Below are 288,358 nucleotides of genomic sequence, written 5' to 3'. Positions count from 1 at the left end.
GCTCAGTTGGTTGGACGACTGCCTTCGGCTCAGGTCATGATCCCGGAGTCCCGGGATCGAGTCCCGCATCGGGCTCCTAGCTCCATGGGGAGTCTGCTTCTCCCTCTGACCTTCTCCTCGCTCATGCTCTCTCTCACTGTCTCTCTCTCAAATAAATAAATAAAATCTTTAAAAAAAATAAAAAAATAAAATGTTTATATTGGATACTTATTTATTTTGTTATCTTCTTTTCAAGTGTGCAGAAAGGCAGATGTTAATATAAAACATCCCCAGTTTCATCAGATGTTCATGTTTTGGCATGTTTACTTCAGATTTTATTTTTTTTTTAATTTTAAAAATTTTATTTATTTATTTTAGAGACAAAAAGAGACAGCACGAGCAGGAGGGGGAGAGGGAGAGAGAGAACTTTAAGCAGACTCCACGCTGAGCATGGAGCCCAACGTGGGGCTCGATCCCAGGATCCTGAGATCAGGACCTGAGCTAAAACCAAGAGTTGGAAGCTCAACCACCTGTGCCACCCCGGTGCCCCCAGATTTGATTTTTTAAAAAGATTTTTTATTTATTTGGCACAGAATGGCGGGGGTGGGGAGAGGAGAGAGCAAGCACAAACAAGGGGAGGGGCACAGGGAGAGGGACAAGCAGACTCCCCACTGAGCAGGGAACCCCCTCCTCCTTTGCAGGACTCAATCCCAGAACTCTGGGATCACGACCCAAGCCAAAGGCAACTGCTTAACTGACTGGACACCCAGGGGCCCTCAGATTTGATCTTTTTTTTTTTTTTTTTAAAGAGAGCATTAATGAAGCAGTTGAATTCCCCTCTGCAATTCCCTCAGGTGCATCCCCTTTCCCTCCCTAGTTACCATTATCCTGAATCTGGAGTTCATGCTCATGCATGTTTTGTTCTCCAACTTGCTATGAATGCATCCATAAATGTTTCATAGCATTTTGTAAACACAATGTAGTCTTGTTTAGTGCCAGCTGTGTAAACACTGTACGGCCCCCATGTTGGTAGCTAAGCTCTAGAATTCTCTGTATTTACCTGGTGCTCTCCAGCACCCAAAGGACTTTAGGGTCCATTATTTCCTGTGGTCCTCACATATACCTCCTCAGGAGGTAGATCAGGTGTTATGATCCCCATTTGACTCAAGAAGAAATGGAGATCGAGAGAGTAAAGGGGCTTGCCCCAGGACCACAAAGGGGCAGAGGCCCAGGCTTACTAATTCCTAGCTGAGGGCAGTTTCCATTACTCGGTTGCCATCTGGCTGATAATGTGACTTGTGTCAGCAAGACAGGTTTGAGTGACTGAGAGCTGCAAGTGGGAGGGGGAGGAGAGGAGCGTGGAGATGAGGATAGGAAGGAAGGGTAGACAGGGAAAGAAGAAATAAAAGAGTAGAGCGAACGGAAGGAGCTGCATGGCTTTAAATCTACCAGTGATTCTCACTGTTGGCCAGTCTTTGGGATCACCTGGGAGCTTCAGAAAATACTGATGCCTGGGACCCACCCCTAGAGACCTAATGTAAGAGGCCTGTAGGGTGGCCAGAGCAGCAGGTTCTTGAAGCTTCCCGGCTGGTTTTGAATCTCTAGCTGAGCCTGGGAACCATTGCCTAGGCAAAGCAATTTATCAGGCGGTGAGTCGGTTGAGGAGGCAGTGCTCGAAGCCTGGCTTATTAACATTAATAAGATCTTAGACCTCAAAGCCTGGCTTGATAATGGAATGTAAATAAGGTATTGAGATCTTAGTCCTAGATTCTATGGAAAGAAATGGGCTAAAATGAAAGAGGTGATAATCCAGTTTCCTCAGTGCTGTTCATACTAGGCTTAGACTATTATGTTCAGTTATCGGGCTTTAACTTGAAGGGGAGACCAGCAATTTTCACACTGAATACCAGTAACCCCCTACAGAGTAATAGCATTCAGCAAACATTCACTAAGTACTTCCTTTATGCAAGGTCTGTGCTGCAGGGAAGTGAGAGAAATGGAAAAATCACAATTCTTGCTCTCAAGAAATAGACTCACAGGCAATCCAGGCAAATACAAGACAATTAACACAATGTGCTGAGTGCCAGTGATGAATCTAAAGTGCTAGGAACAGAGGGCAGAGAGAGGAGTCTTGGGGAGACTGTCAGAGGGGATCAGAGTGAGCTCTGTAGGAGTGCTGCCCGAAATGAGTCTTGAAGGGTGAGTAGGAGTTGGTTGAGGGCATTGTTGGGGGTGGGGGCTGGGGAGAGCACATGCGAAGGCTTAGGCATAAGTGTGGCTGTGGAAGGGCAAACTGGTATTGTAGAAGCACCGGGAATAAATATGCAGTGGAACAGAAGCAGGGGATGAGGCCGGAAAAGTGGGCCTGCTCAGGTTTCACCCTGAAGGCATCAGGGAATCATCAAAGAGAAGAGTGTGGGGGAGAACAACGAGGTCCTCATGGAGGAGAGGGCAGCTAAATTAAGGCTTGAAAATGATAGAAACTCAACAGGCAGAGATGTGGGGTGGAGAAGACTTCCCAAGCAGGGGTAGGGAGGAAGTGTGGAGGCAGGAATGAGCCTGATGTGTGTCAGGGCAGCAAGGGGACCAATAATCTGATACAAATGAATGAAACCATCTGGGGTGCTTTTAAAAAATATCCACACTTGGGCTCCAGTGCCCCTCTACCCCCAGAGCCCCAGAGATTCTGATTTATGTGGTCTGGGTGTGGGACCCAGGCATCAGGTTTTTGTTCTGTTTTGTTTTTGAGATTTGTGTGGCTGTTTATTACACGGAAATGTTGACCAATACACTAGTTGTGTGATCCAGTAGATCACCCCCTTTCATTTTTTTTAAAGCTTTTAATTTTAATTCCAGTATAGTTAACGTACAGTGCTATATTAGTTTCAGGTGTACAATATAGTGATTCCGCAATTCTATACATGACTCAGTGCTCATCGTGTTAAGTGTGCTCTTTAATCCCCATCACCTATTTCCCTCATCCCTCCATCCACCTCCCCTCTGGTAACCATCAGTTTGTTCTCTGTAGTTAAGTGTCTGTTTCTTGGTCTCTCTCTCTCTCTTTCCTTTGTTCATTTGTTTTGTTTCTTAAATTCCACATAGAATTGAAATAATAGGGTATTTGTCTTTCTCTGACTTATTTCACTTAGTATTATACTCTCTAGATCCATCCATGTTGCAAATGGCAAGGTTTCATTCTTTCTGCTGGCTGAATAATATATTCCAATTTTGGGGGGGGCAGGGGGTATGTATACCATTTCCTTATCCATTCATCTATCGATGGACACTTGGGCTGCTTCCAGAATTTGACTATTGTAAATAATGCTGCTATAAACGTAGGGGATACATATATCCCTTTGCATTAGTGTTTTTGTATTCTTTGGGTAAATACCCAGTAGTGCAATTACTGGATTGTAGGGTACTTCTATTTTTAACTTTTGAGGAACCTCCATACTGTTTTCCACAGTGGGTGCACCAGTTTGCACTCCCACCCACAGTGCACAAGGGTTCCTTGTTCTCCACATCCTCGCCAACACCTGTTGTTTTTGTGTTTTTGATTTTAGCCATTCTGCCATGTGTGAAGTGATAGCTCACTGTAGTTTTGATTTGCATTTTCCTAATGATAGGTGATGATGAGCATCTTTTCACGTGTCTGTTGGCCATCTGGATGTCTTCTTTGGGAAATGTCTGTTCCTGTCCTTTGCCCATTTTTTAGTTGGATTATTTGTTTTTTGGGTGTTGAGTTGTGTAAGTTCTTTATATTTTTGGATACTATCGTTTACTGGATATGTCATTTGCAAATATCTTCTCCCATTCAGTAAGTTGTCTTTTAGTTTTGTTGATTATTTCCTTTGTTGTGCAGAAGTTTTTTATTTTGGTGTAGTCCCAATAGTTTATTTTTGCTTTTGTTTCCTGCCTAAGGAGACATGTCTAGAAAGATGGTGCTATGGCTGATGTCAGAGAAATTACTGCCTATGTTCTCTTCCAGGATTTTTATGGTTTCAGGTCTCCCATTTAGGTCTTTAATCCATTTTGAATTTATTTTTGTGTATGGTGTAAGAAAGTAGTCTAGTATCATTCTTTTGCATGTTGCTGTCCAGTTTTCCCAACACCATTTATTGAGGACACTGTCTTTTTCCCATCATATATTCTTGCCTCCTTTGTCAAAAATTAATGGACCATATAATTGTAGGTTTATTTTTGGGTTTTCCATTCTGTTCTATCGATCTCTGTGTCTATTTTTATGTCAGCACCATACCGTTTTCATTACTACAGCTTTGTAACAGAGCTTGAAGTCTGAAATTGTGATGCCTCCAGCTTTGTGGTTTTTTTTCTTTTTTCAAAATTGCTTTGGCTCTTGAGGGGGTCTTCTATATTGCCATTACAAATGTGAGGATTGTTTGTTTTGGTCCTGTAAAAAAATGCTGTTGGTATTTTGATAGGGATTGCTTTTTTTTTTTTTTTAAGATTATTTATTTATTTATTTGACAGAGAGATCACAAGTAGGCAGAGAGGCAAGCAGAGAGAGAGGAGGAAGCAGGCTCCCCGCCCAGGAGAGAGCCCGATGCCGGCTCGATCCCAGGACACTGGGACCACCACCTGAGCCAAAGGCAGAGGCTTTAACCCACTGAGCCACCCAGGCACCCTTGGTATGGACATTTTAACAGTGTTTGTTCTTCCAAGCCATGAGCATGGAATGTCTTTTCATTTCTTTGTGTTGTCTTCAGTTTCTCTTATAAATGTCTTACAGTTTTCAGAATATAGGTCTTTCACCACTTTGGTTAAGTATATTGCTGGATATTTTATTACTTTTAGTGTAATTGTAACTGGGATTGCTTTCTTAATTTCTCTTTCTACTGCTTCATTTTGGTGTGTAGAAATGGGACATTTTCTGTGCCTTGGTCTTGTATCTTGTGACTTTACTTAATTCATTTATCAGTTCTATGGTTTTTTCATGGAGTTTCTAGGGTTTTCTATATATAGTACCATGTCATCTGCAAAGAGTGTTTTTTTTTTCAGTATTTGTTAAAAGGTCTTCTAGGTGATCCTACTATGCAGCTGGGCTTGAGAACTGTAAGGGGGCTGTTCAGTATACGAATGGAAAGTGGGCTAGAGCCAGATAAGAGAGACGATAAATAAGCTAATGTTTATTGAATGGTAACTGTGTGCCAGGCACTTTATGTGTATTAATCTACTAAATCCTTAGTAGAGTCCAAGAAACCTGGGTGGCTCTCAGCTCTGCCACGTCTACCTGCATGGCCGTGGGCAAATTATTTAACCTCAACTGCCTGATCCGTAAAACATCGTTAAGATGAATGTTTGTAAAGCTCTTAATACACTAAGTAGTGTCGCGGCCGGCGCGACAAATCCACCAGGGACGTGAGAGTAAGAGAATGGTGAAAAGAAATTAAGAGACAAAGAGATGGGGGCAGGAGGAACACTGAGGATGATGTCCAACAGTGCTGATTTTATTCCACATCTTACAAGCATTTATAAGGCAGATCACAATAGAAGGAGTAACCGCAAGTTCCTATAACAAGTTTACATTAACTACAAGCAAATCTCGTGATGCCAGGTAGTCACGGCTAATGCCATTAGCAAGACAATCAACCAGGGAGTGGGTTATGGGAAGTACAGGAACAACAAGGACCAACTAAGAATTCTTGACCCTGACCACATTGTTCCCTTCTGTAGGGAGAGTGTGTGGGAAGTCACGTAGGCGAGTGCACGATACATAGCACAGACCCTTTCTCAGTGTTACTCAACTTTCCTTGTCAAGGTGTCCGGACTTTAAAGGAGACACAAGTCAGGGCCTGGTTTGATCCACGACTCCAACCATGCCGTAGCCTCCAACAAAATAGGCCTTCAATAAATTTCAGTTTTCCCCTTCTCTTCTGAAAAAAAAAAAAAAAAAAAAGTATAGGTACTATTGTCCTTATGCTGCAGATGAGGAAACATTACTCTGACCAAAGTCTTATATACTAAAAGAAGTGTCAGGCAGTCTGGCTTCAAAGCATATCTTGGGAGGACTTGAATTCCAGGCCAAAGAACTTGGGTTTTCTTGTATAGTCACCTTTATTAGTTTAGTGTGTATCTGTCCAGAATATCTTTATGCATATACAAGCAAGTACAAATGTATATTCCCCCCACTCTTATGAAAAAGGTAGCACACTAGATATACAGCATTGCATCTTGCTTTATTAACAAAATATCTTAGAAATCTTTACATATCACTACACAGACAGCTTCCTCATTCTTTTTTTTGCAGGTTCTTAGCATTTGTGTGTGTTCATGTAATATAATTTATTTAATCTTGGGTTGTTTCCAGTTTCTAACTATAAAAATGCTTTAATAAATAATCTTGTATGTGCATCATTTTACATAGCCACGGAAATGGAATTACTGGGTCAAGGGGTATATGTGCATTTGTAATTTCAATAGATATTGCCAAATTGTCCTCCATAGGTCTTGTACTACTTAGCATTCCTACCTGCAGCATATGACAGTATGTTGGCACTTTTTTAATGAAATGAGTTTTACTAATTATTTTATTTTATTTTTTATTTTTTGGTGTTTTTTGCCAATTTTATTTTTTTATTGTGTTATTTAAGTCACCATACAATACATCATTAGTTTTTGATGTAGTGTTCCAAGATTCATTGTTTACATATAACACCCAGTGCTCCATGCAATAGGTGACCTCCTTAATACCCACCACCAGGCTCACCTATCCCCCCCACCTCTCCCCTCTAAAATGCTCAGTTTGTTTCTTAGAGTCCATAGTCTCTCATGGTTCATCTCCCCCACCAATTTCCCCTCCCCCTTCACTTTTCCTTTCCTTCTTCTAATGTCCTCCATGTTATTCCTTATGTTCTACAAGTAAGTGAAACCATATGATAATTGACTTTCTCTGCTTGACTTATTTCACTCAACATAATCTCCTCCAGTCCCATCCATGTTGATGTAAAACCCGGGTATTCATCCTTTCTGATGGCTGAGTAATATTCCATTGTATATATGGACCACATCTTCTTTATCCATTTGTCTATTGAAAGGCATCTTGGCTCTTTCCACAGTTTCACTATTGTGGGTATTGCTGCTATGAACATTGGGGTACATATGGCCCTTCTTTTCCCTACATCTCTATCTTTGGGGTAAATACCCAGGAGTGGAATTGCCAGGTCAGAGGGTAGCTCTATTTTTAATTTTTTGAGGAATCTCCACGCTGTTCTCCAAAGTGGCTGCGCCAACTTGCATTCCCACTGACAGTGTAAAAGGGTTCCCCTTTCTCCACATCGTCTCCATCATTGGTGTTTATTGCCTTGTTAATTTTTGCCATTCTAACTGGTGTAAGGTGGTATCTCAATGTGGTTTTGATTTGAATCTCCCTGATGGCTAATGATGATGAACATTTTGTCATGTGTCTGTTAACCCATTTGTATGTCTTCATTAGGAGAAGTGTCTGTTCATTTCTTCTGCCCATTTTTGACTTGATTATCTGTTTTGTGGGTATTGAGTTTGAGAAGGTCTTTATAGATCTTCGATATCAGCCCTTTGTCTATAGTGTCATTTGTGAATATCGTCTCCCATTCCATGGGTTGTTGCTTTGTTCTGTTGCCTGTTTCCTTTGCTGTGTAGAAACTTTTTATCTTGATGAAGTCAAGATAAAAATTTTCATTGTTGTTTCCTTGGCCTTTGGAGATGTGTCTTTAAAGGAGTTGCTATGGCCGATGTCAAAGAGGTTACTGCCTATGTTCTCCTCTAGGATTTTGATAGCTTCCTGCCTCACATTGAGGTCTTTTATCCATTTCAAGTTTATTTTTGTGTATGGTGTAGGAGAATGGTTGAGTTTCATTCTTCTGTACATAGATGTTCAATTTTCCCAGAACCATTTATTGAAGAGACTATCTTTTTTCCACTGGATATTTTTTCCTGCTTTGTTGAAGATTATTTGACCATAGAGTTGAGGGTTCATATCTACACTCTCTACTCTGTTCCATTGGTCCATGTGTCTGTTTTTGTGCCAGCACCATGCTGTCTTGGAGATCATGGCTTTGTAATAGAGCTTGAAATCAGGCAATGTGATGCCCCCAGCTTTGTTTGTTTTTTTTTTTTCAACATTTTCTTGGCGATTTTGGGGTCTTTTCTAGTTCCATACAGATTTTAGGATTGTTTGTTCCAGCACTTTGAAAAATGCTGATGGTATTTTGATCAGGATGATGTTGAAAGTATAGATTGCTCTGGGCAGCACAGACATTTTAACAATGTTTATTTTATTTTATTTTAGAGAGAGAGCAGGGGGAGGGAGAGGGAGAGAGAAAATCTTAAGCAGGCTCCACACCCAGCCCAGAGCCCAAGGCAGGGTTTGATCCCCCACCCTGAGATCACGACCTGAGCTGAAATCAAGAGTTGGACATTTAACTGACTGAGCCACCCAAGCACCCCCTATTTTATTGTCTAAAATATCAAAATTATTAATGTATTTGAACTTATTTATTACCAAGTAACTTTTAAAAAAGATTTTATTTATTTATTTATTTGAGAGAGAATAAGAGAGAGAATGAGAGGGGAGAAGTCAAAGGGAGAAGCAGACTCCCCGCTGAGCAGGGAGCCTGAGCCTGATGAGGGACTCAGTCCTGGGACTCCAGGATCATGACCTGATCTGAAGGCAGCTGCTTAACCAATTGAGCTATCCCGGCGTCTCTACCAAGTAACTTTTTGAATCCTACTTCTTTTTTCTTCTTTCTTGTCTCTTCTTTTTTTTTTTTTTTAAAGATTTTATTCACTTATTTGATACAGAGACAGAGATCACAGGCAGAGAAAAAGGGGAGAAGCAGGCTCCCCACCAAGCAGAGAGCCCCATGTGGGGCTCGATCCCAGGACCCTGAGATCATGACCTGAGCCGAGGGCAGAGGTTTAACCCACTGAGCCACCCAGGTGCCCTGCTGTCTCTTCTTCTTTTTTTTTTTTTAAATTATTTATTTGACAGAGAGACACAGCAAGAGAGGGAACACAAGCAGGGGGAGTGAGAGAGGGAGAAGCAGGCTTCCCACCAAGCCGGGAGCCCGATGCGGGGCTCGATCCCAGAACCCCGGGATCATGACCTGAGCCGAAGGCAGACGCTTAACAACTGAGCCACCCAGGTGCCCCTGCTGTCTCTTCTTTTTAAAAAGGATTTTAAGGGGCACCTGGGTGGCTCAGTGGGTTAAGCCTCTGCCTTCAGCTCAGGTCATGATCTTAGGGTCCTGGGATCGAGTGGGATTGAGCTCCACATCGGGCTCTCTGCTTAGCGGGGAGCCTGCTTCCCCCTCACCCTCTGCCTGCCTCCCTGCCTACTTGTGATCTCTCGCTCTCTGTCAAATAAATAAATAAAATCTTTTTAAAAAATCCTTTAAAAAAGGATTTTAATTTTAAGTAATCTCTACATCGAACGTGGGGCTCGTACTTACAACCCCGAGATCAAGAGTTACGTGCTCTATGGGCCAAGCCACACAGACGCCCCTTAAAGGTCAATGAAATAGGAAAACTCCCAGTAGGACTGATCAAGGGGGAGTGAAAACTCAAATTACTAACACCAGGAGTAGAAATTATGAGTAAAGGAAAAAAGAGTCTCCAGGTAAAAGTGAGGGAGAACAAAAGCCCAGATAACCTCCAAAAGCCAGCTCTCGTAGTTTTGAGCTCTTTACAAAAACAGAAGAGGGAGCTATAGAGCCATGAAGTTAAAAATTTATCTTGAACCATGCTTCCCTTCTAAACATTCAAGAAAATTAATTCCATTTAAGAGAATGGAGGTCAAATCCCATTTAAAGTTACCGTAAGAAGAAAGAGGATGAGGAGCAGATTAACATCCCTATAGGCAATGAGAGAATATTAGAATATTAGAATATTAGAATATTAGAAAGACATACCTATAAAACAAACGAAAACTCCATCTTAGTATTTATAAATGAGCCAAGAGATTAAGAAACGATACAAGATATGAAAGAATAGCATAAATAAGAATGAGAAAAATCCAGAAATGAGGAATTGAATTCAAGAAAGAATTAGAGGGGCGCCTGGGTGGCTCAGTGTGTTAAAGCCTCTGCCTTCGGCTCAGGTCATGATTCCAGGGTTCTGGGATCGAGCCCCGAATCGAGCCCCGCATCGGGCTCTCTGCTCCGTGGGGAGTCTGCTTCCTCCTCTCTCTCTGCCTGCCTCTCTGCCTACTTGTGATCTCTGTCTGTCAAATAAATAAATAAAATCTTTAAAAAAAAAAAAAGAAAGAATTAGAAACAAAATAAAATTATTTTTTAAAAAAGATTTTATTTATTCATTTGAGGAAGACAGAGAGAGCACAAGCAGGGGGAGAGGCAAAGGGAGAGGGAGAAGCAGACTCCCCCCCTGAGCTGGAAGCCCAATGAGGGGCTCAATCCCAGTACCCTGAGATCATGACCTGAACTGAAGGCAGATACTTACCCATCTGAACCACCCAGGCACTCCAACAAAACAAATTTATTTCAGAAATGACTAAACCAGAAGTTCCATCAGAGGAAAGAAACACAACAGGTAATGGCTTAAGAGAAATACATGAAAAGGAGGAAAGTTTTATTTTGTTTTATTTTTAAGTAATCTCTTACACCAAACATGGGGCTCAAACCCACAACCCTGAGATCAAGAGTCACATGCTCCACTAACTGAGCCAGCAGGCTCTCCCCCACCCCACCTTCTTTTTTAAATTGAAAATGAGGAGTGGCACTTGGGTGGCTCTGTTGGTTAAGGGTCTGACTTGGGCTCAGGTCATCATGATCCTAGGGTCTTGGGATCAAGCCCTGCATGAGGCTTCATGCTTAGTGGGGCATCTGCTTTAGATTCTCTTTCTTGTTCTCTGCCCCTCTCCCAGCTTGTGCGTGATCTTTCTCTCAAATAAATACATCTTTGAAAAAATAAATTGAAAAGGAGGCAAGCTTTTAAGATAAAAAATAAATTGAAAAGATGTTTGGTTTCAAGTTGGACATGTCAAGAACTGCAGGAAAAAAAAAACACAACAATCCTTACAAGAAGTATAGGAACAAACTGATGAATGTGCAAACTCATCAGAGAACTGAGGTCACAGGCCAGATGGCTGTCCTGAAATCTGAAGAGAAACAAGTTGCCTGCAGGGAGACATAGGACCAGAGCTTCTGCTTACCTGAGTAAGAAGCCACTAGATGCTGTATGAGCTAAAAGGAACATTAAGCTAGAAATTTTGACAAATTGCTGGAGACCAGTTGGAGGGAGAATGTGAAGCTTTTAGGGTGAGTATGGGTTTTTACTTCAGGAGCTCCACTAGGGTCTCACAGGAAGGATAACGCAGAATTCAAAGGAATCTCTCTCCCTACCCCCACAGCGGGACAGGGGAGAAAACAGCCACAAGGCCAGACCACCTAGACTGTGTCCTTCATCTGTAGGGGGCAGTGTGAGGATCCAAATAGCCTAGTATGAGAGCTTGTATTTCTTTGGGGGATCTTTGTCCTAGAGTTTGCGGTCTGTGAACTCTTTGGGGTTCTATTTCCCAATATGTGAAGGCTTTGAGTACTTTGGGTCTATGTTTCTAGAGTATGAGCCCTCTGAGATATTGGGGGTTGCTGACCCATGGCACGAGGTTCTGGAGGTGTTTGGGAGTCTGTGTCATGAACGGAAGGTCACTGAGATGTTTGTACTTCTTTGTCACAGACTGTGAACTCCTGGGTATGTTTGGGGATCTGAGTTTCAGAATGCAAAGTCTCTAGGCTGTAGGTCAGGCTATGAGGCTTCTGAAACCTTTGGGGACTTGACCTCTCAATGTGTGACATCTCACACTTCCTAGTATGTGCAATCTCTGAGCTGGTTCACTTTTAACTGTAGCATGAATTCTCTGAGATATTTGAGTCCATTTCTATTTTTGTGAGGTATTTGATACTTTGAGGATCAGCATCCCTCATTGTAAACATCTCTGAATGTTCTGTCCTTGAATTTAAGGCCATGTTGCTATTCCAAGGTGTGTGACAGGTTTCTGAGCTGATTTAGCAACTATGTCCAAAATGCAAGGTCATTGAGGTTTTTAGTGTCTCTTTGCAGGATAGTAAGTGTACAAGTAACTTTGGGAATCTTTCTTACAAGTTCTGAAATCTCAAAGGCTGATGGAGGCATTTTATCATATGGTGATAGCTGTTTGGGTGTTCTGTGCATGAGGTTACGAGGTATCTGAGATGCTTGAGGGACTTTGTCCAAGTTGTGACAGCTTTAATCTATAGTCTAATCTGTAGAGTCTTTATACCATGGTGTGTGGTGTCTGAGTTATTTGAGTCTTTGTTTCACAGAGTGAAATCTCTGAGCTCTTCTGTGGCCTGTGTCCCAGATGTGAGGTCTCTAAGTTGTTTGGTGCCCTGTTTTCTAGGTTGTGAATTCTTCAAGATGATTTGTTTATTTTCTGACTGGATACAAAGGCTCTGAGCTCCTTATATTTCTACTATCCAGGATGTGGGGACTCTCAACCTTTGTGAGACTCTCCCTGATGGTGAGGATTTAATATGCTGTGGGTCTGTGTCCCTGAGTGTGGAGGCTCTGGCATTTTAAGGTTTTCATTCCTGATTACTTTTCAGAGGCATGTTTCAGGCCTCTGAGCTGATTTAGTACATATATCCAGAATGTGAGGTCACTCAGCTGTCTGGGTTTCTGTCTGAGATGATAGCACCCATGATAGTTTGTGGGTCTGTATCTCTGCATGTGTGGTATCTCATGCTGTTTGGGTGATTTTTATCATGGAATGAGATGTCTCTCCTGTAGGATCTTTTCCAGGATGTATGGTCTCTGAACTCTTTGTAGGGTGGTGTCCCTAGGTGTTAAATTCTCTATTATGTCTTTGTAGAGATGGGCCATGTAATGATAATCTTTGAGCTGATTTAAAGTTTCTTGTGTTCATTCTTTCAGGGTTTCTGTGTCCCAAGGTGTAAAGTCTTAAATTTGTTTGGGATTCTTTGTCCACTAGCATGAGTTGTATAGGCTTTTGGGGGGGTCTGTGCCCACCATAATGTGATTTATGAGCTTTTTGTGGGTCTGTGTTTTGGAGTATGTAGTTTTTAAGATGTTTAGGATCTGGTGTGTGGTGCCGCTGAGCTCTTTGAGGATTCGTGCCTGGTGTGTGAGGAGTCTGAGGAGATTGGGTAGTCTCCTTCTAGGTTTTGAGGTCTCTGAGGTTTGGGCAGGTTTGTGTCAGGGTTTGAAGTCTCAGAACTTTTAGGGGGTATGTATCTAATGTATGAGATATCTACATTGTTTGCAGATATGTTACAGAGGATGAGATCTGTGCTATTGTGGGGTCTGTGTCCCAGGTTGTGAAATCCTTGTACTTTAGTGGGTGGTCTGTGTCCCAGGGTGTGAAGTCCCTGATTCTTTTGGAGATTTGTGTCCAGTCTATGACATGCCTGAGTTTTGGGAATTCTGTCCATGGTGGGAGGTTTCTGAGATTTTCACAGATCTGTGTCAGGATTTGAAGTCAGAATGAATTGGGGTGATGTGTCCATGGCAAGTTGTATCTCATATGCCTAGGTGCCTGTTTCATGGGTGCAAAGTCTCTAGAGTGTTTCGCTCTCTGTTTTCTAGGGTGTAGTGATTATTATAGTTGGGGTACTAGAGAGAATGAGCTGAAACAACAGGAAGACATCTGAGAGTGAGACACATGAACTTAATATTGTACTCGTTCCAGTTTGGGTAACAATGTCAAAGTTATTTCTATGGATGTGAATGGATGGGAAGATCACTGGAGGAAAGAAGGTCAGGAAAGTGAGAGGCCAGGTCTCTATGTGAAAATGGAAGATCACTTAAGGAGAAATGAAATCATCAATGTTCAAGGGAGAGGTGGTATTGGAGACAGTGATATGAACCTAGGAGCTGAAATTCTAGAGATGTGAGGGTTGGTAGGTGACTTTGATAAATTAGGACTCTCATAACATGTGCATTAAAACTGAGGGGTTTTGGGAGCACCCGGTTGGCTCAAGTTGGAAGACCGTGGGACTCTTGATCTTGGGGTCATGAGTTCAAGCCCCACCTTGGGTGTAGAGATTTCTTAAACAAATATTTTTAAAAACTGAGGGGTCTGTGAGAGATTTTCCCCTACGGTGAAGAACAAGACAAGGATGTCCACTCTCACCACTTTTATTCAACATAGTACTGGAAGTCCTAGCCACCACAATCAGACAAGAAAAAGGAATAAAAGGCGTCAAAATTGGTTAGGAAGAAATAAAACTTTAATTATATTCAGATGACATGATACTATATACAGAAAACCCTAAAGACTCCACCAAAAAACTATTAGAACTAATAAATGAATTCAGTGAAGTCACAGGATACAAGACCAATGCACAGAAATCTGTCACATTTCTTCATGCTAATAATGAAGCAACAGAAAGAGAAAATAAGGGGCACCTTGCTGGCTTATCAGTAGAGCATGTGACTCTTTTTTTTTTTTTTTTTTTTTTGGGTATTCATCCTTTCTTTTTTCTTGAGCATGTGACTCTTGATTCCAGGGTTGTGAGTTTGAGCCCCACATTCGATGTAGATATTGCTTGAAAATAAAAAAAATATTTTTTAAGATTTTATTTATTTATTTGATGGAGATCACAAGTAGGCAGAGAGGCAGGCAGAGAGAGAAAGGGAGAAACAGACTCCCCGCCCAGCAGAGAGCCCAATGTGGGGCTCAATCCCAGGACCCCAAGATCATGACCCAAGCCGAAGGCAGAGGCTTAACCCACTGAGCCACCCAGGCACCCTGAAAATTAAAAAAAAATGCTAAAAAAAGAGAAATTAAGGAAGCAATTCCATTTCCAATTATACCAAAAATAATAAAATATCCAGGAATAAACTTAACCAAAGAATTGGAAGACCTGTATTCTGAAAACTATAAGCACTGGAAGAACTAAAATCAGAATTAAGTCAAAGAGGTAAAAGTGGTTGTCTATAGGGCTTCAGTATGGGGTGGGGAGGGGCAGGCAGAAATCTTGCTTTTCACCCAAAGCCCCTTGGGATCATGGGACTTATTCCCATGCTTGTGAATTACTGTGATAAAAATGTTTAAATGTCAAAGGGTACAATCTTTCAGTTATAAGGTCAATAAGTTCCTGGGATCTAATGTACAGTGTGGTGACTATAGTTAACAATATTGTATTGTATACTTGAAAGTTGCTATGAGAATAGTGTCTTTTTTTTTTTAAAGATTTTATTTATTTATTTGACAGAGAGAGAGCACAAGTATACAGAGAGGCAGGCAGAGAGAGAGAGGGAAGCAGGCTTCTTGCTGAGCAGAGAGCCCGATGCGGGACTCGATCCCAGGACCTGAGATCATGACCTGAGCCGAAGGCAGCGGCTTAACCCACTGAGCCACCCAGGCGCCCCGAGAATAGTGTCTTTTTTTTTAAAAAAAAATTATTTATTTATTTGACAGAGAGACAGATCACAAATAAGCAGAAAGGCAGGCAGAGGGAGAGGGGGAAGTAGTTTCCCCACTGGGCAGACAGCCTAATGCGGGGCTTGATCCCAGGACCCTGAGATCATGACCTGAGTTGAAGGCATAAGCCTGACCCACTGAGCCACCCAGGTGCCCCGAGTATAGTGTCTTTTTTTTTTTTAAAGATTTTATTTATTTATTTGACAGACAGAGATCACAGGTAGGCAGAGAGGCAGGCAGAGAGAGGAAGGGAAGCAGGCTCCCTGCTGAGCAGAGAGCCTGAGGTGGGGCTCGATCCCACTGGGATCATGACCTGGGCCGAAGGCAGAGGCTTTAACCCGCTGAGCCACCCAGGCGCCCCCCGAGTTTAGTGTCTTAATATCCTCACCATAACAACACAAGGTCAATAGCAACAACAAAAAAGTGGTAGTTATGTGAGTTAAAAGAAGCATTAACTAACCTTATTGTGATAAGGTATATGTGAATCAAACAGTACATATGTATCAAATCAATACATTGTATACCTTAAACTTACACAGTGTTACATGTCAATTATATCTCAATAAAGCTGGAAAAGGGGCGCCTGGGTGACTCTTGGTTTCAGCTCAGATTGTGATCTCAGGGTCCTGAGATCCAGTCCTGTGTCAGCTCCCTGCTCTGCATGGAGTCTGCTTGAGTTTCTCTCCCCTCCCTCTGTTCCTCCCCCTGCACTCATTCTCTCTCTCTTTCTCTCTCAAATGAACAAATAAACCTTTAAAAAAATAAAGCTGGAAAAAATGTCTGAAGGAAAGCCCACTCTCCCAGGCCCCACCAGAGTGTTGGAGCCACCCCCCCATCCTTCCCTTTCTTCTTCTTTTTCTCCTCCTCCTTCTTCCTTTTTGCTTTTCTTAAAGTTTGTAATAAAATTATCATGAAGTGAGCAACTCAGGGGCAATTAGTACCTGATATTGTATAGTCACTACCTCTATCTAGCTCCAAAACGTTTCCCTCATCCCCAAAAGTAAATTCTGTACCCATTAAGCAGTTTCTCCCTTATCCATCCCCTTGCTACTCCCAGACTCTGATAACCACCCATCTGTGTTCTATCTCAATGGATTTACCTGTTCTAGATTTCTATACAGTATGTGACCTTTTGTGTCAGGCTTCTTTCACATAATATAATGTTTTCAAGATTCATCCCCATTGTAGCATGTATCATGTACTTCATACCTTCTTATGACTGAATCATATTCCATTGTCTATTTATACCACATTTTGTTTATCCATTTGTCTGTTGATGGACATTTGGGCTGTTTCCACCTTTTGGTGATTGTCAATAGTAATGCTGTGAACGTGTGTGTACATCTATTTGTTGAGTACCAGTTTTCAGTCCTTTTTTGGGTGTCTACCTAGGAGTGAAATTGCTGGAATTGTGGTAATTCTGTTTAGCTTTTTGAGGAACTTCTACATGGTTTCCACAGTGGTTGAACCATTTTTTATTTCTGTCAGCAGTGCACAAGGGTTCCAATTTCTCCACATCCTTGCCTACACTTATTTTGCTTGTTTGTATTATAGCCATCCTAGTGGGGATGGTACCTCACTGTGGGTTTGACTTGTATTTCCCTAATGATGAATGCTGTTAAGGATCTTTTCATGTGCTTCCTGGCCATTTGTATACCTTCGGAGGAATATTTATTTAAGCCCTTTGCCCATTTTAACCAACTGAGCCACCCAGGCGTCCCTCTCTTTGCCCATTTAAAAAATCAGATTGTTTTTGTTTTTGAGTTGTAAGAGTTCTTTACATATTCTGAGTATATATTAGACATATGGTTAACAAATACTTTGCCCTGTTCTGTAGGTTGTCTTTTCATTGTCTTGATAATGTCATTTGATGCACTCAAGTTTTTAATTTTGATGAAATACAATTTATCTATTTTGTCTTTTGTTTTCTGTACTTTTGGTGTCATACCTAACACTTCTTTGTCAAACCTGAGATCATAAAAATTTCTAGAGCCTCTTCTTGGGGTGAGGCTTGGCTCATGGCTTTCAGGACCTAGAAAAGCTTGACTTTGAGATGGACCTTGCTCCCCCTTATCTTCACTTTCTGACTCCTGCGTCACCCCGGCTCTGGGCCCCATGGGAGGAAGCCACTCTGCTGCTTGGGATCCTTGCCTGTATGCCCAATTGCCAACTGAACAAGACAACTCATGCCTGGGGACAACTTTCCACTGCCAAGATTTGGTTTGTGATCACCCATGCTGCTGCCTCTGGCTGAAGAACAGCTGCAGTGAATTGACCTAGACTTGATGGAAGGTATTTGCCTGGTAACACCCAGGATTAGCGTGAAACGCAAATTTTCCCAAATTCTCAAGAGTTCAGCACATTGGTTTTTCAGTAAATTAGTTCTCATCAGTTTGGTTCTTTTTTTTTTTTTTTTAAAGATTTTATCCATTTATTTGGCAGACAGAGATCACAAGCAGACAGAGAGGCAGGCAGAGAGAGAGAGAAGAGGAAGCAGGCTCCCCGGTAAGCAGAGAGCCCAATGCGGGGCTCGATCCCAGTACCCTGGGATCATGACCTGAGCCGAAGGCAGAGGTTTTAACCCACTGAGCCACCCAGGCGCCCCTCATCAGTTTGGTTCTAAGAGACTTGATGGTTTGGTGAATTGGCCACTTCATCTATTCAGTTTTTTTTTTAAAGTGTTGGGGCGCCTGGGTGACTCAGTCAGTTAAGTGTCTGCTTTTGGCTCAGGTCCCCATCTCAGGGTCCTGGGATGGAGCCTCTTGTCAGGCTCCCTGCTCAGCAGGGAGTCTGCTGCTGTTCCCTCTGCACCACCCCCATGCTCGCGCGCTCTCTCTCTCAAATAAGTAAATAAAAATATTTAAAAAAAATAAAAATAAGGACATGTGGGTGGATCAGTCAGTTAAGCATCTGACTTCTGCTCAGGTCATGATCCCAGGGCCCTGGGATCAAGTCCCACACTGGGCTCCTTGCAGGGAGCCTGCTTCTCCCTCTGCCTGCCACTCACCCTGCTCATGCTCTCTCTCTGACAAATAAATACATAAAATCTTAAAAAAATAAAATAAAAATAAAGTGTTATCTTTTGATAATAAAGAAGAAATAAGAATATAGACATGTATCGGGGCACCTGGTTGGCTCAGTTGGTTAAGTAACTGATTCTTGGTTTCCCCTTAGCTCATGATCTCAGGGTTTTGAGATTGAACCCCTTGTTGGGCTCCATGGTCAGTGTGGAGTGGTCATAGGGAGATTCTCTCCCTCTCCCCCTGCTCACATTCTGTCTCTCAAATAAATAAATAAAATCTTTTTTTTTAAAGAAGGGAATATAGACATGTATCTGCTTATTTTTGCAAAGAAGAAACCCAGGAAGAACAAACTGTAAATGAATGCAATTGTTCATCCCAGAGCCAGGGTGGGCATCTGGGCACTCTGAGAGGCCCTCCATTTCAGCCACTTTCAGGGCCCAGGGGGAAGGAGAAATTGCAGAGCGACCCTCCCTAGAGGGATTCTGGGCCTGTCCCCCACCCCAGGCCACCAGAGCCTTCTCAGCTGGACAAAACCTCCATGTTGCTGATCTGAGCTGGCATGGTTAAGGCACCAGCTCCCCAGGTGTGAGGTCCCTAGGAACCAAGGCTGGTTGCAGGGAGCGCATCCAGCATGGAACTGCCAGGTACAGGCTGGCCTGGTGCCCTGGACCTAACTGGTTCTGCGACTTCACCTTCAGTCAGCTCTGTCCTGCCCTCTGTTAGGGCCATCAGCAGTGAGGCCCACAGTTGCGGACTGGGGGAGATTAGGGCCCACATCTAATACCAGGAGATCTTTGAATTCATCCAGTCAATTCCTTATTGAGCACCTTTATGTTCTAAGTGCTGGGGAAACCATGGGGAACAAAATAGGCCTAAACCTTTGCCCCAGGGAAGCTGCCATTCTGGCAGAGACAGCAAACAGTAAATAAGTCAGTACATTATGTCAGGTGGTGATGAATGCCCTGGAGGAAATGAAGCAGGAAGGGTACTTATCAGTGGTGATCAGAGAAGGCCTTTCTGAGGTGACTCATGAACTTAGACTGGAATGGTAACCTGAAGGAACCAGTTGTGCACTGATCTGGGGGAAATGGGTATTCTAGGCACAGGGCAATGTAAAGGTTTTGAGTTGGAAATAAGCTTGGCTAGTGACTAGGATCCAGTAAGGGCAGAAATGCTTGGGGCTCAGGTTTTTGCCAGGCACACATTCCAGCTTGGCTCAATCGGTAGCACAGAGGGAGAGGGAGAGGGAGAGGAGAGGCTCTCCTGAAGCTGGGCAGGTACAGATGGTGGTGGGAAGGGTCATGGGCATAGGAAGTAGGTATGGGTGTATGGCATTTCAGTGACTCTGCTGGGGATGGGGTCAGCATAGAATTAAGACTGAGGATGAATCAGGATTAGAATGCGGGGGGGGCAGTCAGGGAGGGAATGTAGACAGGGAGGTGGAGTATTCCTAGACCCTTTGGGGGATACCTCACCTTCCTCACCCTTTCTTTCTTTCTTTCCTTCCCTGGGGGAAAGCCACCTCCTGCATCTGGGGAGAGCCTTGGGTACAGATGGCAGGTGCTTTTCACCCAGTGGATCACCTGTCTCCTGTAGTATGTCCTGAGGCTGCAAGATGGTGGCCTTGGCCTATGAGAGTGGGAGTGGGAAAAATTTTCGATCAGAGTCTTTTTGCTTGCTCTCTCCCTCTCTCCGCACCCTCTCTTTTCAATCAGAGGCACAGACACATAGAAAGGGACAGCACAGGCACAGTCCCTGAATCACCCAGAGACATCCACCTAGAGTAATCATGCATTACTCATACACACACATACACACAGCACGAACACAAATATAAGCACACATACTCTGACATATAGCAACTGTAAAAACAGGCACATGCAGACACAGTCACCCAGAGACACTGAGTATAGCGACTGTCAGTCACTCACAAAGAGACACAAGTCACATAGAGATGCACATGCCATGCATAGACACAGCCCATGTACACAGACATGAGCAGAACCTACACAGGCTAACATACAGTGATACCAAACCCGCCCTGTACAGACAGTCACACAGGTACACACTCACAAACAAAGGTATTGAGAACCAGAGGAGCATGCAGACTGAGGTCATACATACTGAGCCAGCCATAGAAATTCTCTTAAAACACACTGTCAGACACAGGGACACAGAAGAAGACATCATCATGCATAACCAATCATATCCAGTGTGTTTCTTATTGGGATATAGCAACCATCAGTGATCACTGCTTGGGTCCGTGATTTCATTAGGAGCTGGGCTGGAATGAATTAAATGAAGTAGGAGAGGGACACAGTTACGGAGCATAGAATTTATGGGTAAGTTGGGAAGTGAGGACATGAGAGAGGTATGGAACAGTGAAAAGGTAATAGATAGAGGCAATAAATTCAAGGTGCTAATGGGGCTGAAGGGTGTCATGGTTAATTTTATACATCAGTTTGGGCCACTGGTTGCTTCCTATTCCCATAACCTTATGCTCTGAAGGCCTAGAGGTCTTATTTCCAAAAGGCAGGAAGGCTTCCACCAGGAGACACAATAATGAGTCCATTGAACCAGAAGTTGAGTCTGCCACCTGGACACTTTGGGCTTCTCATGCCTCTGAATCAACTGGTAAAGAAGGGAGTTACTGTGCTGGCTGGGATAACTGATCCTGACTACTCAGGGGAAATTGGACTGCTACTCCATGACAGAGATAAGGAAGAGTATGTCTGCAATACAGAGATCCCTTAGGGCAGCTCTTAGTGTTACAGTGCCCTGATGATTAAGGTCAATGGAATAACTGCAACAACCCAATCAAGACAGGACTACTAATGGCCCAGACCCTTCAGGAATGAAGGTTTGGGCCACCCCACCAGCAAAGGAGCACAACCAGCTGAGGTGCTTGCTGAGGGCAAGGGGAGGGAATATGGAATAGGTAGGTGAAAAAGGTGGTTATAAATACCAGCTACAAGCATGTGGCCAGTTACAGAACTGAGGACTGTAAGTTTGAGTATTTCCTCCTCATTTTGTGCTATGGACTGAATTTCTGTGTCCCCTCAAAATACATATGTTGAAGTCTGTGAGATAGTAGAAAATATATACTGGTTTCTGTCCCTGGCTCCTGACACAGGCCTCCTGAAACCCTTGTAATTTCCTGGGTGATAGGAGGAGTGTCTTTTATTCCAATGAAGTGACTCGGTGGGCTCCTGATGGCTCCTGGATGAGGGCTGGTCACCAGAAAAGCCAAACCATGATTAGAAACTTGGAATTTTCAGCCCCACCCCTTCGTTCACTTGAGAAGGGAAAAGGGATGAAAATGGAGTTAATGACCAACTGTGCCTACATGATGAAGCCCCCATAAAATCCCCAAAGTACAAGGTCTGGAGAGCTTCTGGATTGATGGACAAGGTGTGGAAGTATTGAGAGAGCGGCATATCTGGAGAGGACATGGAAGGTCAGTGCCTCTTCCCACCTACCTTGCTCTACACATCTCATCCATCTGGTAAATATAAGTAAATATTTCCCTGAGTTCTGTGAGCTACTCTAGCAAATTAATCAAACCCAAGGAGGGGGTCATTAGACTCTCACAGCTACATCCTATTGGTCAAAAGTACAGATGACAGGGGCACCTGGGTGGCTCAGTGGGTTAAGCCTCTGCCTTCGGCTCAGGTCATGATCTCAGGGTTCTGGGATCGAGCCCCGCATCGGGCTCTCTGCTCAGCAGTGAGCCTGCTTCCTCCTCTCTCTGCCTGCCTCTCTGCCTACTTGTGATCTCTCTCTCTCTCTCTGTCAAAAAAAAAAAAAAAGTACAGATGACAACTTGGACTTGCAACTGGCATTTGAATTGGGGGAGGGCCAGTCTTACAGGACTCAGCCCTTAACCTGTGGGATCTAACACTATCTGCAGGCAGAGAGCAAAGAGTGTTAGAATTGAGTTGAATTGTAGGACATCCAGCCGATGTCACAGGGAGCTGTTAAGTGGTTGGAATGTGTACTTTGAATCCACCATTGATTTGGATTTTGAAATCACGAAGATTCTGGGCCAGAGAGGCATTGGACAGAGTCACAGTGGGCCAAGAAAAAATCCTCAAAACCCAAAGGGGAGTGATGAAGGACTTGGTAGATGACTGTAACAAAGATGCATAGAGGGTCATATAACCTGATGTTTGTGCCTCAGAGGAGCACTATGCCTCCTGAGTCACTGGTATGAGAGCTATGGGAGAGAATTCACTGCCTGAGAGAACTACAGTATTGTCTAGGAAGATTCAGGTTCCCATTGGTGCAAGAAGGTGAATTCAACCTTCATCGAGCAGGTTGAGGATGTAGGGATTCTGGTGATGACCAAATGTGAGTTGCAGAAGGCAATATCTCAGATGGGTCAGAAAAGAAAGTTTGGGGACCTCTGTTTCAGCCATGATAAAGTAACAGGGATTAAATCTACTCTCCTGCCTTAAACAACTGAAAAACCAGATAAGTTGTATGAAACAATAGTCTCTAGACATTAGACAACAGGACACATGGGACCATGATCCCTGAGAGAAGATAAACAATGAGTGAACCATATGACTGCCTGGAGAGAATTTCCAGGCAGTCTCATATGTGGCATGGTGGGGGCACTCAAAAGGAGTCTGGTGGTCTCTTTTAGTTTAGAAGACCTAGTAAGAGTTTGTGGAGATCACAACAGCTAGAATTCTCAGAACAGGACCGAGTACTATGGAGAAGGAAGCTTTACAGAGAGAGAAAGCTCTGGAGATCTACAGAGGGCTCCCTTCAAGTCGTCAACCAAGTGCTGATCAGCAAACATATGTGAGGAAACTTCCTGAGGCCAGGAAAAGTCCACTGAAAAGGATCAGGAAGAACAATCCTCAGAGGTGGTAGTTCATCACCACACCAGTCTGAGTGGAAAAACCTATGAGGCACTGAATAGAGAATTTAGAAGGGTATTGCCTCAGTAGCAGATTAGCTCTAGACTATCAAATTAGCTCTGAAATAAAAACCATTCAGGTCTAGCTTTAAAAACTTAAAAGCAAACCTCAAAAGGATAACATTGATTAACTGTGCCCCAGAACACCCCCCTACCGTCCCCCCCACAGTGTTTTAAGTACCCTCCCCAAAAAGTCAACATTCAACAAGGTAAAATTTACAATGTCTGGCATCCAATAAAAGATTATCAGGCATGGAAAGAAGCCAGAAAATACAACCCCTAGTGAGAAGAAAAATAATCCCTAAAAAATGACCCAGATGATAGAACCAATAGGCAAATAACATTAAAACAGCCATTATAAATATAATCCATATGCTCAAGAAGGTAGCAGAAAGCATGAACATGGCCAAAATACCACACCCACTCCCCAAAACTCAGAGCTGAGATCCAATCCTTGTTGGAGAGAATATGGCTGTGGCTCATTGAGTGGTGGAACTTGCTCAAAATCTACTTTTTGGAACTTGCCAGAAATCCACCCTCTAGGATGCCAAAGAAAGCTGTTCATGGGGAGCTGTATCATCAGAGGCACACTGCCACAAAACTACCTGAGGGAAGGTGCCAGGGGAAGTCGTTGGCCACTGGGCGCTGCTGGCTGCTATGCATTGCAGGAACTGGAAAAAATGAGGAAGTTGTGAGTGCTTCAGAAGCCAGAAGCAAACTGCTGTTAACCCATCTGATGATGGGTTTAAGATAGAAGCTGCTGGCCACTGGGTGCTTATGGTCACCACGCACTGCAGGAGCCAGGCACTGGAGAATCTAGGGGTACCCTGGTGCTGGAGAAAGCTGTGTATGCTGCAGGAACCTGCTGAGTGGGCACAACAGAGTCAGGAAGCGGAACCATTTTCCTTCTTGCAATGTCTCCAGTGCCCTCTACTGGCAAAACTTCAGTGCTAGCTGGCAAAGGAAAAATATTTAAACGGGCCAGATCCATTTTCACAGGGCAGGCCTAGAGTGAATTTGAAGCCAAGAGGAACAATCAGTAAGTGGCAATCAGGGGTGGATTAACAGTCCACCCCTTTGACTACTCAGCTTATATGTGTACCCCTCTACACATATTTGAATTCTGAATTATTTCTACCTATATATGGCTATCCTTCTCTTAAAGAGGAAGTTACCATTCTTTCCCCAAAATGAGACACACAGTCCCAAGGGTCACTGTATCCATTGTTGCCTATATTAATTATCCCTCAAATTTAGTCACAGTCCCACTGCTATTCTAATATTGGTAGACTAAATTGTAAGATTAACTTCCAACAACTATTTGTATATAAAATAAAAACCGGAAGGAGAGAGAAAAAGAAAATAGCTAGCTAGCATATAGAGATAAACACATAAATATAACAAGCAAAAAGAAAATAGGCAAAGCTAAAATAGCACTCATTTCTATAATTGATCATGAAGCTGTAATTCCTATCTGTGGCTTTCCTCTTCTGCTATCAATTCCATATTTCCTCTGCCTTCTTCTAGCACCTCAGGTGATCTTTTTTTAACCTGACAGAGTGACCCAAACTTTCATTTCTAAAGGGTCTGAGTTCTCCATCATCCTGTCTATTGTGAGTTGCTTTACTTCTCCATGAACTTTTACTATTGGGCATGGTAGTACTAAGAGGCACCCCAGATAATCCTTTGAGTTGCAAGTATAGTCTTCCTTGCTTCCATTGTATAAGCAACCTGATTTCCCCTTGGTAATGAAAATCAATCATTCCAGCCAATGAATTAACTCTACCCACCCCCCCGTGTTTATTTGCCTGTAGTTTCACTGGCATAGGAGTCCAAAATGTCTCAGCTTCCAATTCAGTAGAACTATTGTTGTGCCTCCTGGTAGAGGCTTCTTTCATTGGCAAAGAATCATCAAAATTTAGGGGACAGTGTCTCCAGCTTCATTAGGGCCTTCCCACATGCACCCATGCCAATTTACAGAACCTTAGTCCTTTCCCATCAATGCCCTCATTTTAACAGTAGACACCCTGCAAGGCTGCAATTTCAATTTGGATTGTAATTTGGCCAATTGCATGAGACTCTGCAGTTGATTTTCAGTAATCTCAGCTCTCTGGCTACAGAAGATTAGGGTCTCCTTCAGGACACACCTAGATCTTGGGTCATTTATGTGGTGCTTGAGCTGGGAATTCAAACTCTGAGCTCATCCTTTTCTTCCTCTACTTTGTCCAGCAACATTAGGAGCAACTGGCCAATACCATTATATTTGTTTGTTCTTTAAAAATGTTTGAATGTATCATATACACTGTCACTGAGCTCTTTCTTATAAGAAGTTGATTAGAAGTATCCAATGGATATATTTTCTGTATCTCTATTGCCAGATCAGGCCATGTTCTATCAGTACTCTCTTTACACTGGAAATGGAGTCATTAGCATCTTTAAATTTAATCAGATTAGAGAGCCAACTCCAGAAACTCCACAACCAATTTAGAAAACTCATCCTTAACATTCTGTTCATCTAACTCCAGTCCTGGCACCGAAATAGGTATTAATGTTCTTCAGAGAGAACCAGTAAGATATTCTTATATATAAAGAGATTTATTACAAGGAGTTGGCTCATGAGATTACGGAGGGTGAGAAGTCCCAAGATCTGCAGCCAGCAGAGATGGTGTAGCATATAGTATACAGTAGTGTACTGTATACTGGTGTAGTATATAGTATATAGTAACAGTACATAGTATAGAGAGTGAATGATATAGTTCCAGTCCCAGTCCAAAGGCCTGAGAACCAGGAGAGCAAATGGTGTAGTTCGAGTCTGAGTCTGAGGCTGAGGCTGAGGCTGAAGCAGGAGAAGACTGATGTCCTGGTTTAAAGACAGCCAGTCAGGCAGAGGAAGAGTGAATTCTCTTTTACTCGGCCTTTTTGTTCTATTCAGGCCTTTAAAGGACTGGATGAAGCCCATTCACACTGGGGAGGCAATCTACTTTACTCAGTCTACCAATTCAAATCTTAATCTCATCCAGAAATACTTTCACAGGCACGCCCAGAATAATATTTAATCAAATATCTGGGCATACCATGCCTCAGTCAGGTTGACACATAAAATTAACCATCATAGCAACACAGATTTCCAAACTAGCAGAACTCAAAATTGCCATGATGGGAAGCAAAAATTCTGTGAGTGGGTTATTTGGTATGATAGTGAGAGGTGCCATTCCTACTCCTCCTCCTTGATTTCAGGACCCATTTATACTGGTTATGGGAGATATTATATGGTGCTATCATATAATGGTCTCTGATTCAAAGTATATGCTCTATCCTATAAAACAGAATCTCACCTTTTCAAGGTGTTGTTTCTTAACTAGCATCATAACCGAGTCTTCAAAGGCATTCCACCTTTCAATTAGGCCAGCTGTTTCCAGATGATGTGGGATGTGGTAAGACCAGTTAATTCCATAGCCATGAACCTATGGCCATACCTCCTTTGCTGTGAAATGAGTTTCTGGAACAGATGCAATGCAATGCCAAAGAGTTCACTGATGGTGGTGTTGTCACAAGCATTATGGATGGGAAAGGGAAACCATATCTAGAAAATGTGTCTATTCCTATGCAGATGAATCTCTGTCCTCCTTTTAATGGAAGAGGTCCAATATAATCAACCTGCCATCAGGTTGCTCCCCACAAGGAATAGTGCCTTATCAGGGACTCGATTTTCATTTCTGTTTGGTGGCAGGCACTCAGAAACATCACTAACTACACCATCTTCATTAAAGGGAAGTTCATATTGTTGAGCCCAGGCATAGTTTCCATCTCCACCATTTTGTTCTGGGCTGCTATGGACTGAATTGTGTCCCTCAAAATTTATACCCTAACCTGCAGTTGTGATGGTATTTGGAGATGGAGCCTTTGGAAGGTGATTAAGTCATGAGGGTGGAACCCTCATGTAGGATTAGTGTCCTTGTAAAAAGAGACATGAAAGAACCTTGTCTCTCTGTTTCGCGAGGACACAGCAAGAAGATGGCTGTGTGCAAGGCACAGAGAGAGATCTCAGCAGGAACGATATCTGCCCACACTCAGATTTTGGAACTTCTCCAGCCTTCAGAAGTGTGAGAAATAAATTTCTGTTGTTTAAGCTACCCATTCTATGATGCTTTGTTATTATAGCCTGAGAAGACTAGTACACAGGCCCATTGTTTCTTTTACCAAACACTGGTGGTTTGGAGTGGCTGGTAAAAGAAGTTGACTGATGTGCACAGAGCAAGTCTCCTCTGCAGTAAATGCCTTTTGGTGGGTATTCACATGGGATACACATATCCTCACTGTGTTCATTCAGATGTTCATCCACCTCTCTCATTCCTCGACTTCTTGGTCACTAATATTACAGTACTATTCTTTCCAACTCCCTGATCACATGCATCAGTGTAGATCCATACTTCTGGCTCTTTCTTGCTCCAGACACAGTAGACAATGAAATATACTGCTCTGTGTTCGGCTCACTAGAGAGGATTTTCCTTCACCACTAACATTCACAGTCACCTCTGAGTAGAGCTGTAATGCACATCTCCACTTTCAAATGGTATCAACATATCATGCAGGCCCATATATAAACCAGGCTTGAGTCTTGTCTTTTTCAGTCAACTCATCAACTCATCATAAGGAATGTCCCGTGATACCATAGACGTGGACTGAAGGAGAGGAGGCAGTATTACAGGATTTCAGGTGTCAAAAGAGTCTGAGCCACTTGCTCATACAATTTTCTTGGACCTTCTGGACTTGCTCAAGTTTTTTTTTTTCCATATGATAATAAATTGCTGCTATGTATCTCTAACCATATGACTATGTGGGTCAGACAAAACACCCACGTGGGAATCTCAAAATGTATGGCCACCTGATATCTAATAACCGGTTAGGTATTTGTTCTATGCCAAGGTCCAGTAGTATGCCAGAAGCTGTTTCTCAAAAGGAGAATAGTTATCTGCAAAAGAGAGTATAGACTTGCTCTAAAATCCTAGCGGCTTACACTGTGATTCTCTCATTGGTGCTTGCCAGAACCTTTATACAGCATTCTTATTTGTCAAGTGCCAGTGGATCTGCTGGATCATAAGGTCCCAGTTGAAGAGTAGCTTGTACTGAAGTCTGAATATGCCTAGCTTTGGCTAGTTCTGGTCCTATTGGAAACTGGAAACCTTGTGGGTTCGAAGTCGCACACTCAAATGTTGCTTCCAAAATCCAAAGAAGCCTACCAAGGTGTCTAAGTCTGTTTGGGCTACTATAACAAAACATCACAGACTGCATGATTTCTAAACAACATATATTTCTCACACTTCTGAAGCCTGGAAGTCCAAGATCACAGCACTGGCATTTCTGATGTGTGGTAAGGACCTCCTTCCCCACCGACAGCTCTCTTCTCATTGTAACCTCATGTAGTAGAAGGTGGGATGGAGCTCTGTTGGGGTCATTCTTACCAACGCATCTAAGATACTTGATACTTCCTTTTCACCAGATCTAATCAGCCTTTCATCAATATTGAAGCCCAGTGTGATGTTTTATTGAGTGTCAAGATGATCAGGATCTCTGCAGACTATACTATGGCAGAGATCAGAAGATTTGGTGTATACCTGAAGCAACACTTTCAAGTTATTCTGTTGATCTTTTTTTCTTTAAGTAGCCTCTACTCCCAACATGGGGTTTAAACTCACAATCTTGAGATCAAGAGTTAAATGCTCTACCAACTGAGCCAGCCAGATGCCCCCAAATTGTATTGGTGTTCTTGGCAGTTAAAGCAAATGGCATCTGGTAGTCCTTGAAATTTATTTTTTAAGTAATTTTTTAAAAGATTTTATTTATTTATTTGTCAGAGAGAGAGAGAGAGAGAGAGAGAGAGAGCAAGAGTGAGCACAGGCAGATAGAGTGGCAGGCAGAGGCAGAGGGAGAAGCAGGCTCCCCGCTGAGCAAGGAGCCCGATGCGGGACTCGATCCCAGGACCCCGGGACCACGACCCGAGCCGAAAGCAGCCGCCCAACCAACCGAGCCACCCAGGCGTCCTGAAATTTATTTTTTAGAGAAAAAGCCATTAGCCAGGCCAATACCTGCATACCAAGTTCCAGGAATTATAGTGAATTGTCCCAATAAATATACTGTATCTGGAACAGCATCTATAACTAGAATCACCACCTGATTGAATTCATGATAGTCTGCAGTCATTATCCAAGATTCAGCTGACTTCTGCATAGGCCATACTGGCAAGTTAAAGGGAAACATGATAAGTATCACTCTTTTTTTTTTTTTTTTGGTCTTTTATGATGACATTAATCTCTACATTCTCCTGGGGATGTATTATTATTGGTTACTAACTTTGAAGCTAGAAGAAGTTCACTTTCACTTAGCCCCCTTCTTAACATAATGGCCCTCATTATTATCAGTAAACTGATGTGGGGATTGTGCCAGTTTCTAAGTATATTTATTCCAATAATAAACTTAGGAACTGGGGAAATAACCACAAGGTGGGTTACTAGTCCAACTGGGCTCAATAGGAATCAGATCTGAGGTAAAATTTTATAATTTGGCCACCACTTTTTAAAGCAAAAGTAGAGCCCCCACTTTGACTGCTGGGCCACAGTGGCATTTTGGGTCCCCAGGAATTAATGTCAATTCAGAGCCAGTACCTAGGAATCCTCATAAAGTCTCGGTATTTTCTTTTCCTCAATGAACACTCACTCTATTAAAAGGGCCACAGGTCCCTTTGGGGAAGGCTTGGAGGAAGATTTGCAATATGTTTTTGCAGCAATGATGCATGCTCCTTCCTCAAGGGAACCTGGCTTCCCCTTTAATCAAAGGTCTGTAGGTCTACAAATTGATCTCAGACTAGAAACAGCAAGAGGCCGACTCTCCACTATGATGACTTGAGTCAGATTTCTGGTTACTAGATCTAGAACTTTTCTTATCATATAGATTAGCAATATTGCTGTAGACTATTCATTTATTTCTTCCCTAGGGATATCGTGATTAATTTGCTTATACATTCATACTACCCTTTATGGTAGATGTTCCCACCTTGTCTTTTGCAGTTAAGTGTTGCCACTTGGCCTCAGCTTCTCTGGGAATCCGTCATCCCCATTGAAAACAGGGAGTCTTTTGTTTTCCTTGCCTTTGGAGACGTGTCTTGAAAGAAGTTGCTGTGGTTGATGTCAAAGAGGTTACTGCCTATGTTCTCTTCTAGGATTCTGATGGATTCCTGCTTCACATTGAGTTCTTTCATCCAGTTAGAGTTTATCTTTGTGTATGGTGTAAGAGAATGGTCCAGTTTCATTCTTCTGTATATGGTTGTCCAATTTCCCCAGCACCGTTTATTGAAGAGACTATCTTTCTTCCATTGGATATTCTCTTCTGCTTTGTTGAAGATTAGTCGACCATAGAGTTGAGAGTCCATATCCGGGCTCTTTATTCTGTTCCATTGGTCTATGTGTCTGGTTTTGTGCCAGTACCATGCTGTCTTGGAGATCACAGCCTTGTAATATAGCTTGAAATCAGGCAATGTGATGCCCCCAGCTTTGTTTTTCTTTTTCAACATTTCCTTGGTGATTCAGGGTCTTTTCTGGTTCCATACAAATTTTAGGATTGTTTATTCCAGCACTTTGAAAAATGCTGATGGTATTTTGATCAGGATGGCATTAAAAGTATAGATTGCTCTGGGCAGCATAGACATTTTAATGATGTTTATTCTTCTGATCCATGAGCATGGAATGTTTTTCCATCTTCTTTTGTCTTCTGTTGATGGGTGTTAAGGAGGGCACAGATTGCATGGAGCACTGGGTGTTATACACAAACAATGAATCATGGAACACTACGTCAAAAACTAATGATGTACTTACTGTATGGTGACTAAGATAACACAATAAAATAATGTGTTAAACCATTGTTTGATGAACAGTATGTTTCCTGGTAGAAGATACTCCAGAACAGCCCCATGTCTTAACTCTTTTCTGTAAATGCTCATAGAGGGACAGTGTTTCACACAATAGATGTATTGCTGCAAACTTATATCTGTAGATAAAATTTGAATAGTATTTAGCAAAAAAAAAAAAAAAAAGAAAGAAAACAGGGAGCCTGTCTTAGTGTGTTCAGGCAGCCTTAACAGAGTATAATAGACTGAGTGGTTTATAAAAAACAAATATTTACTTCTCAGTTCCAGAGGCTGGGAAGTCCAAGATCGAGGCACTTGCAGATTTGGTGTCTGTTGAGACCTGCTTCCTTGTTCATAGATGGCTGTCTTCTTACTGTGTCCTCACATGGTGGAAGGGGCAGAGCCTTTATCATAAGGGCACCAATTCCATTCTTGAGGGCTCCATCTTTGTGACCTAATCACCTCCCAAAGGCCCCACCTCCAAATACCATCACACTGGCGGTTAGGTTTCAACATATGAATTGGGGGGACACATTCAGGATAGAGCATCTAGCCCTGGCCCCCCAAAACTCATGTCCTTCTCACATGCAAAATATACTCATTCCAGCCCAACAATCCCCAAAGTCTTGATTTGTTCAGCATCATCTCTAAAATCTAAAATCTTTTTTTTAAGAATTTACTTATCTATTTGTCAGAGAGAGACACAGTGAGAGAGGGAACACAAGCAGGGGGACTAGGAGAGGGAAAGCAGGCTTCCCACTGAGCAGGGAGCCCAATGCAGGGCTTGATTCTAGGACCCTTGGATCATGACCTGAGCTTAAGGCAGACACTTAATGACTGAGCCACACAGGCACCCCTAAAATCGAAAATCTTATCTAAGTATTATCTAAATCAGATATCAACCACGAGAGACTATGGACTCTGGGAAAAAAACTGAGGATTTCAAGGGGAAGGGATGGAGTGCCCAGGTGATGGGTATTGAGGAGGGCGTGTGTTGTGATAAGCACTGGATGTTATATGCAACTAATGAATCATTGAACACTACATCAAAAGCTAATCATGTACTATACACTGGCTACCTGAACATAATTTAAAAAATAAGCTATGAGTGAGACTCAATATATGATTCATCCTGAGGCAAATTGCTCTCCAGCTGTGAACCCAAGTCATGTACTTTCAAATATAATGTCAGCACAGGCATAAGGCAGACATTCCCATTCCAAAAGGGAGAAATTGGAGAGAAGGAAAAAGTGATAGGGTCCAGGCAAGTCCAAAACCCAAGGGGGCAAATTCCATTAGACTGTAAGGCTCTTCGGCTGGACATTCTACCCCGCAGGTCTGCTGGGGTGGATGTCTCACCTTCCAGACACACTGGAGAGAAGCACATGGTGGCAGGATTACTCCATAGTTTTGCTGGTCATGGATTGGGTCCCTTAGGTTTTTGGGTAGCTGGCCCCCAAGCAGTGTCCCCAGGGTTCTTTTACTCTGGCTCTATCATCAGAGAAGCAGGCCTGATGATCTCTGGATTGCCATCAGTGTCATTCTTCCCCTGAAGTCATACCTGGCCTGCAAAGGGAAACAACCACAGAGGTTCCAAGGTGCAGGTGCTCCTCTCATTAATGGATTTCTTAATGTCTTAATGTGAAGGAGGTGTCTTCTGAGCCTTTTCATGGAACATGGTTGGGGATTGTGTACAGGTCATACATTATAAATTCTGTCCAGCATTCCTATCATCCTAAGCTTTTGTATTCCCTCTTCCATATTGTGCCAGGGCACCTCTGGCATCTCAGCTTCATTAATGTGGGCCACAAATAAGTTCCAGTTTCAGTCAACAAAGAAAGCTCTTAGGGCCACTTTCAGCTATACGTACTAACACATTAAATCCAGAGTTTCTGGTAAGTGTACCCATATCAATGAATTTTGCCCTCCTTCATCTAACACCCTTAGAATCTGCGTCTGCACAGATTTCCCAGGTTTCTGCCAATATATATTAGCAAAGTCTTAACAATTCTTTTGGTATATAAGCTGTTTCTTCCTTGGTCATAGTGTGTACTTGTTCCCCTGCAACATGCTGAGATCTGACTTAAGTTACAGTTCTATCAACAGTAGGGGGTGGTTATGTTTGGTCTTGAGGAGAATGATCATCTGCTTTCAAGGCATTTGGGCCAGGTGAGTTTATTACAGTGTTTTCAAGGAAAGAAAGGCTAGACTCAGACACTGAAGGGCAAGGTACTTCCATTAGTAAGGGAGGCTCAGAGTGACTTTGTAGTTTAAGACTGTCAATTTCATCTGGAGCCAAACTGATGCTACCATTTCAAGTTTGAGGATCCCATTCTTTACCAGACTTCTACCAACTTTCACATGAGAAACTTGTCAAGACTGTGAATTCAACTGTCATTACAATTCAACAACCCATACAATTAAGTATTGTACTTGATTTTCAGCAACATTAGCCCTGTAGCTACAATAAATAAGAACATCTTTTACACATCATGAAAGTTCTCTGGTTCTTGGACTGTGGCTTGAGCTGAGAAATTAATGGACATAAGCTTGTCATTTTCTCTTTGTAAGTGCTCAGTACACTCAAAATAATCCATCTCATATCACAGTCTTTATAGCCATGATTATTGCCATAATGGTCAAGTGCAACAGCCTTTTAAGCTTCCAAGGACATGCTTCAGTTGGTATTTCAACACAGTCAACCATAGGTTGATTAATTGTGATGCCACCATATGCCATGGATTATAAGCATCCATTTCTCATTGGCAAGGACTGTGCTCAAGTGCAGAGGTGTGAACAAATCAAACCAAAAGTCTCATTTCTGCAGGTCTATTTCCTGGGACCACTCTTTTTTTTTTTTAAGATTTTATTTATTTATTTGACAGAGATCACAAGTAGGCAGAGAGGCAGGCAGAAAGAGAGGAAGGGAAGCAGGCTCCCTGCTGAGCAGAGAGCCCGATGTTGGGCTCCATCCCAGGACCCTGAGATCATGACCTGAGCCGAAGGCAGAGGCTTTAACCCACTGAGCCACCGAGGCGCCCCTCCTGGGACCACTCTTGGTGACAATTCTGTATCAGCCTGAGTCCTATCTGGAAAGAGGAATGACACAGTAATTTGAACAGAGAAGGTTAATATAAAGTATTACGTATGAGAGGGGATTGGAATAATGAGAGGTTGGCTAGGAAGATGTAAAGAGAAATCCAAAGAACATAGAAATAACAGATATAAGAAGTAGTCACTATCTCCAGGCTGAGATACAATGCTCTGGGGCTGACATGCAGATTTTATTGGAGAAGCATGACCGTAGCTCATTGAATAGCAGAGAAATCACTGTGGTGCTACACTGGTGGAACTTTCTGGAAACCTTTTCTCTGGAACTTGCCAGAAATCTGCCTGCTGTGGGAATCACTGAGCACTATTGCTCTATGCTCTGAAGGAGCCAGGCCCTGGGGAGGCTGCAGGATCCAGAAGCACTCAGCTTGCCACCAAAGTGCCTGAGGGTGAGTGCGAGGGGGAAGGAAAAGCTACTAATCACCGGGTGATACTGGCTGCCACGCACTGCACTAACCAGGCCCTGGAAAAGTTGTGAGCACTGCAGGAGTCTGATACCAGAAAAAGCCATGCAGAAGGAGCCTGCCAAGCAAGCACACAGGAATCAGAAAGGAAGCCTCTTTTCCTCTTGCAATATCTCTCCAGCTCCCTCTACTGAAAAAGCTTCAGTGCCAGCTGGCAAAGGAAAAAAAGTTAAAATATGCTCCATTATCACGGAGCAGGCAGAAAGGGTGAATTTGAAGTTGAGAAGCAATAAATTGACAACCAGCACACCAGGGACAAAGAAGAAATCATAATGAAAATTAGAAAGTATTTGAATGGAATTGAAATGAAAGTATAATTTATCAAAATTTATGGAATGCAGCAAAATCAGTGCTTAAGAAGAAATTTATAGTGTTAAATGCTTATATTAAAAAAGAATGGGTCGGGGCGCCTGGGTGGCTCAGTGGGTTAAGCCGCTGCCTTCGGCTCAGGTCATGATCTCAGGGCCCTGGGATCGAGTCCCACATCAGGCTCTCTGCTCGGCAGGGTGTCTGCTTCCTCCTCTCTCTCTGTCTGCCCCTCTGCCTACTTGTGATCTCTGTCTGTCAAATAAATAAATAAAATCTTAAAAAAAAAAGAATGGGTCTCGAACCAATGACCTCAGCTTAAAAAATTATGATAAAAAGAGGAAAGTAAACTCAAAATAAGTAGAAGAAAGGAAATAACAAAGATAAGAGCAGGAATCACTGAAGTAGAAAACAGAAAAACAATAGAGAAAATCAAAGAAACCAATAGCTGGCTCTTTGGGAAGATCAATAAAACTGATAAACCTCTAGCCAGAATAAGGAGGGAAAAGAGAGAGAAGACCCAGATGACTAATATCAGGAATAAGATATGGGACAATGCTATAAATCCTACAGAAATTGACATAATAATAAAGGGATGTTATAAAGAGTTTTATGCCCACAAATTTGGCAATTTAGATAAGATCGACACATTCCTTAAAAGATACAAGCTATCAAACTCACTCCAAAAGAAATACAATCTGAATAACTATATATCTTTAAAGAAATTTATTTCATAGTTAAAAACATTTCCGTAAGGAAAATTCAATGCCCAGATAGCTTCACTGGGCATTCCATTTGACCAAACAGTTAGGGAAGAAATAATAGCAATTGTACACAAACTTTCCAGAAGATAGAAGTGGAATGTATTAATTTTCTATTGTTATGTACAAAACTACTACAAACTTAATGGCTTCAATCAATATTTATTTATTATTTCAGTTTCTGTAGGTCAGAAGTCCAGCATGACATGACTGGGCTCTCTGCTCAAGGTGTAACAAAGCTGTAATCAAGATGCTTGCCATGCTAAGTTCGTATCCGGAGGAACTTATCTGGGGAAAAACGTTTCTAAGCTCATTCTTGTTGTTGGCAAAATTGAGTTCCTTGCAGTTGTGGGACAGAGGATCCCACTTTCTTGTGGGCAATCAGCTGAGGCTACTCTTGTCTCCTAGAGGTCACCCTGTCTTTTGCCACGTGCCCCCCACCCCCGGTCTTTGAGCCACAAACAGTGTGTCAGATGCTTCTAGTGCTTTGGATTTTGGACAGTTACATCTTCAAAATCCCTTCACAATAGTAACTGGATTCATGTTTAATTAAGTAAGTAGGAGAAGGTATGTGTATACCAGGGCTAAGAATCTTGGGGACCATCTTAGAATTCTACCTACCACAAGGAGGAAACAATTTCCAACATATTCCATGAGTTCAGCATTACTCTGATCCTGATATCTAAACCAGACAAAGAAACCTCAGCAAGTTATTTCATGGATATCAACAAACTGATCGTAAAATGTATAATGGAGAGGCAAAAGACCCAGAGTAGCCAACACAATATTGAAGGAGAACAGAGTAGGAAGGCTGATATAACCCAATTTCAAGACTTACTATAAAACTACAGTATTTAATACAGTGTGGTATTGCCAAAAGAATAGACATTGATCAATGGAACAGAAGAGAGAGCTCAGAAATATACCCACATAAATATAGCTAACTGATTTTTTTTAGCAGGAGGGGCAGAGGGAGAGAGAGAGAGAGAGAGAGAGAATCATAAGCAGACTCCATGCCCAGCGTGTAGACCAACATGAGGGTTGATCCCACAATCTTGAGAGCATGACCTGAGCTAAAGTCAAGAGTTGGACATTTATATGACTGAGCCACCCAGACACCCCAAGTCAACTGATCTTTGACAAAGGAGCAAATGTAATACAATGGGACAAAGATAATCTTTTCAACAAGTGCGGCCACCTGTCAGGATAGCTACTATTTAAAAAAAAAGAAAAGGTGGGGGAAAACATGTCTGACTCAGTTGGTGGAGCATGTAACTCTTGGTTTCAGGGTCATAGGTTCAAGCCCCACATTGGGTGTAGAGATAACTTAAAAAACAAACAAATAAAAGTGTTGGTGAAGATATGGAGAAATTAGAACACTTGCACACCAGTGGTGGGAACGCAAAATGGTGCGTCCACTACGGAAAACACTATTAGGGTTCCTCAAAAAATTCTAAAAATAGAATTATCATATGATCCAGCAATTCCACTTTTGGTTATATATATAAAAAAATTGAAGTCAGGATTTCAAATCAGATCTCAAAAGCACTCCTATGTTCATTGTAGCAATATTCATAATAGCCAAGATATGGAAGTGACCTAAACATCCATTAATTAATGAACAGATAAAGAAAATGTGGTATATACATATTTTGGACTACTATTCAACCTTTAAAAAGAAGGAAATTCTGCAGTATGAGACAATGCAGATAAAACTTGATGACAAAATGCTCAGTGAAATAATCCAGTCACAGAAAGACAAATATTGCATGATTCCACCCATATGAAGTATCCAAAATAGCCAAATTCATAGAATCAAAGAATACGATGGTGGTTGTCAGGGGCTGGAGTAAGATGGTAATGGGGAGTTACAAATCAATGGGCATAAAGCCTCAGTCAAATAAGATGAATAAACTCTAGAGAGCTGCTGTACAATACTGTACCTATATAGTCAACAATAATGCATTGTATATTTAAAGAGTTGTTAACAGGGTAGATCTCATGTAAGTGTTCGTATCTCTCTCTCTCTCTCTCTCTCTCTCTCTCTCTCACACACACACACACACACACAAATGGTGCTGAAACAACTGGACACCCACATGCCAAAAAAAAATGAATCTAGACACCAACTTTATGACCTTCACAAAAATTAATTTAGAGAGGGTCACAGTCCCAAATGTAAAATGCAAAACTATAAAACTAGAAGATACCATAGGAGAAAATCAAGATGATCTTGGAATTGGCAGTGACCTTTTAAATACAACACCAAAGGCATGATCGGTGAAAGAAAGAATTGATTAGCTGGACTTTGTTAAAATTTAAAAAATTCTGCTCTGTGAAAGACACTGTCAGGAGAATGAAAAGACCCACCACAAACTGAGAGAAAATATTTGAAAATGACATATTTGATTGGGGACTGTTATCCAAAATATATAAAGAATTCTTAAAACTCAATAGGAAGAAAATTAACACCCAATATAAAAATGGGCCAAAAGTCTCAATGGACAGATATACAGGTGGAAAATAAGCATATGAAAAGATGCTCCACATGTGTGTCATTAGAGAAATGCAAATGTAAACAATACTACTACATACCTATCAGAATCGCCAAAATTCAGAATGCTGACACCACCAGATGTTGATTAGGCTCTGGAGCAAAAGGAACTCTCATGCATTGCTGGTGGGAATGCAAAGTGGTACAGCCACTTTGGAAGATAGTTGACAGTTTCTTATAAAACTAAACACATTTCTTACCATACCATCCATCAATCATGCTCCTTGGAATTTACCCAAAAGAATTTGAAAACTATGTCCACACAAAAATCTGCACATGGATATTTATAGCAGCTTTATTTATAATTGCCAAAATTTGAAAGCAACCAAGATGTCCTTCAGTAGGTGAATGGATAAATAAACCATGGTGTATCCAGACAATGGAATATAATTCAGTGCTAAGTAGAAAGGAGTTATCAATTCATGAAAAGGTATGGGATAACCTTAAGTGAACCTGATTTGAAAAGGCTATATATTATATGGGTCCAACTATATGACATTCTGGAAAAGGCAAAACTATGGAGACAGTAAAAAGATCAATGTTTGCCAGGGGTTGTGGGGAGGGAGGAAGGGATGAAGAGGCAGAGCACAGAGGATGTTTAGGGTACTAAAACTACTCTTTATGATTTATGTAATGGATAAATGTCCTTACACATTTGTTCAAACCTATAGAATATACAACACCACAAGTAAACTCTAAAGTAAACTATGGGCTTTGGGTGATTATGATGTGTTAATGTAGGTTCATCAGTTGTAACAAATGTACCACTCTGGTGCAAGATTTTGATAATGGGGGAGTGTATGTATGTGTAGGGGCAGGGGGCATAGGGGAAGTATCTGTACCTTCTGCTCAATTTTACTGTGAATCTAAAACTGCTGTAAAAATAAAGTCTTTGTAAAAACGCAAAGATATGAGAAAAGAAAACTACAGATCAAATATCCCTCATAAACATAGATACACAAGTTTTAAACAAAATTTGAGCAAATCAAATCCATCACAATATTTAAAAAGGATAATACATCATGACCAAGTAGGGTTTAATCCTAAGAATACAAGTGTTGGTTTAACACTTGAAAACCAATCAATGTAATTCATCATATTAATGGACTAATAAAGAAAAACCATATGATCACTCAATCAACACTAGTAAAACATTTGACAAGACGCAACATCCATTTGTGATTTTAAAAAAGAAAAAACAAAATATAATTTCTTTGAAAATTAGGAATTTGGGGGCTTCTTCAACCTGATAAAAAGCATCTACATAAAAACTACATCTAATTTCATTCTTTTTTTTTAAAGATTTTATTTATTTATTTGACAGACAGAGATCACAAGTAGGCAGAGAGGCAGGCAGAGAGAGAGGAAGGGAAGCAGGCTCCCCGCCGAGCCGAGAGCTCGATGTGGGGCTCGATCCCAGGACCCTGGGATCACGACCTGAGCCGAAGGCAGAGGCTTTAACCCACTGAGCCACCCAGGCGCTCCTCATTCTTTTTTTTAACATGAATTCTTTTTTTGAAGATTTTATTTATTTGAGAGAGAGCAAAAGAGTGACAGAGTGGGAGGGAGAAGCTGACTCCCCAAGGAGCAGGGAACCGAGGGGCTTGATCCCAGGACCCTGGGATCATGACCTGAGCTAAAGGCAGACGCTTAACCAAATGATCCACCCAGGGACCCCATCTAATTTCATCCTTAAAGGTAAAAGACAAAGGTGCCTGGGTGGCTCAGTTGGTTGGGTGTCCGACTCTTGATTTCAGTTCAGGTTATGGTCTCAGGGTCGTGAGATTGAGCCTCGACTTGGGCTCTGCACTCATCAGGGGCTTAAGATTCTCTCTGCCCCTCTCTGCTCCCTTCTGTCTCAAGTAAATAAATCTTTTTAAAAAACCTGTTTTTATTTGCACACATGACTCCCTATGTAGAAAATCCTATGGAATCTACAAAAACAAAACAAACCCATACTAGAACTAATAAATAAGTTTAGCTAGATCGTAGGACACATCTTTAATAGAAAAAAATCAATTGTATTTCTATATACTATGAATGGTCAGAAATTGAAGTAAAAAACATAATACCATGAAAAAGTGAAATATCGGGGGGTGGATTTAGCAAAAGATTTGCAAGAGCTTTACACTGAAAAGACTAAATATCATGGAGAGAAATTAAAGAAGACCAACATAAATGGAGAGATATTTCATGTTCATGGATTGAAATACTCAATATTGCTGCGATGTTAGCTCTCATCAAATTCATCTATAGATGCAATGAAATCCTAATAAAAATACCAGGAAGGCTTGTTCTTCTGGAGTGGGGAGGGTAAAAATTGACAAGCTTATTATAAAATTCATATGGAATGTTAAGTATCTAGAAAAGCCAAAATAATGTTATAAGAGGAGAACAAAGTTGGAGGGCCTACCACTACCTGATTTCAAGGCTTATCAGAAAACTACAGTAATCAAAACAGCATGGTATTGGAATCAAGATAGACAAATAGATCTCTGGAACAGAGTAGAGAGTCAAAGAATAGAAAAAGTTTAAATGGGGCACCTGGGTGGCTCAGTGGGTTAAAACCTCTGCCTTCAGCTCAGGTCATGATCCTGGGGTCCTGGGATCGAGTTCCGCATTGGGCTCTCTGCTCAGCGGGAAGCCTGCTTCCCTTCCTCTCTCTCTGCCTGCCTCTCTGCCTACTTGTGATCTCTGTCTGTCAAATAAATAAATAAAAATCTTTAAAAAAAAGAAGAAGAAGCTTAAATGGCATAATGAAGGTGGATTACAACATGTGTACTAATCACCCACTGATTTAGTCTTTGTTCCTTTCCTGCAATATATTTGTGCCCATGCAATTCTGTACATTGGCAAGTATGTCTGTAGTGTTAAAATGGTCAGTGTGGGGGTGCCTGGGTGGCTCAGTCACTAAGCGTCTGGCTTTGGCTCAGGTCATGATCCCAGGGTCCTGGGGTCGAGCCCCGCATCGGGCTCCCTGCTGACTGGGAAGCCTGCTTCTCCCTCTCCCACCCCCTCCTGCTTATGTTCCCTTTCTTGCTGTGTCTATCTCTGTCAAATAAATAAATAAAATCTTAAAAAAAAAAATAAAAAAAATGGTCAGTGTGGTCAAATCCTGGAATTGGCGTTTGATTGAAGGTAGGGGCTTTTGGCCAGTTTGTTTTTTTCATAACTGCATATGCAGTGTTTTGTGCAGTGCCTGGTATCTAGGAGGTGCCTAATTAATTTTTTGTAAACTGAAGAAACCCACAAGAGTCATACCTAAAGGCATGATCTCTAAAATGCTGGCAGAATCACAGCTGCGCACTCTTGAAGATACAGGCCCATTTAAAAAATATTTATTTATACATATAAAATATATATTTAATGTAAAATATATATTTCATATATTTATACTTATATATTATTTATATAAAATATATTTTTATTCGTCTGGGGGAGAGAGAGAGAGAGAACACGGAGAGGGAGAGGTAGAGGGAGAAGCAGACTCTCTGCTGAGCAGGGATCCTGGGATCCTGACCTGAGCCAAAGGCAGAAGCTCAACTGACTGAGCCACCCAGGCTCCCTGAATGAGCTGATGTTTAGCCAGTGCTTCCTATGGACCAGGTGCTGTGCCAGCCCCAGCTAAGTGTTGCTTTATTTTATGCTCCACCAAATGTAAATGATTAGGATTTGTGTTTTGCAGATGAGGAAACTGAGAAAGAGGGAGGTATGGTACTTTGTTCAAGGTCACCTAGCCAGTAAGTGCCAGAATTTGCACCCAGGCCAGTTTGTCTAATTTCAGAACCTATAGGCCTGACTACTATGCAAGAGTCACACACAAGTCCAGAGAGACCCAGGGATACACACGGGCAATTTTTGGCCATAAGAAAGCTATTTCCAAACTCAGAGACAATCCCATGCAGTCATGTGTTCACACAGTTACACACACACACACACACACACACACACACACTCACACACATTCTCCCAGAAAAACAGACATACTCAGTGATGGCCCCTCTTCCATGTCAAATATGGACATTCCCACTGTTAAAAAAAGGAAACCACAGGCCCCAAATGGAGTCACTTATGCTAGCCCAAGTCATTGAACTGGGGCTTAATCCCTAACCTAATTGTAGTTTCAACCTCCCCTCAGTGTAGTCTTAACCAGCCAGTCAGGAATTTTCTGGTCAGCACCAATAAGATAATCTGTCACATGGGCCCTCTCTAACTTCAAAAGGAAAATGAGGTAATCCACTTAACAAGACCCCTTTTCCCACAAAGGATGTCACCTCACCCCAAATAATCCCTTTTTTTCTTTATGACCTCCTTTTCCTGCTTTTAAAAACTTTCACCTTTCTGTAGCCCTCTGGAGCTCCTCTCTACTTGCTGGATGGGATGCTGCCTAATTCATGCATGGATTAATAAGGCCAATTAGATCTTTAAAATGTACCTGGTTGGGGGGCGCCTGGGTGGCTCAGTGGGTTAAGCCACTGCCTTCGGCTCAGGTCATGATCTCAGGGTCCTGGGATCGAGCCCCGCATCGGGCTCTCTGCTCAGCAGGGAGCCTGCTTCCTCCTCTCTCTCTACCTGCCTCTCTGCCTGCTTGTGATCTCTCTCTGTCAAATAAATAAATAAAATCTTTAAAAAAAAAAAATGTACCTGGTTGGGGTGCCTGGGTGGCTCAGTGGGTTAAGCCACTGCCTTCGGCTCAGGTCATGATCTCAGAGTCCTGGGATCGAACCCTGCGTCGGGCTCTCTGCTCAGCAGGGAGCCTGCTTCCTCCTCTCTCTCTGCCTGCCTCCCTGCCTGCTTGTGATCTCTCTGTCAAATAAATAAATAAAATCTTTAAAAAAAAAATAAAATGTACCTGGTTGAACTTTTATTTGACAGAAATGGTGGCAGAATCAGGATCCAAAGAGAACTTCTGACAGCATTTGGGGACAATGAGAAACACAGGTGTGGTACCTGTGGACCCTTGAGTTCTCTGTGTTTCTCCCTGTTTCCGAGGGCCATTGGTAAGTTTCTTTCAGTTCTGAGCTCCCCTTTCTTAGTGTTGAGCTCCCAATATTAATTGGCTTTCCACAGTTCCTATTTTGATTGAAAAACCTTAATCCTTTCCCTAATCCCCAGATTCCACTTTCAGAACTGTTGTTGGTTACTGGGTTGAACTGGACTGGGTCTGGCTTAAAAACTAGACTAGGGTCCAGGATTGGACTGGGTCTGATTTAAGCTGAAAGGTCCGGTATGAGGCCTCAGGTCAGTAAAATTTTATTTTATTTAAAATTTCATTTTAAATAAAATTTATTTTAAATAAATAAAATAAAATTTATTTTAAATAAAGCCTAGGGGCACCTGGGTGTCTCTGTCAGTTAAGCATCTGACTTCCGCTGAGCTCAGGGTCCTGTCGAGCCCCATGTCAGTCTCTGTGCTCAGCAGGAAGTCTGCTTCTCCCTCTCCCTGCCCCTCCCCCCGCTTGTTTTTTTCTCTGATAAATAAAATCTTAAAAAAAAAAAAAACACAAATGTTGATGGGCATGGGTCAAGCGTTTAAGGACTGTTGGAGCACTTGCCACCTCAAGAAAACTGCCAGAACAGGACAGAGTGACATTTGCCAACCTTAAGAAAATTTCTGTGCAACAAGGTACCCTGTAAAACAGCCCACAATTCCCAATCCCATGGCATGTCCCTCTTAGGTACTGGTTTGGTTCTGAGAAGCCCAAGGTCTAGCTAAAAGAAATAAGATCCTTTAAATTCAAAGAGTTGAGTGCTCCACCTTCAGGAACACCTGCTTAAGTCTAAAAATTATAATCCCTGAGATTGCAAATAGATACCTAGTGAAAGGGCAAAATCTTCCTGAAAGCTCCCTAGAATTACAACAGCCATTATGGGGAATGTTCCAATTAGACAAGATTGTTCATTTATGATGTGCCCTTGAAGGCAAGTGATCCCAAATTAAACACAGAGAATGAGATACCTATTTTAATTGGTAGGCAGACGGTTCCAAAGACTTTAAGATTCCAAAAGAGCTTCATTAAGAGATTCATCATAGAAGGGTAATGAAAAATTAAGGGCACAAGAGGATATGTAAAACAAAGCATGGTCAGACTGATGTGACCCCCTTCTGCTCCCCTCTGTCCTTCTTTACTTGAGCACTCGCATTTTACTAATTCACTGTCTGAACTGCCTGTCCACTCTGTAGAGACTATTAAACAGTTATCCTTTAAAATAAAACTACCTGAGGTTGCAGACCGACATCCTCAGTTATCTTTTACCTTGGTCAAAGACTGCACTAAGGACCATAGTTAAAGAATTTCCTAAACCTAGGGAGGAAACCCCAAAGTTTTTTTAAAGAATATTTAGTCATTATTGGAGCCTGTGACTCCAGGCTGCCAGATCCTCATCTGCTTGGACACACGTTGGCAGGACCTGGTAAAGCCCCAACATGGACACAGGAAGCAAGATGGCAAAATCCCGAGGATGATGTTCAAGATCTTTGACCTTCAACATCTCAGGGACCAGAAGAAGCTCACAAAAAGCACCTGAACCCTTACAAACCACTCCTAGGGTCTTCCTCACCCACACTGATTGGTCTACTATACAAACTTGCAAACAAAACAAAACAGAAACCCCAAGATGAATCTGTGGCAGACTTTAAATCCTGCTTAGAAGCCCTCCTTCTACAGCATTTGGGGTTCTGTACAATAAATAAGGTCACCCAACCTGCTCTAGCTGCTCTATTTGTAAACAGATTATCTCCTCAAATTGGTGGATTGACAAAAAGATAGAAAACAGGATGGGAGGCCACTGGACTGATCGAACTCATGACCATAGCTGAGCATTCTGGAAGAACCCTGGAATGAGACCACAAACAATAAGTTGCCAAGGTATTAGCCTTACAGTTACAATAGCCCCAAGGCCAGGGACCTAAAATAGCACCTGGGCCTTGCAAATGGCACCCTCCTAGGGGTTCAGCATCAACACACTGGCTCAAGGATCGATGTCTCAGCTGTAATCACCTAGGACAGTGGAAAAGAGATTGTCCTCAAAGGTTCTATGAAAATTTTTCTTGAAATGTCCTTGTATTTACCTCCCAAGGAGGGTCCCCATATGTGCTCCTCCCACAGCTGATGGGACATCGAGGGGTTCTCTGGTAAATTATTACCAGTAATCCTCTTAAACAGCCAAGGGGGAACTAAAATTAAAAGTGATGTAAGATCTTGCCAAATTCGAGTTGATACCAGAGCTATGCTTTCTTTTTTTCTTTTTCTTTTCTTTTTTTTCCCCCAGAGCTACATTTTCTACCTTAAGCTGCACTGTCACAAGGACAAATCCCTTGGAGTAATAAGGAGGTTTCCATAGTGAGGGTATCTAATAAAATTCAGAGAGAGTTTGTATTTCAACCAGTACAAATGACTCTGGGACCTTTCACTGAAAAAGATTCCTCTTTGGTATGATATACAGCCTTAGTCAACCTATTAGGTAGAGATCTCCTAAGTTAAAAAGGCTAATACATTTTTGCCTCCAATGGAGACCTCACCTTGGAATTTCCTGACCAACTCCAACCTGATCTTTTATATTCCTTACAATCTGTCCTTGATGTAGAAGAGGAAGAAGTCTAACAAAAGTCCCCTAATTTAATCGAGGCACCCCCAAATCTGTGGGCTACTTCTAATACTGACACTGGGAGGAAAGAAAGTGCAGAGCCTATAGCAACTCAAATACAGGGATGTCTGGGTGGCTCAATCAGTTAAGCATCTGCCTTCAGCTCAGGTCATGATCCCAGGGTCTTGGGATTGAGTCCTGCATCAGGCTCCCTGCTCCACGGGGAGCCTGCTTCTCCCTCTCCCTCTGCCACTCCCCCTGCTTGTGCTCTCTCTCTCTCTCTCTCAAATAAATAAATGAAATCTTTAAAAAAAAACCTCAAATAGACAAAACTAAGCCTCTTCCTAAATTGCCTCAATATCCGCTAAAGTCTGAGGCCAAACAAGGCTTTGCACCCACAGTGTAAGACCTACTCACTCAGGGGCTAATCATTCCCTATATCAGCCTCTGTAACACGCCCACGGGGCCCTAAACCTAGTGGGTGGGGATAGTGATTTGTCCAGGATTTGAGAGCTATTAATAAGATAGTTATTCCCCAGTTTCATTCTTCTGCATGTGGCTTTCCAATTTTTCCAACACCGTTTGTTGAAGAGACTGTCTTTTTCCCATCAAAGATTAGTTGACCATAGAGTTGAGTGTCCATTTCTGGGCTGTTTCATTCATCTATGTTTCTGTTTTTGTGCCAGTATTTCCCAGTTGTCCCAACCTGAACACCTTTCTGTCCTAAGTCCCACCAGACTCAAAAGGCTCACTGCTGTAGACCTGCGTTCTTTCAGCAACCCTGTAGACCCCAAAAGCCACTATCTGTTTGCCTTTACTTGGAAGAGTCGACAATATACCTGGACAGTTATGGCTTAAGGACTCACTGAGGCCCCTTCTTATTTCTCCCAGGTGCTCCACCAGGATTTAAGGACCTTCAAATCCCCTAGGAAATCGAGCCTTTTACGATATGTAGATGATTTCTTGCTGTGCTCAATTACCAAAGAGGCATCCATAAAAGATTCCATTTATTATGCTACAACAGCTGCAAAGGGACATAAAGTCTCTAAGGAAAAATGGCAATTGTCTTTAAATTCTGTTCATTACCTAGGTCATAATCTAAGCGCTGGGGGAATTCAGCTATTTCCAAAAAGAATTAAACTAACCCGGGGATTTCCTAAGCCTACAGGCAACAGCTTCATGGGTTTCTGGGCTTGACTGGCAATTGCAGACTGTGGGCTCCTAATTTTTCTCTGTTAGCTTCTCCACTGTACGAACTTACGAACATTTCAGTCCCAGAGCCCGTTCCTTGGGAAGAGAAATGTGAGCAGGCCTTCAAAAGCCTAAAGTGAGTACTACAAGAACTGCCTACCTTAGGGCTACCTGACTACTCAAAAGTTTTCTCCTTATTTGTACAAGAAAGGGGTGGATAATCAAGCCCTGGGAATGCTCACGCAAGAATGTGGTAATGAACATATGCCTATTGCTTATTATAGCACATAACTTGGTTCACTTGCTTGTGCCTATTCCAGCAGTCTCTTTTTTATTTCTTTCAAGATTTTTATTTAAATTCTAATTCGTTAACTATCCCAGTCTTAAGGCTATAGCCGCAGATGCAAAGTTAATAGAAGCCCCCGCAGATCTAATTCTAGAAAATAGTGTCTATTTACAAACTCCTCATTGTGTCCAAAGTTTTCTTAACTCTGAATTGACTAAACCATCTTCTCTGCCAGCGGACAAACCTCCTGCCTTCTGCTTTCACTACCTCATCTACAGCTTAAAACACCGAAATATCCGTAATCCCGCAACATTACCACCCCTGCACAATGAAGGTGAGCCCCATGGTGATGAGGAGGTAACATCCCATTTCATGACACTGCGCCCTGACTCATGAGACACCCCTTTAACTCATCCTGATTTAATCTTGTTTGTTGACAGGTCGTACTGTAGACATGAACAAGGCAATCTCCAAGCTGGTTATACTATTGCTATCCAATATGAACTACTCAAAATGGGAAAGCTTCCACAAGCGAAATCAGCCCAACGGGTAGAGCTCTGTGCCCTTACCAAGGCTGGCAAGTCATCAGGACAAACTGTTAATATTTGTACTGATGGCCAGCAATTTCTTTGGGGTTGTCCATGATTTGGGAATGCTATGGAAACAAAGTTCTCTTACATCCTCTGGGACCCCAATCAAAAACGGATAGCAAGTAAATTACCTTCTTACTGATATTTGCTACCTTCTGAAATTGCTGTCATTAAAATGGAGGCTCACACTAAAAGGACTGAACCTGAGTATCAGGGGAATGCCCTGGCTGATTCCCATGCAAAGGCAATTTCAGTCCATGCTCCTTCTGCCAGACTCTTACCAGGCGTGCCCTCCATGCCAGACTTTTGCAATCCTGATTTCCTTACAACGTGGCAGCAGTCAGAAGCAAAGAATTTAAGATGGGCAAACAATGGTTGTAAATTAAATGAACAGTCAGAGCTATGGGAAACCCCAGATGGCTTCTTGGTTCTTCCCGGCTCCCTGGCAAACCCTATTTTTCAGTTTTTACATTCCTTCACCTACTGTGGTGCATTTGAGATGATTCAAATCATAAATAGACACCAGCGGGGAGATTTCTGTGAAATTGCAAAAAAATTTACCACCAATGTCTGATTTGTCAGGTCCATAATCTTGGAAAAAGTGTTTTTGTTCCCTTCCTCTGGACCCTTTGAACACCTGCAGCTGGATGTCATTCAACAGTCACTTAGTATGAGGCATCAATATGTTCTTGTTACTGTATGTATGTTTTCCAAATGGACCGAAGTGTTCCCTGGCACAGGGCTGATGCCCTCACAGTGGCAAAGAAACTGTTAAATTCATTTTCCACTTGGGTTATACTTTCCATGATCTCCAGTGATGGAGGTCCCCACTTTGTTGGGCCAACCATAAAGCTTTAACACAGAACCCCACAAACCTCTTGGAATTATCACTGTCCTATCACCCTCAATCATCAGGCAAGGTCGGGAGAACTAATGAGATCCTCAAACTTAAAATCTCTAAACTTGCTGGAACTAGCAGACTCCCTTGGCCTTAGGTACCATCTTTGGTATGCTGATTCTTCATAGCACCCCCTTTGGAATTCATAAACTCACTCCATACGAGCTAGTCACCAGTAGACCAATATCTGTTGACACAAACCTTCTGCTGATCCCTTAGCTCAAATGAGTATGATCAGCTACTGTAAGTTCTTAATGTCTTATGTTCAAGCCTATCAACAGGTTCAAGAAGCTTTCCCATATTCCAATTCAAAGGATCCTATTAGCCACAGTCTACAGCATTGTGACTGGGTAATCTGGAACTGTCATCAGAGTAAGACAGCCACTCAACCTCACTGGAAAGGCCCTTACTAAGTGCTCCTTACCACTGGCACTGCTGCAGAACTAGAAGGCATTGAGCCTTGGGTACACATCTCACAGCTCCTCCTGACAGCTAATCCTGGGCAGACACTGGAGGTCTCCAATTCAAACTGACAAGAAAGAGAAGTAGCTAACATTGGGGTAGACTGCTCCTGCTCAAGATATCAAATTGAAAAATAAGGAAAAACAAGCAAACAAACAAGCAAAAAAAGAAAAATGAGAGAGAGAGAGAGAGAGAGAGATCAGATCAGACTTCATCTTTAAAACATGAAGCCCTTTCTTCTTTATTCCCTTTCCTTTATTGGCATTGGCCTGGAAACATAATGCCTTTCCTTGTATCTCCTAGGTCATTGCTAAGAGGAGGGAAGCCTTTCAGATTGCTGTATTTGTCATCCAACATAGCAATCTACCCATGATGTTAGAGACCCCCTCATCCTCCCTGTGACCAATTTCTCCTCCTAACGTCCCTTCAACTACAATCGACTGCTCCCATCCCTAGAAGTCTCTTACTGAGTTCAACTCTTATGGCCAGAACACCCAGTGCCTTGTTTTTACATCTCTCCAATTATAACTGTATGTACCCAGTTCGACAAAACTACCTACATAAATCTTAGTCCATTTGCACTCCCACATTCCCATGATTATCTAGATCAGATCTGCCCCCTACTCAGTGAGCTCTCCCCAGCAGCACCCATCTTTGCTAGGCATTTAGAAGGACTATTTCAGGCTCAGGGATTCTGTTCCCGTATGCACTGAAAACCTGACTGACCACTGGCTTGAATGAATAAGTGTAGCAATCCCTGTGTATTAACAGGACCAGCCTAATGGGAATGGTCTGTGCCCTGACAGGGCTTGTCTTTGTCTGTTTCATTCTCCATAGGTCTGTGAATGCCTAGACGGCCGGCACATAACCTGGCAATGCCTTTTAGGTTATCTACCGGTGCTCCTAACTTTCCCCAAAGGAACTAAGACACCTCATTGGTCAACTCCCCTGTATTTACATCATTGAGTTAGAAAGGACTTCCCAGGAGCCTCTCATGACTCAGAATTCACTGAACCAGGGCCCCACTTCCCTGGCTAGAAATAAATGTAAATGAAGATATGATCACAAACCCCTCTTTAACTCTTGAAGGTATTGCAGATTCTGTTGCTAAGACAATTGTCACCCCCAAAAGATCCGTAGACTCTCTGGCCAAAGTAGTTCTTAATAATAAGGATAGGCCTTGACTATCTTTTAGCTGAGTAAGGAGATGATTGTGCTATGGCCAACACCACCTGCTGAACTTGGATTAACATTTCTGGGGAAGTTGAAACAATTAACTAAGATCGCTGAGCAAGGCACTCAGCTTATAAAGGAGACTCCTTCAGCAGGATCTTTTCTGACTTCTTTGATTTTGATTGGTTTGCATCTTGGGGACCATCGCTCCAAAGTGCATTCCAAACACTGGAAATTATTCTGGTCATTATAATCACCATAATCTCCCTGTTGCATTGTATTCTTTCAAGAGCTGTAAATGTGTGTTAGTAGCTGTTCACCACCAAGCAAACGATCTCCCTAGGACTGGAATGTCAGAAAAGGAACTAAGAGAATGAGGAACTTAAAGATTGTGACCCTGAAACCATGATTTGTGAATATCACAAAGGTTAAGACCTGCGGATACCACACAAAAAGAGCAAGAAAAACGGCAAGACCTTTAGAGTGGTAGCTGGGAGTAGTGCTAATGCCTTAAATTTTGATCACATCTCTAAATTAAGACAAGAGTCTGATCAAAAGGGGGGGAATTATTAAAAAGAAAATCACAGGTCTCACATGGGGTGAGTTATGTGAGATCAAGTCTCCAAGCTTGGGTTTAATCCCAAACCTGATTGTAGTTTCAACCTCCTCCAGACATGTAGTCTTAACCAGCCAGTCAGGAATTTTCTGGTCAGCACTAATAAATTAATCTGTCCCATTTGGGTCCTTCCTCTCTATCCGCAAAAGGGAAATGAAGTAATCCACTTAATAAGGCCCCTTTTCCCACAAAGGATGTCACCTCACCCCAGATAATCCCTTTCTCTCTTTATGACCTCCTTGTCCTGACTTCAAAGAACCTTTCCCTTTCTGTAGCCCTTTGGAGCCCCCTTCTTCTTCTTTTTTTTTTTTTTTTTAATTTGACAGAGATCACAAGTAGGCAGAGAGGCAGGCAGAGAGAGAGAGAGGAGGAAGCAGGCTCCCTGCAGAGCAGAGAGCCCGATGCGGGGCTCGATCCCAGGATCCTGGGATCATGACCTGAGCCGAAGGCAGAGGCTTTAACCCACTGAGCCACCCAGGCGCCCCTGGAGCCCCCTTCTAATTGCAAGATGGGATGCTGTTCGATTCATGAATGGATTAATAAGGCCAATAAGATCTTTAAAATTTATTCAGTTAGTTTTCGTTATTTAACAACACAATCACCATAACTCAAGGCAGCAGATCCGGGCCACACGGGGTCACACAGTCACACACCCACTTCTGGAACCACAGACGCACAGGTAACCCCCACAAACCCATTCGGTTATGCACAGTCAGCAATGCACATAGTCATCCGATCACTTGCAGTAGGACTGCACACAATCTCCCCAGCGCAGAACAATGCCTCCTCTCCTCGCTTGTGCAGTGACACAAACCCAGATTCAAACCCACTGATTTTCCAGGAAGGGGAGCGGAGAAGCCGTTCCGGGGTGGGGCCTCAGGCTGAGCCATTTCTGGCAGGCCCTGGGGTTGCCGGGCAGAGCAAGCCTGGGCTCCACGTCCCGTTCTGCTATTGGCTGGAGGCCCAGCGCGGGGGCGGGGCTTGCCCCCCAGCCTTCTCCCTCAGCGGCCCGAGGAGCCAGTCGGCTTGGGGAGGGTGACCAACCCGAGGACGGTGCCTAACCGTCCTGGTTTGCCGGGGAGGTGGGACTTGCAGCACTAAAACCCGGGAAGTTCACGGCAAACCAAGAGGAGCTGGGCAAGGCTTCTCTGCAGTGGGTGTGCCGGGCAGGATGGGAAGCCTCTAGTTCCTAAGGCTTGCGTCTGGGAGGGGACGGAGCGGGGCGTGCCCACTAGAAATAGGCTACTTATTTTCAGTTGTAGAAATACTCGCCCAGGGTGAAAAACAGACAAGGAAATCATCATCATCATCATCAATCATCACCATCATCATCATCATCCAGAGGAGGCTCTGGCTCATCTTAGGCCCTCCGTCCCCCTTTCCCTTTAACAATGCTTTGTTTCACCCAAGCCTATAGTAAACCTATTAAGGACTCTTTTCAAAGTGCCCGCCGGTAACTTGTGAACTGCCAGAAAAGAGGGCCTCGGCAGCCTCTTTAGGCTTCCTGGGACTCCCTGCTGGCCCCTCCCATCTACTCTTCACAAGCAGTAGAGAGGTCTGCGTCCCATCTCTTCTGTGCAATGCCCTTTGGTAGTTCCCACCTTACCAGAGTAAAAAAGCCCGAGATCTGACTCCTGTTTATCTCTCTGACCTCAACAACCAAGGACACTTCGCATCACCTACCTCTCTAGAACCACACTGGTCCTCCTTCTGGATGCCATGCGAATTCCCACTTTGGAGCCTTTACACTAGCTGTTCCCTCTACCTGGAACACTATTCCTTGAGATCCTCTGATGGCTTATACCCTCCCTTCTTCCAAGCCCACCTTCTAAGCTTAAATATCATCTTTTCAGAGAGGCCTTCCTTTGGCCACCCCCAGTTAAAATAACCTCCCCTTTTCTATAACTCTCTTTTCTGTGTATTTTTCTTCAGAAAAGAAAATGTGTCACTCACTCTCTGACATATTTATTGTCTGCCTTCCCCCAGGAAAATGTCAGCTTCATAGTGGCAGGAATTTATGTCTGATGTGTTCACCCGTGCCTCCCTAGCCTGACACAGTACATGCTCAACAAATGTTCATTGAATGAACAAAGCCAGATGATATGAGTGTAATAAGGAGTGGTAAAGACTGTGGGACCTGTGAAAATATGTCCACCTCAGACCATTCACATTAACACACACCCACGCACATCCTCATACATATACCAGGTTGTTGTCTGCAAGCCAAAGAGTTTGGGCTGCCAGTTTCCATCTGAATTTATAAATAGTAAAAAGCATTAACAGGAATATAGGATACATGCCAGTTGGCACCTTACTGTGTATAGTTCCTCATAGTGTCAGTGTCCCAGCAACCAAAGATCAGGAGCATGAACCTGCCCTGAGTCAAGAAAGTTGGCAGTGAGGGGGAACACACAGCATGGGGGACTGTGGGGTATTGCAGTAAAAGAAAAGTTGTATCATAGGATTTGGGCTTGTTAAGTGATTTGGGGACAATTCAAAGTCAAGTTTTACTCTAGATTGAATACTATCCAGAAGTGGGGGTAATTTTATGATTGGGTATGCTAACACATCTTCCCTATAGAGAGGACAGACTAGAAAGAGGCTAAAGCTGTAACTGGTTTAAAAAAAAAGCAGCGACTCATTAATCAGGATAGGGGATGTTCAGTTAATTTCTGTGGTTTAGACAGTGTCTCTGATGTTTTGTCTGTGCTCAGACATGATTTTGAGGTGGTCTCAATTTTGTCTTAATCCACCACAGTTACAGAATGACCTTCTCTGATGTTGATATTCTGTGAAATTGTTTATGTTCAATAGAAGAACACCGAAGCCTAACTGAATGCTAGGCCAGCTCCCAGAAGTCAGCGGCTGCTTTTCGCTTTCTCAGTAGACATTACAAAACTACACATCAGAAAAGTGGTGCCAATTTCTCAGCAGTGCCTATTTCTTCACATTCTCTGATACCTGTGTTCACAGACACACACACATTTTAAGTTTTCATTTTAATCCCAGTTATATTAGTTTTAGGTGTTATATTGGTTATATTATATTTAGGTGTTATATTAGTTTTAGGTGTACAATATAGTGATTCAAAATTCCGTACATCACCTGGCTCTCATCACAAGTGCACTTCTTAATCCCCATCACCTGTTTAAACTATCCCCACACCTTCCCTCTGGTAACCATCATATATTTCAATTTGGTAAGTGGTTTCCGCTGGGCTTTTAATGGATTTTTGATTATTACAGAGGTAATAATTATCACAGAGGTAAGCATTTTTATATACTTATTGTTCATTTATATTTCTTCTTTTGTGAATCTTTTCATATCCTTGCATGTTTTTCTGTTGGGGAATTTCTTAGTGATTCATAAGTTTAAAAAATATATATACTTAAAAAATATATGTATATACATATAAAGTATTAACCCATTGCCTGTTAGGGACATTTTTTTCCCCTGGAATTGTCATTGTTTTTTTAATTATGTTCACGGTGTTGCCAACATTTTAGTAGTCAAATGTATCATTATGATATATATTCCATTATGATGTCTTTGTAGATTTTAGCCTAAGGTTTTCTATATCCCAGATCAGTTATTATTTGCCCATATCTTCATTTTGTGCTTTAAAATATCAGTTCATAGTTTTCACTCTTGAATTTATTTCGTGTGAAGTGCAGGGCAAAATTTATATTTTATAAATTTAAAATTTTATAAATTCATATTTTTTTACCCTCCCAATACTCAGGCAAGTTTCCTAACCTTAACATTGACAAAACTATTCTTTCCACAACTAACTCTTGGTGCCTCATTTTTTTTTATAGACCACAACATGCTGAATATTCACCGCTAAGGCCATTCTGTCAGGTCTATTTGAACTTGTTTAGCATGTTTAGCATGTCAGTTTGTCCCCCAGTCTCAAAGCCAGCTATACTTGCATTTTTATGCAAATGTACACCTCTTCATTTATTTCTTTTATGCTTCTCATGAGTTTTGTCATTTTTCTTTCACAAGTCCTAAACACTCCTTAAGGTTATTCTTTGGTATTTTGTTACTGTTGTGAAGATAATCTATTTCCTGTTCGTTTTCTAACAGGTTATTGCTTGTATTTGAGAACATGTTTAATCTTGCTACCCTTGCCTGCTAAGTCTCTGTGTACCCATTGCCCCCATAGTTTCCTAATACCCGCCTCCTTTTCTTCACACAGAGCCTTCTCAGTATTGTCAGTCCATGGTAAGTGCTCAATGGAATTTTGCTTATTAGGGGTGATAATTGTTTCTCCAGCCTAGACAGACACATATCCTAAAGAACCATACATTCCAGTTTATTCGGTTTGTCCCTGTGGCCCAGCATAATTATTAATAGTACCCTTTTTATTCTTAAATTTTCCAACTTTGGATGATAAATTACATGGTCACTCTAATAAGAAAAAGACTTTTTTTTTTAAGATTTTATTTATTTGACAGAGATCACAAGTAGGCAGAGAGGCAGGCAGAGAGAGAGAGGAGGAAGCAGGCTCCCTGCAGAGCAGAGAGACCAATGTGGGGCTCGATCCCAGAACCCTGGGATCATGACCTGAGCCGAAGGCAGAGGCTTTAACCCACTGAGCCACCCAGGCGCCCCGAAAAAGACTATTTTAATAAGGAGGTAACCCATGGTAATCATAATGCACAGACAGATCAGTGGAGGGAATTACTTGAGGGCAAAAAGAGACATGTTCAATCATGTCATGCAAGCAGCCTTCATGTAGAATTAGGCATTATTGATTCCCCTGCTACCTACCTTAAATTCATTGTGAAATTTAATAAGTCCTATATCTCAAAGATTTATTATGAAATGTCATGTTATAAAGTATCATAGTATACAGCATTATAATGGATGGGTTTTCATGCTATTGGTACATACATGCTATATAGTATTGTTTTGTGACTTCTAAGCAGGTTTCATCTTAGAGATTATGCATGTTGATATACATTTTTACTGCTACACAGGATTCCATTGTATTATTTATTCACACTTGTTGGAACAATGTCTATATGAGGTTTTTTTTTTTTTTTTTCATTATAACCAGTCCTCTTGCTGGCCCGTTTTAAGTGCTAGTAACTTTTGGTTCTCTTTGGCTAGCAGTTTCTCCTCAGTAGTTGTACCTTATTTTCTGCTTTACTGAAGTAATTAGAATGGACATACGAGTGTTACTAGCGGTAATTGGCCACCTTATGCTTCCTGTGTGATGTTGGCTGTTGGTCTGAGCCAACCTTACCAAGGTAGTGTCTTTAAGTTACCAGTAATAATTATTGTTAGCAAATGCCTTGCATCAATTGACAGGATTTTTCTTATTTGACTGACATTGAGGTGATATTACACCATACACACATCCCAAAGGCAAGTCATGCTTAGACATGTTAAATATTTGTAGGATGCCACTGAATTAGATTCTTTTCTTCAGGGTTATTCCATCTGTGCTCCCAGCTTCCACACCCAACTCCTGAACCCTATGCCTCCCAAATTTAAATGTCAGAGGTTTCTTTCTACTTTGGTTTTTCGAGGAATCCATTCTTAAGCTTATCAATTCCACTGTATTTCTGCTTATTCATTTCAAAGCTCTGCTGGACTCCCAGCCTCATCGCAGGCCACCAACCTTTGCTCAAGCTGTGCCATCAGCTGGACTCCTGCTACCTTGATCTAGATTACCCTCCCCTCCTTAATCTTAACTCCTAGCCAGGATTCAACTCATGAGTGCCTGACAATGGAAAGCCTTCCCTGACCTTCCAGGCTAGGTCAAGGACTTCTGCTCTGGGAACCTAGGGACCCCTTCCCTCCATCTGTCACAGAACTACTCAGTCTCCTTCCCCCTTGACCGGAAATTCAATAGCAGGGACAGAGTCAGTTCATCTGTCTTCTCAGTTTTCAGCAGAATGAGGCACAGGCAAGTGTGAATATTTTAAAAAAGGGAGAAAATGTCTAGCAGCCATTTGCATCAGGACCAAGGGGATAAGGGATAAGGAGAAAATCTTTACAAAACAGAGCCTCAGAAAATGAGAAAAAACACACAAAGCAAGCATCACTTGGGGTTATTTTTCTAACTAAACCTTTATTTTCTTTGAAAGCTGGAACCATCAAAGTCCTCGGACCAGCTTTAACTGCTGGATGGAGTAAAAACCAAGAGGCTACTGGGTGATCTGTGAACAGATTGGCAGATGACGAAACAAAACCAAAATGGATGGGAAGATTGTTCTGGAGAGCTGGTCCAATTGCTTGCTTGCTTACTGAAATTTGTTAGAAAACCTAAAACATTAAATGAAATAAAAATTCTAAACTGAGCTCTACACTTGAGGCCGTTATAAAGGCTCATCATATAGAACTGTCAGTTGGGTTGAGTTCTCAGAATGTTTCTTACAACTTGCTGGTTTGTTCCCCTCAAGCAAGGTGATGCTTTGTCCTTGGCTGCAAATTGTAACACCATCACTGCCCTCAAGTGCAGATCCCATTCTAAAAAACAGGCTCCCCTCAATTCCTGGTGGTTGCTGATCTCTCCTGACAATGGGGAAACCGACTTTGAAGAAGGAAGATGCACCAGTGGTGGTGGCAAAGATGGTTTTCTGGAGAGTCCATTTGCATCTTTTCTCTAGATGTCTAGCATGTGTTCAAGAGTTGTTTCTTTTAAGTTTGAAAAAAACTCCGTTGTGAAAAGTGAGTTATGAAGAGTGCTCTTTATTTGAAACCTCCACAACACAGACGCCAATCTTGTCTCGCATTGAATCATTAGCTGTGCACATCAACACATTCCAAGCACAAATTAAGAAATGCAAACAGAACAAAAAAATATATATATATATAATTTTTCCCCTATCCAAAGGTTTCAAGTCTCAATGCAGCAAATCCTTCTGAACACAGAATCTGAGGAGCACACTGTTCAAACAGTTGGGACAAATAGGTCCCTGCAAAGGCTAATGCCTTTTTAACACATGGGCTGGGGATCATGGACGGCATGGAACAGGGAGGAGGAGGTGAGGGAGAGAGGGAGAGAGAATGAGCAGGAGAGGGGGAATGGGCATGTGCTTGGGAAGATGGGGAAGTTGGGACACACACATGGTGAGTTGGTGGATTTCATTTATTGGTTTTTGACATTTTCTTTCTGGTTCTTTTTTGTTTTTCTTTCCCCCCAATTCCCAGGTCCAACAATGGTAGAAAAACCCCACAGTGGTGGGCGGGGCCTTATTAGGCCAGCCCAAAGCCTTCAGAGCACTCCTGGATGGCCAATAGTAGCATGTGGCGGAGCTTCTCAAAGCTCTCATAGGCAGGCAGGTCCAGCTGATTAAAACTAGAGAAAGAAAAAATACCAGTTTGTGACAAAAGATAGCCACAATCTCTATGTTCCCATGGTGCCCACTGACCTCTCCTCCCTGATGGAAACTTTTCCTCTCTTGCAGACTTGAAATCTTGTCCTAGGCCTCGTTTTCCCTCCTCTAATCTGGCCCCAATACTGCCCATCAGGCTCCTAAAACATAAATCTGACCCTGTCAGTCCTTAAACACCATAGTCTCACTATGGGTTAATATGCAAGCTCCAAAGAGGCATTTGGGGTCACTGGTGATCCAACCTCTGCTGATCAACATCCTTAAGCATTCTGTTCCCTCTAACTCCTTGCTCCAGCTGAGCCCTGGAGTACACTGTGCTCTCATGTGGCAGTGCTCACCCACAATGTCTCCCCAGCCTCACTGAATTTGGGCCAGCTTCTCATCTCAAACGTCACCTTTTCCACAAAACTACCAAATTATGCACTACCCCAGGTCTAGCACAGCTGGGGCCAGATTGGGGTTCCTGCCCTTGGTTAGGGGTCTAGAAGCAACCAACAGGCAAGCTCAGTATGAATGCTAAAAAGAAGAACAACCCCTTTCTCTTACCATGTGTGAGCTGAAGGCAGGCGATCTGTGGACCTGTCATCTCGATGGATCTGAAACTTCTGAATGCCATTCATGCCCTCAAGGGCAGCAAAGCCTTGCAAGGGCACCTTGGAAGTACCCGTGACAAACTGAAGGAACTTGGCACGGTCAGCTTGGTCAAAAGAACGCAATGCTCTCCAGAACCACTGGATCTATGGGAGAGGACACAAGAAGTCAGTGTGAGGGGCTGGAATCTTGAATCTTAGGCAAGTCCCTACTGTGAAATGGGCTTCAGTTCTTTCATTCCATAAGATGGGCAAGAACATCCCCTGAAAACACGTATTGGAAGGATGAAGAGTTAGGTAGAAGTAAGTTGTCACCTATATTCCCTTGCCCCCTAACAGTGCTGAATTATGTGGGGTCATACCAACTAGCACTGCTTAGGGACATGGGGAAGGATGCCAGCAGCAGCTCACCTGAATAGAGTTGGACTGGTACTTGTGGTATTCAGTGTTGGATTTCAAATCATCAATGTCAATTGTGGGCAGTCCTGATATGAGGAGTTCTAACTCCTGCTCAGTGAAGATAGAAATGAGGCGCTTTGGAATGATTTCATAGAAGCCTTCTAAGAAAGCTGCCAGCTGTTTACGGATGGCTCCTGGGGAGAGAACCAACAAGCCATGAGGTGTCTAAACTCACACAACTGTTAAGAGGTCAGAGATCCTCAGTCTGGCTCTACTGCAACGAGGATGCTGAATGGTTTGCCTGTTTCACCTAACACTGCTTCTGGCCCTTGAATGGAGGTGGATGAAGGGAAGTATTTTTTGGTCAGATGTTTGTAGACTCTTTGTGCCAGACACTTGTGGCTGGCACAGGGAAAGAGAAAAAACAGTATCTGTGAAATGACTGAGGCCTGACCTCTTCCGTATGAACAATAAGGAGTCTAAGGGACATTTCCCCTACCTGTCATCCTCATCTGGCACACCAGGTGTACATATTCCTTCTTATTCTCTTCTGTTACCAAGATGTTGGCCCCATTGGGTTTGAGGTCACGAACTTCACAGACTCCAAACTCTTGGACCTAGAATACCCAAAATACCAATCACTCATGTCAGGCTTGGTCTAGGATGGGATTTATATAGATACCTAGGATTACGTGAACTCTTTGACATGTCCTGGGCAGAAAGACAAAGCAAGGTCATAAAAAAGTGTCCTTTATCATGAGTGCATAACTTTGTAATAGGGAAAAGCCATGGTTAACATGTGTAACATGACATAGCACAATCTTTATGGAAAACAATTTGGAGGAAGAGTAACCTTAAAAATTACTGTTTTTCACTTAAATATGTTATAATGAACTAGTTTTGGGAATGAAAAATACTGTACTGAACAGTTCTTTAAAAAAAAAAAGAAAAAAAAAAAGGAAACTAGGAAACACCCTGGATTGTTTTACAAAATCCTGGTTTTTCTGTTTGTGATGTCTCATGCAAATACCCACTGCTCACTGCTAGATGGGGAATGGGGCATGAGACTTTATCCAGTGCCAGTTCAAGGGTGGTCCCCCAATGGGTTTCCTGGACTAGATAGGATGTGCTGCGGTCAAGATTTCTCGACCTACCTCAGTGCTGAAGGTGAGGTCATAACCTAGTGTGGAGACATCATTTTCCAGCAGATAAACCAGGCCCTGGTAGAAGTGGTAATCTTCACTCTCCATATCCGTGTATCTAGAAAACCACAATTGGAGTCATAGGTTAGGCTGGAGGAGAGGAAGTACCGGGGTGGGACACAAGAAAAGGACCTGTCAAGTGAGAATGTGGATCCTGTGCCACATTCCTCACCTGACAGACTTGCCCAAGATGTGTTTGTAGAAGGACCGAGTAAAATAGCACTCCAGGAGGCGGTTGTCATATACAGCTTTGGCCACAATGCGTCCAACAAACTTGAAGTAGCTGAGGTGGTTGGGGTTGCAGTGGGAAGATGGGTTGATGGTGTAGGTGACCCGATCACCGGGTGAGGTACGGAACAAGGCATACATAGGGTTAAACATCTCCCGAGAGATGATCATATACCACTCCCGCAGGAGCCCTCCAGCATCCTGCCCTTCTTCTCCTTCAAACACTATATACCTGCATAAGAGACCAGAAACAGATGTGCAGAAAGCCCAGCACAAATCCATTCATTTATGTAGCATGACCCGAGTGAGTGAATGAGTGAGTGAGTGAAGCAGTGGCTGGGGAGTGCAGGATCAGAGAACAGAGGTGAATGCAGAGTGCCAGGAAAGCCCAGAGGAACGGTGGGGATCTGGGACAAGAAAGCATCATAGAAAAGATACACTGAATTATCAATAAAAGCTTATCAATATTCCAGAAAACAGCAAAAGGAAAGGTACAGAGGTTTAAATGAGGGCCTCACTTAGGGAAAGCAGGGAGAGGAGTTGTCAAGTGGTGTCAGAGAGGCCTGAGCTCAGTCTGATGTCTGTAAGGATTTGGTGGTGGAGGAGCTGGGCCCAGTCTATCTCAGAAGCCTGACTTCCTATGTGGTAACATGGATGGTGAGCCCATGCTATGAGGGAGAGGAGGAATCAGGTTCCTGAGCTCAGGAGCATCAAACTACACCAACAGGTCTATCATCTCACTGGCTTTCATGACACTATTATTATTATAAACTGCTGGTCTCCTCTAGGCAGCTTCAGAGTTACCAGTGAGTGATTACCAATTTCATGAGGGGCCACTCATGCAAGTGTGGTCTCCCCCAAGCCTGGATAGCATTTGCTCAGCAGGTTTCCCATTCCTAGTATAATAGAAAACTCTCTGCGAAGTCATCGGGTCTATCTTTGTAAATGCCAAAGACTCTTCTCTCTGGGAATTGGTGGGTAGCTCAGCTCAAGGGCCAGCTAGCTAGTAGAAGACCAGTCTCATGAGACCAGGCTGAGGAGAGAGGAGACAGCTCAGTGAGATTTCCTATACTGGGTTCCTATCTGGAATTCCTCTGGAGTTCCCCTGCACATCTGGCACTGGAGAAAGCCTTCACTACCACGTAGGAAGATCCTCCACCCTCCCATCCTGTCTTTTCTCGTTCTGGGCTCTTACAATCGATTCTTCATTTCTTCAGGGGATTTCCGGTGCAGTTCACGATAGGAGTCTTCAAACACATGATCACGGCGGACATGCACGGCCATGTCTTCTTTCCGGAGTCCCTCATCCAAACGTTCTAGCTCTTGGCGAAAATATCTTGGGAGGTAGGGAAGGAAGGAATATAGGATTGGGTGTGGCAGACCAAGTTTCTGTTTGCTTGATTAGAATGAAGACCTACAATGATGCTTCTCCCATCTTCCAAACATCTGCTCCCCAGGGGAAGGTGAAAAGCACCCAGTAGTCGGGAGAGGTGGGTCATTCATTACCAACACCAAATGTTCCCATCTCTCCCGCATAAAGTCCCACAGAGACTGCGGCACAGAGTATCTGCAACAAGCAGGCAGTACGTGTAGGTGCACAGAAAAGAGAAGGGTAAGGATGACGGGAGTGCTGTGGAGCCCCCGCGGCCCCCAAGCCCTGCTGTAAGTGTACTGTGGCTACCCACACCTCCTGTATGACCCCAAAGAATGGAATGGAACTTTAGAAGTCATGTGATTAAACAAAGGACTGCATTTCTCTGAAGAATGGAGACAGAAATGGAGAAGGAGAGGGAGTATTTAGGTATGATGATGGTCAGTGGCACAGATGAACCTCCTCCCTCCTGCCTAGCACCATTCCAAGGGCTGCCACCAAGGGAAACTTCTTTTCCCTGAAAACACTCCTTCAGGAGGAATTCTGGCCCCTTTCTGGGAAGAGAGATACCATTTGAAAAGTTTCCAACCCACAGCCTCCAGGACACATACTTGCGCTTGACATCAAAGTCGAGGACACGAATGTAGTCTACCAGGACAGCAAAAGGCCCATCAGCAAGGTGGGTGGTGGACTGTCGTAGGATCTGGTTTAACACAGTGCGATGAGTCTCTGAGGGGAGGAAGGACACCAAGAATCAGCACATCTTGGCTCCCAGAGACTACATTACTGCCAACCAGACAGCAACTCTCTTGTGTTTCAGGGAAAAAAGACCGTGTGGCATAAAAGGGCTTTCAAACCCAGGCCCTATATCACTAGCTTCATTCTCTCCCTTTCTCTCTCCTCCCACCACCACACACTTACTCATACATGCACCCTCACCGCCTCTCCCCTATGAAAACAGCTATGAATAAAGTGACCCTGTAAAAAATGAAGCCGCCTTTTATGGGCCTAAGAGTTCCCTGTACCTGCAAAGCGAAGGAACTTCTGTGTGTCAGGGGGCAGGCTTGAGGAGATGTGCATAGACGAGGGCTCCCTGGAGAAGAATGGGTCAAGGGAGGAAGGAGTAGCTGGGGTTAGGGGAGCAGGGGAGAGTGGAGGCGGCTCGTCCTTGATGTGTGCCAGCTGGCTCTCACGGGTGTCTCTAACGGGAGGCTTGCTCTCCCGCTCTGTGGCATGGACCAGAAAGAAGGCCTCGACGGCAGGCTGTAGCACTGGGGGTAGGAATGACAGGGAAATGTTATTTTACTTTAGAAACTTCAACATATAAACCTCTTTTTCTTCATAATCAAATTACAGAGGCACCATATGTTAGAAAAAATAATGAAAACTTATAGGAGAAATACAATGGTAGCAAAGAAAAATGAAGCCATAGAGAAAGTCTGAGCTTCCCTGAAACTTAAAAAAAAGAAAAAAAAAAAAAAAAAAAAAAAGGCAACCAGTTACAAAGATTCCCCTGATCTGAAAAGTGAAAAGATACAGCTACTGTAAGAAAGAGCCAATCTTTTTTTTGGATACTGAAGTGAGACAAAACACCTCTCCTTTGAATTCTCATTACAGAGACATTGAGCGGGGGGGGGGGGGGTGATCTGGAAGGAAGAAAATTGAGCCGGCAGAAAGGGCCCAAGAGCAGATCAGCAGGGTGGGACCTTGGCCCAAAGGCCACAACTCACCTAGCACCGCATGCTGGTCATGGGATTCCTCTAGTTCCTTTAAACATTCTCCCAGCATGTCCCACAGTTCATCCAAACTCAGCTGCTCACTGAGCAGGGGTAACTCAGGTGGCCTCTCCTCCTTTTCCTTCTCCCCTTGTGGGGTTCCATCTGAGCCTACAGGCCACAGAAAGGAGAGAGAGAAAGCTTTGAGGTTTTTCCTTCATTTAGCTTTTTCCCAGACCAAATGTGCAGGCCATTAATCCAGATTTCCAATGCCAGATCAAGCGGACTGGCCCACTGGCTACTAAGTAATAACTGAGCAATATCTGAAAGCAAGCTCCAGTCCTACACTGGATGACATTTAAATTTAGAAGTCCAATGCGCTATCCATTGTGCCACGGAGCCACCTGACATTTAAATTTAAATCAAATACAATTAATACAATAAAAATTTTGGTTCCACAGCTGCAGAAGCCACATTTTAAGTGCTCAACAGGCACATGTGGCCAGTGACTACTATAGACAGAGCTGGTTTACTCACTGCCTCATTAGCTCTCAAAGAATCTATGGATTATTATATGATTTAATGCATTTCAAAAACGGATGTCCTGTGACAACCCTATTCCACAGAAATGTGTTAAGAGGGCATTGTAAGTACAATTAACTTTTGAGAAATGCTGCTACTAATAGCACCCACCATGTGCCAGGTTCTGTTTTAAGTGCTATATATATGGGTGTGTGTTCACTTGTTCAATCTTAACTATGAACATCCCTATTTTAAACAAGGAAACTGAAGCTAAGAGAGGTTTGCTTCATGTCCCAGAGCTAGTAAATGGCAGAGCCACCACTCAAACATATGCTGTCTCCATGTCTAACATTATCACATCACAGTTTCTTTACTACAGGAATTGTAGTATATGCTGTGAATCTCCAGAAAGGGTGAGGTGGTGACAGTCCGTGATCTTGGTTGGTAAATGCCTATTAACATTTACAAAAGCCAGCGTTTACTGGAACAAACTGGAAAACACTAAGCTTATGTATATAGAGAACAGGGGATGCAGCAGACTGGCTTTCTCTTCTGCTGTACTGGAAACAGGAAGTAGTACTGACCAATGGATTGAGTATCCTGAGCACTGGGAGATGGCTGGTCCACATCCATGGGTGACTCCTCCCTCCGGACAGAGGCCTCCGACTGGCTTGACTCCGACTGGATAAAAGGGAGACAAAGTCACATAAAAGGGTGCAACTCTGCTTTCCTCAGGGAGAGGCTAGAGGCTGGCTCTACCCATTCTCATACATCCTAAGTTTGGAAAGCTTAGAAGATAAAGCTTCCTTTATCTGGTCAAAAAACTCTGTAGCTTTCTAGAACAAAAGAATGGCCTTCCCACCTCCTTTGCCGTCCTCCACCCTGAGCTAGCAAACTTTTCCAAAAAGCTCCCTGGATGCCTGCAGTGCCTCCACTGTACTCCAGACCTATGTCCAGTTTGTTATGTCTAGTTAGACACCAGACCTGAAGACTTCTTCTGAGAACAGATTACACTTACACACACACACACACACACACACACACACACACACACACACAACTCAGGTGAGCACACCATAGGTTTGGCTCTCTGTTTCTGTTTGCTCAGAAAAGGAGAAATAAGGGACAACCTTTGATGGGTGGGAGTATTCACAAAGCCAACATCTGTCCTTTTGGGTATGGGAAAGATGGTGCAGAAAATACTCCAGAATAATAGTTGTTTTCCCTTTCTACTGTGTTGGGAGTCACAGCCCTCAAATTCTACGATGTTCTCAGCATGCTCAATGAAATCATACTGTGTTAATAGTAGTAATATGCAAAGAAAAACCAGGCCTCAGGATACCTTTATTTCCCAGATCTTGGGAAGGTGACTTGCATGTTGCAAGGACAGGAAAACAATGAGAGTGCCACAGCATATAGACATGAGGCTAGGCTTTTCCCGTAGCCACTCTGTGCTGGGATCCCAACAATGAGCTGGTTATCTAGGAACCTGAAGGTTTCTTCCTAACAGTGCCTAAGTGCCTAGGTGCCTTGGTACCAAGAGAGTATGGAGAACAAAAGCAGAGGCCAGGGTAGATGGACCAGCTATAGCCTAGAAGAGGCTGCATGGGATGTATACCAAGCCTGGGGGCATTACAAGGGCAGGATTCCTGACGTACTCGCATTATTCCATGAGACTGAAAAACCTTTATCCCACACCCCCTCAGAACCCAGACACTAAGCATTATGCAGTTTGCAAAAGCGCCACTGTTGACTGGATAGCTGGGAGTGGGGTATGATGGCCAAGCTTTAAATCACATCAATCCAAAACAATGAACAAACAGTAGAGAAAACATCAATAGAAAGTAACCCTGTTGTCCGGAAGCATTCATACAGCAAACTTAATGCAAAAGCATACAAGGTAAGGGCAGTGAAACCCCACTGATAATGTGGTGGGGAAGGGGAGAGAGACAAATGAATGAGGGGCCACAGGCATCATGCTAACCGTTGCTGCTTGTTGCTGTCTCCGCGCCCTTTGACCCTCACGTACCATTTGTATAATGGCATCAGCCTCAGCCTCCAGCTGCCGAACAGCTGCCTGGATGCTGCTAGCTGAGCCTAAACCGGAAGAACCTGGGAGAAAGAAAAAAAAAGGCAAGATATAAAAAGTAGAAGAGGGAATGCCCAATATTCTCTCTCCCATCTTCTGGGCTGCCACAGGGCATCTTGCTGAAGTCTTTGAGCTTCAGCTCAGGCAGCTTCAGAGTGCTCTTCACCAGGCACTAAGAACTACCATTACAAGTAAGGGCAGGGAATATGGTGCTAGGCAGATGGATAGTGGCAGGTGGAGAGAGTTCTGTGGGACAGGAGGAAAAGAGGTAGGATTTGGCAGGCCACAGCTGAGGCAACATGGCTGCAATGTTTTAGTCAAAAGTGATCAAAGAAGCAGAAAGGTGACACTCAGTGCCTTAAATCTTGCTCAACAAAAGAGCTGCCCCCAGTTTCTTTGCCGGATTTCCACTCTCCCTTAATTCTCACTTGCCCTAATGAATTTCCTATGCAGAGAGCTTGAGTGACATATAGAACGCAGCCATCAACAGCCTAGGAAAGGATCATCACTTCCTTTTTTGAAAAGGTTAAGCAGGATGGAAACATGACATTAAGTCCTGCCCTCCAGGGACTCTGAGTTTGCCACCACCAACCCTGCCCCTCAACTGGACACTCCAGTTTCATACCTAGCCTGCCTGTCTGCTTGGCTTTCTTGTTAGCTCGGCGTGTGTCGTCCCGGAGCTGGATGATGACCTGCAGTACCCTCAAGAAGAACTTCTGGGTAGACGTCTTGGATGTCAACATGGACATAGAAGGCAGCTGGAGTTCCCGGCCACCCAGAGGTCGCTTCTGAGATGCCACAATTACCACATTCTCAGCCATGTCAAACCTAGATGGTGTAGAGGTGGCTTGCGTATACTGACAGCATCAAAGCATAAACATCCAGAGCGAGCAGGGCTTTTTGGTGTCAACCAGAGGGTTAAAGAATCTCAGAAGGAAATTCCCGAAGTGGGAAAAAATAAGGTAAAGCATGTATAGGACAGATAAGAAAATCTGCCCAAAGAGGGGAAACAACAACACCACCACCACCACCACCACCAGGAAACCAATAAGAGCCACCTTTTAGAATACCCCAGATTCCAGCCCCACAGCCAAATGGGTGGCAACCACCCACCTGCTCTGCATTTTGCCTTTTAGCTTGGTGGTCTGTGGCTGCTCCTCAGGCAGGCCATCAGGAGAGAGGGTCTCACACTGGGCTCGTCGCTGCTGTTCTAGGTTGTATTCCCGTAACTCAGCCAGAAGGGTACCTGGTCAGGCAGAGGAGCCAGCAAGTGTTCAGAGACTCCCCCAGTGAAGGAGCTGAAAGCCAAACTTTTCCAAGAAACCTGCCCAGGCTATCTTCTTTGCTCAGCTGCAGAGAATCTGGAGTGAACAGGAATTCTGCTGTTCACCTTACTATGTATGTTCATGGATCAGCCATTCAGAGACTACCAATATACCCTGCCTCAGCAATCTGTTCAATCTACACAAAATGCAGCTCAGTGCAGAGGGGGAAAAGTATCGGTTTCTGAGGTGATCTCAAGCAAATTGCTTAAACTCCTCTCCAAGTTCACTAATCTATCTTGATAATGAGACTAACACTGACTAACCTCACAAGGCAGTTTTGAATATTAGGAGATCGGGACGCCTGGGTGGCTCAGTTGGTTGGACGACTGCCTTCGGCTCAGGTCATGATCCTGGAGTCCCGGGATCGAGTCCCGCATCGGGCTCCCAGCTCCACGGGGAGTCTGCTTCTCTGACCTTCTCCTAGCTCATGCTCTCTCTCACTGTCTCTCTCTCAAATAAATAAATAAAATCTTTAAAAAAAATGAATATTAGGAGATAATGGCAGTAGAGTAGGTGGGACACTGCCTGGTCCAGGGGTATTGAATGGTAGGACTCAAGAAGTCAGAGACTGGCCAAATTCCTTCTGGAAGAACCTTATAGTTCTCATGTAACAAATACTCTGGGTTATACAGTCTAACCAATACCCATATCACCTCAGTTCCAGGCACATTTGTGAGAAGGAGATAACTAAGCAGGCAGCTGAGATCTAGGGAGATCCATGATTGGGTGGGGGTGGGAGAGAGCAAAGAGACCCTCTATGCTTAAAGAAAATCTGGCTCTACTCCTCAATTCAATCGGTTTATCGCCCTGGGTTTTAGTTTTCTTCTTGATTAACAACAGAAGGGAGACTAAAACCAGACAATTTACAAGTGTTTTTAGAACTTCTGTACCCTCACAACTGCACAAAGGCAGAGGATATCTGCCACTTGGACTCTCGATTCTTGAGCCTAAGTGAAGTGCAGGTGTATCTCTGAGGTGGGAAGCTGCCTTAGCAGGCTCATCATAGGGCTCTTATAAGTGCCCAGAATGGAGAAGCAAAAGAGCACTGCTGGTCCTATATGTACTCATTTTCCTTTACTAAGCACTGATTACAAGGTATGTGCCAGTCACTGGGAATGTAGAGAGAAGCCCAGCCCTGTTCTCCCTGAACAAATAAGTAGAGGGAAACAGATGACAACCCAGTATTATCAGTGCTGCAACAGAGGAGAGGATGGGGCTGTGCTACAGAAGCACAGAGGAGTTTGATTCAACCTGGAGATTCAGGGAAGGCTTCCATAAAGAGGTGACCCCTCAGTGGAAAGCTTCAGAAAGACAAGATGCTTTACTCTGGTTATTACCTATCTGTTTACAAAGAGTATAACCCAGATGGCGAGCTCCATTCAGTAGCAGCTTGAGAACAGTGTCCCGGGTCGCAGGGTCCCCCCGAGAGAGCTGCAGTAACACATTTGCTGCATCCTCTAGACCTTCTTCAGAACAAGAGTGGGATGTCAACACCTGGGGGAAAGAAAAAGGGAAAGCCTCAACTTGAGTACCAAAACTTTATCTATTCCCATCCACCTTTTTTCCCCTCAATCTTAGGAATTCAGAAGAGCTTGGACTCACCTCCACAGAGAGCTGTAGCTGGTTTTCAGTGAGGCCAGAAGATACCATCTTAAAGTCTGCACTGCTGCTGCCCCCATCACCCATCTTTGCTGGAGATTTGCTGACCTTAGTAGTTGTAGAAGCTTTGAGGAATCAGATGGAACACTGTAAGCCTCTAATAAAACTCACATGACAGAACCAGACAATCACTAAACTGTCCAGAGCTTCACTATGGTAAAGTAGTACAAATGAAAAGCCACCCACCAAAGCTAAATCCAAATGACTTGGGATGTCAAGGACTCTCATGACTGTACCTTTTAAAGTGACAAAGAATCTCAAACATTTCTCAATCGTTTCCCTACCATCGGAGCCCCCTCTTCAAAACTTTTTTTCCAGTAATTCTTACCAGTCTGCTATAGGGCTCATTCCTTTTACTTCCTAGGATAGCCTGGCTATTCTACCCTTTTTCACACGGTACCCTGCTGGCTCTTAAACCTTTTCCTGAGACTGGTTCCCTAAACAGGATGGAAAGGCTGGGAATTCTTTGAAAATAGGGACTTTCTCTCTCTCTCCTCCTCCTTTTGGTGCTTAGCCTAGGGAAGCCACATTCAGTGAATGCCCGCTGGTCTTCAGGAGTGTCTGTGTGGGTGAGTGGATGAGTGTGGGGAAGAGAATGATGGAGAGAGAAAACTGGGACTGAGGAGGGCAAAAATGGAACACATTTGGCTCTCGCAAACAGAAACCAAGCCGACTGCTATCATTAGGGAGGAATACCTGGATGGGGGAGTGGAGGGTAAGGTGGGTGTCCATACCCCAAAGCTCCCAGCCTACATCCACACTTACTTGAAACAGTAGTGGTAGCAGTCGTGGGGGTAGTCACCGTGGTCGAAGCAGCTACGGCAATGGTGGATATAGCCGTGGCAGCAACCAGAGCTGGAGCAGAAGTGACAGGGGTGGTTGCAGCAGGGGGAGTGGGCGTGCTGGAGGCAGCAGTGGTAGTGGTGGTAGATGTGGTTGAGGTGGCAACAGTGGTGGAAGAAGCACTGCTGCCAGAATTAGCCTGTGTTTCCGACACTTTGTTTTCTGGGAGAGCAATTGAGATGAGAGAAAGGAGTCTGAGGAGTTTCTCAGTTAAGAGAGAGCTCCGGCGAATGACTGGGTGTGACAACATGTTCATGAGCTGCCCCAGTGGAGAGGCCTCGAGGCTGTATGGGGAGGTTTCCCCCTCACCACCAGCGCTCACTGGCACTGACTTCACGGAGTTCTTGCCTTTCCGGCTGACATTCATGTTGTCCAGTTTTACCAATAAGTCCCAGAAGTCTGTGCAAATGCCACTGCTGGTGGACTGTGAAGAGCATGGGCTGCAGGCCTGCTTAGTGCCCCTCTCCCGATCGCTCTCACAGTTTGTTTCTTTGGTCCGCTGCTGTGTAAAGTGGCTGGGAAATACCTGCCGGCAAAAGGAGGACAGGCTTGGTCTAAGGGTCTACACAGAAAATACGTCTTCCTGATAAGGAGAGACAAGTGATTCCTAGACACACCATTCTTCTGAATAGCTTTGGTGACATGGGAGAAAGATCATATAGGAGTTTTATCTAACTGATGGTGAAGTGGCCTAGAGAAGCAAACAAGGGGTTTGTAGGGAGATGATTAGCTAACCTCTGAGCATCTGTCTCTGTACTTAAGAAATGGGGAGCACAATCATGCTCTATCAAAAAACTGCCAAGGTTAAAGGAGATAATGTATTTTACATAGTGCCTGGTACAAGGTAGGCCCTCCAAAATGGCAGCAATGATTATTAAAAAGAAGACTGAACAGGGGCACCTGGGTGGCTCAGCTGGTTTAAGTGTCTGTCTTCGGCTGAGGTCATGATCCTAGAGTCCTGGGAGTGAGCCCCACATCAGGCTCCCTGCTCCTCCCTGTCCCCTCCCCCACTCGTGCTCTCTCTCTCTAATAAATAAAAACATCTTTTTTAAAAAAAGGAGCAGGTTCTAGGTCCAGGTCCATCACTTACTAGCCACATGACAAAGCCATTAAAAATTTCTGTACCCTAGCTTCTTCATTTGTAGAATGGGGATCATACAGACCACTGAGAGTTGTTTTGATAACCAAATGCATAAAAATTATAAAAAATGCACTCTATAAAAAGTGAAAGTAAGGGGCGCCTGGGTGGCTCAGTGGGTTAAGCCGCTGCCTTTGGCTCAGGTCATGATCCCAGGGTTCTGGGATCGAGCCCCGCATCGGGCTCTCTGCACAGCAGGGAGCCTGCTTCCCTTCCTCTCTCTGCCTGCCTCTCTGCCCACTTGTGATCTCTGTCTGTCAAATAAATAAATAAAATCTTTTAAAAAAAAAAAGTGAAAGTAAGAACCCCACAAAATTATTTACTGGATAACTCCCAGAAACAATACGGGCCTCTGGATTAATAGTGCAGAAAGACCTGCTAGCTTTCTCAGAGTTCAGATTTCACCTAGGTTATGGCTATGACCCCCCCTCTTCCATCCCCAAGGGTTGGGTTTAAGCTCCTCACCTTGGCCAATTGAATGAGTGTGTCCAAAACATGTCTGCAGACAACAGGAGCAGCCTGGGGGTGGATGTGGACGGTGGAGCCACTGCTTGCATGCTTCTCGGTGTGTTTGCGACCCCCTGAACGTTGGATCTGGAATATATTAGTCCTGCAGCCTAGGGCTGCATCCATGGATACTGAGAGCCAGGAAAGCTGGTTGGAACTCTTAGACTCCATCTTGTGTAGCAGGTCCAGCGGTCGGTTCTCATGGCTGCTTGACCCACAGCTTTTGCTTGACTTTTTGCCCTTCTCCTCACTTGAGGAGAGCTTCGGTGTTTCAATGCATAGCTCACTCTCACTGCTGCGCTGCAAAATGGAGAGCAGACTGCGGATGACCCAGTGGCGGGTCTGGGCATGGTAGCAGAGATTTCTCAGTACTCGGTGTAGACGGCTAGTATTAAGCTTTGGCTCATCCACGAAAAGCAGGACCAGGAGACAGGATAGGGCTTCATGGTCCAGGAGGAGCCGTCCTCGGAGGCGGAGGAGAGTGTCCACATTACTGCCAGAAGGCCTGGAACAGAGCATGGTTTCTAGGTAACACTTCAGCTAGAGCTCGGGGATTAGGTATAGGCCAAGGGAAGGGGAATGAGGTGCATACTTCCAAGGAGGCATAAGGGAAGAGTGTCTAGTCTAAGTGTTCTTAACAGTAAGAAAAGCTGCCCTCTTGTTTATCTACTGGGTACCAAATACTCTATAATGCATACCAGCTAGTATGGGTTTGCTGAAAAGACCAAAGAACTGCCCATTTTTGAGATGATGAACAAGAGGCTCAAACAGGTTAAATGACTTACCCTACAATACAGTGTCCATATTATCAATTGGTGAAATCAGACTGCACTTAAGGTCTAAAAAAACAAACCAATAATGCTTATTTCCTACCTTCTCTAGCCTATCAGGGATTTGCTTGCCTCATTGGGACTGATCACTCCCTTTATATTTTGGCATGTTAGGTGCAGTCTGCTTCAGCCTGGGTAGTAATGAGCTCTTCTTCTTCCACAGCCTAGATGTTACAAGCTCTAGGCAAGTGGCTTTCCTTTCTATAACCATAGCTAGCACCTGCTGCCACTCTGCCTTACTTTGTGATTATGGTCTATGGTAGCTACACCACCCCAAAACTGTGGCTTTCTGAAGGGGGAGTCCAAAGATCTGGCTCCCCTACTCATTCAAAGCAATATCCTAGAGAGATCATCCAGTCTCTCCACCTATAAATTAAGGAAGTTGGACTAGCAACAGAAGTGAGAGGTGGTATGGCAACGTCAAAAAAAAAAAAAAAAAAAAAAGGTACCTGTTATGGCTGCTGCTACCCCCCATCTGGAAGGTGCCACCTCTCTGCACAGCAAGGCGAGTGTACTGGACTCCACGGTTGCCACTGAGGCGACTGGTGAAAGCTGGAAGGAAAGAAAAAGGAAACTAAAACTGGGGAGGTAGTTGGTGAGCTGGGTCCAATAACAGAAAAGGGGAACAACAGAGCCTCATGTGACCAAAGCCAAACATTTCAGAGCCCTCCCACTTGCCTCCCTCTGTACCGGGGCTTCGGAGGATGGCAGAGAGTGCAGAGGTGCTGCTGTGGCCAAAGAGCCGCTCATGCATGAGTTGTCGCTGCCGGGCTTCCTGCTCTCGCCTCAGGGCTTGAGCCTCAGCAGCAATGTCAGGTGGCATCACAGCCAACACACTGTCCTCCATGTCCTCCAGGACACTACGGCGCAGGTCTGAGGGCAGGGTCTGGATGAAGGTCACAGGGTCCATGGGGGTGTCTGAACTGGCATTCTGTGCCAGTTCCCGTCGCTGCTGTTCAGCTCTCTGCTGTGCCAGCACCTACGGAGCAGAAGAAGTCAATGGGGGCATACCCATAGCTAGGCAGCCTAGCCCCACCAGCTCCCTGCTCACATACTTCCTCCTGGATGGCTGGAGGCAGGGCAGCCAGGAACTCAGGGCTCACTTCAGTCACACCAGGATTGCCCACCACTGCAGGAGCTGAACTATTTGCTGAAGGGGCAGTCCGAGTTGGTGGACGGATACCCAGCTGGTTTTGCAGGACTTCCCGGCGGATGTCATCAGGCAGAGCAGCCAGAAAAGATGGATCCACACCTTCGGGTAGACTGATACCTGAGGGAAGGCACAAAATGTGAAGGGACTCCCATTTCTACCAATGCTTAAAATGTACTCGGAGTAAAGAGACCCATGGCCTTATTTAACCTCAATGCATGCAAAGGACAGAGGACACAAAGAGGGCCCATTCACCTTCCCTAGGCTCAGAAAAGCTCTTATTATGTGCCACAGTCTTCGTGTATGCTGTCACTTAATCTTCATCAAGACCCTACCACGTAGCTATTATCAACCCCCCTTAGTACTGATAAGGATCAGAGAAGTTAAGCAATGGTTCCAAGTTCTCAAGGTAGGTGACTACAGAGTGGGTAACCTGAGCTAAGATCTGTTTGACTCCAAAGCCTGGGCTCATTCCATCACGCAGCACCAGCACCCCCTTACTGCTGGTCCTCCTCCCATACGTATGCCACCTTCCATGTGGATGGAACCATTTAACTGGTGGGCATTTCCATGCCAAAGGCTCCTAGAAGCCTACATAACCCTAGGATGGCCTAAGCACACATGGAGCTCACCTGCAAGGGGATCTTCTTCTTCACTGCTTGTTGAAGGGAGTGGCTCTTCTAGGATTCCCCGGGAATCTGCTCCAGAAATGGCCACAGCAGAATCTCTGGTGGAAGAACTCTCAGAGGATGCAGGGGGAGAGCTAAAGAAAATAATTTTCAGGTTGTTCTTGGTATTAATGTTTCCCCATTTATAAAAAAACTCCCATAACACCCCACTCTCAGAGAAGCCAGGATGATTTCCCCAGTGCACCAAGCGTGTGCAAGAGTTAACAAGTATGCATGTGGCTTGAAATACCCACCAGCATATTCTGGTTTCCTCTTGTTCACACAATGCTTACCTGTCCTCAGGGGGCTGGGTAGGTTCCCCTGACGCATCGCCCCTGCCTTGCACTTCTGTCACAACAGGTGGGGCATCCCCTGGAGTGGAGCTGCCTGCTGTGGGTTGCTCAGAACTACCAGCTGCTGAGGTGTCACCCACAGCCTCCTCCAGGGTACAGGAAGCCAGGCTACTGGTGTCCATAGGAGAGCCTTCTAGTTGACTGCTGACAGCTGTCAGCGCATCAGAATCTTCAGCTCTCTCTGGGGAAAGAGAGGCTAGGAGGAAGTCACATGGAGAGGTTAGATCTCTGCCTAGAAGAGGGGGCCGAATTAAGATGCAGCCAGATTAGACTTCTCACTTCTCTACTGTCTTGCTGGCCTGACATTCCCCCTCAGTCTCATACGCTTTATAAAGCTCAGCTCAATTCCTCATGATGTTCCTGGTATGCCTGTGAAACACCTTTCCCTAGGCACCCCAGGTAAGGAAGGGAGTCTGTCACTTTCAGATTCCATGCAGGCACCACTTGTACATGCATGTTGATTTTGTTTATCTAAAGAAGGGTCCTTGAAATAAAAAACTCCTACGCCTTAAGGTTTTTCCAGAGCCTATCACAGGCAGCATGGTGCAGAGCAGGAATAGCAAACAGGTCTCAATTTACCCTGTTGGAACACTGCTGTGAAGAATTTTGAGGCCCTACTGCAAACCAGTGGGAAATAGTGCCATGAGATAAACAGTGTTTGCCAGGATGGGAGAGATGTGTGTGTGTGGGGTGGGGTGGGGTGGGTGATGTGCTTGCCATCCCTAAAGGATACTGAAGGAGAGCAAGCTTTAAAGTCACACAACAGATCTGGATTTTTCTTAGCTCAATCACTTATTGAATGGTCTTGGGCTAATAATCTCATGTGGGTTTCAGTTTATTCACAGAGATAATACTACCTACTTTGGAGGGTTGTTTCTGTTTTGGATGTTTATTTACTATTTTTTAAAAGTAACTTCTACCCCCAATGTGGGGCTCAAACTCACAACCACGAGATCAAGAGTTGTTGCATGCTCTTCTGACTGAGCCAGTCAGGAGCCCCAGGAAGGTTGCTTTTAAAGAAGTAACAGGCTTGCCATGATAGCCCAGGAAAAGTGATCACCTCAATAAACTGTTCGCATTATCACCTGTATCATTCGACACTCAGATATATGATCACTTGAGTCCACAGAGAAGAAACCTCAACTTTAGCTAAGAAAGAAAATATGCAAGCTAAGATTCTACTCTCTGAGGACCCGAACTTCTATTTCTTTAAGGACAGTAAAAAACTCCAAAGATGTCCATTTTCCCTCCTGTTAAATCACCCTTCACTCCTCACCCAAACCTTGAAATTCTACTCACTTATAGTAGGAGCCGGGGACAACTCCATCTGAGTTGTTTCTGCTTCTCCACTTGGCCTTGTGGGACCCAATTCCTCTGACTCTACAGGCATCAATAGCTGCGTAGAGCTACCCCCTTCTCCAGCAGGGGACTGCAGCTCTTGAGCAATCTCTCCCAAGGCTGGTGGGGGTGGGAGTGTTTGTTGCTGTTGTGAAGGCTGCAGAGTGACAAGGGTGTCCTTGGACTCAGATGTAGCTGCATCAGTTGAAGATGGGGTTGTTGGGTAGCTGTCAGGCATAGGAGTCCCATCTTTCTCGGAAAGAATAACAATGCAGGTGTTAAGGGACAATCAGCCAAGAAACCAGGGAGCCACTCAATCAGCACATGTGGCCTGACAAGTATCCCACCCCAGTCAGTAATGTAGGAATATCCTCCCACCCTGCCCCCAAGTGTTCCTAGGAACAGCATGTGGCTCATCTGGTATACCCAGGATGAGGGCTAAGGCACAGTGTTATCTTAGTCTCAAGAACTGAAGATCTGAATCTTTACAGATCCTAAGAATTGAATCCTTTCTATGCCCTGGGTGGAAGGGGAAAGAGTTCAAAGTCACTTTATGATGATACTTGCCTCACCCTCAATATCCCTATCCCCTTCGACCTCCCTTTCCTTAAGAGTCCTGATTATCCCAGGAACATCTGTATCTCTGATGGAGGCAACAGTGCCAAGACTAAGTATGAATATGCCCACACCAGGGAAAGTAGTAAGTTGTATAGTTATCTTCTAATTGGGGCCTAAAATCCCTACCCCACAACAATACAACTTACTACCTCACCCCGGCATGAGCAGAATCCTCTAGCAAGGGCAGCAGACAAAAGGCCATTTTACCTGGTAACAGACCTTTTCAAAGACCTTTTGCTAGATTAAAGGCACCAGAACACCTACCACCCACTTTAAATGTTTAGAGAAAAAAAACACAAAAACTGTGTAGGCTTTAGTATCTCATTTTGCAATTCAAATGCCAAAGGAGACAGAAGGCATAGGGAAGCAGAAGAAAGTTCTGAGGAAATAGGGGTGGGGGAGACATAATACCACATGGACAAGTTATCAGAACCATGAAATAGCTGCTGACATTAAGATTAGAAGGAGGAATACAAAACATATAGTAGTAATACCAGTTAGCCCACAGATGCCAAAAACAGATTGCTCAGGATAACATCCCTAGACTTTTAGATTCCGAAGACTCACAAAGTTTATATAAAAAGGAAAAAATAGAAAGAGACTAACATAGGGTTACCAAACGTAGGTTAGTTTAGCCAAATAAGAAAGCATCCTGTCAATAACACTTAATAAAAATATTTTGATACCAAAGAACTAGGAAGGACATAATCTCTATAAAAACCAGTTCTTTAAATTGAATAAATTCAGCTTTCTGAAAAACTCATTAAACCCTCTTTATTTTGTTCATTTCCACAGAGGGCTGGCATTTGGGAACCACCGCCATCAGATATTCTCATGAAGCACCACACCACGGTGGTCACCAAAGGCAACAGGACACATAGCCTTGCTACACATGCCAGAAAGCAGCACAGCATGATCAGAGTGAGACCCTGAACAGAGCACGTCGGAGGGGAAGTGTACCACCGTGGGAAAGACAGTAGACTGTATAGTTATCTCCAAGATGGGGTATGACCCTAAAACTATACAATCTACTACCTCATCCCACAGAGCACCAGTGTTCATCTTCAGCCCACTTTGGGCCAGCTACTTGAAAGGGTCAGGAAAAAGAACCAACCAATTAGCAGGAACGTGAAAAAGGGGAAGAGTTACCTGAGAGGTTCTGTTCAGTGGAGTCATTTGTCTTAGATGCAGTACACTGGAAAGAGAGGGGACAGACCAATGTGGGACTTCCGTAAGCATGTAAGACAGTAGAAAACTGTAATAGCTACCCCTGCCCACATAAGCCACCTAGGAGTTCAAGATCCTGGATGAAAGATGAGCATTTTAAAGTGCAATATATCTCTAATACATACTTGTGCTGAAAGATGGCTTGGGAACAAGGGGAAACAGCCAGGAGGCTGTGCCTGGCACAGAACATGACTTAAATACAACCATGAGACCAGCAAGAATTCCTTAAAGTTTCATCACTATGTATTTCCCTTCCTTGGGCTCGTTTTGTTCACTCCAGCTTTGTTTGTTTGATTTTAAAGATTTTATTCATTCATCTACTTGAGAACGAAGAGAGAGAGCACGTGAGTGGGAAGGAAGGGGCACAGAAGTGGGAGGGAGAGGAACAAGCAGACTCCACCCTGAACCTTCCATCCTATGACCTGAGACAAAACCAAGAGCTGGATGCTTAACTGACTGAGCCACCCAGGCACCCCAACTGTCCACTCCAGCTTTTAAAATCATATGTCAGGCTTACTTATTTTCTATCCATTTGTTGTATCAAGTTTGTTATCCTGAGTATTTTTAAAATCCTTAATCTGATATCCTAACTGCTGGTTAATTTCTTATTTCTATATATTTCATATATTTTAAAGCCAGTATTATTCAACATCCCAGAAATTTCAAAATAGGTAGCTTCTTTCTAAACCAAAGTCTAATGCTAGAGATTTTGCAAATTGAAAATCAAGCCTTAGAAAATGACATGTGGTGCTGGGGTTTAGGGCATGAGTATTTCCTGACTGAAGCCTAAGCCTAATTTATCCAAATGATGGAAGGGGGTCATTTTGGTAAGTAAGGTCTCCCCACACTTGGTCAGTCAATCCACTGAGTGAACTGCAACTGAATCACCAAGAGCATGGGCATAATTGAAATCATTCTTCTTGTCTAGCTGCAGTCACTGAAGGCAGAGACTACGCAGTGTCACTGGTAAGTTAGGAGCCACTCTGGTTCTTGCTCCAGTTTTCCCCAGCAGAGACACTGGAGAAATAGTTTTCCATCAGGGTTTGAAATTCTTTCCCCTAAAAAAACCCCCATGTGAATGTAGGGTGTATCTGGAAGGAATCATTTCTCAGGTTCAATGTGAACATCTCAGGATTCTTTAATCGCTGGTGCTATGTATATGCCAAAACCATATGAAAATAAAGGATGACAGAGCCAAAGATGAATCCTTCTGGCCCTTGAAAATCACCTGTGCACTCTGATCCCTGTTTTCCTTATCTTCTTTGCCTTTGTCAGTTATCTTTGTTTCTTCCTCAGCCAGTTGTTTTCTGCGTTTTTCCCGCCTCTCTTCCAGCTCCTCATCCCTCAGGAATTCCAGGTGATTGACAATGGGCACTTTAACAACTGGATCAAAGAAGCAGAGATCAGAAGTTGCTCAGTGGAGGTAGCCAAGAGGCAGAGCCTGTGGCCAGAGAATGAGGGCAGCAATTCCCACACACTCATTCCCAGCTGTGGAAGGCTCACTACTGCCCAAATAACCAAGCTGTCACATACCTGAAACACAGTCATGCATGCTCTCAGCATCGAGAACTTTGCATTCCTCTGTCCAGCGGGTCAGGGCTGTGGGGATGCTGGATAGGGTCCCTGTAGAGGCAGAAGAGTGAGATTCTTGGCCTGGTCCTATGTCATCTGATCCCAAAATTGCCATATTTCTCGAACAGGACCCAAAGTCTATCACAACATTTGGCACATCACAAGTGTCCAGAGATAGTAAAGGTTTTGCTGACCTTGGCTAACTATCAAGTGGTTCTGGATCCGATAAAATGTGGTTACTTTAGGCAGGGCAGATATTGCTCTGCCTTCCCTCAGCAAGAAAAAAGAAGAATGTAAAAAACTGTACTCTTCCTTTCACCAAACAAACTTGCCTGCTTGGCTGGTAGCTGTGCTCTGGTCATGGAAGAAGTCATCCAGCAGTTCATCATCAGATCTGGCAATGATGTGGACATCATCATTGCCTACCAGGAGGCGGGCTCGGCCACGGCTTTGTAGGGGAAGGCTGCTGCTCAGCTGAAGGATGTCAGCAGCAGCAGAAGGACCAAGCAACCTGTAGGGTGATGGTGGGGTACCATGGTCACTGTAATTCATAGGGGTCCTGCAATCTGTTATTGTGAGATCCTTTCTGTACCCTCTTGGAAATGCTTAACGCTATTATGGACCTGATCATATTAAGCATACATCTTTTTTTTTTTTTAGTAATCTCTACACCCAACATGGGGCTCTAACTCATGACCCCAAGATCAAGAACTGCCTGCTCCTCTGGGTGAGCCAGTCAGGTGCCCCACTAAGCATAAATCTTAGTTACTTTTCTAACTATCAGCTTGCCAACTTTATTTGGGCTGAGGTTGGATATTAGTTCCTGACAGTGTGTGTCATTGATAATGCCATGCACCGTACCCTCTCTCTCTTGTGTACTCACTGTAGCCTGTACATTGACCATTATGACACCTATGTCCTTTTCTCTCACTCTGATATTGTTTCTTCCACTAAACTCTAAGACTGAGGGCAGAAATCTTGTCCTGTCTATATTTAAAGCGTTAAGTGCTTGGCACATGAGATGCTTCATTGATTGCTGAATGTATGCATAGGAGGACACTTAAGCAAAAAGACTGTTACATAATTTAGTACTCCCCAAAAAGCTGCACATACAATCCTAAGAAATGGGACAAATATAACTTACCTCTGGAGTATAAGAGGAGGGTTGGGCTGGCGATTCCCAGGGTAATGAACGTGAATGGTATGGCCCGTATTGGCCGTCAGCTGCCTTAGGGTCCTCTGACTGCGCCCGATGCCCTGGGTGAGACGCGTTGTGGAAGAGCCACTGCCCAGCGTCAGAGAACTGTGGTCTGCATGGCGTACCATCAGTGGGTGAGTGGTAGGGATATTTCCTGGGGATGGGGGGATGTCTGCTGCAAGGACAATATGTAAAGGGGTCAGTGCCAAAAAAAATCTCTTCCATGGTTGTTCCAACAGAACCATGTCTCCTGGGCCTTACTTCCTCACACGGAAACCTGAGCTTTGTCCTTTCTCCCTCATTCCCACACCTCATTTATAATCACTGACACTACCATAGCTTATGCCACAATCTCTTATCTAGATATAGCAACAGCCTCCTAAATAGTACCTTCTCCCAATCCATTCTTCACACTATAGCCACAGTGATGCTTCTAGACCCCTGAAAAACATGCTACTCCCTTCACCTAGAGGACTCCTATCCCCCTTCTTCACCTGCTCTTTTGTTCTTGGCCCAGATGTCACTTCCTCTGATTCTACAGATTGGCTTAATAATCCTTTTCTCTGGGCTTTCTTACATACTACAACGTAACGCCTCCTAACTTATAATTCCTAATAGACCATAAGCTCCTTTCATGGAAAAGGACTGCTTTCTTTTTCACTGCTGTATCCTGAGTGCCTAGGAAGCAGTAGGCACTCCTCAAATATTTAATTTGCTAAATGAAGGGAGGCTCAACAAAAGGAAGACTGATGGAAATCACAAAAATGCAAAGAAAATCACAGAATAGAAGGCACCTTGAAAATTATGTAATACAACCCATTTTTTTTTTTCTTTTAGAACTTTTCATTTACAGGTGACAAACTGAGGCTCAAAGAGGTAAGAGACTACTTGGCCAAGACAATAGACCAGAACAGTTCAGTATTTTCTGCTATATCATGCTTGTGATTTGGGGTTAAGACCTGCCTTCTCAGGACAGCTTGATTCTAAGAACTAGATGCTAAAAGCGAACTTTGTTGTTGATGGGGGAGAAGGGAAGAGATTCACTCTCTCCTCCGAAAAGATGCATCCGTGATGACCAGAGTGAATGTGCTCAAATATACTCCCCAATGCCAAGCTCAAAGGTGTTCATCCAAACTCTCAAGATCCAGTGTTACAGACATAAGAATTTTTGATTGCCCTGTCACTGTAGCATGCACATGGGTGCCTGATGCAGTCAGCCTTGGTCTCACTTAAAAAAAAAAATTCAAGCAAATCATCAAGTTGTCCAGGTTCTAAAATGGCTGCCTGTTTACTGAGGTGGAGAGAACAAAAGCAGCCTCTCACAATTCCTTCTTCTAAGTACACATTTATTGAGAGAGATGGATTCAGATATCCCTTGCCCCAGGAAGTCAGCATAGGAAAAGAAGTGCTGTATCAGATTGATAGCTGCTCTGGTTCACTGCTTGGCTTACCCTAGAGAAGGGTATACGAATCAAGAGGTAAAACCCAGCTGAGCCCCTGTATCTTACTAGCACTGGAGAACATGTTGTCAAACTCAATGATGAGATCATCCTCCCGGTCAAAGCGCTCAAATCGGACCAAGGGAGAAGCGTTCATATCAGGGTAATCCTCATCCAATTCCATTTCAGAGCCATCGTCGTCATCGTCTTCATCTCCCTCTTCACCTTCATCATCCTCCTTAAGGGGAAAATAGGAGATGGAGAATTGCTGGAGATAAGGGTTTTCTGAAGTCTGGTGTCATGGCCACATTTGCACATGAGGGAGGGAGGCGCTGAGGCTAGCAACCCAGACTGTTGGTTTTCTCCAGCTCTGTGTTCCCATGGAAGAGGTTGTCTGAACCAGCCCAAACACAGTCCCCCCTCACCTGATCATCTTCCTCATCTTCCTCCTCCTCCTCCTCTTCATCCTGACTATCATCCTCATCCTCGTTACTGCCACTGCTGTCCTCTTCCTGAGTGTGCTCCTCCTCATCCTCAGGGTCCAGGATATTCATGGAATCTAAAACAAAGGGAGCACATTGGAGGACTATACTGAGTAGCTAGCAAACAGGCTACTGTGCAGGCCGGCAGACTGAGTGGGAAGGCGATGGGGTATCTGACTCTAGGAGAGGAAGAACCAGATCTGGGGTGATATACAGACTTAGTGAGCCAGCCCTGATTTCCTGAGAGTGCCAATCAATGCATCAACACGCTGAGCAGGGTGGCTGAATGTGGAGGCTGGCTATAGGGTGGTACTTCAGGAGCCATGGTCTAGGACTTGGCCAAGTCTGCTGGTGCCCCTTTGCCTTTCCAGTCCTACTTTACTACTGACTGCATCCTGTTGGTAAGAGGGAATCTGGAGCGATGATAGCAGGTGGGTGAGAAGAAAGCGAACCAAGTAAGAAGTGACAAACTTTTGGGCAAGCAGTAGTAACATGTTATTTGAAAAACTGGCTGAGGATAAAGTGGATGGTGTATGTCAGCGCATGCAGACAGATGCTTCCTTATTCTGCACATGTGGGCAGCTGCCTCCAGGAAAACCCTAGTGTAGTGTCTGTCAGACGTGCAGGGCAAGAAGGGAGGCCTTTTTGGCCTCGGCACTCTCACCTTCTCGGTTGGCCTGCAAGGTGGAAGCTTGGCTGAGGTTGGAAGGAGCTTCATCCATCAGCACGTCCTCTTGTGATTCATCCTCTCCACTTCTGCTCACTGAAGGTTACAGAGCAGAGCCTTCACTGAACAACAGAGGACTTCCCTTTCCAGATTGGGTGCGCCTAAAGTAGCTATGTACACCCAGCAGATATCCTTTTTTTTTTTGGATGAGGGAGAAGACCTAGGTTCTCTGCTGTTGACTAGCTAGGTGAGCTTGGCCAGTCACTTTACCTGTCTGAGTCTCAGTTTCCTCATCTGTAAAATGGGATGATCACACCTGCCCTGCCAATCCCACTAATTGTGAAACCACAGAGGATAATGGGTGTGAAAAAGTCTTGTCAAATTTAAAAATAGAGGTCTACTTCCATTTATCCTTTGATTTCCTTTATCAATAAAATAAAAACAAGTAACACATAGACCCTTGGAGCCAGGTGACAGTAGGGAACTTTTGCCATTTTCCCTTTGAGTTGTAAAAAGGGCCACCCTTAGGGAATGATCACTCTTTTTACACTACTGAGACTCAGAGGCGGAAAGCCCCTGGATTTTGCTGAAGAACTGAAAGGAAAGCACTTTCTCACCCTACAGCCTCTAAAGCCTCCTCTAGGCTTCCATGAATAAACACTCTTGATGTGCCTCATGTATCATCTGTACTGATGGCCACCCCCTCCACCTCCCCCACACAGGCAATGCTTCAGACCTGCCACCACAGGTCTGTAGATGGTTTGTGAATTTCTCATCTGTAAGACCATCAACATCAAGACAAGCAGCAATCTAGGCTGGCTATGAGCCCTTAGGCAGAGCTGAGCAAGCAGATGATGAGAAAAAGGGTCCTCCCAAGAGAGACTGAGGCAAAGGAAGAGGCTATACTCAGTTCTGGGGCTCTCACCTATAATTGTACTGTTCCCAGATCCGCCATCCCTCTCAAGCAACTCATCTATCAGGTCCTCCAGCTCATTCTCAACCTGGAGAGAAATAGAACATATATATGGATGCACACAAGTCTATCATTGCGCTAGCACGGAAACCCTAAAAAAAGCCAGCAAGGGAGTATATATTTCTAGGATAACATGTGACAGAACATGTTGCATAAACACCACACATTTGGTGCTAAGAGCACAGAAACTACCATGTGCTGCCAATCCGCACTCAGACTGTCCTTCAAATGGATTCATCCCAGTTATCTCAGATCTGGTTAGTTGTTTTACCATCCAGGAATACATGCAGATCTCCTCAGAGCTAGCAGCTTAGGACTGTAGGCCCCATTTCTTACCACTGCTACTAGCTCCAGAAATTACAATGCCTTCTTTAGGGTCTTTAGAAAATAGCTGGTTTGAATGCTCCAGTGAGACCAGATGCTACAGGCACAACAGTGATGTTAAGGAGTTTCCATTAATGACCAGAGCCAAATAAATCAAATACCTTGGGCCCAAAGGGCTCAGGCCAGTTTTCTGCATCCACATTTCACCTGTGCTTAAGTTTTCCTCTTGGGATCTATTCTGTTTCATAGTACATGGATGGCATCCTGGCCCTGCCCCCACCCCTCATTTAATACAATTCAAGCACATTTACTGACTACTACTAAGAGTATCATCTGTGTTCCTTTGCAAAACAGACAGCATTGAGGCAAAGATCTAAAGTACTCACCCACCCACACCGCTTGGGGGTTTGGTTCAGCGCCGCAATAGGGGTATGCTGGGTGATCTGCCTCCCTACCTGCATCTCTTGTGAACTGAGCACCTCAGGCTGCCCAGCAATCACCACTGAGTCGGTTTCAGCCTCCCCATCCATGATATCCCCATCTGCCACCTCTGTCTGAGTGACATCATGATCCTCCTCCTGCACTTCTGCTTCCCCAGGCTCGCCTGAAACAATCAACCAACCAGCAAAATAATCAAAGGGTGCCTATGTGCAGGGCACCATGAGGCAAGCATGAAGACAATAAGGTCCCTTCCCTGGGCAAGTTTACAAGTTCTCAGAGAATAAATGAATGGGTGACAAAGGAAAAGACAAGGCTACGTGTGAGGAGAGCCAAATAAGGCTGCAATTTGAAGGAATTCTTTGTGGGGCGGATTCCCACACCACTATGACAGATCTCTGGAAGGCCAGCAAGTTCCCAGGGAAACAACACCAAGCCAGAACAGTTGTGATGCAATGCACCCATAAAACAGCTATGCCCACCCAGCCAGCTCTTCAGTCCATTGGCTCTGATTCCCTACCTGGGTCCTGCTGGTTGCTATTGGAGTCCTGAGCAGCTCCTTGGGCATCCTGCTCAGACTTGCTCTTGCTAGAAGCACTCTTGCTGCCAAAAAGGCTACTGGGCTGGTTAACAATCCGGGAAAGTGTTTCCAAAGGCTTCAAAGCAGCATTGACTGTGTTGGCCATGTTTGGACTGAGATAAAGGAAGATACAGAGATGGACTTAGCACAGAAACTCACACTAAGGAGGAACCAAGACACATCAGAGTACAGCTGATTCCAGGGATGAGGCATGGAGGATACAAGGTGAGTCTGGGACATCTTGTGCCAGAAGCTTTAAAAAATTAATGGGGTCATCATTATCACAGGCCAAATTTGAAACACTGAAATATCAACAATAATGATGGTAATGGTATTACATTAAATGTAAAAAGAATCTGCAGCCATAGGGATACAAACAGGCAGAAGGAAATCTTCACTATAAAAGAATGCCTGCTAATAAACAGGCATGATAAAGTCAGAAATCATCACTTTTCAGACAACAATGTAAGTGATCCAGGCAAAGATCACCAATAAATGCTAAAACTATGGAGTTAAAAATCCTCAGGGCATAGGATATTCATATAATCTTCAAGTGAACTCAAAGCATCACCCCATAGAAAACTTATTAAGTAAAAAGGGGAAAGCTAACCTTTAACTCTGATCAAACTTAACATTACCAATAATGGACAAATTAGTATTATGTATCTCCTGGTGTGATGCACCAATAAGGGCAAACATCACCTATATACTATTCATGCTGGAAAGTTTAACCTAAACCTGAATATAAGGAAGCAATTAGACAAATCCAGATTATGGAATATTCTACATTTGTCTTTCTAGATCCTTCAAAACAGTTAAATGTCATAACAAGAGATATGGGATAATCAAATGCAATTAAGTGATGTTCATTGGATCCTGGACAAAAACCACTCTCCCCTCAAGGTGTAATACTTGGAATAATTGGGGATATCAGAGTATGAAATACATAGTGAGTACTATTATATCAATGGTAAAATTTCTTAGATGTGATGATATTCTAGCCATGTAAAAGAATGTTTATTTTTAGGAGAAACATGCTGAAGCATTCAGAGGTTAAAACATCATGTTGTCTGCAATGAACTTCAAAATGATTCAGCTTCTAAATGGGGGAACTCAAACAGGACAGAAATGATAAACACTGGTTAATCCAGATGAGACATATGGTGCTCATTACACTCCTGAGTTTGAAATTTTTAAACGTTTTAAGAAAACTGATGAGGGGCACCTGGGTGACGCAGTGGAGTTAGGCCTCTGCCTTCGTCTCAGGTCGTGATCTCAGGGTCCTGGGATTGAGCCCCACATTGGGCTCTTTGCTCGGTGGGGAGCCTGCTTCCCCCTCTTTCTCTGCCTGCCTCTCTGCCTACTTGTGATCTCTGTCAAATAAATAAATAAAATCTTAAAAAAAAAAAAGCTGATGAATTTGTATCAAAAGGACAAAGAAGCCAGTCTGAGGAGGCCCCATGGGCCAAAGATATAATGAGAAAGAATGACTGCAGTGGTCCAAATAATTCAATTACTGATTTAAAAAAAATCAGCGAAAACAGAAAATTGAAAAGCCAGAGAAAAGTTGCATTTGGGGTGGTGATTAAGTCTACTGATTACTCTAAAAATTGGTGACTTAAAGAAAAAAAAAAGTTTTTATCCTGCCTTTTCAGTAGGAACTGTATTTCAGGGTAACCAGACTCACCCCTTGAATAGGGCTTTGTCACACAAAAATGCCAGCTAATAGTGTAGAAGGAATGACAGAATTGAAAAAGTTATCACTGATAATCCCCACAGAAATTAGAACAGGAAAGGATTATCACTTACTGTTAAGATCCTTAATTAGGTATACGGCTGACAGGAAACCAAACATTTATACAGTGCCAAAATACTAACATAAATTACTTTATAGTAAGAAGGGAAAATACAATAGTACAATGACAATTATCACTCTAAGTAGTCAGTTTTGTCATGATTTTTGATAGTTCAAAGAGATGTGTTGCCCCATGACAGAATATGAGATGTACACACTTATGATATATCCTAACCAATAACTTTAAATTAAGCTTCAAGCTCTAATTAGAAGTTTACAGAAAACAGGAAGTAAAGGAACTGCAATGGACCAAATCTAGAAGGCAAGACATTCTGCAGGACGGCAGGCCTGACCACCTCAACAAGTTAGTGTCACTAACAGAAATAAAATGAAGATTAAAAAAATTAAGGTTTTGTGTTAGAATAACAGAGATTCAGAGGACATAATCAGAAGTAATGCAAGATCTATAACTAGATTCTGGTTTGCACAAAAATTTTTGAATATGGATTTGGGCATTATATATAAAGGATGAAAATTTACTTACACCCGAAAGATAGACATAGTAACTGAAAAAAACAAAAAAACCCCCCTAACCCAACCCAGGTTACACAACAACATATATAACATCATTTTAGTAAAAAATACATTTTGTATGTATGTGAAGAAAACCACTGAGAGATATGTGGTAGGTAACAGTGTTATCTGAGTGGCAGTGATATCTATTTTTGCTCATCTGTAGTTCTCATGATACACATATAATCTTACAATAATAGGTTATTTTTTTTAAATAATAGGTTATTTTTAATTAAGGTGGGGGAAGCTTGGGAAAAAATTATTCATACAGTCTAACTCTTGAGTTTGCAGGACATGAGAAAACTAAGGCCTAAAGAAAGGCAAAGTGTCTTGCTTAACCACGATACTAAGAACTCAGGTTCCCACCTATATCTAAATCTTTCCTATCACATTGGTGGCTCACTACTCATCTGATGAGGATACAGGAAATACAAGCAAATGAAGAAATAAAAGCAGCATGACTAAAGAGAGGGCAAAAGCCTGCAGCTGGAGTTCAGGAATAACCTTACCTAGACAGGTCCAGGCTGTGAGGCACTCTTGCCAGGTCATTAACCAGTCCCTTCTTTAGGAAGAGTCGAATGATGTTGTTCATGCCATTGTGCTGGGTCTTGGCTGTGGCACTGCTGTAGAAGCTGGAGGTGGAGGGGCAGGACTCCATGATAGTACTGATGATACACATCACTGCCTGAAGCCTGGGAGAGAAGTGTGACACCTCTATCATATGAACACTGCCTGTTCTTTGGTGTCTTCACTAACTCACCTCAGATAAACCCTCCTGTGCCCTCAGTATTTCCTTGTGGAAGTAACATTGAAAGAGGTGAGAGCTCACTCCCTGAGTGGTAGCACTCTTAGTTTTCTTTACACATAATTTAAAAAGTGAGACTGAATAGCATGTTGAACTTCAAGACCTCAGAAATATAATGAAAACATCCCTTTGTTTTTTTCTCTAAGCTGTATCCTCCTCCAAATGTAATCAATACTCTAGGTATCTGGAAGCACTAGAACTATCTGAGAGGACCAGAGGATACACAGTGCCAGTGGGACCAGAACTCTTGTTCAAGGGCAAGGAATCCCATGGACAAGGAATGCAGTTAAGGGGATGCTACTGGTTACTAGCACTACATCAGGCATGGATTTTACCTGGCATGTTTCTCTGTACTCTCAGCCATAGCCAGTGCCCGTCCCAGGGCTGCTTTTACTTCATTCACAAGGGCCACTTGGGCATCTGTGCCACTCCCTGCAGCAGCCAGGCTTGCGAGGAATAGGCGGGCCAGGGCAGGTGTGTCCTTGTCTTCCGCATTCTGGGTATGTGGGAGGAGGTGGTCCAGAACAAAAGCTAGCACACTGCAGTCCTGAAAAGTCATTAACCATGACGTTTACTCACAAGCATAATTATGCCATATTATTTGCATATCAGCAAGGTACATATACAGAGATTTGATCCTTCAAGTCATCCTGTCAATGATCAGGTCTACTTTATAGATGAGAAGACCAAGGGTTGAAGGTACATGCTAAGCTAGTAGCAAATCCAGATTTTATGCTTTTAAATCTCATTCATTTCTCATTACACAGTTTAAGCACCTTTATTTACATGTCACTTGGCATTTCTCAAACATTTTTATGTGTGATATTTGATAGAACTGTTCACAGTAAACCTATAGAACAGTTAAGCCAAGTTCAGTATTTTCCCCATCTGACAGATGGGTAATCTGAGGCCCAAAGAAACATGGCCTGCACAAAAAACTTAGCCAATGGAAAGGATTCAAATCCTGATTCATAATTGAGTGCTACAATTCCTTCAGTATTCTATTAAATTGTAATATTTACTGATACCTACAACATGCTAAGGAACGTGGGCTAAAAAGTGGCAGGAGTTCGAACAGTAGTCACAGATATGGATATGCAAACATATTTAATGAAGAGTTACATAAAATAGCAAAAAAGGTCCAACAAGGGAAGGAAACTGAGACTTGTTCCTTCTTTCTAACAATCATTTCTGCCCTGGTAATTCCTTATATTAGAAAGGAACTTAAAGTTCTGCTGTCATTCAAGCAGATTTTGGATCAAAATACATAAACGATTTCAGAATTAGAAAGAGGATGGTTGCACAACACTTAATGTACTAAATGCAACTCAACTATACACTTAAATGCTTAATTTTATGTAAAATATGCCTCAATAAAAAAAAAAGGACTGAAGAATTCTAAAGTCTGGATAATTAAATAAGGTAGCCTAGTTAAGATGGAACTTATTAGAAATAAAAAATTCCCAGTAGTGAATAAAATACAAAATTGTATAAATATGTGACATTATTACTAAAAACTGGAAAAAAAAAGCTTTGCAATTTGGGAAAGCAGTGTGATGCAGTAAAGAGACTTGGATTTGTAATCAGAGACCTGGGTTCCAATAATAATCCTGCTACTCTGCAGCTGACCTTGAGCAAGCTAACCTTTCTGAGCCTTCTCTACTTCTCTGTTAAGGGTAGCAATACCAATCACCTTTCAGTCCTGAGGGAAGGATCATCAATAGCATTATAGCATTTGTAAAGCACCTAGGAGTACCCAGTACTACAAGGTCACGTGACATGTATTAAAAACACGCTTAATAAATTTACAATTAAATGTCTTATTCCACGAGTAACTACAACTGGCATAATGATTAAAAACTTTCAAATAAAATGCCTAATGTATGTTTAATACACGTAACTCCACAAAAATACTTATAACCAGGATATGTGAAGAATTCAATAGAGAATAAGAATACAAGACTTGGACACATCACCGGAGAATATCCAAATGGCCAATAAAGACAAGGATATTTTAACCACAATGCAATACCACTACAAATCCGCTAGATCAGCTAAAATGAAAAATGAGAAAAATACCAAGTGTTGGCAAGGAGGTGAAACAACCTGAACTCCCATATGCCATGCTTGGTGATAATATAAATTGACACAACAACTCTGGAAACTTTTGGCACCATTTGCTAAAGCTAAAGAGACTAGCAATTCTGTTTCTAGGCATATATCACCTAACAGAAACACTTGTACAGTTTGATCCTTGAACAACACGGGTTTGAACTGTGTGGGCCCACTTATATGCACCTTTTTTTTTTTTATAAAGTACTATACTGTAAATATATTTCTTCCTATGATTTCTTTTTTTTTTTTTTAAAGATTTTATTTATTTATTTGACAGAGAGATCACAAGCAGGCAGAGAGGCAGGCAGAGAGAGAGGAGGAAGCAGGCTCCCTGCTGAGCAGAGAGCCCGATGTGGGGCTCGATCCCAGGACCCTGAGATCATGACCTGAGCCGAAGGCAGCGGCTTAACCCACTGAGCCACCCAGGCGCCCCTCTTCCTATGATTTTCTTAATCATATTTTCTTTTCTCTAATACATATAGCCATGCAAAGTATGTGTTAATTGACTGTTTATGATATTGGGTAAGGCTTCTGTAAGGCTACCAGTAAAGTTTCTGAGGAGTCAAAAGTTATATGCGGATTTTCAACTGAATACATGGAGTGGGGGAAGGGTGTGTTGGCACCCTTAACACTCGTGTGTTGTTCAAGGGCCAACTGTGTATGTTCACCAAGACATGTATAAGAATGAACTGTAGCCAACACTACTTTTAATACCTCTAAATGGAAAACCACCCAATTGTCTCTCAGCACTGGAATGGATAAGATTGTGTTACATTTACACAAGGGAACTCTATATAGCAAATAAACTACAACCACACAGAAAAATCAATTTTGCGAACACATTAAACAAAAAATAATCCAGACACAAAGGAGTATGTACTTTAAGATTCCATTTATACAAAGTTGCAAAACTAACCTGTGGCAACAGAACTCAAGATAATGGTGACCTTATAGAAGCTTAAAGGGGAGGGGGAAATGTACAAAGGCATGAAGGGGTAAGCTTTTATGGAATTTGTAACATTTTAATTTGGGTAATGGTCACCCAAGAAAAATTGATGAATTATTCAGGAACTGTGTATCTTTGTATCTATTTTAAAAACTTGGATTAAAGCCAAAATAGCTTAAAAAAATGGCAGCTGCTTTCTTATTCTTTGCCTGCAACATTAATGTCCCCATTCTACTCTCAAAACCTTTTACTACTTACTAACCATAAAGTTACAATATGACAACCCAAAACAAGATCCACTTTATGAAAAAAAATTCCCTGGGCACCCCTTTTACATATATGGGAACATAATCTAGTTTCTTAGAGTGCCCTCTCACTTGAAAAATAACTTAAAGATAATTCCGTATCAGGACATACAAAATATGACTTCATTTTTTCTCCAAGCTCTGACAGATATCTAGACTTTCCTTATATTCCATATTACCAATACTATTAACCACATCAGGTGTCTTAGCACAGGTGCTGAGTACATCTGGAAGATAAACACCCATATTCTTGTTTATTTGGCTTATTCTACAGTCCCCTAGACACCCTTATGCAGACAAACCACAGATACCTTTCTCTTCAAACCTTCTGAATTCTACCTTTTCTCTTCAAACCATTTTCTTCTACTAACATAAAAAGGAATGGAAAATCATAAAACATCAAGTCCTTGATTTTGTTTTCTTCCAATTCTTATCCATTTCTACCTTTAAAATATCTCTTCAACTCACCTATTTTTTCCTGCAACTTCATCAAGATGCTGTATTACCTAGATTGCTATCTAGATCAGATTCTTAACTGGTCTGACTCCAAACCTTGCCTTTTGTAGCTGCCATACTGCAGACCAAGTAGTTTTCTACAAAACAAATAACAAATGGCACCAACTCACTCCCTGTAATGAGCCTGATAGCACCACATCACTGGAAAATACCTAACTTCTTCATTGTATCTTAAGAGGCCTCTGCCTTGCAACACTGGGCTAGCATGCATAGGTTCCTAGCAAAGAGTCTGACACATCTGTATCCAAATGATAACAGTATAAAGCCTTAGACATACTGGAAATATTACCTCTTTAATCAGCTCAGACTGGCCCACAGTGTAGCTGTAGTTGGCAATCAGGGTAGCAATACCAACATAGGACCTCACCAACTCTGCCAGAAGACGAAGAATAGTGGAGGTGGGCATTAAAGGTTTGCTGCCTTTGCCTTTCTGCTTGCCTTCCTCAGAGGCCCGGTCCCCTTCTTTATCTTTCTTCCCATCCCGAGACTCCTCTGGAGTTGATGCTGTTGAGAAAGAGCCAAACTCTGGTTCAATTTCACGCTGAAATATTGGCAAACATCAAGTCTCAAGTGCAAGGAGAATACTCCTCCTCCTCCACTTTAGGACAATGGTACAAACTGAAAGTCCCCCTCACAATGCAGCGGAAGGACAGATAGCGAAGATGACAGGTACAGCAGGAAGGCTATTCACATATCTTCTGTCACTCCCCTTCTTTTACACATAATTTTATGCTCTAGAAATACTGTATACTCCAAAGATGCCTTATACACCCTTTTACCTTTTCCTTCCCACATGTCTCCCTGGCACATATTTACTTATCTAGCTTAGCTCAAAAGCTGATCTCCTCTATAAATGCTTTCCTGTCTCATCCAGGAATACTGAGATGCTATTAATCACATGCCCTCTATATTTTATCCCAGCCGTTATATCAAGTACAATGTCTCCTTGCTTAGATCTCAAAGATCTTCTCTATCCAAGGAGCAGCAGCTCTTGGAAGGCATCCTTAAAACTGCTTTCACATGACACTGCTAGAAGGCAAGAATCCACCACATAAACCTTAGAGCTAGAATTGTGTCATTGGCACCGAAGCTCTCTAAGCCAGCATGAAAGCCAACAAAAGAAATATATGGGGTGGTTTCAAGAGTAGCTCTAGGGGGCGCCTGGGTGGCTCAGTGGGTTAAAGCCGCTGCCTTCGGCTCAGGTCATGATCCCAGGGTCCTGGGATCGAGCCCCGCATCGGGCTCTCTGCTCGGCAGGGAGCCTGCTTCCCTTCCTCTCTCTCTGCCTGCCTCTCTGCCTATTTGTGATCTCTGTCTGTCAAATAAATAAATAAAATCTTTAAAAAAAAAAAAAAAAAGAGTAGCTCTAAAGGATCGTACCATAGCAACCATTACTTGGTTATGTCAGTTTTATTAATTTTAACATATAGATACCTTTATTTACAGAACACTGAGCTCACCCTTGGGAAAAGTTCACTTAGGTAAGTAAATGTGACAATTATGCCTATATTCCCATACCTCCTGCCCAAGACACCCAACCCAATTTCTTTGTCCTCTCTAGAAATAAGAACAAGAGAAAATAAACCATTACCTTCTCCTTGGGATGTCCCAGATGTGGAAGTCTCAGTGGAGGCACCATCTGCAGCAAAGACCTGACTCTACGGAAGAAGAATATTCATGAGCCATTATTAATTTCAAAGACAATTATCCCTAAATGGTAGGATCCCTTCCCAGGGTACTCATTGTAAATGCTACGGATTCTCTTTGGCTGATCTTTTAACCACCTTTACCTGCTATATACTATAATCTGTGGGACGCAATCATTATAAACAGTGACTGGGAGATTGGGGAGCATGGACAGGGAAAAATGAGAATGAAAAATGAATTTAAGGAAATGTTTCCAATCCAAACAGAGACAAATCCCAGGGACACCCTAAATTTATCTTTATTTTTAGTCAACAGATAATTGACAGGTATATCAAAATCAGTAACTTTGAAATTTCCCTAGCATAACCCTAAATATGGAGAACACATAGGTATTGGAAAGGGAAAAGGAAATAGGAGGTTGGAATTGACTTACATTAATGGAAAAACCTGACTGTGTATCAAAGTCACTGCTCTGACGAGTAAGTGACCGGTACTGCTGGTATACATCATCACCCATGTCTTGTAGGAGTTGGCCAACCTCTTGGGTCATACCCCCAGGTTTAGGGTCAGATTTCTCTGCTAGAAAAGCAAACAAAAACAAAACTCATCTGTAACTGTGCAATGTCAATGCCTATTTGGCAGCTTGGTCAATTTCACCCCTACTTACTGTGACTATTTATACGGTGATATTGCCAGGCTTTCACTTAAGAGGAGAAATGTAGTATAACCAAAAGAGCATGGATGAAAAGCTCAGTCTTTCACTAACTAGTTTTGTGACCACAGGCAATCTACTTGGTCTGTTCAACTTTCCTCAGCTGTCACTGAGCTTAAATGAACATAGCCAGTATTATGCCTAATGTAATGGAGGTCAATAAATGGTTGCCCTGGCTATATAGCTAAATTATATTTTGGGGTGGGGGAAGATATGAGGTGGAGTAAAGGTTCTATGGTTGTAGAAGAAACAAGGAGCTCTTTACAGATCAGAGTGCTAAATGGATGAAAAGCATCAAAGACTCAGATTTTTTTGACTTAGTAAAGACTATATTCATCAATTTTTGGCAATTCTGTGAGACCTATCAAAGAAATATGTCCCAAATAAAATCCAGAATGATATGACTGGAATGAAAGCTGAGGTTCCTAGGAATTCATTCATGATTTTCCCAGTACTTACAAGCAGCACCTTAGCTAGGAATAAAGGTGGATTGTGATGGTGCTCTCAAAGGTCAGGAAGCCTAACTATACCTTCTAATACTGATCCCAGTTTTTTGGGAGATAAAGATGTTTTTGTTTCTGAGAATGAAAATATTAGAGACTCCTTGGTATTTATTTTTCTGTCCACAAGATACTATCTCCTCTTTAATCTTTTTTTATTCTTTCCTCTGTATGGGATGGACTCTCATATGTCAGCATTCTCCTCATCTCCTCTTAAATGATAATTTAAGACTTACTTTAGAAACCACCTGTTCTAAGAAACTTTCCTACAGGCCCCAACCCTCACCAAGTCAGGTGCCTTGCTCTAGGATTCACCACTACTTTGCCATCTGTCATAATGTATGACCACTAGTTTTTTCAGAAAAGGACATCATGTTTTATTCATCTTGATTCCCAGTACATGGGCACATAGTGAGTGCTCATTAAGACTAAGCTGGTTGAAATATCCAGGCAAACTGCCCAGACTTCTGAGGTACAGTAGCTACATACCTTCCTCTGGAGCATGGTATGCAGCCAGGGCATTCAGCATATCATATATCACCTCCTTGATAGTATCAGGAATGACAGGCAGGGGCGAGGGCTTCAAAGGGGTTGTCTTTACCAGCTGTACAGCATTAGGACCTTTAATTCTAAGATTCTCAAATTCATCATCTGAAGCTAAGCCAAAGTGAGACAGAGAAAAATCAGTCAATAGTGAACCAGTACCTAACCTTGGTTGGGGATAAAGACTCAGAAGGGGGCTTGTATAACCTGTAAGCTTGGGACAGGTGGCCATTTACAAACAATGTTCAAGTAGCCTACTAGAAAATCTGGCTCTTACTTTCTCTAAATCCCACAGGGTTTATTAGAGCAGTACCAAATAGTAAATAGAATACAGGCAAAAAAGTACGCCTTTTGCCTGGCGCCTGGATGGCTCAGTCGGTTAAGTGTCTGATTCTTGATTTTAGCTCAGGTCATGATCTCAGGGTCATGAGATTGAGCCTCACATAATCAGGCTCCATGCTCAGCTGGCAATCTGCTTCTCGGCACCACCTCCCACCCCCGCCATGCAAATGAACAAACAAATAAATCTTTAAGGAAAAAAAAAATACAGTCTTTGTAATTGGGGAGACTTCGTTCTGAAATCTACTTCTGTTAGAGGATAACGGCCAAATTACTTAAACAAACCTTAATTTTTAAAAATTTTTTTAATTCCTAAAATTTGAGGTTTAAATGAGATCACACATGAGAAATGCTCAGCACAGAGAGCCAGGTACATATCTGAGGCTCCCAAGATAAAAGAGTTCCCTTCCCAATCTACCTTTTATTTTATTTTATTTATTTATTTTTTAAGATTTATTTATTTATTTATTTGACAGACAGAGATCACAAGTAGGCAGAGAGGCAGGCAGAGAGAGAGGAAGGGAAGCAGGCTCCCTGCCGAGCAGAGAGCCCGATGCGGGGCTCGATCCCAGGACCCTGGGATCATGACCTGAGCCGAAGGCAGCGGCTTTAACCCACTGAGCCACCCAAGCGCCCCAATTTTAAAAAGAAAACCCACAACCCTACAGAAAAGTTTAAAGGTTAGGATAAATAATACCCATACTTTTAATCTAGAATCAACATTTGTCTACCCATAAATATATTTACCTGCACTTAAGATCGGGGATATTTTCCTACATAACCACAATACCATCATAACACCCAAGACATTTAACAAAGATATAATTATCTGACTATACATAATCAGTATTCAAATTTCTCTCAATCTCTTTATTGGGTCCAGAATCCCATCAAGGTCGGTAGTTCTAGTTTCCTTTTACCACCTAGGGTAACCTTACATTTTTTCCCCTTTAGAACATTAACAGAACATTAATACTTTTGAAGAGTCTAGGCTGTCTGCCTTATAGAATATTTCACAATTTGCATTTAGTTGTTTCCTCGTAATTAAATATAGGTTGGACATTTTTTTTAAAAGATTTTATTTATTTATTTGACAGAGAGAGATCACAAGCAGGCAGAGAGGCAGGCAGAGAGACAGGAGGAAGCAGGCTCCCTGCTGAGCAGAGCCCGATGCGGGACTCGATCCCAGGACCCTGAGATCATGACCTGAGCTGAAGGCAGCGGCTTAACCCACTGAGCCACCCAGGCGCCCCTAGGTTGGACATTTTGAGCAAGAACACACTGATACTGCGTACTCCCTACTCCATCAGGTGAGTCATCACATGTCTACCTGTCCGTCAATTACCACTCTCTCTGTAAACCATTCACAGTGTATAGAAGCTCTGTTGTCACACCAAGACAAATTCTTTGAAGGCAAGGACTAAACTGAATGAGACCTTGCTTTCTCTGGCAGGGATTATGAGAGGGCAAGTAAGAAGCTACTGAAGTACCTCTGAATTGGCCCACATGACCAATCAGTCAATGTCCCAACCCTTGCCTACCAAAGAGGCTTTCCAAGTTACAGGTCTCTTCACAGAAAATCTCTGGGGTTATACGAGGCCATAGACTTCAATATCTCAAAGGGCAGGGGAAGGGGAAACTCACCAGTTCCTGACCCTCGAGGGGCTGGAAGGGCAATGCGGATACAGCAGTTGGCTACTTCTGTGAAAATGTCTGGATTGCGGCATGCAGCTGGCCCAAGGACACGAAGGATGTAGTTGATCTCCCGAGAACCAAGGCTGCCAGATACAACACCAGAGGTAGTGCTACCAGCTCCACTTGTAGCTGCTGAGCGAACCACCTTTTAAAGAGAAGAAGAAACACTGCTGATAAGACCACTTTTCAAAAATACAATTGCATTCAAGGAAGAGTTACCAAGGTTTTTAAAATACTATCCACACTCTGCCTCAAGACAGTAGATGACAGCTTTAGATTTTTGAGAAAAGATGCACTTGGTCTTTTAAGTCCCACTCCTTCCTGATTATAAAAAAAGTTACAGTATTCAGCATATCCCAGAACTATCAATTATTACACCAGATGGCATGTGATCTTCATAAAAATTGGAAAATATATCTAGACCACTGATCATCCATATAAATTATAGCTCTCATATGTAAGTGCCAGCTCCTAGCCTTCCCAAATGCTGTCCCAATTTTAAGCCAGAATGGTTCAAACTCTAAAAATATGCAATACTGATATCTTGGTGTTTAAGAACAAAATTAGACGTTTTCTTTACGTCTCAATCATCAGTCTCAGATAGCCACAGGAAATATCAAACTATTTACAGACCACTTGCTCTGATAGTACAGGGCTTACACATCATTATACTTTTCGTCTTCTTATAAAAGGACTCATCAATCAATAGAAAATACAGGAAAGAATAAGGAAAATAACTCCACTGTATTTTCCATTATTTATTCCTTTGTCAACTGTTCACAAACATCTTTTGGAATCTTAATGCTTTTCTTACCAAATCAGTCATGCTCTTTAAGTTTAACTTATTAACCCCTTTATCTTGCCTGTAAGGCTACAATAATGAACTCTCATTTTTTTAAATACAAAAAGTGTAATTTCACTATAAAGAACGTGCTATAATTTATCCAGTCCTCTGCTGGACATCTGATCTCATTTCTTGTTATTACAACCATTCTACAGTGAACAATCTATATTTACCTCAGCATACTTAAACTATCAAATAAATTCTTAGCCACAGACTTTCTAGGTCAAAGGATATCTTAAACTGACAGTACCAAATTGCCCTCCAATGTGGCTGCACTAATTTCCACTCCTACCAAAAGTAAGAGTATGCCTGGTTGTCCACACCCACACCTGCAATGGTTATTATCAAGCATTTACATTTTGCCAATTTGATATGTTAAAACTGCCACTGGATCTTCCTTTGCTCCTTACCCCCCCCCCAATACAATTAAGCTTAGAAAAGTTCTCTTATCCAACAAGAACCTGATTTTTTTTCCTAGCATTTTTTAAGGTGTATGAACTTTAAACAATTTGTTTTTAAGTCAGAATTCTATCTGTATATAGCTGTTCCTTCCCTCTTAGGCTTTCTCTTGCCCTTGGAATAATGTATATGCAGCTTTTAATAGCATTCTTTCTTTTGATTTTGCTCACATCAGATGAAATTTAAAAAGGCTGGTTAAAGAATTAAAGAATTTGAGATGTATACTCATACACATGTGTAAGTATAAAGTGGTACCCCTTTTCTGGCAAGTTAAAAAATATTTATACATTTTGACCTGATTTCTAGGAATCCCTAAGAAAAACAAAGCTAAATGCAACAAAGCTATGCACAAAAATACATACTGCAGCACTACTTATAAATGTGGTAATCAGTGTCCCAAAAGAAAAAAATGGAAGTCCAGTAACATTCACATGATGACTGCTGACAAAGAATTAGGAGGAGGAAATAAGACATTTGTCTTCCCTATGTTTCCGCTTTCTTAATGTTGTTGTTAAAAATACTTTCATTTTTTCTAATTGTTTTGTCATTTCTTCCACTGCTTTATATGTTTCCTAAAATGAACATATATGCCTCAGTTTTCTGATTGCACAATGGGTATCTGTAAGGAGCTTATTAAAATGTCTGGTATATCATTAAGTATTCCCAAAACTTTACTACTTTTACAACCCCAAAATACAGTGTTTGGAAAATAGGCTCATAGGTGAACACATGATCAATACTCCTATAATGTAATTAAGACACGAACTTGGCAGAAGGTATCCCATTCCCTCATGAACAGTTTTTGGTTTGAAAAACCTATATATATTGCCAGAGAGAACTTTACAGGCAAGATTTATTAACTATAGTAAATTTAAGGATAGAAAATGTTATGTTCTACTTTTTAAAAAATGTCATCCAATGGGACAATCTACCATACCTAAGCAAGCACCAGATCACATATTTGGTAAAGTTTGCCAGACAAAGCACATAGTCTATGTATTTAACTATATATATATCTTATGAAGAACCAGAAATATATCTGTTCTGAGACCAAGGAGAACAAAGGTTTGATATAGAGCTAAAAGAGCTTCTGCCACCACAAAGACTCACCTTTTCCATGGTATGACGGAGGGTACAGGGGTCCTCAATGATGTGTCTTAAGAGAAGGGTGACCAGGGGAGTAAACCCATTGAAGCCTGAGCTCTGGGTCAAATTCAAGATCATGCGGGTACTCTTCAGCTCCGCAAACATCATGGCATATTTGTGGTCTCGGGTGAGCCTCAGACAGAGGCGAAGGGTGGCATGCAAAGTGTCTGGGTCCACAGGGACTCCTAGCATGCTCACGCAGGCCCGGATTAAAACAGTCACCATATCCTCTGTCAGGCCTTGTATTAGGATCTCCCCAATTTTTGTTTCTTCCAGGCTTGTCTCCTTTTCAGTATTTGTACTTTCTAGGGCCAAAGGAGTATCTACAAATAAGAAAGTAAGAGTTCAGACAGTTTAACTTGACATTTCCTCCTCCATCTCTCCCTCAGAGCCAGGTCAAGCACCTGGGTCCTTATTAAGAGAAACATACAAAACACCAATTCCAAGACCAGATGAAAGGGCATATAAAAAGGACTGTTGATCTTTAAGTCATCAAACAATCTGATGGATAAGAAAATCACTCATGATGAAGCTGGCCAAAATTTAAGCCATAAAGACACGCTAAGCTTTATATAACATATCCTGAAAGACTCAAAACTAAAAGTCCATACCATTGGCTTTATTTTCTTTACGTTTGATATCCATTTCTTTGCTTTCTTCCAGTGTCTTCTCTAGCTCCTGTCCGTTGCTATTTTTCGAGTTTTTATTCAGTCGTGGTACTCTCAGGAGAGTCAACATCACAGGGCGCCGGTTCCCTGTTTCTTCATTAACCTAGAATTTCAAGGAGACAAAGAATATCTCTACAAAAAAAAAACAACTGTAAGAGGGGTTTTGGAACTCCCAGGCAAAATCCTGTAATAGGAAGGAACCCTGGCAATTTTCCCATCCCTATCATTTACAGAGAGAAAAAGCCTAAGGTCCCCAGAAGGAAAGTAGCATACATAAGGCCATATAACAAACTGGAAACTTTCCAACAGAGCAGATACCATCACTAACACTTAAAATCATTTCTGGATGGGACAGTATCAAACTGCCACAGACTGACTCATGGTCTCACTAATGACTTTAGGAAGACTCCATTCTCTGTAAATTACACCCAATTTAGTAGTGGTAACAGTGCTTCTTAGAACACGTGAGGACTGCTGGTTCAGGAAGAAGCAAGCCAAAAAGCACACCCAGTACCTTCCCCTCATTTCAGTAAAAGTTTATGGCACTGAGTAAGCATGTACCTGCACCATTGTAGTGAACTGGACTGTGTATCTTCTTCGGCCTGCAGTGAAACGCACACTTGTCTCTCCAGATTTCCAGGCAGAATCAATTGTGCTGTTGTTGCTTGCACTGTAACTACACCAACGCCCAGAGCGGTCATCAAACCAGCGCCAGTTGTTGTTGTTGGACTGTAGATACTAAATATAAGAACACAAAGTTTAACTGTATTTCCTACAAGGTTCATTGTTAAAAGAAATAGTAACTTCATCTGTTCACTGCTAAAGCTAACACAGGAAAAAGAAATAACACCCAACATATAATGAAATTTTGAGAGCCAAGAGAGAAATTTTTGTATGCATTAACCCTCAAGTTCCTAAGCCCCTTCAGTGGCACAAAACCCTCTATACCTTTGTCTTGCAATTCTCAGCTTTCCTTTTGTTTCCAATTGTTTTTCTACAAATAGGAAACTTTCTGGATGGGCAGGAACAAAAATTTCTGTTTCTGAGAAGGCACTGAGATAACGTGACATATATAGTTTTCATACAAAGATCCACGTGGCTTGGGGCACCTGGTGGTTTAGTCGGTTAAGTGTCTGACTCTTGGTCTGCTTAAGAGTCTCTCTCTGACCCTCTCTTAAAAAAATAATAAATAATAAATAAAATCTTTTTTTTTTATTTTAAAAAGAGCATTTGGCTTTTGAAGGAATTGCTGTATAAAAGCTACTCCCCTTTCCTTTGGAGATAGCACACTCCTTTAATATTTACTTCCAGGGTAGTTTTTGGGTCCTTTTGCAAGCAGCCCCATAGAAAAATAATTCTAACTAACCATGCAGAAGAGAAATCTAGAATTACTCTGATTCCTTAAGAGATTTATGTCTTAATCAGGGAGCTTTCTCCTGATTCTTTACCACTCTCCCATATTCTCTCCTGGTCTAGTCTTGCCTCGAGAAGCTAAGTAGTTTTACCAACCATGTATTATATACCTTAGTCATCTGGGCTCTTCTTTTAGAGGAGATGGCTGTCTTTTCATAGAAATCTATCAGGAGCAACACTGGGGTGATCCACCTAAAAAAGAAATGATTTACTCTAGGAAAGCCAGAAACTTGCATAATACAGGAAAACTTACTTGATTTCACATTAGGGACCTCAACTATTTTCAAACCACAGGAAGTACTCAAGATTTGTCCTATATATGCTCTAGCAAAGTGCCTGATTCAGGCCCTACACTTTAGGGCCCAAGTGTAAGGGGAACAGAAGTGAAACCAGGTGAGATAAAAGTCACTCACTTTGGGGTCTGGACCTCCTTTTGCTCCTTTGCAGCCTGTAGGCAGGGCTGAACTACTTCCAAGAGTTTGATTAGGACGTTGAGGATGCCACTTGATTCAACCACCCAGGCACAAGGTAGCTTCAACTCCTAATTGATCAAAGAAAAAACATAAATCCCAACTTCTATTCAGTATTAAGGATTAGCACAGTACAGGAAGAAGATTAAGAGAACTGGATGAATTCAAATTCCACCTCCACCACCAACCAGCTGTGTGATCTGAGAGGAGTTACTTAAATTCTCTAGGCCTTCAGTGTCTAGACCTTCAGGGGTCACAGGAAATAATTATTTCTACCTCCAATGTTAATTATGGTGATTAAATGAAGTGTGTGTGTACGTTTGCTCACTCTCTCTAATGCCCAACACAGTGCCTGGTACATCAGCATATACTTAATACAGAAGCTGTTATTAGTATCATTGATATCATTAAAGACTGTCATCTAGGTTACACAGTCTTAATTATGTTGAAGTTAAAAAGCTTCTGTTATAGAGAACCTTTACATTCTTTCCAAGAAGATGGAGTAATTAAATGCAGCAATGATTAGTACAGTTCCCCTATAGGGCCTACACTACAGTAGTTCCTTTATAGGCGTTGCACTAGAAGAAATTTAAATGTCCAACAACAGGCAATTATTTAAGTAAACTAGGGGACATCCCAAAGATGGAATGTATACATGGCTTGGGAAAACATTCATAATATAATACTGAGACTACAGGATACAAAAGTGTCCAGTCTAATTGTTTAAATGCACAGGAAAAGGATTACAAGAAAATATAAGACCAGTCCTCTGATTTTTAAAAGGGAGGGGATTTATAAGTGATTTCTCTCCATATTATGTTACTGGGGACCCCAACAATCAGTACTTTGCAATCTTTCCCAGAAGTATCCGTTCACAAGTGCCATAGTAAGAATCACCACTTCCATCATAAAGGAAAGTCAAGACAGTAGACACACAATATGACATATATTGGACTTAATCTCCTCAGCAGTTGTAAAGGAATTACTCAATTAAGTTTAGGCTTTACTATTAAACATGAGCTACAAATGAAGAGTCACTTGTTCAAGGTCAGCTGCCTCCTAATTCTTGTATTGGCTGGAAAAAGAACATGTCCCGGCCAAACCACTCTCTTGCCTAAAATAATCTGGTGACTGACCAGGTATGAGGAAGAACCAGATTATTTCTGATGCTTTTTATCCAATTTCCACACCCGATCCCACTCTTCGGCTGCCAGTTAAGTTTCTTCAGAGAGGCCCAAATTATTCCATAACTATACTATGATGGTCATTCTAAAAACCTTTTAACTACCACTCCCCCAAATCCTCTATGACACAATTAATTAATACTTGTTCTGAGAAGCCTTTTCCTCATTATATCCAGAAGTGATGTATTAGCCCTCCTCCTGAACTCAGAGAAAATTCTGTATGTTATTTATGTGGCACAAATCACTGCATTTTGTACTTAATTACATGTCTTACAGCCTATCAGAAACTGTGGGCTCATGAAATGCAGAGATCATGCCTTATATTTCCACTATCTTCAAGGTCTCAAATGGTACATGTGTTATAATTCTTTAATCACAGGAACCAAAAAAATCTAAATCTTACCTCAAAAAGCAGTGTTAAAAGCAAGATTCTAGTAGCCAAATTGGAGGCCTGGGGCAGGGTGGCCATCTGACTGATCCACTCTGACACAGTTTTTGTGTCACTTGTTGTCAGGGGAAGAGCAGCTTTGATCAATACATCAGCAGCTTCCCATACCTATAAAAGCAGAAAGTGGCCAAGTCAGGTAACTGTAGACAGAATATAATAAGGTTTGTCAAAACATTCTCAACCTTGTAAAATACTCCCTCTATCCCCAACACATTTGCTAAAGGAGGGTGAGTAAATAGTAAAACATTTACTATATGGACTTAGTGTCTGTATCCAAAGATGTATGCTACGAAAGGAGCACCTCTAAAAGATGATTTTCTTAGGCTAGATTTCACGAAGCTAAGAAGCTAGCAAGTTAAAGGAAATTAATATTTAAAAAATTTCTAGGGAGAATAAATTTCTAATAGTCAACACCACAAAGCTTCTACCAACTTACACTTCCACCAGTAATCTTTTACTACATCTGTCCCAGAATTATCATTAAGAACAAAAATAAACCAGAATGTTAGAAATGTTGGTCTTGCTTTAATTTGCATGTTAAATTTCTTATAAATCTGACATAATTGCTCTTTTCTAAGTTTTAGTTTTCTTAAAATCATTTCTGTAAGCTCTTTATATAAAGATAACTAAACCTGGGTCTTATCTTGTGTAGAAAAAAAGGTTTATCCAGTTTGCCTTTTACTTTTTTTTTTTTTTTAAAGATTTTATTTATTCATTTGACAGAGATACAAGTAGGCAGAGAGGCAGGCAGAGAAGAGAGGGGGAAGCAGGCTCCCTGGGACCATGACCTGAGCCGAAGGCAGAGGCTTTAACCCACTGAGCCACCCAGGCGCCCCGGCCTTTTACTATTGTGATATTTCCATACACTAAAGTTATGCTTCCATACATCACTTTGATTTTTTCCTCTGCTTCTTGACTTCAAAAAATATGTAAAAGATTTCAATGATTTAAAAACATGAATTGTAGGGGTGCCTGGGTGGCTCAGTCAGTTAAGCATCCGACTCTTGATTTTGGTCCTGAGACTGAGCCCTGCGTCGGGCTCTGTGCTCAGTGTGGAGTCTGCTTGAGATTGTCTCTCTCGCCCTCTCCTTCTGCCTCTCCTCCTCATATGGATTCTCTCTCTAAATAAACAAAAATCTTTAAAAAAATCCCCCATGAATAGTAAAAAAAATAGTAGTAATGTATACAATTAGTCTATGTTAATTTCATAATGAGGAAAACAGTTTTAAAAAAATACAAATACCAGAAATACCATGTCACAGCTATTCATTATGATGAGAACTTTTTTTGCTGATGTGGTTGTTACACAGTAGAGGGAAAATGAAACATTTATTCACTGTTAGTCCATGGGACCTAACTGGGCTCAAGAGTAAGAAACATTTGGGACATTTTAGATGAATTTCAGAAGAGATGCCTAGAAAAAGAGAACCCCGTTTCTTCCTTTCAAAGACATTTTTTATGAAGTAGCTTATTCACTTTTTGCAAGAACATTCAAGAAAGAGCGAGATTACCAAATCTAAAGAATTCAAAGAGAATATATCTGTATTGGATTAAAACAAACCAAAACAAACAAATAACATACAAAAAAAAGTTTCATTTAAAAAAAAATCAGAGTTTGATGACGGCAGAAAAACCACTTTACGCACCTTTTTTAAAAAAAACTTTTAAACTATATTCAATTAAGCCAGCATGTACTACATCATTAGTTTTTGATATAGTTGTTCAACGATTCATTAGTTGGATATAACACTCTCCTTTTCTGGCTCCTGGAGAACTTACCTGATTGACTACTTGCTTCAGAATCATGTCTCGATAGTCAGCTCCATTACGTTTGATCGCGGTCATGATCAGATCACAAACCCGGTACACTGTGTCTGGCAGCTCATCAAGAAGGTGAAAGCAACCTGGCAACATGGTATCTGTGAAAGTGTGGAGCTCATCTTGTTCCAATGGATCAGCATCCTGGAACTTCTCTAGACATTTTGCTTCTTCCTCTTCCTGCTTTTCCCGAGCTTTCCGTTCCTCCTCTTCCTTCCGACAAGCAACTTCCTGGAGGCGGGGAAGGAAATGATAGCATATGGGAGAGTTTAAGAAAAACAGGGAACACTCTAAGAATGCACTGCCCTACCATACTGAAGACCCACTACCTTCTCCTCAAGCAGGTGATACATTCTTCAGGGTGTGGTAATCATTCATGAGAGCAGCCTCAGGTCAATACAGTGTATCAGTGATGGAGGTAAGTGTTATTAGTAATGGCAAAATTGGGATGAATGAATGTCCTTCTTTAGATATGAATTCCTCCAATTATCTTTCCATAAAAATACTAAGATTAATGTGTCAGACCCTTTTGGATGTCATGTTTCCTAGTTACCTCAGGTGACTCCGCTCTTTGATCCATTGGGATATCCTGTCCCAGAGACATGGCAATTGCTCTCATCATCTGGTCCTCTTCAGACATACTCAGATCCTACAGAGAAACAACCGGAAATCCAGCAACAAAGCACATACCAACTTACAGGGAATCAGACATACTGTGCTCAAGTTTTAGAGGAGAAGGTGCTCCATATGTTGCTCTGTAACAGTCAAACCCAACTAGGCTTATTTGGTCATTATAGTAACAGAGAGGGAAAATCACAATGAAGTTAAGCATAGGAGGGGGGTTTCAATGTGACCACTTATTCTGCAGCTCAGAAAAGGGAGTTTCTTCTATTGCTTTCTGACTGGATAATTTAACAGTTCTTCTACAAAAAAAAAAAAAAGTCCAGTAATTTGCACAGCTGGGAGATAGGAAGCTTCTGCTCTGATTATATTCTAGAACCAAGAGTTATCACAAAATGAAAATATTGACATGCAGAAGTCTGAAAATGAAAAGTAGTTTTTGAAGAGAAGGCTAATGAGGGAAGTACAACGGAAGAAAAAACATAGCAGCCAAACCAATGCCTACAAAATTAGAGCCCCCAAGCCAACTTACCCGAACAACTCCTCCCATGATTGGGGGAGGGTGGGTTAGAAGGTACTCTGTGGCCTGCTCCATGGTGCTGGTGTTCAACAGGGCCTCCATGGCATGTTCCCTTGTGAAGCCCATGTCCATGAGCTACAAAAAGAATGCAGGATCTCAGAAATGGCAGTAAAAGAGAAATCCAAATGCATTTAAAAAAGGCAGAAACCAGGCGCCTGGGTGGCTCAGTTGGTTAAGTGACTGTCTTTAGCTCCGGTCATGGTCCCGGAGTCCCAGGATTGAGTCCTGCATTGGTCTCCCAGCTCCACGGGGAGTCTGCTTCTCCCTCTGACCTTCTACCCTCTCACGCTCTCTCTCAATGGCTCTTTCAAATAAACAAATAAAATCTTTAAAAAAAGGGGCAGAAACCCTTTCAAGATGGAAAGAAGATTTTCTAACTTCATATGAACTGAGAACTAAGCTCAAAGAGTTAGGTAAATGAACAATCCTTTCCATCTGGTGCTTCCACAGTATTCGAACATTAGAGCTACGCAATGGGGCAGGAAGCCAGGGTGATTTTCAATTCTGTCCTCTAAGAAAATGGAACTAGATGGTTATTATAATTAATAGGATCACCGTAATCCAAAGACTGAGTTTACACATAGAAGCAAAAATTGGGCCCCATTTTTCTGGAAAACAAACTGGAAACAGAACAAGAGCCTGAGAAACTGACCTAAGAATTTTATTACTAGGAAATAATCATGAGATGTACAGAAAGATCTGCGCAAAAAGAAATTACACGCGACAGTTTTACAAAATCAGATAAGAAAATTAACATCCAGTAATAAAATAACAAAAAAATATTTTCTTAATGATAGCACAATTCTATACTATATGTTAATTATGTAAAAATTAGGCATAAAACTTAAGTGATGAAAAACTATCTTGTGTGTTGTTATAAATGACTTTAAAAATATTTTGTTGTATTTCCAGATTTTCTTAAAGGGAGCATTTATTGGTTATAATAAAAATGTGGCATGTATATGCAGAAGACATTATTTGAAGACTACCCTAGATATAAAAAGAACATACACACACACACACATAAATTACCAGGTTAAATGCTCTGTGAGACTGAAAGGTCAAGATCATAAATGCCTCCCCCACCTCCACTTCTGGATTCCGATTTTCAAAATGTGGTTTATGTATTTATTTGAAAAAACTAGTAAGTTCTGTAGGTAAGGTTGCAGAGAGCTCTTGTTGGAGATACCCTTAATCCTTTCCTCTATAGAGAAATCAGAAAGTAGCTGAGGACAGTTCGCCTCCAAAGAACAAGAAAGCCACAGCCTACTGAGTGGCTACTATACTATACTATCTATAAAAGAGTTTTAATACTAAACAACATGCTTGGGAGGACACAAATCTTATACTGGTTAGGAGCACTGAAACCATACCTTGGCTTTTCAGGAGAAAAAAAAAAAAGCTAAGAGGGAACAAATTTAAAGCTATCTTCTGGCTAAGAGGACCAAGTACTTTGTGGCACGTAAATTAGAAAACCCACAACCCACTTAGTGGCCTGTGAACTTAGAATATACTTGTGGGTTTGTGGGTTTTCTATTGGCAGCAAAGTCTCGGCCCTGGAGTGGGAACCCAGGACCCTACCTGTTGCAGTTGCTGCTGGTTGACTTGAGGTTCCCGACGGGAGCCACCTTCCTCTTGCCCTGTGTCCTCTTCTCCTCGAGATCCCTCCTTCTCTTTGCTCAGTCTCTCACGAATCACAGGTTCTCCTCGGAGAATGTGGCATAGGATGGCCAACATGGACTCAGCCATTCGCCCGCCATATACCTTTAGGGGTTTCCGGTTCCACAGGTTCTTGATGCAAGTAAAGGCTGCCTAGAAGTCATTTGAAAAGCTGTGTGAAGATCATTTTGTCTCAATTCAAAGCCACTGGAGGAATAAATCTAAGACCTATGGGACAGTCTTTCCCTGAAAGGTCAGTGTCAACGATAAAACCCTAGGTCAGTGCTGTGGAGGGCTAAAGCAGCACAGAGAAGGGGCATTTTAATCCAACCTGAAGTATCAATCTCAAGTTTACAGTTCAAATATTTACACTATAGGGAATTCTCCAGTGGTCTCTATCCCTTTCTATAAGGCAGCCCTATCTGGGAGTAGGATCCAACGGTTCTCCAAGAATCAAGTTATTTCATTAAGGAGGACATAAAGAAGAGCTAACTAGTCAGCTTGAGAAATCCCTCTTGGTTTCAGAATGCTTAATACTCACTTTCTGAGTTACCACAAGGAAGCGGAGGGCACTGAATTGTGGGAAGTTCTGGACACCTCCAGGCAATTTGGCAGGCAGTGAGTGTGGAGATTCAAGCACCGTGGTGGGATTCACCATCTTCTCCACTAGCATTAGCCAGGCATCTAGGAATTCTCCTGTGCCATCAGGTAAATCTGAATGTTCTAATCCCTCAGCAACAGGAACTTTGCCTCCCATTGATAGGGCCCAATTGAAAGTTCTAAAATTCAAATAACAGAGAATATGGAGATAAAATATTAGTACTTTAGATGGGGGGCATTCAGAAGGTTCCCAGTATCTATACTGCCACTACACATCTCTCTTCTTGCAGTTACAGCTGCTAATCTGTCCAACATTTATTAGCTTTATCTTTTTTTTTTATTTTAAAGATTTTTATTTATTTATTTGACAGAGAGAAATCACAAGTAAGCAGAGAGGCAGGCAGAGAGAGAGGAGGAAGCAGGCTCCCCGCTGAGCAGAAAGCCCGATGTGGGGCTTGAACCCAGGACCTGGGATCATGACCTGAGCCGAAGGCAGCGGCTTAACCCACTGAGCCACCCAGGCGCCCCAGCTTTATCTTTTTTGAGGGGAGGATTTATTCCAGATTTATTGGGGTATTACTGACATATAACAGATATAAGTTTAAGGTATACAATGTGATGATTTGATACACATATAGAATGCAAAATGATTACCACTTTTAGCTTTACTTTTTAAAGCCAAAATGAATAAACAAAAAAAACCCAAAATGGTTGTTACCAGAGGGGAGCATAGGGGATAGGGGGATGGTTGAAATAGGTAAAGGGGATTAAGAGGTACAAACTTAGTTATAAAATAAACAAGTCATAGAAATGAAAAGTATAGCATAGGGAATAGAGATAATAATATTGTAGTAACTTTATATGGTAAAAGATGTAACTACACTTATTGTGATGAGCACTGCATAATGTACAAAATTGTCAAATCACAATGTTGTACACCTGCAACAAGTATATAACACTGTATGTCAACTATACTTCAATGAAACAAGTGAACTTTGCTTAGAATCTTTAGACCAAGAGAAGCAGAAAAATAATCAGAGAAACAACAGGAAAGAGTAAATCTACTAGAAAAATATGTACACCTGGCACTAAAAACCAGATGAAGAAAAGCAGAGACTCTTACAAACATCTCTAGGAAAGGCTGAATCCCACCCTCCAAGGAAGACTGAGACAAATATGGCTAGTTCCCAGAATGTGAAAGTTACAACTAATGGCTATCTTTGTGTATCCTGTGGTCACAGGACAGGTGATTTAGAAAGTGGTGCGCTGCTAAGGCACAAAGAAAGACCAAACTCCGAGAAATGCTTCTCTGTGAAGCAACTTGATTCTTACTCAAAAAGAGCATTGTGGCCTCCAGAGCAGAGAAATTTCTGCAGCATGAGGTGGTAGGGATACTTCCTCTCATCGAACAGCATTGGGGATGTAAAACCAACTGAACAGATGAAGAATGTCAGCCTGAAAGGGGGGAAAAAGCAAAATTTTAGCTTTCTCCGAGGCAGTCACAGAAGCGGTGGGAAATTCATGTAGCTGCCTAGAGTAAAATTTAACATTGTACTAAAGTGACTGAGAGACTGGAATTCAGGTCGGTGGCTGGCTAGTCTAGTTATTAAAATTTCTAAGGCAAAAAAGGTGACAGTCCTCACCTACTAAAAAATACAAGGTTACTGAAATACACTTTGATCATAAATGCTTTAAAAATCTCTATATTCTAGACTAAAAAGAACCAATAGAAGTACATTAAACTGCATGTGGGCTACACATCTAGAGTTAACAGGGAACCTTTCAAGTCCTCTAGTTCAGTGGCTCACTCTCCATTTAAGTACAAAAGGAACCAGTTAGATTCTGTATCTCAAGGAGAACTCACCTGAAGCGAGGAGTAGGTGTATATGGTGGAGGCTGCCAAGATAAGCCCTTTGTGAGGAGCTTAGTGAGGGCCGAGGCTGTGGATCGAGCAGCAGGTGTCGGTGCTGTGGTGGTGCTGGCAGCATGATGGCTCCTTCTCTGGCGGACAGGAGACCCAACACAAAGTTTAACAAGGAGTCCAAATAGTTCAGCAAGCGCTCGGCCTAATCTGGAGGATGCTGGAAACCAAAAGTCAGAATAAGGCATGAGAGAGTATGCTCAGAATGGTTTCATTTTAACTAACCAACACCTGGGAAACACTTGGACTTATTTCTACATTTAATAATCCAAAAAGGAAGTTCCACAGAGAATAAATGCCTCTTTTAAAGGCAGGAGACAGAGAAGTATATTGGAACTCGATACATAACAAATGTGAAAGACAAATAAGATAAACACACTGTTTAAAGAGTGTTAAAATCACCTTTGTAGAAAAAGCAACAGATCAATATGAACCAGTTGAGCAAATGATACATCTACTGGGTTATAGAATCACTTAAAATGCCCACAATACTTTAAAAACAGCAAAACTGTTAACAGAATTATCATATATATCGTTTGATCACAACATTGAATATATGATTCCCAAAAGAAAAAAGACCGCTAGGAAAAGCATAAAAATTTTATAAGTGGCTTTCTTAACATTAATTAATTTATAGAGAGAATGTGTGCACGTACGAGTGGGAAGGGGCAGAAAGAGATAGAGAAGCCTGATGTGGGGACTGATCTTACAATTCGAGCTGAAATCAAGAGTCAGACCCTCAACCAACTGAGCAACCCAGGTGCCCCACCAAAGGCCATTTTCTGCTTGCTTTGGGGCAGAGCTCCAGATTCCCAGGAGTTAGGTCTTCACCTTCCTCTACATTAAGGTGTCAGAAAGTGGCAAATATTAAGGAACGTACAAAACACGTTCTCCAAACATTGATATTACATTAAAGGACAAAAGAAGACAAGGACAGATCAGTCAACATCCTTAATGCAGTCTTATATCATGTTAATGTCTCCATAGAGCTGCCAAAATGACATTATTAAAACATGAATCAGCCAAGTCATATGCCAGCTATATTTAATGTATAGAGAAAGGAAAAGAAAACTGGGTGTAGTAGCCTAACAGGTAACAGGAAAGCAGGAGAGTTTAATACCACAGAAACCAAGAAGAGTATTTTGAGGTGATGGGCCGACTATCATGCTGCAGACAAGTTAGAAGGGGACTGAAGAGTATCCAATGGACGTAGCAACAGGTCACTGGTGAGTCATTTCAGTGGAATGGTAAGAGCAGGAATCATTTGCAGTAGTTGAAGAATGAGTAGCAAGGAAGGAATTTTAAAACATGACTTTCAGGAAGTCAGTCTCTTATCCCTGTATCCCTAGCAGTTATTTATCATATAGATACCACCTGAAAATGAGCCATCAAGGTTTACAAGTTCCTTAAAGGAAACAACAGAGCCATACCAACTGAATTTGTCTAAAACTGGTTAAGGCTCTGAAAGCCAGAAAAGGGAGTAGAATGAGGAAAATCACTCACCTGACAATAAAGGCTTGATTTGCTTGATTCTGGCAGCCATAGCAGGTGTGATTTTAGATTTGCCTTTAGAGTCTGAAGCAGTAGGTTCATCTGTCTCCATGGGAGCCAGTGTGTCACCATCAAGCCCAATGCCTTCTAATAAGCCCTGGGTAGAAGCATCCATACTTGCAGCTGTTCCATCCTGCTCACCATCTGTAGACATAAGAGGAGAGCAATAAGACCATGTTGAGTCATCACTTACCTGGTTCCCTGTCCTGAACAGTCACAAGAAAGAGCTACATATGGTGCTTGTTACTCTTTAAATGTCCATAACTTTCTAAATCTGAAAAGGAAAAATCAAACCAAAATGTAACTACTGATATGCTCCTCTCCTTTGAGACCTTCTAAGTAGCCAATACTAACATCTTCCAGCAAGAGCATATGAACTGTTTTAACCCAGGGCTACCTTGCAAAACTGCAGGCACTGTATGACATAGGGAGCACCATTCACATAGCCTACAGTGTATACCCTGCCCCCCTCCCAATGCTGTCAAGGTGAATACCCTGTTAATATTTTATGGCTTGTCAATAATAAACTCAAATTAAACATCACAGATGGCCACTGGAGAAATATATTTTATGACATTTAAGATTTTTGTATATGAACCTGAGATACATCTATTTTTTTGGTGGACATATGCATGCTTTTATATCTAATAATCAGATTAAACAAACCTTTAATAAAACACACCACACCAAGTTGTCTTTGTAATATTCTAAAAAAAAAAACCATGTGGAAATGGGAGTCATCTTTGTTAAATTAAATGTGTAAAAGAAATCGCTAGAAAAAATATATCCAGATTGTTAGGTGAAGCAATTCTTTGACACCAAATCTAATTTTGTTCATATTTCTTAGTAAATTACTTCTTTGCTTGATTCAAATTTGTTGCATTTTGACTAAATCTGAGGTTCTAATTTTTGGTTTGGTCCATTTTCTCCAAATCTATATGGACCAAAGGTTTGTGTTTATTTTACTGATTCTCTCTCCTGTCCCATAATAACCAGCTGTTATGTTATATAAATCCTTTCTCTGTTCCTTAAGCATTTCCCCTATGTTTAATAACCTAAGTACAATTTTTAAGCATATCCTAACAATTTTTATACATAGAATTGTCTTGTTACCTTAATAGTTTATTAAATTTATTTCTTCCCTGATATAGAATATAAGGGAAAAACTTTCTAGAAAAGTTTTTATTAATTTTAAGTTTGTTGCATTAGAGTCTGAAAATTGTGTATAGTTTCTGCTTACTGCAATTTCCTACTTTGCTGTGATATAACATAAAAGCCATTTTCTAAAATACCACTGTACAGGGGTGCCTTGCTGGCTCAGCTGGAAGAGCATGTGAATGTTGAGTTTGAGCCCATGCTGGGGGTAGAAATTACTTAATATGTGTGCTGCTGAAGTGAGCACTGGGGGTAGAAATTACTTAAATAAAAAAAAAATACCCACCGTACAAAGAGGAGCTTGGGAAGATGGCAGAGTAGGAGGACCCTGAGCTTACCCCGTCCTACATTTACAACTAGATAGCATCCACATCCAAGTCATTAAACTGAAGAGCTATCTGAAGGCTGGCAGAACAAACTCCACAACTAAATATAGGGAAGCAGCTGCATCTGAAAGTTTAGGAAGGTCAGAAAGGCAGAGGGAGGCTGTCCACTGAAGGGAGGGAGCTGGGTGCACAGCAAGGACAGAGAAATGGGCACTCGCACCAGGAAGCTCACATGGGGAGAGTAATACCCATTACGCCTGGCTTTAAAAACCAGAGTGCCTGAATTCTGGGAGTTTATAAAGCCACTGGGACTTGGGAGTCTGGAGCTTTAAAAGTTGGAGGACTCAGCAATGGGCCAACTATCACTGGGTCACCACCCTTAAAGAGACAGCAGTCTGTATCAAGTAGTAACATAAAGGGCACCCGGGAGGCAGATCTGTTCATACTGATTTAGGAGTATGTTGGAGGATCTCTCTGAAAAGAAGAGAGCTGGTGGGAGCCACCCCCACCCCCGGCTCTAACACAGAGCAACCTACAGGAAGTGAGGCTATACAGACAACTGCTACCTAACTAGATAGCAGTGTGCCACAGCCAAGAGGTGTCCTGAGCACTCACCTACTCAGGGCAAATTTTGTTAAATTTGCACATACCCCACCTAGACATCTCCCTAGCCACTTCGTGCTTTGAGGAACCTGGCATAGGACTAGTGGTCTAGTGCACAATTTCCTAACACTGCCTTCCAGCTTTCAAGTTCACTAGTGGACATACCCCTTCAAGAGCCAGCCTGCCTAGGTCCCACTAACACCACACAGAGACCAAGTACAGCTCATAAAAGGCTGAGAGTGTCAGTGCAAATGGCTGCATGAACAGGAAAGTAACTTAGACAAAACCCCAAGACATAAACACCACATATGGGATAATCTCCTTAAGTACCATGTTCTGGTGAACAGAGCACACTGCAGTCCAGGGCATTTCTAGGACTGCTTCTTCATAAAGTCACTACTTTCAAGAGCAGAAGACACAGCTGACTTTCTTAACACAGAGAAATGGACACAGAGAGGCAGACAAAATAGAGAGAGAGAGAGAGAGAGAGAGAGAGAGAGAAATTTATCCCAAATGAAAGATTAGCATAAAGCCACAACCAAAAATCTAAGTGAAATGGCTATAAGTAACATGCCCGATAGAGAATTTAAGGCAATGATCATAAGGATACTCACTGGACTCGAGAAAAGAGTGGAAGGCATGAGTAAGACCCCTGACACAGAGGTAAGAAACAACATAGGAGACATAAAGCGTTCAATAAGTGCAATAAGAAACATGCTTGATGGAACAAACAACAGTATGGAAGAAGCAGAGGAACAAACTAGTGACCTAGAAGACAAGAGCAATGGAAAGTAATCAAGCTGAAAAAAAAAAAAAAAAAACAGAGAAAAGACTTAGGCAATATGAAAATAGATTTAGGGAACTCAGCAAGGCCATCAAACATAACATCTATACTACAGGAGGCCCAGAAGGAGAGAGAGAGAGAAGGGGGCAGAAAATTTATTTGAAGAAGTAATAGCTAGAAACTTCCCTAATGTGGGGAAGGAAACCATCATCAAGATCCAGGAGGCACAGAGAACCCCCAACAAAATCAATAAAAGCAGATCAACATCAAGAAATACTGTAATTAAAATTGCAGAATATGATAAAAGAAAAAATTTTAGAAGCAGCAAGAAGAAAGTCATTAACTTACAAGGGAAAACCCAGAAGGCAAGCAGGAGATTTTTCAGCAGAAACTTGGCAAGCCAGAAGAAAGTGGCATGATCTATTCACAGTGCTGAATGGGAAAAATCTGTAGCAGGAATACTCTATCCAGACAGGCTATCATTCAGTTTAAAGAAGAGATGAATAGTTTCCTAAACAAAAAACTAAGGAGTTCATGATCCCTAAACCAGCCCCCTAAAATATTAAAGAGGACTCTATGAGTGGAAAGACCAAAAGTGACAGTATCAAGGAACTCCCAAAAAAAGGGATATAAAATATAGTAACACATACCTAAAATGTGGAGAGAAGAATGCGTTCAAACTTAAAACCACCATCAACTTAATATAAACTACTATATGTAAAAGATGTTATATACAAATAGAATGGTAACCATTTATCAAAAACCACTAGTAAATATGCAAAGAATAAAGAGAAAGAAATCCAAATATATTACTAAAGAAAATCAGTAAACCACGAAAGAAAAGAAAGAGACAAGAAAGGATTAGAGAAAATCTCCAGAATCAACCACAAAACCAGTAATAAAATGGCAATACCTACCTCCTACTTACCTATCTATAATTACACATTAACTATAAATGGACTAAACACTCCAATCAAAAGATAGGGTGACAGAATGGATAAAATAGGAAGACCCATCTATGTGCTGCCTATAAGAGACTCATTTTAGATCTAAAGACAACTGCAAATGGAACATGAGGGGATGGAGAAATATTTATCATGCAAATGGCTATCAAAGGAAAGCTGGAGTAGCAATACTTATATTGGACAAAATAGACTTAAAGCAAAGACTGTAACAAGAGACAAACACAGACACTATATAGTAATAAAGGGGACAATTCAACAAGAAACTCTAACAATTGTAAATATTTATGATATACCCATGTAAGAGCACCCAAAACACAGATAATTACAAAAATAAAGGAACTGATCAATGGTAATATAATAATAGCAGGGGACTTTAACACCCCACTCACATCAACAGTTCATCTAAACAGAAAATCAACCAGGAAACAATAGCTTTCAATGAAACACTGAATCAGATGGATTTAATGGATAGATTCTGAACATTCCATCCTAAAACGAAACAGAATACACATTCTTTTCAATTACATATGGAACAGTTTATAGAATAGATCACATATTAGTCCAGAAAACTAGCCTGAATAAATTCAAGAAGACTGAAGTCATACCATGTATATCTTTTCAGACCACAATGCTATGGACACTAGACGTCAACCACAGTATAAAATCTGGAAAGATCACAAATACATGGAGGTTAAAGAACATGCTATTCAACAATGAATAAGTCAACCAGGAAATCAAAGAAGAAATAAAAAAGTACATGGGAACGAATGACAACACAATGGTCCAAAATCTTTGGGATGCAGCAAAAGCAGTTCTAAGAGGGAAGTATATAGCAATACAAACCTACCTCAAAAGCAAGAGAAGTCTCAAACAACCTAACCTCACACCGAAAAGAGCTAGAAAAAGAACAAACAAGACCTAAAACCAGCAGAAGGAAGAAACTAATAAAGATTAGAATAGAAATTAATGATACAGAACTAAAACAACAGTTCAATGATACCATGAGTTAGTTCTTTAATCCTATCAGACTTGTTAAAAAAAGACTCAAATAAATCAAATCACAAATGAGAGAAGAGAAATAAAACCAAGAAATACAAAAAATCATGAGAATATGAAAAACTATATGCCAACAAACTGGACAACCCAGAAGAAGTGGATGAATTCCTAGAAACATATGAACTACCAAAACTGAAAGATAAGGAAACAGAAAATTTCTGATAACCAGCAAAGAAACTAAGTAATCAAAAAATTCCCAACAAACAGGAGTCCAGGACTGGATGGTTCACAGTTGAATTCTACCAAACTTTTAAAGAAGATTAATACCCATTCTCCTTAAACTATTCTAAGATACAGAAAAAAGGGAAAACTTCCCAATTCATTCTATGAGGACAGCATTACCCTGATTCTAAACCAGACAAAAACTCCACTAAAAAAGAGAACTACAGGCCAAAATCCTTAATGAATAGAGACGCAAAAATTCTCAATAAAATACTAGCAATCCAATTCAACAATACATTAAAAAAAAATCATTTGCCAGGATCAAATGGGATTTACTCCTGGGCTGCAAGGGTGGTTCAACATTCTCACATTCAGTCAGTGTGATACATCAGATCAGTAAGAGAAGGTAAGAGCATATGATCATTTTAATAGATGAAGAAAAAGCACTTGACAAGTACAATATCCATTCATGATAACCCTCAAGGGGCACCTGTGTGGCTCAGCTGTTTAACTGTCCGACTCTTGATTTCATCTCAGGTAATGAATTCAGGTCCTGGGAACAAGCCCTGAATTGGGCTCCATGCTGGGGGAAGGAAGGTATGCTTGAAGTTCTCTTCCTTTGCCCCACCCTGCAGCTCAGGCGCTCTCAAAATAAATAAATCAATCATAAAAAAAAAAACCCTCAACAAAGCAGGCTTAGACGGAACATACCTAAAGATAATAAAGGCCATATACGAGAAACAGAGCTAACATCATCCTTAATGGGGAAAAACTAAGAACTTTTCCTCCCCCTAAGGTGAGGAAGACGAAGATGTCTACTCTCACAACTTTTATTCATCATAATACTCTAAGTCCTAGCCACAGCAATCAGACAACAAAAAGAAAAGGGCATCCAAATCAGTAAGGAAGAAGTAAAACTTTTACTATTTGCAGATGACATAATACTATATATAGAAAACCCTATAGATTCCACTAAAAAATGCTGGAACTGATGTATCAGTAAAGTCACAGGATACAAAATCAATGTACAGAAATCTGTTGCATTTCTATATACCAATAATGAAGCAGGAGAAAGAGAAATTAAGAAAACAATCCTATTTACAACTACACCAGAAATAACATACCTAGGAATAAACCTAACCGAAGAGGTGAGGGACCTGTACTCTCAAACCTATAAAAACACTGACGAAAAGAAATTCAAGATGACACAAAGAAATGGAAAGACGGTCCATGCTCACAGACTGAAGAACAAATAACGGTGAAATGTCTATACTACCCAAAGCAGTCTACACATTTAATGCAATTCCTATCAAAACACCAACAGCATTTTTTACAGAACCAGAACAAATAATCGTTAACATTTGTATGGAAACACAAAAAACCCTGAAGAGCCAAAGCAATCTTGGAAAAGAGAAACAAAGCTGGAGGCATCACAATTCCAGATTTCAAGTTATGTTACAAAACTGCGGTAATCAAAAAAGTATGGCAGTGGCACAAAAATCAGACACATAGATCAGTGGAACAGAGAAAGTCCTGAATTAAACACACAACTATATGGTCAGTTAATCTCCGACAAAGCAGGAAAGAATATCCAATGGGAAAAAGACCGTCCCTTCAAAAAATGCTAATGGGAAAACTGGACAACAATATGCAGAAGAATAAAACTGGACCATTTTCTTACACCATACACAAAAATAAATTCAAAATGGATTAAAGACCTAAATGTGAGACCTGAATATATAAAAATTCTAGAACAGAACACAAGCAGTAACCTCTATGACATCAGCCATAGCAACTTTTCTTCTAGACAGATCTCTGAAGGCAAGGGAAACAAAATAAAAATTATAACTAGTGGGACTGTATAAAAATAAAAAGCTTCTGTACAGTGAAGGAAATAATCAACAAAACTGAAAGGCAACCTACAGAACGGGTGAAGGTATTTGAAAATGACATGTCTGATAAAGGGTTAATATCCAAAAAAATACAACTCAACACCCCCAAAACACATAATCCAACTATAAAATGAGCAGAAGACACTTCTCCAAAGAAGATATACAGATGGCCAAAAGATACAAGCAAAGATGTTTATCTTTATTTACCATCAAAGAAATGCAAATCAAAACAAATATACAAATAATAAACAAAAGGTGTTGTTGAGGATGTGCAGAAAAAGGAACACTCAAGCATTGTTGGTGGGAACACAAACTGGTGCAGCCAACTGTGGGGAACAGTATGGAGGTTCTCAGAAAGTTAAAAAAAAAAAAAAAAAAAAGATAAGATGCAGCAATTGCACTAATAGGTATTTACCCAAAGAATACAAAAACACTAATTTAAAAAGGATACATGTACCCCTATGTTTATAGCACCATTATTTACAACAGCCAAGATATGGACTGATAAATGGATAAAGAAGTGGTAGCATATACATACAATAGAATATCATCCAACCATAATAAAGAATGAAATGTCATTTTCAAGGACATGGATAGACCTAGAGAGTATAATACTATGCAAAGTCAGTCAGAGAAAGACAAACACCATGTGATTTTACTCCTATGTGGAATTTAAGAACAAACAAGCAAAGGGGGAAAAAGAGAGAGTGACAAACCAAGAAACAAATTCTTAATTATACAGAACAAACTGTTATTTTATTTTTACCAGAGGGAAGGGGTCAGGGATATGTTATATATATAAGTAACTGGGATTAAGGAGTGTACTTGTCCTTATGAATACTGGATGATGTATGGAACTGCTGAATCACTTTATTGTTCAACTGAAACTAATGTAACACTGTATGTTAACTAACTGGAATTTTTAAAAAACCTTAAAAAATACAAAAACAAAAGAAAAAAAGAAAAATTCAGAAAAATATATTAAATACGTAACAGAAAAAGTAGCACTGTCCAACAGAAATATGTGAGCCACATATATAATTTTAAACTTTCTGGTAGCCACATTAAAAAGTGAAAACAGGTAATTTTTAACATACTGCTTAACACAATATAGTTGAATTTTTATTTTAAGACGTAATCAGATATAAAAATCACTGAGCTTTTACATTTTTATACTCATGATTTTTAAAAAACAAGAATCTATGAAATAGAGTACAATTCAATTCAGACGTTAAATTTTCATAAAAACTGACCTACATTTATTTCATACAATTTAGTTGGAAAAAAAATACATTCACAGACCAAAGTTGTTCTAAACATTCTTAAAAGCCTTCTAACAACTGTACAGAATAGTAGTAGTTATATTTATATAAAAATTAGGAATTTAGTTTTTTCCATCCAACCTATCACCCTCCTCTTAACTATATCTTTAACAACCCTATTTCCAAATAATGTCACATTCTGAGGTGCTGGGGGAGGGAGGTTAGTGCTTCAACACAGTATTGTTTTGTGTGGGGAGACAGACATACAAATCAACCCATTATATCCTTCCCTTACAAGAGAAAATAAAGAAAAAAAAAAAGCACCTGGGAAGATAGAAAAGGAAAGGAGGAGGGAGGGAGAGCAAAAGAAGAAAAAAAAATCCAATTTTTTTAGTTATAGTGGCCACCATATTGAACAGCATGGTTCTAAAGTGTTCCACAGCCACTTAAAACAATCATTTGCCATTTTTAAGAGTGAAATTAAACTTCTGAAAAATAAGCATACAAAAATTAGGGTCCTGCTGTAACTTTCAGTACAGTAATTTCTAGGATTTAATTTTTCATTTGCATAAACTATATAAAAATATACTCATATTTCAAAATAGTACATTAGAAAACATTAGGGAATGGTTAATTCACAGACCCTTTACATGGCACTTAATGTTAAGTAAAAAGAGATCTATAAAATATTATCTCTAAGATAATCACAACTATGCTAATAAAATGTATCCCTAGGGGAAAAGATTAGGTATATAGTTCCAAAATACTGTTTATTTGTGGTACAAATGTTAAGTGATTCTTTTTACTGCAACTTATAATTTTTACCACTGTATATACACATTTTACAGAGAAACTGAAAATAATTTAATTTTAAAATAAAAATGAAAGGAAAAAATTGAGGGCTAAAGACAATACAGCTAACTCAGTTTCACAATAGACCTATAAAGACAGAGAGACAAAACTAAGAGAATTAATGATTAAGATTTTAGTTTCTTGGAGTTACCTGATCTTTTTCCGCCCTGGGTCGTACCTGCCTTCTCATCCTTTGGAACCAGTTTCTGCATGTCTGCCTGGCCAAATTCACACCCAGATGGTAAGCTGCAATAAGACAAACCATGAGTAAAAAGAACCCTGATAGCTCATTTCTTAAGTTCTATTTGGTCCCTCATCTGCTTGGCTGACAGGTAAGTGAACCTAACAAAACATGTACAATGATCAAATTCCTGAGGTAGTACTCAACAAGATTTCCAACCCAACTTTAGATTTGGCTAACAAATTTTAAATACCTATCATGCCGACACAGAATAATTAGGACATAAGATCAAAGATGCAGAAAATAACCCATTTGTAAGCATGTCCCTAGGCTAGTAAATGGGCAGGACAATACTGTGGAGTGAATGCTTGTGTCCCCTCAATATTTGTTTGCTGAAATCCTAATGACCAATGTGATAATATTAATAGGTAAGGCTTTTGGGAAGTGCTTAAGTCTTGAGGGCAGAACCTTCACGAATGGGACTACTGCCTCATAAAAGATGCTCCAGAAACATTCCTAGTCTCTTCCACTATGTGAGGATACAACGCAAAGTCTGCAACCCAGAAAAGGACCCTCACCCAACCACGCTAGCAACATAGTCTCAGACTTCCAGCTTCCAGAACTATGAGCAATAAATTTCTGTTTTTAAGGATCTAGTTTGTGGTATTTTGTGATTGCAGCCTGAATGGATTAAGATAGACAAGGAACCCTCTAAATTCTTTACTAACAGCCTTCTGCTCTTGACCAAAGCAATCCTCCAGGATCACTGAACTTAAGTCTCTCTATTAAGAAAGACAACAGAGATAATAAAGAGATGACCCCTCCCTTACCTGTTTGGCGTACACAGGGAGAGAAGGACAGTGCTTTCCCACACCAGGGAACAGTATAACTGGCTCAGCTTGCTCAGAACACTCAGACCCAACTGAGAGCCCCACTGGTTTACGGAGATGGAACGAATTTCACTCTGCAAACAAAGTAAACAGAAGCTATCTTTGGGATGCCCTCTGTAACATTTACAGTCTGTATCTAACATCCCTTCTCAATTTCTTCTCATTGCTTTTTGTAAATCAAAAGGCAATGGTCATAGGCAACTCTTTTTAAAGAAACAGTTTTGCAGATTCAATGACAGCCTTCTAATTCTGTTAGGTTGTGCTGTGGGACTTGCTATTTCCCTCTTACTTCTTAACTTCAATTAATATTTGGATTTATCTAATTCCTTGAAGTGAACATTTCACCTTAATTTTATTTAATAAAAAGTCATAAAACTCAATTCCAAACCTTTGTCATGTAATTATTTCCTCAATGGTTTATATCCATGCTTTTCAATTGATTTGATACAAAGAATATACTCCTGCTCAACAGCATAAAACAAGGGTGCTAAAACATTACATCATTTAATCTTTAGAATCGATTACTTGAGAACTGAAAGTTGTAAAACCATGAGCACATACAGACCACCTCCCCTTTCTGGAACCACAGGAGGAACCTCACATGGATTACAGGCATAGGGTTTGATATTCAGGTAATCTTTACTAATCTCTCTTAATTACCATGGACTTAAACATGCTATGGTCAAATTTCCTTCTTGCCATCCCATTATCAGGCCTACATGTATTTGTACAAAGATTAGGAAGTAATAAGGCCAGATGAGCACCCAATTGAAGCTTGTCCACTAAAAAGGTGACTATAAATCCCAGTTGGCCTATGTGGCTGCTAAGATCTATTAATGCCTGTTATTTTTTTTAAAAGATTTTATTTGCTTATTTGAGAGATTGAGTGAGAGAGAACAGAGGGAGAGTGAGAGAGAGAAGCAGACTTCTCTGATGTGGGGCTCGATCCCAGGACCCTGACACCATGACTTGGGCCAAAGGCAGGTGCTTAACTGACTGAGTCACCCAGATGCCCCATTAATGCCTATTATTTATAGTAACTTAATAAAACATGAGCAATGATCAAATTCCCAAGGTAGCACTCAACAAAGTTTCCAACTCAACTTTCACTCTCAAGAAAGTCTAATTCACAAAACAAATTATATGGTCACCCAAATTCTAATGAAAAAAAAAAAAAGGGGGGGGGGAATAAACTAGATGGCATCTTGAAGCATACCTGTATCCCCTACCAAAAAAAAAAAAAAATCTGTTCTTTTAGCAGCTAGCCCAGGTAGAACTGTTTCTAAGCACAGTAAGATGCCCAGTATGTGACCTATGTACTTTGCTGGCTTTAAACTAGCTTGTTCACCCCCCGATTCTTACCTGTCCAACTCTGCAAGTATGAACAAACATCATGATGTAGGCATGGGCAGCAGTGAGTGCATGGAGTAGAGGTGTGGCCTGAGCTGAGAGGGTAGCATCAGCAACGTTGCCAGCACAAGCCAGTTCTCGCAACAACACTGAGCCTCCAGGAGATTCAATTGGGCGGTGTAAGGGCTCCAAGGATGAAAGGATGGAGTCCAGCTGAAGGAGACCCTCTTGAAGGACTTTGGGTTCATGAGACAATGTCTGAAACAAGAATAATAAAGTATTAATATACAATGAACTTCATATACACCATGTCTTTAATAATCACAATGGAAGAAGTAGAAAACAAGTGTCACAAATTTTGAACCTGGCCATGGCATCCCACCTGGTTAAATGGTAGAGCCAAAATATGAATGCAGGTATGACATACCTCAATGCCTCCTTTTAGAGCAACACTTTACTTCTCTTAAATGAGAGGCTTTCAAATGTGGTAAGTCAATCATATTTAAAAGCTTGTGATGGCCAAACTGAAAATACTATTATAGCAATGACTCTATACTATAAGATTAATTATAAATTTTGCTCAACAAGGAGCAATATTAGGCAAGTTTTCAAAGTATGGAAGTGAACCAGTATTACTACTGTTTTTTTCTTCCTAAAATAAAAGAGAGGATTCTAGAATAGGAATGAGGTAGGCAATTACCTTTTTTATGAGACAACTCAAGGATTATAGGACATGGCCCTTGTAATTGCTTTTCAAATCTGCAGAAAAATCTCACAGTAAAATACTATTACTTGCCATTCAAAGATAGGATAACTTATGTGCTTTTACTGGGGCTTTAGATAAATCTATGAATTCTCACATAGTATCTTAGAGGTAGGATAAAGATGGAGCACAGCCTCTTTTCCTCTCTCCTATAAAAAGCACTTAATATTGCAAAGAGTGAAGCAAAATAAAACATTACGGATAAGTCACAATTATGAACTTTACGAGTCCAAACGCGACTGGATTACTGATTTTTACCAGAAATTTCTTATCACTGCACAATCCAGCTAATGAAGGAGCTTCACAGATTTAATGCAATCCCTATAAAATCATCAATGGCTGGGGAGGGCAGAAATAGAAATCTCTCTCTTAAAATTTGTAGAATAATCTCAAGGGACCCCAAATAGATATAACTACCTTGAAAAAGAACAAAGTTGGAGGTCTCACACTTCCTGATTTCCAAGCTTATCACAAAGATACAATAATTAAAAAAATGTGGTACTGGCATAAAGAAAGACATCAGGATCAACAGAATATAATAAAGCCCCCAAATAAACCCTCACATCTGTGGTCAAAATATTTTTGACAAGGGTGTGAAAACACAGGTGCAGCAGGGAAAGAACAATCTTTTCAACAAATGGTGTTGGGAAAACTGGATATCCACATGCACAAGAATGAAGCTGGACCTTACCTTACACCATATAAAAACAATTATTCTAAATAGATCAAAGACCTAAATATAAGAGTCAAAACTATAAAAGCATGTAGAAGAAGCCATAGGGTAAAAGCTGTAGGATCTTGGATTTGGGAGTGACTTCTTAGATTTGACACCAAAAGCACAGCAACAGCATAAAAAAAGATAAAATGGACTTCATCAGAATTAAAACCTTTTGTTCATCAAAGGGCACTATTAACAGAGATAAAGGCAAACCAGAGAACAGGGTAAAATACTGCAAATTATTTATCTGATAAGGAATTAATATCCAGAATATAGAAAGGACCCCTATAACTCAACAACAACAAAAAACAAACCCTACTAAAAATGGGCAAAGGACTTGAATAGACATCTCTCCAAAGATACACAAACAGCCAGTAAGCACATAAAAAGATGCTCAACATCATCAATCATTAGAAGATGCAAACTGAGACCATGCGATCTCAATTCACACCTATTAGGTTGGCTACTATCAACAACAACAGGAAAAAAAAAAAGAAAAGAAAAAGTAAGTAAGTGTTGGTGAGGATGTAGAGAAATTGGAACCGTTGTACACTGCTGGATGGAATGATGTGAAATGATGGAGCTGCTATGGAAAACAGTATGGTGGTTCCCTGAAAAATTAAAAATAGCTACCATATAATCCAGCAATCCTACTTCTGAGTATACAACTAAAAGAACTGAAAGGAGTCTTAGGTATGATCATACTTTTATATGGAATCTAAATAAATCAAATACATAGGACCAGAGAGCAGAATGATGGTTGCCAGGGGCTGGAGGGAAATGTGGAGATGTTGGTCAAAGGGCAAACTTTCAGTTATGAGTAAACTGTGGGGATATAATATATACCTTGGTGTCTATAGTTAATAATACATCGTATACTTGACATCTGCTGACAGTAGATCCTTAAGTGCTTTTACTGTAAACACACACACACACACACACACACACACACACACACAGTTGTCTTAAAGAAGTATTTTCATACCTGTGTTCATAGAGCACTATTCAAAAATAATCAAGAGGTGGAAGCAACCCAATGTCTATCAGTGAATGGATGGATAAACAAAGTGTGGCTTATACATACAACAGCATCATAAAAAGGAATGAAATTCTGACATATCCTACAACATGGGTGAATCTTTAAGACATTATGCTAAGCAAAATAAGCCAATCACAGAAAGACAAATACCTTATGAATTACATTTACATGAGGTACCTGGAACAGTCAAATTCAGAGACAGAAAGTAGAACAATGTTTACCAGGGGCTGGGAGGGAGAGGAGTGTGGAGTTGTTGTTTAATGAGTACAGAATTTCAGTTTTGCAAGGTGAAAAACTTTTGGAGATCAGTTGTACAACAATGTATATGTACTTAAGACTACCGAACTATACACCTAAAAATGGTTAAAAAGGTAAACATCATGTGATGTGTATTTTACCACTACTTAAAGTAAATAAAGCACTTAATTTTTGGGCAAAATTTGAGCAATAAACTATAGGTCACTTATGGTTAAAATGCATGACTATCAAGCTTGAAAATGGAAAAAAGCTATATGACTAAACAATACCAAATAATATCAGATTGTGTTAAAAAGCATCCATGAGAAAGGATGACACAAGAGTAATAAACCCAGTTCCAAAACTTTCTTCATCTACCATCCCCTCCAATAAACTCAAATACTGGAACTATATACCAAACCTAAGGACAATGAACAAATACTTTAACTTTTCAATGAGAAATAATGTGACACACTACTTATTAGTCACAAAATTCACTTGATCCACTTGTAATACATAACCACAAATTTCTTATTTTTTAGTTGAAAGTAAAGGGAGACCAAAGTAAAAACATGTATACAGAAGTATTACAAAATTGATTTCTAAAAAGAAATGAAGATATTTGGCCAGAAGCTCTTACCAATATGGATTTGCAGACACCTGCAACAGCCTGACAGGCCGCAGATGTGGGAAAGTCAATGGGCAGATTGGGAAGGCCCAAAATGGTAACCAAAGGCAAGAGTCCTTTCTGATTCACAAATTCCTGGCAGTGGTCATCTGTTGTATTGTTGCTCAGAATAGATTCCACAAATTTCATCTAGGTAATGAAAATTTTAAAAAATTAAGTTAGAGTCTGACATCTGGAACTAAAAGGCAAGCCTGGAGTAAGGACAGGGGTTGCCTTGCAGTCATAAAATCAGTATTTTCTAGAATACCAAAACCTCAAATAAATAGGGAGAGAGATAGGATATGGACCCTAAACATCCAAAAAACAAAAACGAAACCACCAAAAAATACCACACAGGAATAATTACTTCTTCCCAATCTACCTTTCTGGCCACACCTAAAGTCATGTAATTTGAGAGGATAAATGATTTGCTCAGGGCCATACCCATGAATTAGTGGCAAAATCAGATCTGATCTCTTAATGTGCTTCTTACATGATAGTGTGTTGCCTCTCCCCGTAAATAAAAATGGATACTCTTTCTCAATGTGTTCATAATGCAAATGAAAACCAGAACTCTAGAAGAGTGACTTGGACCAAACAAAGCATTTTTTTAAGGGAAGAAAGTAAAATGTGGGCAAGAAACACACAGGCATAAGAGGAACCATCTCTGGAAGTCTTGGAAGTGCTTAGTGGGCTAGAACAATTGCTAAGTGGGCCCTTATAGGGAAACAATTCTGGGAAAATTCAAACTCTTCCCTTTTCTCCCATGAAACACATGGTAAGTTGAAAGAAATGGTCATATTACTATTTTTTTTAATATAAAGAAGTTAACAGGAAAAATAGCAAGTAATGGGAAAAATTTATGTTGGACACATTCAAAGAACATAATACTGGATTGTCCTAACAAAGCCCACTCTCCTGTTTAAATTCCAATGGCAAATAGTAACAATGATCAAAAAACTGGGAGTATTTAAAAGAAGGAAGAGTGTTGTCCAACTGCTGGTAAACCAGTCTTATAGAACAAGGTTTGCACATCTTTTCCCACTGATCTATTAAAGGGCCCCAATGAAAATAAATGTGGAAATCACTAGACTATCTGGTAATCCCACACATTTTCCAGAAAAACACACACCTTTACTCAGTTTACCCTACCATGAATCTTACCACATTAAGGATGTAATCCATGAGGGGAATAGGAATACGTTCCTCTGTACCAACAACCCTGTTAAGGGAGAAAAGAGTGAGTTACACAAATTCACAATACCAGTGCAAGAGAACAAAGTGAGGAAAGGGAAATAGCATGAAACTCTAGGTCCTTTTTCTAAGTCAGACTTCTAGTCTTCAGTACAGTATAGGAGAAAAAAAAAGAGCTGAAATCAATTCTGAAACTAGCTTTTCTAGCCTGACTAGGTTGAGAGCACAAAAGCAAAAACCAAGTCTTCACAAACTCAGCATATGCACATATCTCAAAAGAAACTATCTTAGGCAAACTATCATGGAAGGAATTCATCAATATGAAAATACTAAAAAAAAAAAAAGCCAGTTTGATTAAGACTATTGAAACATTTGCTTGAAGACAAGAGCTAGATAAAGAAAAAAATACAATAAACATCTTACCATGTTTTTGCATCAGGTTTAAAGTTATAATAGAGAGCAGGAAATGGAATTTAATTTTGTTCAAAATTCCATGCTTAGACTGACAAACGATTCAGAACAAGTTAATCAAATATGAAGCCAACACCCAAGGCCTCCTTTCTTAGCAATTTATATTTGTATCACAACAGTCCCTGAACTATCCGAAAAGGGTGATCAGGTCATTTGTTTTGGATACTTCAATGCTGCAGTTAATGCCACAGCTGCAGAAAATGCAGCACTTAGCTCAATCTTGGCTTTTGCAAGAAATAAACAGAGAGAAAATCCACAAAAATATATTAAAATGAAACAAAATCTACCTCAAGGTAAACCCTAGAAAGGGACAAAACTGGAGTCTAATAGGGAGCATTCTGGATACAGGCCCTTGAAGACATTTGGGGGGAAGGGGCAGAAATAAAAGGGAGAAGTAGGGGAAGTGAGAAAGCAAGAGAATTTGCAAGAAGTTAACAGTTCTTGTCCTTGAGCAAGACAAGTGTAAATAAAGATTTGTCAGGCATGAGGACATTGACAGCAAAATGGAGACTAGACCTAGTGGAAAGGCATCAGAAATGGTTTCAGTGATGAAATATCCAGAGCTAGGGTTTGGCAAGGATATTGTGAACACTCTCAATGAAGAATTTAGGGAAGAACTCTGTACAGGACCTATAAGCCACGAGTGGAATGATTCCATGGCAAGACTGCAACCTTTCCTTGACCGTAAAGCTCCTTCTCAGAACCACTGCAGCATTCCCTGCTACTTGTATTAATCATCTACCCCAGCTTCGTTGTACCTTCTGGAAAAGAACGAATAAATCCATCTCTACAGCTAAGGAGTACAGGTGTGGCTCTAGCCCAAATTAAATACTTGTCCCTTTGTAGAAACTGAAGGTAATGGCAAAGAGCCAAAGTAATATCATGAAATGGGACCAAGGTACTTCCTTCATTTGCTTAGGGAAATAGAAGTTAGGAAAAATAAGACAAATCAACACAGTGGTTCTTAATCCAAATCTAGGAACAAATTTGTTCAATAATCACTTTTTTCATTATCCTCATTTTTTGGCCTCCAGGCTCAGAACATCATACAGGAACAGTACATATGATAAACTCTCCCTAGTAGAAATCCCTCTATTAACTGGCTTTAAGAAGAATTTTAATCTTAACCTCATATGAAACTTCGACCCATAGCATCTATGAAACAGTTAAGTCTGCATTCCTACAATGAATAAAACAATTTACCTTAACTGTCAAATTAAAAACTTCCTGTCTCCCCTTTTAATAAAGCACACATATTCCCAAACTGAATTTTACATGCGTATTTATGGTATTGGAGCCCTTAATCAGAAGTACAGAAAAGGGACACCTGGGTGGCTCAGTCGGTTAAGCTGCTGCCTTTGGCTCAGGTCATGATCCCAGGGTCCTCAGATCAAGTCCTGCATTGGGCTCCTTGCTCAGTGGGGAGCCTGCTTCTCTCTCTGCCTCTGCCTGCTTGTGCGCACGCTCTCTCTCACAAATAAACAAATAAATAAAATCTTAAAAAAAAAAGCACAGGAGAAAAATTCCAATTGTGTGTCATACTACAGTGTATAGGACAACAGGTCTCAGGGAATTATTAGGGGTGGGGTGGGGTGAATCATCTCTTTCTTCCAGCTCTTGAGGAGACACAGCTGCCTTTGGCAAAGAAGTCCTCCCAGTGAGCTACAATTAAGGAAACAACTGCTTTTCTAATTGGCTGCCTTTAAAGCCCAGACACTTGCTATTCAAGTTCCAGAGACCACATGGATTTACATATCTCATTTCTTTCAAGTTGTTTAGGATAGGCAGTTAAGTTAGGCAAAGTAAATGGAATCCACCACAAAATAAACCATGGTGCCTTGACTAAAAGCCCTGGTTACTCATTGGCAAGTATATTCATCCCCAGCAGTATCAGTTTTACTGACATGAGAACAGTTTAGAAGGCAGAAGAAAGAGGCCAAAACACAAGTATTTAGAATTACTTGTGAATGTCTTTGGAAGTAGACCAAACTGTCATGTATTTGGGGTAGACTGTAGTGCCTAAATTTCCTTATTCCAGATTGAGCACAAAAACCACATGTCTCAAGATCAAATACAAACAGCATTTTCAAATGCAAGCTGCTGATTTTTTTAATCCTGGAAAAACCTAGAAACTCAAAATTCCATCCACAGGAGTGGATTCATTCAATGAAACACTACTCAGCAACGAAAAGAAACCAACTGAGAGATGCAACAATGGGATTCCTTTCTCATGAATCTCAAAAACACGCTGAACAACAGAAGCTGAATATAAGAAAGCCAGATACCAGAAAGTACATACATCAGGTATGCTACACATATGAGACTCCATCTACTGTGTTTATAGACTATTCTAGAATATGCAAATTTATTCAATGATGATTAAAATAAGTAGGGGCGCCTGGCTGGCACAATAAATTAAGTGTCCAACTCTTGGTTTTGGCTCAGGTTGTGATCTCAGGGTTGAGATCAAGCCCCGTAGTTGGGCTCCACATTCAGCGGGGAATCTACTTGAGGATTCTCTCCCTCTGCCCATGCCCTGGCAATGTGCGCTCTTTCTAAAATAAATAAATCTTAAAAAAAAAAATAAGTAGCTGCCCCGCTTTAGGTTAGAGAAATAGGAATCTTAAGATCTGTGCAGTTTACAGAAATTAAACCTTAATAAAAAAACACAGGAAAAAATTTACTCATGTGTTTATTTAAGGCACTGGACAACAGATGAGGACATGTGAGACTGGAATTTGTTTGAGAGTCCCACTGAAGAATTTTGCATTGGGGGTGAGTTGGGGGATACAAATAAGACTTCTAGAGAGAGGGGATGGCACACACTATAAATTTTTCTAAGCCTCTTCCCATACTGGCAGAAAGTACATAGTAACTCCCACCATAACAACTACCTGGGATAGGGAGATAAAAGAACTCCCTTTAATATATTATGGCTTTCGAGATGAAGGTTGAGTTTAGTCAGTTTCTTACTTTTCCTTCCAGCCTTAATAATCCCGAGTGACCCAATTGAGGCTTCTGAAGGTGGCAGAACTAGAAAAGTATACATGTGTCAACATTTGTGAGACTCTTAGATATGTTATGTGAATGAGGTAGTGATAAACACCCAAACCACGCAGAGTATAGCAAAACATCAATACCATGGAATAGCAATTACCAGAGTCCTCTGTAGCTTTAGAAGCTACATATGACTAACACTATGGTAGACTATTAATGCTGTGCGTGCCTATATTTTTACTATCTCTTCTCATTCATGTTTCATTAGGAACCACCTCTCTTGGCATTTAAAACTCAGGAAATCCTTCATCTAATGCTCTAGAGTCATTCCATCAAAGCACCAAATGAACATTTACTGGCCAATTATCTGCTATATACAAAGTAATTAGAATACACTGTAAAATGAGACATTGTCCCTTCCCTGGAGGAGCACACAGATTAATGGGAAAAACCATTAGAATATATGAATAATTCCAACTAAACTTTGGGAAGAACACAAAAGACTGACTTCCCATTCAGAGGTAAAAGGAAAAGCTCCTTTAAGAATGTGACGTTTGAACTGGCTTTGCAGGAATTTAGTAGGTAGAAAAGAAGGAGATAAGATAATTTGGGGTTGGGGGGGACAAATATGAATAGAACAAAGTGACATATATCCCAAGAAAAGCATGGAGTGAAAAAATACAAGGGTGTGAGAAAACATCAATTTACTATGACAGCTTAGAATGTGGGCACGTTAGATCTAAGGTGTCTATAAGATATTCTGGTAGAGAAAAAGTTATATGCAGATGAACACGCACAACCTCATTCAAAACCACCCTCCCACTCCTCAAGTTTAAGAAATCCTTCCCTTGTCTTGTAGTCAGGAAAGGAAACCATATCCCAGCAGGGTGGCTGACAATCAAGGGTGTGGCAAGTAAGCACAGATTCTGACTCCTCTGCATATAAAATCTTGTTTTCTTTCAGGTGTCTTCCGAAAAGAGAATGTTTTAATCAAAATTAGAAGATGCTGCTAGAATGAAGGTAGAGTTACCATCTCAGACAAGGGTAAGACACATTTGCCCAACAAACTTAGTAGTTAATGCATCTCCTCCAAAAAACCAAAACCCAAACAAACCTTATACCAACAGGCTCATCACTTCCTAGAGCTCCAAGAGGGCACACCAGTTTTGTTGTCCAGGACTTTCCTCCTTCTGTGTATTCTGCCATAATTTTCTCTTAAGTTCCAAACTGTCCTTCAAGACCAGCCCAAACCCATTCATATCCACACCTAAAACATTTCCTGTTTTTCTCAGAACTAGTTATCTACAGACCAGAAGAGCACTTATTAAATGGATAAATGCATGACAGCTCAGAAGTATCACACCCTCTTCTGGCATGAATATGATTAAGAGTTACAGCTACAGGGGCGCCTGGGTGGCTCAGTGGGTTAAAGCCTCTGTCTTCAGCTCGGGTTGTTGATCCCAGGGTACGGGATGGAGCCCCGCATCGGGCTCTCTGCTCAGCAGGGAGCCTGCTTCCCTTCCTCTCTCTCTGCCTACTTGTGATCTCTGTCTGTCAAATAAATTAAAAAAAAAAGTTACAGCTACAAGTTACATTTCATCCCTTGCATGCGACAATATAAGCTCAAAGAGCCTGGTAGACTACACACCACCAGCCAGCAAGCAGTCTTTAAGCCCATCCCCACCTCACCATCCAGGTAGTCAATTTTTATGTAAAACAAAACTTAAATAAATAGAAATAAGAAGGAAAATCTACCATGCCTGGTTATAATATCATATATTCCAAAGACTTGTGATTTATCTAGAACAAACAGATAGTAATCAAAGAAAAGCAAAGACCAACCAACAACAAATCTCTGTAATTTTTAAGGACTTTGGAGACAGGCTTCAAAAGTGCAATGTTTCATTATGTGCTCACTTATGCAAACAATCAAGCAATGATGCAAATACCAAATCAACAATGAGGAAAAAGTCCTCTGAGAAAAACCCATAAACTTGATACAGTGGATTCAATTCCATGAACAAATTTTAAAGAAAGACACCTTGCTAAGGCAATCCATACAATTAATTATGAAAGCATAAATGATGCACAATGGTCAAAGAAAGAAAAAACTAGACTCTTAGGGCTGGAAGAATCTTATAATGAACCAACTCCCTCATGTTATGGATAAAAATGACATGCCTAAGATCACAAGGCTAGGGAACCTGTCTTGTGAATACTTACTGCTGATTAGGCTCTGTTTCATTCTGTTGGGTAGAATTAAAGCTCTGCATGGCCTGTACTTCTTCCTCCTCCTCATCTTCACTAGAGGCCTCTTCTGCAGCATGATTAGACCTTGGAGGAGGAGCAGTTGCAGTGCCATCAGCCTTCTGGATTGATGGCTTCTGACAGATGTATTTAGGGTCTCTTCCAAGATTACAGATTTCTTCAAGTAACTGAAAGACACAGGAAATAGGATTATTTATTAGTAAATAAGAAATGGGGGACAACTAACACTTTTGGAGCATTTTCTATCTGTTATACACAGAAGTGCCAAAACATTTTATATACATGTATGTATGTATGTATGTATAATATATCACTTATGGAATATAGTCATCAATCCTATTTTACAAACAAGGGAACTGAAGTTCTGAAGTTAAATAACTTGTTAACACAGATGTTAAGTGACCGAATGACTAATCTGACTCCATGTCCTAATTCACAATAACTAGGAACTCATACATTACACAGGCAACTGGCAGGGATACTAAATGTGAAAAAAATATCAAGAAACAAAGATTAGAAAAAGTAACATGCTTTTACAAATGGAAGTTAAATCCTGGCAACTTGTTAATATCCTATGGAAGAAAGCAATACTTAAGTGACTTTTGGGGGAGGGTCTGGGACAAAGGACATGGAGATAATAAGGCAGACATAATCCTCTTCTACGCCTAGCCCAAGAATCCAGATGACCTCCAGCAGGCCAAGTTTTTTTCTTAAAAACCCCCTTAACTGCTCTCTCATGCCCATGGTCAGTCTTAATCACTTCCTACCTTGATGATCGCCGTTGTTGCATCTGTTTTGAGGGTGGGCTGATGTCTCATGAGCTCATCAACAGCACTCCCCAGGTTAGATGCAGTATCCCCTTAAAGCAAAAAACAAACTGTTAGAAAGACTGAAAAAATAGAATTTGAGCTATCTTCTTTGCCAATGAGGAGGAAAGAAGAAACTGAGCTGGTGGTTGTGATTTTCTAATGCCATGTTTTCTCAAATGAATTCACACCAACTTCTGAAAGTAAATCATTGGGGAGGAAGAAAAAAACCCCATCAGTCTACTGAGCATATTTAAAAATGACCACGTACATTACGTTCTACCCTTGCAATCTCTACTACCAAGGTCTGAACTAGCAAAGAGAGAGAGAAAAGGAAGAATCATAAAACCATTAATCCTTGGCTGCCCCAATAGAGAATGACAATGGCAGCTCAAAAGACAAAGTACACTTATGAAAACTGGATTCTTTCTAGAACCCTACCTTCTCACTATTCCTCAATAATATGGTTCTCAAATACACTGAGAAGGAAATCTATTCATTTGTGACTATTCTGGGGACTTGGATTAGAATAGAAGACTACTAAGATCAACACCTCAGGACTTTGTATCTCCTGTTGCTAAACAGTAGATCTGGAAATATACTGCCCCTAATACCCGTCTCTTACTAGCACCATGACAGTAGATCTAACAATGAACTTTGACAGTCTGAGGAACACCACCTCTTATTTGCACATCCAAAGGTCACTGGAAGAAGTCCTCAGCCTCTCTCAAGCTCTGGCCACTGAGGCATCAAAGTGGCACAGAATGATGACAGGTGGAAATTTCGCAAGGAGACCCTTTCCCCCTTGTGCCAGACCCCAAGCCCTAGGTGACCTTGCCTCCAAGATCTCCACTGGATAATTCCTGCTCCTCTGGGTAATCCCACTGAGGTAGCAGTGCAGTGTAGGTCCTCCCTCCTGGCAGTCCACCTGGGAATCCAGGGCTGCCCCTCCAGTCCTAACCCAAGAAGAGGGGGACAGCCTCTGTGAGTCACTCCACAGTTCAGCTTCTGACCCGCCCAAATGCTACAGCCAACTGGAACATGAGGGCATGGTCTGGAGGTATCACCTGAAGATCTGGAGCCACTTAGGCCACCTAGGAACGTTATCTGGACCATTTGGTGGCCTAGGAAGGGAAAAGGTTTTCCCAACACTTGTACAAATTTGGATTAAAACTCTGAACTTCTGAACACACACACACACACACTGAACTTCTGAGAAACATGAAAATATGAGAAGATAAAGGTGAAGTATTCTTTTTTTTTTAAAGATTTCATTTTTTTATTTATTTGACAGAGAGATTACAAGGAGGCAAAGAGAGAGGGGGAAGCAGGCTCCCTGCTGAGCAGAGAGAGCCCGATGCGGGGCTTGATCCCAGGACCCTGGGATCACTACCTGAGCCAAAGGCAGAGGCTTAACCCACTGAGCCACCCAGGTGCCCCTGAAGTATTCTTTTCTACCTGCAATAAATGTATATAGTGATATAGTAATAACTATACTGATAATTCCCATTAAGCTTAGAACACCTAGCCAGAGAAATGTGAGGTCAAAAAAGGGTTTTCTTCTCAAACTGGTGGCTCGATAATCACCTAAAACCTTAGTACAACAGCAAACCAATTATTTTAAGATAAATCCTGGTGACTTACCAAGAGGATCAGAACTCCTCCTCCTTCGCATGGCTGGGAGGTAATCTGGAGACAAAAGAACTTTGAAAAGACGTTCAAAAGGCTGACACTGCACAAACGACTGAAGACCTCGGGCATTCAAGCAGAGTGCACTGAATACATTTGGGAGGGAGCCAAGGACTTCACGGGTAGCAGGAACCTAGAGAGAAGATCAAGTGAATTTTCTGAAGACCTCTAAAAGTATTCAGGTATAGATGCCACGAACCTCTGACCAGGCTATTGCACAGAGAGATAATAGGGGAGGGGTATACTGTGGGAAGGTGCATATCATGCGGAAGGGTATGCAAAGAGCATTCTTTACAGAGAAACAGTAAAGGACTCACATCTTTGATAAGCAGTGCATGAAGCATGACATCTGTTAATCCATTGTCCTGGAGTGAGGAGAGAAGTGATGGTTCTTGAAATACAAACACAGTCACCACTTCAGTAGCTAAAAAAGATGAGAGATAGGAAAAACTCAGATATTCACAGGTATTAACAACAAAACTCCAGAGGCTTAAAAAAACATACCCAATGTACAATGATTTAAATACTTGTACTTACTCTGAAATGAAAGCTCCCAATACTGCTCCATCAAAAGATCACTATTAAGAATTAGGTGACAAACCTTCAAGATTTTTATGGGCAATGTATAGGTATAATGATAATTAATAATACCATACTGAACACTGAAAAATATACCAAGAAATTTCAGATGCTTTCCTCACATAAAAAAAGGTAACTATGTGAGATGATCTGTTAATTAGCTTGATTATAGAAATCATTTCACTACATATACTAGATCATGTTCTACTCTTAAACATATATAATTCAAGAAATATATATAAATGAAAAAATATTAAGATTTTAGGAGCATATTTTTACACCACTGAGGTTACACTGCTATATAACCTGTTTTTTTAAAATTACAATATACACCATATATTCTCCTTTTTCTTTCTCTGTCATTACACTACAGTTCATTCAAACGAATGGCTGCATACCACTCCACTAATACATGAACCATCGTGGATATAAATCAGACCGCGATTATGAGAACTAATGAATCTAAAAATGCAACCTTTGCTTAAAATGCAGGGAAAATATCTAAGATGGGGGGGGGGTGGTTTCCTGGATTGAAGTAAACAACTGATGGAATGGACAAAATGTCTTCTTAAAAGCCTTTTAGCAATTTTAAAATACCATTAGCAATGTTAAGAGTTCTTAGGTATGTAATCTGCCCAACTTTTGACAATATTGTATTTAACAACATGGGCTGTATAGATAGTTAGCAGTGCAAGAGAAAATTAATGCATTCATTAAAGGTAACCAAAAGTGAAGCTATAAATAATAGAAAAAAATAGCATTTAGTGAACTGCAAGCCAATAGGACGAATTAAAACCTGTAACTAACCCTCTGAAAAGACTGATAAAGCTTACAAGCTTATGGGCAATCCAAGAAAAGCAGGCAATATAGCAGTGAAAAAAGGAGATCTGACCAGATTTAGAACAAATAAAATTCTTTTACAAACTGTATGCTAACAAGTGAAATGTAATGCTTTTGTAAGAAAATGTCATAAAAAGACTGACTCTCAAGAAGTGATAGCAAAGCAGCCTAGCCCATTAACCACAAGAATTAAAATACCAAGTAACAGGCACCAAACCAACAGTTTCATTATTTTTAAAAAGGATTTTATTTATTCACTTTTCAGAGAGAGAGAGTGTGCATACAAGCGGGGTGGGGGGAGAGGCAGGCAGAGGGGGAAGCAGCCTCTCCGTTGAACAAGGAGCCTGATGTGGGACTCGATCCCAGGACCCTGGGATCATGACCTTAGCTGAAGGCAGATGCTTAACAGACTGAACCAACCAGGTGTCCCTAAAGTAACAATTTTAGATGTGAGATTATTAAACCTTCTAGGAGCAATTAAGGCTTCCCAACTCATTTTATGAGATCTAAAAATTTTGATTTTAAAACCTGACAAAGGGGTGCATCTACTCCAAATGTCATTGAAATGGGCAAATATATGACAATTACTGGGGACCAACAATTGTCAATGACCTTTGGGACTTCTAATGGGACTACAAACTTATGGAAACTGTAAGTCATTTTTTGGGTTCCTACTGGTATATAATAGAATCTTCCACAGACTTTTTCTTAAAACAAATGTCTAAATTAAAAGAAGTTACTAAAATTGAGTATTCATAAACTAAAATTAGTGTTCTACTAGAGGTTACTAAGACATCAAATCTGTTATTTTACCATGGTCTTAACTATAAGCTATGTCATAATGCTACTGTGCAATGGAACAGTTTAAACCCTCTTTTAAAATTAACAGATGACCAAATATTAGAATTTTTTAAAAAGGAAACACAAAAACCAACTGGCTCCATGTGGAACCTAGCAACTGACTCCTAAGTTAACTTTTAAAAAATTAATGATAGGGAGGAGTCAAGATAGCAGAGGAGTAGCAAGCTGAGATGAGATCAGGTAGCAGGAGATCAGCTAGAGAGTTTATCAAACCACTCCGAACACCTACAAATCCAACAGGAGATCGAAGAAAAGAGCAGCAATTCTAGAAACAGAAAATCGACCACTTTCCGAAGGGCAGGACCTGCGGAGAAGTGAATCCAAAGCGATGGGAAGATAGACTGCAGGGGGAGGAGGGGCTGGCTCCTGGCAAGCGGCAGAGCAACAAAGCACAAAATGAGAACTTTTAAAAGTCAGCTCCACTGAGGGACATCCTTCCAGAGGCTAAGCCAGGTGAAGCCCACGTGAAGACAATGTGGTCTCAGGTCCCGTGGAGTCACAGGATTGATGTTGTCTGAGTGTCGCAGAGCTTGCAGGTATTAGAGCGGGGTAGCCGGCTACAGAGACGGAGCCGAGGAGTGAGCTCTCAACTCGGGGTTACCTTAAACTGTGATCTGTGGCACAGTCAAGACACTGCTCTTTGAGCAGGGACCCCACAAGATCCGGGGAGACCCCCCGGAAGACCTCAGGGATCTGCTGGGTTTGGACACTCCAGGTGGGTCTGTGTGCCAGAGACAGAGACGCTTGGTCACAGGCTGGGTGAGCTTGGAGCACGGCCAGGGGCCAGGGAGACGGGAGTGATTGAGCACTTTTCTCCGAGGGCGCACTGAGGAACGGGGCCCCGAGTACTCGGCTCCTCAGGGCTAGAGACTGGGAGGCCATCATTTTCATTCCTGTCATTTTCATTCCTGTCCGCCGGAACTCTACGGAAAGCGTTCAGGGAACAAAAGCACCCGAAAGTGAACCGGAGCGGATTACTTAGCCGGGCCCCTGGTAAGGGCCGTGCAATAGGCAAAGACACTTGAAATCACTACAATAGGCCCCTCCCCCAGAAGATCATAAGGAATCCAGCCAAGACTAAGTTCACTTACCAAGGAAAACAGCAGAATTCCAGAGGAGGAGAAAGCAAAGCATGGAATTCATGGATTTCTCCCCATGATTCTTTAGTCTTGCAAAGTTAATTAATTTTTTTACTTTTATTTTTTTCTCACGCTAAAATTTTATTAACTTTCACTCTTTCAACATTTCTTAACTAGTTATCTTAACAACACCTTTCACAAAAAAATATTTTTGAACCTTCATTATTATAGTTATATTTTATCCTTCATTGTATCTAACTTTATTTTTTATATATACACAGATTTTTTTCTTCTAAAAAAATTGGGGATACAACTTCTTCTACTGTATCAAAATATACCCTAAATCTAGGACAGGGCTTTGTTCTGGTCTCCAGACTAAGCAAATTCTCTCCAGTTTCTTTTTCTTTATTCTCCCAAACAACTTATCTTATCAACTCCTTTTTTAGAAATTTAAAAAAAATTTTCATATTTATAGTCATATTCCATCCCTTCATCGTGTTTATCCTTATTGTATGTATGTGTGTATATATATATTTTTTCATTCCTTAAAATTTTGGGAGGTAGTTTCTTCTAAGAGACCAAAATACTCCCAAAATTAAGTGGGTGACTCTGTTCTATTCACCAGTCTAATATATATTTTTTATTTAGTTTTTTTCTCTGAACTTTTTACACCCTTTCTTCCCCCACGATATGGGGTCTCTTCTGATTGGATTAAAGCACATTTTCCTGGGGTCTTTGCCACCCTTTTAGTACTTTATTCTCTCCTTCACCTATTCTTACCTGGATAAAATGACAAGGCGGAAAAACTCACCACAAAAAAAAGAACAAGAGGCAGTACTGGAAGGCTAAGGACCTAATCAATACGGACATTGGTAATATGTCAGATCTAGAGTTCAGAATGACGATTCTCAAGGTGCTAGCTGGGCTTGAAAAGGGCATGGAAGATATTAGAGAAATCCTGTCTGGAGAAATAAAAGAACTAAAATCTAACCAAGCTGAAATCAAAAAAGCTATCAATGAGGTGCAATAAAAAATGGAGGCTCTTACTGCTAGGAGGCAGAAGAGAGAATTAGTGATATATAGTGATATATTATATATATAATATATATATTACATGATATATATAAGTATATAATGCACATATATTATACAATATATATAATTCTCTGTCATTTGGTCTTATATATCGTTATTGTATTATTATGTTATTGTCAATGTGTTTCAATGTGTGAATGACAAACAATTACTGGACCATGAGGGGAGAATTCAAGAAATGAGTGGTAACATAAGACAAAACATTAGAATAACTGGGATTCTAGAAGAAGAAAGAGGGGAGCATAAGGTATACTGGAGAGAATTATTGTAGAGAATTTCCCTAATATGGCAAAGGGAACAAGCATCAAAATCCAGGAGATACAGAGAACCCCCCTCAAAATCAATAAGAATAGGTCCACACCCCATCATCTTGTAGTAAAATTTACAAGTCTTAGCGACAAAGAGGAAATCCTGAAAGCAGCCCGGGACAAGAAGTCTGTAACATACAGTGGTAAAAATATTAGATTGGCAGCAGACTTATCCAGAGACCTGGCAGGCCAAAAAGAACTGGCATGATATATTCAGAGCACTAAGTGAGAAAAATACACAGCCAAGAATACTATATCCAGGTAGGCTATCATTGAAAATAGAAGGAGAGATAAAAAGCTTCCAGGACAAACAAAAACCAGAAGAGTTTGTAAACACCAAACCAGCTCTACAGGAAATATTAAAAGGGGTCCTCTAAGCAAAGAGAAAGCCTAAAAGTAGTAGACCAGAAAGGAACAGAGACAATATACAGGAACAGTCACCTTACAGGCAATACAATGGCACTAAATTCATATCTCTCAATAGTTACCCTGAATGTTAATGGGCTAAATGCCCAATCAAAAGACACAGGGTATCAGAATGGATAAAAAAACAAAATCCATCTATATGTTGCCTACAAGAAACTCATTTTAGACCTGAAGACACCTCCAGATTTAAAGTGAGGGGGTGGAAAACAATTTACCATGCTAATGGGCATCAGAAGAAAGCTGGGGTGGCAATCCTTATATCAGATTAATTAGATGTTAAGCCAAAGACTATAATAAGAGATGAGGAAGGACACTGTATCATACTCAAAGGGTCTGTCCAACAAGAAGATCTAACAGTTTTAAATATCTATGCCCCTAACATGGGAGCAGCCAACTGTATAACCTAATTAATAACAAAATCAAAGAAACACATTGACAATAATACAATAATAGTAGGGGACTTTAACACCCCCTTCACTGAAATGGACAGATCATCCAAGCAAAAGATCAACAAGGAAATAAAGGCCTATTAAATGACACACTGGACCAGATGGACATCACAGATATATTCAGAACATCCCATTCCAAAGCAACAGAATACACATTCTTCTCTAGTGCACATGCAACATTCCTCAGAATAGATCACATCCTGGGTCATATCAGGTCTCAACCAGTATCAAAAGATTAGGATTGTTCTCTGCATATTTTCAGACCACAATGCTCTGAAGCTAGAACTGAATCACAAGAGGAAATTTGGAAAGAACCCAAATACATGAAGACTAAAGAGCATCCTACTAAGGAATGAATGGGGTCAACCAGGAAATTAAATTGAAAATATACATGGAAACAAATACTAATGAAAACACAACGGTTCAAAATCTGTGGGATGCAGCAAAGGCAGTCCTGAAAGGAAATTAGATAGTGATACAAGCCTTTCTCAAGAAACAAGAAAGGTCTCAAATACACAACCTAAGCCTACACTAAAAGGAGCTGGAGAAAGAACAACAAAGAAAGCCTAAACACAGCAGGAGAAGAGAAATAATAAAGATCAGAGCAGAAATCAATGAAATAGAAAGCAAAAAAACAATAGAACAAATCAATGAAACTAGGAGTTGGTTCTTTGAAAGAATTAGTAAGACTGATAAACCCCTGGCCAGACTTATCAAAAAGAAAAAGGAAAGGACCCAAATAAATAATATCATGAACGAAAGAGAAGAGATCACAAATACCACCAAAGAAATACAATTATAAGAACATATTATGAGCAACTATATGCTGGCAAATTTGACAATCTGGAAGAAATGGATGCATTCCTAGAGACATATAAACTACCACAACGGAACCAGGAAGAAATAGAAAACCTGAACAGACCCATAACCAGTAAGGAGATTGAATCAGTCATCAAAAATCTCTCCCAAAAAACAAGAGCCCAGGGCCGGACAGTTTCCCAGGGGAATTCTACCAAACATCTAAAGAATTAATTCCTATTCTCCTGAAACTGTTTCAAAAAATAGAAATGGAAGGGACGCCTGGGTGGCTCAGTTGGTTAAGTCGCTGCCTCCGGCTCAGGTCACGATCCCAGCGTCCTGGGATCGAGTCCCACATCGGGCTCCTTGCTCAGCGGGAGCCTGCTTCTCCATCTGCCTCTGCCTGCCACTCTGTCTGCCTGTGCTCACAATGACAAATAAATAAAATATTTAAAAAAAATAGAAATGGAAGGAAAACTTTTAAACTCATTTTATGAGGCCAGCATTACCTTGATCCCAAAACCAGACAAAGGTCCCATCAAAAAAGAGAATTACAGACCAATATCCTTGATGAACACAGATGCAAAAATTCTCACCAAAATACTAGCCAATAGGATCCAACAGTACAGTACAGTACAGTACGACCAATTACGATTTATTCTAGGGTTGCAAGATTGGTTCAACATCCGCAAATCAATCAATGTGAAACATTAATAAAAGAAAGAACAAGAACCATATGATACTCTCAATAGATGCTGAAAAAGCATTTGACAAAGTACAGCATCCTTTCTTGATCAAAACTCTTTAAAGTATAGGGATAGAAGGTATATACCTCAATATCATCAAAACCATCTATGAAAAACCCACCGCAAATATCATTCTCAATGGAGAAAAACAGAGCTTTTCCACTAAGGTCAGGAACATGGCAGGGATGTCTACTATCACCACTGCTATTCAACACTGTACTAGAAGACCTAGTCTAAGCAATCAGACAACAAAAAGAAATTAAAGGCATCCGAATCAGAAAGGAAGAAGTCAAACTATCACTCTTTGCAGATAATATGATACTATATGTGGAAAACCCTAGAGACTCCACTCCAAATCTACTAGAACTTGTAGAGGAATTTAGTAGTGTCAGGATATAAAATCAATGCACAAAAATCAGTTGCATTTCTATATACCAACAGGACAGAAGAGAAATTAAGGAGTCAATCCCATTTACAATTTCACCCAAAACCATAAGATACCTAGGAATAAACCTAACCAAAGAGGCAAAGAATCTATACTCAGAAAACTCTAAGTACTCATGAACGAAACTGAGGAAGACACAAAGAAATGGAAAAATGTTCCATGCTCATGGATTGGAAGAACAAATATTGTGAAAATGTCTATGCTACCTAAAGCAATCTACACGTTTAATGCAATCCCTATCAAAATCCCATCCTTTTTTTTTTTTCAAAGAAATGGAACAAATAATCCTACAATTTATATGAAACCAGAAAAGACCTCGAATAGCCAGAGGAATATTGAAAAAGAAAGCCAAAGTTGGTGGCATCACAATTCCAGACTTCAAGCTCTACTACAAAGCTGTCATCATCAAGACAGTATGGTACTGGCACAAAAACAGACATAGATCAATAACAGAACAGAGAGCCCAGAAATAGACCCTCAACTCTACAGTCAATCTTCAACAAAGCAGGAAAGAATGTCCAATGGAAAAAAGATAGCCTCTTCAACAAATGGTGCTGGGAAAATTGGACAGCCACATGCAGAAAATGAAACTGGACCATTTCCTTACACCACACATGAAAAAAGACTCAAAAAGGATGAAGGACCTCAATGTGAGAAAGGAATCCATCAAAATCCTTGAGGAGAACACAGGCAGCAACCTCTTCGACCTCAGCCGCAGCAACATCTTCCTAGGAACATGGCCAAAGGCAAGGGAAGCAAGGGCAAAAATGAACTATTGGGACTTCATCAAAATCAAAAGTTTTTGCACAGCAAAGGAAACAGTCAAGAAAACCAAAAGACAACTGACAGAATGGGAGAAGATATTTGCAAATGACTTATCAGATAAAGGGTTAGTATCTAACCTATATAAAGAACTTATCAAACTCAACACCCAAAGAATAAATAATCCAATCAAGAAATGGGCAGAGGACAGGAACAGACATTTCTGCAATGAAGACATCCAGATGGCCAACAGACACATGAAAAAGTGCTCAACATCACTCGGCGTCAGGGAAATACAAATCAAAACCACAATGAGATACCACCTCACACCAGTCAGAATGGCTAAAATTAACAAGTCAGGAAATGACAGATGCTGGCAAGGATGTGGAGAAAGGGGAACCCTCCTACACTGTTGGTGGGAATGCAAGCTGGTGCAAGCAGTCTGGAAAATAGCATGGAGGTTCCTCAAAATGTTGAAAATAGAGCTACCCTACGACCCAGCAATTGCACTACTGGGTATTTACCCTATACAAATGTAGTGATCCGAAGGGGCATGTGCACCCGAAGGTTTATAGCAGCAATGTCCACAACAGTCAAACTATGGAGAGAACCCAGATGTCCATCAACAGATGAATGGATAAAGATGATGTGGTGTATATATATACAACTGAATACTATGCAGCCATCAAAAGAAATGAAATCTTGACATTTGCAATGACATGGATGGAACTAGCGGTTATTATGGTTAGCGAAATAAGCCAATCAATTATCATATGATCTCCCTGATATGAGAAAGTTGAGAGGCAATGTGGGGGGTTTGGGGGGGTAGGAAAAGAATAAATGAAACAAGATGGGATCAGGAGGGAGACAAACTGTAAGAGACTCTTTTTTTTTTTTGAAAGATTTTATTTATTTGAGAGAGAGAGACAGTGAGAGACAGCATGAGTGAGAAGGTCAGAGGGAGAAGCAGACTCCCCATGGAGCTGGGAGCCCGATGTGGGACCTGATCCCGGGACTCCGGGATCATGACCTGAGCCACCCAGGCATGCCCCATAAGAGACTCTTAATCTCACAAAGCAAACTGAGGGTTGCCAGGCGGAGGAGGGTAGGGAGAAGGTGGTGGGGTTATGGACAATGGGGAAGGTATGTGCTATGGTGAGTGCTGTGAAGTGTGTAAATCTGGCAATTCATAGACCTGTATCCCTGGGGGCTAATAATACATTATAAGTTAATAAAAAAATAAAAAAAATATTTTGAAAAGTTAATGATAAAAACCACATTACAGAACCTACAAAATCCGTAAAACAGCAATAATGTGTTAAGACAAAGGGTCCCTTAAGAGAAGAGTAAATGAAACAAGATGGAATTGGGAGGGAGACAAACCATAAGTGACTCTTAATCTCACAAAACAAACTGAGGGTTGATGGGGGGAGGGGGGTTGGGAGGGGGGTGGGATTATGGACACTGGGGAAGGTATGTGCTATGGTGAGTGCTGTGAAGTGTGTAAACCTGGTAATTCACAGACCTGTACCCCTGGGGATAAAAATATATGTTTATAAAAAAAAAAAGAAATATCACCATTTAATTGTGATACAAAATATGAATATGAAAGCTAAAATATAAAAAAAAAGAAAAAAAAGAATAAGGAAATAGAAATTTACAAAGTTTGTAAAAACTGTTTAAAATTTGATACTGCCATAGGCATCTTGAAAGGTTATACAGAGAAATTCTCTCAGATAGTGACATGAAATCAACATGGCAGGCGTACTAGCTATACAGTAGGATTTCTGAGAGAGAATACAGAAGTTAAAAGGAAACAAAGGAATTTTCCTGAAGTAAGAAAAATTATCAGATTTTTATAAAGGCCTAACCAATTGCTATGAGAGAATACTGAAAAGAAAGAGAACTAGGTATGTCCTGGTGAAATTTGTAAATTCCTAGAGCAAAGAGAAAATGAAGTCATCTACAAAAGAACAAGAACCAGTTTAACATCGTGGTTATTATCTTTCAAGGCATAACATTAGAAGACAATAGAGAAATGTCCACAAAATTCTGAAAGAAAAAGAAGTATAACACTTTAAAAATTACCCAAAGATGTACTCCAACAAAACTAAAACATGAATCAGAAAAGGAAAGTCAAAAAAGGACAAAAAAAATGATGAGAAAGGGGTGACATGAAGGCAGGTTGAAGACCTTATGTTGTTGTTCCAGTCTGGCAGAAGACAGAGTAAGAAATTTTTTAAGTTTAGATGTCAATAAAACATAAAAATAACCATTACAAAAAAAGGAGTAAGAAAACTAGTGTAAGATTCAGAATATGAAAAAAATTATCATAAGACACAAGACTTTAGTAGAAAGAAAAACATTGGTGATCTCAAAAAATATATCTATATAGAAAATTCTTCCTTTTAAGATAAAAAGGCACAATATTTTAATAAATCATTCTGCTGAAAAGAACTAAAAGATGGATTAAACACCTGAAATATCTTTTTAAATGTGAAGGGCAGACAAAGTAAACTATTGTTAAAGGTCCAAAATAAGTGAAAATGTGGACTCACAGCCTCCGGCTTTTGTCTTAAAAACACTGGGACACAGTGAATAGGAAATCCAGTAGAAAGGGAGTCCATTTATTACAGAAGGCAGTAACACTAATCACATGTGATGGAACCTGCTGGAAAGTTGGTGCTTTCCAACCCATGATCAGGTCACTCCTGATAAAGGATGGGTCAAGAGTCAGCCCAACTAGAAAGCAGACCATAGTCACTCTGGCACTGGAGGACACCTCAATAAAGGAATGAACACTGTTCATATTTTTATAGATTCCCGGGTGGTAGCTAACTAGGTAGCTTTAGTGGGTCTTAGGTCAATGGGCTCAAAACTTACCACATTCAGAATCATGCTCTATTAGGCTTCCTACATTGTGAATATATTGCTGCTCAGATATCACAAATTACAATTAAAGTCTGATGTCTCAACTCATACCAAGGCGGCCACACAGGAAACTCATTTTTACGCCATAGCTGACTAATTTGTTCACACTTCTCAAATAAACTCAGATATTACTCCCTGACTCAGCTCAATGAGACCTCCAGTGATTACAGTCTCCAGACCCTTAAACCTCGGCTCAGTGCCATAGCATCCAATGCTACTGGCCGTGGCCCAAACTCTAGCATACCAGTGTGATCTTTGCACTGTCTTCCATTAGCATCATGGTCAATGGGAATCCATACAAAGGAGTAAACACTCCCTCTCTGAATGGCAAATTCATTTTATTGAGCCATTGCCCCAATCTGCTGGTATAAGGTACTATTCCCTCACAAAGATTTAATGTTATACAACCATGTTCTTGGTTTATCCTTCCTGCCACGCTACTGCTGGCAGTTAATATAGGTCTCACTAAATGTTAGTCCCCTTTTAGCTTCCAAATAACGCTGACTCTCATGGGGTACACATTTTATTCGTTCAGTCTGGGCACTGGCAATAAAAACAAGGCATCATCTGGAACTTTTGATTTGTCTTATCATCTGCAGACAGCAGACCTAACATAAAAACATAATAGCCTACTTAAGGGTATGCTCTTAAACTTAAAAAAAAAAAAAAAGGACAATGGTCTCCTAAATGGGTCTCTCTTTTAACCACTTTATCTTAGTTATCCTGAACTCTCAACCTTTTAAGTCACGTCATCCTAACAAAACATAACGAGGACCTTCCTATTCTTCTTCTAGTCATGAAACGAATGCCTGCCATGTATGAATCTATAATACCCAAAGAGAGTCTCTTCTCACTTAAAGACACTGCCCCCTTTTTGTACTTGGTGCAACCTATGCTAGATTGGTACCTCCATTTAGAGTGGGTTACAGAATGGGATCCACTGAAAATTGAGGTCTTTTGCCCTTTCAGACTATTCTGTATGCCACAAAGGTGGTCTCTGCTAAAGTTTTTTCCCAATATAATAGTTTTAAAGGTTCACTAACTGGAGTTCCCTCTTTGTAAGAAATGGAAGTCTTGCTTGTTCCCACACCTACAATTTTTTGCTTCTTCTAAAAAGGAAAGGAAGATCTTAAATTAGTTCTCAGTACTAACATTCTTAAATATGGATGCTAGCTCTGGATCCACCCTATTACAGCCCTAATTACAGAGCGAATAAATGGAAAGCCACTACAGGACCTGGGATAACAATGCCTGTGACTTCCATAAATAAATGGACACCTCCATCATGCCAAGCCTATAGATCCCAACAGCTCTGAAAATATTATGGAACACTCTGGTTCTGGTTGGCCTAGCAATGCCAGATTTGGCTCATGGCCTGCATCTGGGAGTCTACAATTCCAACTCAGTGCCAAACTCCTTGGACTCCTTTATGTCCATGTTGTGACCTCGACTGTTTGGGGATATTCAATCAGTCCACAGTTCCCTGTAAGAAATTACTCTGTAACTCCTAGAGACGAAGAATACTGAAAATCACTTCTGTAATTATTTCTCAAATGTATGAAACCTTCCATCAAAGTTATGGGGTTAGGTCAGGACTCCCACGAACCCAGTATCCTAGAGGATGATGTCAGCACAATCGGTGGTCCCAGCCTCCGTGGTAACAGCCCCAAATGTTTAACTGCCCCTGTAATGGGTGGCCACATCACTCATCACAATTCCAATGGCCCCATCAGCTGACTTTCCTTAATCTGACAGTCTCACACTTCACTTTCCATTATTCCACCATCACTGCATCAACACTGCCCATCTTCCTAAACCTGAAAGACAATATTTATATAATGGTAACAGAGAATGTCACCTGAGCACTAAAACTCTAGCAATGTTAACAGGTGCCCAGGTTCAGGCAATTAGTTATACAAACAACTCTTGTACCCTGGAAGGTCTTCAACATTCATACTGACTATCTGTCACCCCCCTGATTAAGCAGTCCGTAACAACCATCATGGTGTTGGCATCAGCTAATCTAGGAACAGAGCACAAGCTCAGGGAATATGGACTTAAACAGGAAGTGAGAGAAGAAAAGGTAGCTGGGGAACTTAGAAAGGAATACAGTTGGGTATAAAAGTGGGGTAGAAGAGTCAGAGGTTGAATTTGGGAAGAGTCAGAATCCTTATTTGGTTGGTTTTAGCACAGAATTGTTGGAGTAGGACAGCGCAACCTCACCAGGTATTTCCTTACTGACTTCTTCATGCCCTTCCTAGCCTTCTCCACCAATCCAGAGTCTAGACGATGATGCCCTTCTTGTTGAGACTGTTTTGCCCTCGCATGTCTGCCGTGATATAATTTGGCCACTAGAAACTCCACCCTCCAGCCCCCTTGGGCTACTGGATCTCCTAGGACATAACTCCTATTCAGCAAGGTCATACACTCTACTCTACCAACTGCTCCCTTCTAGTCCATACACCCTGACCTGTGTCCTATGGGTATTTAGTATCCAGGTACCCTAGATTAAACCAGAATGTCTAGCTTGTTGATCAATTCTTGCCACAAAAGGGAACACTGGGCCATCTTTTTATCTTTTATACTGGGCTGCATCACCTTCTTTGGTATAATGGGCACAAGATTAGGTGTTTTTAATTCTGTGACATAGACGCATCTTATAGAGGCTACCCAAACAATGGCACAACTCCTAGCCAATCATAAACCAAAGAGCTCAAGCCTTAGAAGCCCTTAATGAGGGACAAAGCAGTCTAGCTGCTATAATTAGTAAAAAGATTGGGGGTGCCTGAGTGGCTCAGTTGGTTAAGCGTCCAACTCTTGGTTTTGGCTCAGGTCATGATCTTGGGAGCCATGGGATCAAGCCTTGCATTGGGCTCCACACCCAGTGCAGAGTCAGCTTGAGATCTGTTCCCCCTTCCCTCCCCATTCCAGCTTCCACTTGAGCAAGTGTGCACTCTCTCTCTAAAATAAATAAATAAACTCTTAAAACAGATGAGTATTAAACTACTGTCACTTTAAGGCAGCGTTTGTGCCTTAGGGGACTTCCTTCTGCAGGTGGGTCAAACATACAAGTAAGGTATCGAGAAGAATTAAAATAAAAGAACAAGGGGCACGTGGGTGGCTCGGTGGATTAAAGCCTCTACCTTCGGCTCAGGTCATGATCCCAGGGTTCTGGGATCGAGCCCTACATCGGGCTCTCTGCTCAGCAGGGAGCCTGCTTCCTCCTCTCTCTCTGCCTGCTTCTCTGCCTACTTGTGATCTCTGTTAAATAAATAAATAAAATCTTAAACAACAACAACAACAACAACAAAATAAAGAGCCTACTACATTAAAAAAATGTGCCAGCAGATTCTTAGAACCCCATTGATTTCTTTTCCTGGCTGTCTCCTTCTGGCTAGAGTGAAAGGCTCTACACGATCATTTATGGAGCTATAATAATAATAATTGCTGGCCTAATTATTTTGAGTTGGCTTTGCAAATTTGTTCCCTCTCAATACAAGTTATTTACAGGAAACCAGAAAGGTTATTATGCTAATTTAAATAGCAGGGATGAAGTACAAGACTCTAGAGAAGAATTCTGACCTCCAATATGTTTGCTTTAGTGCTCTAAGTCTCATTTCTGGCTTCCTGTGTCATTCTGAAGGCTTACCTGCTCCCTGCCTCCACCCCATAAGCATACATGTCCTCTTGCTGCCTTCTTTAAACTTTCCCTTTGTAAGATGCCTGTGTACTTGCTTTTCTCTGTTTTGGGGCTTTCTCCCAGAGAGAGCCATCCTTCTTCCCTGCACCGTAACTTGGGACTTCTCCACCTGTATAAGAAATCTTTGATTTTACTAAAGAACTGCTTCCATGAGTTCTGCCATATGAACCTAACCTTGGGAGGGTGTCTCTCCATGTCAAGACGGAGTTGCTATAGTATAAGGGAATACTTCCTCACCCTGATAAAGAGGAATAAAACCTTCTGCTAACCTCAAATTTAATGGTGAAATAGTGAATGCTTTCCCGAGTTCAGGAATAAAGCGAAAAGGCCCATTCTCACCACTTCTATTTGGCGTTGTATTGGAAATCTTTGCCAATGCAGTAAGACATAAAAAGCAAAATGATTATTAAAAAAAGAACTACTTGTAGATGAGAAACCTATATAGAGTATCTTAAGAAATTAACAAAGCAATTATGAACTTCTAAGTGAATTTAGCAAGGTCACAGGATACAAACTTGAAATATAAAACCCCAAATTTGTTTTAGTAAGGGACCAAGTACCTAAATTGTAGTAGCCAAAACTACTACCTCGAAACCCCGAAGTATTAAAAAACATGTGCTACTGGTACAAGGAGGTTTTGTCTATTTCTACACTTCCCACTACATTCCTTTAGTTTTAAGGAGAATTCTAGACACTGATGTATCTCACTGTCCTGAATATGTATGGCACCCAATAAATGAAAAAAAAAATGAAGTTTTAACAACAGCCAATACACAGAATACTACCAAAATAAAATTGCACAGGCATTTTTACAAATAATTACAAAGGAACCACAGCTTCCCCAACTGAATTTTCTACAGTGAGAAACTATTTTCTATACTATAGTTTGTGGGGGGTCTGTCATTCAATTCTAAGAATGGAAACCATTCTGATTGAATTTTCCAGACCAAGATGAGGGACTAACCATTGAATTAAGACATGCTTCTTATCACACTTGCAATGTTAAGTACAGCACAAATGTACAATATTACTTATCACAAATGATGTATAATATACTTCTTACAGAAAGTATATTTGATATTCAAAAATGGGTATTTGAAACTGAATTCTGACCTTTCTCTATTTCATCATCAACTAGAAAGATACATAACACAGTGGACAAATGTGGACAGTAAAATCCTATAAGGATATAAAATAAAATCCTATAAGGATATAAAATATAAAATACACAGAGAACTCTGCCAGGTTATTCCAGCTTGGTATAACCAACCATAATACCACTTACCGAGGAGAAAGAGTGATGGGCCATAGTATTCTGCATTACTGATGATGTGCTTCAGGGAGGTAGGGAGAGAACCATCCATCACTAAGAGAATAGAAAAGTGAACATCAAAGAGAGTATGATCCGCCCAGAAGTAGTTTGATAGGTAGAGATGATGGAACAATGTATTATATATACCACCACTGTGGTAAACATCCTGTGTTGATTCCAGTCTAATGGTTTCTACTTAGCTCCTCCTATTTTATTATTTATTCCTTGTCCATGAAATAGCCTCTTAACAGTGGGTCAAAGAACAAAAGAATACAGACATAGACAAAGTGGAGTAGCCGGCTGGAAGTGAACACAGAGTCAAAAGCTGAAAAAGGAAAAAAATAGGTGAATCATTATGAAAATAGCTAGCGAATCCTTAGGTCTAGGAAAAGTGACACTAAAAGACTAAAAGCATGGCATGCCTTTTCTTAAGCCTGTCTTATAAAACAAGAGCAGCATCAGTATCGAAAGAACTAATCTTTGGAGAGAGTCAAACATCCTTCAAGAAAGAATCTAAAATCAAATACCATGTCGTATGCCATCTGAGAAAGCTGGGTCTTGAATGGCCTTCTTGAGGAAATTCAACATGGATTTGAGAAGTGCTGCTCTTTGTGGAATACACTGGACTCCTGGCAAGAGAGAAAGATGGAGGATTATACGGAGTTCACCATCAGACCACAATGAGTAGGCACATAAAACAAATTTTTAAGAGAAGCATATACACTGTATCAACACCAGCAGACACTCGAAATGAGATCTCTGGATGCTGGGAAGAGTACTTACTTACTAAGCTTTAAAAATGGGGAAAATAAATCACCAAGGGCTACACAAAACTAATACTAAAAGGAAAAGACTGAAGTAAAAGTGCAAGTAAAAAGATTAACTCTGGGATCCTCAGTTTCTGTTTTAGATATTATCTGCTGACATGGGTGCTTTGATAAAATAATCAACATGGGAACAGTTGAAAAACTATGAAATGCTATGAAATAAATGTTAATATGAGAAAATGGATACCAAAATGGCAAAGTAACATGCATAGTCCTAAGAAGCAAACCTCCAAATGTATCACTAAAGCTGTTCCCAAAGTACCTCCCTGACTAGCTTAGAAATTCACTGTGAAAGACTGTGTATCTATTTGTCTACCCACCAGGACGAGGGCCAGGGCCAGAGCCAGAGGAGATGCTAGTGCTGCTGCTAGAACTTGATGCCCTTAATTCAACATCTAGCCGGTGCTCCACAGAGATGGATGAGCCTGGACTACTTTCCATAGTCACATCTGTAACTAAAGTAAAAGTTATGATAAAGAAACTTGTTAGAATAAAGCACCGCCAAAAGAATGAGAATTTTTTTTTTCCCATTAAGGTGAGATAAATGATACAAAAAATGGTGACAGATGATATCGAAACTCAAAATAAAAATGTAAGCTTTCCACAAATAGAGAAATATTTAACAGCACTGTTATTTAAGAAATGGAAGTTAAAAACAATCCTTCAAAAGAAATCCCCTTCAATATTTCTCACCCACCAAATGTGGGAGGAGAAACAATGGTAAGTAAAACATGCATTTCACACACTACTGGTGGGTAGCAGACTATGGTAAAGCTTTTTCTAATTTTAATGAAGTACAAAATACATAATTACTTCTTACAATTTATAAAATATAATACAGTTCCTACAGTATTAAACCACTGTTTACACTGGAAATACTTTCTTCCAACCTTTTTATACATACACAAACATACATACTTGTGCCTACTTATATAAAGGCAGCACAAACTCACAGTTTTGTAACCCTTTTATAGAATATAAAGTTTCCTCTACAAATACATCAGAATCACCTGGATTAGTTATTAAAAATGTGGATTTCCTGGGATGCCTGAGTGGCTCAGTTGTTTAAGAGTCCAACTCTTGTTTTCAGCTCAGGTCACGATCTTCAGGGTTATGGGGTCATGCCCCAAGTAGGGCTCTGCACTCCATAGGGAGCCTGCTTGAGATTCTCTCTCTCCCTCTCCTGTCCCCACCCACCAACTTATACATGCTCTCTCTAAATAAATAAAATCTTAAAAAAAATTTTTTAAAGTGTGGATCTTTCTGGTCTACACTTGCACACTTCTGATTCAAACATTGCAGATGAGGTCTATAACTTTTTAAAAATTTTATTTATTTTGTGAGAGAAAACACGAGTGCACAAGTCAGGGTGTGGGGGGAGGGAGAGAGAATCTCAAGCAGACTCCACAATGAACACAGAACTTGATGTGGGCCTCAATCTCAGGATACCGAGATCATGACCTGAACTGAAATTAAGAGTTGGACTCTTAACCAACTGAGCCACCCAGGTGCACCTGAGATCTACATCTTCAGCAAGCACTTTAATATATTCTTATGCATATTCAAGTTTGATAACACCTGATTTATAATAAACAATGAGGCTTTTAAATAGTCTTCTATTTAGTAGATGTCACATTTTAATCAACACTCTGGGGTCTCACCCATTAACTCAAATGCCAGCTTGCCCACAATAAACCAGAGACAGAAACTGGGTAAAGGAGTTTCTAGGGGCAACAATGCATGTAAATAACTGTGTTCAGGAAAGATAACAGAAAAAAAGGAACAGCATCCTATGGGTACTGAGTGTTAAGAATGAAACCATTATGAATTCTGGTACCTTTATCATAAGCATGATGACAGATTCATGTAATGACATCCTGGGTCATCAAGGTAAGAATCTGAATTCTAAGAAAGCTGTTTTGGGGAATGGTTTTTTGCTTTTATTACTATTACTACGAATTATGCATGGGGGGGCAGGGAGAGTGTAAAAAAAAATCCACACATGATGATGCACCCAAAGATTAAGAATATCTGGTTATCTAGCTTTTTGACTTTATGATTTAAAATATGTTCCCTATCCAACAACTTCTTCACTCTCCTCTTCCTTCTCAAAATAACCTGATAGTTTCCATTTTAGAGTCTACACTCTCCTTATCTTTCTCAAACACATTATTTAAACACCTACGATATATCAGGCACTGCTGAAGATAGAGCAGTGAACAAAACAGTATCCTGATCTCATGGAGCTTACATTTTAGTGGGAATAGGAAGATAATGAACCAATATTTAGAAAACAGCTATTAAGTCTTGAAATAAAACAGATTAACATCCCATAGAGTGACTGTAGCGCTCTACTGCAGCTCTACCATCTGCTTCACTTTCCACTGCTATTCCCAACAACTTGTGCCTCCTCCTTTTATAATTATCCTCATGAAAAATATAAAAATTACTTATGTAGAAAAATACTGTTTTGTTGCTGAAAATACACACTCAACTCACTTGTGCACTTTGGAATTTATGAGGAGGAAGAATGAAAATTGGGGCTGGATGATAAGAAAATGCCAAGCACAAAAATACTGACTTAGTAACTGTTAATTACCATCCATATCAGTTTCCATTTCTTCTCCTTCTTGTGTAGTACTGGGTCTCTGGATCTTTGGCTTGATCACAAATGGACATTCTTTCCGACACAAATCTACTTCATGCTACAATCAAGGGAAAAGTAGTAAGAAAATCCTACATATATACCAGGAGTTAAAAATAATTATAATGAAAGAATGTCACAGGCAGATTATAAAATTGGTTTCTAAAAACAGAAAAGGGCTAAGATGGCTCTTTAGCGTTATCAGGATACTTCCTAGGTTCATCTCTTACTGGCTGGGTATGTCTATGCCAAGTACTCCTTGTATAATAATACCTCGAGTCTATAAATGAAGATAGAAAGTCCACTATGGGATTGAAAAGCTGCCATGTCCAGGTTGGTGATGAGGTCAACCACTCTAACAGCTCTCGTGACAAATGTTATCTGGTCTTGTTCATCGCCAAGAAACTTTATAACCTATTGAGGAGAGAAAAAAAAGACAAAGCCAATCAAAGGAAGAGACACAAAACTGTGAATAATGTATTCTTTTGGAAACAAGCAGTCTAGGGTCTCAAGGAGGCAAGTACTGTGTGGGAGAAAAAAAATAGGTATTTGTCAAATGATAGCTCTATTACTTCTGGGACTCAACCTCCTGAGATAATGGGGACATAAAATTACTTTTCGGGTTTAAATAAAATATTCAGGGAGAAAAAAGCTGGTGTCCAATGCCAAGCACAAAGTAAAACCAATGTACCTTAATAGCACAATTTACAAAGTACCTTTATATATTTTTTCTTCGGGGTAACAGCCTAAGGTCATGGTAAGATATGGCTAGTCTTGACTAGTACCTGGAGAGTACCTGGAGCCTCCTGACTCTCAGACCATGCTACACTATGATCAATTCTTAATAACTAAGCTGCACTTAAAAGTTCTTAATGAGATAGATAACTAGAATACCAAACTAGAAAAATTAAGAATAACATTTTCTGGGTAAGCTTCCTTATGCTATCTGCTCTCACTGTTAACCGTTCCAAACTTGTAACTCTACACCTGCTCTTAGTTGATTTCCCCATAGATGGTATTAAAAAAAACCACAAAAAACCAAACAAAAAAATAAGGCACCTTCAATAAGGCTTCCATCATTCCACAGGAGACCAAGGCTTCACCACCAGCATCGTAGCTGGCCAGATGGTATAAAAAAGAGAAGAGAGCAGTGGCAAACTGGTGAGGGTATGGATCCATGGAAGGATCTATATGGGAAGTTGGGAGAGACAGAAAAAAAGCAAGCTCAGAATGTGATGTTAAGAGGGCAAGATGTTAAACAAAGACTGATAAAAGCAAGGGTGAAGTTCCTGCTAGCTAAAAGAATCATCATCAAAACTTACCAATCATGGCTTGGATACAGTTCCGCACAAGTACAGGCAAAAATCCATGGTAAGAGGCAGTTCCAGTACAGTCAATAATACTGCTGAGTTTGGGAGTTCTCTCCAAATGGACAATTGATGTTAATGTTCGTAAAGAAGCAGCTTTAATCTCCTATGAAAACAGAAGGTAAACATGTGATATATTAAATAAGCTGATGACTAGGGGCACCTGGGTGGCTCAGTCAGGTAAGCATCCAACTCTTGATTTCCACTTGGGTCATGATCTCATGGCTGTGAGATTGAGTCCTATGCTCAGTACAGAGTCAGCTTGAGATCTTCTCCCTCTGCCCCTTCCCCCATGCACTCTAAAATAAATAAATAAATCTTAAAAAAAAGGGGGGGGTAGATGATTGAACCATGTTGCTAATATCCAGAACTCAAAATTAAGGTCATTCTACTGATAATGGTTTGGGGTAGATGGAGGTCTGTCGAGAATAACATTCAAAATCCAGCCCTTAACTTTGTAGCTAAATATCCAAAGAGGAAGACGTAAAACAACTCAACTCCCCTCTTGGAGCTCATTCTAAACCCCTGGGAGAAACCAAAAGGAAAATAAACAAAATACACAGGAGCCTGACATACACATTAGAATATTAATACTTACCATAAGCTGCTTATCTGTTATCTGAAGGACATCTACCAACTCCTCTATCAACCCATTATATAAGATACTGTTTGCTGACTCCTGCAAGGCATTGGAATACACTGCAAAAGGAGAAATAAACACTTTAGGCAAGAAGGCAGTGGTCAAGCCACTGCCCAATGACAAACCTTTGGCACCTACTGATTCTGGGAAAAGATTCCCTTCCAACCAGCATTGGAGGGCAGAATCACTGAATTTTGGAAGATTGATCAAATAGGGTGATAAGCCTTAAATGTCCTCCAAATTGACAGATTCTCCTATTATTAGTACTGGTAGTCATGAGCAAAGATTTTTGGGAATGGAAGTATGAAGAGAAAGTGAAGAGCTAATTTTTTATAGTATCACTACTTGATAGAGTAACTATTATGCCTTTCATATAGACTTTACATGAAGACTAGTCTCTTCATGTGATACTTCTGATTTTCATTGGAAACACTTATATAGGCTGTAAAGAACAGAATTTTGGACTACTGGGGCGCCTGGGTGGCTCAGTGGGTTAAGGCCTCTGCCTTCGGCTCAGGTCATGATCCCAGGGTCCTGGGATCGAGCCCCACATGGGGCTCTCCGCTCAGCGGAGAGCCTGCTTCCCCCTCTCTCTCTGCCTTCCTCTCTGCCTACTTGTGATCTCTCTGTCAAATAAATAAATAAATAAATAAATCTTTAAAAGAAAAAAAAAAAAAAAGAATTTTGGACTACTGCAGACTAAGTCAGGAACTTGTAAATGACACTGTGGAGTAAAAGTTGAGAATGCGTATAATCCACTTTCAATGAATCCCACACAGACGTAATAGTAGACATAGTCTCCTGAAGTGCAACTAATGGATTTGAGCACATTCATTTAGTTAAACAAACATGTATCCATTAATGTGCCAGAAGTTATGCGAGGTGTGAGTACAAAAAGAAGAGTATGAATTTCACTTCAAGAACTCATAGTTTAAAAGAGGAGAAAAACAAGTAACATAACGAAAGCTGGTAATATTTTTTTTTAAGATTTTATTTATTTATTTGTCAGAGAGAGAGAGAGAGAGCGAGAGTGAGAACAAGCAGATAGAGTGGCAGGCAGAGGCAGAGGGAGAAGCAGGCTCCCAGCCGAGCAAGGAGCCCGACGTGGGACTCGATCCCAGGACTCTGGGATCATGACCCGAGCCGAAGGCAGCCGCTCAACCAACTGAGCCACCCAGGCGTCCCGAAAGCTGGTAATATTAACAGCAGCTACCATTTCATACCTTCTAAGTGCCTAGCCTGTGCTAGGTGCTTTATAGGTTTTCATTTAATCCTTGTATCAGTCTATAAGGTAAGTGCTATCCCAATATTAAATGAAGAAACAGGCCAAAAGCATAAACATGTAGCACTAATCATCTGCAGAATCCGGATGAGAGCCCAGGACTGATTCCAAAACCAATGTCCTTTCCATTCTACCACTCTGAAGTAAAAGTAAAATGCACAGTATTGACTTCTTAATTAATATCTTCTAACTTCAAAATTGTACTACTGATAGGACAGAAGAGGAAGATGAAATGGCAAAAGGACGAATAGGGGCTAGGAGAGAAGACTACCTGAACATCCATCTAAAAGAAAAAGGGCCAAAATCAAGACTAAACCCAGGCAATACATCTGTTAAGTATTATACTGTTTTCTAATACAACATTAACAAGCTCAAGAATGATGAATATAGTGAACATTAGAAATGCAGGCAATTTTACAAATTAATTTGCCACCTAGATAACTACAATTAAGCCTCACAGCAACAAAGACATAGATGAAGCTCAAAGGAAATCATGTCTAAATTGCCTAATCAGGGCCTGTTATTTATAGTGTTATAGTCTCTTACCTAGTATAGATATTGCATGCAGCCTGGCTTGAACAGCCTGCAATCGTTTCCTGTGATTAGAAAAGCCATGGGCCAGCCGTATGTGTGTAAATAACAGCATCTGCAGGAATAGAAGACCTAAATTAGGAAACCAGTGAAAACGGAGAATGTACTTTCTAATGGCTAAATCTTACCTACTGGGGTATTTGGTAAAACGGTATACTGATAGTTCTTGGCAACAAGCTGAAGACATTTGGCAAGAGTTCTGATTGTTATTAATCAAATCTAGTATTTTATCACCGTAAGAATGACCAGAAAAAACACAACTAAATGTTTTCTCCTTCAGATGTAAAGTGCTGAGATACTAACACTCCATTTTGCATGATGAGTAAAGCAGCTTATGTCTTTCTCAATTCTCATAAAAACCTAACTAGGAAGTGAGCAGGTGTTGGCTTCATAAAAGATGAGGAAACTAAGGCTCAGAGGCTAATTTACCCATGATCGATCTGACTCCTTCCTTTCTGATATGCTGTCTCCCAGCCCAACAATTACCATTAATCTACATGGATGACAATCCACACCCTTTAGATAAATATTAGGACCTATCATACCTGCTTGTCCTTAGGAATGCTGTACATTTTGGTAAGCGATTCCATGATTTCAGAAGGGCTTTCTGAAATCTACATTAGAAAAAAAATTGGTTAGGAACAAAAAGTAAACTGAATGTTAAGAAACTGGCCAACAGTCAAAGATTCCTCTTACCTTGTCAAGTTGCTCTATGTGAATATAATGTAGTGTGTTACTAGTTGTCTGAAATTAAAAAGATAGAGTTGTCAGAAGTCAATGTTAATACCTTAGCTTCCCTTTCCATAAGACTAAAAGAGAGCTGTCTGAATACTAAGATGTCACCCTAGGTTGAAGCCTAACTGAATGCTCTTAAAATTAAGGTAACTTTAGAGTCCCCCAAAATAACCATTTTATATACAGAATATTCTCAAAAAAGCTTCTTTGAAGACAACAGTATCAAAATATAATGCACACAGTCAGACACAATATTCTTCCTTATTCCTTTTAAAAGTTCTATTTTTTAATTGAAGTATAATTAACATACACTGTTGTATTTGTTTCAAGTGTACAGTATAATGATTCAACACTTCCACACATTACTCAATGCTCATCATGGTAAGGGTTACTTTTAATCCCCTTTATTATTTAACCCCCCCACCCACCTCCACTCCAGCAACCACTAGTTTGTTCTCTGTATTGTCTATTTTGTCTCTTTTCTCTTCCTTATCCTTTTTTTAAACCTAACTTAATTCCCACAGCCTCTGTATTCATAGCAAAGACCAAATCCATGAAAATGGCTTCCACTCTAGATATGCACTACAGCTGTTTTCAGGGCGCCATTGATCTAGAAATTATGCTATAGGTAGAAAAAAAATCTATTCACTAAGCTACTTATATACAAAACTGAATTTTAGTACCTCCTCAAAGAATATGGAATGACTAAATAATTGAAGCAGGACCTTGTAAGCAATATACAGACTTCTTACAAACTGGCTAAGTAGAGAAAAATGCACAAGTCATGGCAATGCCTCACAGGGGAGTCCTGTCTTTCAGCAGCTCTAACTTAAGTAAGATCCAAACTTATCAGAGCTGGGCATACAATGAATAGTTATTTCTGAGAAGGTACTAGGTATGTGTAATTTGGGAGGGCAGCAATGAAGCTCAAAACCATCCCTTCATTTAACTGAGGAGTCCCAGAAGTCAACCCCAGTTATAGTACATCATAGACTCTATCAGAACAAGTCAATGAGACTCACCCTTTTCTCGATTTTGACCTCGGCCCCAGGGTCTGCATAGAATTCAAAGTGTAGTGTAGTTGCACTGGGTGGGTATTTCTGTGTATAAAGCACATGAAAGATTCAGATACTGTCTTCTCCTCAAATCTTCCTCCGAAGTCCTAACCATCTGTCCAACTCATTGTAGCAGCAGAATGAGCAGTGTAGTCAGCAGCTACAGTGCCTTCACCCCTCGTCTTAGCAGAGCTCAGATATCTTATAACACAAAATCAGGAGGATGGCGACCAGACCTCCAAAAGCCTTCACGTTTCTTACTTATAAGTTATCAGCTGCCCTTTCTTTCAAGAGATAGAATTAAGTCAGAATTAGACTGTGGCTATTCTCAAGAGGAAAAGGAGAGGCAAGTCTGCCAAGCAATAATGAATAAGAATCCAAGAAAGGATGGAGAACAAATACAAGGGTCTAAGTACCAACTTGGAAGTGGAAAAGAACATTTTTATGGAAACTTTAGTGTACATCATCACCTTTTGAAATATTTTTTCAAACTGTGCTTCATTAGTGTGCCTTCTTAATTCTTTAAATACCCTTTCATACCATTCTACACCACTTCCCATGGTCTCAAAATGCTTTTCTGCATAGGTGAATACCAAGTCAATATAAACCAGACCATGACAAAAATCCACTTTAACTCTGAAAAGCAAAAACAAAATTAAGATGACAACAGCATGCCCATTAAAATGAATCCTTAAAAGAAACCAGTAGCAGTGGTTGCCTCTGAAATGGAGAATTATTGTATAATTAAATTATTAATTATATATAATAATTTTTTAAATTGAAAGAATTACAGTATGCAATTATTTTAAAATTGCATGTATATATGTATTTTTAAAAACATGCATATGTATTACTTCCTTTTAAAGTATGCATATTTTTCAAAGTCTCAATGATATACCAAATATCAGTAAATAAAAGGATGTGTGATTTCTTAACATAGACTGGGCCCCAGACAGACATCATACAAACAGTACAGTGTTATCACACTGTTTTGACAAAGGGTAAAGAACAAGCTTGATATACAAAAGGAGGCTCAGAATTAACCAACTTTAGATGAAAGTTATTTTCTCTTAATTAGAATTCCAAGCTGAATAAGATTTATGTAGCTTTATTAAATAGACAACACTAACCTCCATATTACCCAATATTCATTCATATAACACACACTGAAGAAAGTATACCAACTAAGGCAGGCAAGTAATTTAATTTGTAGTTTTCTTCAACCAGAAAAAAAACCATTTTCCCAGGGGGCGGAAAGCTTGCTAAGATAAATTCACTAAATTTCATTGCAGCTATCTGTCCTGTGCCTGACAAACTGACAAAAATAGCAACATCTGTTGGAAAATATAATTGCTTCTTGGCACAGAACTGTTTTTAACAAATCCAATTGTGCCTTGTGGTTCCAAAACAACCTATCAAAGCAGAAGGGAGGATGGCCTAACCTTTTATCCAAAGCATGGATGAAAGGTATGAGAAGGACAGAACATGAAGAGTAAACATGTAAAACACACAGAACATTTTAAGTTCTCAATAACCTTCATGGCAGGACTATTCCCCAAGCATCCATTCTTAAAAACCATGCTATACTGCCCAGAGTTCCAACAGTTCCAGTAAGAGAATGCAAACGAATACACTTTCTAGGATTTTTCAACACTTTCAAACCTATTTACCAAATACAGCTTCCTACTCAAGAGCTGGGTATGAAGATACACTGTGTTTCTGAGATTCTTCCTACTGTCAGCACATTGAAGGCCCAAGCATTTCTAGATGAGGTGTGTTATGTCTCAATTGAGCTCAGGTTCCTCAAAGGTCCTGATTTGAAGCGGCAACTTAATATACCATATATTTGAGCCTTACCATAAAGTAAAGCTCAAAAAGAGACCACACATAACTCTGCCAAAAGACACCAATACCCCAGAATTACTTACCATCATATGCAAGTCTCTACAACATTCTGCAAGTCCAAAGCCATTCTCCTTTCCACCCCAACTCTTAAAAAAGGAAAAAGACAGTGTTAAAATAGTGCTTAAAGTTAGCCCTGTGTATAAAATATTTAAGAGTATGTGGCTGCTGTACGGTGCTGAGAAGACATCCACTGTGAAAGTCCAACAAACAGAGGGAGCAAATAGAAGCAAGGACTTAAGACTCAAGGCAAGATGGTCTGCCTAAAGGTGATTTCTCCAATGAGATCAATTTCACTGTTCTGTAAGGATGCTACTGGGAAGAACATAAGCAACTATTGCACTGTAAATGCCTGTTGTCATACTTGCTGACAGGTCGGTTTTATCCCATCAGGCCTTCAGTATTCTATTATGCTTTCCATGCTCTCAGCTTGTATCACCTTCTTCACTACAGTGAGGAATCACATGCTCTACAGTCCCACTTTTTTTTTTAAAGATTTATTTCTTTGACAGAGAGAGAGATCACAAGTAGACAGAGAGGCAGACAGAGAGAGAGGAGGAAGCAGGCTCCCTGCTGAGGAGAGAAGCAGACACGGGGCTCGATCCCAAGACCCTGAGATCATGGCCTGAGCTGGAGGCAGAAGCTTAACCCACTGAGCCGCCCAGGCACCCCATACAGTCCCATTTTTAAGCATGAACCAAGTTGCAAAGCAGAAGACTCTACTGCTTACTCCTACTAAGCTCTGCCACCACAAAGTCTAAAAACTCATCAATACTAGCCTCTAAGGTAATGGGGGAGAATGACTAAATTGTGCACTATTAACTGGCCTTCAAACCCAAACCTCCAGCCATATATTCTTGCTTAATAAACTCGCTTGCATTTTCAACAGTGCTTGAGATATCAAACATTTTTGCTTGATTTGGAATGCTCCCAAGGGTGGGGTGAACATTTGTTGAAAACATTAAATAGCAAATGCATTAATCCCTGCTTCATGGGACAAGGCAAACAATTGCGTTCAACAACAGACAAACTGAAAAGCTTGAGGGGAAAAGGCTAGGGTGTGAGATGCTTCGGAGAATAAGAGCTTGGAAAAGTTTCACAGACTCCTGGGAATCTAGGAGGCCACGTGTATGCCCAAGGTTAAGCACATTCTCAGGAAAGACCTGAGAAAGCCCTAAGTTCTACATGCCTGGGTGGTCATCAGGCTCTGTTCAAGTCACAAGTGAAGGCTAAGGCAGAGTTTGTAAACATCCTGGTTAAGCAGTGAAAATATGAGTATTGCCACTGAAGATACTAACATATACACAGAACCTACCTGTGCAAAGACTGGGGTGGGGGAAGGGAAGTATGTATTTTTTTTGTTCAGGAGTTTAAGGCAAATCACTAGCTAACCACTAATCTAAGAGCATAGATTCTGATGATCATATAATTATGAAATCAGGTCAGGAAAGTCTAAAGAAACAACAACAAACCATAACAACAAACCCTGGTGAAGAGTGAGAATTTGATTTCCAAAGTTGCCACATTATAATATTAAAAATGTCCACCATTCAACAAAAAAAAAAACCTATGAGGTATACAAAGAAACAAGACTATGAAACACACAAAGGAAAAAGAAATTACAGCAACATGAGCATGAGCAGTGATGTCAGCATTATGGCCAAATAAGACATATCTCACTGCCCCTATGCAGCAACTGGCATCCACCCATGAACAAAAGTGCCTTTGCTGGAGTTGGGGAACCTAGCCCCATAAACCCAAGGATGGGGGTGGTGAAGAGTCTCACCCAATTGCCTACTGGGTAAGAGACTTAAAAGACCTTGGTCCCAGCTACACACCCTGCAGTGGCCTATGAACCAGCTACTGCCACTCTGAGGAGCCCCAAGAGAACATGGTCTTAAAGAATCACCCATGGGTGAAGGTATGATTTGTGGGATTATGACTGAATGCCTCTAAGTCAGGATCCCGCCCAGGCAGAATAATGATACGGCAGGGTCATGGGGCCTCAGCTGGCCTCAGACAGCCAGTCTCCCACCGTCCCTGCCACCTGTTGAGACCAGGGTCTGGTGCTTATAGCTGCTCATCCCAGGAAATGGGATATGGCCAGAAAGAGAGCTGCCCCCTTGCCTGTCACACAACACACATTTGTGGGAACCTGGAGCTAAACCATTCATAGATGACCTGCTTCTGGGTTGGGAGAGCAGAATCCTCACTGTGATCTATTGAAAGTCAACCCTGACACAAGGGTTTGGAAAAACTAACAAAACAAACAAATGATCACCCATGGATGATAAAGTCCAAAGGACAAAAATATTAAAAAACATTAAGAGCTAAAATAATTTATTAATGAATATACAATTTGAGAAGAGGTAAACTGAACATTAAAAACATAAAATAAGGTTGGGGGAAGTTAAAGGGTAGAGTATCTGTGTGTGACCAAAGTTGTTATCAGCTTAAAAAAGACTTATGTATGTTTTATGTAAAGCTCATGGTAACCACAAAACAAAAACCTAGATTAGGTAGAAGAAAGATAAACAAAAAGGAATCAAAACATACTACTATGGGAAACCATCAATTCACAAAGAAAGGCAGGGAGAGAGGAATAAAGGACAGGAAAATACAGAACAGCCAGAAAACAATAAGATGGCATTACTAAGTCCTCGCCTATCAATAATTACTCTAAATGCAGATGTATTGATTTTCCAATTAAAAGGCACGGTATGGCTGGATGGATTAAAAAAAACAAAACCAATCAAGAAATGGGCAGAAGACATGAAGAGACATTTCTCCAAAGACGACATCCAAAAGACACAAGAAAAAGTACTCAACATCACTTGGCCCAGGGGAATACAAATCAAAACCACAATGAGATACCACCTCATATCAGTCAGAATGGCTAAAATTAACAAATCAGGAAACAACAGACGTTGGCAAGGATGTGGAGAAAGGGAACCCTTCTAGCTGGTGCAGCCACTCTGGAAAACAGTATGGAGGTTCCTCCAAAAGTTGAAAATAAAGCTACCCTACAACCCAGCAACTGCACTACTGGATATTTACCCCAAAGATACAAATGTAGTGATCTGAAGGGTCACCTGCACCCCAATGTTTATAGCATCAATGTTGCTAAATTATGGAAAGAGCCCAGATGTCCATTGACAGATGAACGGATAGATGTGGTATATAAATACACACACACACACACACACACACAGGAATATTATGCAGCCATCAAAAACGAAATCTTGCCATTTGCAACAACATGGATGAACTAGAGGGTATTATACTAAGTGAAATAAGTCAATCAGAGAAAGACAATTATCATATGATCTCACTGATATGTGGAATTTAAGAAACAAGGCAGAGGATCAGAGGGGAAGAGAGAAAAAAATGAAACAAGACAAACGCAGAGAGGGAGACAAAGCATAAGGGCTCTTATGGAGGTTGCTGGAGTAGAGAGGGGCTGCTGGAGTAGAGAGGGGTAGAGGGTTGGGCTAAGTGGGTGATGGACACTGGGGAGGGTATCTGTTGTAAAGAGCACTGGATATTATATAAGACTGATGAATTACAGACCTGTACCCCCAAAACAAATAATATATATGTTAATTAATTGAATTTAAATAAAATTTAAACAAAGTCTCAGTAGCTTACAAGGGACTCACTCTGGCTTTAAGGATACATGTAGACTCAAAGTGAAAGAATGGAAAAGATATTCTATGCAATAGAAAGAGAAGGAGAGCATGGGTGGCTGTACTTGTATCAGACAAAATACTTTTACTTAAAACCTGTAACAAGAGACAAAGAGGGGTGCCTGGGTGGCTCAGTGGGTTAAACCTCTGCCTTTGGTTCGGGTCGTGATCCCAGGGTCCTGGGATTGAGCCCCACATCGGGCTCTCTGCTCAGCAGGGAGCCTGCTTCCCCCTCTCTCTGCCTGCCTCTCTGCCTACTTTTGATCTGTGTCAAATAAATAAATAAGATCTTAAAAAAAAAAGAGACAAAGAAGGTCATTATATAATGATAAAGGGGTTAATTCAAAGAGTATATAGCAATTGTAAATTATATACATACAATACTGGAGCACCCAAATACATTAAAAGCAAATACTAACAGATCTGAAGGGAGAAACAGATTAATAATAGATAATGATAGGGGATGTCAATACTCTACTTTTTTCACCAATGGATAAACTGTCCCAACAGAATATAAGAAAATATTGAATTTAAACTATACCTTTTAAAAAAAGTTTTTATTTAAATTCCAGTTAATACAGTGGAATATTAGTTTCAGGTGTACAATATAATAATTCAACACTTTCATTCAACAGGCAGTCAATGCTCATCACAAGTGTACTCCTTAATCCCTATCACCTATTTAACCCAACCCCCCAACATCTACACCCTGTAACCATCAGTTTGTTCTCTATAGATAAGAGTATGTTTCTTGGTTTGCCTATCTTTTCCCTTTGCTTGTTTTGTTTCTTAAATTCCACAAATACTGAAATCATATGGTATTTGTCTTTCTCTGACTTATTTCACTTAGCGTAATACTTTCTAGAAAGCTCCATCCATATTATTGCAAATGGCAACCTACAAGGAATATACAGAACATTTCACCGAACAGCAGAATACACACTCTTCTCAACTGCACATAGAACATTCTTCCACATAGATTACACAGTAAGTTACAAAATAAGTCTTAGCACATTTAAGAGACTGAAATTACACCAAGTATCTTTCCTAACCACAATGGTATAAAACTAGAAATCAATTAACAGGAGGAAAACTGGAAAATTCACAATATGTGGAAACTAAACAATACACTTGTGAAGAACTAATGACTCAAAAAAAAAAAAAAAAAGAAGAAGTCAAAAGGGAAATTTAAAAATACCAGGACAAAAGACAATGGAAACCTATCAAAACTTATGGGATGCACCAATAGTAGAACTAAGAGAGAAGTTTATAGGGATAAATGACTATAGTAAAAAACAAGAAAGATCTCAAATACACAACCTAACTTTATAACTCAAGAATACAAAAGAACAAACGAATCCTGAAGTTAGCAGAAGGCAGGGAAGTAACAATGATCACAGCAGAAATAAATGAAATAGAGACTCCCCCCAAAAACCAAAAACAAAACAACTAAGGTTTTCTTTGAAAAGATAAACGAAATAGATGAAATTCTAGATAGACTAAGAAAATAAGAGTGAAAACTTAAATCAGAAATGAGGAGACATTACAAATGATACCACATAGATAGAAAAGATTAAGATAGAAAGGATAAGTGAAATTATTTCACCTGTAAGTGGAATTTAAGAAACAAAATAAGCAAAGGGGAAAACAAGGAGAGAGACACAAACCAAGAAAGTCTTCATTATAGAGAACAAACTGATGGTTACTGGTTGGGAGGTGGGGAGAGAGATGGGTGAAATAGGTCGTGGAGTGTAAGAGTACACTTATGATGAGCACTGAGTAATGTGAAGAGCTGTTGGGGTGCCTGGGTGGCTCAGTGGGTTAAAGCCTCTGCCTACAGCTCGGGTCATGATCCCAGGGTCCTGGGATCAAGCCCCACGTTGGGCTCTCTGCTCAGCGGGGAACCTGCTTCCCTTCCTCTCTCTCTGCCCGCCTTTCTGCCTCCTTGTGATCTCTGTCTGTCAAATAAATAAATAAAAAAATCTTAAAAAAAATAAATTCTATAAGAGTTGTTGAATTACTATACTGTATTCCTGAAACTAATAAAACACTGTATGTTAGCTATAGTGGAATTAGAATTTAAAAACTTAGTAAAAAAAAAAAAAAAAGAAACTATATATGAACAAATTGCCAACATATTGCATGACCTGTAAGAACTGGAAAATTTCTTAGAAACAGAACTTACAATAGTGGATAATGAAGAAACAGAAAATCAGAAGAAACCGATAATGAGTAAAGAAGATTAAATCAGTAATCAAAACATACCCAATACAGAAAAGGCTAGGACCAGATGGTTTTTCTGGTATATATTAACCAAACATTTAAAGAATTAACACCAATCCTTCTCAATTTCTTACCAAAAAATTGAAGAGGCCAGACTTCCAAACTCATTTTAAGAGGCCAAAATTACCCTGATAGCAAAGCCAGATAAGGACACTACAAGAAAACAGGCTATCATCCCTGATAAATGAAGACACAAAAACTGTCATCAAAATGCTAGCAAAAAATTGAAACAGTACATTAAAATGATCATATACAATTATCAAGTGGGATTAATCCTTGGGATGCAATGACTGTTCATCATATACATGCCAATAAATATGACATACCACATTAAGAGAATAAAAGACAAAAATCCAAGATATCAATAGATGCTGAAAAAAAAGGACAAAAAGTCAATATTCTTTCATGATAAAAAGTCAAAAACGAGGTACAGAAGGAACACAGCTCAACATTTTAATAAAGGCCATATGTGACAAGTCCATAGCTAACATCATACTCAAATGGTAAGAAGACGAAAGCTCTCCCTCTAAGATCCTGAACAAGACAAGGGTGCCCACTCTTAACACTCCTATTCAATTATAGTACTAGAAGTCCTAGCCAGAACAATTAGGTAAGAAAAGAAATAAAAGGCATCCATTTCAGAAAACAAGAAGTAAAACTGTCTCCATTTATAAGTGATATCTTATGCATTAAAAAAACCCTTAAAAACCACACAAAAAAACCCTGTTAGAATAAATTCAGCAAAGTTGCAGATATAAAATCAATGTACAGAAATCAGCCACATTTCTATACATTAACAATAAACTATATGAAAAAGAAATTTCTAGGAAAACAATCCCTGGGCACCTGAGTGGCTCAGCTGGGTAAACATCCAGCTCTTTAATTTCAGCTCAAGACATGATCTCAGGGTTGTGAGACTGAGCCCTAGGGTGGGCTCTGTGCTGGGTGTGTAGCCTGCTTGGGATTCTTGGGTTTCTCTCCTTCTCCCTCTGCCCATCCCTGCCCCACTCCTGCTCACTCCCCACCCCCCCCCAAAAAGTTAAAAAGGAAAACAATCCCATTTATAGTAGCACCAGAAAGAGCAATAAATTTAAGCAAGGTGAAAGACCTGTACATTGAAAACTATAAAACACTGATGAAAGAAATTAAAGACACAAATGGAAAGATATCCTGTGTTCATGAATCACAAGAATGTTAAAATGTCCACAGAATCCAAGGGCCATCTACAGATTCATGTAATTGCTATTTAAAATTCCAATGACATTTTTTCAGAGAAATAGAAAAAAAAATCCTCAAATTTACATGGAACCACAAAAAACCCTAAATAGCTAACACAATCTTGAGAAGGAACCGCAAAGCTAGCAGTATCATGCTAGCTTTCAAACATTACAAAGCTAGAGCAATAAAACAGTATGGTATTGACATAAACACAAATACACCAATAAAACAGAAACAAGAGCCCAGAAATAAACCGTCATATATATGGTCAACTAATATTTGACAGGGATCCAAGAATAATCAATGGGGGAAAGCACAGACTCTTTGCTAAATGGTGCTGGGAAAACTGGATAACAAAATGCAGAAAAATGAAAATGTACTCCTTTCCTTTTACCCCTCAAAAAAACAAACCTGAAATGGATTAAAGACTTTAACATGAGACCTGAAACTGTAAAACTACTAGAAGAAAACAGTAAAAGCTCCCTGACACTGGTCTTGGCAATTACTTTTCTTGGATACCATTAGTATAAGCAACAAAGGCAAAAAACAAGGGAGAGAACACTAAAAGAATTCATTACAACTCAGCAATACACAAAAAATGATTTAAAAAAGGGCAGAGGGTTTAAGTACACATTTTCCCAAAGAAGACCTACAAATGGCCAACAGGTATATGAAATAGTGTTCAGTATCACATTCATCAGGGAAATGCAAATCATAACCACAATAAGATACTGCCTCATACCTGCTGGAATCTAGACTACTATCAAAAAGACAAGAGAGAACAAGTATTGGTTAAGATTTGGAGAAAAGGAGACCCTTTTGTACTGGTGGTGGGGATGTAAATTGGTACAGCTACTATGAAAAATGCTATCCTCAAAAAATTAAAAATAGAACTACTATATGACCCAGCAATCCCAGTTCTGGGTATATATCCAAAGGAAATGATATCAGGACATCAAAGAGGTATCTGCCCTCTCCTATTAACTGGCACATTATTCACACTAGACAACGTATGGTGACAAACTAAGTGTTCATCTATGGATGAATGGATAAAGAATAGGACACACACACACACAGGAGTATTATTCTGTCAAGTCAGATACAGAAAGACAATTACTGTATCATATCACTTATATGTGGAATTTAAAAAGCTGAACTCACAGAAAGAGAATGGTGGTTGCCAGGGGCTAGGGCCTGGGGCAAATGGAAAGATGTTGGTCAAAGGGTACAAACTTCCAGTTTTATGGTAAAACCTAGGAATCCAATGTATAGCATGGTGACTATAGTTAACAATACTGTTATATATTTATCAGTTGCTCAGAGTAAATATTAAATGTTCTCCCCCCAAAAAAGGAATAACTATGTGAGGTGATAATCCTAGTATGGTAATCACTTTGTAACATTCAAGTATATCAAATCAATATGCTGTAAACCTTAAATTGACATGTTATAGATCAATTATATTTCAATAAAGCTAGAAAAAAAACAAAAACTGTTCCTAAATCCAGATACTCGACTTAATAGGCAAAGATAATTTTAGATATGCTCAAAGGGCTAAAGGAAATCATACACAAAGAACTAAAGGAAGCCATGAGAATATTTCATCAAATATCAACAAAGAGGTTATAAAAAAGGAAGCAAACAAATTACAGCATTGTAAAGGACAGTAACAAAAATGAAAATATTCACTTTTTGAGTGTTTCACCAGCAGATGTAAGCAGGGAGAGGTATGAATCAACTAACCTAATTAAATACATAGAACATCAGGTGGTAGGTAATATGTGTTATAAAGAAAAATAAAAGCAAAGAGGGTGACAAAGAGTACACAGGGTGTTCCAATTTTAAAACAGGATGTTAGGAAAGACCTTGCAGAGACAGTGGTAAAGATGAAGGAGCAAGCCATAGACTGGGAACATAGCTGTGTAGAGGTCCTGCAGGAAGAGTGTACCTAGCAGTCCAGGAAAGTTAAGGGGCCAGGTACATGGAATAGACCGAGCCTGGGGGAAACAAATGGGAGAAGTCAGAAGTCTGATACTGTACACATTACAACTGAGGTATCTATTATACATCCAGTAAAGATTTTTGAGTCAGCAATTATACAAGAAAGCCAAGGGTGGATCCCTGAGCCACTCTAACACTCAGAGGCTGAGCACAGGAGGAGGTACTCGCCAAGAGACACAGAAGGGCAGTTCTGGAAACTCAGGAGGACCAGGAGGTGGTTTTGAAGCCAAGACTACCGCCTAATCTTTAAAATTTTCTTTACATCTTCTATTTTCCTACAAAGTACTAAAATAAACTTATTATTTTTTAAATCTTTAAGTCAATACATTTATTAATTTTTATTTTAATTCCAGTACAGTTAACATACAGTATTAACTTACTTTCAGGTATACAATACAGTGATTCAACAATTTCATGTATTATTATGTTCTCATCAAGAAGTATACTCTTTTAAAAAAAAATCTTATTTATTTATTTGACAGAGATCACAAGTGGCCCGGGGTGGGGGGGGGCGATGTGGGCTGGATCCCAGGACCCTGAGATCATGACCTGAGCTGAAGGCAGAGGTTTTAACCCACTGAGCCACACAGGCACCCCCAAGAAGTGTACTCTTAATCCTCTTCACCTATTTCACCCAGCTCCCCTCAGGCTACAATCTGTTTGGTTTTTGGTTTGTCTTTTTCCCTTTGTTCATTTGTTCCTTAAATTCCACGTGAGTGAAATCAAATGGTATTTGTTTTTCTCTGACTGACTTATTTTGCTTAGCATTATACTCTCTAGCTCCATCCATGTTGTTACAAATGGCAAGATTTCATTCTTTTTATGGCTGAATATTCTTCCACTGTTTATCCATTCATCCATGGGACTTGTGCTGCTTCCACAGTTTGGCTACTGTAAATAATGCTGCAATTAACATAAGCATGCATATATCCTCTCGAATTAGTGTTTTGTATTCTTTGGGTAAATACCCAGTTATGTGATTACTGGATCATATGGTAGTTCTATTTTAAAAATTACATTTTCAAAGAAATATTTAATGCTGTGGGAAAATACTCACCATGGGTTATGTGGAGGGAAAAGTAGGATATGGAACACAATGCTATTGCTTATTTTTTGTACATGATGGTGTACTTTCTTACTTTCAACACTAAACATGTATTACTTTTGTAAAAATTCTGAGACAAGTATATTTGCAAATAAATACTGGAAGGTGAAAAGATATCAAGAAATTTGAAGCTAGGTTAACTGATATTACCCAGTTGGAAGAGCAAAAAGAAGGAATATCAAAAGTAAGTCAAAGAGATATGTGGGACTCCCATCAAGTATACCAATGTATGCATAATGAGAGTCCCAGAAAGAGGGGAGAAAGGGGAACAGAGAAATTATTTATGGAAATAATTGCTAAAATCATCTCAAATTTCACCAAAGACATGATCTACAAATCCAATTCAGGGGACGCTTAAAGCAGCAAGAGCAAAAGAAACTGTCATGTACAAGTGATCCTCAGTAAGATTAATAGCTAATTTTTTTTCATCAGAAACCATGGAGGTCAGAGTACATGGAGGAAGAGATATTCCAAGTGCTAGAAGAAGAGAACTGCCAATCAAAAATTCTGGATCTGACACAATTATCCTTCAAAAATGTAGGAGAAATTAAGAATTCCAGATAAAAGCGGAGGGACCTCGTTGCTGGTACACATGATTCAAGAAATGCTAATTGGAGTCCTTCAGGTTGAAATGAAAGGGCACAAGACAGTAACCTGAATCCATGTGAAGAAATAAAAACACCAGTAATGTAACTACATAGGTAAATTATAAAGTCAGTATTAACATATTTTTAAGTTTATAACCCCTCGTTTTCTGTGTTTTAAAAGACAACTATATAAAATAGTAATTATAAATCTATGCTGATGAGCCCACAATGTATGAAGATGTAATTTGTGGCAACACAAAATGCGGGAACAGAGCTATACAGGACCAAATTTTTTGTGTACTATTAAAACTAAGTATTAATTCAAACTAACTCTTCATTACTCAAGTGTTAGTCTTATCCAAAGGGAAAATGTTTATAACTAGACCAAAAAAACAAGGATAGAAGACTTGAACATTAAACTAGACCTAACAGATAAATGTATGTTAACAATCCACCCAATGGGATATACATTCTTATTTTTTATTTTATTTTTTTTAGATTTTATTTATTTGTCAGAGAGAGAGGAGAGCGAGCGAGCACAGGCAGACAGAATGGCAGGCAGAGGGAGAAGCAGGCTCCCCGCCAAACAAGGAGCCCGATGCGGGACTCGATCCCAGGACGCTGGGATCATGACCTGAGCCGAAGGCAGCTGCTTAACCAACTGAGCCACCCAGGCGTCCCTACATTCTTATTTTTTAAGATTTTATTTATTTGACAGAAATCACAAGTAGGCAGAGAGAGGAGGAAGCAGGCTCCCTGCCAAGCACAGAGGGGCTCCATCCCAGAACCCTGGGATCATGACCTGAGCAGAAGACAGAGGCTTTAACCCACTGAGCCACCCAGGCGCCCCTACATTCTTCTAAAGTACATATAAAACATTCTCCCAGATAGACCACATGTTAGGCAACAAAACAAACTTTAAGAAATTAAGAAAGAATAAAATCATACAAAGTTATCATCTCCAAGTTAGAAATCCCAAACAGAAGGAAATCTTTAAATTCACAAATGTGTGAAAATTAAACAACACACTCCTAACAACCAATGGGTAAAAGAAGAAATCACAAGGGAAATTAGAAAATTCCCCAAGATGAATGAAAATAATAGGACATACTAAAACTTATAGGATTTGCTGAAAGCAGTGCTTACAGGAAAATTCACAGCTGTAATTGCCTACCTTTAAAAAAAAGAAAGATCTAAAATCAGTAACCTTTTTAACTTTCTACCTTAAGAAACTACAGAAAAAAGAGCAAAACCAGACCCAAAGCAAACAAAAAGAAGGAAATGGCAAAAATTATAGCAGAGATAAATGAAATAGAAATCAAGTGAACCAATTTTGGTTCTTTGAAAAAAAATCAACAGAACTAGACATGCTTTTAGACTGACCAAAAAAAATGTATGTTCTTGCTTTCTCTTGCTCTTTTTCAAATATACATATAGATAGGAGGAACCAGTGAAAAGGGAAAGATTTAAGGCAGCTGGCTATTATGATCATCATCAACAGTCAGAGTAAGATACTCAATTTTTTTTATCTTTATCTCAAAATTGAGTTTAGGTATAAAATTGAGAAAATGATGCTTATAGCATCTTTCTGATGATTACATGAGATAAGAATGTATAAATTACAAGGTCCAACATTCATTAAGAACTTGATAAAGGCATCTGTTACCAAATATTGATGCATTAAAGATAGTCATTGTGGCATTATTTACAACAGAAAAATACTGAAAAATTACCCAAACAATGAGAAATGTTCTGTTAATGGAGATAATCATATGCCGGTGTAACTTGAGAGTACTTAAAATATTCACTTACAGAAGGTATAAAACCATTATTTTTATATCTATTTCTTCTCTGATGGTATTGGTTTCATTCCCCAAATGACTGCCTACCCAAAGCAACTGAGAACACGTAGTTATACTTTCTTTGAATGCTTTTAGCTTCATGCTTTCAACACTCAACTTTTTAATACATCTTAATTTTACTTTGAGGCAGAATCTACCTTAATTGCTCCACAAATAGTTAGCCAGTTGTTATAATATTATTTATTGAGTAGCTACTTTTTCTGCTAATGGGAAACGTTGTCATTATTATAAATTCAAGTCCTATGTGTTGGATCTATTTGTGTAAATATTCAACTGAATTCCACTGTTACTACCATGCTACCTTAATTCCTACAGCTTTACTTAAAAAGTTTAATACCCAATAAGAAAAATACTTTGTCATTACATTTTCTACTTTTTTGGCTATTCCCAGGGCTTCTAGTGAAAAAACATGTAATTTGCTAATAACAATGAGGATTTGGTGCCACACAGAAAAGACAGAGAGAATGAGACCCAGGATCAAACCAAAGATCTGAATTTGCAAGGCAGAATAAGCTTGAAAGGGTATACACCTTCACATTGTTCCTTTTGTTTCTTCTGTTGTCACGACTAATTGCTTTAGCATACTTATAAGCGTCACTGCAAAATCTTTCCTTCTGTCTTTTGTAATCTGATAAAAATAGAGCACCAATGACTAGAAAGTTGTGCTAAGCTGGAATCCTTAAAAAACCATGTGCCAAACCAAACCTGATTCATGAAAGTCTGTGACTCAGTGACATTTATATTATTACACACGAAGAAACATTTCTTACAAAATTATGTAAATTTAATAGGGGAAAACACCAATGCTAATACATTAAAGTTATAAAATTATATATACCATGTGTTCAGCTATGTAAAGAAATACACATAAAACAAAGACTAAGAAAATCTACCAAAATGCTAAGAATAGCACATGGTCATGATAAATTATCTTTTGTACATTTCTAAATATTTAAAAATACTGAGCATATATTTTTATTATGGGGAAAAGTTTCTTTTGCAGCCAGCAAGGTAAATCTATGAAATGTTTGAGATTCTAGGGTATTTATTAGACTACTCAGAATAAATAGTTCTTTGTCCTTTTTATTATGCACATATATCTGCTTTCTCAACTATGTGAGCTTTATAAAGAAAAGAACATATTTTGCATTACATCCAGCAGAGGGTTGGTTACATACCTCTTAAATGGTATCAACTGGAAGGTTTGGGTGTGGATTTAAGAGTCAGTCTCAGGCTGACACACCTGTATTTTTATTCCAAACCATGCTATATAACAACCCCTCCACAGTAACAACAAATAATACATTTCACAGTTCATCAGAGGCTAAGAGCCCACAGGCTATTCCCCAAAATAATGTAACTTCTGAATTTCATTATGCTCACCTACCCGTAGTGTTACCATGATTCTAGCAATTAAGCAGACACCTAATAAATAACTATTTTACCAACCATGCCATAGAGGCATATTTGATACCACCTCACTAGATGGGATTTGCTAAAGAGTAAGTATTCAGACATCAGGAAAAAGGCTTGATGTTCTCTGAGATGCGGCTATAAGAATTCAGTAAGATTTTGTAACTTTACACAATAGGATAGACTAGACCAGGGTTTTCAAAGTGTGGTCCCTGGACCAGTAGTCTTAGTCTCACCTAGAAATTTGTAAACAATGGACATTATCAGGGTGCCTTGGTGGTTCAGTTGGTTAAATGTCTGTCTTCAGCTCAGATCATGATCCTGGGGTCCTGGGATGGAGCCCCATGTCGGGCTCCCTGCTCAGCCGGGAGTCTGCTTCTCCCTCTCCCCATCCCCCAACTTGTGTTCACTCGCTCTAACAAATAAATAAAAATTAAAAAACAACAACAACAATGCACATTATTGGGCCTTGTTCTGCGCCTACTGAATCATAAACAGGAGGGGGAGACCAATATAAAATTACTTGATACAAGCTCAATTTTGAGAACCAGTGTACAAGACCTTCACAAAACCAACTGGCTCAAAACGGATGAGTGGTCTCGAGATGGAGCCCTGCTATCTGACTCCCTGCTTAGCTGGGAGCATGCTTCTCTCCCTCCCTCTGCCTTTCCCCTCTTTGTGTTCTCTCAAATAAATAAAATCTTTAAAAATAAAAAAAAAAACATTTTAAAAGATTTTATTTGACAGAGAGAGAGAGATAGCACAAGCAGGGGGAGTGGCATGCAGAGGGAAAGGGAGAAGCAGGCTCCCCCACTGAGCAGGGAACTGGATGTGGGGCTTGATCCTAGAACCCTGGGATCATGACCTGAGCCAAAGGCAGCCACTAAACTGACTGAACCACCCAGAAACCCCAAATAAAGTCTTTTAAAAAAAACTTATCAAACACAACACCCAAAGAACAAAAAAATCTAGTCAAGAAATGGACAGAAGACATGGACAGACATTTCTCCAAAGACATACATAATAGCTAACAGACACATGATAAAGTGCTCAACATCACCTGGCATTAGGGAAATACAAATCAAAACCACAGTGAGATACCACCTTACACCTGTCAGAATGGCTCAAATGAACAACTAAGGAAACAGATATTGGCAAGGATGTGGAGAAAGGGGAACCCTCTTACACTGTTGGTGGCAATGCAAACTGGTGCAGCCACTCTGGAAAACAGTACAGAGGTTCCTCAATAAGTTGAAAATAGAGCTACCCTATGACCCAGCAACTGCACTAGTAGGTACTTACCCAAAGGACACAAACGTTGTAATCTGAAGGGGTACCTGCACCCCAATGTTTATAGCAGCAATGTCTACAATAGCCAAACTATGGAAAGAGCTCAAATGTCCATCAATAGATGAATGGATAAAGAAGATATAGTATGTATGTATATGTGTGTGTGTGTGTGTGTGTGTGTATGTGTATATATATATAAATATATATAATAGAATATTACTTAGCCATCAAAAAGAACGAAATCTTGCCATTTGCAAGATGCGGATGAACTAGAAGGTATTATGCTAAGCGAGATAAGTCAGTCACAGAAAGATAATCAACTTATGATTTCACTCACATGTGGAAGGGAAGGAAAAATAAAATAAGATAAAAAGAGAGGGAGGCAAACCATAAGAGACTCAACTACAGGAAACAAACTGAGGGCTGCTGTGGGGGAGGTCAGTGGGAGGATGGGGTAATTGGGTGATCGGCATTAGGCACCTGAAGTAGTAAGCACTGGGTATTATATGCAACTGATGAATCACTAAATTCTACCCCTGAAACTAATAATACACTCTATGTTAACTAAACTGAATTTAAATAAATTTAAAACAACCACAACAGTAACAATAACAACAACAACAACAAAAATCAACTAGCTTTCAACAATTCATTAAGTCTTCTTGGGAGAACTTTCTCTATATTTGCAGTTAACTAACCACTATTCATATTCACAACTGGCCCACATCACTGGGTTAAGGGAGTCACCAAAAAACTATCATGAGAAAAGATACCACATACAGAGTCATTTTTTCATAAAGATCAAAACATGATGTTCAACATTTCATCTAGAAGCCGTTTACCTTCTTTTGAACCATTTTTGAAAACAGTATGTACATAAACACAATAAACAAAAAGAACACAAAGATTTGGGGGAAAATACTTTTAAAAGAGACAAAGGGCTAATAACTCCAACAGAACTTTCGTAGAAAAACACTAAACCAAGAGAAAAATGGGCAAATGAACAGATAATCCCACAAGAGCAAATTCTAATAGCCAAACATGAAAAGATGGTCAAATTCACTACTCATTGGGTAAGGGCCAATTAAAGTAACATGGAGATTACTGGGACTCTTACAAAGAATCAAAATTATCAGTAAGTAAGGACATATATAAAATTGCTTAATATAGCAATCATTGTTCATAACAGGAAAAAACAGAATATGCATTAATAGGGAAACAGTTGAATAAATTATGGAACAAACTATGGAATATTGGGTAGCCATTAAAAGAGACATAGTTATACAAGTGATTTAGTGAATTTTTAACAAACCATTAAATAAGAAAACTGAGATGCAAAATTATCCTGCCTTTATAATTCAAAGACAAAAATATGCTAAACACTGTCAATATAATATGAAGATAAAAATACATACGTATTTTTATATGTACAAGGATACATTTTAGGTTGTAGGAAGATGACCCAAGAGAAAAACACACTACACACAAAAAACTGTGTGGCAATATGTATTTATGCAAAATAATGTATATATAGTTTTAAAAGAAAGTAAATATAAAAGGGACTTATTTAGTTTATGTGCTGACAACCATCTTCAATGATAGTGTCCATTTATTATGTACCTTCAACATGCTCAGCATTAAACCTAGGAATTTATGACCTCATTTAGTTTATACCTCAAAACTATGAGGCAGATACCATAATCCCCAATTTACAGATATATAGAGATTAATCTCATCTGTTGACAGAACTAGGTCCTTCTAAACCCAAGTTCTTAACCACATGCAAGTGAATACATGTAGTTGTTGTACAGGGCATTGATAACAGAAAGAATTCAGATTCAGGAAGCAGTCTAAAAAATGAAAAGACACAAACCAAAATGTCTATCAAAGACCCCTGGTAGAAGAACTGTCACATTTCAAAAGAAGACGTAGGAGAAAGCAACCTGTGTCAACAACTTACATTACAAATTACATAGTGTAAATTGAGAAAAATTAAGTTTAAAAATTTTAACAGTAGTTTGAGTAATGGTAGCTACTATTACTGAACACATAGCATATTATATCTTATCCCTCGAAAACATTAAGATGCTCTTATTTGTAATAACAAAGCCATCAAGTACATAATATAGTAACAAAAGCTACACCCATCAAGATTCTAAATTGTCTGGGACTCAAAAGTTAACCTTCCATCTATAGTCTTTACGTTAGCACAATTCAGAGGAAAAAGGGGGCACATCTATCATACGGTACAAGGAGCCCAAAACACAACAGAACATACAGCAGTCCCGCCTTATCTGAAGTTTCACTTTCTATGGTTTCAGTTACCCACAGTCAATAGCAGTCTGAAAGATGATGATCCTCCTGATATACCATCAGATGGTCAACAGCAAACCTAGGCTGTATCACTATTACTACGTCACAATGTCTAGTCATTCACCTCACTTCATCACATAGGCATTTTATCCTAAGATGAAGAGTGAATGCAGTACAGTATTTTCAGAGAAACCATATTCATGTAACTCTTGTTACAGTATATTTTTATAACTGTTCAATTAGTTATTATTATTAATCTGTTACTGTGACTAATTTACAGACTAAACTTTATCATAAGTATGTACAGGAAAAAACATAGTAGGAGCGCCTGGGTGGCTCAGTGGGTTAAAGCCTCTGCTTTCGGCTCAGGTCGTGACCCCAGGGTCCTGGAATCGAGCCCCGCATCGGGCTCTCTGCTCAGCGGGGAGCCTGCTTCCTCCTCTCTCTCTGCCTACTTGCGATCTCTGTCTGTCAAATAAATAAATAAAATCTTTAAAAAAAAAACCATAATATATATGGGGTTCAGTACTATTTCTGGTTTCAGGCATCCACTGGGGGTCCTGGAATGTATCCCCTGTGGATAGGGTAGGGGGAGACTACTGTAACAGCAATAATTTAAGCAATCCTTCCTGGTGATAGAATGATCCAAGGGAAGAAAAGAACAAGATAACCCCAAACTACCCAAAAACTACAGCAAAAAAATTCCACACTTTGCATATGTGTGCCATGTAAAAGTATAGTATGCATCTTAACTTTTACTTTCTAAATGGTCAGAACATTTAAATACAGTAGTAAGTATTAGTTTTACAGATAATCAGCCTCCAAGTGGGGTGCTATGATCTGACAAGATATTAATTGTGATAGGTTCTGTTATGGCTCTACACAAAATACTAAATTAACTAGAGTACTCTTCTTCCATCTATAAACGTAAAGCTTGTTCTGAAATCTGAAAACCATTCAATATGGTACATCCCCAGAAAGGGTATGGCTCATATAAGCAGACAGATCAGGTTTCAAATCCCAAATCACTGTCTGATTATGGGAATTATAAGGAAATCATTTCAGCTTGCTTAACTTCATACTCTTCACCTGTAAAATGAAGTTAAGAATTCATACTCCCAGAGTATTAAGAGGATTACATATAGTAGGTATTAAATTAGGTAACAACTACAGCACAAACAACGGAATATTACAGTCATTAAAATAGATCTACAAAGTTATTACAAATTCTCACATTTAATTATAAAATATATAGTATATTATAGCTGTAAAACATTTAAAGCACAGAATATAAAAAGTGAAACTGACCCATCATCTTTTCCCCCAATTCAATTCCCTATCTAAGCTTACAATTAAGATATATAACTCTTTCTTCACTTTATTAATATAGTCTTACTTTTGGACTTTTAAAAAACCATAAATGGGGATCTTCAACTAACTTTTCTTGCTAAGAGATCCTTTCATTGAGGAGCTCTATTAGAGTCATATATAGGCTCATGCCTTGTTAAATATGATGTTTCAAAATTCTTTTTTTCCAAACAAAGGTGCAGTGAGAATACTTAAGCATAATTTTTTAGCATATCTGAATATGTTCCTAACATAATTTCCTTAAAACAGAACTACTGGGTGAAATAAAATAAATATATTTTAAAATTAAAGGTGTGGCTAAATAACCTTACAAAAGGGCATTTTACACCAACAGTTTATAAGTACCTAAGTACCCGTTTCCCCACAACCTAGCCATTTGTAGATAATGCTGGCAATCTAATGGTAAAAAAATCTCACATAATGTACATCTCCCCCATTATTACTAGTGTACTCTTTTCATGTTTTCTTGACCAAGTTTAAAAATGATTTCATATTCATTTATGAATTATCTGTCCATATACTTTTGCTATTTTTCTACTGGGTTATTTACATTTTTAATGATTTGTAAAAACTGTTTACATAATGTGTTACTCCTTTATTGTACACAGTCAAATACTTTTTCCCAGTTTAAGAAAGAAGTCATCTGCCCTTTACTTATAACTATTTTATCATACAGAAGTCTTACTATTTTCACATAAAATCTGTCAATTTTTAAAATGGCTTATAGGTTTCCTGACTTAGGAAATCCTTCCTCATGAAAGATGTTAAAGAGTTGCCTATATTTACTTCTAAATAGGTTTGTAGGATTTATGTGAATAAAGAAATGATCTGAACACATTTTTCTCTTGAATTGTCCCACTTTTCTTTATAAACAACATGGGGCTTACTATTTTATTCTGCAGACATATCTGCCTGTTCCTATACCAATTAAAAAACTTAAAACATATTGAATATATGTTTTGCTTGCGATCACTCTTTTGCTTCCACCAGTTAGTTATCTGTATGTGTACCAAATCAGGTGTTTATCTCTAAACTCATTTATGTCAGTTGTATACAAGGAAGTTAAAACACTACACAGAACAATGATTTAAACTGTAAAGGAAACTATTTGTATTAAAACTAATCCAAATATTTGGCAAAAGCTAAAAGGTAAGATTTTTTAAAGTGTCAAATTAGGAAAAAGAGATTCAGGGGTAAATTATAAAAATTTCTAATTCTGCATTCAGGTTCCTTTACAAAGAAATCTTTACACTGTTGCTCTACTTTAAAGAAATCAGAGATGATCGTTGTAGTTTATGTAAGTAAGAGAACAGACTATTTCTCACTCAAAGTAGTGTCTGTGGCCTTACATTAGAAGGAGGAAAAGGAATTGCCATTTGTGTTTCAGTTTTTAAAAAATGGTATGCACTGGGGCACCTAAGTGGCTAGTCAGTTAAGCCTCAGGCTCTTGATTTTGGCTCAGATCATGATCTTGGCATCATGGGATTAAACCCCCCTGCACTGGGCTCTATGCTCAGTCTAGAGTCCACTTGACATTCTCTCTCCTTCTGCCCCCTTCACAACCCCCTTCCCCGCTCACTCTCCTCTCTAAAAATAAAATCTTTTTTAAAAAGTGGTATGTATTAATGACATTTTTAAAAAAAGATCTGCTTTAACATTTTAACAATAACTAACCTAACTACTATTGACCCTAATCTGATTAAAGAGCTTCTTCTATACTGTATCTTTCCATGCAAAAAATGGTATGTCTCTGCTCACAAATTTAGATCATCTTTTAAATTTGTAGATAAAGGTTTAGTTTTGTTCTAACAGATCTTAAATACTGCTGATTAAGTTTATTTTCTTTTACTTACTTACGTAAACCATCTGTCTGATTATTGAGCATTCACATTCCTTTCTCCTTGCCAAAGACAACACTTTTTACTTCTGATATCTATAATTTTTTTCAAAACTTTACATTGCTGTGTGTGCACATTTTTAAGTTTCAGAAATGGTACTGACCAATAAACATTTTTAACCCCCCCCTAGCATTATTTTTAAAAGCTACTGATGTTGGGACGCCTGGGTGGCTCAGTTGGTTAAGCAGCTGCCTTTGGCTCAGGTCATGATCCCAGCGTCCTAGGATCGAGTCCCACATCGGGCTCCTTGCTTGGCGGGGAGCCTGCTTCTCCCTCTGCTTCTGCCTGCCATTCTGTCTGCCTGTGCTCGCTCGCTCTCCTCTCTCTCTGACAAATAAATAAAATCTTAAAAAAAAAAAAAAAAAGCTACTGATGTTGCTACATGTATTATTTGGTTCACTGCTTCTAACTGCTACATATTCCATAATATGCATGTACCACATTTTATGTACCCAACCTACTAATTGCCACAATGATGCAATATTTTCCCAGATGTTACCTTAAGGAATAATGTGATACCATCTTTGGGATATATACCCAGGAGTAAGAGTCAAGAGTTCCTATAGCCTCACATGCCTGCTAACACTTAACCAATACACAGTTTTCTAATTTCTATTCATGACAGTTTTATAAGCTGTTTATAATTAGTTTTTTTTAAAGATTTTATTTATTTGACAGAGAGATCACAGTAGACAGAGGCAGGCAGGGGCGGGGGGGGGGGGGAAGCAGGCTCCCTGCTGAGCAGAGAGCCCGATGCGGGACTCGATCCCAGGACCCTGAGATCATGACCTGAGCCGAAGGCAGTGGCTTAACCCACTGAGCCACCCAGGCGCCCTATAATTAGTTTTATAATTAAAAAAAGTTTTATAGTTTTATAAACTAATAAGTTTCATGAGTATTTCTGTAATTACTAATGAGTTTCAACACTGAATTATCTATGCATAGCCTTTGTTTATCCTTGTTAATTTGGAGGTGTCCCTTAAATATACTACACTAACACAGTCCCTTGACAATTCTTTTAAAAAAAAAATTGCTAATTTATTTTTGGTGGGGAGGAGGAGGAACCTCTAGAGGGAGAGAGGCACTCATGCAGATTCCGAGCCCGAGTGCAGAGCCTGCAATCATGACCTGAACCAAACCCAAGAGTCAGATGTTCAACTGAATGTGCCACTGCAGCAACCAACCATCCCCCCCCGTGCTTGATAGTTTTAGAACATGGCTAAACACTTTCGATCACTCACTCAGTACTCTCTGTTAACTTTTATCTTTGGCAGTGCTGCTTAATGTTGTACACAGGCCAGTGGATACTGCACCACTTGTTCAAATGTGGTACTGGCCCATGACAAAATGAGTTTGCACCAGAAATGTTAGTCAACCATATCAGTAAGTACACTGTTTATTTCAACTAATGTTTTTCTTGTTCAAAGAAGCAGTATGCTGATTTACATTCCAATTTAAGTACCAGTAGGGAGTTATGTTTTTCACTGAAAGGGAAATCTTTTTTTTTTTTTAAAGATTTTATTTATTTATTTGACAGAGAGAGATCACAAGTAGACGGAGAGGCAGGCAGAGAGAGAGAGAGAGAGGGAAGCAGGCTTCCTGCTGAGCAGAGAGCCCGATGTGGGACTCGATCCCAGGACCCTGAGATCATGACCTGAGCTGAAGGCAGCGGCTTAACCCACTGAGCCACCCAGGCGCCCCTGAAAGGGAAATCTTAATTTTGTATTATCAAATTCAAATTTTTACAGTTAAGATTTATGCTTTAAGAGCTCCTTCCCTACTAGTAAATCACACTATAACCTTCTACATTACCTTCTCCTTAAATGTATGGCTTTATCCAGTATGGCTTATTTTAATACACCTGTTGATACCATGAATGGGGTCTTTTTTCTAATCATCTTACTGGTTATTACCAATGTATGGAAGAAATATTTGTTTCTGTATAGTGATTATTTACTGGCTACCTCACTATAATTTTATTAGTTCTAATAATTTTATACCACCTCCCCAGAAAACCAAAAGCCTCAATCCTATCACCTTCAAATAGTACCAAGTTTTCTTTCTTTCTTTCTTTTTTATGACTTTGTTTGACAGAGAACATGCACAAGCAGGGGGAGTGGCCGAGGGAGAAGGCAGCTCCCAGCTGAGTAGGGATCCCAATACCATAGAATCATGACCTGAGCCAAAGGCAGACACGTAACCGACTGAACCACCCAGGACCCCCAGTTTTCTCTTTTAATATGTATCCTTCATTTCCTTCTTTTCTCTTGTATTTGTTAGGACCTCTACTATAAATTTAAGTGGCAAAAAGTAATAGCATTTTTATGTGACTCTCGACTCAACAGCAATGCTTCAGTTTTTCCATTATGACTTCTGGTAGATGATTTATATAAAGTTTGTCTTTCTAGCTTTCTAAGAGTCTATATTAGTTTTAATTAATATGCTGAATTTTATCAAATGCTTTTGAAGCTTCTATTGAAATATGGCTTCTTTCTCCTCTTACTGTTACGTGGGGAGCCAATAATGAAATGTCTTACATTTTTTAATAACATGAGAAAATTGTGTTAAGAAAACAGGCTGCATATCTGTATATACATATTTGCAAATACAAGAAGAAAATTTGCTCAAATTCATGTGTGGTACTGGATGAATTAAAGGTGATTAATATTCTCATTTTTCTATATGTCCTAGAATTTTCATAATACATGTCACATATCATATCATTCAAAAATGATTTTTAAGGAGGGGTGCCTAGGTGGTACAGTCTAACTCTTGGTTTCAGCTCAGGTCATGATCTCAGGGTCGTGAGACTGAGCCCTGCGTTGGGAGTCTGCTTAAGACTCACTCTTCCTCTGTCTCTGCCCCTCCACCCCCCACCCTGACTCTGTCTCCTTCTCTAAAATAAATAAGTAAATCTTTAAGAAAAAAGATTTTTAAGGAATCATGTACCTAAAAATAGCCTAAAAATTAAGTTATATTATTTATGAGGTAATCATTAATTGGCTTTTAAGAAGTCAGCCTTACCAATTTTTTAAGATTTATTTGATAGAGAGAGAGCACAAGCAGGGAGTGGTAGGCAGAGGAAAGGGAGAAGAAAGAGCATGATATGGGGCTTGATCCCAGGACCCTGGGATCATGACCTGAACTGAAGGCAGTCACTTAACTGACTGAACCACACAGGTGCCCCTCAATTTTCTTCTAAGCGAGCTTTCTAGTATAGCTTTCTACCTCTCTCAAACCGTAAGTACATATGATCAATTTGTCTCTAACACTAGACAATAGTTTGGTTGAGTTGAACTTTTATATGAGAGGGTTTTTTCTTTTGCCTTCAATTCTAATTACTACCATCACAAACCAATTACTGAGCATAGCACTAAGTAACCTACATTTTATTTTATTCTGAAACCACTTTTAAGGTAGATATACTAAATTCTATGAGAAAACTGGTTTCAGAGCTAATAAGCAGGGACAAGACTCAAATCCAGATTGTACCATACTTCCTTCCTAAGTAGAATCTGTTTATGAACTTCCTTTCTAGAAAAGTTGTTGCCATTTTTGAACAAAGAGTGATTCTGCTTTGTGAGTAGGAATTCATGAAATCCCTCAAAATCGCTTTGTAACAAATAAAAATACTTCTTAGGTTTGGAGGGTTACTTAGTTAAGGGGGCCCCCATAATTCTATTCAATTAGGCCAATAAACTTAGGGATTACTATCCATTTTGACAATATAAAAAACACCTGTGAAAATGAACTATATGGTCTAATTTCTGTGTCCTTCCAACTCTTTACCCATGACTCACCTCTGCTAAGTGTTGCAGCCGGGTTAGCAGTGGGGTTCTCTTGTCAGATCCAAGGCGTGTGATATAGTTTGATCTTTTGCTAAATACATACAGAAGATTAAGGACTGCCAGCACCACTTGCATATCAGAGGAAGCCAATAAAGTTGTCAAATGCTACAGGGAACAAAAAGGGCAAGTTCATGGTATCGGGCACACTAGGCCTTGAAAACTTAAAATGCCTATGTAGTAATAGATATGTTTATATATACAAAGCAATCAAGAAGTTTAACAGTACAAAAAAACCATTTATAAATATTTGAGCACCTACAACATGCAACCTTGTCCATAAGCAGTTTATAATCTGGCAGGAAGCCAGAAAGTCCAACAAAATTTTAAAAAAATAGTGAGCAACAGCTCAAAATTGCACAGGTACCCCCACAGGGGATTACAAAAGAGACAAAAGTGGTATTTTAATATATAGTGGAACTCAAGAACATTAAGTCTCTAAATAGACTATAAGTACTGTGAAAGAAAGATAATTGTATTGTTCCTCTGTATCCTTTGAGACAAATATAAAACTGGAACTAATTAAAATGCAGGGTCCTCCATATAGAAGCTAAAGATATCAACAGCTAGTGACATTTATGACTGTTACAGTATAGTGTATGTAACAGTAACCTAAGAGTGACTACTTAGATTTTTTTTTTAAATAAAATCAAGGTGCATCAATATATTGAAGCATTTGGTCAGTGTTAAAATCATTATGTCATTTAGAGGGCAAAAAACTTAGGTATTTTTGGTTGCTGATAATCCTGAAGGCTATGGATTTCCTTTTGCAAATAATCTATTTTATCTTTAAGAGACTGCTTATCTGTTCCTCACTTAAAACTGTGGGTGCTACACTTTAGTTCAGCTATTCCACTCTTCCCAAGCCATTTCCTTTCATTTCTTACCCTATTTCTTTACCAAAGACTTGGGGAAATTAACACTAACAGGGCACTTAGGCAATGAGTAAGGTATCAAGGAAATCAAACTATTTCTAATAGTTTAAGTGATTTGGGGCTGCTCTAATAACCTGGAACAAAGATCAATTTTTTTTTGAAATTCCCAAGAATACATCAATACATTTATTACATTCTCACTAATTTCTTGAATCTGGAAAGGTAGAGTGAAGGTGACAGTAAAGAACCTTCCCAACAACCTGTGAAGGGTATCTATATCCAAGAAACATCATCATTGTCTTTTACACTGGAAACCCTAGACCTCCATAATGAAAAGGAAAGAAGTAATTATCAGAAAGAAATAGCAATTTATCTCTGGACATGAACAATTCTACTTGAGAAGAGACCACACAGGCTTGAACCTCTCCTACCTCTATGGAACTGTACAGATGCCGGGAAAAGCTGTACTCAATGAGCAAGGCTGTGAAGTTCAACACAGCCAAGAGAAGCATTTTCAGTTGTTCTCTTTCCGGCCTATCACATACGAGCATCCATGACATATTCTCCACTGTTTGTCCAGCATCTGCCAGGATTCCATCAAAGCGGTCCAACAGATCCACCCAGTGGTATAACTCACACTGGAGAAGGGAAGAGAAAGAGGAACATCAAAGAATAAAGTACTAAGTACTGTGTGGGTGCTTTGCTACAATGGACTGCTGAGCGTGACACCTAAACAAGTTCACTTCCTACCTCTGCTTCTCTTTAATCACCCCCCCCCACCAGTACAGAAACCCATATGAGAAATATCATACTCTGAGGCATATAAACCGGAGTTCATTATTACATCCATCAAAGTACACATGTACTAACACCAGTAGACACCTTAACTAGGTCTTCAGAGAGAGAATTCTGGCTACATTCTGAGGTCCACAAACAAAATGACTCTCCCTGCCAGAACCCATTTTATCAGAAGTGTTCATTTTTAGAGTTCTCTAAAGAAGACTCTTAACTATCTCAAACTTATATTGTCAATCAAACTGAAGGAATTCTGTGGTTGAAATTCTTTATCAATACCTGAGTAAACATTCTTCATCCTCAGCTAGCAAAATTTTCTTTCACAATTTCATTGGTGTTCACAAGCTAAAAGCTACTGGTCTAGAGCTGTACTAGACATACAGAAGATAATTATTAAGTAACTGATGAATGATGCTACCTCATTGTGGCTTCTCTTCCCATACAGAGAATACAAAAAGATGTAATAGTCCAGGGAGCCCTGTCTTTTGGGAGCATGGGTTCACATACCTTCCCAATGTTCCATGTTTTGATCTGCTGCAGTTCCAAGAGGAGTTGCTCATCATTACAAACTTTGAGTTTGTCTATTAAGGCTCTGCAGTCTGCAGGCTAAGGAAAACAGGTATTCACAAAGAGTGTTTTGGAGGATGAGGGATACACAAAAACAAAGAATAGGAAAAGGAATCTTTAGGCCAAAACACTTAGCAATTTAACTTTTGAAAGAATATACAACATTTTCTAGAAAATGGGAAATTTGCCAATCACTTGGGATTAAAGGGAAATATAATAAAACAATCCATCTGTGCATTTTTAACTTGGATAAACTTGTACATGTAGACAATCTACTTGGAAGGGTACAGACAACAGAAATAAAGGAAATGAACTAGACACCAATAAAAACAAAATGAAGAATCTGTACCACAGTTGAAAGTTAACTAGAATGCCTGATAAGAAATGTTGAATCGGGAACACTGAAAAGCCCTAGTGAATTCACAGTTAAAGGTGAAGATTAACACTGGCTGTATTTTTCTGCAACATTAAACCCTCTAACTGTAGGAGGCAAAGACCTTCTAACTTTGTAAAACTGGGACTTCATCCTTACTGGATTCCCATTGCCATATATTCCTGCTCTCTTTTTACTGATGAAAGGGCCTGTTTTTCCAGTAACAAGGTGTGGACTGAAAGCTTATAGTAAAGTTTCTGAAAGTGGAGGACGAAGAAGGCTAGGGACTGGGACAGAGAAGTCTTCTATTAATGGATGGCAACTGGAAATGATTATACTTGCTTTCTTTCTCTGTAAAGCAATACGGTATCCTGGAAACGGGCCTAGATTTGCAACCAAACAAAATTGGGTTCAGTTATTAGCTTGATGTGTAATAAGCTGTTTGATCATGAGCTACTCCAATCTCTCAACCAGTTTTCTTACCAGGAAAAGAGACCTAATAATTACCTTGGTAATGTGAGAATCAAATGTTTGCCACCTACTAAAGCACTTACTTCATACAAGAGGGGCTTAAATAATGAGAAACAGCATATTACTACAAAGAGTATGAACTCTGGAATTAGATAGTTGGTAAGCTACCTCTTTGAATCTTAGTATCCTCTTCTGCAAAATGAACTAACACCTATTTATCCAGCAATATTGTTGTGAGATATAAACTAGAGGTATTTTCAGTATCCAAAACAGAACAGGGAAAAACGGGTTTAAAGGTTTTCTTTAAGCTAAGTCCCAAACCTTTTCTTCCCTCTGAGGAAGCATTATTAAGAGCTACCTCAAATTTCTGTGGTAATTAAATGCATGTGAAATACTTGGCATAAAATCCTTCCATAACCAGGCCTGTACTTTTTTCTCCTCTCTTTGAAGTCATATAGATGGAGGGAGAGATGATGGAGCAAGAGAAACGTAACATGGGAGTCTATACCACCTACTCATGTAGTTCACTTGTGCCTTCTGGACCTACTCAGGCTTAGTATCAAATATACCACTTCAATATCTAACGGAATGCAGTTATGCAGATCTAATTTTTTGATTCTGTGAGTTAGATTACACCCAATTCATGATGAACATTTGAATCCTATTATCACTTGTTATCTCATAATCAGGCTTTCAGTCTTTATCAGGTTTCAGTTGCAAGCCAGAAGTTGCTTTTCTGAATATTAGAATAGTTGTTGGCAGACAATAGCCTTGCCAAAATTCTAGGAATCTCAGCTGTACTTCTCCTATCATAGCTTGCCAGAGACCTCTTCAGCTGATACCAAAGTCAGACATCTTATTCTACTAGGTCGAAATGTCCATGTAGCAGGGCAGCTTGTATCATGACCTGAACCGTTCTGAGCCTTTTCTAGATCCAGACTTCACTATCACTTTAGAGGTTATCCAGTAAATAATCAAAAGAGCAATTCCAAATTTGATGTATGCTGGCTCCAAAATCCAAAGAGGCACCTCATATGTTGTTCCTCTGTCTCATGGTATATGGTACAAGGTACAGCAATTCATCTCTCACTTTAGAAGAGAAATCTTCCCAGACTTCTGGACCCCTAGAAACTTTCCTGATGTAGAAGACCCTCACGCTTCAAAGGGAAGTCAGTCTCTGTCACATATATGCCTCCTAAGGCATCTAAGGTACTTGTGTTTTCTACTCACAAGATTCAGTCAGAATCAATTTAATATAGCAGCATGATGTTGTTTTATCAGCAGTATCAAGGTCCCTCTGGATCTTATAGTTTCCAGAATGCACCAGGGACAAAAGTCTATCTTTACCATCTTGTTCCTGCTACATAAATGCAACTGATTGTTATTTTCCTTCTCCTGGTAATGCAAAAGAAAGCACTTGCCAGTTCAATGGATGCATACTGATTGCCAAGGTTCACGTTGATTTCTTCCAGTAAAGGTATCAAATCTAGGGGAAAACTCTTTTGCACAGTTGCTGATATACAAAGTGATCAATAAATGTCCTTGTGTAGCCAATATGGAAAACTGTGGAGATTCCTCAAAAAACTTAAAAACAGAACTACCATATGATCCAGCAGTTCCACTTCTGGGTATTTAACCCAAGACAAGAAAACAATAATTTGAAAGGATATATGCACCCCCATTGTTACTGTAACATTATTTACAACAGCCAAGATACAGAAATAGCCTAAATCCATGGACAGATGAATGGATAAAGATGCGGTATACATATACAGTGAAATACTATTCATCCATAAAAAAGAATGAATTCTTGCCATTTGTGACAACATGGATGAACCTTGAGGGCATTATGCTAAATGAAATAAGTTAGAGAAAGACAAACACCATATAATCTCAACTTCTACACAGGATTTAAAAAACAAAAAACAAGTTTAAGACTCAAGCTCATAGATACAGAGAACAGACTGTTGACTGCCATAGATGGACAGGTCGGAAAATGGGTAAAGGGGGTCAAAAGGTTAAAAAATTTTTTTCTAATGTTCTTCTTAAAAATAGTATCTAGTATTAACCACAGTACAGAAAACTGGATATGCTGCTCAAGGAAAGTAGGCATCTTCAAGCTTTAAAAATGTATGGGGTGGGGGCACCTGGGTGGCTTGGTTGGTTAAGTGTCTGCCTTCTGCTCAGGTCATGATCTCCGGACCCCTCGTGGAGCTCTCTGCTCAGCAGGGAGTCTGCTTCTTCCTCTCCCTCTGTACTCACTCTCTCTCCCTCTCACTCTAGCTCTCTCTCAAGTAAATAAATAAAATCTTTAAGAAAAAAATATATAGGCAGTGATCTAAAAACTCCAATTCTAGGACTTTAAGTAATTTGCTAGGAGCTATCAAATGTTTTGAGCCAGGATATGTGTGTATAGGTGTGACCCCAAGAACAAATCTGTAAGAATCCACTAGGTAAAAGAAGGAAAAATTTAATTTGCATTTCCCTGATTATCTACAAGGTTAAATTATTCTGGAAGTTTACTGAATTTGTTCTTTTCTGAAATGACCTATGTCCACTTTGTCATTGGGATATTCATCTCTCCTACTGATATAGCTACTAAAGATATCAACTACAGTTCACTGCAGAACAACATGGGGGTTAGGGGTGTGGACTATCCCCCATGCAGTAGAAAACCCAAGTAGAACTTTTGACTCCCTAAAACCTTAACTACTAACAGCCTACTGTTGACTTTCAGAAGCCTTACTGGTAACACAAACACTCAACACGTATTTTTTATGGTATGTTTATTATATACTATATTCTTATAATAAACTAGAAAAGAAAATGTTATGATTTTTAGGAAAAGAATAAGGAATATATATTTACAATACTGTATTTATTGAAAAATATCCATACAGAAGGAGAACTTTGCAGTTCAAACCCATATTGTTCAAGGGTCAACTGTGTATTAGGTTATTATAAATATTTTCCGCAGCTCGTCATGTGCCTTTTTACTTTGGATATACTACTTAACGCCTCCGTTATTTTTTTCCCTTTCTTTTAATGCTTGGAAGGGCCAACCCAACCAAAAACCAAGTAAATATTCATTTATATTTCACCTGTAATTTATTTCTTTTAAAAATATTTGACTTTTGAGTTATCTAGAATTTCTTTCATTATAATAGTCCCCACACTCAAAAGTCATAAACAATTTTCCTGACATGTTTTCTTGACTAATATTGTCCTTCCCTATCAACCAATAATTCCTACAATTATATGTTAAGTTCTTATGCACATGCACACTAGCATCCTTTCCTAGGTTATCTTCTTACACCAATGCCACTGCTTTATTTTTTTAAAAAAAGACTATATTTATTTGACAGAGAGTGAGCGAGTGAGCACAAGCAGGAGGAGCAGGAAAGGGAGAAGCAGGTTCCCCAGAGCAGGGAGCCCGATGCTGGGCTTGATCCAAAGACCCTGGAATCATGACTGGAGCCAAAGGCAGACACTTAACCAAAAAAACCACCAGGTGCCTTGATGCCAGTGTTTTAATTTGTGTAGTTTCTTTCTTTCTTTTTTTTTTTTTAAAGATTTTATTTATTTGACAGAGAGCGAGATCACAAGTAGGCAGAGAGGCAGGCACAAAGAGAGGGAGGCAGGCTCCTTGCCAAGCAGAGAGCCTGATGCAAGGCTTGATCCCAGGACCCCGAAATCATGACCTGAGCTGAAGGCAGAGGCTTAACCCACTGCGCCACCCAGGCACCCCTTAATTTGTGTAGTTTCTTAAGGCAAGTTTTCTTTTTGCTCTTTAGTTTCAAAATAATTTGAGTATATAACTCAAAAATTCAAGATGCCAAAACACATTAAAAACTAAATCAAAAGGAAAGTATCTTTAATAGATATGAAAGTGAACATACTTGATATATACAGCACTCAATAAGAAACAACCTGAATATTCCAATGTCAAATACAAAATGACCAGCATGAGCAGACAACCAATATTAAGGCCAATAAATTTGAAAATATACGTAATTAAAGCATGAAAAGTAAAACCATGAAATATTTTCCCCCACTTATTAATAAAAATCCAAAAGATAATCTGTATTGTTGATGAGGATATGGGAAGATAGCATTTCTCACATTCATTAGTATAATGCTTAACAAAAAAAGAGCAGGAGAATGTCCATGCAATTATCTTTTAAAAAGACTAGAAGAAATATAGCAAAATGTTAATAGTGATATCCATGGTGATACTTGCCAGGTAGTTACAGTTTTTAAAAACCAAGTGGCCTGTATTTAGAAAATGAACTAATTATGTGCCAGATACTTTGCTAAGCATCTGCCTCACACCAAGAAGAGAACAATTATCAACCAAGTTTTACAGCTGTGAAAACCAGGCCACAAAATCTAGTGATTTAAACTCATGTCTAATTTCAAAGCTCATGCTCCTTGAACTACAGCATAATGGGATCTATAGGAGTCTTAACAAAGCAATACTTTTTTAATATCAAAATGCAGTTTAAGCCAGCTGACAGTATACTGGACTAAAAGCTGGGATTTCTACTGCTGACACAGGACCAACTGACATGGTCACCCAATACACAGGTTAATACAGGTTAAGCTGAACTGTATGATTAAGAATCCATAATTTAAAAAAAGCTACAACACCAGCCTCACAAGAAATCTACTTAAGAAAGGTGTTACCACTTTAATTTTCAAGAAAATAAAATTGAAAAAGACCCCACAAGTAAAGAGAGAATCTGAATCCACATCTGCTCTTCCCATTATACCATACTGCCTTCCAATGCACAGGACAGCAGCCAGGGAGCCTACTTTATGTACATAAAGTCACAAACAGTTTAGTGTTCATTTCCACTGGTGACTAGCTTGTTCACTTTTTTAATCAAGGGAAGTTCAAAAGTAAATATGACTGTTTCAAGACACCTTGCTGTTTTATTGCACTTTGTATATATAAGTGGTGACATATTTTGAAGATCACTATGGTTGAACTGACCGCTAGGACTTTTTTCTGAAATGAAAAAAATAGAGCATACTTCTGGATACTTACAGCCTCAGTAGGTGTCTTTTTCAGTTTAGTCCTGTCTACTTTCATGTTTTCGATTTTCCGTTTTACGACCTGAAAAAAGAAATTCCCCCCAAAAGTGAGAACTTAAAAGTAGCAATCTTGAGCACTACATGATTGACATAAACAAATGAAGAACATGCAAAATGCTTAAAGCAAAAACTCTGGAGTTATGAAGCCATGCCAACTCAGAGGCACAGCTATGAGGTATGGAAGAAAAAGGACTCTCTCCAGACAAAACTGGCCCACATCCATATGTTGCATAAGACTGTAATCAATTTAAGCCAAAATTAAAACACTTTTCTTAAAACAAAACCTCTCAAACTCATAATTGAAAATAAAAGATCACACTGTTTTTAACACACCTCAGGATGGAAAAAATTCACCATATCCTTGCAGTTTTCTGGAAAATTTAGCAATTCCACTTCTGGGAATTTATCCAAAGAAAATCATAAGGATGTACACAAATATTTAACCACAGGAATCTATACTGTATGACCATATGTAATAGTGAAAAATTGGAAAGGACCAAACGTCCAAAAAAGGATTGGTTTGAAATGAAATATTACACAACTGTTATAAACATTGCACACAATTATATAACGAAAAGATGTTCATCGTGAAATAAAAAGGTTATAAATAAAAAGGTTATAAAACAAACAGTATAAACCTATGTCTAAACTGCTTAGAAGGGGTATGCATCAAAATGTTAACTCACTGCTAACCAAAATGATTATGTATACCCACCTCTGTATCTTTTACTGTTTTAACCAATAAAAATATATTAGTTGTGTTATAAGGACAAAGGCAACACAACACCTTTATTTTTAAATTAGAAAATGAGGTGTAAGACTCCCACTAGAAATGTTCTAAGCACAGAACACAATCATTTTTACTAAACCCATTTAATTTAGAAGGCACAAAAGTGGGCAACCCACAGTATAAACCTACATGATCCTTCATGGCAGACAGGTCCCTCAAGATGCTCTGACCAAGGGACAGGAAGAAATACAGGTTTCTCCCATTAGCAACTAGGACACCCGGACAGAAGTAGAGGTGAACTGATAGCTATTTACATATCGAGGATTCTCCTACTAATAATGTATTTGCTACACAGCAGTAACTGAACGTCAGTGTATTATGACGGCTGTCATAAGATAAAGCTGACCAAGCACAAGTGTAAATTTCAGGTGGCTTCTGGCCTAGATTAGTCCAACATACTCAGTATTGTGGAAATAAAGTATATTTGCCTACATGGTTGGCATCTATTTAACCAATGGGCACTCAGGAAGAACTGGTGAAACATCCAGAGTATATTCTAAAATGCTTTTGGAGAGATAAAAAAAAGTTTTCCCTCTATGGTTCACATGTTAGGATATGAGATTCCAGATTACTTTTTTTAAAATTACCTCTTCATATAAAAGAAAATGAACAAAATTCCTGTTGCCTACAACTTCCAAATTATCTAAAACAAGACCAATGGTATTCTGGCAACAATCTGATTCATTTAGTGGAAACTGTAAGTGAGCTACTTGTATTCAGTTGTGGCTTTTTCCTCACAAAACTCACTCTCACACATTACCTAAAACAAGCAGCTATCACACTACTGTGGCTGTAGTCATTTGCTGGGAGGCTTTGAGACTACCTCTACTGTAGGAAGTAGCAGCCAGCCCCAACACCATATACCCCAAATCACTGAATGCCTTCCTTCCAAAATTAGGAACAAGGTAAGGATGTCCATTTCCACCACTTTCATTTAACAAGTGCTGGAAGTTCTAGCCACTTTAATAAGGTAAGAAAACAAAATAACAGGTATACAGATCAGAAAGGAAAAACAAAACTCCCTATTTGCAGATACCAAGGATTATCTAGTGGAAAATCCCCCAAATGTACCCCAAAAAACCCCTCCCAGAACTAAAAAATGATCTCAGTAAAGTTTGAGGATCCAAGATAAACATACACAAATCAATCCATTTCCATATACTGGCAATGAACACATAAACTCCAAACTTTAAAAGTACACCACCACTCACAATTGTTAAAACAAAACTTGAAATACTTAGGTATAAATCAGGACTTGTATGTTCAAAACTACAAAATGCTGATTAAAAAAAAATCAAAGCTAAATATATGAAGAGATAAACTATGCTCATAGATTAAGAGGACTCAACACAGCGAAGAAGTCAATTCCCCTCAAAATTCATATGCAGGTTTAATGCAGATCCTGTCCAAAGCCTAGCAAGAATTTTCCTGTAAATAAAGAGATTTTTCTAAAATGTATATGGGGTGCCTGGGTGGCACAGTCAATTCAGTGTCTGACTCTTGGCTTCAGCTCAGGTTGTGATCTCAGGGTCGTGGGATCAAGCCCCGCATCAGGCTCCACACTCAGCACAGAGTCTTTTTAAGACTCTCTCCCCCTCTGCCCCTCCCACTAAAGTAAATAAATCTTCAAAATGTATATGGAAAGACAAAGGAACTACAATAGCTAAAATAATTCTGAAAAAGAGGGAGGAATCACTCTATCCAATTTCATGACCTACATATATAATTTCTCTATATGTAATCAAGACGGTCTATGTAGTATTGGAGGTGGGATAGACACATATATGAATCGGAATAGAGACTCAAGAAACAGACTCCTACAAATATGCCAGACTGATTCTTTTCTTTTCTTTTCTTTTTTAAGAGAGAGCGAGCACAGGGGAAGAAAGAAAGAAGGAATCTTAAAAAGGCTCCATGCCCAGCACACAGCCCAAACATGGGGCTCAATCTCAAGACCCTGAGACTGTGACCTGAACCAAAATCAAGAGTCAGGCGCTTAACCAAGTGAGCCACCCAGGCACCCCTACCCAAATGATTTTTGACAAAGTTGAAAAAGCAATTCAAACAATAGTTTCATCAAGAAATGGTGCCAGAGAAATAGGTATCTTTAGGCAAAAGATGAACTTTGGCCTAAGAAAGCCTCATACTTTATATAAAAATTAATTCAGAATGAATCATGTGAGAATGTGGAGAAAAATGAACCCCTGTACACTGCTGGAGTGAATGTAAATTGGTGCAGCCAATATGGGAAAACACTATGGCAATTCCTCAAAGTATTTAAAATATGATCCAGCAATTCCATTTCTGGGTATTTAGCAAAAGGAAATGAAAACACTAAGTTGAAAAGATCTATGCATCCCCAGGTTTACTGCATTATTTACAACAGCCAAAATATGGAAGCAATCTAATTATCCATTGATGGATGAGTGGACACACACACACACACACACACACACACACACACAGAGGAATATTAGCCATAAGAAAGAAGGAAATCTTGCCATTTGTCACAAATGGCTGGACCTTGAGGGCATTATGCTAAGTGAAGTAAGTCAGAGGAAGACAAATACTGTATGGTCTCACATACAGAGTCTCAATAAACGAAAATAACAAAAAAGTCTCATAACACTGAACTCACAGAACAGATTGGTAGATGCCAGAGGTAGGTAGGAGTGAGTGAAATGGCTAAAGGTGGTCAAAAGGTACAAACTTTTAGTTATAGAACAAATAGGTTATGGGGATATAATGCATAGCATGGAGACTATAGTTAATATTGTATTATATATTTGAAAATTCCTGAGAGTGACCTTTAAAGTTTCCATCTTACAAAAAAATTCTAACTAGACTTACTATGATCATTTCACAATACATACAGTATCAAATCACTGTTGTATACCTGAAACCATTATAATGTCATGTTATCTCAATTTAAAAAATTCAAAGTTAAAAAAAGGATCACAGATTTAAATGTAAAAGTATAAAACTCACTGGGAGAAAATATCTGCAAGCTACATATAGTATCTAGAATATATAAAGAACCTCAGTATTCAACAATAAAAAACCAAACTATCCTCCAAAACAAGAGCACTGATTAACCTGCATTAATAAACAACTCCAACTCTTTTACTGACTTAAGAAAGTATAGTTGAGGTACTGGCAAATCTTCACACGTGTCTCACTTTAACTACAGCTGTTTTGACTTAGAAAATTCTGTACCAGTCAAGGGTCTGGGTTGAGAACAACAGACTCTGACCAAAGCAGAAAAGTGATTTACTGGAAGGATAACAGCTTAGAGAATCAATAGGAAGTCTTTTTTTTTTTTTAAGATTTTATTTATTTATTTGACAGAGATCACAAGTAGGCAGAGAGGCAGACAGAGACAGAGAGGAAGGGAAGCAGGCTCCCTGCTGAGCAGAGAGCCCGATGTGGGACTCGATCCCAGGACCCTGGGATCACGAGCTGAGCCGAAGGCAGAGGCTTTAACCCACTGAGCCACCCAGGCGCCCCGGGAATCAATAGGAAGTCTTACAGATCCACATTCAGAAAACAGGAGGAACCAAGGAAGCTATGCTGCCTTGGAACTACAGCCAAGAAACTCCCACAGCTTAGTTGGGGGTGACTCTACTGCCAACACGAGACTCTAGATGCCTGGAAGATACTGTTGGTGGCAGAATGATTTCTGAACGGTTTCAGGTTATTTGCATCAGTGGCTCTAGACACAAAAAGTGTGAGCATCTAATCGGTCAAGTGTAGGTCCTAAGCCCAAGGCCTAGCTGTCAAGGTTCAAGTAGAGCAAGTACATTTGGCTTTTTCCGTTTCCAGTGTTTGGGCTCCAAACTTTTCATAAACAGACTGAGATGACAGGCACCCAATTAAATAACCAAGCCAAAACGAATGAACACACACGTTCCCCTAACAAGTGCAATGTTAACTTGGTTTCTATAATTTTGTTGCAAGAAACATCTATAGTTTAAAAAAGGTTATTACTGTCCATGAGACATCAATTAAGAAAATTCAAGTTTTTTTGTTCCTAGTTAGTCTCTTTCTAAGCTGGTTTTGCAGTGGGATGGAAAGAAATTTTTGAGCACTCACTACAAGCCAGACAATGAGTTTGTGTTTCCTAAAGCATTTTAGAGCATTCTGCTCCATGAAGGAAGACAAGATTCCAGCAATTTGGGAAATGTTAAAAACAGAATTTGTCTTCCTTTAGGATGGTCATGTAGCTGACTGACATTATTAACAGTTCCAAGAAATCTTAGGTAAAGGAAACTTATTAGGGCACAAAACCATTTTTTTCCAAGTGTTATTTACTAAAAGCCCACCACTTTTAAGTATCCCAAAGAACAAACTTTGAGACATGCTGCCCAAAGGGCTTCATATTATAGTCTTTCATACAATCCTCACCACTCAAGCCAAGTTTTGGCCCCATTTACAGATAGAAAACCGAGGCTCAGAGAAATTAAGTACCTTATGCCTAGCTAGTAAATGCCGGCACCAAGATCTAAATCCAGGCCTTTTTGGTTCCCAAGTCCATGCTTTCATAACATGCTTTTTACTTTATTTACTAGTTTTATTATAATAAATCCCTGTAGATGAAAATATAGATTTGTGACAGACTCTTCTACACTGTTGGATCCTATGTTCAAAAAATTATTGCAAAAGAGAAAGCTGGGGCACAAGGTATAAGAAGCTGAGATACCGTCAAATCACACTAATGATCACAACAGTAACCAGGGAATGAGTTCTACCTAATGTTTAGAAGTTAAGTGGGTAAAAGTCCCATTATATAAAAAAGCCTCTAACAAAAAGAAGGTAGTTCTAGACAAATCCCTGGAAATGGCCTACTGCCTTTGTTGGGTCAGACCAGAACTCTAAGCACCAAACAATCTTTACATGTAGTAAAGATTTCTTCCTAAACCTAGGTTAAAAAAATCAGCTTTAAGGAAATTAATGAATTACTATGAACCACCACCCATAGCTATACATTAATTAAATACTTCTATTTAATTAACCACTTTTTTCCCTTCCTCCTTTTCCCCAAACTTCATTTACCTTTGAGGTTTGAATCTCGGTTTTGTAGGGTTTAAACAAGACAAGTGTGTTCACTTAAAATATATTAAGGGGAAGTCGCTCACTTTGTAGTAATCACCTTCAGTTGATCAAATTTAGAATGACTTTCAATACTGAATCAGCTTAAGGGCAGAAGACACCTGTAGTTCCCAAATCTGGCTCAATAGAAGTTGAGTGTAGAGGCAGTCTAGCCTTACAATTCCAAGTATGGTTGAAGGATCAGCAGCACTGACATCACCTGGGAATTATTAAAAATGCAGAATCTCAGGCCCACCCAGACCTGAGGAATCAATCTGTATTTTAATGAGATCTTCAGGTGAGTATCTTAAGTCTGAGAAGCACCAATTCAGAATACAGGCTCAAAATCAGGAAACTCAGGTTAGGATTCCTGCTATATCATTTACTCACGGTATGAGCAGCCTCTGTGTACTCCTGTTTCTTCAACTGTGAAATAGGGATAACTGATCTCCCCACTTCCACATTTACTTTCATCCAATCCATTCTCCAGAGAGCAGCAAAAGTAATCTTCTTAAAACATAAATCAGCTCACGTTATTTCCTTGCTTAAAACCTTTCAACAGATTTCCTAGAACTCTATCCAAACTCTAATCATGACTCACAGGGCCCTGGCATGATTTAGCTACGGAACTCTCTCCAATCTCCTTTCTGCACAACTACTTTAGTCTTTTCCTTTACTTTCTAGAATGCTCTAAGTTCCTTCTGTTCTCTAGACCTTTACAAGTGCTATTCCCATTGGAATGCTTCTACTTCACACTCCTATTTCTTCCCATAGCTAGTTCCATTTGAGGACTTTAAGACCCCAAGTGGCTTCCCAAGGTAACTCACCTAAAGCTAGTCTTATTTTTCTAACAAGCACTACCCTGCTTGTTTCTCTCATAGCCAGTATCAATGTAACTAGTTTGATTTTCTACAGTATTAAGCTCTCGGTATCTAGCACAGCATCTACCACATGATATAGGTAGGCAAATATCTGCAGGATGAAGTTCATGAAAGAAGTATGAACTGAGAATAAAAATCTGTGATTGTCAGCATATAGACAGTATTTGAAGCCATTGGTCTGGAGGGACCTTCCCTTCCTCCAAGGGAAGCCATGGAGTGAGTCAGGGAATCAATGGAAAATGAGGCAATACAGATGGCATATGTAGAAAACTCTTCTGAAAATGTTGTCTGTAGATACAAGCAGAGAATTACAGGTTCATTGAATGGTAGAGGGAAGAGGAGATAACAGAAAGAAAATTCCTAAGAAAGCTGAGGGTAGGGGACCCTTTAACCTCTATTTCACCTTATTATAATGAACACTCATGTTTTTTTTTTTTTTAAAGATTTATTTATTTACCTGACAGAGATCACAAGTAGGCAGAGGGGCAGGCGGGGAAGCAGGCCCCCACTGAGCAGAGAACCCGATTCGGGACTCGATCCCAGGACCTCAAGATCATGACCCGAGTCGAAGGCAGAGGCTCAACCCACTGAGCCACCCAGGTGCCCCTGTGAGTTTGGAAAGCACAAATACTAACCAGAATTAGGACAATCCTCTCTCTAATCTCTTAAAACTTGACTGAGTGTCCCTCTGTATGTGCTTACATTGTACCCTGTACCCATCACTTCCCTGACAATTAATGAGAAAATGCTTGCCACAGAGTGAGGAAGTTTAAAACAAGCATACACACAAAACCCCACAAACCTGGGAAGGGAAAAAATATACATTATCAGTGGTTGCCTCTAGGTGGCAGGATAACACAGTTTTAATTTATGCTTCATGCTTTTCAGGTTCTTTCAAACTTGCTATAATCACACATCCATTTATGAGAATTTTCCTTTTGTACAATTTTTCTTAAGGTAGAAAAGAGTAACCCCTAATCCAAATGGCATGCATCAAATTAAGAACACATCATCTAAACAAATGCCTTGTAGTAGTGGCTGCTAAAGTGCTCTTGGAGCTTCTTCTCTGTACCTTCTGCTGTTTAATCCTGAAGTTTAGCACATAGCACGGACTCAGTATTTACTGATTTATTATTGGTAGGTTAAGAAATGCTGCAAACACATATGGGAGTGTGGATAAATCAAAGTCAGCCTAAAATTCCCAATGAAATCATGGAAAAGCAATTTGGCTGTTTTTAACCCAATGAGCCACCCGGCGCGCCCCAATTTGGCTGTTTTACATAAAAAGGTTTTCAGAGCACACTAGACTCCAAAATGCCACAAGGCAAAAAGCCTCTGCCTCTATGACGTCTCTGAGAGAAAATTCAGGTGAGAACTGCCCAGACCATCCATTATCTCAGGAAGCAGCAAAAAAATCTTAAAACCCACTCTGCTATATACTATTTGATTACAGAGACACAGACATCACATTAACTGATTTCTTAAAGGGAACACATTTCCATCCAGCCTAGTTTCTGATTGTTTACATTAATATCAATCCAACAAATATTCGGAGAACCCATTTATCATTATAATAACAACGGCTAATATTTACTTACCACCTAATTATGCATTATCTCTAATCCTTGAAGATGAAGACTGTTTCCAGCTTACTAAGTCCCAGAGTAGCCACATACCCAGTAAGTGGTAAACCTGAACAAAACCAAATTTGCTCCATGATTCCACAGTACACAAAAGGTCTAAAAGCACAGTCCACCCTGCCACCCCCCTTCTACAGACACCAATATCCTTATCATTGAGCCATATAAAATATGACCCTGAGGACAGCTGACCTAGATTTTATTGGGCACTGATAGTAAAATGCAATAATAAAGCAACACCCAAAAAACAGCCGTTATTCACCCAAGACAAATCTGGGAATTATCTGCAGAATTACCTTGATAGAGCCTCCTTCAAAATCTGTAAACACTATACCTCAGGTAAGTGTGTATCCTTGCTCTCCTTGCTCTGCAGTATATTCAAAGAAAATCTCTTAAAGTAATACCAAGAAGGAGGAATCTGAAACCTCTAACACTGACTCTGGAGGTAAGAATGATGTGTAAGAACACATCCCCTAGATATGCTCTATCTACAGACCTGGGAAGGTGCACATCCAGGAGTTACCCTTTAGGTCATTACTCCCAATTACTTAAGAGAGATAAACTGGCATCAGAAGAATCAGGCAACAAAATAGTTGTAGATCAGTTTTGCCAGTAGAAAGGAAAGGGCAGCATGTCAAGTAGCCCGTTCTTAGCATTCTTTTATTTTTTTCCTTCTTAGCATTCTGAACAACAAAAAAACAAGCAGCAATGTCTACATGGAAATTATGCAAATTAAGGAGGAGAGGAAGAGATTCCTTGTCTACACATTTTCAACTGGTGCTCTGGAATAATCCTCATCTACCCTCAAAGACTGATCTGTCTCCCATCTCCTTCCTTCCTTGTGGCTGGATTTGGTGCAAAAGATCAACTGTAACAATGGTTATTCCCTATGTCATCACATCCAATTTCAAAGAAGCAATTGCCTTTTCAGTCTCGCCCACCTCTAAGAGAAAATGAAGACACCAGCCTTTAAACTAATACTCTTTATTCAAAATAATGTCAAGAACTTAATCACAGAAAAGCCTATCACTTTCTAATAGGTGAACTTCACCCAGAAGGGCCACAGGCAACATTTAGTGAGTTCAGGAAAAACATATTTGCCAGAAAAATCAACCTACTTAAAAATTACCTTCAAAATAATTTACTTAAAAATTAAATTCAGAGTTCTCAGCCCTGACTGTGCAAAGTCACCTGAGCCTTATTTCAAAAACTAAAAATGTCTGGTTATACAAGTATCTGACTTAGTAAATATGAGATGGGAACTTTTTTTCTTCAAACTGTATAGGTGATATAGCTGCACAGCCAGATTTAAGAGCCACTTTATTAGATATTAATTATCTTTTGCCTATTTGTGACTCACTAAGGAATTTTCTTTAAGAGACTGGGGGAGAGGGGGTGCCTGGGTGGCTCAGTCGGTTAAGCGGCTACCTTCGGATCAGGTCATGATCCCAGCAGGGTCCTAGGATCAAGCCCCGGGGGGCCTGCTTCTTCCTCTCCCTCTGCCTGCTGCTCTCCCCGCTTGTGCATGTGTGTCGTCAAATAAATGAAATCTTAAAAAAAGAGAACGGGGATAGAATGGGTATAAATAAAGCAAGAATAGCCATGTGTCGAACTGTTGAGGCTGGGTATCAGGTACACTGGGGTTCCATTATACTATCCTCTAACTTTTGTATAGGTTTGAAAATATCATAAAATAAAATATTTTAAATTAAGACTTTATCCTGCCAGATCCCTCCATTCCATCCTTCACATTACTACCAGAACAATTCCCCTCAAACTCAAAATCTACCTACATTATCAAGTGCAAACTCCTTACCTAATCCAGCATCCAAGACCTCTAGGACCTGGTACCTGTTCACCTTTCTTACCAGGGCCACAGCATTACATAATATTCCCCTTGGCTCCCCACATACTTTAACCACGTGAGGCTTTTTACAGTTCCCCTAACACTTCAAATACTTTGACTCAGATTGTGCTTTCTGCTAAAATGGCTGCTCTCTGCATATCCCCTGGAGCTCAGCTTAAAAGTCACCTCTATGAGGCCTTTTCAGATATCCTCTCCCTCAGAGAAAAATCGATCACTCCCTCCTTTGTGCCTCCTCCAACTGTGTCCTGCATATACCCTCAATCAACACACTTCTTTATTTACCTGTCAGTCTCAACACTAGGGTGAGTTCAGCATAAGTGGGACTATGTCTATTTATCTTTGCATTCCTGTCACCAGCACAGGAACTGTCACTTAGTAGATGAATGAATGAATGACTATCCAGTAAACGTTTAAGGAAGCTTAAAAATCCAAGTCACAGACTCTTGGTGAAATTTCCAACTGACAAAACAAAAACCGATTTATAAAATTCATTCAATCTGCATTTTTCCAATCAACATATAGGTATGGACACACTATATGCAGGGCATTGCCAAGGGTGCTATGAGATAGCCAGGTATTCAGAAACGTAAATTAGAGGAAAAAGGAAAACTAGAAGCAATGATAGTATAAAAGCTATGAAAAGTCAGTACACAAAACACAATCAAATTACAACTTCCTAGTGGCCTAAGCAAAGCTGCAAACGCAATTACAAGAGATCAACAAAATACATAAAATAAATCCTTAGAGAACACCAAACATAATCCTCCTGCTTTTTAAAAAATTTTGGATTTTTAGAGATTCAAGTTGCATAAAACAGAGTACACTGTTAGCAAAACTGAAACAATTAGCCCAGTTTCACTTTTTGGGCATAGTGCTTTAGTCTAGAAAAATACATACATAGCAATTTGGACATCATTTTAAAGCATGTGAAGAAATCTTCATGGATTTCTTGTCCTATACTGAGGGATTTCCATAAAAATTCTGAAGTTCTACCGAAAATTTCTGCGTATGTTGGAATTTTTCTGAAAAGACAGTTGATAGCTTTCAGTGGCTTCTTAAAGTGATCCATGACCTGCAACAGTAGGAACCATCACCCCACAAGATTTCCAAGACTGCTTAGGACTTAGTGACTACAATGTTTTCACTTTCACTTATGAAACACAGGCATATGGTATTTCCCCTAAAGTCACATGATAGGCTACTGTCAAATATAATAAAGATAGTACAGGAAACCCAAGAAACAGAATTCCAACCCTTTTGCATTATTCAGCTCCAGTTATCTCATATCCCTGGGTTTAAGAAGAAATACGCAGCATCTCTCAAGATTGAACCTCTGTATGAGAGAGAATCCTGTATTCCTGGATAAAATCCTCTAGTCCGTATCCCGAAGAAAGGCAGAAAAGGCCCAAACCTTCTATAAAAAGCCTAGATTAAGTGTATTTCTAAATAAAAGCTAGTTTCTTTTTAAAAGATTTTATTTATTTGCCAGAGAGAGAGAGACAGCGAGAGAGGGAACACAAACAGGGAGAATGGGAGAAGGGGAAGGAGGCTTCCCACCAAGCAGGAAGCCCAATGTGGGGCTCAATCCCAGGACCTTAGGATCACGACCTGAGCTGAAGGCAGACGCTTAACCACTGAGCCACCCAGGCACCCTAAAAGCTAGGTTTTAATGCCTTAAAATATTCTGACGAAAGATATATCTGTATGGGGAGAAGATAAGAGACCTTAGTAATGTATTTACTTGCACCGTATATTGTGGATAATTTATTTTAAAGGCAGAGATTAAGGAATACAACTGGAAGAAAGTCAAAATGAAGCAGAGGACAACAGCATAGTGGAAAGGCTTAGGAGTTGGGACGCAAATGGGCTTAAATTCCATTTATTAGCTGTATAATCTTAGACAAGTTACTATGCCTCACTGAGTCAGTAACCTCCATAAATAAACACAGTCCACCTCAAGGGACTGTGTCTGGCAATGAGTAAGCCATATTATTATTTGTTCTATTTCTTTTAGCTCCAGATTAATTTAAGGGCAGCATTCTTATGCCGGATATTTTACACACACACACACACACACACACACACACACACACCCCAAAAGCAAACAAGAGCTGGTCTTTTCAAACTTTCTACATGTTATCTGCATATGAAAGAACATAAAGCATGTATTGAAACTGTTAGCTTTAAGGGCGCCTGGGTGGCTCAGTGGGTTAAGCCGCTGCCTTCGGCTCAGGTCATGATCTCAGGGTCCTGGGATCGAGTCCCACATCGGGTTCTCTGCTCAGCGGAGATCCTGCTTCCCTCTCTCTCTCTCTGCCTGCCTCTCCATCTACTTGTGATCTCTCTCTGTCAAATAAATAAATAAAATCTTAAAAAAAAAAGAACAATTAAAGATGCATAAAAAAAAAAAAAAAAAAGAAACTGTTAGCTTTAAGTAATGACATGAACCAAAAAGTCAAACTCAACTTTGATGATGAGACCGGGAAGTTCTAGATCTCCTCCTCAAGTAAGTTATAGTTCTCCAAAGGTTAAACAGGCCACTAAATACTGTCTGGGCCATACAACTTAAGAATCAGAGATTTTAAGTGTATCTGAGCTATTCTGAGCTGGTTCAAATGAATCTGGAATACAGAGACACCAAGATTCTTCTACATGATTTAAATAACAGTAGTAATTACGGCAATTATCAGCATGGCAGCAAATTCCTTTCAACATGAAATAACTCCAACTTCACAGGTTTATTATGAGGCTAAAATTAATTCATTGACAAGAAAATTTTAAAACAATGCTTTTACAAAAAAGTATGTCCCAACATATAGACAAAACTGGCTCTATAAATTTAACAGCACCACACACACACAGCTTGGCACATACTCATTTCCAATGTTCTTTAAATAAACTAAACAATGTGAACAATCTGCACCTTTAAAACATTTATATCTATAACATTAAAGATGTTTGCTGAAAATGAAAGAACAGTATGCATAGGTACTCTAGTTCCCTGCCACCAACTGACTTTGTGACCTTAGGACAATCTGAGCTTCAAACATGTAAAATGAAAATAAAAGAACTAAAATCTCTCAAAGCACTGTCTCTAACACTTTGCCTCCAGTTCAAGACAAATGTTAAGTATTAAACGTGAACAACTGGAATTATTCTCAAAAACTAAAGACCAAAAAGTAACCAAGTCTGTTTTCTACTTGGCACAAATTCCAACTTTTGTTTTAACAAACTACATTTTTCCAAATAATTCAGTTTTAAGCTGATCTTATGTTTAAAAATCAAATAGTCTTTCCCAAAACAGGACTACTGGTTAACCATCTGGACAAAAATAAAAGCACACACCTACTTCACACCATTACTTAAACATAAAAAGCTAAACTATAAAAGTATTTGAAAATAATGCAGATAAATATTCTTGTAATCTTGTTAAAGAAAAGATCTTCCAAGAAAGATACAGAACCTAGAAACCATAAAGGAAAGAAAAAGGGAAGATTTGGCTACACAAAAATTCCAAACCATAAACACAGAAAATACTTTTAAAAGGATACAGAAAGAGTTGGTATTTCTAATATACAAACAACTCCCAAAACTCAGTAAGACAAATAAGCTGATTGAAAACCAAGTAAAAGACCACAAACTTGCAATCTGCAGAAGATACTAACATTTGCTCATCCTCTTTAATAATACAAAAATTCCAGTCAAAGCAAGGAGATGCTATTTCTCATTCATCAGACTGGTTAAAATTGAAAAGATTATCTTGTATTGGCAGATATAGGTAGAGAAAAGGGCACTGACAGACACTGCTGGTGTGAATGGCAATTCAATATAGCCTTTCTGGAGGTCGCTTTGGCAGTATCCATCAAAAATTTAAATGGTACCACCCTTTGACCCAGAAAGAACTCTACTTCTAAGGATCAACAAATAGGGAATGATTAAATTATAGGAGATCCATGCTTTGAAATGCAAAGCACCATTAAAAAGAATGGAGTTGAGCTATATGTTTTAACATATAAAAATATACATAGGACATAAACGGAGAAGCACAGTATGTAAATGCTAAAAGATAAAGAATATATACAAACTGTCAACAGACTTTTGAAATGTGGTATCAATAAAACAAGACTATCATCTGGGGAGGGGAGAGACTAATTTTTAACTAAAATGTTTATTTTGTTTGAATCTTTAACAGGAAACACTTCCATAATTTAAAACAACTGAAAAGGGATATATAGATAGGCTCAGGGGAAAAAAAAGATGGGTTTATAGAACAACACTTTAATTTCAAAGTTTTATGAACAGGAAATTCAGTCCTAGCTACAGGCTTATGGCATCCATAAATATGCACAAAAACACATGGCCAAATTGAAATGTCCCATGAAAGAGCTCAAAATTGACCCCATGGTGAAAAGTAACAGCCATAGTCAAAAGGGCTTTTTTGGGGGGACTTCTCATTTGCTTTTCTACTCCCCTAAAATTTCCCCATTTTGGGGGGTAGCTTTCTTATTCTGTGCTTCTATGGGTGACATCTGCTGGCACATTTAGAAACAGATTATAGTACAGCATACTGAAAATACTGGACTAGGTTAACCTGGATTCAATGCCCAACTCTACCACTAACTAGCAACCTTTGTTATCTTGGACAAATCATTTCCCCTAATCCAGGCCTATAAAGTAAAAGGAATTTGATACGGTAATATCAAATACAGACTCATTCAGCTCTTATGCTGGACATGGAGAAGAGTGCCATCTTAAAGACACTGGTCATTTGTTTTGCTAGAGGTAGAGATTTGAATTAACTATGCAGGCAGTCTGACTTTACTTTTAAAAAGCAAAAATCTATGTAAGATCTATGTAAAAGGTTGTCTTCAAGTGATATCTACATCCCTCTGGATTATACTCTTAAGGATGGTCTTGCCAAGACACTCAAGGAAATGTGAGTAGGGGGGAAATGGAGCCCCAGATTAGGTCAAAAGACTACAAGGTACCATAGGTTGGAGGAGTCAAGCCAACCCCTACAAAATACAGCAGTAGATACAGATGTAAGGAGAGAGACACCCATAGCAATGATACTGGATCTGTCCAGGTTTAAGCTCTTCTCTAACACTAATGTATCAAGGCTTATCCTGAGGTGCTATCATACTGTAAATCAACATGGATTATACACTACACTCACCATTGTGAATAATGTAGGACAGTCCTTGTAAAGGGCAATTTGATAATAAGTATTCAAAGCCTTTTATATTTTTGCATTCCAGTTCTAGAAATTTCTTAAGGAAGTAAACATAATGTCACAAAGACGTCTCATTCAGATGTTCTTAAGCTTCTTTCCTTTATTCAATACTTACTTACCAAATGGCCTACTGTGTGTTAGGAAGCATTCTTTAAAAATCATGGAAAACTAGGACTTATAGGTCTGAAAATAGGAAACTGGTTAATAAATGATAAATCATGTACACCACAGAAAATAATACAGCCATGAGAAGTATTATGTTGTCATAATACATTATGACAGAGAACAGAGATCAATAAAGTGGTAACAACAATTTAAAAATACCATTTTTTATATTGGTTTGGAGAAGCAGCTTTAAAAAAAAGACAATTTAGGGACAACTGAGGAAATGTGACTATGGACTAGCTATTTAGATATTAAGGTAAAAAACAAATTTCCTAGGTGTGATAAACAGTATTGTAGATATTGTAGGTCCTTATTAAGACATGCAGGCTGAAGGACTTAAGGATGAAATGTCACTTTTTTTAAAGATGAAATGTCACTGTTACTTCATATGCTTCAGAAAAATTAAACACATATATGTACACATAAATCAAATATGGCAAATTTTAACTATTATTGGATATAGCCAGTGATATACAGATGCTCAATGTGCTATTCTTTCAGCATTTTTATGTTTGAAAATTTTCACAATAAAAAGTTGGAGGGAAGGTTATGAATTACCTTTTTAAAGAGTAAAGTTTTGGGGAGAAAAAGTATGCTTATGCTACACAGGGATAAAGAAAAGCCTTGGAAGAATATATTGTGTACCAGCATACTAACAGTATTTATCTGAATGGCAGGAGATTTCTGTGCTTATTTGTGTATGTTTTCAACAATAAACCATATATACTGCTATAATCCTGAGAAACATTACTTAAAGTCAGGAAAACATTTTCAAACGAGAACTACAATAAAATGAACAAATGACTAAAGGCCCACTCCCAAAGCATTCTTATTAAATGATTTTACAAACTAAATAAGTATGTAAACAATTCCACATAAGTAATAAATTGCTGTGTGAACATCACAGTTTTTAAATTTCTACTTACATGAGTAATTTATACCATTCTCACAATATGAAAATTCAAGCAATTCATGGTAAAGATTGCAGTGGGAAGGGGAATACCGAGTTAAAGTACTTAAGAATTTCCCCTCATATCATACCCCCTCCACTAAAAGATTGGAGGCAAAAATAAATGTTAAAGTTATCAGTTCATGGGGGGGGGGTAGGCTAAGGGTTTTGTTTTATTATTCTCTGTATTCTTTAGTGTGTTTTAAGTTTCTCAGAAAAAGAAATGCAATTACAGAAAAAGCAAAAGTTCCTCTTGACCACTCCTTCCAAAAAATCAGTTTACCCTAGTTTTTAATACATAAGTCGCACCATATAGTACATACTATCTTACAGCTTGCCAAATATCTTCACATAAATAGCTGTATTAACTTAAACCACTTGTGGGCAGTATTCTAAGACCATACTCTTCCCTGTATTTTTGCCATAACCTGTACCTAATTAATTTTTCCAATCTAATGGTTAAAAAATATCTCATTTTAATTTGCATTTCTAGTATTTAGTTTGAGTATCTTTTCTTGTTACCAGACAGTTTTAGTTCCTATTCTGGGAAAAGCCTGTCCTTAATTTTCTACTGCTTTTATTTTTAAGATGTTACTCTTATCATTAAGACAGGAACACACCAACCAAAATGTTAATGATGACTGAATATTTTTGTGGGAGTAGGAATCTTTTCCCAAAATAAGAACACATTTTCTAGTTTTTCCTAAATTAATTCAGCAACAGAAACTAGAAAATTATAAAACTGGGTGAAAAAAAGCCTTTCAGATGCAAGTAGTACTTTCAGGATACCCTATTATAGGAGCACATAACACCCTAGAGGAACTCATAAAATCCAGCTTAAAGAAATAAACACACCTAAAGCACAAGTCTTGTTAAGAAATGAAATACTGGTTGAGGCTACTGATTCATTTGGGATACATTAACTAACTTCATTTTTAGAAAGCATTTTTTGAGATCATGATGTACTTTTCATGTATCTTGTTTAAGCCCGACAAAATTCTGGGTTACATTCGCAGAAGCCCTCCTATAAATTCTATTGCACATTTTGTTCACTCCTCCTCATTGTACTAATCCCTTTGACTATGATTTACAAGTCTCCCTCCCCTAGTAGACCATGCTACCCTCCACTCCCTAGTTGCTTATCTTGGAATTTCCAGTATCTGGCATTATTGAGTATGTCCTCAAATATTTGTTGAGAGAATGAGTTATCATCACCTTCATTTAAAGGATGAGGAAACTAGCTCAGTGATGAAATAATTTGCCCCAAGTAACATAGCTATTAAGTACTTATTTTACGTAAATTACAATGGCCATAACTTTGTAGTATACTGTATAATTTAAACATTTTAAGTAATATATCATCTCACTTTAATGCTCCCAGCAACATATGAAGTAGGCTTTTTGATTACCATTTCATAGGTGAGAATGAAATATGAGGCACACACAAATCCTAGTTTATAAGAAGTTCAGCTGTCTCTTTACATACTTTATAAATCACTAATTGGGTACAGGACCCTCTATCTTTATGTAGCAAACATCTTGGGGAACGATGATGGGGGAGGGAGAAGATGAAAGGAAGACAGTTAAAGCAATAGGATAGAGACTGAAAATCAGTTTATAGGTCCATCTGAAGACCATAAACCGATATTGTAGTGTCAACCACATGTGCCACTTTGAAATCCGACCTTGGCCCAAAGGTTTTTCTTGATATTACCCTCTATTCATAGAAGACAACTGCAGACTTTCACACAGATCAGCAATCTCAAAGGCTGGGGATACAGAGCTAAGGAGAGCTTTGAAAAACAACAGACAGGTTACATCACACATGGACAAAGAAGTGGAAAAGTGACAACATAAAGGAAAATGCTAAGGAACTTTAAACATTATCTCAGTCCTTAAATGGACTATGAGTTTCTCAAGTGAAGAAACCAACTCTCATTCATTTTATGTCCATAGCTCCTTGAACTTAAGAACACTCAGTAAATGGTTACTGAACTAAAAAGAGCTTAAGATGGGAGGGAAAAAGACATATTAATTTTTTAAAAATGGCTTTAAAATTTACTGAGCACTATGTGCCATGTGTTATACTTCTGATAATATATAAACTGTTAAAAGGGATAATATTTACCTCTTTTCTAATCTGCTAGATACGGTGCTACTCAAGTATATTAACAGGGGTGATACTGATGACTGAAGACTCATTATGGGTTAAGGTTACTAAGGTTACAGCAGAACCTTGAACAGAACAAAGTTGAACAGTAGGGGGCTATGTAGATGTAAGGAGATCAAGGCAACCAATGTATTACACATCACCACAGAAGTAGATACGACCCTTTAGAGGGTATGAACATGACTCCTAATGCTTGGCAAAGAGAAAAACTACTCTGGTGACACCCACTTATCTTGGGCCAGACAAAGGCCGCCCCAAAATGACCAAAGTATAAACCCCTTTCTTCCCCACCACTGATGATCCCAACACAGAGCTGAAGGGTCCAGATAGGCTTTGCTAACTGGCCATCATTTCACCACCGTGACTGCCCATCTCTGAGCTGTTGAAGGGGTTAGGTGAAATAGTTTGTTAAAGAAATGACCATCTGCTGACCACAGAGAGTATACTAACAACCTAAATTTCCCCACTTAACTCCAATAACCCCACAAGTAAAGCATTTTCCCCAGATGAGACAACGGATAGGTTAACTTGCCCAATGTGACAGAACTATTAAGTGGCCAGAAAAAAAATTAAAAATCCAGCATTTATCCCACCCTTCTTGTACAAACTATATCACTGAGTAACCTTATAAAATTATTCCACCTAATACACAAAAACAAAATGACAGAGCTAGAACATCACCATTTTGATATTTCCAATAAACTAATCCATCTAAGCTTTAGGTAGAAATGGCTGTTAATATAAAAAAAATACAAGACGTCACTACAACTTAATGAATGTTGTGCATAAACACACCACCGCCAATTCTTGCCAAAGGACATGAACCTGAATTTATAAAAGCCTCTGGATCCACTGTAAATTTGCAGGAAATACAGAGGCCAGACAAACATGTAATAACTGTACTGAGTATGCGATAAGCAAATTCAGTCTGTGGGAAACTCCACAGGTCAAACGGCCTAAGTTATTCAACAGATATAGTATAAGGAAAAGAAAGAAAGAAAGGGAAGTTACAGGTATTTAAAATACATCAAGTTTTAAAAAGTAGACAAAGCAAATTATACTGTTCAGGGGTGCACACTTGGATGATAAAACCAGAACAATACAAGAGATTACTATAAAGTCAGAAGAGTAGACACTTTCTGGAGAGGGAAGATGCTGTGACTGGGATGAGCACATGGAAAGACTTATGGTTTAACAGGCAAAGTCCTATTTCTTGAGTTGGGTAATGGTAACAAAAGTGTTTGCCTTAATTTATTAAACTGTAAACTTGTTTATGGGTGGTTTCCCTTATCTGTATTCTATTTGTTACAATAAAAGGAAAACACTATATTCACATTAAAGCCGCTTATGTATGGTATGATTCTATTTGTATGAGATGCCCAGACTAGGCAAATCATAGAAATATAAATTAGTGGTTGCCAAAGGCTGGGGTGGTTGGGAGAGAGAAGGGGAGTCACTATTAATGGGAACTGGATTTCCTTTAGGGGTGATGAAAATGTTTTAAAAATGATGTGGTAATGGTTGTACAACTGTGAACACATCAAAAATCAATGTATGCTTCAAGTGGGCAAATCGTATGGCATGAGAATTGTATCTCAATAAAACTGTTTTTAAAAAGTCTAAGACACCCCTGTTAAGCCAAGACACATGTTTAAAATAAAGCCTGGGGTGGAGCCCAAGAATTTACACTTCTGACAAGTTCCCAGATGCTGCTGCTGCTGCTGTCGATCTGGGGACCACATTTTGAGAACCAATGCAACAAGGGATTTCAAAACTGCTTATATCTCAAAGCAGTACTAAACAGCACTGGAAAGTGAAGTGTTTTACTCAGGGACTGAGAAAACAGTCCAGGAAAAAAAAAAAAAAGTTAACACTCTGCAAAGCATTGTTCTATTCCAACAGACCATCAACATCTGCATCTCCTAGGAACTTGCTGGAAATGCAAATTCTCAGGCCCCTCCCAGACCTATAGGATAGGAAGCTCTGGGGTTGGAGCTCAGCAATCTGTTTGAGCAAGCCCTCTAGGTGATTCTGACATTCCCAAAAGTTTCAGAGCTACTGTTCTAAGCACTTTATATGCATTAACTCAGCTAAACTCCAAAATCCTATGAAGCAGGTAATACTATTAGCATTTTACAGATTAAGAACTGTGGCACAGAGATTAAATAATTTGTGCAATATGACAAATGGTAAAAAATGAAGTAAGAACTTGAACCTAGAGAGTCTGGTTCCAGAGTCCATGTTCTTAATCACTATGCTGAAAGATCTTTCCACCCACAAGAACTCAACTGGCAGAATGCAATAATGAAGAATTAGTGGAAGAAAAAAATGCAAAGACCAGGAGAAATATGTCTCACTAAAAACACAGGCAAATAATCACAGCAAATAATGTTATCATTAAAAAAGCAATCTTCCAGGGGCGCCTGGGTGGCTCAGTGGGTTAAAGCCTCTGCCTTCGGCTCAGGTCATGATCCCAGAATCCTGGGATCAAGCCCCCCCCCCCCCCCCCCCCCCCCCCCCGCATCGGGCGCTCTGCTCAGCAGGGAGCCTGCTTCCTCCTCTCTCTCTCTGCCAGCTTGTGATCTCTGTCAAATAAATAAATAAAATCTTAAAAAAAAAAGCAATCTTCCAAAAGCATTCCAAAACATAAGCAGCCATCAAATACAATATATCCCAGTATTTCCAGAGCAATTATCTCAGATATCTAATTATAAGGATTTAAAATCTGGATTATGCTAAAGATGGCACATAAATTCACGGCAGTTATGTTCACATTTACCAATCTTTAAAATCTAAATGATTATACTACAAGGTCATTCCAGAATAATTTGAATCTCCCTACTCCTAGTCCCTTTTAGTCACTGTACAGTCAGAATCTAGGGTTTGAAAAAGAACTTTCACATTCCTCTAGTCCAATCAGCAATCCAGGCTGAATCATCTACAATACTGATCTTATAATATTCATTAAGAACCTAAAACAAATCCCAACTTTCTATAAAATCACATCCTGGGATCAATCCAGGTCACCACTGTAATTTTTAAAGCCAAATGATAAAAACTTTTTAAGGGCACTAAAATGTGAAAATGTTCAATATTAACAGCCAAAACAAAACCTACAGTTGTTTTAGTCACAGAGAGCCACTCTTTCACACTATCTGAAAACATTTCTATAACCAGAAGACCAAGCTGGTTAACAAGTACATCAAGTTTTAGCAACTCAACCCCTATGACACATCAAATGAGAGAGCTTCCAAAGAATCTTCTGAGCTGAATTATCCCTGACATTAACATATAAACATCTGGTAACCAGTCATTGAGGAAACAAGTCAGAGAACAATACAGCAAAACACCCAGAGCCCAAGCACTTGGGACTATCAACCTTATAGATAGTGAGACCACTGTAAAGCAGCCCAATATGGTTATGGCTACACAGCAAATTTTAACAATTTAACAGCAGGAAAGGTAACCCGGAATGTGAAGGGCAAACATTTTCAAAGCAACCAAGTTTGGTATTTCAACAATACTTTGAACCCATGGCTGAAAACACAACAAAAGAGAAAAAACCAACAGCATTTCCATTATAAACTTGTAGCTATTAAGAACCCTGGAAACAATTCAAATATTGAAATGCCTACTGCATAAAACTCTGTTCCAAAAATCTAGTTATCCCAGATTCAAAACTCTGGCTTAGAAGGTGTAAGTGACCTTGTTCAAACTTCTAATAACTACAGAAAACCGAAGACAGGAGTAAATATCTACCCATGATATCCAACACACTCAAAATTTTTTTTGTTAAATGAATGGACTTCACTGGAATTCCCAAAAAGTCACTTCTTTAAACAGTCACTTTTCAACTAGCGATCTGATTTCTCCATAATGAATAAAGAACTGAAAAGCCTGAACTCATGATCCATAGCACTGGTGATTCAAAATCATATTTTTATCTAAATACCTCAAAAACTTTCATTCATGATCTCTACCCTCTCTGCCCTTCAACTTGGAATTACTCTCATTTTATAGGTAGGCTCAAGTGGCCTTTCTCTGCCCATATTTGTGCTTATGTCCAACTTCCATCCCCAGGTTTTGACTATGCAAGGGACACACAGTAGATTCCAAGATAACCAATTCTACACCTGGAAAGAAATGAACAGTTTAAAGGACTTTGTGCTGTCGATCACCATTTCCAAAAGAAATAAAATGAAAACTAACAACAGAAAAACTATGTTTGCATATTAATAGCTGAAAATCAGGATGCAAGCAGAAGCTCTCAAAAACTGGTTAGTACTGCCATTTCAAAAACTATTATTATAGCCAAAGAACTCATCACTAAGGCTTAACAGCTTAGAAGTTATGGGTCAGAGCAGCGGAGATACCAACATCAAAAGAATAAAAAGCAACATTGTAAGATAGTATAAAAATAACTAAACCACCTAAGGAAATTGAAACCATGAAAAATCCCAAAGGCACACTTAGGTCATTATCTAGGAAACATTAGCTTCTTCCATAAGGAGGCCTACTTTTCATGTGGAGCAGTAAGCAGGGCCAAGACATGGAACCAAGGTCAGGTATCAATTAAATCAGACTCTGCCACAGAAAAGGGAATCCATGACTAGTTATTTTGGGATAGTGCCTAGGCCAGCAGTATCAACTCCAACTAGGATACAGGGGATTACTGCTTTTGTTCCATTATAATGGGGGTCCTCCAAGGTCTTTAACTTACTAAGAACGTGTTAGATACCACTGCTGGGATACAATCACCAAATGTGAGGGAAATTGCACAACAATTTCTTCAAAAAATCAGAAGAAAAAAAGGTAGAGAGCCTGCAGATTAAAGTAGATTTAAGAAATATACATCTCCACCTTTGTGATAAATGGATTTTCTTTGGACTAATTCAAACTTTGTGATAAATGGATTTTCTTTGGACTAATTCAAACTAAAATATGCACATTAGCTTCATATTTGATATCTTCAAAAATCACTGTTAATTTTTTGAGTTGTGATAATGGTTTTTGAGGTTATGTTAAAAGAGCCCTTCTCTTTCAGGCATGTAAATATTTTGCAAGTAAAAATATGACAGTAGGGATTTATTTCAAAATAATAGATGGGGACAGTAGGTAGAAGTACAGATGAAGCAGAATGGCTACAAGCTGGTAACTGTTAAAACTGGTGATAGATACACAGGGGGATCATTATACTACCTGATTTCTGTATGTTTGATTTTTCATAACTCTTTGATAAAGAATTGATTAGACAAAGTATCTTACAACTTTATTTTTTTGAATGGAGCTTTAAGTGATTTAAAAATCACACACAGATGGACTTCATTTAAACAATAACAAGAGAAGCAGCCAATGCCACATCAGATCCAAACAATCAAAGAAACCAAAGTAGCTCAATTACAGAATGGAAATATATACCCCCCACCTCCATTCCATGAAGTAAAATACAAATACTACCCAAAGATCTACAAAAACTAACCTAAAATCACAGCCAATCATACTCATCCTGGTGGGAAATCCCAAACTTCTCCAACAGCTTCCTGAACCTTCTGACCAAGTTGGTCTGCTAGTTCCTCTGGAGTACTAACCCACTCGGGTCAGACTACTGGAGGACCTACCAAAAAAAAGGGTGGGGGGAAAGAGATAACACATTTATTAGAGTGTAGGGGAGTTAACCATTATATTAATGTTCAAACATGATCACAGTTATTATTTCTTAAGCAATAGCCCACACATATCAATTTTTATTTTTAAGGACCTGCTTTAAGCAGTAACAAGAATTCAGAACCGACAGCCAACACCCCTGAAGACTCAACTCAGTCCTCAACCCAAATGAAATGATAGGGGATAGTAATTACAATTTTATATCCTCACTATAAACTGATACTAAGGCAATGTTAAATTTATTATTTTCTTGTGGGAAAAAAATCTGCACTCATAAAAACTACTCTTCACCTTCACACATGCTTTTTGGGCATACTGGGAGACAACTGATAAACACCTGGGAAACTCAGGTTGAACTTTATCACTGAAGCTTAGACAAAGCTTTTGACTGCTATTGCCACTCCTTCCTCTCTCTCTCCTTAGAGATCTACTAGAATAAATTAAACCTTTTAGGTCACACCTAGATTTATTTATTTATTTCCAGATTTATTCTAGTCCTGAATGACAAGAATCAAATTAAGGTTTAGTTAATTACTGATTCATTGCTTGACCCACTGTAAAAAACTCCAAGGCAGTATCTCAAAACAGAAAGTGATCTCCTGTCCTCCAATGAAAAAGGGAATATTCTATTACCTCCAAAGCACTTCAAATTGAACAAAGCAAACCCTAAAGCTCAAAACTAGTGTCTACATAGTTAATTACCAGATGGTTTCCCATGGTAGATCTTTAATCCTACATAAACTTTTCAACATCATATTCCTATTTCAAGCCCCATCACCTGGCCAAGGTAAGAGTAATAGATAAAAGTGTTCAGTTTAATATTGGTCTAATCAAAATATTAACAGTAAGAAAAACTACCTCCAAATTGAATACACTCACTTCTATTTAAAAAGAATGCTGGAAAATATAAAATGGCAAAACACAACAGGAGGTAGTGCATTAAAGAACTGGTAGTAATTCATTATGGGAAATAAGCTTGGTATTCCAAACAACTTTCCTAAATTCTCTCAGATAAGATTACCCTGTGTAGGTATAGCCAAATAGCAGATCCCCACACTGATCTGAGGAACCAAAGAAAGGAAGCTGGGGAAAAGCAGTATGAACACTTGAAAACTAGCCGGCAGAAGTTCCCTTGATTACTGTGAAAAGCACAGCAACAAATTTCATCTTTGAGTGAATAACAGAACAAACTCTTTTTGAAGCAGTGGAAAGAGAGACTAGGCAAGGGATGAGGCATTCCTTCTAAAAGGCAGAACACCTGGGTGTGGTTCTTGACAGGAACCTTATGGCCAGTGGTTATTTCAAGCTAGTGACTTTGCACTGAAATTCCTAGACTAGTAGATTAAGACAGGTGGAAATCACAATCAAACACCAAGAACCACGGGAAATAAATAATTTGGCCCATTAGTAGGAAAAAACTACAAAAATGACAGGGCTGGCCTAGAAATATACTGAAAACGTACAATTAGAGGAATACAAAATCTTATTCTTTTCCAGATCATAAAACTATCATATGACACAGATCAGTCTTCCAACCTATTCTCACACCTAGAAAAAGTAACCACAATTTATTGTGTGCCTACCATAAGCTGGGCACTTTACAAATTGTCGAATTCTAGTAACTGTAATTGTTACTATTATACAGATGAAAAAACTGAGAATCTGAAAATTTGCCCAAAGTCACAAAGTTCGACGTGAACACAAAGCACAGTTATTTCCACCATACCAGGGTGCCTCCCTTGAATGGAGAATGTTGAGGTCTCCTCAATCTACTCAACATTGGGGTTAACAGAAAACAATGCCGACATGCAATCTACAAAGAAAACAAATGATAGGGAATCATCTATAGTAATGGTGGAATGGGGGAAGGGAAGAGAAAAAAGTAGAACAGGGCAATGATTGAGGGTCAGAAGATAATCAAAGCTATTTTATTTTCTAGCACATGGAGGAGGGGAAATGTAGTGGAGCCTGACAGGAGGGTATCTTTTCTCTAGCGGATTCAACTCTTGAAAAAAGAACACGGGGGTGGGAAGATAATTAAATGAGACGCATGTTAAGAGATGGTTAGTAGCAAAGACAGAGGTCCACAGACCTAGAGGACTCAAGAACTCAGAGCAAGGCAGGGAAAAGGGGAGGTTCCCGAGCTTGCAAAGAGGGATGGCAGGGGACAGAGAAGGACAAAAAGTTGGTTTACTGGAGGATTATCTTCTACAGCCTTTTCTTTACTATTTTTTTTTTTGAGGAGGGGTGTTATGAGGAAGGGAAGGCTACGAGCCCCAAGAACAAGAGGTCTGCAATCATCAGCCACCAACCCATTCACTGTTCCATCTAAGAGTGGTCGAGCAGTCTGCAAAGTTGCAGAAATCAGTCCTGTACTCGAATCAGGGTCATACAAGCATGAAGACCCGAGGAAATGGAAGGCTACCATATAATTCCATCCACAAAGATGGAGTAAATGCACGGAACGTGAAAGGCTCTACTCAAATCTTGCGTCAAGGGGACCAATAGAAGAGGGAGACAGTCCTGGTTAAGGGGCTTAGACTAAGCTCTTCCTTAGTAGGGCTGGGGAGGGGGTGACAGGGAAAAGCTTTGTCTCCTCTTATTAAATACGAGCATTAAATATCCATGTGGATGAAGTCAGAATTAGGGGGAAAGGGGGAGGAGTACGTCAGAGACACCGAAGCGTGACCCCCAAATCTTAGTTAAAAGACCAAAGCAGTTGGAAAACTGGAGCCCACCTCAACTCAAGAAAAATTAGGAGATTCATTTGGGCCGCGGAAGGGGCGGAGAACAGAGGCAGGCCTGAAAAAAGGTAGTAGGGAGACAGCCAGTCGTCATTGATTGGTCCCCTTTCCCCCACCGCCCAATCTAACCCCCAGCCCCACTCTCTAACTCACTCCAGGACTCCCGCCCCCCACCCTTCCCAACCCGCCCACTGCGGTGGCAACAACGGAGGCGTTGACCGATTGGTGGGGCAAAGGCGGGCCCACACGCGACGGAGGCCCGGGAAATGGTGTCGCCTCGCACAGAGACGGCGTGGTCTTTGCCTCAGGTTCGGCTTACCAGCACCTCGGTGTTTCGCCAACAGTCACCTCCTTAACGTCGGGTGCTTGGGAAGCGTCACAAACGCGGATAGCCAACACCTCAGTCTCCGGTCCTGGCCGGACAGACATCAGCTTCCGCCGCCATCTTAACAGCAGGCGGACCGACCCTAGTCACTGCCCCCCCCCACCCCAAGCTACCTCCGCCACCTCCAACGGATCCCACGAGGACGTAACCCCGCTCGCGCGAGAACTCACCGGCTAAGAACAGCACGAGCCGAAGACGCTGCTGCAGCCTCCGCGGCTGCTGCAGTCCGTAGCTGAACCACGGCCGCCTCCGCGCGATCCCGCGAGAACCTCTTACCGGACGGGAAAAGCCTGAGCCCAGCCCTTCCCAGACCCCTCCTCCCACCAAAGCCGAAGTCGCTACGGATCCGCTCTCACCCTACGCGAAGCGAAAAGCAAATGACGCACAACCTCACGAAGCACTGAGGGGCGGAGCCAACCTGCCGCTGCCGGCTCCCGCATGCGCCGGGAAAACTACCGCGATATTACGCTTTAGACTCTGCGAGACCTTCGAATTCGCCGCAGGATGCCGCCCGCGCCTCGCCTTTAGGAAACACGAGATCTCGCGAGACCTAGCGCACGCTCCTAAAAAGGAGAGAGGCGGGGTTTCAATGAAAATGACTGGGAGTTTTTCGGGGGAAGGGAGGAACCTCCCGTCCTGCAGGGATCTCGCCTACCACGAGGTTTCCGACCCACTGCGGAGCTGGCTGCCAAACCTCGCGATGACACAGCTCAGCGCCAAATCTCGGCCATGTCCTGAAAACTGCCTCCGCCCCCGATCTAAGGTGTCTAGAGCCTAGTGCTTGAGGAAAATTTAAAAAGTCAACCTGTTTATTCTCACGCTTCCGGGCAGAGCTGTACCAATTAGCCAAACTCCATTCTGGAAGAGGAGCAATGGGTCCCCCATTGTTACCTGCCTCCAGTAATCACATATTATCCTGGACTAACACATAAAAGACGTTCAGTCTCACAAAAAGCTCGCAAATGCAAATGAAAACAATGACATAACATTTTTGGCCCATTAGATCGGGGAAAATTTTTTTTAAGACATAATATCCTGACTCTTTCCCTCGCCGCACTGCAGGCTAACCTGAATCCATCTTAACGTAACGAAATGCTCATATCGTTAGTTCCAGCACTAAAGCCACTAATTTTTAACTCCGGACGCTTTACCTTGGCATAATCAAAAGATCATAAAGTGGTTTTCGCCAAACAAAGGAGTCTGCCCTCAAAGGAAAATTCAAGCTGGGGGGGGGGGGGTGCGTGCTTGCAGTTTTTAATATGGCAGTTTTTCCACGTCTAGCCAACAATGTTTCTCCAATAAATCTTGGATCCAATCTGGCTCGATTTGTGGGTTTTTCTATTCAAATGCATTGTTCTGTCCATTCTCATTTAAATATTGTTCCTTTGGAGTGCATTTTAATAGATGGTAGTACAAATACCCCCATCTTATCTTTTAAAATATTTTCTCGGTTATTCTTAGCCATCTTTTTTCTGGATAAACTTTAGAATCACATTAAGTTCCAAAAACTTGGCATATTTATTGACATTCCATCAATTGTATAAATCGACATAGGAAAAATGGGCATCACTACAAAATTGAGCCTTTTTATCAAGAAGCATGGTATCCCTTCTCCGTGTATGCAAACATTCTTTTATTATATATCTCAATAAAGTTTTGTAGTTTACTTCTAGGGTTTTTGTTTTTCATTTTTCTTGCTACTGCGAATGGGGTTATTATATTAAATTTTTGAAATGCTTATCGCTTATAGATATTTGATATTTGCCTACTTTTGTAATCCGACAAATAAAAAGTATGTTCAATTTCACTGGTAATCAGAAAAATGCAAATGAAAACAATGACATACCATTTTTTGCGCTCCAAATTGGCCCAAATTACAAAGATTGATAATTATTCATGTTGGCACAACTGTGGAAAAATGGGCAATGTTGCACAACATTGGAGAGTGTAAAACAGTATAGCCTTTTGCGAAGGCAATTTGGACAAATCTATCAAAATTCCAAATGCATATACACTTTGAGTAGCGATTACTCTTCTAAGAATTTCTCCTACGGAAATACTCATACATGTGCATGAAACGTATATATACAAACCCATTCATTATAGCATTGCTTGTAATAGCCCCCTCCCCCCTTCAAAGGGAAACAGGCTAATGTACATCAATCGGGAAATGGTTAAATAAACTGTAGTACAATCGTACAATGCAGCTGTTTACAAATGAGATAAATTTAGATTCCCTGATATAGGAAGATCTACAAGACATATTAAGTTTTTAAAAAGCAATTAGTCGAAATGAATGTGCGTGTGTGTGTGTGTGTGTGTGTGTGTGTAGTACCATTTAGATACCAAAACATACATATACAACACCTAGTAGTTACCCGCGAAGCCTGCCTGCCGGCCCCTCACCTTCCCCCTCCTCCGAGGCCGCCTTCCGAGAGCCTGTGAGAGAAACGCCAAAGGCCCGGCCTCTACTCCCTCTCTAGGGCCACTTGGCCACGACTAATGCCGGTACCTCGCATCCCCACTGTCAGCACTGTCAGCCGCTCTCCCGCCGCGCTGCCTGCCGCTGCCCGGCTGCCCCAGAGGATGCAGCTAGCTTTCTGCTGGCGCCGGCTGAGGCCTGGGGGAGGGGAGAGAAGGCGGGGTTGAGGGGGGGTTGGGGCAGGCCACTGGGCTCCTTCACCAGCCTCTCTGGCTGGCTCCCCAAGGCCGCCACCTCCGCCACTCCGCGCAGGGTCCCGTGGGAACAACCCTCCGCAAGGAGCAGAGAACGGCCTTGTGAGCAGAGCGCGCCCCCCAACCCGGGGGAAGACGCTCACCTCGGTGGCAGTAGCTCCGCGGGGCCCGCAGAAGCGTGCCGGCTCCGCGGCCCTGCTTCAGCCCCGCTTCAGCCCTGCTCCCCTCGCTCGCCCTCCGCGGAAAACCTACCCCTCCGGCTCTCCCCACACCCGATCTGAGGCTCCACCCCCTCGCTTGAGAAGCCCCGCCCCTGCCCCTCCAGAGGGCACTCCCTCCGCGGTGGAGCAGAGTCCCCTTTAGGGGACTGCGCCTGAGCTCTTCGCGGTCCAACAAACCCAACCGGTAGAGGATAGTAGGGTCGCTAAGGAATTGGATTTGATTCGTGGCACGATGGGAGCCACTGAAGGGTGACGTGATTTGATTTGATTTACGTTTAAAAATTAATCTCTCCAGCTGCCTTGTGAAGAATAGGGGGCAAGAGGGCAAGCAGGGACACGGTGCGGAGGGCTGGAGACGACGGGGACGCCCACTACAGTGAATCCCCCCGGCAAACCCTTAGAACACTTACTCCAGGCACATAGTAAGCTCTCAATAAACATTCTCTTTATTGTTCTTCTTGGTATTATTTGGGGTGGTAGTGCGATTGGCAGAGTTTATAGAGGATTTGCACCTGTGAATGCATAGGAATAAAAAGAATTTTATAGGAGATACCCCTATTAACCATGCTTCATCTGGGTTGCAGAATGAGGTTAGAGGGTGAGAGGAGAGGGGAGCTTTGAATTGCAACTTTCGATAAGGTTTGAGTTTGGTTTTTTGTTTGTTTTGTTTTTTCAGAAAAGCATGTATTAACTCAGTATTTTTAAGTATATACACAAAAGCACTTCCAAAATACTCTTGAGACGTAGAAGAAATAAAAACTGTAATTCCAGTTTTAATTCTAACCTTATAGAACAGTGGTTCATGCCCCGAAATGAGTATCTGATGAATGGATCCACTGCCCGCCAAATATATATTTACACAAAAATTTTGTGTATGAGCTCGGCTTTATGGAGGCCCCTTTTGAGAGAGATTGATCCGTATTTTTACAGTGCTATTTTTAATGAGTGACTGTTACTCCATTAATGTTAATTATTTAACCAAGATCCCATGTTTAGGACTTTTTTTTTTATTAAAAGAAATAGAGACATGAACTTTGATGTAAATATACATATGCATATTTCTAAGATGTCTCTCAAGAAATTTGTAGAAATGGAAAAGATAGGGTCAAAATGTCATTCCTCCCAAAAAAGTACATGACAGGTTTTCCAGAATAGACTGAACAATATTCAGTCCCATCAGAAATATATAAAAATTCCAGTTTATTTGGATATTCTAATATCTTCACCAATAGTGCTATTACAGTCTTCAAAAAACTTTTTAGGGACACCTGGGTGGCTCAGTTGATTAAGGGTCTGCCTTCTGCTCAGGTCATGATCCCAGGGTGCTGGGATCGCGCCCCGCATCCGGCTCCCTGCTCAGCCCGGAGCCTGCTTCTCCCTCTGCCTGCTCTGCCTGCTGCTCCCCCTGCTTGTGCTCTCTCTCTGACAAATAAATAAAATCTTCAAAAAAACCTTTTTAATTTAGTAAGCCGTTTGACTCTAATTCTAATCTCTCACAGCATCTGCATTAGTTCTAATAATCTATTGGCTCTATACCTAGTCCTAACCCCTACATTTCTACTGTTAATTCCTAGGCCCCATGATGTCTAGTTTTTCAACTCCTAATTCTAAAATCCCACATACCCCACAATCTTCATTATAATTTCAATCTGTAGGAGTCTTCAGTTTACTTGCCAATTCCACTCCTTTTATAGTCTTAATTCCAACCAACATCCCCGTACAGACACGCGCGCGCGCGCGCGCACACACACACACACACACACACACACACACTTCTATTTCTTATTGTAGAATATTCAGAAAATATATGAAAGCATAAGGAAAATACCAAAAGATAAAAAACTTGTAATCCCACCACTTAGAAACACTAATAATGCCTTTTCTAATGCATTATATAGTATTTATAGTTTTAAACAAAAATCTTATCTAACCTTGTAAATATTTGCCATGTAATAAATATTTGTCTATAACATTTTATAACATCATTTTAATGGCAACATGAAACATTCATTTCTTTAACATGTAATTAGCTTTGTTTTTCTTCTTTTTTTCATTTTAAAAAGGTTTTCCTAATTACACACAAATGAGTACATTTTTGCAAAAACACCACAGATGCATTTAAAGTTCCTCTTACATTCACACACTCATATAGAAATACATAACATTTTGTGTTGTTTACTTTTTAAAGATATAAAGGGCATCCTATTTTATGTGCTGTTCTGTTAATTGCTTTATTCTCTTTCCATGCTTGAAGATCTTTCCATGTCAGTATCTATAAATCTATGTCATTTGTTTTATGTACTGTATAGTATTCCATTGACTGAGTATACTATAGTTAACTCTTGCTATAGCCACCTATTGATAAATATATATTGTTTTCAATCTTTTACTATTAGAGTGTTCTTTTTTCTTACTATTAACAGTGCTGCAGTGAAAATCCTTGTACATTTTTTGTGCATATGCTAAAATATTTCTGTAAGACAAATATGGAAAAATGAAATAGGTAGCTCAAAGAAAGAAATTTCAATATTTAATGCCAAACTGTCTTGTAGAATGATTCAGTTTATACCTTCACCAGCAGTGAATAAGAATAACCATCTCCCTTGGGGCGCCTGGGTGGCTCAGTGGGTTAAAGCCTCTGCCTTTGGCTCGGGTCATGATACCGGGGTCCTGGGGTTGAGCCCCGTATCGTATCAGGCTCTCTGCTCGCTGGGGAGCTTGCTTCCTCCTCTTTCTCTGCCTGCCTCTCTGCCTACTTGTGATCTCTGTCAAATAAATAAATAAAATCTAAAAAAAAAAAAAAGAATAGCCATCTTCCTAAATTTTATCCACACTATCAATCAATTGTTTTTTTAAATTGCTTATTTAAATTCAATTTATGTAACATATAGTGCATTATTAGTTTCAGGGGTAGAATTTAGTGATTCATCAGTTGCATATAACACCCAGTGGTTATTACATCAAGTGCCCTCCTTAATGCCCATCACTCAATTACCCCAGTCCCTCACCTCCCTCTCCTTCAGCAACACTCAGTCTGTTTCCTTTTTTTTTTTTTAAGAATTTATTTATTTGACAGAGAGAGAGAGAGAGAGAGCACAAGCAGGGGGAGCATTAGAGGGAGAGGGAGACACAGGCCCCCCACTGAGCAAGGAGTCCATGCAGGACTCAATCCCAGGAACCCAGGATCATGACCCAAGCCAAAGGCACATGCTTAATGGACTGAGCCACCCAGGCACCCCTCAGTTTGTTTCTAATAGTTGAAAGTCTCCTCTGGTTTGCCCCCCTCTCTGTTTTTATCTTATTTTATTTTTCCTTCCCTTCCCCTATGTTCATGGTACACACACATAGACACACACACACAGAGGAAGATTACTCAGCCATCAAAAAGAATGAAATCTTGCCATTTGCAATGACATGGATGGAACTAGAGGGCATTACGCTGAGTGAAATAAGTCAGTTGGAGAAAGATAAATGCCATAGGATTTCACTCATATGTGGAATTTAAGAAACAAAACAGATTAACCAATTGTTTGAATAGTCTGCCAATGTGATGGGTGAAAAATGTCTCATCATTTGCATTTCCCTGATTGTTAGTGAGGTTAAGGGACAGTTTCATATGTTTGTTGGCTATTGCTTGTGTTTTTTTGTGACTTGCCTGTTCATATCTTTTATCTGTTTTTGAATTGGCTTGTTTGGCTTCTTGTTATTGAATTATGTAGTCTGGATATAAGTCTTTGTTACATGTGTAGGAGATGTTTTGCAGACTTCTGCTTATTTTTAAATTTTGCTCATGGGGTATAGATTGTTTTAAATGTTGATGTATTCAGATTTACCAATTATTTCTTTTATGGCTTTTGCATTTTGAATTTGCGTAAGAAGGCCTTTCTACTCCAAGATTAGGAACATTGTTCTGTATTTCCTCGTGATATTTTAGAATTGTTTATGTTTGGCTCTTTAATTTTCTGGAATTTTTTGTAGACATTTTTCTAAGTTGTTAAATATTCTTACAATATTATGCTTAATAGATGACTATTATTCCCTTATAATACCAATTACTTATTAGTATTTTTCATTAGGACTTAAACATTTATTCAACAGATCATTCTTTCCCTATATTAAAAATGAAATTCCTAAGAATGTATATGGGTTTGGACATAAATCACCAGTTCAATAGTCCTAAAATCCATACCAGCATCAATACCACATATTTTTAAACACTTGAGCTTTACATTATTATTTCATATCTCCTAGGGTAAGCCCTTCTCTCTTTTTTTTCCCACAAATCTCTTGACTATTCTTGTGCATTTTCTTTCCCAGATGAATTTGAAAATTAGCTTGTAAAGTTCTATAAGAATTTCTATTGGGATTTTGCTTGCATAACTTTATTTCATCGAGTGGGTGTAGGATATTATATTTGACAAACCAGTCTTCTATTGCTGTATAATCATGTCATTTCTTTCTTTCTTTTTTTCTTATGTTCAGTTAACCACCATATAGTACATTGATCACCAAGACAGCATGGTATTGGCAAAAAAAACAAACACATAGATCAGTGAAACAAAATAGAGACTCCAGAAATGGACCCTCAACTCTATGGTCAACTAATCTTTCACAAATCAGGAAAAAGTCATGTTGTTTCTAATTGTCCAGTGTTATAAGCAGTTCTGTAAAGGATATTCAGAAAAAATCTTTGTTCACCACTATGATTATCCAACTGCAATAAATTTCAAAAAGACAAAGCACGTCCACATTTTAGGGGCCCAGTGTACTTTAGGAAAGATTTTACCAGTTTACATATCCTTTGGAAGTATGGGTGAGTCATTTTTCTATCCATGACTGGGTCATTAAAGGGTTTTAAACCTTTGAAAATTTGATAGGCTACATATCTCATTGTTTAATGGATGTAAAGTATTTTGTATTTTTTAAAAGATTTTATCTATTCATTTGCACATTTATCTATTTATAGCACAAGCAGAGGGAGCAGCAGGCAGAGGGAGAAGCAGGCTCCTTGCTGAGCAAGGAGCTCCACACAGGACTTGATCCCAAGACTCTGGGATCATGACCTGAGCTGAAGGCAGCTGCTTAACCAACTAAGCCACCCAGGCGCCCCAAGTATTTTGTATTTTCTATTTTTCCACAACAGATCACAAATTAACCAGTTTAAAACAATACCTTATTGTCTTACAGTTCTGTATGACAGAAGTCTTGGTGGGTTTAACTGAGTTCTTGCTTAGGTCTGTACAATACCAAAATCAAGGTGTCCCCAGACTTGGCTTTTATCTGGAGGCTCTGGGGAAGAATCCATTTCCATATTCATTTAAACTATTGTCAGGATTTAGTTCCTTGCTATATTGTAGGAGTGAAATCTCCATGCTCCCAGCTTCTAGAGGTCACCCACACTTTCTTCTCCTTACTTAACCCTTTCCATCTTCAAGCCCACAGTGGCAGGCTGAATCCTTCTTTTGCTTAGAATCTCTCTGCCTTTCTCTTCTGCCACTAACCTGAGAAAACTCTCTGCTTTTAAAAGGTTTGTGTGATTAGATTAAGGCCATTGGGATAATCCAGAATCATCTGCCTATTTTAAAGGGGATTTTAATCTGCAAAATCCCTTTTGCTAGGTAATATAGCATAATCATAGGTATGATCACATTCACAGTCTGGAAATTAGGGCGGGAAATCTGGGGAAGGGGGCTTTTTGGATTTGGCCTACCATAGATTTACTTTCCCTTTTTCAAACAACTACGTGAATCATTCTGGTTGTAAAAGATTCAAATATCACAGAAGTATTGAACATGGAGCAAAATATGAAAGATACCTTTCACGCATTTCTTCTATCACCTCTATTTGGAAGTAGCCCTTTAATATTTTGGGGGTATAATAGGATAACTTTTTTAACTGGTCACCCTGCTTAATTTCCTTATCAGTTCTAATGGTTTTTACTTTCACTCTCTTTGGTTTTCTAGGTAGATCATGATATCATCTGCAAATAATGATTTCCCCCCTGTATAATATTAATAATTCCTATATGCATTTACTTGACATATTATATTTTACTAAATTTCTAGAAAAATGTTAAATATAGCAGTAACAGCAGGCATCTTTGTTGTTTTTTCTGGTTTTAATGAAACTTCTAATAGAATGTTCCTCAAACTGGGGGCGCCTGGGTGGCTCAGTGGGTTAAAGCCTCTGCCTTCAGCTCGGGTAGTGATCCCAGGGTTCTGGGATCGAGCCCTGCATCGAGCCCTGCATCGAGCCCTGGAGCCCTGCATCGGGCGATCTGCTCGGTGGGGAGCCTGCTTCCTCCTCTCTCTGCCTGCCTCTCTGCCTGCTTGTGATCTCTGTCTGTCAAATAAATAAATAAAATCTTAAAAAAAAAAAAAGAATGTTCCTCAAACTGATGTTCTGGGTGATAATAGATTTTTATTTATTTTATCATGAACGTTTTCAAACATACAGAGAAGTTGAAAGAATTTTACCGTAAATACCTGCATACCCATAACATAGATGTTACCATTGATGTTTTAATACATTTGCTTTATCTTCTATCTACCCATCAATCAAATAGTCTTATTTTTTGATGCATTTCTTTCTTTCTCTTTTAACTAGACTATAGAGGTTTCTCTGTTTTGTTGATATTTTTGAAGAACCAACTCTTGGATTTATTTTCCTATTCTACCATTTTACCTCCTCTCTGCATATAATTATTTTCAGCTTTTGTACTTATTAACATATTCCTCTAGTTCTCTAAAGTTTATTTTGCTGCTTTCTGTGTAACGGTTTACATGATATGTGTGGTTTATTCATTTTCAGTCTTTCTTATTTATTTCAAAAAGCATTTAATATTATATTTTTTCTGTATTTGACCTTAATATACAGTGCTTTCATTCTCATTAATTTCTAGTCTGTAATTTTGGTTTTTTTTTTTTTTTAAAGATTTTATTTATTTATTTATTTATTTGACAGACAGAGATCACAAGTAGGCAGAGAGGCAGGCAGAGAGGCAGGCAGAGAGAGAGGAGGAAGCAGGCTCCCCGCCGAGCAGAGAGCCCGATGTGGGGCTCGATCCCAGAACCCTGAGATCATGACCCGAGCCGAAGGCAGAGGCTTTAACCCGCTGAGCCACCCAGGCGCCCCTGTAATTTTGGTTTTGATTTGTTCTTTGACCATGAGTTATTTAGAAGTGTTATTTGATTTTTGAAGTGACTCAACCTTTTTTTTTTTGTTGTTTTTTGTGGTTAGAAGTTAGTAGCAAGTTAGTTGTATTGCACTGTGGTCCAATAATGTGATTTTTATGGTTTCTACTATTGGAAATGTATGTGTTTTCTTTTGTGACTCAGTATATGAACATTTTTTGCAAGAGTTGCATAGGTATTGTTTAAAAATACACATTATAAGATATAACTTATTTGCTTTTCTATTTTCCTCATATATTTTAATGTAATATTGTTTGGTATGCATATTTATGATAGAAGTTATTCTTGGTAGATAGTTTCCTTTATCAGTATCTCTCTTTACCCTATTTAAAACTTTTTGCCTCATGCTCGCTTCAGCAGCACATATACTAAAACTTTTTGCCTTGAATACTAATATTTCTAATGTTTGAGCTCTCACCCCATATATATATATATATATCTTTTTTGTGGTTACAGTATGTCAGGCAAATTTATAAATTATTCAAATAGAGTTAACAACTCTTAGTATGGTATATATTCTTCCAGATTGTTTTCTATCTATACACTGATACATATATGTATTACAACATAGGTTCTTTTAAACCACAAAAAGTAGAAGAATTATGCTATATATGTTTTATAACTTGCTTTATTGACATAATGTATTTTTTAAGTTTTTATTTGAATTCCAGATAGTTAACATACAGTGTAATATTAGTTTCAGATGTACAATTTAGTTATTCACATTCCATAGAACACCCACTACTCATCACAAGTGCACTCCTTAGTCCCATCATCTATTTAACCCATCCGCCCACCCACCTCCCCTCTGTTACACTGTTGGTGGGAATGCAAACTGGTATAGGCACTCTGGAAAACAGCATGGAGTTTCCTCAAAAATTTAAAAACAGAACTACCCTACTATCCAGCAATTGCACTACTAAGTAGTTAAATAAAGAATACAAAATTACTAATTCAAAGGGATACATGCACCCCAATGTTTATAGCAGCAACAAAAAACAAATTATGGAAAAAGCCTAAATGTTCATCAACTGACGAATGACTTAATGTATTCTTGACATTCTTTCTTTGTCCATGTATATACATCTACCTTATTCTTTTAAACTAACCTAGAGCTGGCATTTATACAAAGTGCCTGGCCCATCACCATCTTCCTTCTTAATTTAAAGATCACTTCGGAGAAGCCTTCCCTGACCTCCTCCCCAAACTGGATCAGGACACCCTATAATACACTTTCGTGATACTCAGATATTTTCCTCCCTAGGTATCCAAGACAACTATATAGTTATGTGATTAATGGCTGTTCCTTCTCCCTGCCCCCCTATACATACACCCTATACTAAACAGTAAACTTCTTGAGAGCTGGGCCCATGTCTTTTATGTTTTATTTGTACCTCAGTACCTAGTGTAGTGTCTGGCAATTGTATCTTTTCAATAAATATTTTTTGAAAGACTGAATGAATAAAAAAACCCTATCAGGCAAGTATTAGGATTATGCCCATTTTAGTCATCCTATATGAAATCCCTTGAGGATCCTCAGAAATAAATGGATGAGATAACAATCAATTATGAGTTTCTTAATATGTCAATACTTAAAGATATACCTTATTTTTAAATTATTTGCAAGGGATGGGTGCTTCTTTGGATTGTTGCTGAGTTTTCATTATTATAGATTACTAAAATGAACATCCTTATAAATAGCTTTGCACAGGCCTTCGGCTCAGGTCATGATCTCAGGGTCCTGGGATTGAATCCCGCATTGGGCTCTCTGCTCAGTAGGGAGCCTGCTTCCTCCTCCTCTCTCTCTCTCTGCCTGCCTCTCTGCCTACTTATGATCTCTCTCTGTCAAATAAATAAATAAAATCTTTAAAAATAAATAAATAAATAAATAAATAAATAAATAAATAAATAAATAGCTTTTCACATGTATGTACTCCTTTAAGACAAATGCCTGAAAATGGAATTGTTGCAGTGGGTATGCACATGTTACAATTGGGTAGACATTGCCAAATCTTCCTCCAAAAGAGATTATACACATTTATATTCCTAGTACCAGAGCATGAGAATGTTCCCCCCCATACTCTTGCCAAAGCTGTGTAATTCCCTTCATTTTATATTTGCTAATTTGGTACAAAGTGATATGTCATTGCTTTCATTTTCATATTTTTTGACATTTTGGTGAAATCAAGCACCTTTTAATTTGTTTCTTAGACATCTGAATTCTTTTTTCAAATATGTAGCCTGTTTGTGTTGCTTGCCCAGGTTTTCATTGAATTCAGTATTTTCTTATTGATTTGGAATAGCTCTATTTATGTTGTGGATAATAACACTTTGGCTTTCTGTCACAAATATTTTCCTTAGTTTGTTATTTGTCTTCTACCCTTGTAAATTTCTTAGAATATACACATTTAAAATATTTTATACAATCAAATTACTGATTATTTCATTTATAATAGTTGGCTTATGTGCTGTACATGGAAAAGCTTTCCCTACCTCAAGGTTTTAAAACTCTTAGGGTATCTGGGTGTCTCAGTTGGTCAAGCGTCTGCCTTTGGCTTAGGTCATGATCCCAGGGTTCTGTGATCAAACCCTGCATCGGGCTCCCTGCTCAGTGGAGAGCCTGTTTCTCCCTCTCCTTCTGCCTGCCACTCTGCCTACTTGTGCTCTCTATGTCTCTGTCAAATAAATAAATAAAATCTTTAAAAAAAGATTATAAAACTCTTTATGATTTTTAGCACCTTTATGGTTTTAATTTTTGCCTTTAAATACTTGTCCAATATGGGTTTTATTTTGATGTACAATATAAATATAGGTTTCCAACTTTAATTTTTCCTAATAGCTATCCAGTTATTTCTATATAATTGTTGAATAGTCAATATTTTACTCATTCGTTTGAAATCATACTAATCTCCTGGATATTTTGGATTCCATTTCCAGAATCTTCTGTTCCAATGGGTAATGATTAAGAGTGCAAGCTTTGGAGCCAGGCTACCTGGGTTTGCGCCTTGCTCTGCCATTTATAGCTTGTACATCTGTGAAATTGGAATAATAGTATCCATGTCATAGGTTGTGATTACAAAAGTTTGTTTATGTACAATAATTGGAACAGTACCTGGCACATAAGAAGTACTAGTATTTTTGTAATATTTATTATTGTAGATTTTTATTATTATTTTACCATTTTCATAGCTATATGATCGCATCATCTGCATGTCATATTTTGGTCACCTTGTTGTAGAATAATTTCTAAGCAACTTGAATAATATCCAGGTGACCTATAACAACACTATTTATCCTTATATTTCACCTGAATTAGGCAGCTCAACTCTAGGCAGTTAGGGGGGGAGAGGAGAAGAAAGGAGAGAGGATGAATAAAACCAATTCTATTCAGAGATGACAACCCCAAATAACACACACACATGCACACACACACCTAGAACTAATAAGTGAATTTTTGTAGAATACAAGGTCAACACACAGAAATCAATCACATTTCTACACAGTAGTGATAAACAATACTATTTATAACAGCTTCAGAAAGTGAAATACTTGGGGGGAAATCTAACAATACATGTAAAGGATCTGTATGCTTAAGTTTATAAAATTATGATGAAAGAAATTTCCGAAGGCCTAAATAACTGGACAAACATATCATGTTTATGGAGTGGAACACTCAAAATATTAAAGATGTCAGTTCTCCCTAAATTAATCTATAGATTTAATGCATCTCCTATCAAAATCTTAGCAAGATTTTTTGTAAATACAGATGTGTTGAATCTAAAATTCACACAGAAAGGCAAAGGAAGTAGAATACCCACAATGATTTTGAAAAGATTAATAAGGTTGGAAGAGTCACACAACCTGATTTTAAGCCTTACTATATAGGCACAGTAATCAAGATAGTGTGGTATTGGTGAAGGGATAGACATATAGACCAATGCAACATAATAGAGAATGCAGAAACAGACCCACACAAATATGGTCAATTGGTTTGTGACAAAGATACAAAGAATTCAATGGGAAAATGATACTCTTTTCAGCAAATGATATTAGGACAACTGGACATCAATATATAAAAAATGAATTTTGATTAAGACTTCACACTTGATACAAAAATTGACTCAAAATGGATCACAGAACTAAATGTAAATCATAAAACAATAAGATTTTTCAAGGAAAATATAAGGAAACATCTGGAACTTTCTTAGATTGCTAGTGAGAATGAAAAATGTTATAGCCACCTTGGAAAACAGGCAGCTTCTTACAAAGTTAAATATACACTTACCATATGACCCAGCTATCCCAAGCCTAGGTACTTGTCCTAGAGAAATAAAAACCTATGTTCATACAAAATCTGTACACAAATGCTTTAAAAGTGTCCTACATATAATCACCAAAACTTGGAAAGCACCCAAATATCCTTTAAGGGATGAATGGATAAATAAGCTGTGATATGGCCATCCAATGGACTACTACTCTGCAGTGAAAAGGAATGAATATGCAACAACTTGGATGAATCTCAGAATCATTGCACTGAATGAAAGAAGATGATTTCAAAATGTTATGTACTGTTTGCTTCCATTTATATGACATTTTTGAAAGGACAAAAATATAGTGATTGAGAACAGATCAATGGTTAGGAGTGGGGAGAGGGTGTGAGGTCAAAGTAATAGCATGATGGAGTTTCTATGGGATGATGAAACTATTTTGTATCCTTACTATGGTGGTGGTTATATGAATTTCTGCATTTGTTAAAATTTATGGAACTATACACACATAAAAAATCAAATTTACTGTGTGTTCATTTAAAATTAAAATACAAAAAAATGATGCTAATTTTAGAATGATACCTGCTATGTCTGGTGGGTCAGTACACAACTATAGCTTCATTTAACCATTTTTTATCCTTATAATTTCTTCTGGGAATTCTAAGGTCACCATAAAATATCCTAAATACAGATAGGCCTCTGTACCCAAGCTGTTAACCCTGTTATATCCTTCAAGGTGCATCAGTTAGAATTCTTTCAGTTGCAATTAACAGCAAAAACAACACATAGTGGATAAACCAATAAGGCCATTTTATTATCTCCCAGACATAGTGGGATTCAAGAGTAGGTAATTCATCAGCTTAGCAACATCATTAAGAATGCAGTGTCCCTCCATCCTGTTCCACTCTCCTCAGCCTATTGGTCCTTCACTTTATGACCCCAAGATGGCTGCAGCTACTCAGGCATCACATGGTCATACACTAACATCAAGAGGCTGGAAAAAAGATCATAACTGTCTTTTGTCCCTTACTAAGACCAAACTTTTCTCAGGTGTCCCCAGTAGACATCCCCTCTTATCTTAATGGCCAGAATCATGTTTCTTGTCCACACCCAAATCAATCATTTGGCAAGATAAATAGAATTATCATGATTAGTCAGGTCAGACCAATGCTACTCATAGTTTGGTTCCTGGGCTGGTGCTGGTCTACAAAATGTTGGTTATTAGTCTAGGACAAACTAAGTGCAGAAATTGAGATTACACATGTAGAAACTTTTATAACAAGTTGACTGAGTAATTTGATGTCTTTTGAATATAATAAAAATTGGGGCCTGGCATTTTGTAGGTCTTCATTTGAGATCCCAGCTCCCATGAAATCCAGGGTTGTCCTACACTTGATCTTAGCCAAAAGGCCAAGAAGCAATCAGGGTTGTCCTAAATATGAACAGAAATCAAGGTGTATTAGGGAGGAAGAAACTGAAGGATGGCAGTTGGGTAGGGTACCAACAACGTCGGCCAAGAAAAAAAAAAAAATGGTGGGAATGACAGAACTCCTAAAATCCTGGAAAATTCCAAAGTATGTAGCAAATACCGGCCTACCTCAAGAAGCAAGAACAATCTCAAATAAATAACCTAACCTAACACCTAAAGGAGCTAGAAGATGAAGCTTAAAGTCAACAGAAGGTGAATAATAAAGATAAAAGCAGAAATAAATGATATAGATACTAAAAAAAAAAAAATCCAAAAGAACAGATCAATGAAACCAAGAGCTGGTTCTTTGAAAAAATTAGTAAAGTTGATAAGACCCTAGCCAGACTTATATAAAAAGAAAAAAAAAAGAGAAAGGATCCAAATAAATAAAATCATGATTGAGAGAGGAGAAATAACAACACCATAGAAATATAAACAATAATAAGAGAATACTATGAAAAACTATATGCCAACAAATTGGACAACCTGGGAGAAATGGATAAATTCCCAGAAACATATAAACCATCAAAACTGATAAAAAAAAAAAAAGAAAGAAAGAAAGGATGAATACCCAAGTTTTGTAGCAACATGGACGGGACTGGAAGAGATGATGCTGAGTGAAATAAGTCAAGCAGAGAGAGTCAATTATCATATGGTTTCACTTATTTGTGGAGCATAACAAATAGCATGGAGGACAAGGGGAGATGGAGAGGAGAAGGGAGTTGAGGGAAATTGGAAGGGGAGGTGAACCATGACAGACTATGGACTCTGAAAAACGATCTGAGAATTTTGAAGGGGTGGGGGGTGGGAGGTTGGGGGCACCAGGTGGTGGGTATTGTAGAGGGCACGGATTGCATGGAGCACTGGGTGTGGTGCAAAAATAATGAATACTGTTATGCTGAAAAAAAAAACTGATACAGGAAGAAATACAAACTGGAACAGACAAATAACCAGCAAAGAAGTTGCATCAGTAATCAAATCTCCCAAAAAACAAAAGTCCAGGGCCAGATGGCCTCACAGGGGAATTCTACCAAACTTTTAAAGAAGAGTTAATACCTATTCTTCTCAAACTATTCCAAAATATAGAAAAGGAAGGAAAAATTCTAAACCCATTCTAAGAGGCCAGCATTACCCTGATTCCAAAACTGGACAAAGACTCTACGAAAAAAAGAGAACGACAGGCCAATATCCCTGATGAACACAGATATAAAAATTCTCAATAAAATACTAGCAAATTGAATCCAACAGTACATTAAAAGAATCATTCACCACAATCAAGTGGGACTTATACCTGGGCTACAAGGGTGGTTCAGTATTTGCAAATCAATCAACGTGATACACCACATTAATAAGAGAAAAGATAAGAACAACACAATCTTCTCAATAGATGTAGAAAAAACATTTGACAAAGTATGACATCCAGTCATGATAAAAGTCCTCAACAAAGTAGGTTTAGAGGGAACACACCTCAACATAATAAAGGCCATACATGAAAAACCCACAGCTAATATTCACAATGGTGAAAAACTGAGAGCTTTTCCTCTATGGTCAGGAACAGGACAGGGATGTCTGCTCCCCCCATGCTTATTTAACAGGGACTGGAAGTCCTAGCCACAGCAGTCAGACAACCAAAGAAAAGTCATCCAAATCAGTAAGGAAGAAGTGAAACTTTCACTATTTGCAGATGACAGGATACTCTATTTAGAATACCCAAAAGACTCCACCAAAAAATTGCGAGGACTGATACATGAATTCAGTAAAGTACAGGAGACAAAATCAACATACAGAAATCTGTTGCATTTCTATACACCAATAATGAAGCAGCAGAGAGAGAAATTAAGGAATCAGTCTGATTTACAATTGCACAAAAAAACATAAGATATCGGGGCACCTGGGTGGCTCAGTGGGTTAAAGCCTCTGCCTTCAGCTCAGGTCATGATCCTAGGGTCCTGGGATCGAGCCCCACATCGGGCTCTCTGCTCTGCGGGGAGCCTGCTTCCTCCTCTCTCTTTCTCTGCCTGCCTCTCTGCCTACTTGTGATCTCTGTCTGTCAAATAAATAAATAAAATCTTTTTAAAAAACCACATAAGATATCTAGGAATAAACCTAACCAAAAGGGTAAAAGATTTGTACTCTGAAAGGTATAAAGCACTGATGAAAGAAATTGAAGACGACACAGGGAAATGGAAAGACATTTCATGCTCATAGATTGGAAGAACAAACATTGTTAAAATGCCTATACTCCCCAAAGCAATCTACACATTTAATGCAAAATCTATCAAAATACAAACGGCATTTTTCACAGAGCTAGAACAAAACAATCCTAAAATTGTTTTTGTGGTGTATGGAGCCACAAAAAACCCCAAATAGCCAAATCAATCTTCAAAAAGAAAAGCAAAGCAGGAGGCATCCCAATTCTGGACTTCAAGTTATACTGCAAAACTGTAGTGATCAAGGGGCACCTGGGTGGCTCAGTTGGTTGGGCGATTGCCTTCGGCTCAGGTCATGATCCTGAAGTCCAAGGATTGAGTCCCGAGTTGGGCTCCCTGCTGGGTGGGCTTCTCCCACTGACCTCTCCTTTCATGCTCTCTCTCATTTTCTATCTCTCTCAAATAAATAAATAAATAAATAAATAAAATCTTTAAAAAAACCTGTAGTGATCAAGACTGCATGGCACTGGCGCAAAAGTAGACACTTAGTTCAATAGAACAGAAAAGAATGAAGAAATGAGCCCACAACTATAATGGTCAATAATCAACGAAACAGAAAGGAATACGCAATGGGAAAAAAAAAATCTCTTCCACAAATGGTGTTGGGAAAACTCGACAGCAACTTTCAAACGAATGAAATCCACTTTCTTACACCAAAATGGATTAAACACCTAAATCTGAAACAGGAAATAAGTAAAGTACTAGAAGACAACACAGGCAGTAACCTCTTTGACATCAGCCATAGCAGCTTCTTGCTAGATATTAGATATGTCTCTGGGGGCAAGGGAAAGAAAAACAAAAATAAACTATCGGGACTACATCAAAATAGAGTTTCCACACGGTGAGGGAAAAAATCAAGAAAACTAAAAAGCATGGGGCGCCTGGGTGGCTCAGTCAGTTAAGCGTCTGCCTTGGGCTCAGATTATGATCCCGGGGTCCTGGGATAGAGCCCTGCGTGGGGGGGGGGGGGGGACGGAAGCAGGAAGCCTGCTTCTCCCTCTCCCACTCTCCCTGCTTGTGTTCCCTCTTTTGCTGTCTCTCTCTCTGTCAAATAAATAAAATCTTAAAAAAAAAAAAACACAACTAAGAAGCAACCTACAGAATGGGGGAAGATATTTCCAAATGACGTATCTGATAAAGGGTTAGTATCCAAAATATATAAGGGACTTATACAACTCAACACCCAAAAAACAAATAATCCAGTTAAAAAATGAGCAGAAGACACAAAGAGACATTTTCCCAGAGAAGACCCACAGATAACCAACAGACACATGAAAAGATGTTCAACATCACTCACCATCAAGGAAACACAAATCAAAACTACAGTGAGATACCCCCTCACACCAATCAGAATGGCTAAAATTAACAATATAAGAAACAGCAGGTGTTGGCGAGGATGTAGATAAAGGGGAACCCTCTTACACTGCTGGTGGGAATGCAACTGGTGCAGCCACTTTGGAAAACAGTATAGAGGCTCCAAAAAGTTAAAAGTAGATCTACCCTACGATCCAACGATTGCACTATTGTATATTTACCCAAAGGATAAAAAAATACTGATTTGAAGGGATATATGTACCCTGATGTTTATAGCAGCATTATCAACAATAACCAAATTATGGAAAGAGTCCAAATGTCCATTGACTAATGGATGGATATAGGAGATGTAATATATATAAATATATAAAAATATTTTATATGTATAATATTTTATATATATTAACTATATGTATATGTATAATAGAATATTACTCAGCCATAAAAGAATAAAATCTTGCCATTTGCAATAGCATGGATGAAGTTAGAGAGTATATACACTAAGTGAAATAAGTCAGTCCCAAAGACAAATTCACTCAAATGCGGAATTTGAGAAACAAAACAAACATAAGAGGCATAAAAGAGAGGAAAACCAAGAAACAGACACTCAACTATAAAGAACCAGTGATTACCAGAAGGAAGATGATGGGGGGGGGGGTGGATAAAACAGGTGATGGGGATTAAGGAGGGCACTTTTGATGAGCACCGGGTGTTGTATGGAAGTGTTGAATCACTAAATTGTACACCTGAAACTAATATTACACTGTACGTTAACTGAATGGAATTTAAATCAAAACTCGAGGGGAGGGCGCCTGGGTGGCTCAGTGGGTTAAAGCCTCTGCCTTCGGCTTGGGTCATGGTCCCAGGGTCCTAGGATCGAGGCCCGCATCGGGCTCTCTGCTCAGCGGGGAGCCTGCTTCCTCCTCTCTCTCTCTGACTGCCTCTCTGCCTACTTGTGATCTCTCTCTCTGTCAAATAAATAAATAAAAATCTTAAAAAAAAGAAAAAAGAAAAGTTTAAAAAAAAAGTCATCTGTATTTATAAAAAAAAAAAAAAAAAAACTCGAGGGGAAAAAACCCTGGAAAATTCCAGACAAAAACATAATCTGGGTTCACTACTGTGGAACAGGCTCTTCTTTTGGCTTCACCTGTACAATCACCTGCAGTGCTACCACTCCCAGTGGGTCAAGTCTCAAGCAGGCAGGTGGAGTTGCACTTCCCTTGAGAAGCCACACCTCAAAACCTGTTTTCCAGCTGGCCCGACATTACCTGTATTTTTTCAGATACCAGAGACTCCTCCTTAGGAGGTTATAATTGGCCTACATCTGCTATTCTTGCTCACAACAACAAAAACAAAAGAGCAAAAAAATCCACTAGACCTGCCAAATGAGACACATCCGGTCAACTGGCCACCGTGACTGACTCTGTAGCCTGTGACAGAGCCTTTCAAACTTTTTTGAGCTCAATTTAACAGAGCAAGGAACAGATTTGACATCACAATTCAGTACCTGCATGCAAACACACAGACATCTGAAACTACTGTTTCACAAAATGGTATTTATTCTGTTCAGTGCACTCTATTGTTTTAAAAATTGTATTCATTTTTTTTTTCATTAAAAAGTGCTGATCTTTTCCCACTAAACTAATTGGGTAGCCTACCAGTGACTTACAACCTGCAGTTTGGAAAGAAGTGCCCTTAAGGATGGAGACGTGATGGTTCTTAATTCCAGAGGCTTTTAGAGTGGCCACCAGTAGCTATATGTGGGGTGTTGTGGCTCCCTCTATATCTACTACCAACGCTTGAGCCCTAACCAAGGAAAATGCTTCAGCAACCTTATCTTTTTCCTCATAAGCTTCTCTGACCTCAGAGCTCTGGGCTCCTAAATCAGCTGCCTTAGCTGTGAGAAGGCCAGAGGCCCTCCAGGCTGTTCATGGAGACAGAGTTGCCCTAGCAACACTTGGCTGTAATTGACTCCCGCTGTCACCTGCTCCAGCCTAGACTGCTTCTCCACACTGCAGGCTCTGGCCCCCTTTTCTCCTGCCTTTCATAACAATTTCTCCATCCTCATTACATAGACAGATGTATTCTCATCCCTCCCCCTCCTAATGGATGGTCAGATTCTTGGCACACACCACCCTGGCACTCTTCACACTGCCAAATACTCGCTCTGACATGATTAAACACTCCCGGAGATGGGTGATTTGCATTTTTTTTTTCCCAGATCACAAACAACTGCTAATGCTGGTCAATTTAAATCAGAGATCACAAACCCAAATGTACGCAGGGGCTAGGCAGGTCATGCGAAAGGCTAGCTGGGCACTGCTTCCCTTCCTAAAAGAAGGAGTGGCTACTCTGTCCATCTGATTTTGCCATACAGAAATGCACATTCACGTGGCTGGAATCTTCCAACTTTTCTGGAGAGCCATAAAATCTGTTTTTTTGGTATGGACTCTAACAATTTTTATATGCTGACAAGTAATTTTGAAAATATCTTTTTAAATTCTTATGGGTCAAATCAAGCACATCTGTGGACTGGATCTGTTCAGCTGGCTACCATTTTGCAAGCTCTGTTTTAAACTCTCTTTTAGCCTCTGTCTTGCATTTGGATTTGATGTCTTCTGCCATCTGGGGCAAAAAAAAAAAAATCCAAACCAAAACCAAAAACAAACAAACAAAAATCCACAAATAACTGGGCTTAAATTAGGTCTAACTTTCTCTCCCTCCCATATGGGAGGCAAGACTCTTAAGGGATGTTCATGGAGCAAAACCAGTACGTTCCAGAGTTTCTACTGGACACTGTAGCACTCATTTTTACATACTACTGCACTCTGGTTTGTTCCAGTCATGGAGTGATATGTAAGGCTAGCCACCGGAATGAGCACTGGGGAAGCAGTCCTTCTCTTGGTTCTTCCCCTTTCACCATATTTATTAATTATGTGATGTTTCCCTTTCTAGTATTCCCATCTGTACATGAACTGGAAATTTCTGCCCTTTTGGAAGTGTTGGGAAGAGAGCTTTCTAGTCTCCACTGTGTGCTACCCTACCTCTTTCACTTACCATCTTCTCCCCACAGTGACTGATTGGTGAGACTCCAAAATTTAATTGAGGGCTTATTGCTCAGCCCCTGCTGAGCCCCTGCCCTTCATGTGGGCAAGCCCCACTAAGGCCAGCTTAGCAGGAGTAAGATTCTGCTGTACAGACCCATCTATTCCCTCAGGAAGGTGCGAAAATCCAGGTTTGGGATGAAATTCTCCAAACTAGTTTTGTCAACAATAAATCTCAATTTTCAGATCCCTCTTTGACTCCTGTGTCTACTTCTTAATTAGTTTGGAATTCAAGGGAGACAGTGATGTGATTGTAGGACCTTTAGAGAGACCCCATGGTGTATGGGTGGAGAAAACTTGAGAAACAAATACAATGACTGGCATTTGAGATCTAGAATAACATTTGAGGGAGGCAGTTTTCTTTGTGGGAGTGTGGTGGCCAGTATGCACAGGTGTTGCAACCGGTTTTCTTTCTTTCTTTCTTTCTTTCTTTCTTTCTTTCTTTCTTTCTTTCTTCTTTCTTTCTTTCTTTCTTTCTTTCTTTCTTTCTTTCTTTCTCTTTTCCTGTCTTTCTCTTTTTCTTTCTTTCTTTCTTTCTTTCTGTCTCTTTCTTGTCCTTCCTGCCTCCCTCCCTCTTTCTCTCTTTTTTTTTCTTTCTTTCTTTCTCCCTTAAGGGCAGCCCTGGAAAGCGCTGGCCATGTGCATCATTGACTTTGGGAGTTTGTAACAGTTTACATTATGATTGGTGTCTGCAGGCCTGCAACGCTTTTAATAGACAGCACAGGCCCCAGAGGTTTTTGACCTTACAACTGTGGCTGGTGTCTAAACGCAGGTGGAACCAAGTGGACCCTAGTAAGAACAGACTGTGTTTGCTTTTGTGGCTGAGACAGGGATTAGAGTTTCAGAAAAAGAATATTTTGGTCTTGGTTAGGTTTGCCTTAAAACAGCTTTTTATTTTTTATTGAAGTATAGTTGACACACAATGTTACATTAGTTTCATGTTTGCACAGCTTTAATAACCAGGCTTTTCAGCATCAGAAGAGTGAAAATTTTTTGCTCCCTTTTTCCTATTTCTCAGTCAAGACTACAATCTGGGGCTTTTAACTGAAAAAGTAGCTAAATTCCATCTGAACCACAAAGTACTAAAGAATGAGATTATGTATTTTATATTTAGTAGGCTGTATTCTATCAATTCTGTCTCTCTATCTTGATTTGAATTGCATCTTGTTACAGAGGCAAGGAAAAAACTCTGGAGGAGCTGCCTTCTTGAATTTTTGTGGCACATCCACAGATTCCTAGACTCATTCCACACCCCCCCACACACCACCACCACCACCTCCGCATGGTGTCAGGTTGGCACTGAACTTATTAATTACATGAACCATGATTATAACTTTAGATTTTAAAGACTCAGACTCTTGGCTTTACCTAGGAAGGCAGGTGATTTTTTTTTTATCAAGTTATACATAGAGAAATGGGAGTCCTCATCATATATAGGACATAGCATCTTCTTGTTTAGAGGGGAAGAAACAAGTCTTTTTTAAAAATTTAATTTAATTTTTTTTCAGTGTTCCAAAATTCATTGTTTATGCACCACACCCAGTGCTCTATGCAAGTCTCAAAATTATTAAAGTTCCAAAGACTAAGCAAAAAAACTTTAAAGACCATATTTTCTAAGAATAGGGTTTGCTCACAAAATCAAAGAGGTATTGGATTTCTTTCAAAATAATGCTTTATACTAATTCATGTGTGAGTGATATGTATGACATGATTTCTAAGATTTCTTTGAAATATTCAAGAAAAAAGTATGAAAAGATGAATTAAAATTGATAAAGTGTTAATAATTCTTGAAGTTGAAGTAGCAACTAGATGTAACTAGGAAACAGGGAGATACTTTAATTGTTACTAGGTCAAAGATGTTTCCTGAGTTCCGGAAAGACCAAAGAGAGATAGGCAGAGAAGAAAAAACACGCCAGAATTACTCTACCAGCAAGAGTCCAGATCTACAATGCTACGGGCAAGTATTTGCATATAAAGGTGTTCTCTAAAAGCTGACCTACCTTAAAGACCTCAGCTTAATAGGCAAAATGCCCCTCCCTAAGATATTTACACTATAATCCCTAGAAATTGTGAATATGATGTATTACATGACAAGGGGAAATTTGCAGACATAATTAAGGGTACAGACTTTAAGATAGGGAGTTCATTCTGGATTTTCCAGGTAGACCCATTTTGATAGCATGAGCCCTTAAAATCAGAAAACCTACTTCTGCTGGCAGCAAGAAAGATATGGCAGAAGGAGAAGTCAGAGGAATTCCAAATGTAAGATGAAAGGACCCATGTGTAAGGACAGAAACAGGCCTTTAAAAACTAAGGGCCACTCCTAGCTGAATGCCAACAAGGAAACTAGGTCCTCAGGTCTATTAGTGGAAAGAACTAGATTTTGACAACAACCTGAATGAGGTTGGAAGCAGATTACTTCCAGAGTAAGAGCCCAGCTGGTTGATACCTTGACTCTGGCCTTGTGAAATCCTGAGCAGAGAAACCAGTTGAACCAATCTGAACTGCTGATCTACAGAAGAGTGAGATAGTAAATTTGTAATATTAAGCCTTGAAGTTTGTGGTAATTTGTTACAAGAGCAGTAGAAAACTACTATAAATCATAATATTAAGTGGGTATAAAAATTTGGACAGATTTATGAAAGGGAGACTAAGAAGATCATTGTAAAATACTTCAAGCACTTTAGATGAGATTCAAGGCAATGCAGTTATGGATGGGGAAGCAGGTATGACATGTCCTTTTGGGCACAAGCTTAAAACGTGTAGGGTTAAGACTCCTAGAGAAAGAAACCAGGAAGATGAGATATACAACAGAGAAATCAGGCAAGAAAATAATGAATTGTGTTAAGGATTTGATGGAATTGATATTGATTTTAATGGGAGAATAACTTCTGGTGGAATTATCCAATTCTGGAAGTTGAAGGTAGATAAAAATTGCTGAACCGTGGATGCTTTTGCCAAATCCAGAATTTCTCCCCCTCCCAGTTTTATTGAGATATAATGGACATATAACATCTTATTAGTTTAAGGTGTACATCATAATAATTTGATATATGTATATATTGTTTTTTAAAAATATTTATTTATTTGACAGAGAGACACAGCGAGAGAGGGAACACAAGCAGGGGGAGTGAGAGAGGGAGAAGCAGGCTTCCCACCAAGCTGGGAGCCCGATGCGGGGCTCGATCCCAGAACCCCGGGATCATGACCTGAGCCGAAGGCAGACGCTTAACGACTGAGCCACCCAGGTAACCCTATGTATATATTGTAAAATGATCGCCACACTGGGTTTAGTTAACCACAATTTCTTGGGTGCATGTCTTTGACTATAATGAACCTCACAAAATACAGAGGAGTTTGTTAAGAAAACAAGTGACTGGGTCTGAAAACAAAATTAAAGTAAAAAGAAGGAAACACACTGTGACCCCAAAAGTAGTAACTAATGCATCCAACACTACTAATTGTCCTTCAATATCTGTTCTCACCTTCTTTCAAGGTAATTATCTTTTTAGGTATGCTCGTACCTGCCCAGCTAGAGATTGCATTTCCTATTCTCCATTGCAGCTAGGTGTGGCTACATATTAGCCAATGTGATGTGACTGGAAATGATGTGTACAACTTTTGCATAGATCCCTTAAGGTGAGAGCTTTTCCTTTCTTCATCCTACTGGCTAAAATGTGAGCCATTTTGTACCATATGGACGGGAGCACCATTCTGCTTGATGAGGAGGAGACTGGGTCTCTGAATAACCTTATAAAACAGCTACCACACTAGTCCTGGACTGTTTTCTTCTGGTCTGTTACATTCAAGGGAAATACATTTCTGTTTTATTTAAGACTTTGTCAATTTGGGTGTCTCTTACAAGAAGCTGAATCCATATCTTAACTAATATAGCCACATACACTTTAGAGAAGGAAAGATAACCAACCTAAGAAGCAGATTAAAACATGAAAAATTTAGCTGAGCTTCTGGATCAAGATGGGGACTTGGGCATTTGCTAAAACCTGCCCTCAGCCCTGTTTCAGATACCTAGAAGTCTAGTGTAAAATGTTCCCAGTTTCCTATTGTGAAAAATCTCAAACGTGTAGAAAAGTTCGAATTAGTGCAATGAATATCATTATGCCTACCACTCAGTTTCAACTGTTAACATTTTGCCATATTTGCTGTATCTATCATTGTGTATCTAATTTTTTGAATCATCTGAAAGTGAGTTGACTTACATCATTCCTAAAAACTTCAATGTGCATCTTGAAAGAACATTCTCCTACCTAATTCCAAAACCTTTATCACATCTAAGGAAATTAGCAATAATTTTCTCACAATAATATTTTAATATAATCTAGTAATATCAAGGCCATATTAAGATTTTCCTAGTTGGGGCGCCTGGGTGGCTCAGTGGGTTAAGCCTCTGCCTTCAGCTCAGGTCATGTCTCAGGGTCCTGGGATCAAGCCCCACATTGGGCTCTCTGCTTAGCGGGGAGCCTGCTTCCCCTCTCTCTCTGCCTGCCTCTCTGTCTCCTTGTGACCTCTCTCTCTCTCTATCAAATAAACAAATAAAATCTTAAAAAAATAAGATTTCCCTAGTTGTCCCCAAAATGTCCTTCCATAACTGGAATACTTTATTTCTTAAAAACAGACAAACTCCTACTTACGCACTAAACATAATTGAATGGATATTCACTTACATTGCTATTTCTTATTCAAACTCTACCAAAATTACAGTTAAGGAATATAAAAGAAGTAAACGAGAAAGACAGTAGTAAACAAGAGATCAACAAAATTTTTCAAGATGGAAAGCTGCTGAAAAATTGTAACTGACTAAGCAAAGATGAGAAAGTTGAAATCTAAGTGGTTATATAAAAGACAAAACGAAACAAACCCATATACAGGGGAATGTTTATAAAATTTACCACTTCACGGGGCACCTGGGTGGCTCAGTGGGTTAAAGCCTCTGCCTTTGGCTCAGGTCATGATCCCAGGGTCCTGGGATCGAGCCCTGTACCAGGCTCTCTGCTCAGTGGGGAATCCTTCTTCCCCCACCTCCATCTGCCTCTCTGCCTACCTGTGATATCTCTCTCTCTGTTAAATGAATGAATAAAATCTTTTAAAAAAATTTACCACTTCACGTATGTAGGAAGAAAAAATAAATATATTATCATTTCACCATAACATCTATTTATACTTCCTCGTGTAAGAAAGATATTGTATTGGTTTTACAACTTAAAACACTTCAAATTTATTATTTGAGTGATTTGTCCCCCATATTTACAGCAAGAATTGGGCCATATAGAGTTATTTCTAGTACAATTTATATTTGTGTATTTTCTTATATCTGTGTATTCTTTAAAGCATCATACCTTTTGATTTTACCTGGACCCAACTGTATCCATTTAGCTTTCATTATCATTTCCTTTTGGATTCTCCAATTGTCACTATAGCAGCTCTCCTTAGATGATGACCACATTGTTGTTTTTAATGATATCCTGCTACCTCTCAGTGAGTCCTTGATTTCGGACAATAGCAAGAGATCATGGGATCATCTTGAATTCTCCTGCACTAAATAAGGAATCAAGGAGTCTTGAATCCTTTTAATGGAAAGCAGTTTTCAACATCAGATCTGGATTATTGTTGGAGCAGAGTATACTGCTTCTCATTGCTATTGAATTCATGGATAATAACACCAGGAAAGAAGCTAATTAAAACATAGAGCATCTAAAAGAATAACATAAGAAGATAAGAGTAAGGCATGTTTTCAAGCAGATTATTCTAGTTCCATAAAATTATTACCTGGTTTCATGAGATCTTATTAGTATATTTAACCTATTTTCTCTAACCCTGCTATACTATTCCAAATGCTGCCATAAAAACAGTGAATTAAAGTTACATTTCCCCCTAAATTTAGCAATCTCCATAACTTTGAACTTTCTGACTCTTTTATCAAGCACCCAGAAAATGGTTCTGAAATATTCAGGGCTGCATGATCCAAAGTGTCAGTATCATTTGGTCACTTCTTGATTGTAGGAGAAAAAGAAAGCCTCTCTCCATAAGAACACTAAATAAAACACAAGCATAAAGAGACACAGGGTCTCAAGAAATCTCATACTATTGGTTGGTAAGGACAATGAGGTAGCCCAGAGATTTATTTGAAACTGGGATTTATTTGAAACTGTCCTTTAGCTTCCCATTGGGGAATTTTTTTATCCTTTATTGCAAATATCTTAATATAGTTTTCATAGCTTTTTTAAAAACCAGGATCCAGTCAAGTTTGAGGCATTGCATGTAATGTCTGTTTTAGTTTGCTTGAATTTGAAATAGTAGTCCTGCATTTTTATAAACTATTTTTAAAGTTAAAAAAAATGAACAGGGTCCCTGAGACAGTTGGTTAAACCCCAAACTCTTGATTTCAGCTCAGGTCATGGTCTCAGGGTTGTCAGATAGAGCCCCACATAGGACTCTGTACTCCTTGGGGAGTCTGCTTGAGATTCTTTCCCTCTCCCTTTACCCCTCCCCCCACTCTCTCTCTCAATTAAATAAATAAACCTAAAAAAGTTTAAAAAATGGATGGCTGAGGTTGAAAACTAACAAAAAAGGAGTTCTTCTGGGGTCAGAAACAGAGATAGCCCTGTCTAAACACAGGAGTCTTTAAAAGTGGAAGAAGAGTAGGTCTGAGAGATTCAGTGTGAGAAGGACTTGACCCGTATAGGTGACTTTGAAGGTGGAGGAGGGCCACAAACCAAGGAATGTGGTCAGCTTCAGTTTGTAGCAGGCAAGAAAATGAGGACCTTTGTTCAACAACTGCAAAAAACTGAATTCTGCCAACAGCTCAGATGAGATCCTCAGGAGCCTCCAGACAGGGGCAGGCCTGGTGACACTTGATTATCGCCAGTGAGACCCACGTGGGACGTCTGACCTCCAGAACTGTAAGAGAATACATGTGTGTTTTAAGCCACTAAGTTTGTGGAAATTTATTTCCACAGCAATAGAAAATTCCTGCAGCAAGATTCTGAACCATGCTCAGAGCCATGCTTACTGCATGTAACCGCTCAGCGTGGAGGCTGGGTCACCACACAAAGCCCATCCTTAGGGAAATGCGGGATGCCAAGAGCATTGGGTTCATAATGGGAATTAAGTGGTTTCCAATAGAGTGAGGTTGAGGAAAGGAGCCACAAAGATGACCTAAGGCCTGGAGTACTACCGCAAAAAATCTTTCAACTCTTCAAGCAGACAAGATTGTCTCAAACGCCACTCTCTGAGAGAGGTAACAGCAACCATGCAGGGAACTCCATCCTCCCCCACAGGGTAAACTGAGTGCCACCATTAATCTCTTGATAAATCCCAGTAGAGTTTAAATTGAGAGGTTGTAAACCCTAGACGACTAGCACAATTTAAGTTGCCTCCTGTTGAGACTGAAAGCAAGACGATTTCCTCTTTCTCTCACGTTTTCTATGGTTACCCTTCTTTCCTCCAGATAACACTGTCTCTGATATACATACGCTGTATGACAGCATTGTATATTTACTTTCTGACAGTGATGTGGTCTAGACTGTATTATGTACTACTTTCCAGCAACATAATTTTTCTTGGGACAATTGCTTCAGTGGCTGAGTTTTACTTGTGACTAAGAATTTTTAAAAATAACATTTTATTAGTATAGAAACAGTCCAGATGCATTGTAGAAAATGAGACTATATAGATAACCGGAAATAAAATACATAATTAAATAAGTAAAATTTCCACTACCCAGAAATCACTACTGTAAGACCCTAGTGCATTTCTTTTAGGATCTCTCCTTCTCTCTCTCTCTGTATGTCTATATGTGCTTCTATTTTATCACCAAACTGAGATCTCACTAAATATACTGTTCTTTTAGCCCATTTTTTTCAGTCATCAATTTCTATCTTACTATTTCAGTAAAATTTCAACTGACCTAACACCCAGATCTTATTTATATTTCCTCAAATGACCTAAAAATGTCCCTTGCAGTTGCTTCATCCAAAGCAGTATCCAATCCAGACCATGCATTACATCTTATTCTTATGTCCCTTAAGTCTCTTTTAATCTATCACAGACCATTTTATAGTAATACTGATATGCTGAGGATACCAGGCCAATTGTTCTGCAGAATATTCCACTTAGTGGGTTTGTCTGGTTGCTTCTTTTATGTTGTTTTCTTCTAAAGTTTGCACATGTGGCATTGGTGCTGGGACAATCCTATGTGTCTAATTTCTTAAAACTCTTACACAATGGGACGAATGAGAATCTTGAAGTTGGATTAATTCTTTCTTGGCGGTCCTTAGTGAACTTCATTTATTCCAGTGGACGACTGCCCAGGTCGTAGTTGCCAAAGCAACCTCTGTTTTCATCACACCTCTAGCTGAGTGAGCAGAAACAGTAATTGGGAAGAAAATGATTTTAGACTTAAATTTCTTTGGAATTTTGAAATTTATTTTCTGCCCAAGAATTTCAGAAGATGAGAAATTTTACATTGTTCCTCAGAGTCCACAGTCTCTCATGGTTTGTCTCCCCCTCTGACTGCACCCCTTCGTTTTCCCCTTCCTTCTCCTAAGGGTTTTAGAGGGGAGGGTGTTGAGGGCATGGATTGGCTCTCTGATGGGTATTAAGGAGGGTACATATTGCATGGAGCACTGGGTGTTATACACAAACAATGAATCATGGAACACTACAGCAAAAACTAATGACGATGTACTATATGGTGACTAATATAATGTAATAAAAAATAATAATAAAGAAAGGAATAATGTAAAAAAAATTTCACACTGTTCAGATTTTGGATATTTATATGTTATTTGGGACATTTTAGTACTATCATTAGGGCTGGACATATAACTTCTGGTGAACTGTTTTAGACAATGTGACTAGGCATAATTTGGTATGGGAAACACAAACAGGGACAGACTTTATAGCTTAGGGTGTAGCCCAGAATTTGGAATTAATTTGGTTAATGTCCTATTCTTATCCACTTCAGAGCGTTCTGGAGACAAAGCAGAAGTGCACAACATTGGTCCTAAGAGAAATGGTGGTTTGTTTTGGGAGAATGGTGTTGTGAAGATAGAAACTGGACTGCTCTGTTGAACTCTTGATGCAGGCAGCCACAATCCCAAAGGACAATGAGTTTGTTTATTAAACCCAACAGGTTAAGATAAAAAGGTTGAGGAGTATTAGAGGAATCATGATCTCCTTTATTATAGGCTGAATTGTGTTCCGTAACCCCATTTCATATAAAAGCCTAACCTCTAGTACCTCAGAATATGAGTATATTTGGTGATAGAACTTTTAAAAAGGAAATTAAATTAAAATGAGGCAAAATGAGGCTGTTAGGATTGACTCTAATCCAATTTGACTAGTGTCCTTATAAATTCAGGAGATTAAGATGCACAAAGAGATACCGGGAGTGCAGGACACAGAGGGATTACCTGGGATAGAGGCAGCAAGAGGGTGTCTATGTGCAAGCCAAGAAGAGAACTCAGGGGAAACCAACTTTGCTGGCACCTTGATCTTGAACTTCTAGCCTCTAGAATTGTGAGAAAAAAAATTTCTGCTGTGTAAGCCACTTAGTTTGAGGTATTTTATTATGGTGGCCTAAAGCAGACTAATACATGCCTTTTCCCATGTTCCTGCTAGTCCATGAAATAGAAAGTTACCCCCTTTCAGAAGTATAGATGTCACCTAAGGTGTTCTTAAAAAATAGCACTGACATTAAGTCCCGCACCCCAGAGATTCTTATCTAACTGGTCTGGGTGGTGGCCTGGGTCTCAAGTGATTCTAAATTACATCCAAGGTTGAGAGCTACTGGGATAGGAGGTCAACCAGTAGTTGTGTGGCCCAGCTCCCAAAGATGATTGAGACCAGGGCTTCTCACCAACTAAGTAGCAGAATGGTGGGAATCCAGCCACCCCACAAAACTTTCAGGGAAATTTGGTCTTATTATTGGGAAGTTGGGCCCTATGGGCTGTTCAGTGCGAATTGCTTTCTCAGTGTTAGGTGATCCTACTAAGCTTTTCATTACGTATATATGCGTTAGTTTTAGACCCTAGTTTTTAGGGTCTAGGAATAAATAGCGCTATATCAGTAGAAAAGGGGAACAGATTCTTTCAGCTTCCAGTAGGAGCCTGAAAGAAAGCCACACCCAGTACCTTCCTCACAAATTTGAATTCCTGTCCCTGAAGTGTGTGGTTACTCACAAAGTTTAGAATTTCCTGTTTGAGGTGGCTAATTTAAGTGTGAACTGACAGTCATATCATGCTTTCAGATTAGTTGGAGACACTGTCCTCCACTGTGGTCATGTGTCTATCTGCTGTGCCACTGCATAGCCACAATTTACACATGGAATGTTCCAGCACCCCTTTTCTTTAAAGAAAAAAAATTAAATTTATTTTTAATTTACATATAATAAAAATTTATTATTGGTGTACAGTTCTATGATTTTAGACAGAGCCTAGAATCATAACCACCACCACAATCAAGCTACAGAGCAGTTCCATCATTCCCCCAAATTCCCTTCCCAGCTCTTATGTTCTTGACATGCAGAAACCCTCCATCCATTCCCTCAAGGCCCAGATGCTTAGTGTTTATGGATAGTTTTGGCGTAACACCTAATGAGGCAGCTTTTGACCCTCCTGAAGTGGGCATAGCAGGTGGAGGTAAATGGGAAATGTGGATTCTGGCAGTCATGACAGGAGGGATGGCGCCATTGTCTTTCCAGACAGACTGACATGGCTGAAAATCAAATTTCCAGAAAAGTGTTCCAGCCCTGTTTTGGTCAGGTTTTAGGACATTGTTAGTGCCTTATCATTTAGGGCTGGATTCTACCCCAGAGCTTAGAAAGGGAACCAATCGCTTGCTAGATTTCAAATGTACCAATATAAACTTTGAAAACCTTCCTGCCAACACACACTGGAGAAGCAGGCTCAATACCAGGCAGTTATTGCATCATCTCAAAAGAAACATTCTTATAGTCAATTACACTCATTGCGTTTGAATATTTAGTTCCTGCCAAAGCACATTTTAAATCCCCATTTCAAAATAATGTGCTCACAGAGATCAGGTCTATTATACAAAAAATGTCATGAAACTGTTTCAAGAGGCATTTTAAAGTCTTTTGACAGGACAGAATCTCTTCTAAAAGGGGCTTTCCAGCATTGCTCATAGCATATGTACTCACTGATACTAAACTAGATACTGTGGGACAATAGTGGGTAGCCTTACTGTTTCTAATTTTGGTATCTATAACAAAATGGAAATCTACAAAGAATCCCCTTCAACTCTCCCTGGGGACAAAGATAGCCTTTTGGGACTTCTTGGAACTAGGACAAATTCCTGAAGGAGATACAGCTGTGTAACAGTCCAGATCCTTGATTGCAAGCAACAGAATTGGATTCCAGATGATTTAGGTAGAAAAAGAATTCATTAAAAGGATATTGGGCAGCTCCCAGAATGAGCAGGCAGGCTGGAGAAGCAGGTTTGCAGGCAGGAATGACACTCAAGCCACGCCGCAGAACTGGTCTGGTGAGGAGCCCACTACAGCACCTCTGAGCACTCCACTCTGTAGCCTTCACCACTGTTTCCCCGCAGGGAGCTCTTGCTGAGAACGCTAGTGCTGCCTGAGAGAGAAAGAGACTTAGTCTCCAAGTCTCTAATTCCTAAGACAAAGTCTAGGGTGACTGGTCTAGGTTATGTGCCAACACCCCAGCTGCAAGGGAGAGTAGATGTGGCTTTCTTAAGTCTATGGAGGAAGGCAGGCTCTGCCTCCTTCCAAGAATCATAAATGGGGAAGTCCCTAACCAGAGGAAGTGGGTTCAAATGTACACTCAAAAAGAGTAGCAAAAGGCCCAGCACAGGCTGACTGTTGGGGGCTGCCTGGTGTCATGTGGCACCAAGTTAGTCATTGCTACCTCATTTGGGGATAGAGTAGAGGAAGACAGACTGGGCTGACCCTGAGCTGAGGAAAGTGATTAAAAAAGAAACAAGGGTCCTATTTCTCTCAGGGCCTTAATATTTTGCTTCAAGATTGGAGGGAATGAGAACTGCCTAATGGCTGGTGTTAGAGACAGTACCAGGAGTTTCAGTGCCCTGTACAAGGCAGAGAAAGCAATTTGTGTTGTCCTTAGAAGGTAACTTCCTTGTCTAGAGACCCTGGCATGATAACTTGGGTGATCTGGGAGCAAGTGGGTGGTGATGGTGGGTGGAGGGAGAGAATTTAAAGTGCTTTTCTCAGTAAGTCATTGCCCTTGATCCCTTGATGGGATGCACCTGAACACACATGGGGACAAAATTAGGCAGCAGAGTACATTTTCTGATTGTAGCCATTTGGTTCCAAAGATAAGAAATCTATGTATAACAACTTTAGGGAGTTTTTACTCTGAAAAATGAAAAACATTCTCAGAAGTGATAAGGCCCTGAGTCCTACTGTGAAACTTGGGGTTGCCCTGTGAACCATCACTAGACAACTACTTCCTAACATGTGGAAAGGTAGCTTGAGTCCCTCTACTGTGTCCAAAGTTTAGTCAGAAAATGGGTCAAGACCAGATAAAGTGATCTACCAAATGAAGTTACTGCTTATAAAGGAATTGGTTAGAAAACCTACCTCCATATACCCCAGTGTAGACAGGGGAAAATCTCTTTGTATCCAGAACAGAAAGCAGGAACTAATCTTTAGAGGGATTCAACTTTGTCTGAAATTGAGGGAAACAGAACCTAAAATATCAGAATGAGGGAGCTGGGTGGTGAATTTGACTGGGGAGATGGAGACAGCCACCTATTAGGCTGTCCACCCACCTACACCTCTGGGGAATCCTGTGCGGCACCCAACCAATCTATATGTGGGTCATCTGGAGGTAAGTGGGTAAAAAGCAGACAGTGCTAGTTGTTTGCCTGAATTCATTTCTCCCCTTTCTTCCTTGCTGACACAGTCCTGAAGTGGTCATGTCCTTAGGGAAGGAATCTTACCCCAGTCCTCTATTGTGGTGGTGGCGAAATCCTCAATAGTCAAAGTCAACTGAGGGTTTTGGAGGGAAGGGGCTTGAGGGGCTGTGTGGGCATTAAAGAAGGCACATATTGCATGGAGCACTGGGTGTGGTGCATAAACAGTGAATCTTGGAACACTGAAGAAAAATAAAATAAAATTTAATTTAAAAAAAGAAAAAAAATTGTCAGAATAATTGGCTCATTCTCCTTGTCAGTAATTGGGTTAGATATGGACATGTGACCTAGGATCTGAGGAGATCATGTCCTAGGATCTGAGGGAAAGTCTGCTGGGGGGGGTTTGGGAAACGGTTTTCCTCAGTAATAAAAGGAGATATATAGAAGGAAACTCCTCTTTTCTTAACAGGATGTTTCTGTGCATACAATGCTGGAACTGCAACAGCCATCTTGCAACCAGGAAGAAAGATCTGCTGTCAGGAGAGGAAGACAGAAAGAGGAATGGAAGACTCTGTGCCTTTGATGATGTTATTTGATTACTAATTCAATCAACTCTGAAACCACCAGACAGGAATTTTTGAATCAGTTTTAGAAAATAACACATTCCTTTTTCTCTTGGAGAGGGCTGTGGGATGGGGAGTGAATTTTCCTTGTGGAAACACAAAGACTTTTATGGGCAGCATAGCGTAGTAGGTAGTGTGAGCTCAAATTGTGACATGAGTGCGCACGTGCGCACACACACGTGCACACACACACACACACACACATATTATGGCAAGAAGTCCTTCCCGGGGGCAAGCTGAGACCTTGAAAAAATGAAAACATTTACCCATCCTTTAAAGTAATAGAGAACATAAATAATAAAAACCCTATACCAAAAAAAAAAAAAAAAGAAAAAAGAAAAGAAAAATGAAGTAATAGAGACTGGCCACTGAGTGTAGTTACATAGCCTGAGGAGGGCTTGAGAAGACATTGTCAATGGATGAGGGGTATGGTCATAAGAAACACTGATTTGGACCAGGGCCTAAGTCTCAAGGGTATCCATCCTATGAATGGAAACACCACCTTGTGCTTTGAGATCTTTTCCCCTAGCCATCTGCATGACAGAACAGTTGCTCTACCTATATACCCCAGGACCTAACCTTCTCACTGCTCTCTTGTGACATGAATGGAAACAAGATTCTGTCTGTGCCTCAAGACCCTATATCACTATCATCTAGCCAATGTGTGAAGACCCTTAGCTCTAGCACATGAAAGGATGGTTTCAGATCACCCTGGACATCTATTGTACTATGTTGAAGAGGAACTCCTATCATCTATACTACACTTTGAGACAAGGAATGGGACATGCGAGTACATCACTAGCTAGGGACAGAGGGCACAGACACTTATACCCATGACAACTGAAATAATATGCCTGGGTACCAACTTTATTACAAAAACAGTGGTAACATGGCTACCAGAATTATATAGCTGGACTTTACTATAATTGTTGCATTTAGATTATGGCCAAAAAATTTTAGAAAATTTTTAATTTCAATTCCATTTAGTTAACATATAGTGTATTATTATTTTCATGGGTAGAATTTGGTGATTCATTCGTTGCATATAAGACCCAGTGCTCATTACATTAAGTGCCCTCCTTAATGGTCATCACCCAGTTACCTCATCCCCCCCTACTTCTCCACTAGCAACCCTCAGTTTGTTTCCTAGAGTTAAAAGTGTCTTATGGGGGGCGCCTGGGTGGCTCAGTGGGTTAAGCCGCTGCCTTCGGCTCAGGTTATGATCTCAGGGTCCTGGGATCGAGCCCCGCATCGAGCTCTCTGCTCAGCAGGGAGCCTGCTTCCTCCTCTCTCTCTGCCTGCCTCTCTGCCTGCTTGTGATCTCTCTGTCAAATAAATAATAAATAAAATCTTTAAAAAAAAGTGTCTTATGGTTTGCGTCCCTCTCTGTTTTTATCTTATTTTATTTTTCCTTTCCTTCCCTTATAGTCATCTGTTTGGTTTCTTAAATCCCACATATGAGTGAAATCATAAAGGTATTTACCTTTCTCTGACTTATTTCACTTAGCATAATACCCTCTAGTTCCATCCACGGCATTACAAATGGCAAGATTTCATCCTTTTTAATAGCTGAGTAATATTCCATTGTATATATGTACCATTTCTTCTTTATCCATTCATCTGTTGATGGACATCTGGGCTCTTTCCATATTTTGGCCATTGTGGACATTGCTGCTATAAACATTGGGGTCCATGTGCCCCTTTCAATCACTATGCTTGTATCCTTTGGGTAAATACCTAGTAATGCAATTGCTGGGTTGTAGTCTAGTTCTGTTTAACTTTTTGAGGAACCTCCATACTCTTTTCCAGAGCAGCTGCTCCAGTTTGCATTGCCACCAACAGCATAAGAGGGTTCCCCTTTCTCTGCATCCTTGCCAATATCTGTTATTTCCTGAGCTATTTAAAAAATATTTTATGAAGAACTTCTGGACAATTGAGGGTATACATTTGAACCCCCCTTTAGGCCATGGACCCTAGTTTGAGAAACTGTGTTAGGACAGTCTCAGAATGGATTATCAACATGAGAATAAATAATATTGAAACCTAAATTAAATTTTCCTTTGTATGAAATGAGGATGACAAGTCAAGGCTTCATCCAATGTTTTTTTAATTACAGTATACCTAAGACCCACTTAGAATTGCTGGTAAAATGTAGATTTCTAGGCCATAATTCCAGTGATTATGATTCAGTAGTTCAGAGATGAGACCCAGGAGCCTGTATTTTATTTTAAAAAATAGTTTATTTATTTATTTATTTGACACAGAGAGAGAGAGACAGCGAGAGAGGGAACATAAGCAAGGGGAGTGGGAAAGGGAGAAGCAGACCTCTTGCTGAGAAGGGGCCCAATGTGGGGCTCGATCCCAGGACCCTGGGATCATGACATGAGCCAAAGGCAGACGCTTAATGACTGAGTCACCCAGGTGCTCCAGGAGACTGCATTTTAAGCAGGTGATTCTGGTTCAGATGGACCACAGATTATACTTTCAGAAACACTGAATCTGCCAACAAGAAGTGCACCATTAAAGTGATATATCCCCAAGAAGAGGAATTCTTCCCCCAAACCATCTTCTATGGGACAAAGGGGGGACAATAGGCCAGGGTAATTCTCCCAAGATAGACTCAGAGGTGGCTACAGATAGATTGATTGATCAAGGAATGTACTCTACTAGCAAGGAATGGAATCCTTGTTACCCTAGTGGAGTCTGGACTTTGTACAGGTAGTGCCTGCTGTGTGCCGTTTCCTTTTCTCTGTTCCAAATACTATTTTTAATTTAACTACTTACCTTTTCTTCTACCATTGTGTAGTTGGGTAAATCAAAGGTTGGCTAAATGTATCATTTAGACTTAGTTTTCCTAACTACAATCATTGCTATCAGTTAAAAATTTTAGTTAAAAGCAATGGAAAACCCATCTAAACTCATGTAAGCAAACAAAGATTTTTAAAGAGTTTTATTGATATCTAATTAATATTTAATAAACTGCACATATTTAGAGTGCACAATCTGATACATTTATATGCCAACAAAACCATCACCACAGTCAGTATAATGAATAGACCCATCACCACAAAAATTTCCTTATACCCCTTTGTAATCACTCCTACCTACACTGGCCCCTCTGTCCCTAGCAACCACTATTCTGCTTTTTGTCACTATAGATTAGCTTGAACTTTCTCTCTTTTTAAGTAAATTAACAAACTTTATTTTTTAGAGCAGTTTTTAGTATACACAAAAATTATGTAGAAAATTCAGTTTTCATCTATTTCCTCAACTCCACATCCTCATTCTCCCTTATTATTAACATTTTGCATTAGTGTAGCACATTTGTTACAATTGAGGAACTGGTATTGATAACATTATTATTAACTAAAATTCTAGTTTACATTAGGGTTCATTCTTTGTGTTGAGTAGTTCTCTTGGTTTTGACAAATGTGTAATGTCATCCACCATTATGGTATCATACAGAATGGTTTCACTGCCCTAAGGATCCCCTGTTTTCTACCTATTCATCCCTACCTTCCTCTCCCCAACACTTGGCAACTACTGATCTTTTTACTGTTCTCTCTATAGTTTTGCTTTTTTTGTGGTTGTCATCATACATTCTGTATTCTGTAGACTGGCTTATTTTACTCAGCAGTGTGAATTTAAGATTCCTCCATGACCTTTTGTGGCTTGATTAGCTTTCACTTTCTAGACCTTTATATGAATGGAATAATGCAGTATGTAGTCTTTTTTTGTCTGGCTTCCTTCACTCAGTGTACTTTATTTCAAGACATCCATGCTCTTATATCAGTAGTTCATTCATTTTTACTGTGGAGTAGAATTACATGACATGGATGTACCACAATTAGTTTATTCATTTACCTGTTGATGGACTTTTGAATTGTTTCTAGTTAGTTACTATTAAAAATAAAGTGGCTAAGAAGACATCCAAATGGCTAAGAGACACCTGAAAAGATGCTTAACATCACTCATCATCAGGGAAATACAAATCAAAACCATGATGAGATACCACCTCACATCTCTCAGAATGGCTAAAATTAACAACACAGGAAATAACAGATATTGGCAAGGATGCAGAGAAAGGGGAACCCTCATGCACTGTTGGTGGAAAAGCAAACTGGTGCAGCCACTCTGGAAAACAGTATGGAGGTTCCTCAAAAAGTTAAAAATAGAACTACCCTATGACCCAGCAACTGCACTGCCAAGTATTTACCCAGAGGATACAAAAATACAGATTCAAAGGGGGTACATGTGCCCTGACATTTATAGCAGCATTACGAACAATGGCCAAACATGAACTGATGAATAGATAAAGAAGATGTGACATATATATATTCCACTATATATATATCTATATAGATATATATCTATAGATATCTATATATCTATATCTATATCTTATTCAGCAATAAAAAAATAATGAAATCTTGCCATTTGCAACAATGTGGAACTAGAGTATATTATGCTAAGTGAAATAAGTCAGTCAGAGAAAGTTAAATACCTTACGATTTCACTCTTATGTGGAATCTGAGAAACCAAACAGATGAATATAAGGGAAGGAAAGGAAAAATAAGATAAAAACAGAGAGGGAGGCAAACCATAAGATACTCTTAACTATAGAGAACAAACCTAGGGTTGCTGGAGGAGAGGTAAGTGGGGGGAAGGGTTAAATGGGTAATGGGCATTACAGAGGGCACATGTGATGAGCACTGAGTGTTATATGTAAGTGATGAATCACCAAATTCTACTCCTGAAGTGAATATCACACTTTATTTTAACTAACTGGAATTTAAACAAAAGTTTGGAAAAGAATAAAATGGCTATAAACATTCTTGTACAAGTCTCTGTGTGAAAATGCCTTCATTTTTTTCTTGGGTAAATTCCTAGGAGAAGAATGATTGAATCAAATGGCACATGTATATTTAACTTTCCAAGGAACTTCCAAACTGCTCCCTAAAGTTGCTGTACCATTTTACATTCTTCCAGCATTGTGAGAGAGTTCCAGTTTCTCAACATATTCCACAATTGGTTTGGATAGTCTTTTAACTTTGGTCATTCTAATAAGACAGTAGTGATACCTCATTGTAGTTTTAATTTGCATTTCCCTAAGGACTAATGATCTTAAGTATCTTGTTATTTGCTTATTGGCATCCATATACCTTCTGTGGTGAAGTGTCTGGTCAAATACTTTGCCTATTTTTTATTGTAATTGGATTCTTTATCTTTTTTATTGAGTTTCAAGACCTCTTTATATTTTGAATTCAAATCTTTTGCCAAATATATGATTTTCAAATATTTGCTCCCATTCTATGGCCATATTTTCATTTTCTTAATAGTTTCTTCCACTTACAACAGGCAGAGAGTCAGGGCAAACCACTACACTAAAGGAAAAATTGAGTCAGAGAAAACAAGAGGGCATAAGCAACTCACATAGGATACTCTCCTAAAGGGCCAGTTTCTGGTGAACAGGGGACACTTCACTGCAGGGATCTCCAGGACCTCTTCTTCATAAAATCACTACTTTCAAGAGTAGAAGACACAGCTGACTTTTTTTTTTAAGATTTTATTTATTTATTTGACAGACAGAGATTACAAGTAGGCAGAGAGACAGGCAGAGAGAGAGGAGGAAGCAGGCTCCCCGCTGAGCAGAGAGCCCAATGTGGGGCTCGATCCCAGGACTCTGAGACCATAACCATAACGAAGGCAGAGGCTTTAACCCACTGAGCCACCCAGGCGCCCTCACAGCTGACTTCTTAATACAGAAACAGACACAAAGAGACAGACAAAATGAGGAGACAGAGAAATTTATCTGAATAAAAGAACATGACAAAGACAAAGCCACAGCCAGAGATCTAAGTGAAACAGATATAAGTAACATGTCTAATAGAGCATTTAAAGCAATGATCATAAGGATACTTACTGAACTTGAGAAAAAAGTAGAAGGCATGAGTAAGACCCTTACACAAAGATAAAGGATAATATAGCAGACATGAAGGGCTCAATAAATGAAGTGAGAAACACACTTGATGGAATGAACAGCTAGGATGGAAGAAGCAGAGGAATGAATTAGTCACTTAGAAGAAGAGTAATGGAAAATAATCAAGCTGGACAAAAGAGAGAAAAGAATTATGCAAAATGAGAATAGACTTAGGGAATTTAATAACTCCATCAAATATAATGAGATTCATATTATAGGAATCGCAAAAGAAGAAGATAGAGAAAGGGCATCAGAAAATTTATTTGCAGAAAAATAGCTGAAAACTTCCTTACTTTGGAGAAGGAAACAGATGTCCAGATCAGGAAGTATAGAGAACCCCTAACAGAATCAACAAAGGCAGACCAACAACACCAAGACATACTGCAATTAAATTTGTAAAATATAGTGATAAATAAAAAAATTTTAAAGCAGCAAGACAAAAGAAGTCATTAACTGGGCACCTGGGTGGCTCAGTTGGTTAAGCAACTGCCTTTGGCACAGGTCATGATCCTGGAGTGCTGGGATCAAGTCCCGCATCAGGCTCCCAGCTCCACAGAAAGTCTGATTCTCACTCTGACCTTCTCCCCTCTCATGCTCTTTCTCACTGTCTGTCTCTCAAATAAATGAATAAAATCTTTTAAAAAAAATTAAAAAAGAAGTCATTAACTGATAAGGGAAAAGACATAAGGCTAGAAGGAGATTTTTCAACAGTAACTTTGCAAGCCAGAAAGGAGTGTCATGATTTATTCAAAGTGCTGAATGGAAAAATCTGTAGCCAAGAATACTCTACACAGCAAGGCTATCGTTCAGAGTAGAAGGAGAGATAAAGATTTCCCCAGAGAAACAAAAACTAAAAGAGTTCATGACCACTAAACCAGCCCTGTAAGAAATATTATAAGGGACTCTTTGAGTGGAAAGGAGAGGACAAAAGTGATAGTAGAGGGGTAAGAAATACAAAAACAGTAGAAATGAATTTTTACTGTAAAAAATCAATCAGTCAAGGAAATGACAAAAAATTATATAAAATATAATTACATATACCTAATATGTGGGGAGGGGAGAAGAAAAGAATGGGTTCAAACTTAAATGACCATCAACTTAATATAGACTGCTATATGTGGAGGAGGTTATATAAAAGTTTAATGGCACCTATATACCAAAAGCCACTAGTAAATATGCAAAGAATAAATGGAAAGGAACCCAAATATATCACTAAAGAAAATCAGCAAAATATGAAAGAGAGAAAGACAAAAGATCAGAGAAAATCTTCAGGGTCAACCACAAAACAAGTAACAAAATGGCAATAAGTACATATCTATCAATGATTACTTTGAAGGTAAATGGACTAAAAGCTCCCAGCAAAAGGCATAAGGTGACAGAATGGATTTAAAAAAATCCAACTATATGCTGCCTATAAGAGACTCATTTTAAATCTAAAGACACCTGCAGACTGAAAGTGAGAAGGTGGAGAAATATCTATCATGCAAGTGGATTTCAAAAGAAAGCTGGGGTAGCAATACTTTTATTGGACAAAAGAGACTTTAGAACAAGGCTGTAGCAAGAGACAAAGAAGGACACAACACAATAATAAAGGGGACAATCCAACAGGAAGCTATAACAATTTAAATATTTATGCACCCAACATAGGAGCACCCAAATGCGTTACACAGTTAAAAACAAGCATTAAAGGGGCGCCTGGGTGGCTCAGCGGGTTGGGCTGCTGCCTTCGGCTCAGGTCATGATCTCAGGGTCCTGGGATTGAGCCCCGCATCGGACTCTCTGCTCAGCAGAGAACCTGCTTCCTCCTCTCTCTCTGCCTGCCTCTCTGCCTGCTTGTGATCTCTCTCTGTCAAATAAATAAATAAAAAATCTTAAAAAAAAGAAAAAGTGAATATTAAAAAAAAAAACAAGCATTAAGGAACTAATCAATTAAAACACAAAGATAGGGGATTTTAACACCTCATTTACATCAATGCACAGTTCATTTAAACAGAACATCAACAAGGAAAAAATGGCTTTGAATGACACATTGGAATAGATGGATTTTACAGATATATTTAGAACATTCCATCCTAAAACATCAGAATACATTCTTTTCAAGTGCAAATGAACTATTTTCTAGAATAGATCACATATTAACCCACAAGACAAACCTCAACAGCTTCATGAATATTGAAATCAAACGACATATATTTTCTGACCACAATGCTATAAAACTAGAAGTAAACCACAAGAAAAAATCCAGAAAGACCAAAACTATATGGATGCTAAATAACATGCTACTAAAGAAGGAATGGGCCAATCATGAGATCAAAGAAATAAAAAAAAGAATATGGAAACAAATCAAAATGAAAACAGTACTTCAAAACCTCTGTGATGCAGCAAAAGCCTTTCCAAGAGGGAAGTTTGTAGCAATATAGGCCTACCTCAAAAAGCAAGAAAAATCTCAAATTAACAACCTTACCTTGCACCTAAAGGAACTAAAAAAAGAACAATAAACAAAAACCCTGAAACCAGCAGGGAGGACATAATAAAGATTAGAGCAGAAATAAATGATACAGAGACTAAAAAAACAATGGAACAAATAAATGAAACCAGAAGCTGTTTCTTTGAAAAAAAGTTGTGCTAATTTACTGAATTCATTTATCATTTCTAGTACTTTTTTGGGTTTTCTATATAGAGTATCATGTCATCTGCAAATAGTGAATGTTTGACTTCTTCCTTACTGATTTGGATGCCTTTATTTCTTTGTGTTGTCTGATTGCTGAGGCTAGAACTTCTAGTACTATGTTAAATAACTGTGGTGAGAGTGGAAGTGCCTGTGTTGTTCCTGACTATAGAAGAAAGCTTTCAGTTTTTCCCCATTGAGGATGATATTAGCTGTGGGTTTTTCATATATGGCCTTTATTATGTTGAGGCATGTTTCCTGTAAACCTACTTTGCTGATGGCTTTTATCATGATTGCATGTTGTACTTAGTCAAAGGCTTTTTCTGCATCTGTTGAGAAGATCATATGGTTCTTATCTTTTATTAATGTGGTGTATCATGTTGATTGATGTGCAAATATTGAACCACCCTTGCAGCCCAGGAATAGATCCCACTTGATCATGATGAATGATTGTTTTATTGTATTGTTGGATTTGATTTGCTAGTTTTTATTGAGAATTTTTCCATCTATGTTCTCTTTTTTAGTGGAGTCTTTGTTTTTGGAATCAGGGTAATGCTGCCCTTATAGAATGAATTTGGAAGTTTTCCTTCCAGTTCTACTTTTGCAACAGCATGAGAAGAATAGGTATTAGTTCTTCTTTAAATGGTAGAATAGCTCTGTGAAACAATCTGGCTCTGGACTTTTGTTTGTTGGGAGATTTTTGATTACTGATTCAATTTCTTTGCTGGTTATTGGTCTGTTCAAGATTTCTATGTCTTCCTGTTTCAATTTTGATATTTTATATGTTTCTAGGAATTTATCCATTTCATCCAGATTGCCCAATTTGTTGAATATAATTGCTCATAATATTCACTTATGATTGTATTTTCGTGTAGTTGTTTGCTATTTCTCCTCTATCATTTGTGATAAACCTTCAGGAAGATATTTTAAAAAATATTTTATTTGTCAGAGAGAGGGAGAGAACAAACATGGGGAGTGGCATACAGAGGGAGAAGCAGTCTCCCCACTGAGCAAGGGGGATGCCAATGCCAGGCTTGATCCCAGAACCCTGGGATCATGACTTGAGCTGAAGGCGGACACTTAATGGAAAACCACCCAGGCACCCCTCTAGACAGATATATTAAGAAAAAAAGAGAAAGGACTCATAAATAAAATGACAAATGAGAGGTGAGAAATGACAACTAACACTACAGAAATACCCAAAATCATAAGATAATATTATGAAAAACTACATGCCAATGAATTGGACAACATAGAAGAAATGTATAAATTTTTAGAAACATAAACCACAAAACTGGAAACAGGATGAAATAGACAATTTGAACAGACTGATAACCAGCAAGGAAATTGTGTGAATAATCAAAAAACACCCTATAAACCAAAGTCCAGGATCAGATGGCTTCATGGGCAAATTCTACCAAAATTTTTAAAAGAAGAGTTAATACCTATTCTTAACAACTGAGCCACTCAGGTGCCCCTAGTTAATACCTATTCTTAAACAATTCTAAAATATAGAAAAGAGGGAACACTTCCAAATTCATTCTATGATGCCAGCCTTATCCTGATTCCAAAGGCAGACAAAGACTCCACTAAAAAATAGAACTACAATCTATCTATGAAAAACCCACAGTGAATATCATTATCAATGAGGAAAAGCTGACAGCCTTCCTTTTGAGATCAGGAACACAACAAGGATGCCCACTCTCACCACTGTTGTTCAACATAGTACTAGAAGTCCTAGCAACAGCAATAAGACAACAAAAAGAAATAAAAAGTATAAATAAAAAGTATTCAAATTGGCAAAGAAGATGTCAAACTCTCTCTCTTCGCAGATGACATGATACTTTATATGGAAAACACAAAAGACTCCACCCCCAAATGACTAGAACTCATACAGTAATTCAGTAATGTGGCAGAGTACAAAATCAATGTATAGAAACCAGTTCTTTTCTTATACACTAACAAGGAAAATATAGAAAGGGAAATTAGAGAATCGATTCCATTTACTATAGCACCAAGAACTATAAGGTATCTTGGAAGAAACCTAACAAAAGAGGTAAAGGATCTGTACTTGAGGAACTACGGAACACTCATGAAAGAAATTGAAGAAGACACAAAAAGATGGAAAAGCATCCCATGCTCATGGATCGGAAGAATAAACATTGTTAAAATGTCTATACTGCCTAGAGTGATCTATACTTTCAATGCCATCCCAATCAAAATTCCACCGACATTTTTCAAAGTGTTGGAACAAACAATCCTAAACTTTGTATGGAACCAGAAAGGACCCTGAATTGCTAAGGAAATGTTGAAAAAGAAAAACAAAACTGGGGATATCACGTTGCCTGATTTCAAGCTTTACTACAAAGCTGTGATCAAGACAGCATGGTACTGGCACAAAATCAGACACATAGACCAGTGGAGCAGAGTAGAGACCCCAGATATGGGCCCACAACTCTGTGGTCAAATAATCTTCGACAAAAGAGGAAAAAAAATATACAGTGGAAAAAAGACAGCCTCTTCAATAAATGGTGCTGAGAAAATTGGACAGCTATGTATAGAAGAATGAAACTTAACCATTCTCTTACACTACACACAAAGATGAACTTAAAATGGATGAAAGACCTCAACATGAGGCAGGAATCTATCAAAATGCTAGAGGAGAACATAGGCAGTAATCTCTTCGACATTGGCCTTAGCAGCTTCTTTCAAGATATGTCTCCAAAGACAATGGAAACAAAAGTGAAAATGAACTTTTGGAACTTCATCAAGATCAAAAGCTTCTGCACAGCAAAGGAAACAGTCAACAAAACAAAGAGGCAACCCATGGAATGGGAGAAGATATTTGCAAATGACAGTACAGACAAAGGGCTGATATCCATGATCTATAAGGAACTCTTCAAACTCAACACCCAAAAAATAGATAATCACATAAAAAATGGGCAGAAGGCATGAACAGACACTTCTCCAAAGAAGACATTAAAAAATGGCTAACAGACACAGGAAAAAATGTTCATCATCATTAGCCATCAGGGAGATGCAAATCAAAACCACATTGAGATACCACCTTACACCAGTCAGAATGGCCAAAATTAACAAGACAGGAAACAACAAGTTTTGGAGAGGATGTGGAGAAAGGGGAACCCTCTTACACTGTTGGTGGGAATGCAAGTTGGTGCAGCCACTTTAGAAAACAGTGTGGAGATTCCTTAAGAAATTAAAAATAGAGGGGCGCCTGGGTGGCTCAGCGGGTTAAAGCCTCTGCCTTCAGCTCAGGTCATGATCCCAGGGTCCTGGGATCGAGTCCCACATCGGGCTCTCTCCTCAGCAGGGAGCCTTCTTCCTCCTCTCTCTTTGCCTTCCTCTCTGCCTACTTGTGATCTCTGTCTGTCAAATAAATAGATAAAATCTTTAAAAAAAAAGAAATTAAAAATAGAGCTACCCTATGCCCTGCAATTGCACTGCTGGGTATTTACCCCAAAGATACAGATGTGTGAAAAGAAGGACCAGGTTCATAGCAGCAATGGCCACAGTCACCAAAATGTGGAAAGAGCCAAGATGCTCTTCAACAGATGAATGGGTAAAAAAGATATGGTCCATATATACAATGGAATGTTATGTCTCCACTAGAAAGGATGAATACCCACCTTTTGTATCAACATGGACAAGACTGGAGGACATTATGCTGAGTGAAATAAGTCAAGCAGAAAGAGTCATTTATCATATTATTATATGATTTCACTTACTTGTGGAGTATAAGGAATAACACAGAGGACATTGGAAGAAAGAAAGGAAAAATGAATTGGGGTAAATTGAAGGGGGAGATGAAGCATGAGAGACTGTGGACTCTGAGAAACAAACAGGGTTTTGGAGGGGAGGGAGGCCAGGGTTTGGGTGAGCTTGGTGGTGGGTCTTAAGGAGGGCATGTATTGCATAGAGCACTGGGTGTGGTGCGTAAACAATGAATCTTGGAACACTGAAAAAATAAAATAAAAAAAATAAATTAAGTAAAGGTCCAGAACAGCTGAACTATGGAAAGAGCCCAGATGTCAATGGACAGATGAATGGATAATATATCCATATACTATGGATAATATCCATAGTATATATGGATAACAAAGGAATATTACATGGCCATCAAAAAATGAAATCTTGCCATTTGCAAGGACATGAATGGATCTTGAGGGTATTATGTTATTTGAAATAAGTCAGTCAGAGAAAGACAATTATAGGATTTCACTGATATGTAGTATTTAAGAAACAAGGCAGAGGATCATAGGAGAAGAGAGGAAAAAATGAAACAAGATGAAACCAAAGAGGGAAACAAACCATAAGAGACTCTTAATCTCAGGAAACATACTGAGGGTTGCTGGACGGGAGGGAGGTGGGGTAATGGGGAGGCTGTGTGATAGACACTGGGGAGGGTATGTGTTGTGGTGAGCTCTGTGTGTTGTGTAAGACTGATGAATCACAGATCTGTACCACTGAAACAAATAATACATTATATGTTAATAACAAAAAATAAATAAAATTTTAAAAATAAATAAGTAAATAAATCTTAAAAATTAAAAAAAAAAAAGAAAAACCCACAGCTAACATCATCCTAAATGGGGAAAAACTCTCGGTTTTCCCCCTAAGGTCACAAACAAGATCCAGATGCCTACTCTTGCCACTTTTATTCAGCATAGTACTGGAAATCCTAGCCACAGCAATCAGACAATCAAAAGAAATAAAAGACATCCAAATCAGTAAAGAAGGAGTAAAACTTTCACTATTTGTAGATTATATGATACTATATTAAAAACCTGAAAAATTCCACCAAAAAACTGCTAGAACTGATACATGAATTCAGTACAGTTACCAGTTATAAAATCAATGTACAGAAATCTGTTCTATTTCTATACATCAATAATGAACCAGCAGAAAGAGAAATTAAGAATCCCATTTACAATTGCATCAAAAATAATACAATTCCCTTCTTACTTTTTTTTCTAAAGTTTTTTCCTACTCCTCTAGTTTCTAGGTAAAGATTTTATAGAAATATTCAGATATTATATATTTTGTATTTAAATTTTATATGAAATAAAGTTATTAAATCTTTGAAAAAAAATAATACAATCCCTAGGATTAAACCTAACCAAAGAGGTGAAAAACCTGTACTCTGAAAACTATAAAACATGAATGAAAGAAATTGACGATGACACAAAGAAGGGGAAAGACATTCAATGTTCACAGCTTGGAAGAACAAATATTGTTAAAATGTCTATACTCCCCAAAGCAATCTACACATTTAATGCAAAACCTATCAAAATACAAACAGCATTTTTCACAGAGCTAGAACAATCCTAAACTTTGTATGGAACCACAAAAGACCCCGAATAGCCAAAGCAATCTTCAAAAAGAAAAGCCAAGCTAGAGTCATCACAATTCTGGACTTCAAGTTCTATTACAAAGTTGTAGTAATCAAGACATTATGGTACTGGCGCAAAAGTAAACACATAGATCAATGGAACAGAATAGAAAACCCAGAAATGAACCCACAACTGTATGGTCAATTAATCTTTGACAAAGCAGGAAGGAATATTCAATGGCAAAAAGACCACCTCTTCAACAAATTGTATTGGGAAAACTGGACAACAATTCCACCACTTTTTAAAAAAATATATTATTTATTTATTTATTTAACAGAGAGAGAGAGAGAGAGAGAGAGAGAGAGATCACAAGTAGGCAGAGAGGCAGACAGAGGGAGAGGGGGGAGCAGGCTCCCTGCTGAGCAGAGAGCCCAATGCAGGGCTTGATCCCAGGACCCTGAGACCATGACCTGAGCCAAAGGCAGAGGCTTAACCCACTGAGCCACCCAGGTCCCTCCACCACTTTCTTATTCCATACACAAAAATAAATTCAAAATGGATTAAAAACCTAAATGTGAGACTTGAAACCATAAAAATCCCAAAGAAGAACACACACAATAACTTCTCTGATATTGGCTGTGGCAAATTCTTTTGAGACATGTTTCCTGAGGCATGGGAAACAAAAGCAAAAATAAACTATTGGGACTACATCAAAATAAAGAGTTTCTGCACTGGGTGTGGTGCAAAAACAATGAATACTGTTATGCTGAAAAGAAATTAAAAAAATTAAAATAAAAAAAAAGAGTTTCTGCACAGTGAAGAAAACAATCAACAAAACTAAAATGCAACCTATGGGATGGGAGAAGATATTTGTACATGACAGGGGTTAGTACCCAAAATATATAAAGAACTGACACAACACCCCAAAAACAAATAATCCAGTTATAAAATGGAAAGAAGTCTTGAATAGACATTTCTCCAAGGTCTCACAGATGGCCAAGAGGCAGATGAAAAGATGTTCAGCACCACTTATCATTAGGGAAATGCAAATCAAAACTGCAATGTGATATCCCATCACACCTGTCAGAATGGTAAAATCAACAACACAGGAAGAAACAGGCGGTGGGGAGAATGTAGAAAAAAGGAACACTCATGCACAGTTGGTGGGAATGCACGCTGAAGCAGTCACTGTGGAAAACAGTATAGAGTTTCTTCAAAATGTTAAAAATAGAACTATCTTGTGATCCAGCACATGCATTACTTGGTATTTACCCAAAGAATACAAGAACACTATTTTAAGGGGATACATACACCTTTATGTTTATAGCAGCATTATTTACAATAGTCAAGATATGGAAGCAGTCCAAGTGTCCAGTGATTGATGAATAGATAAAGAAGATGTGGTATGTATATTGGAATATTACAGAGCAATGAGCAAGTATGAAATCTTGCTATTCGCAAGGGTATGCATGGAGCTAGAGAGTATTATCTTAAATGAAATAAGTCAGAGAAAGACAAATACTATATGATTTCACTAATATATGGCATTGAAGAAACAAATAATCCAAGGGGAAAAATAAGAGAGAGAGAGAGAGAGAGAGAGAGAGAGAGAGAGACTGTGGACTCTGAGAAACAACCTGAGGGTTTTGGAGGGGAGAGGTGTGGGGGGTTTCGAGGGCCTGGTGGTGGGTATTAGGAAGGGCACATACTGCATGGAGCACTGGGTGTGGCGCATAAACAATCTTGGAACACTGAAAAAATAAAATACAATTTTAAAAAAGAAATAAAAAAATAAAGAGATAAAAAGATCAAAAGAAGAATAATGTTTTGTGGTATGTGAAAATCATATGAAATTTAAATTCAGTCTCCAAAGAATGTCCAGTTTCAACTTGGAGATGTAGAAAGCTAGAAAGATGTCACTCCTGCCCTCATAAGAAAAAAAAATGGAAAGCCTATGTATGAATGACTTTTCAAGACTCCTTCAGAGAACTGAGGTCTCAAACCAAATGTCCTAGAGATGGGTGCCTGCAGGGAAACATAGAACCTGTGCATTTGCTTTCCTGGAGCAGACACTGCTTGATGTCATATAAACCAGTAAGAACAGTAAAGTAGAAATTTTGATGAACTGCTGGAGGCAATTGCTGGAATGTGAACTAGCATGAGAGTATGGGTCTCCTGGGAGTGAAAAGGGCATTCTTGCTGTATTTTCCTCCAGGAATTCCCCCACCCTAGGCTCTAACAATAGAATGGGGAGAATATAAAGAAAGTGCTCTCTCACTGGCTCTCTCTCTCTCTCTCTTTCTCTCTGGTGCTGGCTGGGAGAGGGGAACAGCAGCCACTTCAAAATCTGAAATCCACCCAGGCTCCTTCCACTATCTCCTTTATGGAACAAACAGCTTAATCTGCAATGGGAAGGGATCCTATGGAAGACCTTGATAGGGGAATCACAACTGAGATTTTTAAGGGTTTGAAATTAATCTGTGCCCCTTTCACCAAGCACTGAGCTCCTCTTGAGTAGCACATCTTGGTTTGCTCTGGTGGAGACTGAATACCTGACCTTGCGAATACAACATCCTTAGGTATACAACCTAAGCTGCTTGTCATTAATTTTTTTCTGATCTACCAAGTGATAAAATTGGTGTCCTCACAGATATTTCATAATGAAAGGGAGGTAAATTCAAGACTGAACTCAAAAAATTCCTAGAGGGCCAAGTAATTTGCATGAATAGGTGTCTTACATTGTCTGGATCCCATATCTAAAGGATGATGAAGAATTACCTATGGCCGGATTATAAAGGAATTAATAAAAACCTATTTGGCCTAGTTTACAGATTGTTCCACAATCTGTAATTTACTGTCGCCAGCTAGAAGTAGATTGCTACAGTGTTATAGTTTCACTCATGGACAGCTTCGAAGGACAGTGGTGAAGGGACATCTTATCAGTGGGCAGAACTTTAAGTAATAAAACTGGTTGTCCCCTTTTCCATGAAAGAGAGTCAGAGGTTTGGATCTACACCAAATGATAGGCAATTTCTAATGGTTTGGTTGGAGGATCTGAAACTAGAAAAGAACATATTTGGAGGTATAATAGCATAGAGATCTAAGGAAGACTCACACACACAGAACTCTCAAAATTGTTCCAGATTTTGAGACTGTTTTTATAGTTCTAGAATATTTATCATAGCTCTCAACTACAGAAGCAGCTCTCAATAATCAGGTGAACAAGATGAACCATCCTATTAACATCAGTCATCCTCCTTTCCCAGCCACTGCAGGGCTTGCTAAATGAACTCATGAACAAAAGTCCAACTTCCTTCTCCTAAGTCTGAATTGGTCTTTGCTGAATGACCATGTTGTTAATGCTGATTGCTTGTCATGAGCTTCTAATGAGGGATTATGGCTTGAGAGGACAAACCAGCTACACAGTGGCATGTTGATTACACTAGACCCCTTCTCTCATTGAACAGGCAGTGATCTGTTGTCTCTGTAATGTCTAATTATTCTGGAAACAGATTTACCTTCTTTGTTCACCATACTTCTATCCATGGGTTTATTGAATGCCTCATCCACCATTATGATATCTACATAGAACACTGTTCTGACCAAGAAACTTGTCCTACAGAGGAAAAAGTCAGGCAAGGAACTGATGTTCAGAGGTCACCATTTTTCCCATCACCTAAAACTGACTAGCTTTAGAGGATGGGGAGGACAGTTGTGCCTCAGCTGGGAGGCAGCACCTTATTAACATGGAGTGCCATTCTACAGTAACTGATAAACATATGGTGCTTTTATCTCATAGCCAGAACACATGGATCAAGGAACCAAGGGATGAAAAGAGGAGTGATCCTTCTTACTATTATACTTAATGCATCATTTGTAAAAATGTTGCTTCCTGTCTCTGTGATTCTGAACTCTACCAGTTTAGAAGTTTTTAAAACTGAAGAGAGGAATCCTTACCCTGAATTATATTTGAAAACAGCCACCTTGTCATTTCAAGCTTCTCATGCTGCTGGAGAGATAGGCCAGAAAAAGGGAGGGAATTACTGATGAGGCTGAAATGACCAACTCTATCAAGGGGAAATCGGGTTTCTACAGCCCAATGGGATAAGGGTGAGTATGATGGCCCTCCTTGGTGGATCTTCTGGGGCACTTTCTGCTACTACTATGTTCAGAAGTAAAAGCTAGTGGAAAACTAAAGCAACTCCATATAGGCAGGCCTACCAACGGCTCAAAATGTAGAACGGGTAATGGGGAAGGGAAGTCATAAATACCAAACACAGCCTCCTGACCAGTTGTAGAAATGAATATTTACACTTTAATTTAAATATTTTACTTCATTTGTTACACATACATGTGTCTATATTTATATATGTTTAAATTTTTTTCTTTTACTCTCCTCTATGTAGAAGTGATGGATGTGATGGTGAACATTATCATTTAGTCCATAGATTACGGAACATTAGGATCAGGGTGGAGTGGAGAAGGAAAGTCATCCTGCAGAGATCCTGGACTTGGATCTGGGTGTAGCAACTGATGAAACTTCTTTAGACTCTCTAGGGGAATGGGGTGAGTGTGTTTCAGTTGTATATGGAATAGGTACATTATGTACGGGGGCATTTTTTTTAACTTTTTTTTAACATTTTTTAATGTATTTTCAGCATAACAGTATTCATTGTTTTTGTACCACACCCAGTGCTCCATGCAATACGTGCCCTCTGTAATACCCACCACCTGGTTCCCCCAACCTCCCACCCCCCACCTCTTCAAACCCTTCAGATTGTTTTTCAGAGTCCATACTCTCTCATTGTTCACCTCCCCTTCCAATTTCCCCCAACTCCCTTCTCCTAACTCCCCATGTCCTCCATGCTATTTGTTATGCTCCACAAATAAGTGAAACCATATGATAATTGACTCGCTCTGCTTGACTTATTTCACTCAGCATAATCTCTTCCAGTCCCGTCCATGTTGCTACAAGAGTTGGGTATTCATCCTTTCTGATGGAGGCATAATACTCCATAGTGTATATGGACCACATCTTCCTTATCCATTCGTCCGTTGAAGGGCATCTTGGTTCTTTCCACAGTTTGGCAACTGTGGCCATTGCTGCTATAAACATTGGGGTACAGATGGCCCTTCTTTTCACTCCATCTGTATCTTTGGGGTAAATACCCAGTAGTGCAATGGCAGGGTCATAGGGAAGTTCTATTTTTAATTTCTTGAGGAATCTCCACACTGTTCTCCAAAGAGGCTGTACCAACTTGCATTCCCACCAACAGTGTAAGAGGGGTCCCCTTTCTCCACATCCCCTCCAACACATGTTGTTTCCTGTCTTGCTAATTTTGGCCATTCTAACTGGTGTAAGGTGATATCTCAATGTGGTTTTAATTTGAATCTCCCTGATGGCTAGTGATGATGAACATTTTTTCATGTGTCTGATAGCCATTTGTATGTCTTCATTGGAGAAGTGTCTGTTCATATCTTCTGCCCATTTTTTGATAGGATTATCTGTTTTGTGTGTGTTGAGTTTGAGGAGTTCTTTATAGATCCTGGATGTCAATCTTTTGTCTGTACTGTCATTTGCAAATATCTTCTCCCATTCCGTGGGTTGCCTCTTTGTTTTGTTGACTGTTTACTTTGCTGTGCAGAAGCTTTTGATTTTGATGAAGTCCCAAAAGTTTATTTTGGCTTTTGTTTCCTTTGCCTTTGGAGACATATCTTGAAAGAAGTTGCTGTGGCTGATATTGAAGAGATTACTGCCTATGTTCTCCTCTAGGATTCTGATGGATTCCTGTCTCACGTTGAGGTCTTTTATCCATTTTGAGTTTATCTTTGTGTACGGTGTAAGAGAAGGGTCGAGTTTCATTCTTCTACATATAGCTGCCCAGTTTTCCCAGCACCATTTATTGAAGAGACTGTCTTTTTTCCACTGTATATTTTTTCCTGTTTTGTCGAAGATTAACTGACCATAGAGTTGAGGGTCCATATCTGGGCTGTCTACTCTGTTCCACTGGTCTATGTGTCTGTTTTTATGCCAGTACCATGCTGTCTTGGTGATCAGGTAAAACTTGAAATCAGGTAACGTGATGCCCATAAGGGGGCATTTTTGAAATTGCAAGTATAGGAGGTGGCTATTGGGCAGATGAAGAATGGCCTGTGGTGGACAGCTATTGTTTCTTGTCTGCACAGTATACTTCTTTTAATAATAACTCCTTTTTTCCTGTGGAGAGCTATCCTATCCCAATAAATACATACACTTTTTTTTAATTTTTTTAATTTTTTTTCAGCATAACAGTATTCATTATTTTTGCACCACACCCAGTGCTCCATGCAATCCGTGCCCTCTACAATACCCACCACCTGGTGCCCCCAACCTCCCACCCCCCACCCCTTCAAAATTCTCGATCGTTTTTCAGAGTCCATAGTCTCTCATGGTTCACCTCCCCTTCCAATTTCCCTCAACTCCCTTCTCCTCTCCATCTCCCCTTGTCCTCCATGCTATTTGTTATGCTCCACAAATAAGTGAAACCATATGATAATTGACTCTCTCTGCTTGACTTATTTCAGTCAGCATAATCTCTTCCAGTCCCGTCCATGTTGCTACAAAACTTGGGGATTCATCCTTTCTTTCTTTCTTTCTTTTTTTTTTTTTTACAGCTTTATAAACATATATTTTTTCCCCAGGGGTACAGGTCTGCGAATCGCCAGGTTTACACACTTCACAACACTCACCATAGCACATACCCTCCCCGATATCCATAACCCCACCCCCTCTCCCAACCCCCTCCCCCCATCAACCCTCAGTTTGTTTTGTGAGATTAAGAGTCACTTATGGTTTGTCTCCCTCCCAATCCCATCTTGTTTCATTTACTCTTCTCCTACCCCCTCGACCCCCCATGTTGCATCTCCTCTCCCTCATATCAGGGAGATCATATGATAGTTGTCTTTCTCCGATTGACTTATTTCGCTAAGCATGATACCCTCTAGTTCCATCCACGTCGTCACAAATGGAAAGATTTCATTTCTTTTGATGGCTGCATAGTATTCCATTGTGTATATATACCACATCTTCTTTATCCATTCGTCTGTAGATGGACATCTAGGTTCCTTCCATAGTTTGGCTATTGTAGACATTGCTGCTATAAACATTCGGGTGCACGTGCCCCTTCGGATCACTACGTTTGTATCTTTAGGGTAAATACCCAGCAGTGCAATTGCAGGGTCATAGGGTAGTTCTATTTTCAACATTTTGAGGAACCTCCATGCTGTTTTCCAGAGTGGTTGCACCAGCTTGCATTCCCACCAACAGTGTAGGAGGGTTCCCCTTTCTCCGCATCCTCGCCAGCATCTGTCATTTCCTGACTTGTTAATTTTAGCTATTCTGACTGGTGTGAGGTGATATCTCATTGTGGTTTTGATTTGTATTTCCCTGATGCCGAGTGATATGGAGCACTTTTTCATGTGTCTGTTGGCCATCTGGATGTCTTCTTTGCAGAAATGTCTGTTCATGTCCTCTGCCCATTTCTTGATTGGATTATTTGTTCTTTGGGTGTTGAGTTTGCTAAGTTCTTTATAGATTTTGGACACTAGCCCTTTATCTGATATGTCATTTGCAAATATCTTCTCCCATTCTGTCAGTTGTCTTTTGGTTTTGTGAACTGTTTCCTTTGCTGTGCAAAAGCTTTTGATCTTGATAAAATCCCAAAAGTTCATTTTTGCCCTTGCTTCCCTTGCCTTTGGTGATGTTCCTAGGAAGATGTTGCTGCGGCTGACGTCGAAGAGGTTGCTGCCTGTGTTCTCCTCGAGGATTTTGATGGATTCCTTTCTCACATTGAGATCCTTCATCCATTTTGAGTCTATTTTCGTGTGTGGTGTAAGGAAATGATCCAATTTCATTTTTCTGCATGTGGCTGTCCAATTTTCCCAACACCATTTATTGAAGAGGCTGTCTTTGTTCCATTGGACATTCTTTCCTGCTTTGTCGAAGATGAGTTGACCATAGAGTTGAGGGTCCATTTCTGGGCTCTCTATTCTGTTCCATTGATCTATGTGTCTGTTTTTGTGCCAGTACCATGCTGTCTTGATGATGACAGCTTTGTAATAGAGCTTGAAGTCCGGAATTGTGATGCCACCAACTTTGGCTTTCTGAACCAGGAAGAAATAGAAAGCCTCAACAGACCCATAACCAGTAAGGAGATTGAAACAGTCATCAAAAATCTGCAAACAAACAAAAGCCCAGGGCCAGACGGCTTCCCGGGGGAATTCTACCAAACATTTAAAGAAGAACTAATTCCTATTCTCCTGAAACTGTTCCAAAAAATAGCAATAGAAGGAAAACTTCCAAACTCATTTTATGAGGCCAGCATCACCTTGATCCCAAAACCAGACAAGGATCCCAACAAAAAAGAGAACTACAGACCAATATCCTTGATGAACACAGATGCAAAAATTCTCGCCAAAATACTAGCCAATAGGATTCAACAGTACGTTAAAAGGATTATTCACCACGACCAAGTGGGATTTATTCCAGGGCTGCAAGGCTGGTTCAACATCCGCAAATCAATCAATGTGATACAACACATTAATAAAAGAAAGAACAAGAACCATATGATACTCTCCATAGATGCTGAAAAAGCATTTGACAAAGTACAGCATCCCTTCCTGATCAAAACTCTTCAAAGTGTAGGGATAGACGGCACATACCTCAATATTATCAAAGCCATCTATGAAAAACCCACCGCAAATATCATTCTCAATGGAGAAAAACTGAAAGCTTTTCCGCTAAGGTCAGGAACACAGCAGGGATGTCCGTTATCACCACTGCTATTCAACATAGTACTAGAAGTCCTAGCCTCAGCAATCAGACAACAAAAGGAAATTAAAGGCATCCAAATCGGCAAAGAAGAAGTCAAACTATCACTCTTTGCAGATGATATGATACTCTATGTGGAAAACCCAAAAGACTCCACTCCAAAACTGCTAGAACTTGTCCAGGAATTCAGTAAAGTGTCAGGATATAAAATCAATGCACAGAAATCAGTTGCATTTCTCTACACCAACAACAAGACAGAAGAAAGAGAAATTAAGGAGTCCATCCCATTTACAATTGCACCCAAAACTATAAGATACCTAGGAATAAACCTAACCAAAGAGACTAAGAATCTATACTCAGAAAACTATAAAGTACTCATGAAAGAAATTGAGGAAGACACAAAGAAATGGAAAAATGTTCCATGCTCCTGGATTGGAAGAATAAATATTGTGAAAATGTCTATGCTACCTAAAGCAATCTACACATTTAATGCAATTCCTATCAAAGTACCATCCATTTTTTTCAAAGAAATGGAACAAATAATCCTAAAATTTATATGGAACCAGAAAAGACCTCGAATAGCCAAAGGAATATTGAAAAAAATACATACACTTTTGACTAAACTACACATTAAGTCTTATTTCCCATGGTGAAGGCCTGCACATATGACCTAATTTAGGCCAATAAGCCTCTCTCAGGTACTTTAAAACTTGAGTGTAATCACAAAAATGGGAAAAAATTACTGTAGGAGCAGATTCATCTCAACAATGGCATCCTGTCCATTAGAACTGATTTCCTAGATTCTAAAAGTTGTCCTGGTTCTTGTCCTTACTGAGGTTCAGTTGTTCAGCTTTTCTTTGATTCTGTGAGTTATCTCATTCTTCTTCCAGTAAATTCCCTTTTTTCTTTTGTTAAAGTATATCAGGCTTGGTTCCTTGCAGACAAGGGACTCTAACCATTACCCCATTATATAATGCTGAATGAAAAAGATGGGTCACAAAGCAGTATGAAGGGGAGTAGATCAAGATGGAGAGTTAAGGACATGCTCCAACATCTTGCTCCCGCTCTAAATATTTGGAAATGACATACATGATATATTTCTAAAAGAAACAAATATGGTGCTTGAAAACTGGAAGATGTTCCCCCAGGAGAGCTAGTATTATGAGGAATCTGTGAAAGAGAGAAGGCAAATGTGATTGGAAAAACATGGAGGACATTAGAAAGAAAGGAAAAGTGAAGGGGGGGAAATCGGAGGAGGAAATGAAATACGAGAGACTGTGGACTCTGAGAAACAAACTGAGGATTTTAGAGGGGAGGGGAGTGTGGTGGTGGGAGAACCTGATGGTGGGCATTAAGGAAGGCACATATTGCATGGAGCACAGGGTGTTATACATAAACAATGAGTCTTGGAACACTACATCAAAAACAAATGATGTATTGTACAGTGACTAACATAACATAATAAAAAAAAAAGGAAAAACAAAGGAAATGATATCCTTGAATCACACAAACAGGCAAAAAATGCTACAAAAGTTAGAGACGTCTTGGAGAAGGGGATGGTCCAAGCTTAGAGATAATAGAAACTTTAGAAGAAGAGAGTCAAGGGTGATTGCTTGAAGAATGAAACAAAGGCATCTTTGTGAATAGAAGCCCCTGGGTGCAGAGTCAAGATGGTACCCAGGCAGCTGAAGCCTCCTGGAAGGCAAAGAATTTTCCTATCCCCAGAAGACTACCTAGGAGAGCACTCTGTCCATTAGCATGTTGACTATACCCTGACTCCAACCCTTGGCGCTGAGTGCAGGCTTTGGTCAACACAATGTAGCACTCATACAAGGTTAAGAGAAAATTTCAAAACAGCGTATAGTATTATTCTATTGATTTGATCATTGTGAAAAAGAAAAAGAATACCTCACCAAACGTATTTGTGGAGATTATCTATACATTTTATATGCATAACAAAGGGTCTGAAAGAATACACAGCAACCTGTTAATAATGGTTACTCCTTAGAGGTGATCAGAAAATGACTACTTTTTACTTTATGGAGTTCGTTTTTGTTTAGATATTTAAAAAAAGAATAAGCATGCATTTTTTAAGGTTCCTTTCATCTTTTTCATGCAATTATTTTGTTGAGACATTATACACATACCAAACAATTCACCCCTCTAAAGTGTACAATTTAATGATTTTGGGTGCATTCACAACATTGTGCAGCCATCACCAACAACTAATTCAAGGTATTGAATGTTCTACAACATTTTCCTCATCCTATAAAGAAAACCATACCCCTTAGCATTTACTCCCCACTTCTTCTTCCTCCAGACCCTGGCAACCACTTATTGTCTCTATAGTTTTGCCTTTTCTGTACGTCTTGTATAAATGAAATCACACAATATATGGTCTTTTATGTTGGCTTCTGTTATTTAGTATGTTTTTAAGATTTATCCATGTTATATCACATACCAATATTTCATTCTTTTTTATGGTTAAATCATATTAAATTGTATGGCTATACCATATTTTTTATGTTTGTCAATTGATGGACATTTGGGTTTGCTCCACTTTGAGGCTGTTATGAATAATACTGCTACAAACATTTGTATATAAGTGTTCATGTGGGCATATGTTTTCTTGAGTATATACCTAGAAGTGGAATTGCTGGGTCATACAGTAACTCTATGCTTCACCATTTGAGAAACTGACAAACTGTTTTTTTTTAAATTTTAGATTTTTAAAATTTATATTCAGTGTACCAGAATCTATTGCTTATGCACCACACCCAGTGCTCCATGCATAATACCCACCACCAGGCTCCCCCAACCTCCCACCCCCCGCCCCTTCAAAACTCTCAGATTGTTTTTCAGAGTCCATAGTCTCTCATGGTTCATCTCCCCCTCCAATTTCCCTCAACTCCCTTCTCCTCTCCATCTCCCCATGTCCTCCATGTTATTTGTTATGCTCCACAAATCAGTGAAACCATATGATAATTGACTCTCTCTGCTTGACTTATTTCACTCAGCATAATCTCTTCCAGTCCCTTCCATGTTGATACAAAAGTTGGGTATTCATCCTTTCTGATGGAGGCATAATACTCCATAGTGTATATGGACTACATCTTCCTTATCCATTCGTCCATTGAAGGGCATCTTGGTTCTTTCCACAATTTGGCGACCCTGGCCATTGCTGCTATAAACATTGGGGTACAGAGGGCCCTTCTTTTCACTCCATCTGTATCTTTGGGGTAAATGCCCAGCAGTGTAATTGCAGGGTCTTAGGGAAGCTCTATTTTTAATTTCTTAAGGAATCCCCACACTGTTCTCCAAATTGACTGCACC

At 39.8% G+C, this 288,358-nt stretch overlaps 1 protein-coding gene across 14 annotated transcripts; it reads right to left on the bottom strand.

Moving 5' to 3' along the window:
* Positions 1-57,951: 57,951 nt before the first annotated feature.
* HUWE1 (HECT, UBA and WWE domain containing E3 ubiquitin protein ligase 1) lies at positions 57,952-229,206 on the bottom strand. 14 transcript variants are annotated; one of them, XM_047714756.1, is made up of 85 exons: positions 229,081-229,206; positions 228,774-228,881; positions 222,948-223,082; positions 198,639-198,707; positions 192,685-192,783; positions 191,814-192,020; positions 190,463-190,615; positions 165,665-165,727; positions 163,704-163,781; positions 162,643-162,690; positions 162,492-162,560; positions 161,902-162,001; positions 160,032-160,132; positions 159,389-159,539; positions 159,126-159,253; positions 158,340-158,480; positions 158,022-158,127; positions 155,743-155,877; positions 155,123-155,224; positions 154,569-154,649; positions 138,582-138,688; positions 138,220-138,397; positions 136,537-136,628; positions 135,725-135,936; positions 130,004-130,061; positions 128,813-128,989; positions 125,428-125,673; positions 124,006-124,139; positions 123,146-123,240; positions 113,890-114,081; positions 112,330-112,546; positions 111,798-111,920; positions 110,407-110,644; positions 109,788-110,018; positions 108,159-108,281; positions 107,559-107,654; positions 106,967-107,236; positions 105,143-105,295; positions 103,499-103,626; positions 103,196-103,277; positions 102,234-102,410; positions 101,616-101,775; positions 100,969-101,327; positions 98,505-98,700; positions 96,468-96,635; positions 95,200-95,345; positions 94,711-94,777; positions 93,409-93,623; positions 89,573-89,784; positions 88,942-89,124; positions 86,005-86,177; positions 85,502-85,650; positions 84,675-84,750; positions 83,747-83,845; positions 83,026-83,159; positions 82,670-82,838; positions 81,108-81,336; positions 80,296-80,474; positions 79,925-80,014; positions 79,620-79,774; positions 78,314-78,359; positions 76,508-76,795; positions 75,149-75,440; positions 74,820-74,950; positions 74,093-74,307; positions 73,728-74,016; positions 73,487-73,589; positions 72,166-72,712; positions 70,485-71,088; positions 69,663-69,784; positions 69,398-69,554; positions 67,849-67,981; positions 67,361-67,563; positions 66,631-66,758; positions 65,231-65,327; positions 64,140-64,295; positions 63,435-63,680; positions 63,021-63,138; positions 62,233-62,373; positions 60,982-61,269; positions 60,762-60,867; positions 60,107-60,224; positions 59,620-59,801; positions 59,165-59,355; positions 57,952-58,581 (listed from the first exon to the last, which is right to left on the bottom strand). In XM_047714756.1, the coding sequence occupies exons 4-85, from the start codon at positions 198,681-198,683 to the stop codon at positions 58,479-58,481; spliced, it is 13,299 nt and encodes a 4,432-aa protein (XP_047570712.1). In that variant the 5' UTR covers positions 198,684-198,707; positions 222,948-223,082; positions 228,774-228,881; positions 229,081-229,206; the 3' UTR covers positions 57,952-58,478. The 14 variants fall into 14 exon arrangements, with proteins under 14 accessions (XP_047570712.1, XP_047570715.1, XP_047570716.1 ...); XM_047714759.1 differs by lacking the exons at positions 228,774-228,881; positions 229,081-229,206 and adding exons at positions 207,043-207,136; positions 226,432-226,630; XM_047714760.1 differs by lacking the exon at positions 222,948-223,082.
* Positions 229,207-288,358: the final 59,152 nt, after the last annotated feature.

The sequence above is a fragment of the Lutra lutra genome, chromosome X, assembly GCF_902655055.1.
Source record: "Lutra lutra chromosome X, mLutLut1.2, whole genome shotgun sequence".
In the NCBI taxonomy this organism is placed as follows: domain Eukaryota; kingdom Metazoa; phylum Chordata; class Mammalia; order Carnivora; family Mustelidae; genus Lutra; species Lutra lutra.
The sequence above is the reverse complement of the archived record's forward strand: the minus strand, read 5'-3'. Positions and strand labels throughout refer to the sequence as shown.

What these genes read in the sequence shown, in the direction of transcription:
- HUWE1 (XM_047714756.1), bottom strand. Translation starts at nt 198,683, where the DNA reads ATGAAAGTAGACAGGACTAAACTGAAAAAGACACCTACTGAGGCT. An exon ending in ATACCATGCTCCAGAGGAAG is followed by an intron (nt 95,346 to 96,467) that starts GTATGTAGCTAC and finishes TTGCTTTTCTAG; the next exon opens with CAGAGAAATCTGACCCTAAA. An exon ending in AGTACAGAGAAACATGCCAG is followed by an intron (nt 89,125 to 89,572) that starts GTAAAATCCATG and finishes CTTCTCTCCCAG; the next exon opens with GCTTCAGGCAGTGATGTGTA.